General features: G+C 42.1%; 2 protein-coding genes, 1 long non-coding RNA gene and 2 other non-coding genes across 13 annotated transcripts; 2 read left to right on the top strand and 3 right to left on the bottom strand.

Moving 5' to 3' along the window:
• Nucleotides 1-1,670: 1,670 nt before the first annotated feature.
• LOC147339784 (U6 spliceosomal RNA) lies at nucleotides 1,671-1,778 on the bottom strand. The gene has a single exon (XR_015160047.1). It is a non-coding gene; the product is annotated as a U6 spliceosomal RNA (small nuclear RNA).
• A 34,958-nt stretch (nucleotides 1,779-36,736) lies between these two features.
• LOC147339785 (melanoma-associated antigen B5-like) lies at nucleotides 36,737-37,914 on the top strand. Its single transcript, XM_086386717.1, has one exon. It carries the CDS (start codon nucleotides 36,744-36,746, stop codon nucleotides 37,785-37,787), a length of 1,044 nt encoding a protein of 347 aa, XP_086242843.1. The 5' UTR covers nucleotides 36,737-36,743; the 3' UTR covers nucleotides 37,788-37,914.
• A 41,387-nt stretch (nucleotides 37,915-79,301) lies between these two features.
• Nucleotides 79,302-207,977, bottom strand: LOC147339786 (uncharacterized). Of its 9 annotated transcripts, none has more exons than XR_015158480.1 (4): nucleotides 207,797-207,977; nucleotides 205,924-206,048; nucleotides 163,901-164,144; nucleotides 139,357-142,048 (listed from the first exon to the last, which is right to left on the bottom strand). It is a non-coding gene; the product is annotated as an uncharacterized LOC147339786 (long non-coding RNA). The 9 variants fall into 9 exon arrangements; XR_015158483.1 differs by lacking the exon at nucleotides 139,357-142,048 and adding an exon at nucleotides 156,432-157,007; XR_015158482.1 differs by lacking the exon at nucleotides 139,357-142,048 and adding an exon at nucleotides 157,550-158,089.
• Nucleotides 207,978-211,387: 3,410 nt separating this feature from the next.
• On the top strand, nucleotides 211,388-213,681 carry LOC147339787 (endogenous retrovirus group K member 7 Gag polyprotein-like). The gene is given in 2 exon segments (XM_086386714.1): nucleotides 211,388-212,965; nucleotides 212,967-213,681. Coding segments are annotated over 2 exon segments (1,527 nt in total). The 5' UTR covers nucleotides 211,388-211,517; the 3' UTR covers nucleotides 213,046-213,681.
• A 54,237-nt stretch (nucleotides 213,682-267,918) lies between these two features.
• Nucleotides 267,919-268,026, bottom strand: LOC147339788 (U6 spliceosomal RNA). Its single transcript, XR_015160050.1, has one exon. It is a non-coding gene; the product is annotated as a U6 spliceosomal RNA (small nuclear RNA).
• Between the last annotated feature and the right edge of the window lie 20,332 nt (nucleotides 268,027-288,358).

The raw sequence follows: 288,358 nt of genomic DNA on the forward strand, positions 1-288,358 counted from the left end.
GTGCTGTAGGGTTTGGGAGACCTTAAGTTCCCCATTCAGGGATTGAGCCTCTGCCCCTGCAGTGGAGTCCTAACCACTGGACTGTCAGGGAATTCCCGTTGCTTTTAGAAAATTAAAAAAAAAAAAAAAACTTTGAAAATAATTAGAGTAGCATCTGGAGAAGGCAATGGCATCCCACTCCAGTACTCTTGCCTGGAGAATCCCATGGACAGAGGAGCCTGGTAGGCTGCAGTCCATGGGGTCGCTGAGTGTCCGAGACGAGTGAGTGACTTCACTTTCACTTTTCATTTGCATGCATTGGAGAAGGAAATGGCAACCCACTCCAGTGTTCTTGCCTGGAGAATCCCAGGGACAGGGGAGCCTGGTGGGCTGCCGTCTCTGGGGTCGCACAGAGTCAGACACGACTGAAGCGACTTAGCAGCAGCATAGTGGTCCGTCTAGTCAAGGCTATGGTTTTTCAAGTGGTCATGTATGGATGTGAGAGTTGGACTGTGAAGAAAGCTGAGTGCCAAAGAATTGATGCTTTTGAACTGTGGTGTTGGAGAAGACTCTTGAGAGTCCCTTGGACTGCAAGGAGATCCAACCAGTCCATCCTAAAGGAGATCAGTCCTGGGTGTTCATTGGAAGGACTGATGCTGAAGCTGAAACGCCAATACTTTGGCCACCTCATGCGAAGAGTTGACTCATTGGAAAAGACCCTGATGCTGGGAGGGATTGGGGGCAGGAGGAGAAAGGGACGACAGAGGATGAGATGGCTGGATGGCATCACCGACTTAATGGACATGAGTTTGAGTGAACTCCGGGAGTTGGTGATGGACAGGGAGGCATGGCGTGCTGCAATTCATGGGTCACAAAGAGTCGGACGCGACTGAGCAACTGAACTGAACTGACTGTGAAAGTAAAATGTGTTCTTAAAACTCAAGACTATCTCAGGGAAGTTTCAGTTCTAACAATAGGAGCTGACAGGTCCTCTACACCAGGAGAGACTTTTTAGTTTTCAGGAAAAACGGTAACATTTAAACCTTAAAGAAATCAGGATGCACTGAATAAATGCTATAAAATATTGTAGTTTAACAACTGAAATCATGAATGGCTTTATCTAAACAAATCCCTCAATGTGAAGATCACACAACCAAAATGATTTGTGAGAAATGCATAACTGCATGGAAATAAAGCTTCATGAATATATGCATCATCTGCCATGTCTTACTAGTTTTCCAAGCAACTTTGGGGGCACTGTAACATGCATTTTGTCATTTTATTTTCTTCTTATCAACATATTTGGATATTTTCATGAACTAATAATTCATGAAAAAATAGTCTGTCTTCTCCTAATGAAACTAATTGATTGTATAAACTATATCAAAATTTCTACCACATACTTTTTAAAACTCAAAATTTGTTAAAATTGAATGCACCTAATTTCAGGGTTGAAAGATGTGTATCTTTACTTTAAAATGGTGGAAATATCTACCAGAAAGAGCAACCTACCAAATAACTCACACTATAGAAACACATGCAGAGTCCTGTTTTTTTAATACCTAAAGCAGTCAAGAAGGCAAATAAAAAATTGCAAGTTGGATGTAATCTTAAGTTTTTTTTCAGTAAACTTTAAAATATTCTGTGAATCCTATTCATAATAATATTATTTTTTAATGCTCAAAATTATAAGAAATATGGAACACTTCTCCAAATTTGTGTGTCATCCTTGTGCAGGGGCCATGCTAATCTCTGTATCATTCAGGTTTTAGTGTACGTGCTATTGAAGCATCTAGCACTGTAACATTATTTTGATTGTGCCAAACCATCTTGGTTATAATGGGGCATCTGAAAGCACAATGAGTACAAATACCTACTTTATCTCCTAAAAGATAAGCTTTTTTAATTTTCAGATATGACACATTGAGACTTGTCACTTTGTGTAAGTTAGCACTTCTGCGTATAGGAGATTCTGCCACTGTGACCAGTGCATGGTAGCAGCACACAACCTCCTGAGATTGGCAAGGTCAGCTGAGGATTAGACTTACTTGCCATCAACTGCTGTAATCACAAAATAGATGGATATTGTTCATTCTTGTGTGATATTGACTCCATGCACCTAAAATAAGCTTTAAAGACTTAGTATGGTTTGATGCTCTATTTACCTTTTAAATGATTTTTGTTATTTAGGTTTATGTGCATAAACACATCATCATCCACCCAGCCTTCATAGCCTTTAGGGTGGGCACATCAGCCCTTAGATGCTGCCTGAGAGCCTCAGAGAAAGCTCGTGAACATGTAACGTGGTTCTCACAAAGCCTCGCCTCTGTGCTTGGAAGAGCGCACACTCTGAAATGTGCTGTGAGAAATATCTGATTCAGCAGGATTATTCATTGTCCCCCTGGGAACTTGGATCCTCTTAATTTGGGCCTCTGGAAAGGGGAGTGGGCAACGGGTGACAACTGGAGGCACTTGGAACTAGAAAGTCAGTGTCAGCTGAGGATGCTACAGGAAGAGTAAAAAGCACCAGAAAGTTCTGTTGCCCTGAGCACATCAGTGCATTTGTGTAGCACCATCAACTCCTGCATGCTCGCTCAGTTGTGTCTCACTCTATGACTCCATGGACTGTAACCCACCAGGCTCCTCTGCCCATGGGATTCTCCAGGCAAGAATCCTGGAGTGGGTTTCCATGCCCTCCTCCAGGGGATCTTCCCAACCCAGGGATCAAATCTGGGTCTCCTGCCTCTCCTGTGTTACAAACAAATTCTTTACCACTAAGCCACTGGAGAAGCCCATGTATGTACTTATTAACTTTTCTCCAAAGAATTACCCCACACATTCTGATTAATAATGGGGAGCCCCCAAAGTGCTTAGATTCCTCAGTCACCTTATATTCTTAAAGGTCCTGCCAAGACTGGGATCCAAGGTCATGGTTTAAAGCAGAAATCCGATTTCAGCGTGTTGGTGGCAAGGACACAGAAGGGAAATGGGCAGAGTCTAGGGCTTATCTTCAGAGAAAGCTCCAGGCCCCAACAAGCATGTGCACAAGTTCTCCTAAGCCATCAGACCTCTGAGACGGGGCACAAAAGGCCTTGGGAATGCACACAAGAAATTTCAAATGATTTCTCAAAAAAACTAAAAATAGAGTTGCCATATGATCCAGCAGTCCCACTCCTGGGCATGTATCTCGACAAAAATATAATTCTAAAAGATGCATGCTAGTTCATAGCAACACTACTTACAATAGCTAAGACATGGAAACAATTTGTGCTATAAGAAGCCTTCCTCAGCCATGTCTTCTGGGTTTCCTCTGGGGGAGTTGTTAAGCACAGCTGGCTTCCTCGGGGGCTTGGGGATGTACTAGATCAGTATTGTGTACCTGAAAACAGACAATGTTCATTTTTCTAATAAAAATAACTTAAGAAACGAAAGACAGATTAATAAAAAGAAAGTACACATGGTTGGGGAAACTGGACAGATACATGTAAACGATGAAATAAGAACACCCCCTAACACCATACACAAAAGTAAACTCAAAATGGATTAAAGACTTAAACGTAAGGCTGGATACTATAAAACTCTTATTAGAGGAAAACATCGGCAGAACACACTTTGCCATAAATAGCAGGAAGATTGTTTTTGATCCATCTTCGAGAGTAATGAAAATAAAAACAAAAACACATGGGATGTAATTAAACTTAAAAGCTTTTGCACAGCAAAGGAAACCATGAATAAAACAAAAAGAACTCTCAGAATGGGATAAAATATTTGCAAATGAAGCAACCAACAAGGGCTTAATCTCCAAAATATACAAACAGTTCATGCAGCTCAATATCAAAACTAAGAAAACGACTCAATCAAAAAATGGGCAGAAGATCTACATAGACATTTCTCCAAAGAAGACATACAGATGGCCAAGAGACACATGAAAAGATGCTCAATATCACTATTTATTACGAAAATGAAAATCAGAGCTACAATGAGGTATCAATGCTGCTGCTGCTACTGCTAAGTCACTTCAGTTGTGTCCAACTCTGTGTAACCCCATAGATGGCAGCCCACCAGGCTCCCCTGTCCCTGGGATTCTCCAGTCAAGAACACTGGAGTGGGTTGCCATTTCCTTCTCCAATGAGTGAAAGTGAAGTCACTCAGTTGTGTCCGACTTGTAGCGACTCCATGGACTGCAGCCTACCAGGCTCCTCCATCCATGGGATTTTCCAGGCAAGAGTACTGGAGTTGGGTGTCATTGCCTTCTCCAGAAGTATCAATGGTTGTCACAAAAAAATGTACAAACAATAAATGCTGGAGAGAACGTGGAGAAAAGGGAACCCTCCTACACTGTTACTGGGAATATTAACTGGTACAGACAGCCACTATGGAAAACAGTGTGGAGGTTCCTTAAAAAACTAAAAAACAGAGCTAGCATATGATCCAGCAATCCTGGGCATATACCCAGAGAAAATCATAATTTGAAAAGACACATGAACCGCTATACTCATAGCACTACTTACAATAGCTGAGACATAGAAACAACCTAAATAGCCATAAGCAGAGGAAAGGATAAAGAAGATGTGCTACACACATACAAAGGAGTATTAGTAATAAAAAGAATGCAATAATGCCATTTGCAGCAACATGGATGGACCTGGAGACTGTCAGACTAAGTGAAGTTAGTCAGACAGGGAAAGACAAATATATGATATTGCTTTTATGTGGAATATATTTTTTTTTAATGTACAAATTAACTTATCTACAAAACAGAAACTGAGTTACAGATGGAGAAAACAAACTTATGGTTACCAGGTGGTTAGGGGATGTGGGGGAGGATAAATTGGGACTTTGGAATGGACATACGCACACCATAGTATATGAAATAGATAACCAACAAGGACCTACTGTGTAACACAGTGAAGTCTACTCAATTGTCTGTAACGACCTATATGGGAAAAGAATCTAAAAAAAGAGTAGATATAAGTGTATGTATAATCGATCCACTTTGCTGAACACCTGGAACTAACACAACATTGTAAATTGACTATACTCCAATAAAAATTAAAGGAAAAAGAAGAAAGTACACACATTTCTGTAATATAAATTTTATCCAATCTGGGAGGGAGGCTTCATAAGGAAATGAAGACTCAAAGAAACCGTTACCCCTGAGTGTTTCTATATTAGGTCTGATGAAGGGTGAAAAGTCGTGGGAAGCTTCAACTGGGGGTAACCCAGCAAGGACAGTTCCTTCAGATTCTCTCCAGCATCACTCCACCTGCAGAGAAAGGAATGCTCCTCTCCTCGGGTATGGGGGTGAGGGGCGCCTCTAGCCTGAGGGTCTTATGACCTGCCTCAGGGGAAGGGCAAAGACCTTATCCCTTACCCCCTCTTTACCCCCTGGTAGCCACAAGTTTATTTTCTACATCTGTGACTCTATTGCTATTTTGTATATAAGTTTATTTTTACCCCTCTTTTTTAGACTCCACATATAAGTGATGCCATATGGTGTTTGTCTTTCTCTGACTTATTTCACTCAGTATAACTATCTGCAGATCTATCCATGTTGCAGCAGATCCATTATTTCATTCTTATTTATAGCTGAATAATATTCCATTGTGTATATGTACCACATCTGCTTTATCCATTTCTCTATTGGTGGCAATTTAGGTTGTTTCCATGTCTTGGCTATTGTAAATAGTGCTGCAATGAACACAGGGGTGCATGTATCTTTCTGAATTATAATTTTCTCCAGATACATGCCCAGGAGTGGGATTACTGGATCATATAGTAGCTCTATTTTTAGTTTTTTAAGGAACCTCCATACCTCATGTGAAGAGTTGACTCATTGGAAAAGACTCTGATGCTGGGAGGGATTGGGGGCAGGAGGAGAAGGGGACAACAGAGGATGAGATGGCTGGATGGCATCACTGACTCGATGGACCTGAGTCTGAGTAAACTCCGGGAGTTGGTGATGGACAGGGAGGCCTGGCATGCTGCGATTCATGGGATCACAAAGACTCGGACACGACTGAGCGACTGAACTGAACTGATACTGTTCTCCATAGTGGCTGTACCAGTTTATGTTCCCACTGACAGTGTAGTAGGGTTTGCTTTTCTCCATACCCTCTCTTATTGTTTGTAGACTTTTTGATTATGGCCATTCTGACTGGTGTGAGGTGATACCTCACTGTAGTTTTGATTTGCATTTCTCTCATAATTAGTGATACTGACCATCTTTTCATGTGCTTTTTAGCCATCTGAGTGTCTTCTTTGAAGAAGTGTCTACTTAGATCTTCCACCCACTTTTTGATTGGGGTGTTTGTATTCTTGATATTGAGCTGCATGAGCTGTTTATATATTTTGGAGATTAATCCCTTGTCAATTCCTGCCCTATCCATCAGGATGTCTCACTGAGCTTAGGACATCCAAAACTGAACTCTTGGTCAGCTCTGCAAAACTCATTTCCTGTTTCTCATCCATTCCCCCTGTTCCAGGAGTGTCCAGACTGAGTAGCGTTGAAAACCTGGACATGTTCCTGACCACTCGCTCTTCCTCCCCACTTATGCCCAGTCAGGCACTAAGTCCTACTCCAGACCATGTGTCAAGTCCGTCTCCTGCTCTCCCTCCTGCCTTCCACCATCCAGCCCTATAGCATCCTCTCTCACCAGAACCACCCACCACCCCCCCGCCAAGAGCTTCCGTTAGCTTTTTCTTTTGTCCCCTCTAGTCCATGTCTTAGAGTTTTCTCCTTGAGAATAAATTAGATCAGGTCAGCTCTCTCCTTAAAACCTCCCAGCAACTCTCCATTGGATTAAGAATAAGTGAGAGAAATAGAAAAAGCAGTGAAGAGTTCCAAGTTTTGTATACTCCTGGCATGGGAAATTTGAAGATGCATCAACACACACTGGGATACACTTGATAGCTTGAGCATTTTGGATTGGGTTCTCAGATGCCTACACGTCCAGGAAAGTGAGATGTTTGGGGGGCATCCCTGGGCCTGCAGGACTTGGACTCTGTATGTCAAAAATGGATGGGAGCCCAGAATTTATTTTAACTAGTTGGGTACTATGGACTTCTCGTGCTGGAAGGTATGATAAAAACAAGAGAAAGCAAAAACAAATCTCTTCTGGCTGGACCCTGTTGTCCGTATTTAGAAAACACTTCATTTCTTTCGTTTGGCAATATTTAAATGTAAAAACATGAGCAAAAAAGTTTTAACTTCTCAATTTGTCTTGGAGAATATCATAAAGTTTCCTGGAACCTGACCATAAACAAGCATACTAACAATTCTGGCAAAGTGTATTTGCACAGAAAATGAGGAATCCCATGAAGAAATACTGTATGACTTACACAGTCCCTGGAATGTTTTAAAAAACATTAACTTCAGGTGTGGAGATGGCGATTTGTGATTAATCTGATCAATGTAGACAGCAAGCTGTATAATGCGTGAAAGGAGCTCTGGGCAATTCAGCATGTAGCTCAGACAGCCACAGCTCAGGGCCTCCTCCCCACAGAGACTGTCCACCTACAGAGCCACTTTCCTGCCCTCAAGACTGGGTGCCTTGAGCCTTCTATATGTCCAGTGTTGTTTAGGAAGAGAGATCAAAGGCAGAGCACACAAGCACACATGCGCAAGCAGCTGTCTAGCCTGGTCAGACCTCCCAGGGTGGCAGCGAATGTTGGTGGGATCCTTTCAGTCCAAGACCAAGAATTCTCTTTCTAGCTTTGTCTTTCTCTTTCAGGAACTCCTTTTTTATTGATCACCCCAGGTTTACCAGGTTCCATAGAGTTGGGTTAATCCAGCCAAATGCATATGAGCTCATGATACTCAGATGTCTCTTAAATTCAGGACTATGCCTTAACCATGCATTCTTGATCTCCCAGCATGCACTGTTCCAATTTTCTACATTAAAAAAAATGCTTTGCTAAATATGAAATGAAATGCAAATCACACTGATAGCTTTCTAACTTTTTGTTTGTTATTTCAGTGGATTCACACATGAGGAAAATATCATGTGTACTAGACTTTAGGAAAAGAAATGGTCTTGGAATATTACTCTCTTCATCAAGGTGGGCTAACTTTATGTGTCAAACCATCCCCAAATCATAGTGGCTGAACACAGTAGAAGTTCATTTCTTTGCCTACCTTCATTTCCAACACACATTTGAGAGAGTCTGCTACATGCTTTCACATGGGACCAGGTTCCATCCATCTTGAGGTGCCATCTTTGGCCAGGGCCCCAGTGTCCTCTATATGGGCTGACAGAAACGGAATCGAGGATCCCACAGGAGGCTTTGTGCACAGGCTTGGAGACGGTCTACCCCCATTCTGTTGGCCAAAACCAATCATGTGGCCCCACCTAACCAGCAGGCTGGCTGGGAAGTATAGTGTAGCTTTGTGCCCAGAAGACACAGAAATGGATTTACTGAGCACTTAGCCTTCTCTAAGCATCTGAATGCAGAGTTCCAAAGAACAGCAAGAAGAGATAAGAAAGCCTTCCTCAGTGATCAATGCAAAGAAATAGAGGAAAGCAACAGAATGGGAAAGACTAGAGATCTCTTCAAGAAAATTAGAGATACCAAGGGGACATTTCATGCAAGATGGGCTCGATAAAGGACAAAAATGGTATGGACCTAATAGAAGTAGAAGATATTAAGAAGAAGTGGCAAGAATACGCAGAAGAACTGTACAAAAAAGATCTTCACGACCCAGATAATCACAATGGTGTGATCACTCACCTAGAGCCAGACATCCTGGAATGTGAAGTCAAGTGGACCTTAGAAAGCATCAGTACGAACAAAGCTAGTGGAGGTGATGAAATTCCAGTGGAGCTATTTCAAATCCTGAAAGATGATGCTGTGAAAGTGCTGCACTCAATATGCCAGCAAATTTGGAAAACTCAGCAGTGGCCACAGGACTGGAAAATGTCAGTTTTCATTCCAATCCCAAAGAAAGGCAATGCCAAGGAATGCTCAAACTTCTGCACAATTGCACTCATCTCACATTCTAGTAAAGTAATGCTCAAAATTTTCCAAGCCAGGCTTCAGCAATACGTGAACCGTGAACTTCCTGATGTTCAAGCTGGTTTTAGAAAAGGCAGAGGAACCAGAGATCCAATCGCCAACATCCGCTAGATCATGGGAAAAACAAGAGAATTCCAGAAAAAACATCTATTTCTGCTTTATTGACTATGCCAAAGCCTTTGACTGTGTGGATCACAATAAACTGTGGAAAATTCTGAAAGAGATGGGAATACCAGAGCACCTGACCTGCCTCTTGAGAAATCTGTATGTAGGTCAGGAAGCAACAGTTAGAACTCGACATGGAACAACAGACTGTTTCCAAATAGGAAAAGGAGTATGTCAAGGATGTATATTATCACCCTGCTTATTTAACTTATATGCAGAGTATATCATGAGAAATGCTGGACTGGAAGAAACACAAGCTGGAATCAAGATTGCTGGGAGAAATATCAATAACCTCAGATATGCAGATGACACCACCCTTATGGCAGAAAGTGAAGAGGAACTAAAAAGCCTCTTGATGAAAGTGAAAGTGGAGAGTGAAAAAGTTGGCTTAAAGCTCAACATTCAGAAAACAAAGATCATGGCATCCGGTACCATCACTTCATGGGAAATAGATGGGGAAACAGTGGAAACAGTGTCAGATTTTATTTTTGAGGGGCTGCAAAATCACTGCAGATGGTGACTGCAGCCATGAAATTAAAAGACACTTACTCCTTGGAAGAAAAGTTATGTCTAACCTACATAGCATATTCAAAAGCAGAGACATTACTTTGCCAATAAAGGTCCGTCTAGTCAAGGCTATGGTTTTTCCTGTGGTCATGTATGGATGTGAGAGTTGGACTGTGAAGAAGGCTGAGCACCGAAGAATTGATGCTTTTGAACTGTGGTGTTGGAGAAGACTCTTGAGAATCCCTTGGACTGCAAGGAGATCCAGCCAGTCCATTCTGAAGGAGATCAGCCCTGGGATTTCTTTGGAGGGAATGATGCTGAAGCTGAAACTCCAGTACTTTGGCCACCTCATGCAAAGAGTTGACTCATTGGAAAAGTCTCTGATGCTGGGAGGGATTGGGGGCAGGAGGAGAAGGGGATGACAGAGGATGAGATGGCTGGATGGTATTACTGATTCGATGGACATGAGTCTGAGTGAACTCCGGGAGTTGGTGATGGACAGGGAGGCCTGGCGTGCTGGGATTCATGGGGTCGCGAAGAGTTGGACACGACTGAGGGACTGAACTGAACTGAACTAGCCTTCTCTTCCATGATCCTTAAACTGTAACATATGATATACAGATATTTGGACATTTTTAACTTCTAAAATAATAGTTTCATATGGTTTCACCTAATAGTTTGTATTTCTTATCCAGAGTACTCACAACTAGATATTAATAGAGTGGTCAAATTAGTGGTGGGAAAGTTAGTGATTCAGCCTGGAATTAGTGCAAAAGGCAGGTAGGAGACGATGCTGGGAAAGTAATCTAAATTACTTACTAACATTTACTTGCGGTGTCCTTTGAGAACTATGAAGTTAAAGAAACAAAAAGTTAAGGCTTTTTTTTTTTTTAAGCAGTTTTTAGAAAGATTTTATAAGATAGTGTCTCCCACTGTTATCATTAATACTGTGCTTGCCTGTGGTAGATTCTCTCTTCCCCTCAATAATACTGTTTCAGCTTAATCAGAAACACTTTAAATAATTTTCTTTTTATCCATAATTTTAAATAGCTGCCATATGTGAATTAAAAAAAGTAGCAAGCATAGAATGCAGAACTGGATTCTTGGTGTAATAAATAAATTTCCTCAGCATCTACAAATCAGCAAGTAATTATTAGCCATTCTATCCACTCGTGATTTCCCTCTTTTAAACTGTTTTCCCGCTTTCCTGACCAGATGTAGAATTTGATGATTAAGCCAGTAAAATCCCATGTGCGGCTATCCCTTTGAAGCTGTTTCTCAAAACTGGGTGACTACATGGACTGCACACTCATTAATTACAAGGCACGTCCCTCATTTATGGACTCCCATGGTTCTCTGATGGCTTTTTCTACAGAGTTCTTTCAAGGTGCTTGCGCTCCTGTAGGAAATATGCACAGAACATGTCTCTGCATCCATAGAGCAGCTGGAGACCAAAGCGATGTTTTATGATTTGTGTAGTTGCCTGAACATCCAGAATCCATTGTATATTTCTCAGTCATGAGTCAAGTCTTAGTTGTTCCATCCATATTTTCAACAAGTGAGGAGAAGGCTAGATGTAATGTCGAATTTCTGATGTCTTCCAACAGAGCTGTAATACTAAAATGCATTTGTAACCAGGGAAGGAATCCCTGATAGTGGATAAGAAATCTGACTTCATTAACAAGTTTTTGATGGCTTAAATATTCATCATTAACATTTTGGAGAGTTTTACAAGTGATACTTTGTACAGTATCAAAAATGATGTCTTGGAAGGAATTAATACACCTCAGATTTCTCAGTTTCACCTTCTCACCTAAAGGCAAACATGTGAAAGCAATAAAACTCGAGAAAGCAGATTTCTCTGTAGAGTTCTGTTAATGTACAAACAGTATACGATTTTCACCTTCTGGTAACTTTCTTCTCTTAGTTAACACCAGGCAGTATTCTCCACAATCAAAACTAATTGACTTTGACAAATACATATGAAATGGGTTTGACCACCTGTACCAGGAACCCTGGGCTTTTTCACCAAAGTTTCTAAGTAAGCTTTTTTTTTTTTTTTTTAAATCATATTTCAACATTTCAATTTTGTTCTTTGTAATTTCACATCTCACAGTTTCAGTAATCTTTTTTTTTGTATAATTATCATAAAACATGTTAATTTCAGATGTACAACACAGTGATTCAATACTTGTATATACTGCAAAATGATCATGACAATAAGTCTAGTTACCATCTCTAAACCATACATAGTTACAGCATTTTTTTCCTTGTGATGGCAACTTTTAAGATTTACTATCTTTGAAACTTTAAAATATGCATTACAGTATTATTAACGATGGGGCTTTCCTGATGGCTCAGTAGTAAAGATCTGCCTGCCACTGCAGGAGACTCGAGTTCGATCCCTGGGTGGGGAAGATCTCCTGGAGGAGGGCATGGCAACCCACTCCAGTATTCTTGCCTGGGAATCCCATGGACAGAGGAGCCTGGCAGGCTACAGTCCGTGGGGTCACAAAGGGTCAGACACGACTTAGCAAGTGAGCATAAGCGCACACAATTAACTATAGTGGCCATGCTATATGTTACTCATTTGTTGCATAACTGGAAGTTTGTGCCTTTTGATCCCCTTTACCTGTTTTGTGGCCCCTGCCAGCAATCGCAGGTCTCTTCTCTGTATCTTTGAGCTTGGGGTGGCTTTTTGGTCTGTTTTTTAGATTCCACATTTAAGTATATATAAGTGAGGTCATACAGAATCTGTCTTTCAGGTAGCATAATGCCCTCAAGGTCCATCAATGTTGCTGAAATGGCAAGATTTCATTCTTTATCATGGCTGAATAATATTCCATTGTATATACATACCACTTTTTTTTCCATCCATTCACTCACTGATAGACACTTAGGTTGTTTCCATATATTGGCTATTGTAAATAATGCTGCAGTGAACATAGTGGAGCATATAGATTTTCTTTGGATAAATACCCAGAAATGTAACTGCTAGGTTGTATGGTTGTTTTGTTTTAAAGTTTTGAGGACCCTCCACGCTGTTTTCCAGAGTGGCTGTGCCAATATTTATTCCCAACAACAGTGTAGGACGGTTCCTGTTCTTCATATCCTCACTGACACTAGTTATTTGTTGTCTTTTGATGATAGCCATTTGGCAGGTGTAAGGTGATGCCTCATTGTGGTTTTGATTTGCATTTTCCTGATGACTAGTTGATGTTGAGCATCTTTTCGTATGTGTGTTAGCCATCTGAATGTCTTCCTTTGAAAAAATGTCACTTCACATTTTCTACCCATTTTAAAATCAGAGTAGCTTTTTTTTTTTTTGGAAAAGAGTTGTTTGAGTTCCTTTTATATTATAAATATTTATATTATATGTTATATTTGGGTATTAGTCCCTTTCAGATACATGACTTGCAAATATTTTCTTCCATTTGGTAGGTTGCCTTTTCATTCTGTTGGTTTCCTTTGCTGTGCAGAGCTTTTTAGTTTGAAGTAGTTCCTACTTGTTGCTTTTGCTTTTCTTGCCTTTGCTTTTGGTGTAATGTTTCAATAATCTTACTGGAGCCTGTTGAGTTCATCTCACTTCTATGGAAGCTGCTTTGTGTCTTGCAAAATCCTTGCTATTTTCAACTGCATGAAACTTCTGTATAACTCTCTGGCGCCTGTAGGATGGGTCAAACGTTTCATGTGGACACAGGCCCTTCCTTTCTGGCCCACGTTTATCTCCTGCTCCTTCTCCCTCCCACTGTTCCATCTGCTTCCCTTCTCACTCCCCTGATCCACACACTTTCTCTGCTCCAACTTACAGGCCACTGACTCCTCATGTTCTTTATGGCTCCTTTTGAGGATGAAGCTGGGTTTTTTGGCATCAGGGAATAGGTAAGGCCCTTCCTATTGGAGCTGGGACACTTATTGCTTGCAAATCTGAGGTCAAGAAGGGGAAAAGTGGGAAAAGAGGAAAGGTAAGAGAGAGGGATATTTTATGAGTTTGGGATTGACCTGTGCACAATGCTATATTTAAAGTAGATAATAAGCAAGGACGTACTCTATAGCACATGGAATTCTACTCAATGGTCTGTAATAACCTAAATGGGAAAAGAATTTTAAAAGAATTGATATATGTATATGTATGAATCACTTTGCTGTACACCTGAAAATATACAACATTGTAAATCAGCTATACTCCAATACAAAATAAAAATATTAAAAAAATAAATTTACAGGTCAGCTCCATGATTTGTTGATAGATTGAAATCTCACTAAATGAATTACACGTTCCTTATAAAACTACGGAATTAAATTCCCACAGGCATAATATCCCCCTCTATAGGTTTCTTCTTTGTCATGTGTTCTTCGTAAATCCACCTGAAATGGGACATCTTCTTTTCTGGGCAGAGTCAGTTTCTCCCTCCACTCTGCTCCCCAGACTCAGATCCATGTTGTTAAAGGAGAAAACAGATGTGGGCACTTTGTCAAAGTTCAGTACAAACATGGTAAAAAAACTGACTCTTTGAGGATCTAAATAGAAGATTTTTTCTCAGGGTGAGGTAAAATTACATTACCTTATTCACTGGGGCATGGGGACAGCTGTTTTTACCAATTAGTTTTGCTCTTTGTGTTTCATTCCTAAGGATATCAAGACAAATAACCCAATTGGAAAATGGGGAAAGGCCCTGAATAGACCTTTCTCCAAAGAAGATACACAAAGAGCCAATAAACACATAAAAATTGCTCGACATCATTAGCCATCTGGGAAATACAAATCAAAGCACAGTACTACTTCTCAACCACTAGAACAGCTGTAATTAAAAAATGGACACTAACAAGTGCTGGTGAGAACGAGGACGAATTGCAGTCCTCATACACTGTTGGTGGAGGTGTGAAATGATACAGCCATCTTGGAAAACAGTGTTTTGTTGTTGTTCAGTCACTCAGTCATATCCGACTCTTTGTTACTGCATGGACTGCAGCCAGGCTTCCATTCATTTCCTGAAATGCAAAAAGGTAAAATGACTGACTGAGGAGGACTTACACATAGCTGAGAAAAGAAGAGAAGCAAAAGGCAAAGGAGAAAAGGAAGGAAAACAGTGCGTCAGTTCTTCAAAAAGTTAAACATAGAGTGCCTATGATCCAGCACTTTCACTCCTAGGTATATACCCAAGAAAAACGAAAGCATATGTTCATACAAAAGCTAACACACAGTGTTCATAGCAGCATTATTCTTAATAGCCAAAAGGTAGAGACATCCCAAATGTCCATCAACTGACAAATGGATAAATATGGTCTATTCATACAATAGAATATTATTCATCAATAAATAAGAACTACTCTTATGTGCCACAAGATGAATGAACCTTGAAAACCTGCTAATTGTAAAAGATCAGACACAAACAGACCATATGAGATATGATTACACTACTGTGAAATGTCCAGAATAGGCAAATCTAGAGAGAGAATGTAAATTTGTGGTTGGCAGGGAATGGAGGGAGGGGAGAATTGGGACCAAGTGCTGTTAGGTGCGTCCTGGAATTGGTGGTGACAGCTGCAGCAAGCGCATGGTCAAATGTACATTCCTTGTCTGTTGACGTGCCCAGGGGTTTAATATGCATGCATTTTATCATGTATTTGCTATGCAAGAGGAAATAACCCCAGCCAATCCACCAAATATACAACTGAAGCCTTTTCTTCCAGAATCTGCTGGTAACCCTGTCCAATCATGGAATGCACGGCGAGCTACCGCCTTGGCACTTGGGGTCGGGGCCCACTCTTTCTGGCCTCTAGGTCAAGGTCAGCAAACTGCAGCCCTCAGGCCAAGGCTAGGCGGCCCTCTGTTTCTATGTGGCTCTTGAGCTAAGAATGGCTTTTACTTTAAAAACCGTTAAAACTAAACCAAAAAAAAAAAGAATATTATTGCATGACATGTGGAAAACTTATGAAATTCAAATGTTTCAGTGTCCATAAATATGTACTGAACACGGTCATGGCCATCTATCTATTGTTGCTTGCAGCTGCTTTTGCACTGGGACAAAGACCCCGTGGCCCACAGAGCCTAAACTATTTACCATCTGCCCCTTTATGGAAAACATCTGCCAACCTCTGCTCTACAGATGAAGAGTTGAGTGAATTGTGTTTCCAGGAGTGAGGAGGGCGCCCTGGGCTGGAACTGCTGACAGGACTCTGCTGAGTTGTGACTGCTCCTTCGGGCTGGAGCTGCCTCATCTGTAACAGGAGATGGCTTGCATGAAGTCTCTCTATAGCGTCTTTCCAGCTTTGACTGTCTCTAGTGTATCAAGATTCCAGTGTGTTCAGTGGCCCCGAGGTGGCCAGTGGGGCAGAGGGGCAGCGCTCTTGTCTGGAACAAAGCCACGGGGGCCAGGGAGTCACGTGAGCACACAGGGCACCAAGCTGGACATAGACCTGGGGAGCCAGTGTGTTTGGACAGAGCAGAACTGAAAACTGGCCCCCTCCAGGGTTCAGAAGCAGACGATTTGGGCCACTTTCATGTGTCCTAGTTTCGTAGATTATATGTAACCCAGTACTGTTTATTTCTGTATTTAATGGTTGCACTGGGTCTTTGTTGCTGTGTGGGCTTTTCCCTAGTTGCAGAGAGTGGGGGCTACTCTCCAGTGGTGGTGCACGGGCTTCTCATTGCTCTGGCTTCTCTTGTTGCAGAGCAGGGGCTCACTAGCTGTGGCGCGTGGGCTGAATTGCCCTATGGCATGTAGAAACCTCTCAGACCAGGGATTAAACCTCTGTCGCCTGCACTGGCAGGTGGATTCTTATCCACTGAACCTCCAGGGAAGTCCCATGTAATCCAATTCTTTTAACCCTGGGGAAGAAGGAAATGGCTGATGCTAAATATTGGGGACCTGGAGAAGGGCGTGGCAACCCACTCCAATATTCTTCCCTGGAGAATCCCATGGACAGAGGAGCCTGGGGGGCTACAGTCCATGGGGTCGCAAAGAGTGGAACATGCCTGAAGTGACTTAGCACAATTATTGGTGAAGTCTGGCAATCTGAAATTCAGGTTTTCAAAGTCTGATCTAGCACTTCCAGCAGGTTTGTGGCAATTGACCAGGTAACTCTCATGTCCATAGAGTCTCTGTGGTGCTTCCTGTTTTCTCAGTTCTAACATGTGGCTCTTTATCCACAGTCCAAGGGATCACGAGTTGTTGGCATCGTCGCTCCAGCCTGGTGTCTGTCACTATGGAACCATACTGGCCTGCTGCTATGGCTGGAGAAGGAGCAGCAAGGGAGTCTGTGAAGGTACTTTTGTAAAAACTCAGACCACCTAGTGCTCAGGTGGTTGGCCTGGGTCCTGCAGTTTTTCTCTGTGACACCATAACCTGTCACCAGGTTGCCAGTGGCTTTCCCAGTGTAGGGACACTGTCCTAACTGATACCCAAGGTCTAAGTGCTTGTGAGATCTCTTCCCATTCAAAATATGGCTGACACCATCACCCTTGATATGATGTGTTTGTTTTAGGAGCCCTGTTTCATCAATTCTTTCTGTTGTTCCTTTAGTCAGTATGGCTGTTTTTGTTTTAACCTAGAGAAACTGAGTTAGGCAAAAACAGGTCAAGAAATACCTCATTCTAATGACAATTTTTCCAACTGACTTCTAATGAATTCCACTTTTTAATTATGAATCACCCAACCAGTAGGCTTTGGTCACAAAAAAGAAGGTTAGCCATTTACTTTGTAGTTTGGTTATTCACAATTTCCAAGTTCATCGTGACTATTTCTAGATGATTTCAAGGGATACATGCATATATATGCAAGATATGCATGGTTCTGCTGTGTACATTTCAAACTAAGTTTCCATAAACAGCTTTTGACATCATTTCTCCGACCAGTGTTAGGAACTCCGAGAGAGGCCTCTGACAGTTTGAAAAGAGTTGGGGAGGCTAGGGATGAGCACAGAGTTTTGTGTTGCATTGTTTTTCATGTAAATTTCTATAATAATCGACAGTCGCAGTGTAAAAGAATCAACTCTGTATTCTTCATAGCTGACTAACCAGGGGTACATACTTTCAGGGCAGGAATCTGGTCTCAGGGCCTTGTGTATCTAGTAGGTGGTATAGAACCTGAATCCTTAATCTGTTAAGTGGGATGAACAGACATGTGCATGCAGTACTTTGGGCACTGGTACGGATCATATTGGATTATAAACTGTAAAGCCCAAGAGTGTTAGCAATTTTGAAGAATAATAAGTCTACATTCTTTTTCTGCTTTTTCCCTGCCCCAACCTCCTCCTCTTTGATTTAGCTGGTTCAAAAAATAATCTGGGCATACTGTAGCTGCGGGCAGAACTTGATCATGTCCAAAATCCATGAAACATTGGAGGACGTTGATCTCACTCCCACATGTTTAGTGAAGTCGCTCAGTCGTTTCTGACTCTGCGACCCCATGGACTGTAGCCCACCAGGTTCCTCCATCCATGGAATTTTCTAGGCAAGAGTACTGGAGTGGGTTGTCATTTCCTTCTCCAGGGGATCTTCACAACCCAGGGATCGAACCCAGGTCTCCCGCATTGCGGGCAAACGCTTTACCATCTGAGCTACCAGGGAATCCCCCCACATGTTTGATATTATGTAAAACCCTGCACTGTCGCAGTTTCCTTATGAGGAGATGATAAGAGTGTGAAGATAGTAGAAGAAATGTTTGAAGGTCATCACTGCCTGCCTAGCAAAAGAAAGTTAGAACATTCCCCTGGGACTTTGTCGGTTGAAAAGGGTGGTACTCACACAGGTCGGGTGGGTCATGATCAAGGGCATTGTCTTGAGAACCAGACTGACGTGGGTGAGCTAGGGCAAGGTAGAAAAGCTTGCTCAGGCTCCATTTCCTCCCTTGCAGACTTCTGTCTATCAAAGCAGCGGGCGATGAGGGGGTTCAATGTTGCTTTTTTCTCCTTCTAAACACAACATGATACAATTTTCTTTGAAGTCAATCAGGTGGAAAGGGTCAAAAACCACACGGGATATCTGATTTGGAATCTCTCTTACAGTCACAGGAACCTCAGGACCTCGGCCATAAAACTTGCGTGTCTCTGGTGAATAAATGAGGGTGAGCTTTGCTTTTCTGGAAGGGCTATTCTATAACTAGATCAGAGCAGTCTGACCATGGTGCACACAGCCAATCACATTCTCACCACTTTTGTGGCCAATATTCATACCAGAGGCCTGTAAAGAATTGAAAGCCAGATGCTAAAGGGCATTTCAACACACCACTCCCACTGCGTGTTTGGCAAGCCGAAGAGATGGTCAGCCCACCCTCTGCCCCTGTCAAATATTGACACACTAAATGGCAATGATTTTTGTATCTATGATCTGTATCATATTACATCCAATCGGCATGGTCCTTCTTGATGGTAAAGTCATATGCTCCTCGAAGCACCAGGTAACAGGCTGGTTAATCCCTGATCACCAGGCCTCTGATTTTTAAGCCGTGGGGTGCATGGTGATGAGACAGGAATGCATGCCAACTTGCCTGAACAGGCAGAGCCAGGCTCCAGCCTGTGAGGGTGCAGTCTGCCCCAGCCTTCACCTCCATTGACTGATCAGCCCTCAGTCCTTCAGAGGCCCTGTCTCTATGCCAGAGCTTTCTAGATCTCAGCCTCTGCCCTGCTTAAATCTGTTCCCAGGGCAGGGTCTGCTTCACTCATTACCGTTAGCCTTCAGATATGGGTCATTTAGTGAGATATGGAAGAAAGAGCCAGAAAGAGTGGATAAAGAGTGGATAAACACTCCAGAAAGATGGAGGAGTTTGCAGGGAAATTAAACAAGAGAGCTTCCTTTATCTAAAGCACACTTAAATCTCAGGCCATTTTAGACATAAACAGAATTTCCCTATGCCATAGATTGGCTGTTCCCATCACAGATCCAAAGTTACCGTAAATCAAAAACGTCTTTCTGGAGTGCTGACCTCCAAACAGCAAGGGTGTTAACATTCACCACTTCTCTTTTTTCTTTGGCATTTATCCTGGGCTTTCCTGTCTGGACTATATGAAAATAGCTTTCCAGGGAGCAATCAGAGGTCTTGGGGGCTTAAAAAAAAAGGTTTACTTTTCTAACATTTAGAGTTAAAGCTGTATCTCCAAGAACATACCCATAACAAAATAGACCCTGGAAATCCAATTCTATCTCGTTTGCCTCCAAAAGTAGAAGAACTTTGGTGGGAGGCGTGTTTTCCCCTACCTTCTCTCACTTACAGTCTACTTCAACCCTTGAAATGTTTCCCTGTTCAAAGTTCTACACTTACTGCTTTGTCATTCAAAACTATTTCAGGGTCTAACATGTTCACACTATTACATGCAGGTGGAGAAACAAAGATGACTATTTATATCCCTGTTCTGAAAGCACTTAGCATCAGATAGTAGATAGAAGTCAAACATAGAAGTGAAATATCTGGCTAGTTCTTGAATCAGATGAAGATATCAGTTTCGTGGGAGAAACCTGCCAGAGTTCTGTGGAGTTCTCAGAGATGAACAGAAGTTCATGTGTGGCTGGAGAAATCTGTACAAGCTTCTGGAAGGAGGGGCCCTACAAGGTAGTCCTTGAAGGATTGTTAGTATATTAACCATTGGAGTGGTGGGGAGGGGTGCCACAGGGTGGGATAACAGTAGAAAAGGGGTAAAAAGTGCAGAGTAGCTCAGAGAAGAGCAGGCAGTCTGGTTTGACCTCATCGTTGCCTGGGTTCAGGGAACAGAGTAAGACTAAAAAAGGCCAAGGCCAGATCATGGTTATGACCCGTGTCCTGGATTCAGGACCCAACAGAGATTATTTGATGACTTCTAGGCAATGAAATCTGCATTGGAGAAGGAAATGGCAACCCACTCCAGGGTTCTTGCCTGGAGAATCCTGGGGACGGGGGAGCCTGGTGGGCTGCCATCTATGGGTTCACACAGAGTTGGACATGACTAAAGCGACTTAGCAGCACCAGACAGTGAACTCGGTCCTGAATATTCATTGGAAGGACTGACGCTGAAGCTGAAACTCCAATACTTTGGCCACCTGATGCAAAGAACTGATCATTGGAAAAGACCCTGATGCTGGGAATGATTGAGGGCAGGAGGAGAAGGGTACGATAGAGGACGAGGTGGTTGGATGGCATCACGGACTCAATGGAAATGAGTTTGAGTAAGCTCCAGGACTTGGTTATGGACAGGGAAGCCTGGTGTGCTGCAGGCTATGGGGTCGCAGAGTAGGCCGTGACTGAGCCACTGAACTGAACTGAACTGAGGCAATGCATGGCATGATCAGAGCTATACTTCTGGAATATCCCTCTAATGTCACATCGGACATCGATATCCTAGGAGCAGTACCTGTGAGGGTGATTCTTGCACAAATATCCTGTTGAGAGGCACTTGGGAGAAATCTGTAAGGGAGTGAGGGAGCTGGGGGAGAAGCAAGGCAAAGATGTGGCTTCAAGAGAAGTTTGGCTTCATCCTGATCCCACAGTGAACTCTGGAGTGTTAATTGCACCGCAGCATTTGTCCTGCCCAGAAGCCAGGGGCTAGGCTGTTAGACCCATGCATCACCCAAACCCTGGTCACAGACTGAGGTGAGGAAAGCGATGAGACAGAGGCATAGGACCTGTCTCCCAGACGTCTATGGGCAAAGTGGTTCCCAGCAGCTGGATAAATATTGGCTTGGCAAAAAAGTTCGTTTGGGTTTTTCTATAAGCGACTGTAGAGACACACACTTTTTTGGCCAAACCAAAATCGAGGAAATTGGTGGTAGAAACAGAGATAGAGGGGTAGGATACTCTGGGTGATTGTTTGGGGAATAAGAATAAATAGAGAGCTGAGATTTTGAGTCCAGGTAGCTGGGAGATGAATGGTGATGTTAGCAAAGGTAGGGGTGTGTCAAATGGGAACATGCCGGAGTCTTTAGGAACAGGATTGCCTAGGGGTGGGCCTTCTATGAGCCAGAGAATCAATGTGCAGAGAAGTAAGCAAGCATTTCTGGCAATTGCTGAGTCATCCTTTCATATGCTGGCTGTTTCTGGAACTCCTAGTAGATCCAGAAAATGTGAGAGTCCATGATTCCCTACCTGCCTAGTTTCTCTCTCATTCATTGCTTTTTCTCTCATTCCCCTTCATGTCTTTGGGCTCTCCCATTTTCCTTTCTTCCTATCCACAGTGTTTTCTCCCTGTCTCCTCCTTATGAGCCAGACTCAAACTTTCCACCATCTTTGACTACGCTTTCTTGCCTAATCCAATCTGTTTCCCATCCCATCTTTGTTTCTCCTGCCGCTTCAGTCATCCAACAAATATTTATTGAGTTCCTAGTTTGTGTCAGGTGTCTGGATACAGAAATGGATAAAACAGAAAACCAAATCCTGCCTTTGGCATGCCTCCATGACCACCTCTATCGCCATCACCATCATGCTTGTGGTTCCCATCCTTGGGACCGGAGGCAGCATCTTCCTGCCTCCACCTGTGCTTTGTTTATTTTGGCTGATAACACACAGAATTTAAAAATATTGATCATTCAAAAGAGAAACGGGGAAATAATACAGAAGAGAAAAAAAAAAAAAAACAGTAGAAAGGGGGAAAAGGACCTTGGCCCAGTATAACTATGGAGTTTCTTCCAGCTCACAAATGATATTCCTTTTGTTAAATCTTTTGTGTTTACATACAAAACTGGATAATTGCTATGTAGGAGGCTTTTTTTGTCTTTGAATGGCACTGGAGGTGTGGCAGTGCTAGGCAAAGTTATGGTCAACTTGTACTTGTTGTGTGAAGGGGGTGAGGAGATGGGGGCTGGTGATGTAGATGTAGTTCAGAAGCGAAGTACTACTCAGGATTTTCAAGGTGAAAATAAACTGGAGAGGAAGCAGATCACCCTCTGTATTGTATATCACCATGGATTTCTCTGCCACACAGAAGGCGGCTAAGTTCAACACGTGTGCATTTCACTGGGTGGACTACTCCTTTTTAATTTGTTTATTGAAATATAGTTGGTTACAATGTTGTGTTGATTTCTGCTCTACAACAAAGTGATTCAGTTATACATATATATTTGTATTCCTTTTTAATATTCTTTTCTATTATGGTTTATCACAGGATATTGAATATAGTTCCCTGTGCTCTACAGTAGGACCTTGTTGTTTATTCATCCTATATATATATTAGCTTGCATCTGCTACTCCCAAATGCCCAGTCCTGCCCTCTCTCATCCTCCCTTACCACTGGCAACCACAAGTCTGTTGTCTATGTCTGTGAGTTCATCTCTGTTTTGCAGATACGTTTATACATCTCATATTTCAGATTCCACATGTAAGTGGTATCATAAGGTGTTTGTCTTTCTCTTCCTGACTTACTTTAATTAGTATGATAATCTCTCTAGGTCCATCCATGTTGCTACAAATGGTATTATTTTATTCTTTTTCATGGCTGAGTAATAGTCCATTATATATATGTATCATGTCTTTTTCATCCTTTTACCTTTCAGTGGATATTTTGGTTATTTCCATGTCTTGGCCATTGTTGATAGTGCCTGTATGTATCCTTCCAAATTAAACTTTTGTTCAGATAAATGCCCAATAGTGGGATTGCAACTCTATTTTAGCTTTTTTGAGGAACTTCCATACTGTTCTCTCTAGTGGCTGCACCAATTTACATTCCCACCCACAGTGTAGGAGGGTTCCCTTTCCTATATATTCTTTCCAGCATTTATTATTTGTAGACTTTTTGATGATGGCCATTCCACCTGGTGTGAGATGATAACTCATTGTAGTTTTGATTTGCCTTTCTCTGATCATTAGCCATGTTGAACATCTTCTCATATACCTATTGGCTCCTATTCTTTAATTGTCAAAATACCTTTTCTTTCGACAGCTACGTGTGAACCTGGATGCAAGTTTGGTGAGTGTGTGGGACCAAAACAAATGTAGATGCTTTCCAAGATTCACCGGGGAAACCTGCAGCCAAGGTCAGTACTATAGACCACGGTGGTGATACAGACCTACCCCAGGGCTTTCAGAATCAACTCAGGCAGTGCAGTGGTGGTTGGGACACAGTATAGCACTCAGGATTCTGTAGTTTGTAACTCTGATCTTCAAATGAAAGTGGTTTCAGAATGAGATTTTTCAATCAATCTCTTCTAGAAAAACGTCAAAGTGATTCTGATGCTTTTGTTAGGATGCCAGATGAAAAACATTATTTTCCCTCTGAACAATAATGTTTATTGTCTTTTTAAGCTGAGGAAGCAATGCATATATTTTACTTAAGAAAATCCAACAAAACAAAAGGATAGAAATTAAAAAGTGAATGTGAAAACCCACAGTCCATCCTCCACCCATAGCTAAGAGTTTGACCTCCATCTCTGCAGTTTCTTTTCTGTTATACTTACAAATATGGATATTTCTCAAGGGCATTTTTGCATGTCAGCACACAGAGAGCTGTCTCATAATTTTTAAGGCTGTATCCTAGTCTCTAGATCAAATGCTTGTGTCATTTACATAAAAATACTTTAACCACTATTATAGAAGTTGTCCCCAATGTTTTGCCACTACAAATAGCGCTATATCAGTCATTATCCTATGCATATCCTTGCACCTTTGAGTATTTTTATAGGGTGAATGTCTAAAAATGGAATTGTTGGGTTGAATGACATGCATATTTTTATTGTAATTTATATATTTTAAAAGGCAATTTATGACTTTTGTCATAGGCTGTTTATCTGAAGATATTAAACCGGTTATAATATTAAGAACAGTGGTTCTTAAGGTGGCCAGTTTTGTCCCTTAGGAAGACTTGCCAGATACAATACATATCCCTAGTTAGATTTAAATTTTATTTTCAAATGCAATTTCACATAAAAGACAAATAATTTTTAGTGTATGTATGTTGCAAATATTGTATGGGACATATGTACACTGAACAAATATTAGTCATTTTTCCAAAATTCACATTTACCTGAGCATCTTGTATTTTTATTTGATAAATCTGGAAGTCTTACCCCCGATGTTATCTGGCGGTGCCTGGAGACATTCGGAGGGGTTACTACTGGCATCTGGTGGGTAGAGCCCAGCTGAACATCTATAGTGCACAGGGCAGCCCCCGGCTAAGGGTGATCTGGCCCCAGATGTCCGCAGTGTGGACACCTGAAACCTGCGCTAATTAAGAAAGGGTCCCCAGTTCTATAACACAGTTAAGCAAAGAGCAGAAAATCCAGTTCAGCTGCCCTTAGGAAAGAGCCCTGCCAGGGTTCTAGAAGGGAGAATGGAATTCCAGAGAAAGCCAGAGGTCTGCCCAAATCTGTCCCCACCGCCCCCAGCTCACTGCCAAGGCCACATGTTCACATAGCCTTTCTCTGTGCTGGCAGACCTGCAGGCTCAGGGAGGAGACTCTAGCTCTCCTGTCCCGACCCCAGGACGGGGGCCAGCACCGCCAAGGGGCTCCTTAGAACCGTGTCCAGAAGGCTTGAGGGAAGTGCAGCAGGAGCCATGCTCTCAGAAGTAATAATTCAAACATGTCCTTTACCAGAGCTTTTCCCACCAGAAGACCTGGTTTTCCATATGTCTTGGATTCTGTACCAAGATACCTTCTCAAGAGAGTTGGAATGGAAAAGGTGTTTTTTCATGCTGCTTTTCAAGTCCTGGCAAAGTATTCACTTTGAGGGAGTGTCCAGTGGCTCAGATGTGGGGCTGTCTGGCTTTTTCCCACAGCCTCCCTGCCCCAGGGCCACCTGATCAAAGTCCATATATATCCACTGATGGCCACAGGCCTCAACCCAACTGATGTCTTTCCCCAAAATGCTCTTGCAAGAGACGCCTCTGACTTAGCGCCAAGTGGTGGAATATCCCTGGCTTTCCTGTTATGTCCAACCAGCATTATTTAATTCATGCATTTGAAGCAGTTAGGATCCATACAGGAGATGGTAGTGTACAGGGGACTGGCAGTGGAGAAGGAGGTTCAAGAGTCCAGAAAATGTGCTGGAAAAATCTCCATGTAAGGTTCTTCTCAGAGGTGAAAGCAGCCACTTACTTATTTTCCTGAATGGCCTTTGCCTGTTACTGTGCTGAATTTTGGTCTTACATGGAATTTGGTTCTTTTCTCCTTTCTATATTTGCCTTGGGAGAGTTATGACATGTGGCACCCAAATCATCACGTGCCCAAAGACGAAACCCATGATGGCTTTACAAGTTTTTTCCTTATGTATCATTTTTTATTTTAATAAAAGCTCCTTCATTCTTAATGTTTCATGTTTTAAACCCTGAAAAGCTCAGAAAAGAAAGCCCCTCTCAATCTTCCCAGGAGGTAACCATTATAAAAGTGTAGAGCCTGGTCTCCCAAGGTTTTTTTCCCCTGCCTGTGCCACATTGCTTGCAGGATATTAGTTGCCCAACCAGGGATAGAATGCAGACCCCAGCTGTGAAAATGCTGAGTTTTAACCACTGGAATGCCAGGGAATTTCCCTAGGCAATTTTTCCTTTGCTTATTTAAAAAATGTGTTATCTATATACATATTTTTGTAACCTTTTTGTGTATCAGCGTCCTCTGAGCACCTTGATATGGGATTAAATACTGTCCTGTGACCTGACCACCAGTAATAGCTGCCTAGCAGGGCTCCGTCAGGAAAGGTGTGAGACAAGGCCATTTGGCCATCATGAGGCCGCTCAAAATAATAATTGAAAGGATACTACGCTGTTGGCATCTGTCACAGACTACCTGGAAGAGCTTTAAAGAGAGCAGTATCTAGATTATGTTTCAACTTTTTATTCAAGTAGGAAACACAAAATTGTACACCTGTCAACAATGTACAACTGCATGAATGCTCAAGAACACCCATGTAGCTGGCATTCAGATCAAGAAATGGAAACTTAGCCTCCCTGAAAACCTCTCATGCTCCCCTCCATCACTTGTCCCCAGCCCCCAACAAGGGACTGTACCTTGTCTCTCACACCACAGAGTCACTGTGCCTGGATTGTTTTGATTCTTTCACTCATGCCTGGTTTTCAGTGTGCGCATTTGTGTCCAGCTTCTCCCAGTCAGGATCATGTTTGTGAGTTTCATCCACAGTTGTTTGTACTTGTGGTTTGCTCAGCCTCACTGCTGTACAGTTTTCTATTGCGTGAGTGTACAAGTCATTTATCCATCCTTTTTGGAGGAGAGATTTGGATTCTTCCTGGTTTGAGGCAATTCAGAATAGTGCTACTGTGATCATTTTAGCATGAGATTTTTTGGTGGTTTAGTTGCTCAGTCGTGTCCAACTCTTTGTGATAGCCTGCCAGGCTCCTCTGTCCATGGGATTCTCCAGGCAAGAATACTGGAGTGGGCTGCCATTCCTTTTCCAGGAGATCTTCCTGACCCAGGGATCGAACCCGGGTCTCCTGCATTGCAGGCAGATTCTTTACTGACTGAGCCACCAGGGAAGTCTGGTGGGCATGTACCCATGTTTCTGTTGGACATTTGCCCAGGAGTGGAATGGCTGGCTCACGAGTGTCTGTATCTAGCTGCCACACAGTTTTCCAGAGTGGTTGTGCCTATATTTTCATTCCCTTCAGCAGTGTAAGATGATTCAGTTTGGTCCACATTCTCACTAATGCTTTAATGATGGTCGGAGAAGAGGCACGTCACCACCATTTGTATCTACCTCCACAGCTGGCGTCCATGGAGGCTAACTCCATTCCACATCTGGGTGTTTCCTCCTTCAGTTCACCTTTCTCCATTTCCTGACTGCCCCCTGCAGATGTGAATGAGTGTGGATTCAAACCCTGGCCGTGCCAACACAGATGTGTGAATACACATGGTAGCTACAAGTGCTTTTGCCTCAGCAGCCACATGCTCCTGCCGAACGCCTCATGTTCCAGTAAGTTTCAGCAGCTGGCCTGCTCTCAGTCAATCCAGGGGCTTGGCCTTTGCCATTTAATGCTTGGGGCAAACTTAAATTAAGTTATTGGAGGGGAAACACCCACCCCAAAGACTCTCACCTCACGCTAGACTAAAACATCTTTGAGCACTTATTTTTTTCAATTTATTTATTTTTTAATTGAAGGATAATTACTTTACAGAATTGTATTGATTTCTGCCAAACATCAACATGAATCAGCAATACATACATATATATATATATATATATATATATACACATATATATATATATATACACACATATGTTCCCTCCCTCTAGGACTTATTTTTAATTGTAGTAAAATACGTATATTGTGCAATTCACCTTTTTGACAATTTTAAATGTACTTCAGGCATTTTATACATTCACAGATCAGATCATATCAGTTGCTCAGTTGTGTCCGACTCTTTGCGACCCCATGAATCGCAGCATGCCAGGCCTCCCTGTCCATCACCAACTCCCGGAGTTCACCCAGACTCACGTCCATCGAGTCAGTGATGCCATCCAGCCATCTCATCTTCTGTCGTCCCTTTCTCCTCTTGCTGCCAATCCCTCCCAGCATCAGAGTTTTTTCCAGTGAGTCAACTCTTCGCATGAGGTGGCCAAAGTACTGGAGTTTCAGCTTTAGCAGCATTCCTTCCAAAGAAATCCCAGGGCTGATCTCCTTCAGAATGCACTGGTTGGATCTCCTTGCAGTCCAAGGGACTCTCAAGAGTCTTCTCCAACACCACAGTTCAAAAGCATCAATTCTTCGGCACTCAGCCTTATTCACAGTCCAACTCTCACATGCGTACATGACCACAAGGAAAACCAAACCCTTGACTAGATGAACCTTTGTTGGCAAAGTAATGTCTCTGCTTTTGAATATGCTATCTAGGTTCATCATAACTCTCCTTCCAAGGAGTAAGCATCTTTTAATTTCATTTATACATTCACAATGTTGTGCAAACCATCACTGCTCTCCAGAATATCTCCATCACCCCAAAAGGAAACCCTGTCCCCATTAGCAGTCACTCTCAACTCATCTTCTCCTCCACCCCAGCCCTGCATTCTATTTCTCTGGATTTGCCTGTTCTGGCCTCATTGTTTTTAAATAAAAAGACTAACTGAGGGGAAAGATACATTGAGTCTCTCTATATATTCACAGATGAATTAGAATTCTTCATGAAAAAATAAGCATACTGAAAATATAAGCATATTGTTTCAGGAAGGTGATAAATCTCAGTTCCATCTCAGGACATCAGTTCTTCCCACCAGCTATCTTTCTCACACCCCACGCTCAAAGATTAGTGACTCTTGTTGGAAGTCCATTCCAGTTCATATCCTGGAAAGAAAAGCCCTTCTTTGATAAAGAGAACCCATGTCCTGTGGGGCTTAAATGTCTATATCCGTTCATTTATTAAGAAGGAAGGCTTTTCAGGTTTTATGTTGCAGCTGAAAAGCAAATCCATCTGCCCTGCCACCTCCAACAAGCCTGCAGCTTGTGCCTTCTGCCAGCTTCCCATGGATGCAGGGTCCTCTGACTCCCCAGCCTATCCTGGGCTCTTCCTCCATTGGTTGTAAAATCCGGGCTCCTGAATAGCTCACTTCCCCCACCCCTGCCTCACCCTTGAGCTGCTGGCTCCACTTCGCAAAATGCCCCAACACCACTAGAGTCTCCATTAGCAAGCATGTTTAAGAGATAAAGCAGGCATTCAGAGAGTCTTTTTTAAAAATTTTTTGAGTATTTAAAAAAAATATTTATTATACATTAAACAGAAACCCCCAAGAAACAAATACATAGCTTAATGAATTCTTATAAAGCCAGCATCCATGTAACCAGTACCAAATAGAACTTTGCCAGAACTACCCCCTTCACCCCCCAGCCCCTTGGGAACAACTGTCCAGGGTTTTCTAGTCATCACGTAACATTTTTAAAAAGATATATGCTAATGCATGTTTCTGAAATGTTCCACGAAAGCCTTTTTAGTGCCAAAAAAGATATCTTTCTCCAAATGGAAGAATGAAATGAGGTAAATTTTGAAGATTAATTTTGAAAAGAGACAACTAAAGAGAAAAGGAATAAACAAGAAATATAACCATTGGTCAGTTTTGCTGCATTACCGTGGCCTGGGTGTCTGTCCTGGTACCCTCTTTGTCTATTACTATACATGTGAGGGTTGCCTCTGCCTCCCTGTTTATAGCTTCCAGTGGCCAGGTGGCCCTGAGTGTCTCTCACGGATGCTGATTTTACTTACCCAGCCCTTTGCAGTCTCTTTCGTCCAGCTGGTTGACTGGCATGTTATAGATGCGGGTGTATAGAGAGGATATTCACAGTGCTCCCCTGTTATAGGCACTTTTGATCCATATATACTGGAACCCTACTCGGGATATGTGTTTCTGTGAGACACGGTCTATTTAGCAATGAGTGACAGAAAAATCGAACTAAATTGTCTTTACTTTTAAAAGCTGGAGGTAAGCAGTTCCAGAACAGGTCAGCAAGGACTCTTCAGGGTGAGATGGCCTCTGCCATCTTCAGGGTATTGATTTCATCCTCATGCTTGTGGCCTTGTGGTCACAATATGGCTGCCCTAGCTCCAGATATCACACACACATCAAAGGTAGGCAAGACAAAGGGAAAAGGAGCGATGCCAGGAAACAAATGCCTCTTTTGTGTCCATCGTTTTGTCATGCAGCAGCATCTTTTCCAGAAACTCCAGCAGACTTATCTTAATATCACTTTGGCTATAACTGAATCATATGGCCACTCCCTTGTTGCTTCATGGGAAGCTAGGAAAAAGATGTGTAACTGGCTTTTCAGCCTCAGTAATGGGAATGGCTTTTGGGTAGCTGATCAGCATTATCTGCTGCGTGTTTTAATACATGCACCTAAAAGACAAGGTTTAATGATTTGAGTGACTCTCAAGGAGGCTAGATATGAATGGACAGATGGGTAGAATTGGCATTTTTTTACCCTATTTATTCAAATGAATCATCTCTATCAGACGTTGCATTTCAGCCAATAGTAGAGACCAGTCAGGTGACGTAAAGGATCTTGTATAGGAAGAGAGAGAGATGCCATCTTTGGTGACTGAGGGGTGCATGCTCTGCCTAAAGACAGTCAGGTGCAATGCATTGGCTAACAGAATCAACCAGGGGGCCAACAAGACACGACCCCTGCACAGATTCCATTTGGATCTCCATCTGGGACTCAGATGATGAAGCTTATCCTCTGATGCCATTCCACGTGTTACATTTCATATCTCAGGGGTCAGGGATCTTTCCTTAGTGAGCATTTTTTATCATCTCCTGGGGAAAAGGCTAACCTGTGCCTCTTTTCACAGACTCTAAGATGTGTGCCATGACCAATTGCCAGTACAGCTGTAAAGACACGGAAGAGGGACCACGCTGTCTGTGTCCGTCTCCAGGCCTCCGCTTGGCCCCCAATGGAAGAGCTTGTCTAAGTAGAGTATCTGGAGCTACCTCCTCCCCTGACTTCTCCCTTTACTTCATTTCTCCTTTTTCATCCGTCACAACCTACTTGTTGACTAGACATTGAAAGTTCCTGAAATGACAGATTTATGTCCATTTCCATGACAACATTTATAGCACGAATGTTTTAGATGCACTTTGCTGTGCTAGAGGAAACACTTTTCTATAATTTGTTGGGTTGCCTCATGTCATAATGGAAAAAGATGCAAGTAATTTTATTTTTGTATATTTACCCTGCACATTTTACTTCAACTACCAAGTTGTATATATTCTTAGTGTATTTAACTATATTGCACTAAAAATAGATATTATGACCAAGTTAACACATAGCATTAATATGGGATGACAAACCAAAGAGAATGTTGAAAGAGTTGTTAATATTTTTTGATGGAAGCAAGCAAATAGCACTATGATTTGATATTCTAACTTCTGGACTACAATAGAAATATTTTTCAGTTGAGGTGGTTGGTGTTTATTTACCATAAATGTATTGATACATAACTTGATAAACCACATTTAGAAATCTCACTCAAGTAGATCCTAAATCAGTTAACCACTTTAATAGAAGTCTGTATAAATTAAAATTTTGGTTCTGCTCTTTGAGAGCAGGCAAATATTTAATTCAATTCACAGGGTTTAGTGCTCTTCAGTAAAATCAGATTTATGTCAAGGCTAATTCTTGACCAAATGAATCCAAGTGTTCACCCACCTCTTTGATTTGTCGAGTGCCATTTGTATTGGAGGAGAAACTTGATGTACATGAAAGTGATCCCTGAAAAATAATTTTGGTCAATCCAACACTTACTCGTTAATTATATCAAGAATGCAAAAAGAACAATAAGCCAGCACCAAATTTCTTGTTTAACCACTGTTTCAAAATAATGCTGGTTCCAAATTTACTTGATTTGACATCTGAAAGTTAAGGCAAAGTCTGAGTCTTAATGGTTTGGTCAGCATAGCTGTCAGCCCCTCTGTGATGTGACCTTCCATGGTACCAAAGGAAGGAACCTCTTGTCTCCTAAGTTGCATCATGGCTTCATTCCACTTGACCCACGATGCATGTATCAGTACATTCTTTAAAAACCATATTTCTATGATTTGGGACAATATGACCGGATTTGGAGGCGGTTGCTAATGAAATAATTCTTTCGTAAAATGCAAGCTTTGAATGTTTATTACGTTTGCCATGCAATATCCATAGCTGGAAGAATATTAATTCCTTCAGCAAAATGGAGTGTCTGTGTACCAAGTGCCAGCCATATGTTCCCTGCCCCAGAAAAGGCAGGGACTAATGAAAGAGAAAATGTGAATAGAAGTAACGCCATTACAGCAAGATAATACCTCTAAAATAAGCTGTACAAAGTGATAGAAATCCAGTGAATGTGCCTCAGGGATCCAGAACTCTTCCCGGAGGATAGGATGTTGGTAGCAGAATAATCAGAGTTTCCAGTGAAGAAACCACACGTGTGTGTGCGCGCTGTGTGCTCTGGGTGCGGGCATGAGAGTGGGTTGGAGGACTCCATCTTTGGGGAGTCCAGAAAGCTCATCACCAAATATCTGGTGCAGAAGGGGTACCCCAACTACCGCCAGGTGCCCAATAGTGATCCTCCGGGCTACGAGTTCCTGTGGGGCCCGGGAGCTTATGCTGAGACCAATAAGATGAAGGTGTTGGAAGTTCTGGCCAAGATCCAGGATACGGTCCCGAATTCCCTCCCAGACCTCTATGATGAGGCTCTGAGAGATCAGGTGGATAGAGCAGGGCTGAGGGGCATTCCCATTTCTCCAGCTATGGCTGAGGCCAGTGCCCCTTCCAGGGCCAAGTCCTACAGCTCCTCCCACATCTAGGGAGGGGTCAGCACACTTTGTTCCCTTTGTGTTGGAAGAGAACAGTCCAGCTCTTAAATAGCGCGGGGTAGTAGGGGTGCGGGGAACAAAACCCATATGTTCGTCACAGTTTTAAGTAGTATGGGAGTTTAGGTACAGTTTTAACAAAATATGCATGTTTTCCTTTTATCCATATGAATAATATCTCTCAAAAATAGATAATTTAGTTAGGGAGGTAGAGGTGTTTTGTATTTTTAAATGTTTAAATAAACCTTCATAAGGTTTATTTTGCTTCAGAATCTAGGTTTATTAATGTCATGGATGTCATGTTTATTGCTGTTAGGTTTAAGACTAGGAGTTCATTATTTGTAAACAAGTTGAAAAGACTTCAATATTTTCCTTACGGTCCAGAACAAGGTAACATAACATTGGAATAGAATTTTACTTGGAAATGTGTAAGAATCCTAGAGATAAGTATTTGGGATCACAGAGCTTTCAGAGTAAACGCTGGTTTATTCTTTGTCTTCTTATCTGTCCTCTTTCCTTATAAAAGTTAATAACATGGACCTAGATTTGCTTAGTTTATTCAAACTGTATGACACTTAAATCATAATAAAAGAGAGTCTTTGCTCATTATTTCCTTTTCTCCCAAATTAATTGACCATCTTCTGTTTAGAAGGCTGTCTTATAGTACTGGGTTGGTAAGAAAATGAAACCCAAGCCACTGCCCATGGAATTTTGAGTCTAGCAGCAGGTACCATATAAGGAAGGTGGTGAGCTAACTCTAAGGAATAAACAAATCATAAATCTAAATGGGGGAGATGTGGAAGAGGAGGTTCCAGATGAGAGCAAGCAAGTCAAAGTTACCTGATTAAGGCGGCATTGGGTCTTGGGAAAAGTCTAGTTCCTCGGTGGGAGGTCATTTTCAGTCCAGATGCATGATGGGCTAGATGAAGCTGTGGGAGTGATGCCAGACACTCATATGATGGTTCTCAGAGGTGAGTCTGTAAACCTGGAATATATCTAAACCATATATTCACCATTATTTGGGGATATCCGAAAACCATAGGGAATGGAAGGGGCCCTGTGCACTTGAGCCAGGGCAAGTGAACACTCAAAATACACATTTTCATCAAAAGCTGTCCAGAGAGTTTCTGAGAAATAAGGGTGATACCCACTGAAGCGAAATGCCAAGACATCACTGGACTGTCTCTCTTTTTCTGGGATGGGAGCACCAGAACTTGCTCTGTTAAATGGGCAGTTTAATTAGGTTGTTTAGTGTAATTTGGCAAACTTTAAGGGAGGGCTCAATTTTTACTGTCAGTGGGATTAAATTAGGGGTGGTTTGGACAAAAACAAGCACCTGAGAGGGAAGTTGCTGGTCCTTGAGACAAATGAACTTGTCCTTACATCCATGTGGAGAAGACAACCCCAAACTCATATTAAAACAGGTGCTCAAATAGGGAAATACTGCTTAGTTTTACTTGCTTGGGAGCATTAGTGCTGATGTGGATTTGATTATTGTTTGGAGTTGAATATTCTCTAGCCTGGAAATAAAATTATGTGATGGAAGTCTGTTATCATTCGGGGTCAAAATCACCTTTGTAATAACTGCCATTCATTCAAAGTACCAAATCTTGTCTCATACTGTGCCAGGTGATTTACATACATCACACATGTCTGTGGTCCTACACTATAGACTCTTTCAAACACAATTTGCAGATAAAGAAGCTAGAGTAAAGAAGCTCAAATTCAAAGCTCATAAATGATAGGAGCTGGACTGAACCCCAGCACTGAATTCCTCCAGAGCCCATACTGTGCCACTTGTCCAGGATGAGGCCAATCTTGGGTCACTTCCTCTTTCTGAACATTAGTCCAAAAGGTATTTCACATGTTAAATAGTAGAATTTCATACCCCAAACACAGTTTTGGAATAAAAGCCCCCAGAAGTAAGTAACAAAAAATGAAAATAAAAATGAAGGATGTATAAGGAAGGAGACAGCATTCAGTGACAATTTATCTACAAAGGAAATGTCAGTAAACCACAATAGATCAGGGATGCAGAAAATCATTTAATTCAGCCCCTTCCTTTCAGAGAGTAAACCTGTTAGAGTGAAGGTTCTACAAGAGGCTGTGTCTGGCCAGTGAAGAGAAGGAAGAGATCAGCGTGTTTTCTCTGATAGCACACCACCTATGCTGGGGCCCCTCCCGGACTGCAGCTTCCCCATCACTCCTGGGACTCTACCCATTCTCTGTGAGATTTGTTGCAGGCAGACTAAGACTTTTCAAAGACGTGGCATTACCCAAGAAGTCTTTCATAGAAGACACAGGAGTCAAGGTAAAGACAGATGAATGAGGAACTGAAGTCACAGAGAGACTGGCCTGTGTCTGCTCTCAGAAGGCCAAGACAGGGCTGCCAGGCTGCACATTCCCTCACTTCTTTTTAGGGCTTGCAAGGACATGGTCTTTGGTCTACATGGGTCACCTTAGGTTAAAAGAAAGAGGAAATCCAGAGTCCCCCAGGAGTCAAGGTGAGGCACCTGAGTGAGGGCATACCCATACACTGAACACAGAGGGCCCCAAGAAGCCTGAATCCTGATGTCGTCCCTGAAGGCACTGGTAGGAGTAGCCTCGTGTGGCATTCCCAGACTTTCCCTCTCTGGCACCACAGGGAGTGAGGACCTTAGTCTGAGAGAGCTCCCTTACATAAACAGAGAAAGGAACCCCACACCCTGCCAGGAGTCAAGCTTTGGACTTAGGAAACCCTCTGACCTCAGAACTCTGAGGAAACTGCACAGAACCCTGCCCTTCCTGGCATCCCTGGGATACCTGCTCATTGTTGACATGACATGCCCATTTCCTTCTATGAAGTCACAAGTGGGGTTGGGACATGGTCCAAGGGGTATAGCCTAGGGCCAGCAGTGAGATTATTTCCAGGTTTTCCAGAAACCAACTGAATACCCTGAAGACGAAGGGAACCACACACCCCATAACCATATGATTCATCTCATCCTCTGTGCCTCAGAAGACCAAGGACAGGTATGGACGGATGAGGAGAATCCTACTTTTTCCTAGGGGTCTCATGGAGATGCTTGCCCTACTATAAGAAAGTATAGTAGTAGACGGGGTGGACCCAAGGGAGGGTAGACTTTTAGGCCACAACAGAGGCGAAAGCAAGGACTGAGGGATCATCTACCAATAAAAAGAAGTGATAATGAATCCAGCCCTGTTCCTTGTAGCCCTTGAAGAACCAGGGCAGAGCTATCAAGCTGAAGTTCCACCAACATTTATTTATATCAGGTGTGTAGGAAATGAAACCCTTAGTATGAAGGTGCAGATACTATTCCAAGAAAGGGGTGGGGACACCAGGCCCTATGGGGAACCAAAGGAAGCACTCTTAATTCATGTTGAGGACTCCAGAGGCCAGGATAGAACACTTCCCCCTGAGCACTCAGTACTGGGTGATAACTACTGACTGGGGTGATAAGCCGAGGACCTCTTCATTTCTCAGAAATCCCAGGGAGCTTTGTGATGCCAACTAGAGAACAGAGGGAATGGGTCCTATGACTGGCCACTAGTCGGGTGGTGGTCTTGAATGAGAAATAACAGATGCCTCTGTGTAGGAGGCTACCAGCCCCTTCTGTCACCCCAGCGTGCCTGAGGCAGGGGTAGCAGGATGAAGCCTAAAGATCACTTTAATTTCCTTCAATATGTTTCCCAAAGGACAGCTGATTAGGAGAATAGGAACCCTGGGGGTTTTCAGAACAGTGCCCTCAAGAAAACCACAAATGTAGCCTTCCTGATAACCAAGGTGGTATTTCCCTGCTGCGGCTGCACACTCAACCTTCGTCTTCCTGTGTGCCCTTATCACCTGCCCTCCTACTCACACTTCTAATCATTGTCCCCCAGCGCAGTCATCATGCCTCGGGGTCAGAATCATAAGCTCTGCATCCGTGAGAAACGCCACCAGGCCCGATATGAGCCCCAGAGTCAAAAGGGAGTTCAGCCCGCTGCAGGAATGGAAGAGCTTCCCTCTACCTCTTCTCTTTTAGAAGATAATTCACAGAGCTCCTCAGCTACTGGGTCAAATAGCACTTCCCAGGGGTCTTCGGAAGCCCCATCTACTACCAGCACTTTTTCAACTACTTCTGACACAAAATCTGATGAAGAAGATACCAGTCAAGATGAGGAAGATTCGGGTTCCTCCGATGTCTCATCTTCTACCGAGAACACCTACAGTGATACTCTGAACAGCATGACAGGTGTGTTGGAACAGTTCCTTCTGCATAAATATAAAATGAAGCAGCCCATCATGAAGGAAAACATGCTGAAGATTATCCACCCAGGATACCATAACCGATTTGCCGAGATTCTCAAGAGAGCCTCTGAACACATTGAGGCTGTCTTTGCAGTTGACTTGAAGGAAGTCGATTCAACCACCCACTCCTATGACCTTGTCAGCAAACTGAACCTGCCCAACAATGGGAGAGTGTGGGATGGTAGGGGCTTACCTAAGACCGGTCTCCTGATGACAGTTCTGGCTGTGATCTTCGTGAAGGGCAACTGTGCCGCTGAGGAAGATATCTGGAAATTCTTAAATATGATGCGAGTATATGCTGGGAGAAAACACTTCATCTACGGAGAGCCCAGGAAGCTCATCACCAAAGACTTTGTGACGATGAAGTACCTGGAGTACCGCCAGGTTGCCAACAGCGATCCTCCACGTTACGAGTTCCTGTGGGGCCCACGAGCCCATGCTGAAACCAGCAAAATGAAAGTCTTGGAATTTTTGGCAAAAGTCAATGATATGGTCCCCAGTGCCTTCTCATCACAATATGAAGAAGCTTTGCGAGATGAGGAGAGAGCTCGAGCCACAGTTCCAGCCAGGCCTGGCACCACCAGGCATGTTCCACGGCCACGTCCAGCAGCTTCTCCCGCCCCTACTGAAGACCAAGACTTTTAAAAAATCATCCAGATAAGAAAATTTGACATCAAAATAGGGACTTTTGCCGAAATGGGAAGCAATCCCACAATAATACTGCTGGGACAATGGAATGAAAAAATAAAATGAAAAAAATTTCAAAACATGATCAACCTTGATTGTTCTCCATCTTTTCTGTCTTCTGTTTTGTAAAATTAAATAATTTATACCTCGATATGCTTCTTGAAAGATGCAGGAGGTATTAAATCTTAACAAGTTAGACCTCTTACTGTCTTCACTTATTTTTTGAGCATCTGCTCTTTGAAAGGCTCTATGCTAGTTCTGGTGAGGCTAAGATCAAGACCTCCCCTATGCCCATCAACTTTAGAAACAAGGAGCTGCAATCACATAAGCAAGATCTTGAGATAGCCTTTAGGAATGACAGGAAAGTAAAAAGACTATCCAGGAAGAAATCTCTACCTGGAGTAACGTACTGATTTGTTAGGCTTTCCACAACTAAACCCCACAGAATGGGTGGCTGAAATAACGGAAATTTATTTTCTCAGAGTTCTAGAGGCTGCAAGTCCAAGATGAGGGCTGGTTTACCCTGAGGCCTCTCCCCCTGGCTGCCAGGTGGCCACTGTCTTCACTTGGCATTCCTTTTGAGTGCATATATCCCTGGTGCCTCCTTTTGTGTCTCAATTTCTTCTTATAGTCACACTGGGTTATGGCCCATCCTAATGACTTCATTTCAACTCAACCATCGCTTTAAAGACCTTATTTCAGGGTTAGAACAGTGTGGAGATTCCTTAAAAAACTGAAAATAGAACTGCCTTATGATCCAGCAATCCCACTGCTGGGCATACACACTGAGGAAACCAGAAGGGAAAGAGACACGTGTACCCCAATGTTCATCGCAGCACTGTTTATAATAGCCAGGACATGGAAGCAACCTAGATGTCCATCAGCAGATGAATGGATAAGAAAGCTATGGTACATATACACAATGGAGTATTACTCAGCCATTAAAAAGAATACATTTGAATCAGTTCTAATGAGGTGGATGAAACTGGAGCCTATTATACAGAGTGAAGTAAGCCAGAAGGAAAAACACCAATATAGTATACTAACGCATATATATGGAATTTAGAAAGATGGTAACGATAACCCTGTATACGAGACAGCAAAAGAGACACTGACGTATAGAACAGTCTTATGGACTCTGTGGGAGAGGGAGAGGGTGGGAAGATTTGGGAGAATGGCATTGAAACATGTAAAATATCATGTATGAAACGAGATGCCAGTCCAGGTTCAATGCACGATACTGGATGCTTGGGGCTGGTGCACTGGGACGACCCAGAGGGATGGTATGGGGAGGGAGGAGGGAGGAGGGTTCAGGATGGGGAACACATGTATACCTGTGATGGATTCATTTTGATATTTGGCAAAACTAATACAATTATGTAAAGTTTTACAATAAAATAAAATTAATTTTTAAAAAAAGACCTTATTTCAAACTACAGTTGCATTCTGAAGTACTCTGAGTTATGCCTTCAATATGCATTTGTGGAGGGGACACAATTTGGCCCCTAACAGACAGAAATCTAAGGTGTCTCTGCTCTTATCTCAATGTAGGAGATTCCAGTGCACAGACTGGTATTCTACACACATCGTCTCCAGGGAGTTTCTGAGATGTAAGGGTGAACTCCCTTGAGGTGTTTAGGGAAGGACATTCCTCCCTTTACCCCTTTTGAATTCTTGTGGTTAGACTACTAGTAAACTTGACACAAGACAGGGTAACAGGAGAAAAAGAGACAAACTGCAATTCACGCGCACAAGAAGTGTCATAGAAATGGGACCTAAGAAGTGGGCAAAGCAGGCAGCTTCTTTATTTTGTAGACAACAAAACAATTTGTGAGGAATCGACAGGACAAATCAACTTAGGTTTTAGGTACTCAACTAGTAAGGAATCTAAACTGAATCTGTACCCAGGGTAGTAAATGAAAGACTTAACAAGGTGTGTGTATACAGGCTTCTCTGTTTGAACTGCCTATTTCTGGTTAGAAGAGTTTCCCTCTGCCTCCAGATTTGGCACCCTGGATGGGAGAGGCATTTGGGGGAGAATGCATGCATGCATGCATGCTAAGTCACTTCAGCTGTGTCTGACTCTTCGTGACCCCATGGACTGAAGCCCACCAGGCTCCTCTGTCCATGGGATTCCCCAGGCAAGAACACTGGAGTGGGTTGCCATTCCCTTCTCCAGGGGGAGAATGGATACATGTATATGTATGGCTTAGTCCCTTCGCTGTTCACCTTGAACTACCAAAACATTGTTACTCAGCTATACGCCAATAAAAATGTTTTTGGCTTTAAAAAATAAATAAATAAAAGGGGAACACTTTTGCCCAGATCCTTGAGAGCACTTGGTTCTAGCATTCTCTTGGCTTTGGGTTATAGAATCTAGCTGAGAAAGATCTGATAAATATCACCACGCATTCACTCTGCATTCAGTCTCTTTAAAGTCACTGACATGCCAGCCTGGGGGCTAGAATTGAAGTCCAATGTCACATGTGTTTCCACCTCTGTAGGTTGCTTAGCTTTGCCTTACCTCACACTGTCTCACCCTAAATAGGTCTACAGAAACTGGGTGTGGATAGATCTGCATGTTCTACGGAACTGTTTCTGCTGTTGTTTAGTTGCTAAGTCGTGTTTGACTCTTTGCAACCTCATGGATGGTAGCCCACCAGGCTCCTCTGTTCACTGAATTTCCCAGGCAAGAATACTGGAGTGGGTTGCAATTCCCTTCTCCAGGGGATCTTTCCAACTCTGGGATCGAACGTGTGTCTCCTGCATTAACAGGTGGATTCTTTACCACTGAGCCACCAATAAAACACCATCCTTCTGATGTAAAACCTGTAGCATCTTCCATGTAAAGAGATAGCATTCTATTATCCCTGGTGATAAAAGTAGATGCTACATAGAAGATATTCACATAAACAAGTCTACTTCCTATTCATAAGCAGCTGAATTCTCCCGCCATGCTATGCTCTTCTGCTAAGTTTACAAGTCAAGAGCCCTCAGTCTGTCTCTCCAGTCCCTGCCTGCCCCCCTTGAAGACTTTTGACTTGACACACACTTCTGTCTCTCTAATCCCTGCCCATCCACCACTTTGTCCAACATTTCAGAAGGACACCACAGGATCTTGGCACTGAGCTTGTGAGAAGTTGCCAGGCCTAACTGTATCAATGCCCCTACTGAATGCTCATACAATGAAATTATAGTTTAGTATGAAAAACCCCATCGCTTTTATAAATGTGGTGATAACAGTCTTTACACCAGTACAGAGCAAGAGAAAGGAGCTCAGACTTAATCCGTTTTAATCATAGTTATTTCCTAATATAAAAGACTGTGGGACTTTTCACATTCTTTTGGAAGGATTAGTGAAGGCAAACTTGAATAACAAATTGACATTTCTGAGTTCTGGAAGAGCCAAAAGCAATACAAAAGGAAGGCAGACAGATCAAATTTCTGAGCAGAATTATTTTTCTAAGCAGAGTTTAACAGTTAACATTAGGAACAAATGTTAAACAGCTCAGCACAGTTATTTTTCTATACCTAGAACACATTTTGCCAAACAGTAAAATGACAAGTTTGAAAGACACATCTTGATGTTATAGAGACAAAGGAACTTTGTCTATGTGACAAGCATGAAAGAATCTTTTTTTTAAGAAGTGTTTCTTGAATAACAATTTGTATATTCCTTTAGTCATTTTGTTGTCTGAGGTATTCCAAAACTAATGGTATCAATTTTTCCAGTGAAGATACGTTGATTTCTTTTAAATCATTGAATACTGGTGTTAAGAGAGATTTTGAAATCATCTACTTTGGCCTCTTCCTTTTGTCAATGAGGAAAGCAAGATCTACAAAGATTTTCCAAGCCATCCAACAGTAAAAACTCAGGGATCCATAACAGTTCAGGACTAGTACCCTGTTTCTGTGATGATAAACTCAATGATCTTTTCATTTATTGCTGGACTTTCCATGAGAACATTATATTTTATTGCTGTGTAGTTAGTATTAACTTGCTCCTCCACTATAACCCCATTTCAACTTGCTGCAATGTATCTTGAATCAAAATAACATGAACAAATTTGTTCTTGAGGTTTTACTTGTCTTAATGCTCCCACAAAGTCACTGAGCAACGCTGTGAGAATGGGATCCACCCAAGCCCTTTGAAAGCAATTCACATCTAACTCATAGAAATCATAAAAGGAAAAGATCCCTCAGGAACTAGTTCCTTAATGGGATTCTAGATCTTAACACACTCCACATTCACCCTTCACCCTAGATGTAGGGTTTAGTCTAAACCCGGGGTTCTCAACTCTAGCACTGTGAACTCTGAATCAGTCATTAATGTTGAATGCCATCCTGTGCATTACAGGAAGCTTACCAGCAGCCCTGGCTTCTACCCACTGGGTGCTAGTAGCACCCTATCCATGAGTTGTGATAACCAAAAATGTCTTTAAACGTCCCAGATGTCCCTTGACGGGGGCTGGGGGTGTAAAATCACCCCAGATTGAGAACCACTGGTCTAAATCCCTCAGCACCTATATAAACTTTGACACACAAGAGGCACAAAAGCCAAGATGAAACATGGGATAAAAAGGAACTCACTGGTACTTTCAACTATGAACCTTCTTTAGCTCCAAAGCCGTTTTAAATGTTTTGGTGGGAAAAAAAAGGAAACTTGTTTTAATCAACTCTAGGCCTTTCCTCACTCCCACCACACTTCTGCCTTCAAGTGTATTTTTGTTGCCATGAAAACAGAGCTTGCCTGTTTGTAATTATAATATTATTCTGTAGCAAATTTCAGTAAGAGTCAATTGGTGCACTTCCAACTCTTTGCGACCCCATGGACCCTCCAAGTCACTCTCTCCTCTTCTCCCTTCCTTAGCCAGTAGTTTGGACCTGCTCACCACACTTTAAGCATCACCTTGCCTCTGCCCCAACTTTGTGCCACAACAAGGTTCTCATTTGCTCGGTATGTTCACCCAAGACCACAGAACGTTGGTGAGATGGTCAGGACTCAAGCATAGGGATATGATGAAGGAGGGGATGGAAGAGCCAAATCACCCATGTTTAATCACAAAGAGATAGGAGATTTTATTCATAGCTTAGATTACTTCTTTGAATATACCGATGATAGCCATGTTGTCATAATTTGATAGAAATGTTTGATAGATATGATTCTTACCTAATTTCTTCTCTACCTTTCTTCTGCCTTTTCCTAGATTGTGATATAATAAAATGCTCAAATCTGAAGTGTAAAGCTCTGTGAATGCTTACACACTATGTGCTGTGCTGTGCTTAGTCACTCAGTCCAGTTCGACTCTTTATGACCTCATGGACTGTAGCCTGCCAGACTCCTCTCTCTATGGGGAATCTCCAGGCAGAATACTGGAGTGGGTTGCCATGCCCTCCTCAAGGGGATCTTCTCAATCCAGGGATCAAACACAGGTTTCCCACATTGCAGGCAGATTCTTTACCATCTGAGCCACCAGGGAAGCCCATGAATACTGGAGTGGGTAGCCTATCCCTTCTCCAGGAGATCTTCCCTACCCAGGAATTGAACCGGGGTCTCCTGCATGGCAGGAGGATTCTTTACCAGCTGAGCTACCAGGGATGCCCTTACATATGTATACATTCATGTATTAAAAAGCAAAGACATCACTGTGCCAACAAAGGTCTGTATAGTCAAGGCTAAGGTCTTTCCAGGAGCCACATACGGATGTAAGAGTTGGACCATAAAGAAGGCTGAGTGCTGAAGAGCTGATGCTTTTAACCTGTAGTGCTGGAGAAGACTCCTGAGAGTCCCTTGGACAGTAAGGAAATCAAACTGGTCAATCTTAAAGGATATCAACCCTGAATATGCATTGGAAGGACTGATGCTGAAGCTCCAAATCTTTGGCCACCTGATGCAAAGAGTCGATTCATTGGAAAAGACCCTGATGCTGGCAAACACTGGAGGAAGAAGGAGAAGGGGGTGACAAAGGATGAGATGGTTGGATGGCATCACTGATTCAATGGACATGAACTTCAGCAGACTCTGGGAGATGGTGAGGGACAGGGAGGCCTGGCGTGCTGCAGTCTATGGGGTTGCATAGAGTAGGACAAGACTTGGCAACTAAACAATATTCATGTCACTGCCTCCCAGATCAAGATATAAAACATTTCCATTACCCTAGCAGGTTTCTTTACCTTCACACAGTTAAAACCCACACGCCACCTCCCAAGGCAAGCAATATTCTGATTTCTGTTAATGCAAATTGGCTGTTTCTTTTAGAATTAAGTTGTACAATATGTACTCTTTGTAGCTTTTCCCTCACATAACATATTTCTTAAGTTCATGCATATAGTTTTATGTGTCAGTTTTCTTGTTGTTGCTGTTGCTATGTAGTATTCCATCATGGAGATAAACCGCAGACCTTGTTAATGGATATTTGTGGAGTTTAAAAATATTTTGGGACCCTTACAATAATGCTGCAAAGAAAATGCATAAAAGCCTTGTCTGGATGTATACATGTGGTTCCTTTGGGTGTAAAACTAGAAGTCAAATTCTAATATTAACAAAAAGAAAATGTCAGTTATTAAACTGAAGTTTTTATATCAGGGTGAAGACTACCACACAACTGCACTCATCTCACATGCTAGTAAAGTAATGCTCAAAATTCTCCAAGACAGGCTTCAGCAATACGTGAACCGTGAACTTCCAGATGTTCAAGCTGGTTTTAGAAAAGGCAGAGGAACCAGAGATCAAATTGCCAACATCTGCTGGATCATCGAAAAAGCAAGAGAGTTCCAGAAAAGCATCTATTTCTGTTTTATTGACTATGCCAAAGCCTTTGACTGTGTGGATCACAATAAACTGTGGATAATTCTGAAAGAGATGGGAATACCAGACCACCTGACCTGCCTCTTGAGAAACCTATATGCAGGTCAGGAAGCAACAGTTAGAACTGGACATGGAACAACAGACTGGTTCCAAATAGGAAAAGGAGTACATCAAGGCTGTATATTGTCACCCTGCTTATTTAACTTATATGCAGAGTACATCATGAGAAACGCTGGGCTGGAAGAAGCACAAGCTGGAATCAAGATTGCCAGGAGAAATATCAATAACCTCAGATATGTAGATGACACCACCCTTATGGGAGAAAGTGAAGAGGAACTAAAAAGCCTCTTGATGAAAGTGAAAGAGCAGAGTGAAAAAGTTGGCTTAAAGCTCAACATTCAGAAAACGAAGATCATGGCATCTGGTCCCATCACTTCATGGGAAATGGATGTGGAAACAGTGGAAACAGTGTCAGACTTTATTTTGGGGGGCTCCAAAATCACTGCAGATGGTGACTGCAGCCATGAAATTAAAAGACGCTTACTCCTTGGAAGGAAAGTTATGTCTAACCTACATAGCATATTCAAAAGCAGAGACATTACTTTGCCAACAAAGGTCCGTCTAGTCAAGGCTATGGTTTTTCCTGTGGTCATGTATGGATGTGGGAGTTGGACTGTGAAGAAGGCTGAGCGCCGAAGAATTGATGCTTTTGAACCGTGGTGTTGGAGAAGACTCTTGAGAGTCCCTTGGACTGCAAGGAGATCCAACCAGTGCATTCTGAAGGAGATCAGCCCTGGGATTTCTTTGGAAGGAATGATGCTAAAGCTGAAACTCCAGTACTTTGGCCTCCTCATGTGAAGAGTTGACTCATTGGAAAAGACCCTGATGCTGGGAGGGATTGGGGGCAGGAGGAGAAGGGGATGACAGAGGATGAGATGGCTGGATGGCATCACTGACTCGATGGACATGAGTTTGGGTCAACTCCGGGAGTTGGTGATGGACAGGGATGCCTGGCGTGCTGCGATTCATGGGGTCGCAAAGAGTTGGACACGACTGAGTGACTGAACTGAACTGAAGCATTTAATAAATGTTCTTCTTGATAGGAGTAAAAATGGAAGAAATCTTAATTCAAATACTTTTTATCTGCAAATAGTTCAGTGATATACCATTGGTTGAATTCTCTTTGGCTCAACACCTCCAATTCAAGTGAAGATTTTAAATTCTGACTCAATAATATAGCACTATAATTCACCAAGTTGTCTAACCAACACTAAAAACCATTTAAATAGTTTGTGGTTTTCTACTCTGCCTAAGGGAAATTAGAACACTAGCATGAGTCTTCCCAAGATTAGCAAAACACAAGCAATTTGAATTCAGGATCCTGTGATATTATAAATGACGTGACTTTCGAATGGAGACACGGTCATGAGGAAGAGGGCAGAGAGGGGATCTCAACTGTAAAAGTCATTTAAAATGAGATTTGTTAATAGCCATGGGATTTGCATCAGTGTTACTCTGCCTCTACTTTGACATCATCAAATGGTCTCCACAGGCCTGCTCACAGCTTCATGAGTTGATTGTGACAACAATCTACGTCCATGAAAGGAATAGGCAAGTAGGGAGTACATATTTTTATAAGTGGACATAAAGAGAACAATGAGCAAGCAAGTCCCCTTTCTATGTTTGAAATGTATATGAAACTGGTCATTTGGAGCCAATTCAAGGGATTTAACATCAATCTTTGATAGCCATTTAACTGAAATTGTTATGAACCAGTAAGTTCTGTAAACGGGATGATTGACAGAGTACCTGAATGGCAGATCCCCACACCAGTCCCTCAAGTTGTACAATACCATGGCCCATAATCTTGTAAACAGTCTAAGCAGGTGATAAGAGTGAGGGAGGGGAGGCTTAATTCAATGAATAGCAAATATACTAGAAAATACTCAAAAAAGACATCCAAGGGCTACCCTGATCACCGAGAATAAAAGGTAGGACAACAAATTCTATTTTAATACTCAACTCCACTCTTTACTCCACATTTTTAAAGATGAACAAATAAAATGAAAAAATGTGACACTGAGCCTAAGTCATCCACTCCCTTTTTCATAGTGAACTTTTTTTGACAGGGAAATCATGTGAACTTCCCTACACTAAATGCATTCACTGTTTTACTCAATTTTTTGTTAAAGAGGAGAAAGAATCCAGTTAAAATTTCTACAGTAGTATGTTTATTATCGCAGGTAGTATACAGGGCTACTTTAAACCTATTGAGGGCATTTCAGTACATTAGAGATAATTTACTTTCCAATGATGACAGGCCAGGTTCAATTTCATGGTAGACTTGGCTAGCAAGGAAGAATGGACTAGCATTCATCTGGGGTCTCCATATAGCTCTTGGCTTAATTTCAGCAATATACAGTATGAACTATGAGGGTCCATTAATTAAAATCCAAAAGACCAAATGGAAGATGGATGTTTGTTCGACAAAACTACTATTTTTTCCATCTGTTTCAACACTGTGTGAATAAGGATTTTCTCCATCAAATGAAGAAAAGCCAACATTTCAGAAATGTCTGTATTTCCAAATATTACGCTGAAATTCAAACATTTCTAATAAAATTTGACAGTGTTTATACATGTTTTTAATCTAATCATTTACATATTTTTTCTTCTAAAATGATTAATCTGTTAATGTATGTGACTTTGGCAAATACCAGAATTGTGTTTGTCACTATGGTCTTAACAGTTATGACTTTTTTTCCTACAATACTTCACTACTAGATTTCTGTTCCTCACCTTTTCACCCACCATTCCTTCTTTGCTGTATTATTCCTTCTATTTCTCTTTCCCTTACTCTCTTTTTCTCCATTATGTGCGATAGGAATATAGAATTATCATATACTTTTATTTATAGAATATCTTCACTTTAAATGGAAATGACGATAACACGAACTTCATTTGGTTTCCTGTGACAATAAGTTAATATAAGATTGGGATTGACATATACATACTTCTATCTGTGTGTGTATATGTCTGTGTGTATGTATCAGTTCAGTTGCTCAGTCATGTCGGACTCTTTGAGACCGCATGGACTGCAGCATGCCAGGCTTCCCTGTCCATCACCAACTCCTGGAGCTTACTCAAACTCATGTCCATTGTGTCAATGATGCCATCCAACCATCTCATACTCTTTCGACCCTTCTCCTCTTACCTTCAATCTTTCCTAGCATCAGGGTCTTTTCCAATGAGTTAGTTCTTCACATCAGGTGGCCAAAGTATTGGAGTTTCAGCTTCAGCATCAGTCCTTGCAATGAATATTCAGGATTGATTTCCTTTAGGATTGACTGGTTGGATCTCCTTGCAGTCCAAGGGACTCTCAAGAGTCTTCTCCAACACCACGGTTCAAGAGTATCAGTTCATCAGTGCTCAGCTTTCTTTATAGTCCAACTCTCACATTCATGCATGACTACTGGAAAAACCATACCTTTGACTAGACAGACCTTTGTGGGCAAGTAATGTCTCTGCTTTTTAATATGCTGTCTGGGTTAGTCATAACTTTTCTTCCAAGGAGTAAGCGTCTTTTAATTTCATGGCTGCAGTCACCATCTGCAGTGATTTTGGAGACCCCAAAAATAAAGTCTCTCACTGTTTCCATTGTTTCCCTATCTGTTTGCCATGAAGTGATGAGACGAGATCCCATGATCTTAGTTTTCTGAATGTTGAGCTTTAAGCCAACTTTTTCACTCTCATCAAGAAGCTCTTTAGTTCTTCTTCACTTTTTGCCATAAGGGTGGTGTCATCTGCATCTCTGAGGTTATTGATATTTCTCCTGGCAATCTTGATTCCAGCTCTTGCTTCACCCAGCCCAGCGTTTCTCATGATGTACTCTGCATATGAGTTAAATAAGCAGGGTGACAATATACAGCTTTGATGTACTCCTTTCCCCATTTGGAACCAGTCTGTTGTTCCATGTCCAATTCTAACTGTTGTTTCTTGACTTGCATACAGATATCTCAGGAGGCAAGTCAGGTGGTCTGGCATTCCCATCTCTTTAAGAATTTTCCACAGTTTGTTGTGATCCACACAGTCAAAGGCTTTGGCATAGTCAATAAAGCCGAAGTAGATATGCACAGTACATTATGTGAAATATCAGGCTGGGTGAATCACAAGCTGGAATCAACATTGCAGGGAGAAATATCAATAAGCTCAGATATTCAGATGACACCACCCTTATGGCAAAAAGTGAAGAAGAACTAAAGAGCCTCTTGATGAAAGTGAAAGAGGAGAGTGAAAAAGCTGACTTAAAACTCAACATCCTAAAATGATGATCATGGCATCTGGTCCCATCACTTTATGGCAAATAGATGGGGAAAAAGTGGAAACAGTGACAGGTTTTATTTTCTTGGGTTCCAAAATCACTGTGGGCAATGACTGCAGCCACAACATTAAAAGACACTTGATCCTTGGAAGAAAAGCTATGACAAACCTAGACAGCATATTAAAAAGCAGAGATATCTGCCAACAAAGGTCTGTATAGTCAAGGCTATGGTTTTTCTAGTAGTCATGTATAGGTGTGAGAGTTGGACCATAAAGAAGGCTGAGTGCCAAAGAACTGATGCTTTTGAACTGTGGTGCTGGAGAAGACTCTTGAGAGTCCCTTGGACTGCAAGAAGATCAAACCAGTCCTACCTGAAGGAAATCAATGCTGAATATTCATTGGAAGGACTGATGTTGAAGCTGAATCTCCAATACTCTGGCCACCTGATGCTAAAAGCCAACTCACTGGAAAAGATCCTGATGCTGGGAAAGACTGAAGGTGGGAGGAGAAGGGGATGACAGAGGATGAGATGGTTGGATGGCATCACCGATTGAATGGACATAAGTTTGAGCAAACTCCAGGAAATAGTGAAGGATAACTTAGCAGCGGAACAACAACAACAACCATATAGCACTGGGAACTCCACTCAATACTCTGTAATGACCTGCATGGGAAAAGAATCTGAAAAAGAATAGATATGTGTGTATGATTCACTATGCTGTATACCTGAAACTAACACAATGTCGTAAATCACCTATATTATGACAAAAATTAAATAAAAATATAAAATTTAAAAAACAACTGGGGAGAAGTAAGTGAAAGTAGGTAATATGCTTAGAACATTGCTGGGTATATAAGTTAGCAAACATCATCTTTACTTTTGGTAGCTACTGAATTTTATAATCCTTGTTCTTAATTTCCAAGCAGACAAGTGAAATGTCTAGCATTTCTCTTTAAAAAGCTATCTTTTTATTTGTTGTTCAGTGTCCTCTCCATGCTTTGAGGAATTCCCAGAATCTCCAACTTTTTAGAGCAGTGGCTCTTTATCTTTTGGGGATAACAAGAGATGCTCTAGCCTTCACCCAAGAACACTGCCCATATACATAACATTCTGCACACTATTAGGGGGCTCACTGATATCTTAATTCATCTATTGGCTGATTATTGGCCCATTAACCTTATTTGAGAACCTCTGCCCCAAAGAGAAGTTTAGTACTACATTACACAAATGAAAAATAAAGCATGTGCTTATGGGTAATGCTACCCACTCCAGTATTCTGCATTCCATGGACTCTATGGTCCATGGGGTTACAAAGAGTAGGACACAACTGAGCAACTTTCACTTTCACTTCACTTTATGACAATACCAAAGCAAGGTGGTGGGGAGAAAGAGAGGTGGGGAGGTGCTCTTTGAAAATATTTGATTGCTGCTATTTCCAGAGTAACTAAACACAATATTGAAAATGTCACTCAGGTTTGTCTGTAAGATGGTATGGGAGAACCTGAATGAACTTTTTGGCCGACCCAATATCACCTTTGGGGAAAATGAAAAACTTCATGGGAAGTTTCTGCACTTATTTGAGCATTTGGCATTATTTTATTTTGTATTACGTTGGAGGGATTCATCTTTCTAGATGTCACGACCATGACCCACCCATGCCTTGCCTCAGGACTCAAAACAGTGTTGTCAAGCGGAGAGAGCAGAGATTTTGGAAGTCTACCTCCTGGAGTTTGTGTTCTGGTTCTCCTCTCTCATTTCCTTGCCTTGGGTATGACATTATATTTCTCGGAAGCCTTGTCTCTCAAAGTTCCAAGAAGGTACTATCACCTACTACACAGGCTACTGGAGAGAATATCAGATTGGTGTGTTTAATGCTTGTAGATTACCTTTCCTTGTGTTTTTAAAAAAGTTTGCTGAATGAACAAGTGACAGTGAAGCCTGTTGCCCCTGTTGTTTTAAGAGCAATTTTAGGGCTGTCACACCATGATTTTCATGCCTTACGCATCCTATCTGGGTGGTAGAGTTTGCTTCTGCTGCTTTTACTGTAAAATTTGAACTTAGAAACATCACTGTGGAGTAGTGTTCCTGTTCTGAGAACGGGACATCCTTAAACCACGCAGAGAAACTGTTCATATGTCTATTTTCTTTGACTTTATAAGGGAAGGTATAGAGAAAAAAATGAGGACACAAGAAGGATATGGTAAAAATGGGTATCTGTCTTCTTTTATATGCTTTATAATAGAGAACAGTACAATTGGTATTAATCCTCCAAACTTTAAAATTCTCATTTTAAAGACAAATTCTCATTCTTTTACCCTTACTCATGTTTCTCCACTTGCTTTCATAGTCTAATAGGTGAAAAAAGAAAATATCACATCTGGCAATGGTTTTTCATGGCCACATTCTGTTTGTGGTATAAACTTCTTCACACCATTTGATAAATCGAGACACAAATTGTGATAAATTTCCATCCACAAATTCCATCTGCTTATGCCATGTTATAATTAATCTATTGTAAGCAAGGCAGTTTTTCTTAACTTACCAAAGAATGCCCACTGAGAGGAAAAATTAGTACTTCTTTAATTCATTCCCATCTACACTTTATGCCAAAAGGGCACTTTTTTCCTGTACTCTTATGTATTTCTACAAAATTCAGTGATCAAATATCCATGTATAAAACCTAAACACTGAGATGGATACCTCCAAGGACAATTGTCCAAATAACTTTTGAACTTCCATTCTACCAGACACTGGGTAAATGTAAACTGTTGGAGGCAGGTATTTGGGAAGCTTATGATTTTCTTCTGGGGGACAGAGGCATACATGAAGAGGGTGAATGATGCCAACAGGCTAGCATTTGGAACATCAGCCCTCAAATCTGTGGATCAGGATTTCTTCCTGCATTTTTCTCTTAACCTTGATGGTTACTGTACTTCTCTTCCTATTTCACCATCCTTCCTTTGATAAAAGCAGACTACCCTTGCTTTTAAAAATGTCCATATCAGCACCCATCATTTAAAAAGTGGACACTGAATTTCTAAATACATGGGGTTTTTAAAGTATCTTTGATACTAATTTCTCATTCAAATGCTTTCTTCTCTGCAATTGCCCTCCATGGTTTTTCAGTCTTTTAACTTTACTGAGGCTTTCTACAGCTAAGTCAAAGATCTCTCTTGGTAACTGTCACACTACACTTGAAAATAGGTGGGTTATTTTCAAACATCTTCTGATATTGATTTCTAACATAATTCCATGGTGATATGAGAACAGACTCCATATGATTTCAATATCTTTAGACCACGAAAATTTTGCACCTTGTTTTATGTCCCTGGATATGTTCCAGTGTCTCCTGGTTTATAGTCTATGGGAACTTGAATAGAATTTGTATCCTGCTCTTGTGTGAAAACTGTATAAATCTTAATTATGTTGAACTGTTTCATGGTGCTTTTCAGGTCTACTATAGCCTTCTACTTTTCTATTCATTCTATTAATTTTTGTGAGTTTGATATTGAAACTCCAACTAAAAATCTTTATCTACTTAAAAAAATAATTGTAACATAGTGGAACTTTATGTAGCTTTGTTCTGTATTTTCCAAGTCTCCTGTAAGTGTGTTATCATACTTTCATAAAGCAAAAAGAGAAAAATTTTTTCATATCAGAATCACTCTAAAAGAGACAAATAAGTTCTGCTCTTTCTTCTGTTGTCCCTAATTTTATTTTCCTGTGGTGGAAGGATAGCCATTAAGTGATTTTTGAGATGAATTTACATAGACATGTAATTCAGATGAAATACCAACCATTTCCACCAATAAACACTTATTACACACCTACTATATACATTAACTTAGGCACTGAGAACATAAATATGGGTTGGGTATAATTGGTGCCATTTACCCAGGAATTGTTTATTAGGACAAAAATATGCCTAAATAAGTAATTATATGGGTATACAAGTATATGCCCAGGAGTTTGCTGGCACAGGGGATGACATGATGAATTGTGCCTAGAAGGTGGGGGTATCAGAGATATTTTATAACATCACAAAGGAATGATGTATAAATGAATCTAAAAGGTGAAGGATTCCAATAATAGCAGATGAGATTACTGGAACCACCCCTCCACCAAAGGAAAATGACAAGGTATTTTTATTTATTTATTTTAATTGAAGGCTAATTACTTTACAATAATTGTAATGGTTTTTGCCATACATTGTAGTGGTTTTTGCCATACATTGACAAGAATCAGCCATAGGTGTACATGTGTTCCCCATCCTGAAGCTCCCTCACACCTCTCTCCTGATTCCATCCCTCTAGGTCATCCCAGTGCACCAGCCCCGAGCACCCTGTCTCATGCATCGAACCTGGACTGGCGATCTGATTAACATATGATAATATACATGTTTCAATGCTATTCTCTCAGAGCATCCCACCCTCGCCTTCTCCCACAGAGTCCAAAAGACTGTTCTGTACATCTGTGTCTTTTTAATGGTCTCGCATACAGGGTTATCATCTTTCTAAATTCCATATATATGCATTAATATACTATATTGGTGTTTTACTTTCTGACTTACTTCACTCTGTATAATAGGCTCCAGTTTCATCCACATCATTAGAACTGATTCAAATGTATTCTTTTTAATGGCTGAGTAATATTCCATTGTGTATATGTACCACCGCTTTCTTATCCATTCATCTACCAATAGACATCTAGGTTGCTTCCATGTCCAAACAGTTCATCCAGTAAACAGTGCTGTGATGAACATTGGGGTACATGTGTCTCTTTCAATTCTGGTTTCCTTGGTGTGTATGCCCAGCAGTGGGATTGCTGGGTCATATGGCAGTTCTAGTTTCAGTTTTTTAAGGAATCTCCACACTGTTCTCCATAGTGGCTGTACTAGTTTGAATTCACACCAACAGTGTAAGAGGGTGCCCTTTTCTCTATACCGTCTCCAGCATTTATTGCTTGTAGATTTTTGGATAGCAGCCATCCTGATCGGCGTGAGATGGTACCTCATTGTGGTTTTGATTTGCATTTCTCTGATAATGAGTGATGTTGAGCATCTTTTCATGTGTTTGTTAGCCATCTGTATGTCTTTTTCACAGCAAAGTAATTTAGAATGGACCAGTGAGCTCCCATAGGTGGGGCAGGGGGAGTAGCCCACATACCATGCAGGCAATACTGGGGGGCATTGCCCACGAAGACTTTTATTAAAAGAATAAAACCAAGTAAACAATGGTTCTGTTTTGATTACCATCTCCATACTCCAGTATTCTAAAATAATGTCAGTAATTAAATACTTTTCCTCTGCAAAACAAAATTGTGTTGGTTTAAGTTTGAAAAGTTGGTTGTCATATATGTCAGGTTTTAATATTTTACATATTATTCACAAGGTACAAAGTTTCAGTGTACATATATACAAATGCACACACATATGTGTGTATGCGTATATATATATATATATATAAATATATATAAAATTCATACGGCCACAGTCTTAGTACTTATCTTTAACAATTCATTGTCTTCTATGAGGGAGTTCATTAAGAAAAGACCCTGTTCAACAATTGTCACCAACACAGGCTGCCATGGCTACCACTGCTCCCTTCCCCAGAGCATCCTTAATGGTTTGCAAGGCCTTGAGATCACTTCCTGCACAGCCTGCAGTCCCCGAGGGAATGTACTAATACGCACCCCACATTCAAACAGTTGATTCTAAATACACGGTGATACCACAAAAATTGTCAAGGTAATGCACACGATGTGCTTTTATTTACATCTAAATCAGTGAAACAAAGTATTCACTGCAAGGTACAAACTTTTTTTAGCTTGCAAAGAACAAAATCGTGTTATATTTGAACACAAAGTATCTTGCTGAATTTGAAAACTAGGTTTTAAATGAAAGTCATTCTTAATTGTCAGTTATTTTGAGACTATGGAACAAAGAAAATAAACTTATGTTAACTGGGGCTGCTTAAGCTGTATCTTTTTCAGATTTTTTTTTTTTATTTCCTTTACATTTTTACAGTCATAAATAGATAGAATAGACAAGGTTTGGAGGAGACACACTCTCCCTGCCATGTGACCCATCAGAGTTGACTTAGAGAGTTGAGGCTGGCAGGGAGTTTGGAGGCCTCTTGAGGGGAATTACAAATGCCCCATTTCTCCAACCAAAACATCTGAATTGCTCCCCATCCTCCGCTAGAGGTGTCAGGATGGGGCTCTGTGATGTCAAGGCCCACCCAGGGCCACCACTGGCTGGGGAAGAGACTTGCTGATCTCATAAAGCATGAGGGTGTGTAGTGATTTTGGAGCCCAGAAAAATAAAGTCTGACACTGTTTCCACTGTTTGCCCATCTATTTCCCATGAAGTGATGGGACCAGATGCCATGATCTTCGTTTTCTGAATGTTGAGCTTTAAGCCTACTTTTTCACTATCCACTTTCACTTTCGTCAAGAGGCTTTTTAATTCCTCTTCACTTTATTTATTTTTTTTTTCTTTTTTGAACACAGACTGTGGGATCTTAGGTCCACAAACCCTGGCCCACAGTTGTGAAAGTACCAAGTTCCAATCACTAGACTGCCAGGGATTTCTTTTTTTTTTTTTTTAATACCTAATGCAATGTAAATACTATGCAAATATCTGCAACTATTGATACAATGTAAATGCTATATAAATAGTTGCCAGTGTGTGGCAAATTCAAGTTAGTTTTTTTGGAATTTTCTGGAAGTTTCAAAAAAAAATATTTTCTATCCGTGGTTGGTTGAATCTGCAGATGAAAACCACATCCAGCTGTCTAATCCATAATTTTGCTGGATGAGAAGTTCAAATTCCAAGACATGTATTTTGGATTACTTCCCCATAAGGGTATTAATCACATGGTTATTTGTCCACATTTTAGTAGTTTTCAATTTCCTGCATTTAAGCTGGAGAGTCATGCCTTGTAATTTAGACCCCTGAGCTTAGTGATTCCTTTAGGGATGCTCAACACTGCACCAGCATTGAATGAGGTTTCTCCACCTCTTGAATGCTGTGCGTGTCTACTGACCCACCAACGTCGGAAGGGTCCACTGACACTCTGGGTGGATGTCTGACTCTACTTATTTTTTTTTTTTTAATCAGAAATGTGTTCAAAGACATATACAGAATATTAATGAAATAAAATACTTAGTACAAGAATGAAAAAGCAGGATACAAAACTATATATGATAGGGATAATTTGTTTTTCAAAGTTAATACATGAATGGATATCCATATATATGAAAAAAAGATTGAGAAAGAATACACCAGAATATTAATAGTGATAATCCTTAGGAGTAGTAAGATTATGGATAACTCATTATTTTTCCATTACTAGCGTGTGTTATTTTTTTTTTAATGAGGAAAAATATTATGATCCCTGGAAGGGCTACTAGTAAAGAATTGCTTCCTGGGATTTCCTTTAAAGTGGCTAAGACTGTAAGCTCCCAATGCAGGCCCATCTTTTATCCCTGGTCAGGGAACTAGATCCCACATGCCACAACTAAGACCTAGCACAGCCAAATAAATAACTATTTTTAAAAAAAGAATTGCTTCCTGAAGGAAATCTTTGACTCAGCTTGAAGCTTAATATAACACTATCAAGTAGCCAATTAAATGAAATCAATTTATAAGTGAAAATATGTACCATGAGGTACTTTAGTTATTTTCAGTATTCATCCCACTTGCATAATATCTAAGACAGAACTATGTCATACCATATTCTTTTTTTTTTTTCTGAAAAATTTCACAATATAATGTTGATAGTTTACCATGAAGAAATTAAGAAAAGAGAATAGTTTCTAATGTTTATCCATGTATTGACTGTTCGTAGTGCTCTTTACTCCTTCCTGTATTTCCAAGTTTTGTTTTGATATTATCATCATTCATAAAGGACTTTATCTTTTTTTATAGCTCGTGCATGCTTCCTTAGCTTTCATTTCTCTGAAGGTGTTTTCACCCCCATTTCAAAAGATACTTTCAATGAATATCTATTACAGAATTGACAGCTTTAATTTTTCAGCACTTTATTTTTTTTTATTTGATAAATTTAACGCCTTTTATTGCCATACCTCATTTTACTGTGCTTTGCTTTAGTGAACTTTATAGATACATGTTTTTTTTTTTCCTTGTTAATTTTCTGTTTAGTTGATCTATCCATAAGTGTGAGTGGGGTATTAAAGTCTCCCACTATTATTGTGTTATTGTTAATTTCTCCTTTCATACTTGTTAGGATTTGTCTTACATACTGCGGTGCTCCCATGTTGGGTGGATATATATTTATAATTGTTATATCTTCTTCTTGGATTGATCCTTTGATCATTATGTAGTGACCATCTTTGTCTCTTTTCACAGCCTTTGTTTTAAAGTCTAATTTATCTGATACGAGTATTGTGACTCCTGCTTTCTTTTGGTCGCAATTTGCATGGAAAATCTTTTTCCAGCCCTTCACTTTCAGTCTGTATGTGTCCCCTGTTTTGAGGTGGGTCTCTTGTAGACAACATATGTAGGGGTCTTGTTTTTGTATCCATTCAGCCAGTCTTTGTCTTTTGGTTGGGGCATTCAACCCATTTACGTTTAAGGTAATTACTAATAAGTATGATCCCGTTGCCATTTACTTTATTGTTTTGGGTTCGAGTTTATACACCATTTTTGTGTTTCCTGTCTAGAGAATATCCTTTAGTATTTGTTGGAGAGCTGGTTTGGTGGTGCTGAATTCTCTCAGCTTTTGCTTGTCTGAAAAGCTTTTGATTTCTCCTTCATACTTGAATGAGATCCTTGCTGGGTACAATAATCTGGGCTGTAGGTTGTTTTCTTTCATCATTTTAAGTATGTCTTGCCATTCCCTCCTGGCTTGAAGAGTTTCTATTGAAAGATCAGCTGTTATCCTTACGGGAATTCCCTTGTGTGTTATTTGTTGTTTTTCCCTTGCTGCTTTTAATATTTGTTCTTTGTGTTTGATCTTTGTTAATTTGATTAATATGTGTCTTGGGGTGTTTCTCCTTGGGTTTATCCTGTTTGGGACTCTTCCTCTTCACTTTAATGGTCCACAAAGGTGTCCATGTCCTCTTCCCTAGAAACTATGAGTGTGTTACTTTGTATGCAGTGAGGGTGGAGGAGAGGAGAAGGAGGAGAGGCAGAGAAAGAGATACAATGATAGAAGCATAAGGGAGAGACATTGATCAAGTTGAAGATGCTTTGCTGCTGGCATTCAAGATGCAGGAAGGGATCTTGAGTGAAGAAATACAGGTGACCACTAGAAGCTACAAAAGGCAATGAAAGAAATTCTCCCCCAGCACCTTCAGGAGGAAGGCAGGAAAGCTGAACCATTTTGGACTTTTTTCATTGCTTTAAGCCACTAAGCTGTGGTAATCTGGTACAGCATCAATAGAAAACTAATACAGGAAACAAACAGGAAAGTGAAGAATTCGATTTTATTGAATTCTTTACTTGTGGCATGACTTCTTGGAATTCATAGCAAAGCTGGAATGAAAGGTCACGGTGATGTCAAGGGGGTGAAAGGGGTTATCACTAGGAGCAAGAACCAGAAAAAAATGTGGTTTTAAAAAATATCAAAAATAAAAATAAAAAAAAATAAAAAATATCAAATCTCCTTTAGTTTGTAAACCTAAGAGTTTTCAGTGATGTAAAGTATAAACAATGCATTTTTCACTTTCTGACAAATGTAAGGAGTAAGAGTGATATATAAGTATGAAATATCCTTCCTGTCATCATGGAAATGTACCCAAACACCTAGGACAGTGATATCGTAACTGGACCCCTGTGATGTGCAAATCCATTGAAAATAATACTCTCAAGATGGCCACGCTGCTATTTGTAGGTCTAAATCTGATAGATTTGTTATGGATATTGAACAAGAAAGGAAACCATCAAATTCCTTTTAGTGAGCTGAGGGGATTTCCCAGAGCCTTTCTAGTGTATTATATGACATTCATTTGTTGTTGTTAAAATCTCCCAATATTTCATAACTCTTGTGAAATTCAAAGAGAATGTCACCATTTGCTTTTGTGGGTTTAAAATAGTTTCTATCTAGAACTCCATGTGTACATGGCATTGAGGATGAACTTTTGGATACTTAGTAACATTCCAGTAAGCTTGCTCAGTGTTATCCAGTGTTCCTGGAAATTTGATTTTTTATGTATTAAACAACAATCCATTCTTCTGAATATCAAGACATGGAGTTGCTGTATGAAGCAACAGTTAGAACCAGACATTGAAACCCAGACTGGTTCCAAATCGGGAAAGGAGTACATCAAGGCTGCATATTGTCACCCTGCCTATCTAACGTGAATGCAGAGTACATCATGTGAAATACCATGCTGGATGAAGCACAAGCTGGCATCAACACTGTGGGGAGAAGCATCAATAACCTCTGATATGCAGATGACACCACCCTTATGGCAGAAAGTGAAGAACTAAAGAGCCTCTTGATGAAAGTGAAAGAGGAGAGTGAAAAAGAAGGCTTAAAACTCAAAATTCAGAAAAGGAAGATCATGGCAATCCGGTCCCATCACTTCATAGCAAATAGATGGGGAAACGATGGAAACAGTGACTGACTTTACTTTCTTGGGCTCTAAAATCACTGAGGACAGTGACTTCAGCCATGAAATTAAAAGACGTTTGCTCCTTGGAAGAAAAGCTATCACCAACCAAGACAGCATATTAAAAAGCAGAGATATTACTTGGCCGAAAAAGGTCTGTCCAGTCAAAGCTATGGTTTTTCCAGCACTCATGTATGGATGTGAGAGTTGCACTGTAAAGAAAGCTGAAGGCCAAAGAATTGAGGCTGATGGACTGTAGTCTTGGAGAATGCACTCGAGAGTCTCCAATGCAAGGAGAAGATCCAACTAGTCCATTCTAAAAAAAATCAGCAGTTCTGAATATTCACCGGAAAAACTGACGCTGACGCTGAAATTCGAGTAGTTTGACCACCACATGAAAAAAACTGACTTACTGGGAAAGACCATGATGCTAGGAAGAACTAAAGGTTGGAGGAGAAAGAAGATGACAGAAAAATGAAATGGTTAGATAGCACCATGGATTCGAGGAACATGAGTATGAGTAAGCTGCGAGAATGGGTGATGGAGAAAACGGAAGGCCACAAGCCACGGAGTTACAAAATACTAGGACACGGGTGAAAAAGCCAACTGAACAGCCCAAATCCAAACACAATAGACAAACACAAAAAAACTGACAAGTATAACAACTCCAGGAAAAGAAAAAAAAAAAACCTGCCCCACAACTTTAACTTTGTAAGGTCTATTTTTGGGTACAACCATATTGGCTTTGTCTAATTGACAAAGCCTCCAAAAATTGTGTGAGGCACAAACCGTATGCTCTACCACCTAGCTGCCTGCTAAGCCCAACGCAAAAGACCCAGCTTGGGAACGAGCACTCTTAAACAATTTAGGGTGAGCAGCATCAAGGGTAACTCTGGGTCAAGAATTTGCAGAAGATCTTTTCACTTAAGTGCGTGAAGGTTCATTCATCGAAATATTACATTTAAAAGAAATCTACGATGAATTAAAATAGTAAATTCAATCTATATTGTGTGCAGTGCATGCTGGTTATGCAAATGAACGCTGAGTCTCCGCCCCCCGAGATTCATGTCTTTCCCCGCCCCCACTCCCGGGAAGCCAACTTCCTGTCCCTTGTTCCCAGGCCCCTGACTCCACGTTTTCTCCTCCTCGACCCTGAGTCTGATTTCTTCTCAATAAGGATTTTGTTGACCGCTTAAGATAATGCTATATGGGTGCTGGATTTGACACAGAGAAGGTTCACTATAATGTCGAATGAAATAGAGTGCCGAACCTCCTCAGTCGTTCCCAGACTATTTGCGACCCCGCGGACTGTAGCTCACCAGGCTCCTATGTCCATGGGCTTACCCAGGCAAGAATACTGGAGTGGGTTGCCATCTCCTTCTCCAGGGGATCTACCTAGCACACTGATTATCTGTGTCATTTCACACACAGATAATCATCCTATGAGTCGCTCACCCAACAGGATGCTGTTCTGATGCGTGTGATAAAGACCTGTAAAGTACATCTCTGAAACAAGAGCCCAGTAATACCCTAAAGAAAAACCACAGAGGTGAATAAAGCTTCAATTTGAACTGAGGGATAACAAAAAGGGTTTGTACCGGGCTTCTTGGTGGAAAGTGACGGTGGCGCCTTTTGTGTTTCCTGTTTTGGTGAGTGCCACTGTTGCCGGTCCAGTTGCTCAGGATCGAAACCACAAAGTCATCATTGCATCTCTCCTCCTCCTCACACCCCACAGCCAATTAGCTGGCCAATCCTGTTGATTCTATGACCTCAACGTGTTAGGCATCTGACCCCTCCTGTTCACCGCCCATAGTTCCTTCTGCCCAAATTCTGCCAAGGCCTTGGCATTGTCTGCATCCTTTCCCCACCACACCTCTCCACTGTCACAGTTCTCTGCCTGTGATTTGGATGATATAATTTCCTTGCTTACAAGTCAGGAGGAATCGCTATTACAAACAGCACGAAGGATAGGATCCTCAAGCTGATATTCCAGCTGTAACAGTTTGGTCCACAAGGACCAGCATGGTTCACCCTGAGGAGACACAGACAAATACAGAATAATCACTGAGAAATCTCTCTAGATGTTCTTTCCTTTTTTTCCTATATTTGTTCTGATTATATTCATGGAAATGTAATTATGTATCTGTTGAATCTGCTAATCGAGTTCTCAAGTTTGTAAATTTAAAAAGTATTTTAATATTCTTTTTTGAGTAGCTCAGTTTTACTCTTGAAAATCATGTGTACCAATAGACCACACAGTGACAGTTTAAAACTGATTGAGGAACACTGTTTTACAGTAGTGTTACACCAAGTGAGGTCCCTGAACTGGCAGTGTCCCCATCACTTGGGAGCTGGTTAGAAAAGCAGAATTTCGGGTCCCACCCCAGACTTACCAACTCGACTCTCTGGTGGTGGATCCTGGAAGCCTGTGTTTTAACAAGCCCTCCAGGTGCTGGCAAATGTCTGAGAGACACTGATTAACAATCATTCCACTGTGCCTTCAACCCCCTGTAGCTCCTGGTGGCCACAAAGCACTTCAACTGTGGCTAGTACAATTGAGAAACTGAATCTTTAACTTTATTTTGTTTCATTGAAACCTACACAGCCACTTGTAGCCAGTGGTTGTCATATTGGACTGCACTGGTCTAGTCCCTATATTTTGTCCTTAAAAGGACAGCCATAGTGCCACCTCTGTGCTATATTTTTAAGCTTTCCAGTCCACAAAGGAAGATTTGCTTTCTAAACCCAGCACTCTCATAGTAATCTATTACATTTCAGCTATCTCTCAATATTTTCACCTCTTCCAAGAAGACCTCCAGGATCTTCCATATTTAAATTAACTTCCTTCCTTGTTTTCTTTCTACATTGTTCTTCTTTCTCTGACTCTCTTATAAAACTTATTACTCTCTTGCTTTGTGCCCAAGTTATTTAGGGATGGGTTTGTCCTCCCCCAGATGGAAGACTGTTGGTCTCATCATCTTTTATCCCACGACGGCACTGACCAGATAGTTTGCAAATGGGAGACATTCATCAACCATGTAATTGAATTAAACCTCCATGAAACCAGAGAGAAAAGTCTTCAACACCAAAAATGCATCCTAGTGGTCTTAGAAGTCAGGACAGATCAAAATGTTAACATATACAATTTAGATTAGAATAGGAAAAATGTTAAAGTCATGGTGAAACATTTGTCACAGGATCAAAATACATTGTTATAAAAATAAACACTGCCTGCTTCATCATTTCTTTAGCAGCAGGAAAGCATTTTCCCTTGGCAATCCTCTACGTCCATCAGAACTGTTCCTTAACTAAATTTGAGATTAAAAACAGACTTCTAGCTTTTTTTAAAAAAGCCACTCCTACTGGAGAAGCATATTCTTTGTGATATGAAAGCAGTTTTCCTATCAGTTTCCTGAAAGATATTAGACTTCTGAATGGATCGATATTTTGCCAATAAAAAAAGGTAATCTTTATTTTTATAGAAAAGGTGAGGAGAAAACACAATTCACTCTGCTTTATTTCAGAGTTCTATACTTGATCCTGTTTTTACAAAGCTATAAAATTAAAATACATGAAATTAACCACACCAAACCAAACAATAAGGTGGTTAATAATTAAATATATTCTGCCATCAATGTTATAAACCTCATTAGATTTTCATAGGGATTGCATACCCACACTGACTCACAAATACAGCACTGCAAAGAACTTATACTTCACAATGCCCTCACACAAAAGTGAATGGGAAACATATGTTACTTTCCAACAATGGGCAATGGCAGCATTCATATTAGATTTGAAAACCTGAATGTCAAATACAATTGACAGTTTTCCGTGTGCCTGTAATTATGGAAACTCACCAACTAACATCAATGCCAAGCCCCCTTATAAGTTGTATTTTCAAAATTTTTACATTGTCTGACTGTGCCATGGTGGAAAAGCACACAATTCAACAAGCTCCAAGCATCCACATATGACACATTCGATGTTCTTAATCTTTTCTGAGAAGCTTGGAAGAATACAGGTTTCTAGGCAATACTTTCTATTTATTGTGGGTACGAATTTAGATGAAGAATAGGCTGGTAGTCCAAGATAACATATTTAATGTCAATAATCCACTATTTATTAGAACATAATGGCAAAAATATTTCAAGACATGTGCATAACTGGAAAAAAGATACCACAGTATAAAAAATATATTTCTACTTATATAAAAAATAAATAAAATATGTGTGAAAATACAGCAGAAGAACTTTAACTCCAAACTGTTAAAACTGGATTCCCTTGAGTGAGTAACTAATGGTGGTGGGGCAATGAAGAATACATTTTCATCAATTTACTTTATTTATTTTTGCTAGTTTGACTCTTTTATAACAATAATGTTTCCACATACTACTCATGTAGCTGAAAGTAAGAATTATTTTAAGAAAATAAGAAATTCTATTTATAGAAAAGTGAAAGAAATATTTTTTGCCCTGACAGAATATTTTTCCCTTAAAATGTAATACAACCCAAAGCCAAGTTTAAAAAAAATGTTTTGTTACGAAAACACAATAAAAAATTAAACAGGGCTTCTTAATGAACTGTGATTAACTCTCATTAATGATAATGAATGTTTATATAGTACTTTATAGTTTAGAAATTGCATTTTACATTCATTATCACATTTATTAATTGAATGATGAGACCATTTCACCATCATCATCTTACAAACGAGGAACTGAACCTCAGGGATGTTAAACTATTTGGCTGTTACCACCCAAGTCATGGCATCTGGTCCCATCACTTCATGGGAAATAGATGGGGAAACAGTAGAAACAGTGTCAGACTTTATTTTTCTGGGCTCCAAAATCACTGCAGATGGTGATTGCAGCCATGAAATTAAAAGACGCTTACTCCTTGGAAGGAAAGTTATGACCAACCTAGATAGCATATTGAAAAGCAGAGACATTACTTTGCCAACAAAGGTCCGTCTAGTCAAGGCTATGGTTTTTCCAGTAGTCATGTATGGATGTGAGAGTTGGACTGTGAAGAAGGCTGAGTGCCGAAGAACTGATGCTTTTGAACTGTGGTGTTGGAGAAGACTCTTGAGAGTCCCTTGGACTGCAAGGAGATCCAGACAGTCCATTTTAAAAGAGTTCAGTCCTGAGTGTTCTTTGGAAGGAATGATGCTAAAGCTGAAACTCCAGTACTTTGGCCACATCATGCGAAGAGTTGACTCACTGGAAAAGACTCTGATTCTGGGAGGGATTGGGGGCAGGAGGGGAAGGGGACAACAGAGGATGAGATGGCTGGATGGCATCACCGACTCGATGGAGGTGAGTTTGAGTGAACTCCGGGAGTTGGTGATGGACAGGGAGGCCTCGCGTGCTGCCATTCATGGGGTCTCAAAGAGTTGGACACGACTGAGCAACTGAACTGAACTGAACTGAACTGAACATGACCATAAATTCTCTGTTCCTCAAATTGAGGGAGGAAGGGAAGGAAGTTGCATCCAAGCCAAAAGGTGACTCTGGGCTAATGTCTCAGCCCAGATAAAAGGGTCCAGTTTGCCTTGGCAGGCGAAGATGCAATGACATGAAAATTGCCTGTGTTTTACAAGACTCCAAACATGTGGGTTCTGATCATAATGGGAGCCCAAATGGTGCAATCATAGAAGCCTTCAGCTAGAGTTCCTGCATTTTCTGAGTTGAGGAAGGCTTAAGTAATTTACCCGCTGTCAAGTTTGATACACATATGTATACCACTGGGTAGTATATATGGGTGTGCGTGATCACAATATGACATTTATAATCCCCAAGGTAACAGTTACATTCACCAACATTCTTTCTGCCTTGAAATATTTAGAAATAATCTAACATCTTTTTTCATTGAAGGAATATGTTTTTACCCTCCTGTTGAGAGGAAAACAGTGACATCGACAAATGATTTTTTCATCTTCATGATTTTTGTCAATGAGTTGCCCTGTCTGGGCTTTCCTGGTGGCTCAGTGCTAAAGAATCCACCTGCCAATGCAATAGACCAGGGTTTGATCCGTGGGTCGGGAAGATCCTCTGGAGAAGGATATGGTAACTCACTCTAGTGTTCTTGCCTGGAGAACTCCATGGACAGAGGAGCCTGGTGGGCCATAGACTATGGCGTGGCAAACAATTGGACATGACTGAGCGAAAAACACTTTGCCCCTGTCCAGAGAGGCCACCATGAGTCACAAATCATTCTGATTAGAAGCAAATAAACACTTAGCTTCTGTCATCCATCAGATGTTTATAACTGGGGTTGGCAAACTTTTGTGATAAAGGTCAGTTAGTAAATATTTTAGGTTTTGTGAGCCATATGGTCCCTTTCAACAATTCAACATGGTCACTATAACAGGAAGACAGCCACTGACAAGGTGCACATGAGCGGGCATGGTTCTGTTTCAATCAGTAGCAAAAAGATGGCAAGCTAGATTTGGCCTCTGGGGGATAGTTTATCAGCCCTGCACTGGACTATACAGAAGGAAAGAAAAAAAATGAACTGGGAACAAGGGAGACAGCTCCAAACTAAGTGGAAAGATGAAATCACTGATGGAAACACTGCAGGGGTACAAAGGAGATAATGTTCTAGTTGTAAGATGCACTAAGGGAATGATAATACATCAATAAACTCTGGCTGGCCATGTGAGAAAATAAAATTGATCGGTAGAATTTCCTACCAACTATAACCACTGTGCAAAAAACTTCTATTTTAAAAAATATACATAAATATACAGCTCAGACATAGGAGCTAACTGCAACATGGATGAGCCTTGAAAACATGATGCTCAGTGAAAGAAGCCAGACACAAAAGGCCATGCATTGCATGATTCCACTTAGATAACATGTCCAGAAGAGGCAAATCCAGAGACAGAAAGCAAATTAGTGGCTGCCAGGGCCTGGGGAGGAGGAAATGGGGAGTGACTGCTAGTGGGCATAGGGTTTCTTTTGGGGGTGATGGAAATGTTCTGAACTAGAGAGTTGTGAGGGTGGCACAACTCTGTAAATGTACCCCAAAACTCACTGGATTGGACACTTTAACAGGATGAATTGGGGCTTCCCTGGTGGCTCAATGGTGAACAATCTGCCTGCCAATGCAGGAGACACGGATTTGATCCGTGGTCCAGGAAGATTCCACTTGCCATGAAGCAACTACGCCCATGAGCCACAACTACTGAGGCTGTGCTCGAGAGCCCGGCCAAGTTTTCCTGGTGGCTCAGATGGTAAAGAATCTGTCTGCAGTGCAGGAGACCCAGGTTCAATCCCTAGGTTGGGAAGATCCCCTGGAGAAGGGAATGTTTACCCACTCTAGTATTCTTGCCTGGAGAATCCCATGGACAGAGGAGCCTGGCAGGATACGGTCCATGGGGCCACAGAGTCGGACCCGACTGAAGCAACTTAGCACACGTGCATGCAAAACCATAAGAGAAAGGGAAAGAGGAGTGAAGAGTATGTGGACATGGAAAAACAGCAAATAAATCAATTAATCATGTCAGTTACTGGGATGGTTCTCTATACATCAGATCGAACACAAACGGGCCTCTACCACAACCTGGGAACAATTTAAAGGTAATACTTTACCCTCTCCCCTCCCTGGAAAGTGGTCATGGCTGTGTGATCTGTTTACATTAGCAAACAACAGATTTACCAGGATATAAGTTGATTACGGGCACTGGCTGTGAGCTTGTCAGCCTTCATTGACCCTTTCCACAGTTCTGCAGGATGTGCTTCCTAAATCCCATTTCATAGATGAGCAAACCAATTGTCAAAGGCCGTGTCTTTTCACCCATCCCTCCTGATCTCGCAGATCATCTCAGTGGACGGTGCCCCTAGCAGGAGGCAGGTGTTGGCCTGCACCTCACTTCCTGAATGGCCCTAAGCTGTGCTCTTTCCCTCAAGGGTGGTGCAGACGAGGCCCTGAAGACCCGTTCACAATACTGCCATCTGGATTTTAGCAGTTGGCTCTCAAATGGTCATCCTGTTTCCTCTCCTGCCCATAACTGCCAGAGGGATCTATTTTAACCTGTAGTCATCTCATACCCACTTCTGCCTTCCGCCCCCCGCCCCCCAGCCTATTCCAACTTTAGCTGAAGAACTCAAGCTCTTCACCCGGACTTAGAAGGGTCTAGATATACCCTGGCTCCTTTGGGTAGCATCTGTGTGGCATCCCACTCTCGCCCTTCATGCATCAACCTATGGGCCCTCCACATCAAGCCAGAGGCTGGCCTTGGCTGGTCCCTCCACCAGGAATGCCCTTCCCACAGTGGACTCTTTCTTCAGACCACCTCTCACAGACACTGTCCTCACCTACAGTTCCCAAGGAGAGACAGTTCTTCAATTCCTTCCTCCTTTCCTTCCCCTTCCATAGAATGTAAGCTCCATGAGAACATGAACTTTGTGCTGTTCACTGAAGGATCATCTGCCCCTACCCATTTGAGACACTCAGCTACTTGTTGAAAGAATTAATGGATGCGGATGAAACCTGGCAAAGGTCCTATGTTTAGCTAAACGATTAAAGACTGAAATCTCACAGCACACAATCTTGGCTCTGTGGAGCGCTGACCAATAAATGGGTGTTCTAATGACCACAGACTTCAGAAGGTCCTAATCAACACCGGCCGTTTACGCCTGCCCCCACCCCCAAAGTTCCATGTCTGAGACAAGTTTCTGCCTGGAGAGAGTTTTTATTACATACTCATAAAGCCCTGAATCATGTGGTTTACAGGGCAAGTGCTAATACAGTCATAATTATATTGGTGTGAACACATTGTCATAGAAATGTAGCAAACAGAGACATGGGCATTTAAGGGAAACCAGCTGCTCTCAACGCAAGATCACCCGTTGCATAGGAATCAGTCAGCACGCACACAGCTAAGGAACTTGAACTGAGTGACTGAAGGTGACATACCCTATAAATCATGGAGTAAAATGACAGTTTGCAGCAACACCTTGTAGTAACCAACTCACTACCCAGAGAGTTACACATCTGGGGGAAAGCCTGAAGTCATGGATACCACCTTCCCCCACATGGGGACTGCCGTTCATTCTTTTGTTTAATTAACTCAAACACAAAAGAAGGGTAAACTTCAGTCTGTGGGTGATTTCTTTCTTTTCTCTTGGGAAGCAGATCAAGAAAAAAGAAGGGACACGACTTCATTATACATTCAGCACTTACTTTTTTCCCTTTTTAATCTTTGAAATAACAGTTGATCCATTAAGAGACTTGAAGGTGAAAAATGTCAAGTCTTTGACCTTTTCTTAATTCAAACATGTACTGAGCCAATGAAAACATAACCCCCCACTCCATCTGCCCACAATTAGTACTTTCCATGGACTCAGTCATGATTCTAGAGTGAGGTTTCTCAGCCTAGGCACTATGGACATTTTGGATCAGGTAATTCTCAAGGGCAGAGGCCAGCGGGAGAGAGAGCTGTTCTGTGCTTTTGGCCTCCACTCACTAAATGCCAGTAGCACTCACCCCTCAGCTGTGACAAACAAAGATGCCTCTGGACATTGCCAAAACTTTCCTGGACAGCAAAACCACTGTTCAAGAGGTGGTACATAAGAAACTAGAAGAAAAAGAACAGCAAATATTCTCTAATTATTTTCCCCTTTCAACATACGCTGACACATTTTCTATCTAGGATGGGCTAAACTTATCAATCTGGAATGTGTACACACATGGCCCTTGTATCATTTGTTGCTGTATTTGAGTCATGGACATTGCCTGGCATTTCACTGAAATACCAGAAGGCCATGACTGCTCTTGGAGGAAGACTCCCTGAAATTCAATGCACAATTTTCTACCTTCATCAAGGATTGTGAATGCCTCTAAGATTTGGCAATATTTGCAAGTGGTGGAAGGATCTCCAGACTGGTTTCAAATCAGACATTTAAAGATCATAATATTTGAACAAAGAGCTCTTTAAAGAGAAAGAAGAGAGCTGGCTTCAGTTTGAAACCAATGAAGAAACAAGTCGTTTGTCTCTGCCTTTTGCTAAAGTAACAAACCTAATGACGATATATTTAGATTAACAACAGAAAGCACAGAACTAGCCCTGGTATCAGACTTATGAGATTTTACATTTTGAAAAGGCCATTAATCAGCAAACAATCTATAAAGACAACCTAAAGAAAATGTGTTCCAATTGCCTCATTCCCTTGTCTTGGTTATAATCCAGGAGTAAATCCTCCAAGCCTAAATCTTGCTACCCATAAAACTTCTTATCTGCCTTTACTCAGGAAAGGCCATCAACCAAACCTCTGCACACTGCTTTTCCCATGGAAGAAAGAGGCTGTAAGTTTGCTCACTAAAAGGCACTAGGTGGGAAGGAAGACTAAGCACGAAATCTCCCATAAATCTTCCTGGGCCTTCTCGTGTAAAGCTGACATGGATTTAGACAAAGCTTTTCTTCGGGATTTTCATAAACTGTATTATTTGCCCAGGAATAATTTATCCTAATTGGAAAAGTGCATTTTAAAAACTGATGACAGTCATATGCGGCTTATTTCACATTACACAGGAAGCTGACCAATGTAACACTTCGATGGCATTGCCACACTCCTGAGGGATTTTGCTTTCATGATTTTCTTCGATGACATTTTATGAGTTTTGATTTAGCACCAGATGCACATTTGGTGTGAATGCTATAATTTCTTTAGGAGGGTGTTTACAGAGAGATGAAAAGTAGATTTGTATCATTTTAAAATCTTTTTCTTAGCTTTTCTATGGGTTAATGACTTTCATGGTACAAGTCCTACATTTTTATTTGACCGAAGAGAAATGTACTTGACATAGTCCATTTCAGTCTAACTGTGGTTTCGCTTTAAGCCCTCTGTGAATAGCTTGCATCTTGTGATCTATTTAATACCTTGCCTTTCTTATTAACAAAACCAAAACTAGGCCATGTCCAGGCTGATCAGCTGGAAAGAATGTGGCTCATCAGAGAGGGTGGGTGTGTACCCAGCTTTCTTCTCGAGAACAGAGAACAGTGTTGCTCTCCACAAATATGGAGGGTGGGAAGTATGGAAGGTCTGTGCCCTCAGATTCAGTTCAGTTCAGTTCAGTAGCTCAGTCGTGTCCGACTCTTTGCAACCCCATGAATAGCAGCACACCAGGCCTCCCTGTCCATCACCAACTCCTGGAGTTTACTCAAACTCATGTCCATCGAGTCGGTGATGTCATCCAGCCATCTCATCCTCTGTCGTCCCCTTCTCCTCCTGCCCCCAATCCCTCCCAGCATCAGGGTCTTTTCCAATGAGTCAACTCTTCACGTGAAGTGGCCAAAGTATTGGAGTTTCAGCTTTAGTATCCATCTTTCCAATGAACACCCAGGACTGATCTCCTTTAGAATGGACTGGTTGGATCTCCTTGCAGTCCACGGGACTCTCCAGAGTCTTCTCCAACTCCACAGTTCAAAAGCATCAATTTTTCGGCACTCAGCTTTCTTCACTGTCCCACTCTCACATCCGTACATGATCACTGGAAAAACCATAGCCTTGCTAGATGGACCTTTGTTAGCAAGGTAATGTCTCTGCTTTTGAATATGCTATCTAGGTTGGTCATAACTTTCCTTCCAAGGAGTAAGTGTCTTTTAACTTCATGGCTGCAATCACCATCTGCAGCGATTTTGGAGCCCAAAAACATAAAGTCTGACACTGTTTCCCCATCTATTTCCCATGAAGTGATGGGACCAGATGCCATGATCTTCGTTTTTTGAATGTTGAGCTTAAGCCAACTTTTTCACTCTCCTCTTTCACTTTCATCAAGAGGCTCTTTAGTTCTTCTTCACTTTCTGCCATAAGGGTGGTGTCATCTGCATATCTGAGGTTATTGATATTTCTCCCAGCAATCTTGATTCCATCTTGTGCTTCCTCCAGCCCAGCATCTCTCATGATGTATTCTGCATATAAGTTAAATAAGCAGGGTAACAATATACAGACTTGACATACTCCTTTTCCTATTTGGAACCAGTCTGTTGTTCCATGTCCAGTTCTAACTGTTGCTTCCTGACCTGCATATAGGTTTCTCAAGAGGCAGGTCAGGTGGTCTGGTATTCCCATCTCTTTCAGAATTTTCCACAGTCTGTTTTGATCCACACAGTCAAAGGCTTTGGCATAGTCAGTAAAGCAGAAATAGATGTTTTTCTGGAACTCTCTTGCTTTTTTGATGATCCAGCAGATGTTGGCAATTTGATCTCTGGTTCCCTTGCCTTTTCTAAAACCAGCTTGAACATCTGAAAGTTCACGGTTCACGTATTGCTGGGACCTCAGATTAACTCCTGATTAGGGGCCTTTTGAGCTTTTATTAATTACAATTAAACACCCTTCCTTTCTTTGGATCTCCCATCACCTAATTCAGTAGCTTCTTGGGGATCATACTGGCATCATAGATTTAGCTTAAGAGGAGTCTAAATGCTTACAAGTTACCCTCATGTAATTTCTAAAATAAGTGATCATGCATAATGACCATCTTATAGCTGTAAATCAAGGAAATTAATGATATGAATACTACATAAATAAAGTTGATTGTGTATGTGAAGGCAGCAGAGAAAATCTTATGACAGTTTAAGGTCACAATTAATTCCCTTGGGTTATTTTATAAAAATATCATGCTTGGAAACTATAACTACCAAAAAGCATTCATTTATTTGTTAATCAGATGAGATATAACAAAAATCATGAAGATTCAATAGACTTCCAGGAAGTTTAGGGTGGGGTTGCGATACCAAACAGACTGATTAAAGTTTCATTTAGAGCCATGATGGGGGTGAAGAGATAGCAACATGCCATGAACACACCCCACATGAGAGACGCAAGCACTTTTCCTACACTTTCACAACAGTTAGGCAAATCCTGTATTTTTATCTCTGTATCTCCCAAAGGAGAAATTGAGATCTAAAGAAGGTAAGAAACTCTATCCAAGTCCAGACTTAGTAGAAATAGCTGAGCTGAAATCTGTACTCTTTTCTGGAGCTAGAAGTCTTTTTGCTCAGGCACAATAGACACCTACTTATACTGTCCTTCAAACCAGCAAAGTACTATGGTAAGTATGTCTAAAATGGTCTCCAATGGTCTGGACCTGCTGGTATTCATGACTTGGTATTTACCTTCCCTTAAGTAATTCTTTGCTATCTAATAGTATAGGGCAACATTGAGGGAAGCCACTTCCATGATTGGTCAGAAAAAGATTGTGATCTCCATCTTGTTGGCAGACTCCCCAGCTGGCTTTGATGAAGCAAGCTGGCATGTTGGAGAGGCCCACATGACAAGGAATGGAGGTGGCCTCTGGGCAACAGCCAAAAATGAAATAAAGCCCTCAGTCTAATAACCCTCAAGGAGCTGAATCCTGCCAACAACCACATGAGTCAGCTTGGAAGCATATTCTTCCCCAGTTGAGCCTCCAGATGAGACTTCAGCTTCAGTGGAAACTTTGATCACATCCTTGTGAAATCCTGAGCAGAGGACTCAACTAAGGTGTGCCTGGATTCATGACTAGCAAAACCTGTGAGACAAAGAATGTGTATTATTTTAAACCTCTAAGTTCTGAGGTAATTGCTCTAGGAGCAATAGATTCCTAATATAAGGGCCTCACAGAAAGGCTAAATAAAACCAAATGGCTTGGCACATGTAGCTACCAGTCTGAGACGCATGGAAGATAATGATGCTACTTTTCAAAGTGACAGATAGAGGAACTCCTCCATGAGATCATACCCCCAAAATAGGCTTAAAAAAAATACAGTGAACACATTGCCTCCTGGACCCAATACCTTTGCTGTCCCAGAATACAACTCTGAGAGTCCCTTGGACTCTACAGGAATTCCTGTATTCCTGTAGAAATTCCTGTATTCCTGAGAGTCTAATTTATATAATTAGACTAAATTATTAATTATATTTATAATATGGGCCCTGTAGAATTTATAGAATTTATATTAATTTAGAATATAAATTAGAATTTGTATTCCTGTAGAATTTCCTGTAGAAATTCCTGATTTCCTGTAGAAATTCCTGTATTCCTGAGAGTCCCTTGGACTGCAAGGAGATCCAACCAGTCCATTCTAAAGGAGATCAGTCCTGGGCGTTCTTTGGAAGGAATGATGCTGAAGCTGAAACTCCAGTACTTTGGCCACCCCATGCGAAGAGTTGACTCATTGGAAAAGACCCTGATGCTGGGAGGGATTGGGGTCAGGAGGAAAAGGGGACGACAGAGGATGAGATGGCTGAATGGCATCACCGACTCAATGGATGTGAGTCTGAGTGAACTCTGGGAGTTGGTGATGGACAGGGAGGCCTGGCATGCTGCGATTCATGGGGTCGCAGAGTCAGACATGACTGAGCGGCTGAACTGAACTGAACTGAACTGATACAGCACAGGGAACTCTACTCACTGCTCTGTAATGACCTATATGGGAAGAGAATTCAACAAAGAGTGGATATACACATATGTATAACTAAATCACTTTGCTGTACACCTGAAATTAATACAACATTACAACATTATAAATCGACTGTATTCCAATAAAATTTTTTTAGACAGTGTTAACTGATGATAAACATGGTGGTTTGGCTGAAAGTAATTGAATTCATTCATTGAAATGAATTCAATTCTATTATGGGTTAGGTCCCTGTTGCATATTTTTCAATTTGAGGAGTGTTTTATGCAAACACAAGATGCCATAGCAAAGTACCATAGACTGCGCGACTTAACAAAAATTTATTTCCTCACAGTTCTAGAGGCTGGAAGCCCAAGATCAGCGTATCAGCATGGTTGGGTTTGGGTGAGGCCTCTCTTCCTGGTTTTCAGGTGGCTGCCTTCTCAGTGTTTGCTCATATGGTGGGGAGAGAGCAAGTTCTCTGATTTTTCTTGTTAGGGCACTAACCCAATCAAGTGAGCCCCACCCTCATGACCTCATCTAAATCTAATTACCTTCTAAAGGCCCCACCTTCAACTGTCATCACATTAGGGATTAGGGTTTCAACATATGAATTTTGAGGGGACACAATACAGTCCATGGGGCTTCCCTGGTGGCTTGTATGGTAAAGAATCCACCTGCAATGCAGGAGACAGGGGTTTGTTCCCTGGGTTGGGAAGGTCCCCTGGCAAGGGAATGGCAATCCACTCCAGTATTCTTGCCTGGGAAATCCCATGGACAGAGGAGCCTGGTGTGCTACAAAAAGTCAAACACGACTGAGCAACTGAGGACACATGCATTAATTCATTCCATCAGATCAGATCAGTCGCTCAGTTGTGTCCAACTCTTTGCGACCCCATGAATCGCAGCACGCCAGGCCTCCCCGTCCATCACCAACTCCCGGAGTTCACTCAGACTCACGTCCATCGAGTCCGTGATGCTATCCAGCCATCTCATCCTCTGTCGTCCCCTTCTCCTCTTGCCCCCAATCCCTCCCAGCATCAGAGTCTTTTCCAATGAGTCAACTCTTCCCATCAGGTGGCCAAAGTACTGGAGTTTCAGCTTCAGCATCATTCCTTCCAAAGAAATCCCAGGGCTGATCTCCTTCAGAATGGACTGGTTGGATCTCCTTGCAGTCCAAGGGACTCTCAAGAGTCTTCTCCAACACCACACTTCAAAAGCATCAGTTCTTTGGCACTCAGCCTTCTTCACAGTCCAACTCTCACATCCATACATGACCACAGGAAAAACCATAGCCTTGACTAGACAAACCTTTGTTGGCAAAGTAATGTCTCTGCTTTTGAATATGCTATCTAGGTTGGTCATAACTTTCCTTCCAAGGAGTAAGCGTCTTTTAATTTCATGGCTGCAGTCACCATCTGCAGTCATTTTGGAGCCCAAAAAAATAAAGTCTGACACTGTTTCCACTGTTTCCCCATCTATTTCCCATGAAGTGATGGGACCGGATGCCATGATCTTTGTTTTCTGAATGTTGAGCTTTAAGCCAACTTTGTCACTCTCCTCTTTCACTTTCATCAAGAGGTTCTTTAGTTCCTCTTCACTTTCTGCCATAAGGGTGGTGTCATCTGCATCTCTGAGGTTATTGATATTTCTCCCGGCAATCTTGATTCCAGCTTGTGCTTCTTCCAGTCCAGTGTTTCTCATGATGTACTCTGCATAGAAGTTAAATAAACAGGGTGACTATATACAGCCTTGATGTACTCCTTTTCCTATTTGGAACCAGTCTGTTGTTCCATGTCCAGTTCTAACTGTTGCTTCCTGACCTGCATACAAATTTCTCAAGAGGCAGATCAGGGGGTCTGGTATTCCCATCTCTTTCAGAATTTTCCACAGTTCATTGTGATCCACATAGTCAAAGGCTTTGGCATAGTCAAAAAAGCAGAAATAAATGCTTTTCTGGAACTCTCTTGCTTTTTCCATGATCCAGCGGATGTTGGCAATTTGATCTCTGGTTCCTCTGCCTTTTCTAAAACCAGCTTGAACATCAGGAAGTTCACGGTTCACATATTGCTGAAGCCTGGCTTGGCGAATTTTGAGCATTACTTTACTAGCGTGTGAGATGAGTGCAATTGTGCGGTAGTTTGAGCATTCTTCCATAGCATGGAGTAATGAAGTCTTGATGTAAGTTTTAATTTTCTAACCAGCATTTGGTTACATTTCTAAAATTCTATTACACTGACCTCATGTCACAAGCCTCTCACGGTCATGGTTGTATAATGAGGTTTTCAACTTCACCACTAGTATCTTTTGGGGCTGGACTGTTTATGGGTAGAGGGGAGGCTGTCCTAGGCCTTGGAGGATATTTGACAACATGGCTGGTCTCTACCCACTGGATGCCAGTGGCCTTTCCTCTAGTTGTGAGAACCAAGTTTGTCTCTGTTCATTATCACATGTCACCTGGGGGGACTCAACTATTCTTTCTTTGTCTGGCTTATCCCACGAAGCATAATGCTTTCAAAGTCCATCTATTTTGCTGAAATTGCCATAATTTCCTTCTTTCTTATGGCTGAGTAGCATCCCATTGTGTGTGTGTGTGTGTGTGTGTGTGTGTGTTAAAAACATCTTCTTTATCCATTTATCTGTTGTCAGACACGTGGGTTATTTTTGTATCTTGGTTATTGTGAATAATATTGTAATAAACATGGGAGTAGAGATATCTTTTCAATAACCTATTTTCATTTCCTTTAGATATGTAGCCACAAGTGCAGTTGCTGGATCATATGGTAGTTCTATTTTTAATTTTTTGAGGAATCTCCTTATTGTTTTCCATAGTGACTGTACCAATTTACATTCCAATCCATCCAGTTTAAATTCTGGCCATATGGATGGAACTTTCTTTTTCCTCATCAGGATACCTAAAGTTTAAACTTTAATTCTCACCTAACTCTCCTGGGACCTAGTAGAGTTACTTAAAAAAAAAGAATGTACTATTATACCGGCTACTTTTTAAATTCCTTAGAACAGATACGAAACATGATGATACATTTCACTGTCTTGACACTGACAGCTTGATGCTTGGGCCTGGTACACTGGGAGGACCCAGAGGGAGGGTAGGGGAGGGAGGAGGGAGGAGGGTTCAGGATGGGGAACGCGGGTATACCTGTGGCGGATTCATTTCAATATTTGGCAAAACTAATACAATATTGTAAAGTTTAAAAATAAAATAAAATTTAAAAAAATAAAAATAAAAACTAAAAAAAAATAAAAGAAAATGTGATGAGCATAAGTGTTTACATGTATTTTCTTTTTAAAACAGAATCTCCAAAGCAAATAATCTCCTTTGCTGACACTTAGATGAGATTTTACTAATGTTTCATTAAGATCTCCATCAGACTTGTAGCAACATTTACATTTTAGTTTCAGTGTTAGAAGAATGAACTGTTTTTCCTCAGGGGAACTAGGGCTTCCAAAAATACCTCATTGCTTAAGGGAAACAGATACAAATGCTAACATTTCCTATTTCAGATCAGAGATAAACTGAAGAACCTCTCTCATCCAAAGAAGCAAATGGAGTTAACTCCTGAATTTGCTACCAAAAATGTATTTTCAAGGACGTTCCCTGTGAGCTAAGTCAATCTCAAGTTTCCCAAAACAAAAGCATTATGAAGTAAGTGGGCAGGTGTAGTTTAAACAAAGAAATATAAACTATTATGCCTTTATATTAAAAGTTCTCCACATCACTCTTAAGTGTTTCTTCTCTGTGACTCGAATTTCTTTCAAGTTTTTGTGTCCAGATTTGCCCGTGCTATTGTTGACAAGAGTCCTCTCAAAACCAGAATATAGCATTCTATACGTATTCTCTCTTGGTCATTCTCTAATAAATTTATTTAGAACCAAGACATGTTATTCCAAGTTGAAAGGTCCTCAACACAGCAAGAGAAATCTAGCTTTTCTTCCATCAGCCCCTTCAATCTTTTCTCTTAATAATAGTCCAGTAATCCAATTTGAGCTTTGGCATTTTACTCGGGACTCCATTGGGCAGCAGAGAATTCAGTTTGCTCAGTAGCTTCCCAAGAACCCAGGCTGAAAGAAGTCTTGTTATTCTCAAAGCACACAACACAACTGCAAGACGTATCAGGCATTAAAAGGAGAAGAAAGAAAACAAGGCCCTAGTTCCTCAATATGTGATCTCTCAGTTTTTATTATTCACAGGGAAGCAGGACTTGAGTTTGTTTTCAATACAAAGGAGACCTTAAAAAGAAAAACTTTTGTAAATAAGGGATTTTCTTGGTTGCCCCATGGATGATTCTCAAGGGTACGGGAAGAGCATGTGTTAATACCAAGAGGATATATTACTGATCAATGTTGGTGCAAACGCTTCTTTCTCATCACCCCAACTTGCCCATGTTAAGCCTCACAACTAAGATGACATGAATATGCCAGGATATATTTATCTCCCTCTGTGCATAATTCTTGAGGCTTCCCAGGTGGCTCAGTGGTAAAGAATCTGCCTGCCAATGCAGGAGACCCGGGTTTGATCCCTGGGTTGAGAAGATCCCCTGGAGAGGGGAATGGCTACTCACTTCAGTACTCTTGCCTGGGAAATCCCATGGACAGAGGGGCCTGGCAGGCTACAGTCCATGGAATCTCTAAAGAATCAGATACAACTGAGCATGCAGACATGCACACACAGTTCCTAGCTTATATTGTTGGTTCAGATCATCTCCCTCAAGATATTTTAACCAGAAGAAATATTTTGCTTTAAATCAGGAGTCCCAGGTCTCAGCTTAAAATCAGTGCTGCTCCAAGAGCATTCTGCGGGGTAGGACTTGGCTGCATCTGCCAACCAGCTGCCAGAAATGTACATACATTGAGCAAATTTTCTCTCAGAGATGCAGGAAATTTCGATCTCTTGGAAGAGAAATGGCAACACAGAGAAAAGTTGCCAAAACAGAACAGCAATTCCTCTTCTTACCCTACCGAGACATCCCTCACCCCCATCCCAAGTTTGTAAAAGTCATCCTACAATTCAGAACTTGAAGCTCAGACTTCTCATGTTCTTATCATGGCTTCTGACCTTTCAGCTGACCAACTGATAACCCAGCATAAGAGAGATTAACTAACCATACGCTGAAAGGTTCCACCATCCCTCTGGGAGTATCGAACTACACGGAGAACTCTATGTCCTGGCAGGGGAAACACAGTCTAACCCAATTTTTTTTTTTTTTTTTCACCACTACATGCATTTCATGGGCCTGGGAAAAATGGATCTTCTTACTTGTTTAACCAGATTCCATCAAAACAAGACTAGGTGTCACCCAAACAACTAATCAGAGCCTGGATTTTATTGTGGCTCGAGGAGAAAGCAGAAGGATCACTGACATTTTCTTGGCTCTTGAGCTACAGGAGAGAACTTCACAACCCAAAAATTCCTCAAGGGATACCAAATGTCACTATAATTCATGTGGAAAGGGGTATTACCTCAAGAATCCAGATATCCTCCTCTTTGTTTTGGCAAGTTGATTGATATAGATGAGGGCAGTCATCTAAAAAGGTCTTCTGGTACACTTGTTCTCAGTGCCTCCTTAGAGTTCAGTCCAAAATATGGCGCTCATTCTTAAAGCCTCACCTCTGATGTCAGAAAACCTGGAAGAAATCTATGCATTATTATCAGCAGAGAGCTACTGCTCAATCTAAAGGCGAGGCCTGCTAGGTAACTTTCCTTCCAAAGCTGAAGATCACTCTCTTCCAATAGAGTTAACAGCCAACACCAGGAAGGCAAAGAACCACAGTTCCTTTCTCAAAACCTCTAGGTCAGGGTGCCAAATTTGCCAGTCATCTCTCCCAGTCACAAGTGGCTACTCCCAGTCGCAAGCACTTGTCTACTTTTTATCCCCACTACCCTTACTTCGGTTCAAGCCATCCTGTCTTCCTTGCATAATCACACCAGCTTGTTTGGTCTGGCTTTTGCAAAAGTTACTGAAGTAGAATTTCCATTTTATAAAACTCACTCCCATTCTGGTGCACATGACTTTTAGTAAGTTCACCAAGTGGTACAACTCTCCCTGTCATCTCGTTTTATTTTTATTTATTTATTTTTTTGTCTTATATTTTTATTTTTTTATTATTTTTTTTTCTTTTTTTTATTTTACAGGTATACATGTGTTCCCCATCCTGGACCCTCCTCCCTCCTCCCTCCCCATACCATCCCCCCTGTCATCTAGTTTTAGAACATTTCCATCACCCCAAAGAGATCCTTCTTTACTACGGATGGTTAATTTCTGTTCCCACTCAGAGAGTCCTTGGAAGGATTAAGTGTATTACAATGCGTGAAGCCCTTAGGACAGTCCTCACTGAAAGTTAGTGATGACCAATGAATTCTTCGTGTTTTGGCTTAGATTTGGCTTCCTTTTAGAAACTGTCTCTGATCCCATATGTACGAGCTTGTTCCTTTAAATAAATGTGTCCATAATACTCTGTTTCTGTTGTATCATGTTATCATTGCCATCATATTGCCATTTACTGGCTTGTCCCCTGGCACTCTCTGAGTTTTTAAGGCAAATTAAACTACTTTGATCACTTCTACCACATGTATCTCCCAGAGAAGAACTCACAGTAAGTGCTCATTAAAATATTTGCTGAACTGAAAAATCTGTGCTAGACATTCTCTCGCCTCCATTCCATTCTCACACCTTTCTTTGTCCAGCTCTCTCTGCCAGAGAGAGAGCTCCATGGACTGCAGCATCTGGACTGCTAACCAGCTGCAGTTTGCTTGACTTTGGCCAAAAGGAGGCTTTGGCAAGATTGAGTGTGTCATCTGAATCCTATTGGGACCATAACTGGTACAGTGATGGAGCACAGCCATTACCGTCCAATTCACATTCCTGCTGGGGGTTCGGGTGGCAGAGGGGTCGGGGGGGGGGGTCTCTTGGCTGTATTTTGTGGGAGAAGTGATGGTGGGGAAGAGTATGATTTCATTGTTAAAATAGCTTGCACTGTTTCTAGTTTTTATTTTTATATGTACACATGTCATTTGCCATATGCCAGCATGTGTTATTGCCAATGGTTTCCATATGGAATGTTCTTAAAGCATTGGACCTGTGGATCTTGCTATAGTGCACTTTCCTCATGACGACTGGGTAGTAGCATTTGACTTGCTTAATGGAAAATCATAGTCCATCCCAAGTGCTAAAACTCTTCAAGTATCATGATTTTTTTTTTTTTCAGTTCCAACTAATGGTACATTCTCCAGGCAGTTATTTCTAGTTCCACTTGAAAAACAAAGCTGATATGTGATACCATAAGTTCCATTATAAGAATAGGCTCCAGACAGACATGTATCAGACTGAAAAACCGGGGAAGATCTGTAGGTCCAAAGACCACCTCCCAGACACCTGTGTGTCTTGTGTTGATCTGTTAGTGTCTGTTGAGCACACACTCCTTACAGACCACAGCCTTACTTGCTCAATTCCATAGAAATAGGAGGCTTGGACTGAATATTCAAATAGTTTATGATATAACCATCCCTTGGTATCAAGTCAGTGTCTTTTTGCATGTGAACTTCGAGTTATTAATAATCACCCACAAGGACTTGGCATTATTACCCCATTTTCACCATTTGCAGTGTTTCTCTAATATGATCAAAGCTCAGATTTCAAAAGCTCTAACTGAACTGTTTTGTTGAAGCCATCAAAATGTGTCACGTACTAAATGTGAGAGGCTACATGAGGAATTGGTGAATTTACAAATCATGTCTTCTAAAAACACTGCTGTGCTACTTTCCTATGGCTGCTGTAACAAATTTTCACAAATTTAGTGACCTAAAACAAAGCCAACTTATTGTTTTACAGTTCTGGACATCAGAAGTCCAAAATGGGTCTCACTGGATGAAATTCAAGGTGTCGGTGGGGCTGTGTTCTTTCTGCAGGCTCTGGGGGGAATCCATTTCCTTGTCTCTTCCAGCTTTGAGAGGCTGCCTGCATTCCTTGGCTCATGGCCCCCTTTTCCATCTTCAAAGCCAGCAATGGCTGGCCAAACCTTGCTCATATTATATCACTGTGATACTGCCTCATTCTCACATCTCCTTCTCCACCTCTCCTGTCTCCCTCTTTCACTTATAGGATCCTTCTAATTATACTGAACTCACCTGGATAATCCAGGATAACCTCCCCATCTCAAGATCATAACTAAATGACATCTGGTAAGTCCCTTTTGTCACATAAGGTAACATAGCTATAGGCTCCAGAAGTTAGGATGGGAACATCCTTGGGGGCCTTTACTCTGTCTACTACAGCTCCTATTGAATAATTATTTAAAAATTTTGAAACCTCTCCTTTTGAAGTTATAAATAATGAAAAGTAGTGGAAATTAAAGCTATTTTATGAGTGTTTTTAGTTTTTCTCTATAGCCACAAAAATTCCCTAGACACATTCTGTTGCCTGATGTCTTTACATCTTAAAAGAGTATAAAAACAACCACTTCAAAGGGTTTTAATTTTTGAATTTGAAATTAATAATGTAGGTAAAATTACTGTTATAGAGACAGTGCTTGAAATCGTTCCACAGTCATCACAAACCATTTTCCCTGAGTTAGGAAACATAAAGATTTCAGTAGTGATAATGATAACTGTTTAGCTTTCAGATGTTATTTTGTGATTGGAAAGCTCCATGAAACAATTTCATACTTGGTATCCTCTCATCTTCAAAATTAATACAGGAGAAACACAATTTTTGAGTCTACATATAATTTTCACTTATATGTAGTTTGGGGTTTGGCTTTCTACAAGATAGGAACTAGAAACATTTTTAGGTTTCTGTGGCAGCAGCTTGGAATTCTTGGCCCAAAGAAGAAGCCAACCATCATATGTGATTATCCATTTGAGCAACTGAGAAGGTGATTGCCAGATGTGAAGAAGGCCAGGTTGTACTTAGCACTGAGGAGGTATCAGCAGCATACTATAGGGAAAACAGTACAGTAAATGGCTACCTGACAAAATTTGTATTGATCCAAAGGCTAACTGATTGCCAGGTTAAGGGACAAGGGTGGTGTAAGCAGAAAGGGCACCTTCTTTCGTGGTGCCTACATCTGAGTGGAAGATGACAGGGAAGTAATATACAAACAGATAAGTGAGCCAACACAGGAACAGTGTAATTCTAAGAAGGGTAAAAGCTATGGTGACAGTGATGGGTTGGGCTGTGTTTGTGGCAGAGGGAAGGGAATTCTAAGGGAAGATATCTCTGGAGAGGGGACATTTGAGCTCTCATTTGATGAGAAGCAATTCACACTGTAGGTTCTCAAGAGTCCAGATCCCTAGGACCCCTCTCTTCATCTCCAAAGTGAGGTATATATACTACTGAGAGTGAGCAAGTTAACCAACTGGAATACAGGGTGGAAAGATTAAATTTTCAAATTTTAATTTCTTTCTTATTTTCTGGTTTAAAATAAATATAAGTAGATGTTTTAATCTTTCCATCCTGTACTCTTAGGATGACAGGTTGGAACTCCTTGCTGTCCAAGGGACTCTCAACAGTCTTCTCCAGAACCACAGTTCAAAAGCATCAATTCTTCACTGCTCGACCTTTATGGTCCAACTCTCACACCTGTATGTGATTACTAGAAATGATTTATTCTAGTTAAAATTAGACAACAGCATTTCCAAATTCACTTAATTGGTTCTTCCAAAACGCAATACTCTGAACTACTCCTGAGTGAGAGTGACTATATATCTTAGGGACCAAGTGTAGGTAGGGTGCCATAGTAAAGAGTGAGCAAGGTAACCAACTGGAATATTTTACATATTATTCACAAGGTATAAAGTTTCAGTGTATATATATACAAACACACACACATATGTGTGCATGGGTATGTATATATACATATATATATAAATTCATACGGCCACAGTCTTAGTACTTATCTTTAACAATTCATTGTCTTCTATGAGGGAGTTCATTAAGAGAAGACCCTGTTCAACGATTGTCACCAACACAGGCTGCCATGGTTACCACTGCTCCCTTCCCCAGAGCATCCTTAATGGTTTGCAAGGCCTTGAGATCACTTCCTGCACAGCCTGCAGTCCCCGAGGGAATGTACTAATACGCACCCCACATTCAAACAGTTGATTCTAAATACACGGTGATACCACAAAAATTGTCAAGGTAATGCACACGATGCGCTTTTATTTAGGTCTAAATCAGTGAAACAAAGTATTCACTGCAAGGTACAAACGTTTTTTAGCTTGCAAAGAACAAAATCGTCTTATATTTGAACACAAAGTATCTTGCAGAATTTGAAAAATAGGTTTTACATGAAATTCATATTTATTTGTAAGTTATTTTGAGACTATGGAACAAAGAAAATAAACTTATGTTAACTGGGGCTGCTTAAGCTGTATCTTTTTCAGATTTTTTTTTTATTTCCTTTACACTTTTACAGTCATCAATAGATAGAATAGACAAGGTTTGGAGGAGACACACTCTCCCTGCCATGTGACCCATCAGAGTTGACTTAGAGAGATGAGGCTGGCAGGGAGTTTGGAGGCCTCTTTAGGGGAATTACAAATGCCTCATTTCTCCAACCGAAACATCTGAATTGCTCCCCATTCCCCACTAGAGGTGTCAGGATGGGGCTTTGTGATGTCAAGGCCCACCCAGGGCCACCATTGGCTGGGCAGGAGACTTGCTGACCTCATAAAGCATGAGGGTGTGTCTCCCTGGGGAGGGGTATATATAGCGGTGCTCAGGGGCTCTGGAGCAGACCACTGGGAGGCCTCAAAATGACTACGCGGACTGGGAAGCCCCAAGGCTCCAGAGTAGTTAGGAAACACCTGCCTCCTGTTACCCGGGACAAAAGGATGAAGACCTCCTCTCAACTGAGGCCCAAAAAAAATGTCAAGGTCAGCTGAGGCCACCCAAACTCCTCTTCCCATTGACCCCACCCCATAAGACCCCCTGCCCTGGCCTTGCCTGGCACATAACCCTTCTCTGCCCACACCCCTTCTCCTGAAGCTGTCGTTCCTGTCCACCTTCACCCTCTTCCCCAAACCAATGCCATTCTCTACCCCTCTCTTGTTTTCTCCAGGTGGCCAGGGCAAGTGCGAGAGTGAATAATCACCTTCAGGCAAAGCTGACCAAGAAAACTTCTCAGAAACCACCCACCACAAGGAACCTTAGAAAAAACGGAGGCTCAAAGCTCTGTAGCCAGTGTTGCAAGGTGAATGAAGAGCTGAATCAGAACGGACCAGAGGAGGTCCCAGAGAGTGTGGAGATCCCTGTCATTCCAGCGGGACCGGTGGGCAGCCAGTGACTTGAAGGCATGGCTAGAGACCTCAGAATTCTTCGGGGGTCTTGCCGCTGAGTACTGGCCAACAGTACAGACGTGACTATCATACCAACTCCATACATTAAGAATGAAAAGAAAATAAAATCAACCTGATGTGAAATTATGTTTGTCTCTGAGTTCTCTGAGAGTGGGGGCAGAGAGGGCAGGGCAGGGATAAATGTGTGAAGAGGGAGAGAGATGGGTCCTGTGGGGTTGGAGATGGGCCCAGAAGGTCCAGTTTGCCAGAAAGTAGGGGGGGAAAGAACTGGTTCCAGACTCAGCTTCAAAGATACACTTCCCATGGGAGAAGAGGAAGAGGACTTGGTGTTTTTCTGCGTGCGTGCAGAGATGGAAACTGAGCCGGGGAGCCATGTCATGCGTGCGGTGGCAGTGCCATTTGCTAAAAAGGCATAGAAGGAAGTTGCCCCATAAAAGGAATGGAATATTGACATTTGCAGCAACATGGAAGGTATACTATGAAGTAAAATAACTCAGACAGAGATAGACAAATACTGTATGATATCACTTATAGAATCTAAAAACACCACCAAGTAGAGAATATAACAAAAATGGAGGCTCACAAATACAGAGAACAATCTACTGGTTACCAGCGGGGAGGGGATGAGGGAAGGGCTATACAGAGGTGGGGGAGTGGGAGGCACACCGTGTTAGGTGTAAGATGAGCTCAAGGATGTATTGTACAACGTGGGGAAGAGTGCCAGTACTCTGTATTAACTATAAATGGAAGGCAAACGTTAACAGTTGTATAATAAGAAAGAAAAGGAAAGGAAGAGGGGGGAGGAAGGAGGGAAGAAAGGAAGGAAAGCATGGTGTTTTTGGACATCACAAAGCCAACATTGATTAGGCCATTTTTAGCAAAGGAATGTAGTTTATTTTTTTTAATGCATTTATTTTCATTGGAGGCTAATTACTTTACAATGCTGTAGTGGTTTTTGCCATACTTGACATGAATCCATCACGGGTGTACACGTCTTCCCCATCCTAAACCCCACCTCCCACCTCCCTCCCCATCCCATTCCTCTGGGTCATCCCAGTGCACCAGCCCCGAGCACCCTGTCTCATGCATCGAACCTGGACTGGCGATCTGATTCACTTACGATAATATACATGTTTAAAACCTATTCTCTCAGACCATCCCACCCTCGCCTTCTCCCACAGAGTCCAAAAGACTGTTCTGTACATCTGTGTCTCTTTAATGGTCTCGCATACAGGGTTATCATTACCATCTTTCTAAATTCCATATATATGCGTTAGTATTCTGTATTGGTGTTTTTCTTTCTGACTTATTTCACTCTGTATAATAGGCTCCAGTTTCATCCACCTCATTAGAACGGATTCAAGTGTATTCTTTTGAATGGCTGAGTAATATTCCATTGTGTATATGCACCAGTGCTTTCTTGTCCGTTCGCCTGCTGATGGACATCTAGGTTGCTTCCATGTCCTGCCTATTGGAAACAGTGCTGTGATGAACAAAGGGGTACACGTTGTCTCTTTCAATTCTGGTTTCCTCGATGTGTATGCCCAGCAGTGAGATTGCTGGGTCCTATGGCAGTTCCAGTTCCAGTTTTATAAGGAATCTCCACACTGTTCTCCATAGTGTCTGTACTAGTTTGCATTCCCCACAACAGAGTAAGAGGGTTCCCTTTTCTCAAGCATTTATTGCTTGTAGATGTTTGGATAGCAGCCATCCTGACCGGCGTGAGATGGTACCTCATTGTGGTTTTGATTTGCATTTCTCTGATAATGAGTGATGTTCAGCATCTTTTCATGTGTTTGTTATCCATCTGTATGTCTTCTTTGGACCAAAGGCCTTTAGAATGGAGCAATGGGCTCCCACAGGTAGAGCAGGGGGAGTAGCCCACCTCCCGTGCAGGCAATACTGGGGGGCATTGCCCACGAAGACTTTTATTACAAGAATAAACCCAAGTAAACGCTGGTTCTGTTTTGATTACCATCTCCATACTCCAGTATTCTAAAATAATGTCAGTAATGAAATACGTTTCCTCTGCAAAACCAAATTGTGTTGGTTGAAGTTTGAAAAGTTGGTTGTCATATATGTCAGGTTTTAATATTTTACATATTATTCACAAGGTATAAAGTTTTAGTGTACATATATATAAACGCACACAAGTGTGTGCATGTGTATGTATATAAAATATATATATATATATATATATATATATATAAATTCACACGGCCACAGTCTTAGTACTTATCTTTAACAATTCATTGTCTTCTATGAGGGAGGTCATTAGGACAAGACCCTGTTCAACAATTGTCACCAACACAGGCTGCCATGGTTACCACTGCTCCCTTCCCCAGAGCAACCTTAATGGTTTGCAAGGCCTTGAGATCACTTCCTGCACAGCCTGCAGTCCCCGAGGGAATGTACTAATACGCACCCCACATTCAAACAGTTGATTCTAAATACACGGTGATACCACAAAAATTGTCAAGGTAATGCACACGATGCGCTTTTATTTAGGTCTAAATCAGTGAAACAAAGTATTCACTGCAAGGTCAAACTTTTTTTAGCTTGCAAAGAACAAAATCGTCTTATATTTGAACACAAAGTATCTTGCAGAATTTGAAAAATAGGTTTTAAGTGAAATTCATACTTAATTGTCAGTTATTTTGAGACTATGGAACAAAGAAAATAAACTTATGTTAACTGGGGCTGCTTAAGCTGTATCTTTTTCAGATTTTTTTTTTTTTTATTTCCTTTACACTTTTACAGTCATCAATAGATAGAATAGACAAGGTTTGGAGGAGACACACTCTCCCTGCCATGTGACCCATCAAAGTTGACTTAGAGAGATGAGGCTGGCAGGGAGTTTGGAGGCCTCTTTAGCGGAATTACAAATGCCTCATTTCTCCAACCGAAACATCTGAATTGCTCCCCATCCTCCGCTAGAGGTGTCAGGATGGGGCTTTGTGATGTCAAGGCCCACCCAGGGCCACCATTGGCTGGGCAGGAGACTTGCTGACCTCATAAAGCATGAGGGTGTGTCTCCCTGGGGAGGGGTATATATAGCGGTGCTCAGGGGCTCTGGAGCAGACCACTGGGAGGCCTCAAAATGACTACGCGGACTGGGAAGCCCCAAGGCTCCAAAGTAGTTAGGAAACACCTGCCTCCTGTTACCCGGGACAAAAGGATGAAGACCTCCTCTCAACTGAGGCCCAAAAAAAATGTCAAGGTCAGCTGAGGCCACCCAAACTCCTCTTCCCATTGACCCCACCCCATAAGACCCCCTGCCCTGGCCTTGCCTGGCACATAACCCCTCTCTGCCCACACCCCTTCTCCTGAAGCTGTCGTTCCTGTCCACCTTCACCCTCTTCCCCAAACCAATGCCATTCTCTACCCCTCTCTTGTTTTCTCCAGGTGGCCAGGGCAAGTGTGAGAGTGAATAATCACCTTCAGGCAAAGCTGACCAAGAAAACTTCTCAGAAACCACCCACCACAAGGAACCTTAGAAAAAACGGAGGCTCAAAGCTCTGTAGCCAGTGTTGCAAGGTGAATGAAGAGCTGAATCAGAACGGACCAGAGGAGGTCCCAGAGAGTGTGGAGATCCCTGTCATTCCAGCGGGACCGGTGGGCAGCCAGTGACTTGAAGGCATGGCTAGAGACCTCAGAATTCTTCGGGGGTCTTGCCGCTGAGTACTGGCCAACAGTACAGACGTGACTATCATACCAACTCCATACATTAAGAATGAAAAGAAAATAAAATCAACCTGATGTGAAATTATGTTTGTCTCTGAGTTCTCTGAGAGTGGGGGCAGAGAGGGCAGGGCAGGGATAAATGTGTGAAGAGGGAGAGAGATGGGTCCTGTGGGGTTGGAGATGGGCCCAGAAGGTCCAGTTTGCCAGAAAGTAGGGGGGGAAAGAACTGGTTCCAGACTCAGCTTCAAAGATACACTTCCCATGGGAGAAGAGGAAGAGGACTTGGTGTTTTTCTGCGTGCGTGCAGAGATGGAAACTGAGCCGGGGAGCCATGTCATGCGTGCGGTGGCAGTGCCATTTGCTAAAAAGGCATAGAAGGAAGTTGCCCCATAAAAGGAATGGAATATTGACATTTGCAGCAACATGGAAGGTATACTATGAAGTAAAATAACTCAGACAGAGATAGACAAATACTGTATGATATCACTTATAGAATCTAAAAACACCACCAAGTAGAGAATATAACAAAAATGGAGGCTCACAAATACAGAGAACAATCTACTGGTTACCAGCGGGGAGGGGATGAGGGAAGGGCTATACAGAGGTGGGGGAGTGGGAGGCACACCGTGTTAGGTGTAAGATGAGCTCAAGGATGTATTGTACAACGTGGGGAAGAGTGCCAGTACTCTGTATTAACTATAAATGGAAGGCAAACGTTAACAGTTGTATAATAAGAAAGAAAAGGAAAGGAAGAGGGGGGAGGAAGGAGGGAAGAAAGGAAGGAAAGCATGGTGTTTTTGGACATCACAAAGCCAACATTGATTAGGCCATTTTTAGCAAAGGAATGTAGTTTATTTTTTTTAATGCATTTATTTTCATTGGAGGCTAATTACTTTACAATGCTGTAGTGGTTTTTGCCATACTTGACATGAATCCATCACGGGTGTACACGTCTTCCCCATCCTAAACCCCACCTCCCACCTCCCTCCCCATCCCATTCCTCTGGGTCATCCCAGTGCACCAGCCCCGAGCACCCTGTCTCATGCATCGAACCTGGACTGGCGATCTGATTCACTTACGGTAATATACATGTTTAAAACCTATTCTCTCAGACCATCCCACCCTCGCCTTCTCCCACAGAGTCCAAAAGACTGTTCTGTACATCTGTGTCTCTTTAATGGTCTCGCATACAGGGTTATCATTACCATCTTTCTAAATTCCATATATATGCGTTAGTATTCTGTATTGGTGTTTTTCTTTCTGACTTATTTCACTCTGTATAATAGGCTCCAGTTTCATCCACCTCATTAGAACGGATTCAAGTGTATTCTTTTGAATGGCTGAGTAATATTCCATTGTGTATATGCACCAGTGCTTTCTTGTCCGTTCACCTGCTGATGGACATCTAGGTTGCTTCCATGTCCTGCCTATTGGAAACAGTGCTGTGATGAACAAAGGGGTACCCGCTGTCTCTTTCAATTCTGGTTTCTTCGATGTGTATGCCCAGCAGTGAGATTGCTGGGTCCTATGGCAGTTCCAGTTCCAGTTTTCTAAGGAATCTCCACACTGTTCTCCATAGTGGCTGTACTAGTTTGCATTCCCCACAACAGAGTAAGAGGGTTCCCTTTTCTCAAGCATTTATTGCTTGTAGATGTTTGGATAGCAGCCATCCTGACCGGCGTGAGATGGTACCTCATTGTGGTTTTGATTTGCATTTCTCTGATAATGAGTGATGTTCAGCATCTTTTCATGTGTTTGTTATCCATCTGTATGTCTTCTTTGGACCAAAGGCCTTTAGAATGGAGCAATGGGCTCCCACAGGTGGAGCAGGGGGAGTAGCCCACCTCCCGTGCAGGCAATACTGGGGGGCATTGCCCACGAAGACTTTTATTACAAGAATAAACCCAAGTAAACGCTGGTTCTGTTTTGATTACCATCTCCATACTCCAGTATTCTAAAATAATGTCAGTAATGAAATACGTTTCCTCTGCAAAACCAAATTGTGTTGGTTTAAGTTTGAAAAGTTGGTTGTCATATATGTCAGGTTTTAATATTTTACATATTATTCACAAGGTATAAAGTTTTAGTGTACATATATATAAACGCACACAAGTGTGTGCATGTGTATGTATATAAAAAAAATATATATATATACATATATATATATATAAATTCACACGGCCACAGTCTTAGTACTTATCTTTAACAATTCATTGTCTTCTATGAGGGAGGTCATTAGGACAAGACCCTGTTCAACAATTGTCACCAACACAGGCTGCCATGGTTACCACTGCTCCCTTCCCCAGAGCAACCTTAATGGTTTGCAAGGCCTTGAGATCACTTCCTGCACAGCCTGCAGTCCCCGAGGGAATGTACTAATACGCACCCCACATTCAAACAGTTGATTCTAAATACACGGTGATACCACAAAAATTGTCAAGGTAATGCACACGATGCGCTTTTATTTAGGTCTAAATCAGTGAAACAAAGTATTCACTGCAAGGTACAAACGTTTTTTAGCTTGCAAAGAACAAAATCGTCTTATATTTGAACACAAAGTATCTTGCAGAATTTGAAAAATAGGTTTTACATGAAATTCATATTTATTTGTAAGTTATTTTGAGACTATGGAACAAAGAAAATAAACTTATGTTAACTGGGGCTGCTTAAGCTGTATCTTTTTCAGATTTTTTTTTTTATTTCCTTTACACTTTTACAGTCATCAATAGATAGAATAGACAAGGTTTGGAGGAGACACACTCTCCCTGCCATGTGACCCATCGGAATTGACTTAGAGAGATGAGGCTGGCAGGGAGTTTGGAGGCCTCTTTAGGGGAATTACAAATGCCTCATTTCTCCAACCGAAACATCTGAATTGCTCCCCATTCCCCACTAGAGGTGTCAGGATGGGGCTTTGTGATGTCAAGGCCCACCCAGGGCCACCATTGGCTGGGCAGGAGACTTGCTGACCTCATAAAGCATGAGGATGTGTCTCCCTGGGGAGGGGTATATATAGCGGTGCTCAGGGGCTCTGGAGCAGACCACTGGGAGGCCTCAAAATGACTACGCGGACTGGGAAGCCCCAAGGCTCCAGAGTAGTTAGGAAACACCTGCCTCCTGTTACCCGGGACAAAAGGATGAAGACCTCCTCTCAACTGAGGCCCAAAAAAAATGTCAAGGTCAGCTGAGGCCACCCAAACTCCTCTTCCCATTGACCCCACCCCATAAGACCCCCTGCCCTGGCCTTGCCTGGCACATAACCCTTCTCTGCCCACACCCCTTCTCCTGAAGCTGTCGTTCCTGTCCACCTTCACCCTCTTCCCCAAACCAATGCCATTCTCTACCCCTCTCTTGTTTTCTCCAGGTGGCCAGGGCAAGTGCGAGAGTGAATAATCACCTTCAGGCAAAGCTGACCAAGAAAACTTCTCAGAAACCACCCACCACAAGGAACCTTAGAAAAAACGAAGGCTCAAAGCTCTGTAGCCAGTGTTGCAAGGTGAATGAAGAGCTGAATCAGAACGGACCAGAGGAGGTCCCAGAGAGTGTGGAGATCCCTGTCATTCCAGCGTGACCGGTGGGCAGCCAGTGACTTGAAGGCATGGCTAGAGACCTCAGAATTCTTCGGGGGTCTTGCCGCTGAGTACTGGCCAACAGTACAGACGTGACTATCATACCAACTCCATACATTAAGAATGAAAAGAAAATAAAATCAACCTGATGTGAAATTATGTTTGTCTCTGAGTTCTCTGAGAGTGGGGGCAGAGAGGGCAGGGCAGGGATAAATGTGTGAAGAGGGAGAGAGATGGGTCCTGTGGGGTTGGAGATGGGCCCAGAAGGTCCAGTTTGCCAGAAAGTAGGGGGGGAAAGAACTGGTTCCAGACTCAGCTTCAAAGATACACTTCCCATGGGAGAAGAGGAAGAGGACTTGGTGTTTTTCTGCGTGCGTGCAGAGATGGAAACTGAGCCGGGGAGCCATGTCATGCGTGCGGTGGCAGTGCCATTTGCTAAAAAGGCATAGAAGGAAGTTGCCCCATAAAAGGAATGGAATATTGACATTTGCAGCAACATGGAAGGTATACTATGAAGTAAAATAACTCAGACAGAGATAGACAAATACTGTATGATATCACTTATAGAATCTAAAAACACCACCAAGTAGAGAATATAACAAAAATGGAGGCTCACAAATACAGAGAACAATCTACTGGTTACCAGCGGGGAGGGGATGAGGGAAGGGCTATACAGAGGTGGGGGAGTGGGAGGCACACCGTGTTAGGTGTAAGATGAGCTCAAGGATGTATTGTACAACGTGGGGAAGAGTGCCAGTACTCTGTATTAACTATAAATGGAAGGCAAACGTTAACAGTTGTATAATAAGAAAGAAAAGGAAAGGAAGAGGGGGGAGGAAGGAGGGAAGAAAGGAAGGAAAGCATGGTGTTTTTGGACATCACAAAGCCAACATTGATTAGGCCATTTTTAGCAAAGGAATGTAGTTTATTTTTTTTAATGCATTTATTTTCATTGGAGGCTAATTACTTTACAATGCTGTAGTGGTTTTTGCCATACTTGACATGAATCCATCACGGGTGTACACGTCTTCCCCATCCTAAACCCCACCTCCCACCTCCCTCCCCATCCCATTCCTCTGGGTCATCCCAGTGCACCAGCCCCGAGCACCCTGTCTCATGCATCGAACCTGGACTGGCGATCTGATTCACTTACGATAATATACATGTTTAAAACCTATTCTCTCAGACCATCCCACCCTCGCCTTCTCCCACAGAGTCCAAAAGACTGTTCTGTACATCTGTGTCTCTTTAATGGTCTCGCATACAGGGTTATCATTACCATCTTTCTAAATTCCATATATATGCGTTAGTATTCTGTATTGGTGTTTTTCTTTCTGACTTATTTCACTCTGTATAATAGGCTCCAGTTTCATCCACCTCATTAGAACGGATTCAAGTGTATTCTTTTGAATGGCTGAGTAATATTCCATTGTGTATATGCACCAGTGCTTTCTTGTCCGTTCGCCTGCTGATGGACATCTAGGTTGCTTCCATGTCCTGCCTATTGGAAACAGTGCTGTGATGAACAAAGGGGTACACGTTGTCTCTTTCAATTCTGGTTTCCTCGATGTGTATGCCCAGCAGTGAGATTGCTGGGTCCTATGGCAGTTCCAGTTCCAGTTTTATAAGGAATCTCCACACTGTTCTCCATAGTGTCTGTACTAGTTTGCATTCCCCACAACAGAGTAAGAGGGTTCCCTTTTCTCAAGCATTTATTGCTTGTAGATGTTTGGATAGCAGCCATCCTGACCGGCGTGAGATGGTACCTCATTGTGGTTTTGATTTGCATTTCTCTGATAATGAGTGATGTTCAGCATCTTTTCATGTGTTTGTTATCCATCTGTATGTCTTCTTTGGACCAAAGGCCTTTAGAATGGAGCAATGGGCTCCCACAGGTGGAGCAGGGGGAGTAGCCCACCTCCCGTGCAGGCAATACTGGGGGGCATTGCCCACGAAGACTTTTATTACAAGAATAAACCCAAGTAAACGCTGGTTCTGTTTTGATTACCATCTCCATACTCCAGTATTCTAAAATAATGTCAGTAATGAAATACGTTTCCTCTGCAAAACCAAATTGTGTTGGTTGAAGTTTGAAAAGTTGGTTGTCATATATGTCAGGTTTTAATATTTTACATATTATTCACAAGGTATAAAGTTTTAGTGTACATATATATAAACGCACACAAGTGTGTGCATGTGTATGTATATAAAATATGTATATATATATATATATATATATATATATAAATTCACACGGCCACAGTCTTAGTACTTATCTTTAACAATTCATTGTCTTCTATGAGGGAGGTCATTAGGAGAAGACCCTGTTCAACAATTGTCACCAACACAGGCTGCCATGGTTACCACTGCTCCCTTCCCCAGAGCAACCTTAATGGTTTGCAAGGCCTTGAGATCACTTCCTGCACAGCCTGCAGTCCCCGAGGGAATGTACTAATACGCACCCCACATTCAAACAGTTGATTCTAAATACACGGTGATACCACAAAAATTGTCAAGGTAATGCACACGATGCGCTTTTATTTAGGTCTAAATCAGTGAAACAAAGTATTCACTGCAAGGTCAAACTTTTTTTAGCTTGCAAAGAACAAAATCGTCTTATATTTGAACACAAAGTATCTTGCAGAATTTGAAAAATAGGTTTTAAGTGAAATTCATACTTAATTGTCAGTTATTTTGAGACTATGGAACAAAGAAAATAAACTTATGTTAACTGGGGCTGCTTAAGCTGTATCTTTTTCAGATTTTTTTTTTTTTATTTCCTTTACACTTTTACAGTCATCAATAGATAGAATAGACAAGGTTTGGAGGAGACACACTCTCCCTGCCATGTGACCCATCAGAGTTGACTTAGAGAGATGAGGCTGGCAGGGAGTTTGGAGGCCTCTTTAGGGGAATTACAAATGCCTCATTTCTCCAACCGAAACATCTGAATTGCTCCCCATCCTCCGCTAGAGGTGTCAGGATGGGGCTTTGTGATGTCAAGGCCCACCCAGGGCCACCATTGGCTGGGCAGGAGACTTGCTGACCTCATAAAGCATGAGGGTGTGTCTCCCTGGGGAGGGGTATATATAGCGGTGCTCAGGGGCTCTGGAGCAGACCACTGGGAGGCCTCAAAATGACTACGCGGACTGGGAAGCCCCAAGGCTCCAGAGTAGTTAGGAAACACCTGCCTCCTGTTACCCGGGACAAAAGGATGAAGACCTCCTCTCAACTGAGGCCCCAAAAAAATGTCAAGGTCAGCTGAGGCCACCCAAACTCCTCTTCCCATTGACCCCACCCCATAAGACCCCCTGCCCTGGCCTTGCCTGGCACATAACCCCTCTCTGCCCACACCCCTTCTCCTGAAGCTGTCGTTCCTGTCCACCTTCACCCTCTTCCCCAAACCAATGCCATTCTCTACCCCTCTCTTGTTTTCTCCAGGTGGCCAGGGCAAGTGTGAGAGTGAATAATCACCTTCAGGCAAAGCTGACCAAGAAAACTTCTCAGAAACCACCCACCACAAGGAACCTTAGAAAAAACGGAGGCTCAAAGCTCTGTAGCCAGTGTTGCAAGGTGAATGAAGAGCTGAATCAGAACGGACCAGAGGAGGTCCCAGAGAGTGTGGAGATCCCTGTCATTCCAGCGGGACCGGTGGGCAGCCAGTGACTTGAAGGCATGGCTAGAGACCTCAGAATTCTTCGGGGGTCTTGCCGCTGAGTACTGGCCAACAGTACAGACGTGACTATTATACCAACTCCATACATTAAGAATGAAAAGAAAATAAAATCAACCTGATGTGAAATTATGTTTGTCTCTGAGTTCTCTGAGAGTGGGGGCAGAGAGGGCAGGGCAGGGATAAATGTGTGAAGAGGGAGAGAGATGGGTCCTGTGGGGTTGGAGATGGGCCCAGAAGGTCCAGTTTGCCAGAAAGTAGGGGGGGAAAGAACTGGTTCCAGACTCAGCTTCAAAGATACACTTCCCATGGGAGAAGAGGAAGAGGACTTGGTGTTTTTCTGCGTGCGTGCAGAGATGGAAACTGAGCCGGGGAGCCATGTCATGCGTGCGGTGGCAGTGCCATTTGCTAAAAAGGCATAGAAGGAAGTTGCCCCATAAAAGGAATGGAATATTGACATTTGCAGCAACATGGAAGGTATACTATGAAGTAAAATAACTCAGACAGAGATAGACAAATACTGTATGATATCACTTATAGAATCTAAAAACACCACCAAGTAGAGAATATAACAAAAATGGAGGCTCACAAATACAGAGAACAATCTACTGGTTACCAGCGGGGAGGGGATGAGGGAAGGGCTATACAGAGGTGGGGGAGTGGGAGGCACACCGTGTTAGGTGTAAGATGAGCTCAAGGATGTATTGTACAACGTGGGGAAGAGTGCCAGTACTCTGTAATAACTATAAATGGAAAGCAAACGTTAACAGTTGTATAATAAGAAAGAAAAGGAAAGGAAGAGGGGGGAGGAAAGAGGGAAGAAAGGAAGGAAAGCATGGTGTTTTTGGACATCACAAAGCCAACATTGATTAGGCCATTTTTAGCAAAGGAATGTAGTTTATTTTTTTTAATGCATTTATTTTCATTGGAGGCTAATTACTTTACAATGCTGTAGTGGTTTTTGCCATACTTGACATGAATCCATCACGGGTGTACACGTCTTCCCCATCCTAAACCCCACCTCCCACCTCCCTCCCCATCCCATTCCTCTGGGTCATCCCAGTGCACCAGCCCCGAGCACCCTGTCTCATGCATCGAACCTGGACTGGCGATCTGATTCACTTACGATAATATACATGTTTAAAACCTATTCTCTCAGACCATCCCACCCTCGCCTTCTCCCACAGAGTCCAAAAGACTGTTCTGTACATCTGTGTCTCTTTAATGGTCTCGCATACAGGGTTATCATTACCATCTTTCTAAATTCCATATATATGCGTTAGTATTCTGTATTGGTGTTTTTCTTTCTGACTTATTTCACTCTGTATAATAGGCTCCAGTTTCATCCACCTCATTAGAACGGATTCAAGTGTATTCTTTTGAATGGCTGAGTAATATTCCATTGTGTATATGCACCAGTGCTTTCTTGTCCGTTCGCCTGCTGATGGACATCTAGGTTGCTTCCATGTCCTGCCTATTGGAAACAGTGCTGTGATGAACAAAGGGGTACCCGCTGTCTCTTTCAATTCTGGTTTCTTCGATGTGTATGCCCAGCAGTGAGATTGCTGGGTCCTATGGCAGTTCCAGTTCCAGTTTTCTAAGGAATCTCCACACTGTTCTCCATAGTGGCTGTACTAGTTTGCATTCCCCACAACAGAGTAAGAGGGTTCCCTTTTCTCAAGCATTTATTGCTTGTAGATGTTTGGATAGCAGCCATCCTGACCGGCGTGAGATGGTACCTCATTGTGGTTTTGATTTGCATTTCTCTGATAATGAGTGATGTTCAGCATCTTTTCATGTGTTTGTTATCCATCTGTATGTCTTCTTTGGACCAAAGGCCTTTAGAATGGAGCAATGGGCTCCCACAGGTGGAGCAGGGGGAGTAGCCCACCTCCCGTGCAGGCAATACTGGGGGGCATTGCCCACGAAGACTTTTATTACAAGAATAAACCCAAGTAAACGCTGGTTCTGTTTTGATTACCATCTCCATACTCCAGTATTCTAAAATAATGTCAGTAATGAAATACGTTTCCTCTGCAAAACCAAATTGTGTTGGTTTAAGTTTGAAAAGTTGGTTGTCATATATGTCAGGTTTTAATATTTTACATATTATTCACAAGGTATAAAGTTTTAGTGTACATATATATAACCGCACACAAGTGTGTGCATGTGTATGTATATAAAAAAAAAAAAATATATATATATATATATATATATATATATATAAATTCACACGGCCACAGTCTTAGTACTTATCTTTAACAATTCATTGTCTTCTATGAGGGAGGTCATTAGGACAAGACCCTGTTCAACAATTGTCACCAACACAGGCTGCCATGGTTACCACTGCTCCCTTCCCCAGAGCAACCTTAATGGTTTGCAAGGCCTTGAGATCACTTCCTGCACAGCCTGCAGTCCCCGAGGGAATGTACTAATACGCACCCCACATTCAAACAGTTGATTCTAAATACACGGTGATACCACAAAAATTGTCAAGGTAATGCACACGATGCGCTTTTATTTAGGTCTAAATCAGTGAAACAAAGTATTCACTGCAAGGTCAAACTTTTTTTAGCTTGCAAAGAACAAAATCGTCTTATATTTGAACACAAAGTATCTTGCAGAATTTGAAAAATAGGTTTTAAGTGAAATTCATACTTAATTGTCAGTTATTTTGAGACTATGGAACAAAGAAAATAAACTTATGATAACTGGGGCTGCTTAAGCTGTATCTTTTTCAGATTTTTTTTTTTTATTTCCTTTACACTTTTACAGTCATCAATAGATAGAATAGACAAGGTTTGGAGGAGACACACTCTCCCTGCCATGTGACCCATCAGAGTTGACTTAGAGAGATGAGGCTGGCAGGGAGTTTGGAGGCCTCTTTAGGGGAATTACAAATGCCTCATTTCTCCAACCGAAACATCTGAATTGCTCCCCATCCTCCGCTAGAGGTGTCAGGATGGGGCTTTGTGATGTCAAGGCCCACCCAGGGCCACCATTGGCTGGGCAGGAGACTTGCTGACCTCATAAAGCATGAGGGTGTGTCTCCCTGGGGAGGGGTATATATAGCGGTGCTCAGGGGCTCTGGAGCAGACCACTGGGAGGCCTCAAAATGACTACGCGGACTGGGAAGCCCCAAGGCTCCAGAGTAGTTAGGAAACACCTGCCTCCTGTTACCCGGGACAAAAGGATGAAGACCTCCTCTCAACTGAGGCCCAAAAAAAATGTCAAGGTCAGCTGAGGCCACCCAAACTCCTCTTCCCATTGACCCCACCCCATAAGACCCCCTGCCCTGGCCTTGCCTGGCACATAACCCCTCTCTGCCCACACCCCTTCTCCTGAAGCTGTCGTTCCTGTCCACCTTCACCCTCTTCCCCAAACCAATGCCATTCTCTACCCCTCTCTTGTTTTCTCCAGGTGGCCAGGGCAAGTGTGAGAGTGAATAATCCCCTTCAGGCAAAGCTGACCAAGAAAACTTCTCAGAAACCACCCACCACAAGGAACCTTAGAAAAAACGGAGGCTCAAAGCTCTGTAGCCAGTGTTGCAAGGTGAATGAAGAGCTGAATCAGAACGGACCAGAGGAGGTCCCAGAGAGTGTGGAGATCCCTGTCATTCCAGCGGGACCGGTGGGCAGCCAGTGACTTGAAGGCATGGCTAGAGACCTCAGAATTCTTCGGGGGTCTTGCCGCTGAGTACTGGCCAACAGTACAGACGTGACTATTATACCAACTCCACACATTAAGAATGAAAAGAAAATAAAATCAACCTGATGTGAAATTATGTTTGTCTCTGAGTTCTCTGAGAATGGGGGCAGAGAGGGCAGGGCAGGGATAAATGTGTGAAGAGGGAGAGAGATGGGTCCTGTGGGGTTGGAGATGGGCCCAGAAGGTCCAGTTTGCCAGAAAGTAGGGGGGGAAAGAACTGGTTCCAGACTCAGCTTCAAAGATACACTTCCCATGGGAGAAGAGGAAGAGGACTTGGTGTTTTTCTGCGTGCGTGCAGAGATGGAAACTGAGCCGGGGAGCCATGTCATGCGTGCGGTGGCAGTGCCATTTGCTAAAAAGGCATAGAAGGAAGTTGCCCCATAAAAGGAATGGAATATTGACATTTGCAGCAACATGGAAGGTATACTATGAAGTAAAATAACTCAGACAGAGATAGACAAATACTGTATGATATCACTTATAGAATCTAAAAACACCACCAAGTAGAGAATATAACAAAAATGGAGGCTCACAAATACAGAGAACAATCTACTGGTTACCAGCGGGGAGGGGATGAGGGAAGGGCTATACAGAGGTGGGGGAGTGGGAGGCACACCGTGTTAGGTGTAAGATGAGCTCAAGGATGTATTGTACAACGTGGGGAAGAGTGCCAGTACTCTGTATTAACTATAAATGGAAGGCAAACGTTAACAGTTGTATAATAAGAAAGAAAAGGAAAGGAAGAGGGGGGAGGAAGGAGGGAAGAAAGGAAGGAAAGCATGGTGTTTTTGGACATCACAAAGCCAACATTGATTAGGCCATTTTTAGCAAAGGAATGTAGTTTATTTTTTTTAATGCATTTATTTTCATTGGAGGCTAATTACTTTACAATGCTGTAGTGGTTTTTGCCATACTTGACATGAATCCATCACGGGTGTACACGTCTTCCCCATCCTAAACCCCACCTCCCACCTCCCTCCCCATCCCATTCCTCTGGGTCATCCCAGTGCACCAGCCCCGAGCACCCTGTCTCATGCATCGAACCTGGACTGGCGATCTGATTCACTTACGGTAATATACATGTTTAAAACCTATTCTCTCAGACCATCCCACCCTTGCCTTCTCCCACAGAGTCCAAAAGACTGTTCTGTACATCTGTGTCTCTTTAATGGTCTCGCATACAGGGTTATCATTACCATCTTTCTAAATTCCATATATATGCGTTAGTATTCTGTATTGGTGTTTTTCTTTCTGACTTATTTCACTCTGTATAATAGGCTCCAGTTTCATCCACCTCATTAGAACGGATTCAAGTGTATTCTTTTGAATGGCTGAGTAATATTCCATTGTGTATATGCACCAGTGCTTTCTTGTCCGTTCGCCTGCTAATGGACATCTAGGTTGCTTCCATGTCCTGCCTATTGGAAACAGTGCTGTGATGAACAAAGGGGTACCCGCTGTCTCTTTCAATTCTGGTTTCTTCGATGTGTATGCCCAGCAGTGAGATTGCTGGGTCCTATGGCAGTTCCAGTTCCAGTTTTCTAAGGAATCTCCACACTGTTCTCCATAGTGGCTGTACTAGTTTGCATTCCCCACAACAGAGTAAGAGGGTTCCCTTTTCTCAAGCATTTATTGCTTGTAGATGTTTGGATAGCAGCCATCCTGACCGGCGTGAGATGGTACCTCATTGTGGTTTTGATTTGCATTTCTCTGATAATGAGTGATGTTCAGCATCTTTTCATGTGTTTGTTATCCATCTGTATGTCTTCTTTGGACCAAAGGCCTTTAGAATGGAGCAATGGGCTCCCACAGGTGGAGCAGGGGGAGTAGCCCACCTCCCGTGCAGGCAATACTGGGGGGCATTGCCCACGAAGACTTTTATTACAAGAATAAACCCAAGTAAACGCTGGTTCTGTTTTGATTACCATCTCCATACTCCAGTATTCTAAAATAATGTCAGTAATGAAATACGTTTCCTCTGCAAAACCAAATTGTGTTGGTTTAAGTTTGAAAAGTTGGTTGTCATATATGTCAGGTTTTAATATTTTACATATTATTCACAAGGTATAAAGTTTTAGTGTACATATATATAAACGCACACAAGTGTGTGCATGTGTATGTATATAAAAAATATATATATATATATATATATATATATATATATATATAAATTCACAGGGCGACAGTCTTAGTACTTATCTTTAACAATTCATTGTCTTCTATGAGGGAGGTCATTAGGAGAAGAACCTGTTCAACAATTGTCACCAACACAGGCTGCCATGGTTACCACTGCTCCCTTCCCCAGAGCAACCTTAATGGTTTGCAAGGCCTTGAGATCACTTCCTGCACAGCCTGCAGTCCCCGAGGGAATGTACTAATACGCACCCCACATTCAAACAGTTGATTCTAAATACACGGTGATACCACAAAAATTGTCAATGTAATGCACACGATGCGCTTTTATTTAGGTCTAAATCAGTGAAACAAAGTATTCACTGCAAGGTCAAACTTTTTTTAGCTTGCAAAGAACAAAATCGTCTTATATTTGAACACAAAGTATCTTGCAGAATTTGAAAAATAGGTTTTAAGTGAAATTCATACTTAATTGTCAGTTATTTTGAGACTATGGAACAAAGAAAATAAACTTATGTTAACTGGGGCTGCTTAAGCTGTATCTTTTTCAGATTTTTTTTTTAATTTCCTTTACACTTTTACAGTCATCAATAGATAGAATAGACAAGGTTTGGAGGAGACACACTCTCCCTGCCATGTGACCCATCAGAGTTGACTTAGAGAGATGAGGCTGGCAGGGAGTTTGGAGGCCTCTTTAGGGGAATTACAAATGCCTCATTTCTCCAACTGAAACATCTGAATTGCTCCCCATCCTCCGCTAGAGGTGTCAGGATGGGGCTTTGTGATGTCAAGGCCCACCCAGGGCCACCATTGGCTGGGCAGGAGACTTGCTGACCTCATAAAGCATGAGGGTGTGTCTCCCTGGGGAGGGGTATATATAGCGGTGCTCAGGGGCTCTGGAGCAGACCACTGGGAGGCCTCAAAATGACTACGCGGACTGGGAAGCCCCAAGGCTCCAGAGTAGTTAGGAAACACCTGCCTCCTGTTACCCGGGACAAAAGGATGAAGACCTCCTCTCAACTGAGGCCCAAAAAAAATGTCAAGGTCAGCTGAGGCCACCCAAACTCCTCTTCCCATTGACCCCACCCCATAAGACCCCCTGCCCTGGCCTTGCCTGGCACATAACCCCTCTCTGCCCACACCCCTTCTCCTGAAGCTGTCGTTCCTGTCCACCTTCACCCTCTTCCCCAAACCAATGCCATTCTCTACCCCTCTCTTGTTTTCTCCAGGTGGCCAGGGCAAGTGCGAGAGTGAATAATCACCTTCAGGCAAAGCTGACCAAGAAAACTTCTCAGAAACCACCCACCACAAGGAACCTTAGAAAAAACGGAGGCTCAAAGCTCTGTAGCCAGTGTTGCAAGGTGAATGAAGAGCTGAATCAGAACGGACCAGAGGAGGTCCCAGAGAGTGTGGAGATCCCTGTCATTCCAGCGGGACCGGTGGGCAGCCAGTGACTTGAAGGCATGGCTAGAGACCTCAGAATTCTTCGGGGGTCTTGCCGCTGAGTACTGGCCAACAGTACAGACGTGACTATTATACCAACTCCATACATTAAGAATGAAAAGAAAATAAAATCAACCTGATGTGAAATTATGTTTGTCTCTGAGTTCTCTGAGAGTGGGGGCAGAGAGGGCAGGGCAGGGATAAATGTGTGAAGAGGGAGAGAGATGGGTCCTGTGGGGTTGGAGATGGTCCCAGAAGGTCCAGTTTGCCAGAAAGTAGGGGGGGAAAGAACTGGTTCCAGACTCAGCTTCAAAGATACACTTCCCATGGGAGAAGAGGAAGAGGACTTGGTGTTTTTCTGCGTGCGTGCAGAGATGGAAACTGAGCCGGGGAGCCATGTCATGCGTGCGGTGGCAGTGCCATTTGCTAAAAAGGCATAGAAGGAAGTTGCCCCATAAAAGGAATGGAATATTGACATTTGCAGCAACATGGAAGGTATACTATGAAGTAAAATAACTCAGACAGAGATAGACAAATACTGTGTGATATCACTTATAGAATCTAAAAACACCACCAAGTAGAGAATATAACAAAAATGGAGGCTCACAAATACAGAGAACAATCTACTGGTTACCAGCGGGGAGGGGATGAGGGAAGGGCTATACAGAGGTGGGGGAGTGGGAGGCACACCGTGTTAGGTGTAAGATGAGCTCAAGGATGTATTGTACAACGTGGGGAAGAGTGCCAGTACTCTGTATTAACTATAAATGGAAGGCAAACGTTAACAGTTGTATAATAAGAAAGAAAAGGAAAGGAAGAGGGGGGAGGAAGGAGGGAAGAAAGGAAGGAAAGCATGGTGTTTTTGGACATCACAAAGCCAACATTGATTAGGCCATTTTTAGCAAAGGAATGTAGTTTATTTTTTTTAATGCATTTATTTTCATTGGAGGCTAATTACTTTACAATGCTGTAGTGGTTTTTGCCATACTTGACATGAATCCATCACGGGTGTACACGTCTTCCCCATCCTAAACCCCACCTCCCACCTCCCTCCCCATCCCATTCCTCTGGGTCATCCCAGTGCACCAGCCCCGAGCACCCTGTCTCATGCATCGAACCTGGACTGGCGATCTGATTCACTTACGATAATATACATGTTTAAAACCTATTCTCTCAGACCATCCCACCCTCGCCTTCTCCCACAGAGTCCAAAAGACTGTTCTGTACATCTGTGTCTCTTTAATGGTCTCGCATACAGGGTTATCATTACCATCTTTCTAAATTCCATATATATGCGTTAGTATTCTGTATTGGTGTTTTTCTTTCTGACTTATTTCACTCTGTATAATAGGCTCCAGTTTCATCCACCTCATTAGAACGGATTCAAGTGTATTCTTTTGAATGTCTGAGTAATATTCCATTGTGTATATGCACCAGTGCTTTCTTGTCCGTTTGCCTGCTGATGGACATCTAGGTTGCTTCCATGTCCTGCCTATTGGAAACAGTGCTGTGATGAACAAAGGGGTACCCGCTGTCTCTTTCAATTCTGGTTTCTTCGATGTGTATGCCCAGCAGTGAGATTGCTGGGTCCTATGGCAGTTCCAGTTCCAGTTTTCTAAGGAATCTCCACACTGTTCTCCATAGTGGCTGTACTAGTTTGCATTCCCCACAACAGAGTAAGAGGGTTCCCTTTTCTCAAGCATTTATTGCTTGTAGATGTTTGGATAGCAGCCATCCTGACCGGCGTGAGATGGTACCTCATTGTGGTTTTGATTTGCATTTCTCTGATAATGAGTGATGTTCAGCATCTTTTCATGTGTTTGTTATCCATCTGTATGTCTTCTTTGGACCAAAGGCCTTTAGAATGGAGCAATGGGCTCCCACAGGTGGAACAGGGGGAGTAGCCCACCTCCCGTGCAGGCAATACTGGGGGGCATTGCCCACGAAGACTTTTATTACAAGAATAAATCCAAGTAAACGCTGGTTCTGTTTTGATTACCATCTCCATACTCCAGTATTCTAAAATAATGTCAGTAATGAAATACTTTTCCTCTGCAAAACCAAATTGTGTTGGTTTAAGTTTGAAAAGTTGGTTGTCATATATGTCAGGTTTTAATATTTTACATATTATTCACAAGGTATAAAGTTTTAGTGTACATATATAAAAACGCACACAAGTGTGTGCATGTGTATGTATATAAAAAATATATATATATATATATATATATAAATTCACAGGGCGACAGTCTTAGTACTTATCTTTAACAATTCATTGTCTTCTATGAGGGAGGTCATTAGGAGAAGAACCTGTTCAACAATTGTCACCAACACAGGCTGCCATGGTTACCACTGCTCCCTTCCCCAGAGCAACCTTAATGGTTTGCAAGGCCTTGAGATCACTTCCTGCACAGCCTGCAGTCCCCGAGGGAATGTACTAATACGCACCCCACATTCAAACAGTTGATTCTAAATACACGGTGATACCACAAAAATTGTCAATGTAATGCACACGATGCGCTTTTATTTAGGTCTAAATCAGTGAAACAAAGTATTCACTGCAAGGTCAAACTTTTTTTAGCTTGCAAAGAACAAAATCGTCTTATATTTGAACACAAAGTATCTTGCAGAATTTGAAAAATAGGTTTTAAGTGAAATTCATACTTAATTGTCAGTTATTTTGAGACTATGGAACAAAGAAAATAAACATATGTTAACTGGGGCTGCTTAAGCTGTATCTTTTTCAGATTTTTTTTTTTTATTTCCTTTACACTTTTACAGTCATCAATAGATAGAATAGACAAGGTTTGGAGGAGACACACTCTCCCTGCCATGTGACCCATCAGAGTTGACTTAGAGAGATGAGGCTGGCAGGGAGTTTGGAGGCCTCTTTAGGGGAATTACAAATGCCTCATTTCTCCAACCGAAACATCTGAATTGCTCCCCATCCTCCGCTAGAGGTGTCAGGATGGGGCTTTGTGATGTCAAGGCCCACCCAGGGCCACCATTGGCTGGGCAGGAGACTTGCTGACCTCATAAAGCATGAGGGTGTGTCTCCCTGGGGAGGGGTATATATAGCGGTGCTCAGGGGCTCTGGAGCAGACCACTGGGAGGCCTCAAAATGACTACGCGGACTGGGAAGCCCCAAGGCTCCAGAGTAGTTAGGAAACACCTGCCTCCTGTTACCCGGGACAAAAGGATGAAGACCTCCTCTCAACTGAGGCCCAAAAAAAATGTCAAGGTCAGCTGAGGCCACCCAAACTCCTCTTCCCATTGACCCCACCCCATAAGACCCCCTGCCCTGGCCTTGCCTGGCACATAACCCCTCTCTGCCCACACCCCTTCTCCTGAAGCTGTCGTTCCTGTCCACCTTCACCCTCTTCCCCAAACCAATGCCATTCTCTACCCCTCTCTTGTTTTCTCCAGGTGGCCAGGGCAAGTGTGAGAGTGAATAATCCCCTTCAGGCAAAGCTGACCAAGAAAACTTCTCAGAAACCACCCACCACAAGGAACCTTAGAAAAAACGGAGGCTCAAAGCTCTGTAGCCAGTGTTGCAAGGTGAATGAAGAGCTGAATCAGAACGGACCAGAGGAGGTCCCAGAGAGTGTGGAGATCCCTGTCATTCCAGCGGGACCGGTGGGCAGCCAGTGACTTGAAGGCATGGCTAGAGACCTCAGAATTCTTCGGGGGTCTTGCCGCTGAGTACTGGCCAACAGTACAGACGTGACTATTATACCAACTCCATACATTAAGAATGAAAAGAAAATAAAATCAACCTGATGTGAAATTATGTTTGTCTCTGAGTTCTCTGAGAGTGGGGGCAGAGAGGGCAGGGCAGGGATAAATGTGTGAAGAGGGAGAGAGATGGGTCCTGTGGGGTTGGAGATGGGCCCAGAAGGTCCAGTTTGCCAGAAAGTAGGGGGGGAAAGAACTGGTTCCAGACTCAGCTTCAAAGATACACTTCCCATGGGAGAAGAGGAAGAGGACTTGGTGTTTTTCTGCGTGCGTGCAGAGATGGAAACTGAGCCGGGGAGCCATGTCATGCGTGCGGTGGCAGTGCCATTTGCTAAAAAGGCATAGAAGGAAGTTGCCCCATAAAAGGAATGGAATATTGACATTTGCAGCAACATGGAAGGTATACTATGAAGTAAAATAACTCAGACAGAGATAGACAAATACTGTATGATATCACTTATAGAATCTAAAAACACCACCAAGTAGAGAATATAACAAAAATGGAGGCTCACAAATACAGAGAACAATCTACTGGTTACCAGCGGGGAGGGGATGAGGGAAGGGCTATACAGAGGTGGGGGAGTGGGAGGCACACCGTGTTAGGTGTAAGATGAGCTCAAGGATGTATTGTACAACGTGGGGAAGAGTGCCAGTACTCTGTATTAACTATAAATGGAAGGCAAACGTTAACAGTTGTATAATAAGAAAGAAAAGGAAAGGAAGAGGGGGGAGGAAGGAGGGAAGAAAGGAAGGAAAGCATGGTGTTTTTGGACATCACAAAGCCAACATTGATTAGGCCATTTTTAGCAAAGGAATGTAGTTTATTTTTTTTAATGCATTTATTTTCATTGGAGGCTAATTACTTTACAATGCTGTAGTGGTTTTTGCCATACTTGACATGAATCCATCATGGGTGTACACGTCTTCCCCATCCTAAACCCCCCTCCCACCTCCCTCCCCATCCCATTCCTCTGGGTCATCCCAGTGCACCAGCCCCGAGCACACTGTCTCATGCATCGAACCTGGACTGGCGATCTGATTCACTTACGATAATATACATGTTTAAAACCTATTCTCTCAGACCATCCCACCCTCGCCTTCTCCCACAGAGTCCAAAAGACTGTTCTGTACATCTGTGTCTCTTTAATGGTCTCGCATACAGGGTTATCATTACCATCTTTCTAAATTCCATATATATGCGTTAGTATTCTGTATTGGTGTTTTTCTTTCTGACTTATTTCACTCTGTATAATAGGCTCCAGTTTCATCCACCTCATTAGAACGGATTCAAGTGTATTCTTTTGAATGGCTGAGTAATATTCCATTGTGTATATGCACCAGTGCTTTCTTGTCCGTTTGCCTGCTGATGGACATCTAGGTTGCTTCCATGTCCTGCCTATTGGAAACAGTGCTGTGATGAACAAAGGGGTACCCGCTGTCTCTTTCAATTCTGGTTTCTTCGATGTGTATGCCCAGCAGTGAGATTGCTGGGTCCTATGGCAGTTCCAGTTCCAGTTTTCTAAGGAATCTCCACACTGTTCTCCATAGTGGCTGTACTAGTTTGCATTCCCCACAACAGAGTAAGAGGGTTCCCTTTTCTCAAGCATTTATTGCTTGTAGATGTTTGGATAGCAGCCATCCTGACCGGCGTGAGATGGTACCTCATTGTGGTTTTGATTTGCATTTCTCTGATAATGAGTGATGTTCAGCATCTTTTCATGTGTTTGTTATCCATCTGTATGTCTTCTTTGGACCAAAGGCCTTTAGAATGGAGCAATGGGCTCCCACAGGTGGAGCAGGGGGAGTAGCCCACCTCCCGTGCAGGCAATACTGGGGGGCATTGCCCACGAAGACTTTTATTACAAGAATAAACCCAAGTAAACGCTGGTTCTGTTTTGATTACCATCTCCATACTCCAGTATTCTAAAATAATGTCAGTAATGAAATACGTTTCCTCTGCAAAACCAAATTGTGTTGGTTTAAGTTTGAAAAGTTGGTTGTCATATATGTCAGGTTTTAATATTTTACATATTATTCACAAGGTATAAAGTTTTAGTGTACATATATATAAACGCACACAAGTGTGTGCATGTGTATATATATAAAAAAAAAATATATATATATATATAAATTCACACGGCCACAGTCTTAGTACTTATCTTTAACAATTCATTGTCTTCTATGAGGGAGGTCATTAGGAGAAGACCCTGTTCAACAATTGTCACCAACACAGGCTGCCATGGTTACCACTGCTCCCTTCCCCAGAGCAACCTTAATGGTTTGCAAGGCCTTGAGATCACTTCCTGCACAGCCTGCAGTCCCCGAGGGAATGTACTAATACGCACCCCACATTCAAACAGTTGATTCTAAATACACGGTGATACCACAAAAATTGTCAATGTAATGCACACGATGCGCTTTTATTTAGGTCTAAATCAGTGAAACAAAGTATTCACTGCAAGGTCAAACTTTTTTTAGCTTGCAAAGAACAAAATCGTCTTATATTTGAACACAAAGTATCTTGCAGAATTTGAAAAATAGGTTTTAAGTGAAATTCATACTTAATTGTCAGTTATTTTGAGACTATGGAACAAAGAAAATAAACTTATGTTAACTGGGGCTGCTTAAGCTGTATCTTTTTCAGATTTTTTTTTTTTATTTCCTTTACACTTTTACAGTCATCAATAGATAGAATAGACAAGGTTTGGAGGAGACACACTCTCCCTGCCATGTGACCCATCAGAGTTGACTTAGAGAGATGAGGCTGGCAGGGAGTTTGGAGGCCTCTTTAGGGGAATTACATATGCCTCATTTCTCCAACCGAAACATCTGAATTGCTCCCCATCCTCCGCTAGAGGTGTCAGGATGGGGCTTTGTGATGTCAAGGCCCACCCAGGGCCACCATTGGCTGGGCAGGAGACTTGCTGACCTCATAAAGCATGAGGGTGTGTCTCCCTGGGGAGGGGTATATATAGCGGTGCTCAGGGGCTCTGGAGCAGACCACTGGGAGGCCTCAAAATGACTACGCGGACTGGGAAGCCCCAAGGCTCCAGAGTAGTTAGGAAACACCTGCCTCCTGTTACCCGGGACAAAAGGATGAAGACCTCCTCTCAACTGAGGCCCAAAAAAAATGTCAAGGTCAGCTGAGGCCACCCAAACTCCTCTTCCCATTGACCCCACCCCATAAGACCCCCTGCCCTGGCCTTGCCTGGCACATAACCCCTCTCTGCCCACACCCCTTCTCCTGAAGCTGTCGTTCCTGTCCACCTTCACCCTCTTCCCCAAACCAAGGCCATTCTCTACCCCTCTCTTGTTTTCTCCAGGTGGCCAGGGCAAGTGCGAGAGTGAATAATCACCTTCAGGCAAAGCTGACCAAGAAAACTTCTCAGAAACCACCCACCACAAGGAACCTTAGAAAAAACGGAGGCTCAAAGCTCTGTAGCCAGTGTTGCAAGGTGAATGAAGAGCTGAATCAGAACGGACCAGAGGAGGTCCCAGAGAGTGTGGAGATCCCTGTCATTCCAGCGGGACCGGTGGGCAGCCAGTGACTTGAAGGCATGGCTAGAGACCTCAGAATTCTTCGGGGGTCTTGCCGCTGAGTACTGGCCAACAGTACAGACGTGACTATTATACCAACTTCATACATTAAGAATGAAAAGAAAATAAAATCAACCTGATGTGAAATTATGGTTGTCTCTGAGTTCTCTGAGAGTGGGGGCAGAGAGGGCAGGGCAGGGATAAATGTGTGAAGAGGGAGAGAGATGGGTCCTGTGGGGTTGGAGATGGTCCCAGAAGGTCCAGTTTGCCAGAAAGTAGGGGGGGAAAGAACTGGTTCCAGACTCAGCTTCAAAGATACACTTCCCATGGGAGAAGAGGAAGAGGACTTGGTGTTTTTCTGCGTGCGTGCAGAGATGGAAACTGAGCCGGGGAGCCATGTCATGCGTGCGGTGGCAGTGCCATTTGCTAAAAAGGCATAGAAGGAAGTTGCCCCATAAAAGGAATGGAATATTGACATTTGCAGCAACATGGAAGGTATACTATGAAGTAAAATAACTCAGACAGAGATAGACAAATACTGTATGATATCACTTATAGAATCTAAAAACACCACCAAGTAGAGAATATAACAAAAATGGAGGCTCACAAATACAGAGAACAATCTACTGGTTACCAGCGGGGAGGGGATGAGGGAAGGGCTATACAGAGGTGGGGGAGTGGGAGGCACACCGTGTTAGGTGTAAGAGGAGCTCAAGGATGTATTGTACAACGTGGGGAAGAGTGCCAGTACTCTGTATTAACTATAAATGGAAGGCAAACGTTAACAGTTGTATAATAAGAAAGAAAAGGAAAGGAAGAGGGGGGAGGAAGGAGGGAAGAAAGGAAGGAAAGCATGGTGTTTTTGGACATCACAAAGCCAACATTGATTAGGCCATTTTTAGCAAAGGAATGTAGTTTATTTTTTTTAATGCATTTATTTTCATTGGAGGCTAATTACTTTACAATGCTGTAGTGGTTTTTGCCATACTTGACATGAATCCATCACGGGTGTACACGTCTTCCCCATCCTAAACCCCACCTCCCACCTCCCTCCCCATCCCATTCCTCTGGGTCATCCCAGTGCACCAGCCCCGAGCACCCTGTCTCATGCATCGAACCTGGACTGGCGATCTGATTCACTTACGGTAATATACATGTTTAAAACCTATTCTCTCAGACCATCCCACCCTCGCCTTCTCCCACAGAGTCCAAAAGACTGTTCTGTACATCTGTGTCTCTTTAATGGTCTCGCATACAGGGTTATCATTACCATCTTTCTAAATTCCATATATATGCGTTAGTATTCTGTATTGGTGTTTTTCTTTCTGACTTATTTCACTCTGTATAATAGGCTCCAGTTTCATCCACCTCATTAGAACGGATTCAAGTGTATTCTTTTGAATGGCTGAGTAATATTCCATTGTGTATATGCACCAGTGCTTTCTTGTCCGTTCGCCTGCTGATGGACATCTAGGTTGCTTCCATGTCCTGCCTATTGGAAACAGTGCTGTGATGAACAAAGGGGTACCCGCTGTCTCTTTCAATTCTGGTTTCTTCGATGTGTATGCCCAGCAGTGAGATTGCTGGGTCCTATGGCAGTTCCAGTTCCAGTTTTCTAAGGAATCTCCACACTGTTCTCCATAGTGGCTGTACTAGTTTGCATTCCCCACAACAGAGTAAGAGGGTTCCCTTTTCTCAAGCATTTATTGCTTGTAGATGTTTGGATAGCAGCCATCCTGACCGGCGTGAGATGGTACCTCATTGTGGTTTTGATTTGCATTTCTCTGATAATGAGTGATGTTCAGCATCTTTTCATGTGTTTGTTATCCATCTGTATGTCTTCTTTCGACCAAAGGCCTTTAGAATGGAGCAATGGGCTCCCACAGGTGGAGCAGGGGGAGTAGCCCACCTCCCGTGCAGGCAATACTGGGGGGCATTGCCCACGAAGACTTTTATTACAAGAATAAACCCAAGTAAACGCTGGTTCTGTTTTGATTACCATCTCCATACTCCAGTATTCTAAAATAATGTCAGTAATGAAATACGTTTCCTCTGCAAAACCAAATTGTGTTGGTTGAAGTTTGAAAAGTTGGTTGTCATATATGTCAGGTTTTAATATTTTACATATTATTCACAAGGTATAAAGTTTTAGTGTACATATATATAAACGCACACAAGTGTGTGCATGTGTATGTATATAAAAAAAAATATATATATATATATATAAATTCACACGGCCACAGTCTTAGTACTTATCTTTAACAATTCATTGTCTTCTATGAGGGAGTTCATTAGGAGAAGACCCTGTTCAACAATTGTCACCAACACAGGCTGCCATGGTTACCACTGCTCCCTTCCCCAGAGCAACCTTAATGGTTTGCAAGGCCTTGAGATCACTTCCTGCACAGCCTGCAGTCCCCGAGGGAATGTACTAATACGCACCCCACATTCAAACAGTTGATTCTAAATACACGGTGATACCACAAAAATTGTCAATGTAATGCACACGATGCGCTTTTATTTAGGTCTAAATCAGTGAAACAAAGTATTCACTGCAAGGTCAAACTTTTTTTAGCTTGCAAAGAACAAAATCGTCTTATATTTGAACACAAAGTATCTTGCAGAATTTGAAAAATAGGTTTTAAGTGAAATTCATACTTAATTGTCAGTTATTTTGAGACTATGGAACAAAGAAAATAAACTTATGTTAACTGGGGCTGCTTAAGCTGTATCTTTTTCAGATTTTTTTTTTTATTTCCTTTACACTTTTACAGTCATCAATAGATAGAATAGACAAGGTTTGGAGGAGACACACTCTCCCTGCCATGTGACCCATCAGAGTTGACTTAGAGAGATGAGGCTGGCAGGGAGTTTGGAGGCCTCTTTAGGGGAATTACAAATGCCTCATTTCTCCAACCGAAACATCTGAATTGCTCCCCATCCTCCGCTAGAGGTGTCAGGATGGGGCTTTGTGATGTCAAGGCCCACCCAGGGCCACCATTGGCTGGGCAGGAGACTTGCTGACCTCATAAAGCATGAGGGTGTGTCTCCCTGGGGAGGGGTATATATAGCGGTGCTCAGGGGCTCTGGAGCAGACCACTGGGAGGCCTCAAAATGACTACGCGGACTGGGAAGCCCCAAGGCTCCAGAGTAGTTAGGAAACACCTGCCTCCTGTTACCCGGGACAAAAGGATGAAGACCTCCTCTCAACTGAGGCCCCAAAAAAATGTCAAGGTCAGCTGAGGCCACCCAAACTCCTCTTCCCATTGACCCCACCCCATAAGACCCCCTGCCCTGGCCTTGCCTGGCACATAACCCCTCTCTGCCCACACCCCTTCTCCTGAAGCTGTCGTTCCTGTCCACCTTCACCCTCTTCCCCAAACCAATGCCATTCTCTACCCCTCTCTTGTTTTCTCCAGGTGGCCAGGGCAAGTGTGAGAGTGAATAATCCCCTTCAGGCAAAGCTGACCAAGAAAACTTCTCAGAAACCACCCACCACAAGGAACCTTAGAAAAAACGGAGGCTCAAAGCTCTGTAGCCAGTGTTGCAAGGTGAATGAAGAGCTGAATCAGAACGGACCAGAGGAGGTCCCAGAGAGTGTGGAGATCCCTGTCATTCCAGCGGGACCGGTGGGCAGCCAGTGACTTGAAGGCATGGCTAGAGACCTCAGAATTCTTCGGGGGTCTTGCCGCTGAGTACTGGCCAACAGTACAGACGTGACTATTATACCAACTCCATACATTAAGAATGAAAAGAAAATAAAATCAACCTGATGTGAAATTATGTTTGTCTCTGAGTTCTCTGAGAATGGGGGCAGAGAGGGCAGGGCAGGGATAAATGTGTGAAGAGGGAGAGAGATGGGTCCTGTGGGGTTGGAGATGGGCCCAGAAGGTCCAGTTTGCCAGAAAGTAGGGGGGGAAAGAACTGGTTCCAGACTCAGCTTCAAAGATACACTTCCCATGGGAGAAGAGGAAGAGGACTTGGTGTTTTTCTGCGTGCGTGCAGAGATGGAAACTGAGCCGGGGAGCCATGTCATGCGTGCGGTGGCAGTGCCATTTGCTAAAAAGGCATAGAAGGAAGTTGCCCCATAAAAGGAATGGAATATTGACATTTGCAGCAACATGGAAGGTATACTATGAAGTAAAATAACTCAGACAGAGATAGACAAATACTGTATGATATCACTTATAGAATCTAAAAACACCACCAAGTAGAGAATATAACAAAAATGGAGGCTCACAAATACAGAGAACAATCTACTGGTTACCAGCGGGGAGGGGATGAGGGAAGGGCTATACAGAGGTGGGGGAGTGGGAGGCACACCGTGTTAGGTGTAAGATGAGCTCAAGGATGTATTGTACAACGTGGGGAAGAGTGCCAGTACTCTGTATTAACTATAAATGGAAGGCAAACGTTAACAGTTGTATAATAAGAAAGAAAAGGAAAGGAAGAGGGGGGAGGAAGGAGGGAAGAAAGGAAGGAAAGCATGGTGTTTTTGGACATCACAAAGCCAACATTGATTAGGCCATTTTTAGCAAAGGAATGTAGTTTATTTTTTTTAATGCATTTATTTTCATTGGAGGCTAATTACTTTACAATGCTGTAGTGGTTTTTGCCATACTTGACATGAATCCATCACGGGTGTACACGTCTTCCCCATCCTAAACCCCACCTCCCACCTCCCTCCCCATCCCATTCCTCTGGGTCATCCCAGTGCACCAGCCCCGAGCACCCTGTCTCATGCATCGAACCTGGACTGGGGATCTGATTCACTTACGGTAATATACATGTTTAAAACCTATTCTCTCAGACCATCCCACCCTCGCCTTCTCCCACAGAGTCCAAAAGACTGTTCTGTACATCTGTGTCTCTTTAATGGTCTCGCATACAGGGTTATCATTACCATCTTTCTAAATTCCATATATATGCGTTAGTATTCTGTATTGGTGTTTTTCTTTCTGACTTATTTCACTCTGTATAATAGGCTCCAGTTTCATCCACCTCATTAGAACGGATTCAAGTGTATTCTTTTGAATGGCTGAGTAATATTCCATTGTGTATATGCACCAGTGCTTTCTTGTCCGTTCGCCTGCTGATGGACATCTAGGTTGCTTCCATGTCCTGCCTATTGGAAACAGTGCTGTGATGAACAAAGGGGTACCCGCTGTCTCTTTCAATTCTGGTTTCTTCGATGTGTATGCCCAGCAGTGAGATTGCTGGGTCCTATGGCAGTTCCAGTTCCAGTTTTCTAAGGAATCTCCACACTGTTCTCCATAGTGGCTGTACTAGTTTGCATTCCCCACAACAGAGTAAGAGGGTTCCCTTTTCTCAAGCATTTATTGCTTGTAGATGTTTGGATAGCAGCCATCCTGACCGGCGTGAGATGGTACCTCATTGTGGTTTTGATTTGCATTTCTCTGATAATGAGTGATGTTCAGCATCTTTTCATGTGTTTGTTATCCATCTGTATGTCTTCTTTGGACCAAAGGCCTTTAGAATGGAGCAATGGGCTCCCACAGGTGGAGCAGGGGGAGTAGCCCACCTCCCGTGCAGGCAATACTGGGGGGCATTGCCCACGAAGACTTTTATTACAAGAATAAACCCAAGTAAACGCTGGTTCTGTTTTGATTACCATCTCCATACTCCAGTATTCTAAAATAATGTCAGTAATGAAATACGTTTCCTCTGCAAAACCAAATTGTGTTGGTTTAAGTTTGAAAAGTTGGTTGTCATATATGTCAGGTTTTAATATTTTACATATTATTCACAAGGTATAAAGTTTTAGTGTACATATATATAAACGCACACAAGTGTGTGCATGTGTATGTATATAAAAAAAAATATATATATACATATATATATATATAAATTCACAGGGCCACAGTCTTAGTACTTATCTTTAACAATTCATTGTCTTCTATGAGGGAGTTCATTAGGAGAAGACCCTGTTCAACAATTGTCACCAACACAGGCTGCCATGGTTACCACTGCTCCCTTCCCCAGAGCAACCTTAATGGTTTGCAAGGCCTTGAGATCACTTCCTGCACAGCCTGCAGTCCCCGAGGGAATGTACTAATACGCACCCCACATTCAAACAGTTGATTCTAAATACACGGTGATACCACAAAAATTGTCAAGGTAATGCACACGATGCGCTTTTATTTAGGTCTAAATCAGTGAAACAAAGTATTCACTGCAAGGTCAAACTTTTTTTAGCTTGCAAAGAACAAAATCGTCTTATATTTGAACACAAAGTATCTTGCAGAATTTGAAAAATAGGTTTTAAGTGAAATTCATACTTAATTGTCAGTTATTTTGAGACTATGGAACAAAGAAAATAAACTTATGTTAACTGGGGCTGCTTAAGCTGTATCTTTTTCAGATTTTTTTTTTTTTATTTCCTTTACACTTTTACAGTCATCAATAGATAGAATAGACAAGGTTTGGAGGAGACACACTCTCCCTGCCATGTGACCCATCAGAGTTGACTTAGAGAGATGAGGCTGGCAGGGAGTTTGGAGGCCTCTTTAGGGGAATTACAAATGCCTCATTTCTCCAACCGAAACATCTGAATTGCTCCCCATCCTCCGCTAGAGGTGTCAGGATGGGGCTTTGTGATGTCAAGGCCCACCCAGGGCCACCATTGGCTGGGCAGGAGACTTGCTGACCTCATAAAGCATGAGGGTGTGTCTCCCTGGGGAGGGGTATATATAGCGGTGCTCAGGGGCTCTGGAGCAGACCACTGGGAGGCCTCAAAATGACTACGCGGACTGGGAAGCCCCAAGGCTCCAGAGTAGTTAGGAAACACCTGCCTCCTGTTACCCGGGACAAAAGGATGAAGACCTCCTCTCAACTGAGGCCCAAAAAAAATGTCAAGGTCAGCTGAGGCCACCCAAACTCCTCTTCCCATTGACCCCACCCCATAAGACCCCCTGCCCTGGCCTTGCCTGGCACATAACCCCTCTCTGCCCACACCCCTTCTCCTGAAGCTGTCGTTCCTGTCCACCTTCACCCTCTTCCCCAAACCAATGCCATTCTCTACCCCTCTCTTGTTTTCTCCAGGTGGCCAGGGCAAGTGTGAGAGTGAATAATCCCCTTCAGGCAAAGCTGACCAAGAAAACTTCTCAGAAACCACCCACCACAAGGAACCTTAGAAAAAACGGAGGCTCAAAGCTCTGTAGCCAGTGTTGCAAGGTGAATGAAGAGCTGAATCAGAACGGACCAGAGGAGGTCCCAGAGAGTGTGGAGATCCCTGTCATTCCAGCGGGACCGGTGGGCAGCCAGTGACTTGAAGGCATGGCTAGAGACCTCAGAATTCTTCGGGGGTCTTGCCGCTGAGTACTGGCCAACAGTACAGACGTGACTATTATACCAACTCCATACATTAAGAATGAAAAGAAAATAAAATCAACCTGATGTGAAATTATGTTTGTCTCTGAGTTCTCTGAGAATGGGGGCAGAGAGGGCAGGGCAGGGATAAATGTGTGAAGAGGGAGAGAGATGGGTCCTGTGGGGTTGGAGATGGGCCCAGAAGGTCCAGTTTGCCAGAAAGTAGGGGGGGAAAGAACTGGTTCCAGACTCAGCTTCAAAGATACACTTCCCATGGGAGAAGAGGAAGAGGACTTGGTGTTTTTCTGCGTGCGTGCAGAGATGGAAACTGAGCCGGGGAGCCATGTCATGCGTGCGGTGGCAGTGCCATTTGCTAAAAAGGCATAGAAGGAAGTTGCCCCATAAAAGGAATGGAATATTGACATTTGCAGCAACATGGAAGGTATACTATGAAGTAAAATAACTCAGACAGAGATAGACAAATACTGTGTGATATCACTTATAGAATCTAAAAACACCACCAAGTAGAGAATATAACAAAAATGGAGGCTCACAAATACAGAGAACAATCTACTGGTTACCAGCGGGGAGGGGATGAGGGAAGGGCTATACAGAGGTGGGGGAGTGGGAGGCACACCGTGTTAGGTGTAAGATGAGCTCAAGGATGTATTGTACAACGTGGGGAAGAGTGCCAGTACTCTGTATTAACTATAAATGGAAGGCAAACGTTAACAGTTGTATAATAAGAAAGAAAAGGAAAGGAAGAGGGGGGAGGAAGGAGGGAAGAAAGGAAGGAAAGCATGGTGTTTTTGGACATCACAAAGCCAACATTGATTAGGCCATTTTTAGCAAAGGAATGTAGTTTATTTTTTTTAATGCATTTATTTTCATTGGAGGCTAATTACTTTACAATGCTGTAGTGGTTTTTGCCATACTTGACATGAATCCATCACGGGGGTACACGTCTTCCCCATCCTAAACCCCACCTCCCACCTCCCTCCCCATCCCATTCCTCTGGGTCATCCCAGTGCACCAGCCCCGAGCACCCTGTCTCATGCATCGAACCTGGACTGGCGATCTGATTCACTTACGGTAATATACATGTTTAAAACCTATTCTCTCAGACCATCCCACCCTCGCCTTCTCCCACAGAGTCCAAAAGACTGTTCTGTACATCTGTGTCTCTTTAATGGTCTCGCATACAGGGTTATCATTACCATCTTTCTAAATTCCATATATATGCGTTAGTATTCTGTATTGGTGTTTTTCTTTCTGACTTATTTCACTCTGTATAATAGGCTCCAGTTTCATCCACCTCATTAGAACGGATTCAAGTGTATTCTTTTGAATGGCTGAGTAATATTCCATTGTGTATATGCACCAGTGCTTTCTTGTCCGTTCGCCTGCTGATGGACATCTAGGTTGCTTCCATGTCCTGCCTATTGGAAACAGTGCTGTGATGAACAAAGGGGTACCCGCTGTCTCTTTCAATTCTGGTTTCTTCGATGTGTATGCCCAGCAGTGAGATTGCTGGGTCCTATGGCAGTTCCAGTTCCAGTTTTCTAAGGAATCTCCACACTGTTCTCCATAGTGGCTGTACTAGTTTGCATTCCCCACAACAGAGTAAGAGGGTTCCCTTTTCTCAAGCATTTATTGCTTGTAGATGTTTGGATAGCAGCCATCCTGACCGGCGTGAGATGGTACCTCATTGTGGTTTTGATTTGCATTTCTCTGATAATGAGTGATGTTCAGCATCTTTTCATGTGTTTGTTATCCATCTGTATGTCTTCTTTGGACCAAAGGCCTTTAGAATGGAGCAATGGGCTCCCACAGGTGGAGCAGGGGGAGTAGCCCACCTCCCGTGCAGGCAATACTGGGGGGCATTGCCCACGAAGACTTTTATTACAAGAATAAACCCAAGTAAACGCTGGTTCTGTTTTGATTACCATCTCCATACTCCAGTATTCTAAAATAATGTCAGTAATGAAATACTTTTCCTCTGCAAAACCAAATTGTGTTGGTTTAAGTTTGAAAAGTTGGTTGTCATATATGTCAGGTTTTAATATTTTACATATTATTCACAAGGTATAAAGTTTTAGTGTACATATATATAAACGCACACAAGTGTGTGCATGTGTATGTATATAAAAAAATATATATATATACATATATATATATATAAATTCACAGGGCCACAGTCTTAGTACTTATCTTTAACAATTCATTGTCTTCTATGAGGGAGTTCATTAGGAGAAGACCCTGTTCAACAATTGTCACCAACACAGGCTGCCATGGTTACCACTGCTCCCTTCCCCAGAGCAACCTTAATGGTTTGCAAGGCCTTGAGATCACTTCCTGCACAGCCTGCAGTCCCCGAGGGAATGTACTAATACGCACCCCACATTCAAACAGTTGATTCTAAATACACGGTGATACCACAAAAATTGTCAATGTAATGCACACGATGCGCTTTTATTTAGGTCTAAATCAGTGAAACAAAGTATTCACTGCAAGGTCAAACTTTTTTTAGCTTGCAAAGAACAAAATCGTCTTATATTTGAACACAAAGTATCTTGCAGAATTTGAAAAATAGGTTTTAAGTGAAATTCATACTTAATTGTCAGTTATTTTGAGACTATGGAACAAAGAAAATAAACTTATGTTAACTGGGGCTGCTTAAGCTGTATCTTTTTCAGATTTTTTTTTTTTATTTCCTTTACACTTTTACAGTCATCAATAGATAGAATAGACAAGGTTTGGAGGAGACACACTCTCCCTGCCATGTGACCCATCAGAGTTGACTTAGAGAGATGAGGCTGGCAGGGAGTTTGGAGGCCTCTTTAGGGGAATTACAAATGCCTCATTTCTCCAACCGAAACATCTGAATTGCTCCCCATCCTCCGCTAGAGGTGTCAGGATGGGGCTTTGTGATGTCAAGGCCCACCCAGGGCCACCATTGGCTGGGCAGGAGACTTGCTGACCTCATAAAGCATGAGGGTGTGTCTCCCTGGGGAGGGGTATATATAGCGGTGCTCAGGGGCTCTGGAGCAGACCACTGGGAGGCCTCAAAATGACTACGCGGACTGGGAAGCCCCAAGGCTCCAGAGTAGTTAGGAAACACCTGCCTCCTGTTACCCGGGACAAAAGGATGAAGACCTCCTCTCAACTGAGGCCCAAAAAAAATGTCAAGGTCAGCTGAGGCCACCCAAACTCCTCTTCCCATTGACCCCACCCCATAAGACCCCCTGCCCTGGCCTTGCCTGGCACATAACCCCTCTCTGCCCACACCCCTTCTCCTGAAGCTGTCGTTCCTGTCCACCTTCACCCTCTTCCCCAAACCAATGCCATTCTCTACCCCTCTCTTGTTTTCTCCAGGTGGCCAGGGCAAGTGTGAGAGTGAATAATCCCCTTCAGGCAAAGCTGACCAAGAAAACTTCTCAGAAACCACCCACCACAAGGAACCTTAGAAAAAACGGAGGCTCAAAGCTCTGTAGCCAGTGTTGCAAGGTGAATGAAGAGCTGAATCAGAACGGACCAGAGGAGGTCCCAGAGAGTGTGGAGATCCCTGTCATTCCAGCGGGACCGGTGGGCAGCCAGTGACTTGAAGGCATGGCTAGAGACCTCAGAATTCTTCGGGGGTCTTGCCGCTGAGTACTGGCCAACAGTACAGACGTGACTATTATACCAACTCCATACATTAAGAATGAAAAGAAAATAAAATCAACCTGATGTGAAATTATGTTTGTCTCTGAGTTCTCTGAGAATGGGGGCAGAGAGGGCAGGGCAGGGATAAATGTGTGAAGAGGGAGAGAGATGGGTCCTGTGGGGTTGGAGATGGGCCCAGAAGGTCCAGTTTGCCAGAAAGTAGGGGGGGAAAGAACTGGTTCCAGACTCAGCTTCAAAGATACACTTCCCATGGGAGAAGAGGAAGAGGACTTGGTGTTTTTCTGCGTGCGTGCAGAGATGGAAACTGAGCCGGGGAGCCATGTCATGCGTGCGGTGGCAGTGCCATTTGCTAAAAAGGCATAGAAGGAAGTTGCCCCATAAAAGGAATGGAATATTGACATTTGCAGCAACATGGAAGGTATACTATGAAGTAAAATAACTCAGACAGAGATAGACAAATACTGTGTGATATCACTTATAGAATCTAAAAACACCACCAAGTAGAGAATATAACAAAAATGGAGGCTCACAAATACAGAGAACAATCTACTGGTTACCAGCGGGGAGGGGATGAGGGAAGGGCTATACAGAGGTGGGGGAGTGGGAGGCACACCGTGTTAGGTGTAAGATGAGCTCAAGGATGTATTGTACAACGTGGGGAAGAGTGCCAGTACTCTGTATTAACTATAAATGGAAGGCAAACGTTAACAGTTGTATAATAAGAAAGAAAAGGAAAGGAAGAGGGGGGAGGAAGGAGGGAAGAAAGGAAGGAAAGCATGGTGTTTTTGGACATCACAAAGCCAACATTGATTAGGCCATTTTTAGCAAAGGAATGTAGTTTATTTTTTTTAATGCATTTATTTTCATTGGAGGCTAATTACTTTACAATGCTGTAGTGGTTTTTGCCATACTTGACATGAATCCATCACGGGTGTACACGTCTTCCCCATCCTAAACCCCACCTCCCACCTCCCTCCCCATCCCATTCCTCTGGGTCATCCCAGTGCACCAGCCCCGAGCACCCTGTCTCATGCATCGAACCTGGACTGGCGATCTGATTCACTTACGGTAATATACATGTTTAAAACCTATTCTCTCAGACCATCCCACCCTCGCCTTCTCCCACAGAGTCCAAAAGACTGTTCTGTACATCTGTGTCTCTTTAATGGTCTCGCATACAGGGTTATCATTACCATCTTTCTAAATTCCATATATATGCGTTAGTATTCTGTATTGGTGTTTTTCTTTCTGACTTATTTCACTCTGTATAATAGGCTCCAGTTTCATCCACCTCATTAGAACGGATTCAAGTGTATTCTTTTGAATGGCTGAGTAATATTCCATTGTGTATATGCACCAGTGCTTTCTTGTCCGTTCGCCTGCTGATGGACATCTAGGTTGCTTCCATGTCCTGCCTATTGGAAACAGTGCTGTGATGAACAAAGGGGTACACGTTGTCTCTTTCAATTCTGGTTTCCTCGATGTGTATGCCCAGCAGTGAGATTGCTGGGTCCTATGGCAGTTCCAGTTCCAGTTTTATAAGGAATCTCCACACTGTTCTCCATAGTGTCTGTACTAGTTTGCATTCCCCACAACAGAGTAAGAGGGTTCCCTTTTCTCAAGCATTTATTGCTTGTAGATGTTTGGATAGCAGCCATCCTGACCGGCGTGAGATGGTACCTCATTGTGGTTTTGATTTGCATTTCTCTGATAATGAGTGATGTTCAGCATCTTTTCATGTGTTTGTTATCCATCTGTATGTCTTCTTTCGACCAAAGGCCTTTAGAATGGAGCAATGGGCTCCCACAGGTGGAGCAGGGGGAGTAGCCCACCTCCCGTGCAGGCAATACTGGGGGGCATTGCCCACGAAGACTTTTATTACAAGAATAAACCCAAGTAAACGCTGGTTCTGTTTTGATTACCATCTCCATACTCCAGTATTCTAAAATAATGTCAGTAATGAAATACGTTTCCTCTGCAAAACCAAATTGTGTTGGTTGAAGTTTGAAAAGTTGGTTGTCATATATGTCAGGTTTTAATATTTTACATATTATTCACAAGGTATAAAGTTTTAGTGTACATATATATAAACGCACACAAGTGTGTGCATGTGTATGTATATAAAATATGTATATATATATATATATAAATTCACACGGCCACAGTCTTAGTACTTATCTTTAACAATTCATTGTCTTCTATGAGGGAGGTCATTAGGAGAAGACCCTGTTCAACAATTGTCACCAACACAGGCTGCCATGGTTACCACTGCTCCCTTCCCCAGAGCAACCTTAATGGTTTGCAAGGCCTTGAGATCACTTCCTGCACAGCCTGCAGTCCCCGAGGGAATGTACTAATACGCACCCCACATTCAAACAGTTGATTCTAAATACACGGTGATACCACAAAAATTGTCAAGGTAATGCACACGATGCGCTTTTATTTAGGTCTAAATCAGTGAAACAAAGTATTCACTGCAAGGTCAAACTTTTTTTAGCTTGCAAAGAACAAAATCGTCTTATATTTGAACACAAAGTATCTTGCAGAATTTGAAAAATAGGTTTTAAGTGAAATTCATACTTAATTGTCAGTTATTTTGAGACTATGGAACAAAGAAAATAAACTTATGTTAACTGGGGCTGCTTAAGCTGTATCTTTTTCAGATTTTTTTTTTTTTATTTCCTTTACACTTTTACAGTCATCAATAGATAGAATAGACAAGGTTTGGAGGAGACACACTCTCCCTGCCATGTGACCCATCAGAGTTGACTTAGAGAGATGAGGCTGGCAGGGAGTTTGGAGGCCTCTTTAGGGGAATTACAAATGCCTCATTTCTCCAACCGAAACATCTGAATTGCTCCCCATCCTCCGCTAGAGGTGTCAGGATGGGGCTTTGTGATGTCAAGGCCCACCCAGGGCCACCATTGGCTGGGCAGGAGACTTGCTGACCTCATAAAGCATGAGGGTGTGTCTCCCTGGGGAGGGGTATATATAGCGGTGCTCAGGGGCTCTGGAGCAGACCACTGGGAGGCCTCAAAATGACTACGCGGACTGGGAAGCCCCAAGGCTCCAGAGTAGTTAGGAAACACCTGCCTCCTGTTACCCGGGACAAAAGGATGAAGACCTCCTCTCAACTGAGGCCCCAAAAAAATGTCAAGGTCAGCTGAGGCCACCCAAACTCCTCTTCCCATTGACCCCACCCCATAAGACCCCCTGCCCTGGCCTTGCCTGGCACATAACCCCTCTCTGCCCACACCCCTTCTCCTGAAGCTGTCGTTCCTGTCCACCTTCACCCTCTTCCCCAAACCAATGCCATTCTCTACCCCTCTCTTGTTTTCTCCAGGTGGCCAGGGCAAGTGTGAGAGTGAATAATCACCTTCAGGCAAAGCTGACCAAGAAAACTTCTCAGAAACCACCCACCACAAGGAACCTTAGAAAAAACGGAGGCTCAAAGCTCTGTAGCCAGTGTTGCAAGGTGAATGAAGAGCTGAATCAGAACGGACCAGAGGAGGTCCCAGAGAGTGTGGAGATCCCTGTCATTCCAGCGGGACCGGTGGGCAGCCAGTGACTTGAAGGCATGGCTAGAGACCTCAGAATTCTTCGGGGGTCTTGCCGCTGAGTACTGGCCAACAGTACAGACGTGACTATTATACCAACTCCATACATTAAGAATGAAAAGAAAATAAAATCAACCTGATGTGAAATTATGTTTGTCTCTGAGTTCTCTGAGAGTGGGGGCAGAGAGGGCAGGGCAGGGATAAATGTGTGAAGAGGGAGAGAGATGGGTCCTGTGGGGTTGGAGATGGGCCCAGAAGGTCCAGTTTGCCAGAAAGTAGGGGGGGAAAGAACTGGTTCCAGACTCAGCTTCAAAGATACACTTCCCATGGGAGAAGAGGAAGAGGACTTGGTGTTTTTCTGCGTGCGTGCAGAGATGGAAACTGAGCCGGGGAGCCATGTCATGCGTGCGGTGGCAGTGCCATTTGCTAAAAAGGCATAGAAGGAAGTTGCCCCATAAAAGGAATGGAATATTGACATTTGCAGCAACATGGAAGGTATACTATGAAGTAAAATAACTCAGACAGAGATAGACAAATACTGTATGATATCACTTATAGAATCTAAAAACACCACCAAGTAGAGAATATAACAAAAATGGAGGCTCACAAATACAGAGAACAATCTACTGGTTACCAGCGGGGAGGGGATGAGGGAAGGGCTATACAGAGGTGGGGGAGTGGGAGGCACACCGTGTTAGGTGTAAGATGAGCTCAAGGATGTATTGTACAACGTGGGGAAGAGTGCCAGTACTCTGTATTAACTATAAATGGAAGGCAAACGTTAACAGTTGTATAATAAGAAAGAAAAGGAAAGGAAGAGGGGGGAGGAAAGAGGGAAGAAAGGAAGGAAAGCATGGTGTTTTTGGACATCACAAAGCCAACATTGATTAGGCCATTTTTAGCAAAGGAATGTAGTTTATTTTTTTTAATGCATTTATTTTCATTGGAGGCTAATTACTTTACAATGCTGTAGTGGTTTTTGCCATACTTGACATGAATCCATCACGGGTGTACACGTCTTCCCCATCCTAAACCCCACCTCCCACCTCCCTCCCCATCCCATTCCTCTGGGTCATCCCAGTGCACCAGCCCCGAGCACCCTGTCTCATGCATCGAACCTGGACTGGCGATCTGATTCACTTACGATAATATACATGTTTAAAACCTATTCTCTCAGACCATCCCACCCTCGCCTTCTCCCACAGAGTCCAAAAGACTGTTCTGTACATCTGTGTCTCTTTAATGGTCTCGCATACAGGGTTATCATTACCATCTTTCTAAATTCCATATATATGCGTTAGTATTCTGTATTGGTGTTTTTCTTTCTGACTTATTTCACTCTGTATAATAGGCTCCAGTTTCATCCACCTCATTAGAACGGATTCAAGTGTATTCTTTTGAATGGCTGAGTAATATTCCATTGTGTATATGCACCAGTGCTTTCTTGTCCGTTCGCCTGCTGATGGACATCTAGGTTGCTTCCATGTCCTGCCTATTGGAAACAGTGCTGTGATGAACAAAGGGGTACCCGCTGTCTCTTTCAATTCTGGTTTCTTCGATGTGTATGCCCAGCAGTGAGATTGCTGGGTCCTATGGCAGTTCCAGTTCCAGTTTTCTAAGGAATCTCCACACTGTTCTCCATAGTGGCTGTACTAGTTTGCATTCCCCACAACAGAGTAAGAGGGTTCCCTTTTCTCAAGCATTTATTCCTTGTAGATGTTTGGATAGCAGCCATCCTGACCGGCGTGAGATGGTACCTCATTGTGGTTTTGATTTGCATTTCTCTGATAATGAGTGATGTTCAGCATCTTTTCATGTGTTTGTTATCCATCTGTATGTCTTCTTTGGACCAAAGGCCTTTAGAATGGAGCAATGGGCTCCCACAGGTGGAGCAGGGGGAGTAGCCCACCTCCCGTGCAGGCAATACTGGGGGGCATTGCCCACGAAGACTTTTATTACAAGAATAAACCCAAGTAAACGCTGGTTCTGTTTTGATTACCATCTCCATACTCCAGTATTCTAAAATAATGTCAGTAATGAAATACGTTTCCTCTGCAAAACCAAATTGTGTTGGTTTAAGTTTGAAAAGTTGGTTGTCATATATGTCAGGTTTTAATATTTTACATATTATTCACAAGGTATAAAGTTTTAGTGTACATATATATAACCGCACACAAGTGTGTGCATGTGTATGTATATAAAAAAAAAAAAAATATATATATATATATATATATATATAAATTCACACGGCCACAGTCTTAGTACTTATCTTTAACAATTCATTGTCTTCTATGAGGGAGGTCATTAGGACAAGACCCTGTTCAACAATTGTCACCAACACAGGCTGCCATGGTTACCACTGCTCCCTTCCCCAGAGCAACCTTAATGGTTTGCAAGGCCTTGAGATCACTTCCTGCACAGCCTGCAGTCCCCGAGGGAATGTACTAATACGCACCCCACATTCAAACAGTTGATTCTAAATACACGGTGATACCACAAAAATTGTCAAGGTAATGCACACGATGCGCTTTTATTTAGGTCTAAATCAGTGAAACAAAGTATTCACTGCAAGGTCAAACTTTTTTTAGCTTGCAAAGAACAAAATCGTCTTATATTTGAACACAAAGTATCTTGCAGAATTTGAAAAATAGGTTTTAAGTGAAATTCATACTTAATTGTCAGTTATTTTGAGACTATGGAACAAAGAAAATAAACTTATGATAACTGGGGCTGCTTAAGCTGTATCGTTTTCAGATTTTTTTTTTTTATTTCCTTTACACTTTTACAGTCATCAATAGATAGAATAGACAAGGTTTGGAGGAGACACACTCTCCCTGCCATGTGACCCATCAGAGTTGACTTAGAGAGATGAGGCTGGCAGGGAGTTTGGAGGCCTCTTTAGGGGAATTACAAATGCCTCATTTCTCCAACCGAAACATCTGAATTGCTCCCCATCCTCCGCTAGAGGTGTCAGGATGGGGCTTTGTGATGTCAAGGCCCACCCAGGGCCACCATTGGCTGGGCAGGAGACTTGCTGACCTCATAAAGCATGAGGGTGTGTCTCCCTGGGGAGGGGTATATATAGCGGTGCTCAGGGGCTCTGGAGCAGACCACTGGGAGGCCTCAAAATGACTACGCGGACTGGGAAGCCCCAAGGCTCCAGAGTAGTTAGGAAACACCTGCCTCCTGTTACCCGGGACAAAAGGATGAAGACCTCCTCTCAACTGAGGCCCCAAAAAAATGTCAAGGTCAGCTGAGGCCACCCAAACTCCTCTTCCCATTGACCCCACCCCATAAGACCCCCTGCCCTGGCCTTGCCTGGCACATAACCCCTCTCTGCCCACACCCCTTCTCCTGAAGCTGTCGTTCCTGTCCACCTTCACCCTCTTCCCCAAACCAATGCCATTCTCTACCCCTCTCTTGTTTTCTCCAGGTGGCCAGGGCAAGTGTGAGAGTGAATAATCCCCTTCAGGCAAAGCTGACCAAGAAAACTTCTCAGAAACCACCCACCACAAGGAACCTTAGAAAAAACGGAGGCTCAAAGCTCTGTAGCCAGTGTTGCAAGGTGAATGAAGAGCTGAATCAGAACGGACCAGAGGAGGTCCCAGAGAGTGTGGAGATCCCTGTCATTCCAGCGGGACCGGTGGGCAGCCAGTGACTTGAAGGCATGGTTAGAGACCTCAGAATTCTTCAGGGGTCTTGCCGCTGAGTACTGGCCAACAGTACAGACGTGACTATTATACCAACTCCATACATTAAGAATGAAAAGAAAATAAAATCAACCTGATGTGAAATTATGTTTGTCTCTGAGTTCTCTGAGAATGGGGGCAGAGAGGGCAGGGCAGGGATAAATGTGTGAAGAGGGAGAGAGATGGGTCCTGTGGGGTTGGAGATGGGCCCAGAAGGTCCAGTTTGCCAGAAAGTAGGGGGGGAAAGAACTGGTTCCAGACTCAGCTTCAAAGATACACTTCCCATGGGAGAAGAGGAAGAGGACTTGGTGTTTTTCTGCGTGCGTGCAGAGATGGAAACTGAGCCGGGGAGCCATGTCATGCGTGCGGTGGCAGTGCCATTTGCTAAAAAGGCATAGAAGGAAGTTGCCCCATAAAAGGAATGGAATATTGACATTTGCAGCAACATGGAAGGTATACTATGAAGTAAAATAACTCAGACAGAGATAGACAAATACTGTATGATATCACTTATAGAATCTAAAAACACCACCAAGTAGAGAATATAACAAAAATGGAGGCTCACAAATACAGAGAACAATCTACTGGTTACCAGCGGGGAGGGGATGAGGGAAGGGCTATACAGAGGTGGGGGAGTGGGAGGCACACCGTGTTAGGTGTAAGATGAGCTCAAGGATGTATTGTACAACGTGGGGAAGAGTGCCAGTACTCTGTATTAACTATAAATGGAAGGCAAACGTTAACAGTTGTATAATAAGAAAGAAAAGGAAAGGAAGAGGGGGGAGGAAGGAGGGAAGAAAGGAAGGAAAGCATGGTGTTTTTGGACATCACAAAGCCAACATTGATTAGGCCATTTTTAGCAAAGGAATGTAGTTTATTTTTTTTAATGCATTTATTTTCATTGGAGGCTAATTACTTTACAATGCTGTAGTGGTTTTTGCCATACTTGACATGAATCCATCACGGGTGTACACGTCTTCCCCATCCTAAACCCCACCTCCCACCTCCCTCCCCATCCCATTCCTCTGGGTCATCCCAGTGCACCAGCCCCGAGCACCCTGTCTCATGCATCGAACCTGGACTGGCGATCTGATTCACTTACGGTAATATACATGTTTAAAACCTATTCTCTCAGACCATCCCACCCTCGCCTTCTCCCACAGAGTCCAAAAGACTGTTCTGTACATCTGTGTCTCTTTAATGGTCTCGCATACAGGGTTATCATTACCATCTTTCTAAATTCCATATATATGCGTTAGTATTCTGTATTGGTGTTTTTCTTTCTGACTTATTTCACTCTGTATAATAGGCTCCAGTTTCATCCACCTCATTAGAACGGATTCAAGTGTATTCTTTTGAATGGCTGAGTAATATTCCATTGTGTATATGCACCAGTGCTTTCTTGTCCGTTCGCCTGCTGATGGACATCTAGGTTGCTTCCATGTCCTGCCTATTGGAAACAGTGCTGTGATGAACAAAGGGGTACCCGCTGTCTCTTTCAATTCTGGTTTCTTCGATGTGTATGCCCAGCAGTGAGATTGCTGGGTCCTATGGCAGTTCCAGTTCCAGTTTTCTAAGGAATCTCCACACTGTTCTCCATAGTGGCTGTACTAGTTTGCATTCCCCACAACAGAGTAAGAGGGTTCCCTTTTCTCAAGCATTTATTCCTTGTAGATGTTTGGATAGCAGCCATCCTGACCGGCGTGAGATGGTACCTCATTGTGGTTTTGATTTGCATTTCTCTGATAATGAGTGATGTTCAGCATCTTTTCATGTGTTTGTTATCCATCTGTATGTCTTCTTTGGACCAAAGGCCTTTAGAATGGAGCAATGGGCTCCCACAGGTGGAGCAGGGGGAGTAGCCCACCTCCCGTGCAGGCAATACTGGGGGGCATTGCCCACGAAGACTTTTATTACAAGAATAAATCCAAGTAAACGCTGGTTCTGTTTTGATTACCATCTCCATACTCCAGTATTCTAAAATAATGTCAGTAATGAAATACGTTTCCTCTGCAAAACCAAATTGTGTTGGTTGAAGTTTGAAAAGTTGGTTGTCATATATGTCAGGTTTTAATATTTTACATATTATTCACAAGGTATAAAGTTTTAGTGTACATATATATAAACGCACACAAGTGTGTGCATGTGTATGTATATAAAAAAAAATATATATATATATATAAATTCACAGGGCCACAGTCTTAGTACTTATCTTTAACAATTCATTGTCTTCTATGAGGGAGGTCATTAGGAGAAGACCCTGTTCAACAATTGTCACCAACACAGGCTGCCATTGTTACCACTGCTCCCTTCCCCAGAGCATCCTTAATGGTTTGCAAGGCCTTGAGATCACTTCCTGCACAGCCTGCAGTCCCCGAGGGAATGTACTAATACGCACCCCACATTCAAACAGTTGATTCTAAATACACGGTGATACCACAAAAATTGTCAAGGTAATGCACACGATGCGCTTTTATTTAGGTCTAAATCAGTGAAACAAAGTATTCACTGCAAGGTACAAACTTTTTTTAGCTTGCAAAGAACAAAATCGTCTTATATTTGAACACAAAGTATCTTGCAGAATTTGAAAAATAGGTTTTAAATGAAATTCATACTTAATTGTCAGTTATTTTGAGACTATGGAACAAAGAAAATAAACTTATGTTAACTGGGGCTGATTAAGCTGTATCTTTTTCAGATTCTTTTTTTTTTATTTCCTTTACACTTTTACAGTCATCAATAGATAGAATAGACAAGGTTTGGAGGAGACACACTCTCCCTGCCATGTGACCCATCAGAGTTGACTTAGAGAGATGAGGCTGGCAGGGAGTTTGGAGGCCTCTTTAGGGGAATTACAAATGCCTCATTTCTCCAACCGAAACATCTGAATTGCTCCCCATCCTCCGCTAGAGGTGTCAGGATGGGGCTTTGTGATGTCAAGGCCCACCCAGGGCCACCATTGGCTGGGCAGGAGACTTGCTGACCTCATAAAGCATGAGGGTGTGTCTCCCTGGGGAGGGGTATATATAGCGGTGCTCAGGGGCTCTGGAGCAGACCACTGGGAGGCCTCAAAATGACTACGCGGACTGGGAAGCCCCAAGGCTCCAGAGTAGTTAGGAAACACCTGCCTCCTGTTACCCGGGACAAAAGGATGAAGACCTCCTCTCAACTGAGGCCCAAAAAAAATGTCAAGGTCAGCTGAGGCCACCCAAACTCCTCTTCCCATTGACCCCACCCCATAAGACCCCCTGCCCTGGCCTTGCCTGGCACATAACCCCTCTCTGCCCACACCCCTTCTCCTGAAGCTGTCGTTCCTGTCCACCTTCACCCTCTTCCCCAAACCAATGCCATTCTCTACCCCTCTCTTGTTTTCTCCAGGTGGCCAGGGCAAGTGCGAGAGTGAATAATCCCCTTGAGGCAAAGCTGACCAAGAAAACTTCTCAGAAACCACCCACCACAAGGAACCTTAGAAAAAACGGAGGCTCAAAGCTCTGTAGCCAGTGTTGCAAGGTGAATGAAGAGCTGAATCAGAACGGACCAGAGGAGGTCCCAGAGAGTGTGGAGATCCCTGTCATTCCAGCGGGACCGGTGGGCAGCCAGTGACTTGAAGGCATGGCTAGAGACCTCAGAATTCTTCGGGGGTCTTGCCGCTGAGTACTGGCCAACAGTACAGACGTGACTATTATACCAACTCCATACATTAAGAATGAAAAGAAAATAAAATCAACCTGATGTGAAATTATGTTTGTCTCTGAGTTATCTGAGAGTGGGGGCAGAGAGGGCAGGGCAGGGATAAATGTGTGAAGAGGGAGAGAGATGGGTCCTGTGGGGTTGGAGATGGGCCCAGAAGGTCCAGTTTGCCAGAAAGTAGGAGGGGAAAGAACTGGTTCCAGACTCAGCTTCAAAGATACACTTCCCATGGGAGAAGAGGAAGAGGACTTGGTGTTTTTCTGCGTGCGTGCAGAGATGGAAACTGAGCCGGGGAGCCGTGTCATGTGTGTGGTGGCAGTGCCATTTGCTAAAAAGGCATAGAAGGAAGTTGCCCCATAAAAGGAATGGAATATTGACATTTGCAGCAACATGGAAGGTATACTATGAAGTAAAATAACTCAGACAGAGATAGACAAATACTGTATGATATCACTTATAGAATCTAAAAATACCACCAAGTAGAGAATATAACAAAAATGGAGGCTCACAAATACAGAGAACAATCTACTGGTTACCAGCGGGGAGGGGATGAGGGAAGGGCTATACAGAGGTGGGGGAGTGGGAGGCACACCGTATTAGGTGTAAGATGAGCTCAAGGATGTATTGTACAACGTGGGGAAGAGTGCCAGTACTCTGTATTAACTATAAATGGAAAGCAAACGTTAACAGTTGTATAATAAGAAAGAAAAGGAAAGGAAGAGGGGGGAGGAAGGAGGGAAGAAAGGAAGGAAAGCATGGTGTTTTTGGACATCACAAAGCCAACATTGATTAGGCCATTTTTAGCAAAGGAATGTAGTTTATTTTTTTTAATGCATTTATTTTCATTGGAGGCTAATTACTTTACAATGCTGTAGTGGTTTTTGCCATACTTGACATGAATCCATCACGGGTGTACACGTCTTCCCCATCCTAAACCCCCCTCCCACCTCCCTCCCCATCCCATTCCTCTGGGTCATCCCAGTGCACCAGCCCCGAGCACCCTGTCTCATGCATCGAACCTGGACTGGTGATCTGATTCACTTATGATAATATACATGTTTAAAACCTATTCTCTCAGATCATCCCACCCTTGCCTTCTCCCACAGAGTCCAAAATAAAGACTGTTGTGTACGTCTGTGTCTCTTTTGCGGTCTCGCATACAGGGTTATCATTACCATCTTTCTAAATTCCATATATATGTGTTAGTATACTGTATTGGTGTTTTTCTTTCTGACTTACTTCACTCTGTATAATAGGCTCCAGTTTCATCCACCTCATTAAAACGGATTCAAGTGTATTCTTTTTAATGTCTGAGTAATATTTCATTGTGTATATGTACCACTGCTTTCTTGTCCATTGGTCTGCTGATGGACATCTAGGTTGCTTCCATGTCCTGCATATTTTAAACAGTTCAGTGTTGATCATTCGGGTCCACATGTCTCTTTCAATTCTGGTTTCCTCGGTGTGTATGCCCAGCAGTGTGATTGCTGGGTCATATGGCAGTTCTAGTTCCAGTTTTTCAGGAATCTCCACACTGTTCTCCATAGTGGATGTACTAGTTTGCATTCGCACCAACAGTGTAACAGGGTTCCCTTTTCTCCAGCATTTATTGCTTGTAGATTTTTGGATAGCAGCCATCCTGACCAGTGTGAGATAGTACCTCATTGTGATTTTGATTTTCATTTCTGTGATCATGAATGATGTTGAGCATCTTTTCATGTGTTTGTTAGCCATCTGTATGTCTTCTGTGGAGAAATGCCTGTTTATTTCCCTGGCCCATTTTTTGATATGGTCGTTTATTTTTTTGGTATTGACCTGCATGAGCTGCTTGTATATTTTTCCTCCTTTGTCAAAGATAAGGTATCCACAGGTGCATGGATTTATCTCTGTGCTTTCTATTTTGTTCCATTGATTTCTATTTCCGTCTTTGTGCCAGTACCATACTGTCTTGATAACTGTAGCTTTGTAGTATAGTCTGAAGGCAGGCAGGTTTATTCCTCCAGTTCTATTCTTCTTTCTCAAGATTGGTTTGGCTATTCGAGGTTTTTTATATTTCCATACACACTGTGAAATTATTTGTTCTAGTTCTCTGAAAAATACCATTGGTAGCTTGTTAGAGATTGTATTAAAAGATTGCTTTAGGTAGTATACTCATTTTCACTCTATTGATTTTTCTGAGCCATGAACATGGTATATTTCTCCATCTATTTGAGTCATCTTTGATTTCTTTCATTGGTGTTTTATCGTTTTCTATATATAGGTCTTTTGTTTCTTTAGGTAGATTTATTCCTAAGTATTTTATTCTTTTTGTTGCAATGGTGAATGGAATTGTTTCCTTAATTTCTGTTTTCTAATTGTTAGTGTATAGGAATGCAAGGGATTTCTGTATGTTAATTTTATATCCTGCAACTTTACTATATTCATTGATTAGCTCTAGTAATTTTCTGGTGGTGTCTTTAGGGTTTTCTATGTAGAAGATTATGTCATCTGCAAACAGTGAGAGTTTTACTTCTTTTCCAATCTGGATTTCTTTTATTTCTTTTTCTTTTCTGATTGCTGTGGCTAAAACTTCCAAAACTATGTTGAATCGTAGTGGTGAGAGTATTTAAAACAGCTGATTTATGGTATTCAGCAACTAACAAGGGAGAAAACCATTTTAAAATCAAGGAACTAGAGAGAGAGTCGCAAAGAGGTAATCTTGCCTTTTGGGTGCTCTTTCTCCCTTTGGAACATTTGTCAAGTCCACGAGAAGGGAATGAGGAGCTGAGAAATTGAGCAGAACTTCTGACAGTCTCCTAAGTCTCATGGAACAAAATTGGGAGTCTGGGATCACCCAAGAGAGTGGGAACCTGCTAACCATGCCAGGCTGGGTAACAGGCTTCCTTGTCCTTCACTATCTGCTGGAGTCTGCTCAAACTCATGTTTGATACTAACCAATTATGGTAACATCAGTTTATCTTTGCATCACATCAGAACTACTTTATTTCAACTGTGGTTTGTGGACAGCTCTGATCTCTCTTCATTGCCAATCCCCTTCAAGATCCCCATTATTTAATGGTTTGAATCTCCAAATAAAACTCTTTCTTATCTTGTTGAAATTTTTTTCTATTTTTTTCTAAGTTCTAAAAACTTTGGGTTTCATGTTGACCACTCAGAAGAAGTGGGAGTTGTTCAAACCTCTGCACCATTTTCTTGAAAAATTAGAGTTGTGAGTGAACACAGGAAAACTTTCCATTTTGTAGCTCTATGATAAATGAGGCAAGTCTTGTCTAGCTTTTGTACAAAATACAAAATAATGATGTCTTTCTCTTCCTCTCATTATGCTTAGAAGGACCAGGTGACTGCCCCACAAAGCGTATTTATTCTAACAGCAAACGTGGTCTTACTGAACTGTTTTTTGTGGACGCCATGAGTTTATAAATCTACTTATCCTCCTACCTCCTATTCTCTCAAGCTGATATTCTGTATGGAATGCATGAATGCAAAAGTGTTTAAAAGGGTGAAGAATCAAAAGTCAGGAAATGCCTAGTTAAGGATCTTAGGAACAATGAGAATTTGGACATATTATATAGTCTGGGTAAATTATGACACAGTTTTTACCACATGAACAGAACTGCACTGAAAGTATAAGCTTACAAGGGAGAGAGGAGTAGAAAAATTACATTCAGGCCACAACACCCACGTAATTGGGCTGGAGAACTTTTGGAATTTCCTAACAACTGTTCTAAAAACTGAACTGTGCACATAGATATTGTGGTAGCAATATCTGCATTTAGGCTCCATGGGCTTATTAAAGGAAGAAACTATTCAAGAGACATCTTCAACTTAGCAGTCCCTAACTCAAAAGTTCTTAATTCATGTGTCTTTATGGGATTGCAATGGAACAACAGGAATAAATCAGAACAAAAATTAATATGTCTTTGTAGGTTCTTACTCTTTACATTCATATTAGGAATCTTTCCTGAGAAATGACCATTCTGCTGAAGTGAATTTTTAATCTTTTTTTTTTTTTTTTCAGAAATATGAAACCCCTTGTATCTGTGCTTTAAATTTTGTTTTTGAGCAAGAAATAAATGGGTAAAATTGATGAGAAAAGCTGAACTTGGAAACTCATTCATATCCATTTTTGCCCTCTCTTTTCCTGAACAAAGCCTTAATTAATAACTAAAGAGTCACATTTTTCACAAGGATAAATCTTTAGCACTTTCTTCTTGCTTTCCATATGCAAATAGTGGTCTCAGATAGTGAGTGCTGTGGTTTTCTAGATGAGATAAAATAATTATTTTATATCAGCTAAGAATTAGAAATCAATGATATCTAAACATAATTTCCTTATCAGCTTCCTGAAGAGCATGAGGATTTTAAACAAAATTTGTTACTAAATTCTAAGTCTGCAAAGTTCCATCTTTCATGAATGTATTGGGTTGGCCAAAAAGTTGCTTAAAGTTTTCCCATAACATGTGAATTACCATGCTTTGTAGGTTTAATTTAGTTTCAGAAAGAGGGTAGAAATGGATCTATTCACTGTTTATTTCCTGGAGTGGGTGCCAAAACTTCCATCTACAGAACTGAACAGCCTCTACTGGATTAGAGTTAGAATTTCATTCTTCCACTTACTTAACACAAATACAAATGCTTATTACTAACTATTCTGTTCCCCTGAAAGACAATGATAACAACAGCTAACACTTGTTGATTTCTCACCTTCACTTTATGTGAAAAGCGAAAGTGAAAGTCAGTCATGTCTGACTCTTTGTAACCCATGGACTGTAGCCTGCCAAGCTCCTCTGTCCATGGAATCCTCCAGGCAAGAATACTGGATTGGGTTGCCTTTCCTTTCTCTAGGGGATATTCCCAACCCAGGGATTGAACCCGGGTCTCCCTCATTGCAAGCAAATCTTTTACTGTCTGAGCCACCAGTGAAGCTTAGTTTGTGTGAGTCACTGTGCTAACAAGTCCTCACACCCTTACCTCATTTAAGCCAGTCAAGAATCCTACATGCCATCACTATATCCTTCAGATGAAAACAGCAATAGCTGTGTAACAGAGTTTAGAAACTTGCACAGAAACTGTGTATAACAGTAAAAGGTACACACTGCTGATGCACAGCTAGTCAATACTATTCACTAGAAAACACAGGAACAACTACAACACATGGCCTTCCTGATCTAGCTGAATCACAGCTCCTGGATAGTTACTGCTGTTGTTCAGTTGCTAAGTTGTGTCTGACTCTGTGACCCCAAGGACTGCAGCACACCAGGCTTCCCTGTCTTGCATTATCTCCCAGAGTTTGCTCAAATTCATGTCCATTGGAGAGTATAAAGTGAAAATAAATGAATTTAGAGTTCCTGCTATTTCAAAAAAGAAGCTGATTGTCGAAAAGGCAGACATTGAAGAAGTGTTCTATCTTTCACCAGAGCTTGTTAATATATCACAAGTATTTTAACTACTCTCAGGAACAAATGGGTAAACAGATACAACCCCCTTCACTCTATGATGGGCTAAAAATTGAGAAGTGGCAGCTCTTGTTTATTTTGTCAGGTTAGCTTCCTGAAGGTCATTTTTCAAGGGCACTGCATGTAATTGGGAGAAAAAGAAATTCTTTTATTTTGTGGTATCTGTTTACACATCGAAGAGGCTAATTGAATTTCACTGCTTATAATCTTGTTCATTTATCAACAACCCATAAGGGAGACGAATTTGAAAGTGCAATTATATGAAAATGTCATCTCAAGAACCAATCTTGGGTACCTTAAAATTCATCTACTGAACTTTCAATTCTTTCAGATTCACTTTCATTTTTGTCCCATCTGTACAATCACATGGAGAGTCAGGTACCTCCACAAGTTTTTAACAAGGTCTCCGATTCACTGAAAAGTCTCTCAACTCCAATTTTCTCCTTCCTATAGACACATGTATTGCTACTTCTGAATATTTTCACTCTAGTCATTATCTATTATGGAAGACGAAGGTTTTGGTTCCTGCCTCTCCTCCGCCCACCTCTTCCCACCCGCAGACAGCTCCCATCTCCAACCCTTCAAAGTACTCAGAGGGCTCAGGACACGCTACCCCCAAACATGGCACCTTATCACAGTGCATTTTCCAGCTGAAGGGATTTGAGGAAAGGCACGTGTGCAAAGAATTTTCTGACCTTGCCCTGGAGCAGGTCAGAAAACCCTCCTGTGAGAGGTAACCTCCCTACACATGCGTGCAAGTGTAGCTTAGTCACTCAGTCATATCCAACTCTTTGTGACCCCATAGACTGTAGCCTGCCAGGCTCCTCTGTCCATGGGATTCTCCAGGCAAGAATCCCAGAGTGGGTTTGCATTTCCTTCTCCAGGGGATCTTCCCAACCCAGGGATCAATCCAGATCTCCTGCATCTCCTGCACTGGCAGGAGGGTTCTTGACCCCTAGTGCCACTGAAAAGAGCATCCCTATCTCCAAAGTCGAAGGGACCAAGACAGGAATCTGAATCAATGTCTTGCTCAGTTTCCCTCACTTCACTACACCAATTTCATACCCTTTGTCCTCTCATATCTTTCCACAACTGTCTACTCTTCATCAAACCTGGCACAAAAACACTCACCATTCAATCATTTCTTTGGGTCATTTCCTTATGAAGGCTCTTGTCATATAAAACTCATGCTAAATAAATTTGTATGCTGTTCTCCTGTCAACCTGTTTTTGTCCAATTTTCAGATCCAGCCAGGGACCCAACGAGGATGGAGGAAAATTTTTTCCTCCTCAACAGTATTCATCCTGTGATTTTGCTTAGACTGTCATGTGCTTTTTAGATTATTATGTCTCTGTAAATCCTATTTATAACTGAGTCATGTTATATACTATGACTGCTTTCCCATGCAACATTTTGTTTTTCTTAAAGTTATTAATGGTCTTGTGGTTGACTGCTTAGTTCTGTATGTACTTAATATCAGCACATCTAATTATCCTCAAGCTGTGTACACCTTTCCAGACATTAGGACATACTGACGCCTCTGGATAAATCCCTCCAGAATGTTCTGAGCTGCTCCAATCTGGATCCACTTCTAACTCTACCCTCATTATTTATCTACTGACATAAGTTTACTAGCTTAAAACAATACTCATTCATTACCACAACGTTTTTCTAGGTCAGGGGTCCAGGCGTGGCATAACTGATTCTCTATTCAGAGTCTTAGGGGGCTGAAATCAAGAAGGTGGTCAGGGATGCATTCTCATCTGAGGCAGAGTTCTCGTCCAAGCTCATGTGGCTCTTGGCAGAATTCATTTCCTTAAGGTTATAAAACAGACCCTCAGTTTCTACAGACCACCCACCAATCCCTAACATGTGGTCCTCTCCATAAAATGGCTGTCTGCTTCTCTAAAGCCAACAGCAGAGTCAATCTGCTACCTCAAATCTGACTTCTTCACTTGATGATCTCTGTACCCTCTGAATGGGCTCACCTGATCCAGTCAGTCCCACCAAAAATAACCTCCATTTTGAGGAGCTTAAAATCAACTGATTAGGGGCTTTAATTACATCTGCAAAATCTCTTCACCTTCACCGTAAAACTTAATCATGAAAGTGACATTAGGGTCACAGGTCATACCTAGATACAAGGGAGGGGACTATTTAGAGCATGTCTATCAGGGACTGGAAATCCTGGACAGGACGTGTCTTAGAATTCTGTCTACTACTACACCTAGTAACTGGAAGCCATCCAAGAACCTGTTCCATTACTATCATGGGAATTTCCTTAGACTTTCTCTTGGGTTGGAGTCCCTGTTTCCTGGGCGCTTTGACTTCTTTCTTGATTAACTCCCTAATTTTGCAGAAGCATGTCTCAAATAGCTTCCTGAAAAGGATTGCTTGGGAAGCTAAGTTCTGTTTTGCAGACACTGGCAGTGGAATTTTCAGTTTGAAGTTGCTTTTCCTCAGAATTCTCACTGTGTGTTACTACACTGCTTTTTTGCTTCCACTGTTGCTAGTAGTAACTCTAATGTCTTCAAATACTTAATACTTAGTATAAACATTTTTTTCCTTCCTGAGAATTTGTAGAATCTATTTTCTGTCCCTGGGTTTCTGAAACTTGTTGATAATGTGCCTTGGATTTGGTCTGCTTCATCCTTTGTTCTGTACATTTAGACATCCCTTTCAACTGGAACATTCAAGTTCTCTAATTCTGGGGAATTTTTAAAATTATTTTATTGATGATTTCTTTTTCTCTGATATCTGTCCTCAAGTCATAGAACAGCAATTATTCTAGAACACCCTATATGGATCTCTATCTTTTTAAAATTTTTGTCTTATTTTCTTCTGTATTTTCTATCCTATCTTCTGGACAGTTCCCTTGATTTTGTCTTCTAACAGTGTGTGTTACCATATTTTTAATGTCTAAGATTTTCTGTTCACTAAATTTTTTTTATAGTATCCACTTCTTGCTTCATAGATTTATATCTTCTCTGAAGATATTAATAAAAATCATTTTGCATATTTTCTTTCCATTGTTATTGGTATTTCAAGTTATTTTTTTAAAAGTAACTAAAGTAACTGGCAGTCCTTGACCATCTGGTCATATTTAAGGATGAGGCACTAAAAAGATAACTGGGAGCTCTTGGGGACAATGGTTGTCAATGGTGCTTTTGTCTCTCTGGTGATATTTGGAAGATCTCTGATTTGAGTATCTTCTGTTCACTTCTTTTGCAACTTAGATTTCCAGAGAAGAAACTTCTGACCTCCTGCATTGAAAGTACATGTCTGGCTGCCAAAACTCTTGAGCTATGGGAGGGGAGAAGGCTGGAGATCTCAAGTCTCATGTATAAGGTTTATCTTAATCCCCATGCTTTCTACTTGGTCTGTTTTAGCATGTGCCTCATATTGCCTCATTCAAAGATCATCTGTTTATCTCCTTTACAGAATAAACCTCAAGTCTCTGGCCAGAACAGGAGAGGGATGTTTGCTCAGCTGCCGAAATTTGGAACGGAGATATGAGGGGCTAAATTTTTAAACAGTCTTTCAACCAGTTCTTCCACCTGCCAAATAATGCTCCTTTGGAGGATTCTGCAATGGACATTAGGTCATTTCTCTCCTTTCCCAACTTCCAGCTTAGGATTCAGCTTTCTCATGTCTGGGAAGTCACTTAACTCCCATCTACCTTCCTACTGGCCTCTAAGATTTTGTCGCTATTGTCTCCTCATTCTTTGTCCTTGTCTATTCGTATCTTCTTTTTAACATTCCTTTCCTCTCATTTAGTGGAATTCTGGGAAGAAGAGCCATGAAAGTACGTATGTGTTCAATCTGCCATTCTTAACTATTTGCATAGAAGACCATCACAATCAGAGTTTGCAAGGATAATCTCTCCAAATGATTTGAGAGCCTGTCTGGAGGAATTCACTCATGAGAGAGTCAAGAGACTTTCTGGAAAAAAATATAAGTACATAATTACTAAAATGGAGTCATTTTAGTGGTTACAGATAAATTAATAGAATGAAAATAGCAAAATCAAATACATAAAAATATTTGGTATATGATAATCCATTCTTTCAAGTGTAAGAAAAGGATTAACCTGCAAATTTGCCAGTTGACATGACGTTATAACAAATAACTAATAATTTTTATATATGTATGTATAAAGCCTTCATCAGAATAAATTCTGATGGACTTCCCAGATGGTCCAGTGGCTAAGACTCCACACTCTCAATGCAGGGGGTCCCGGTTTGATCCCTGGTCATGGAACTAGATCCCACATGCTGCAACTAAATGTTCTGCATGCCTCAACTAAGACCTGGTGCAGCCAAATAAATAAATATTGAAAAAGAAATTCTGAGAGTCCCTACCACTTCTCAGGATCAGAAGAGAATTCCAAGGACATCTTTCAGTATTAGGTTGTATCTCTGCCATTTCTCTTTGCTCTGGTTCTCACATCTGAAGGCAGCTGGCTTTTCTGACACCCTCTGCCCACTACACCTACACGCACACCTAAGAGATCATGACAGCCTTTACCACTACTTCCAAGATCACTGAGCTCGGTATTTGGTCCACAGGCTCCCACATTGCCAGTTCTGTCAGAGGTTCTGCCACTCCCGTAAGGCCCAGTTGGAAGTGGGACACCTTATCCACTGCTCTCAGAATTCCCAGCTCTTATCCACATTGTTGTTGTTTAGTTGCTCACTCATGTCCAACTCTTTTGCAACCCCATGGACTGTAACCCGCCAGGCTTCTCTGTCCACGGGATTTCCCAGGCAAGAATACTGGAGTGGGCTGCCATTTCCTCCTCCAGGGGATCTTCCTGACCCAGGGATCAAAGCTGAGTTTCCTGTATTGGCAGGCGGATTCTTTACCACTTAACCACCTGGGAAGCCCACAGAGCTGGGAACTTTGCTCCTTCAGGGCTGGACTGCTGCCTCATTTCTTCAACTCTTTGAGCCCTGATCTTGTCCTCCCTGACTTCTCAAAACAAGGGCCTCTTCGCTGTCCCTTGAAGAAAAAACCTACACACCTCCAGAGAGGAAGCCCTGAGGTTCCAGAATGCTGTCATCCTGATTAACAAATTATCCCCAAATTTTGCATCTTAAGCAATAACAACTCCTATTTTGCCTGGAACCCCTCGACTTGGGACTGCTCAAAGGCTGAGGACTGGGATATGGAATTATCTGGAGGCTAGGACACTAACGTTTCTGGTGGCTGCTGGGGCAGAGTGGGGGCCAGAGGTCCCGGCTGGTGCTGCCAAGTCAGGAATGAGCACATGGTCTCCTTGTGTGGCTGACACATCGTCACACCATGGTGGCTGGGTTTCAAGGATCACTGTCCCGAAGAGAGAGAGAGCCAGGTACAGTCATAACACTACTTATGACCTAGCCTCAGAACTCACACAGTGTCCCTTCCACTACATTCTATCTGTCGACCCATCCAAAATTCTACTCAGGCTCAGAGGAGGAGAAATTGATTGTACCTCTTGATAGGATTATGGCATGGTTCTAGAGGACCATGTGTGGGACTATAGTTTGACAAAACAGAATTTGCCATACCTGCCTTCCTACATTAAAAAGAAGAAGAAGAAAAAATGCTTCCTTTGTCTGTGTGTGAAAAGTCCACAGGCAAGAAAAGATACAGTTAATTTCTCAGTTAGGTTACCCTGCCCATCTGGTTTCATGGTTGAGCTACAAGTGCTAACAAATCCTTCGCTACATCAATTAACTCTGCTTTGCTTCAAGGTCATGGAATAAGCCCTTAACCAGCGCCAGTCACCTTGAAAATAAATGATACTGCTAACAAGGGCAACCAGACAATAAAAAGAATAGCTCAGTGTAATTCTATTTCCACTAGCACATGATCTATTAAAGATCAGGAAAAAAATAGATACATCAGGACTTTTTCTTTGCCTAAATAAAGGTGGCCTACAAATACTTATGTAACAGGACAAGCAAATTATTTTCTGTTTTCTTTCCAAGTAAATTACTTATATCTTACTGCTCTACTGAACTCATTTATAGAAGAACAGATCAGGTTTTTGTTTTTCTTTTAACTAAGAACATGCCATGTTATTGCTAAAAATTCAATGTTACTCTCTTGCACGTACATTTAGCCAAGTCTTTGTAGAGGCTCTATCATTTGATTTTCTATCATGACTATACTTTTCACAAATGTACCCATGAAAAATTAGCAATTGCCTAGTTCCTAAAAGAAAACACAACACTGCAAAAAGCAATCTGCTTAGAGACTTCTAACATACAGAATAACTACATTTCCTTTATTATTATATTATCTTTGGCCACCTGATGCAAAGAAGTGACTCACTGGAAAAGACCCTGATGCTGGGAAAGATTGAAGGCTGGAGGAGAAGGGGACAACAGAGGATGAGATGGTTGAATGGTATCACCAACTCGATGGACATGAATTTAAGCAAGCTCCAGGAGTTGGTGATGGACAGGGAAGCCTGGTGTGATGCAGTCCATGGGGTTGCAAAGAGTTGGACATGACTGAGTGACTGAACTGAACTGAAAAACACTTATAGTCCAAATCAAAGTCCAGGTTAATTTCAGTAACTGACATGCCAAAATGTTGCTTGAGACTAGATTCTAAAATTCATAAGTGATATATTTGCACCTGGAGTAGGATGAGGGAGAAAGTTCAGTTTGCTTATATTCTTTCTTATACCAAAGAAATAAGATTTGGACTAAGTAAGCAAGCTTTGGTCCCATGTACTGAGGGTCTTTCTTAAGAAGTGAATCAAAAAATAATTTGCTAATGACCTTAAACATAAAGTGAACCAGAGACATGGCCTATTTAACTCCCAAATCTGACTTTGATCAATAGAATTTCCTGGCAGACTTGTTAGAAATATATTGAAATAGAAACAGATTCCTAGAATCACCTTTAAAAATTTGACTAAGTCTGATATAACATCCCAGAACCTGCATTTTAAACAATGCCCCTATTTAAAGTTTCAAAGTCTCATTTTTGGATTGTCCTCATTTTCAGAGAAGGAATGAGTTGGGAGACAGGCTGAAACAAATGGACCAACTAACCCAGGTGAAGTTTTATTTTTAGTTCTGACAACACAATAACGACAGAATTCACTGTAGGCCAGCCATGGTTACAAATACTTTACCAGTATTAACACATTTAGTCCTCACAACTAATGATGTAGGTGCTATCATCCTCAAGTGTAAGTTGAGGAAACTGAACAACAAAGAGGTCAAATAACTTGTCTAAGGGCCCACGACTGAACCCAGGCAGTCTATGCTCATATTCACAATGCCTTGCTGACTTCTGGGAGACCTAATCACAAACACATACAAAAGTATTTGTGGCCATGGAACTACAGGATCAAAGACCAACAGACTTGAAGTTGTCAGCTTCTCTTTTTCTCAGCCTTTTGTAGCTGGGGTTAACACTGTAGGCTCAATGCCGTGGGGATTCTGTGACAATGTAGTCGCAGAGTACCAAATCCTACCACCAGGAGAAGACAGTGTAACCCAGTTGTTGGCCATCCTAATTCCCATAATTCCCATTACAGCCATCATTTTTATCCTCTGGTTTCTCCACTGGGATGGCCTGGAACTATCCTGCCATCCCTACCCATTCCCAACTCTCGCCAACTCTGTCCCTTGAGTGATTGATGGGTGCCATTTCCCATAAACCGAGAGCCTTCTCTGGGGGACTCATTTACAACCAGAACATTTGTCCTCTCAGTGACTACCACTCTGACCCAGCAGCCAGATCACATTATCTGGACACATTACCATACCTTACCCAACTCTCATTTTTCCCTAGACTTGGTGTCTTCAACCTGACCCTAGCCCATGCCTTACAACCTTCCAATCCAGAAAGAACACACAGCTCCCCAGCACGCTTTATGAGTATTCCACATCCGCATATCTAGAAATAAGTTGATAGCTCATAAAACTATACTTACAACTTGCTCTCCAAACTCATTCCTTCTCTGAAAATGAGGACAATCCAAAAATGAGACTTTAAAAACTTTAACTTATGTATAAGTGATTTATGATGCTTCTGAATTAGACATTTTCAACTTTCGCCTTACAAAGAGGGATCTGTCAGATCTCATAATCTGGCTGTAGAAGTTTAATGCCACAAATTGACATTATATAAAATATTTAAAACATAAGAGATGTGTTATAGAAGATAAGTTCATTATGGTCCTTTTTTAGCTTATCAAGAGGTACATTAAGAAACTAGGACTTGTTCTTAGCTGCATATGCTGTATGAACAGGCATAAGGCTAAACTTTTCATTCCTAAGCATTTGGGTCATACATAATCAATTAGCTAATATGCATTTTCTTGGCTTTATTTCTTAACTGTATTTATGTACCATAGGAGGCAGCAGGAAGAAAATGTTAACTATCCATTCTTAAAGCAAAACTTGAAAGATTATGTCAAGGTAGCATGGTATGGTGGAAATATTATTGGCAATGGAGTCAGGGCTCAAATTCAACTTGCAACTTCCCAATGACTTAGCTTTTCAAATCTAAGTAAAGGTTCATGGCCTTATGCCATGCTAGAAGTCATGCCAGTAGAGAAGTAGACAATGCGACAGGACTCACTGAAAGGAAAGGAAGCAGGTACACATCAACCCCATCATGTGCTTTTTCCAAATATCTGAATTATATCATTTTATATCATTTTGTTTAGCTGTTTAAAACCAGTCAGTCCTAAAGGAAATCAACCCTGAATATTCACTGGAAAAGTGAAGAAGTGAAGTCACTCAGTCATGTCCAACTCTTTGAGACCCCATGGACTGTACCCTGCCAGGCTCCCCTGTCCATGGGATTTTCCAGGCAAGAATACTGGGATGGGTTACCATTTCTTTCTCCAGGGGACCTTCCCGACCCCAGGATCAAACCTGGGTCTCCCAAACTGCAGGAAGGCTCTTTACTGTTTGAGCCACCAGGGAATTCCGGGGAATTCATTGGAAGGACTGATGCTAAAGCTGAAGCTCTAACACTGTGGCCACCTGATGCAACGAGCCAACTCATTGGAGAAGACCCTGATGTTGGGAAACAGAAGGGAATGACAGAGGACAAGATGGTTGGATGGCATCACCTACTCAATGGACACGAGTCTGAGCAAACTCTGGGAGATGGTGAAGGACAGGGAAGTGTTAGTCCATGGGGTCATGAAGAGTCGGACACAACTGAGTGAATGAACAACAACAAAGCTGTTTCAGGGATCCGGTAGGTTGAACTGGGTGGTTTTGATATTGGAGGTAGTGTTAGGTGAGCAAAAGGGAGAGGTATTACACCATGGAATCACATAAAAGGGTTATAGATGATTAGTTCAACTCCCCTCTCATTTTCTCATTTCCTGGCACATCAAGAGGTCACTGGGGAGAAGTTAAACTGCCTTGGGTGTGAATTGCCAGTTGAGCCATTTAACTTCACCAAAGCATCCCACCTAATTCACAGAGCTTCAAATAAGGGTCACAGAAGAGCATCAGAATACTAAACTGGTCACACTGAAGGGGTTACCAAGGGAAGACTGCAGGTGAATACGTACCCTGCAGGCAGAAGTCAACAACAAACACAAGGAACCTAATGATGAAGAATTTTAAATTGTCTTAAGTTCCTGACTTCATTTAAATCTACTTAAGGAATGACCTTTTATCAAAGGTCACCAATGAAATTCTGGACACCAGGCTCAACAGGTTTGTTTCAACCTTTTCCTTCTTTTGATTCTTCTGGCTTTGGACACATCTTCTTCCCAAGGTGTTTATTCCAGAACAGGTTTTTTTTTTTTTTTTCTGGTGTTCCTATTTCTTCTCTGTCCATTTCTTAGCTGTCTTTATTCCTTTTTTCCTCCTCAGGTTTCTAAATAAAGACACACCACATAGCTTAGTTTTTGGCCCTCTTAATATTTACTCTCTTTCGGTTAGTCTATTCAGTCCTTTAGTTCCTATTTTTCTCTTTCAGACTGATCAACTTCTTAAGCATGATTCAACATTCCTAAGTTACTTATACACATCACTAAACATGTACACATCGCTAACATGTACACATCGCTAACATGTACACATTGCTAACAGATGACTCTGATCCCTGCAACTTTGCATCATGTTTCTCTTCTTACATTCCCTGCCCCCAAACCCCCAAATTCCCTAACATAGCTCCTCTTTGCCGCCTTCCTCAAGCTGCCCAGGCTCATGAACTTGAGGTCACCCAGAACATCCCTTTCTCATTCACCCTTGAAGCTTAACGGATGTTAACTACTACAGATTTTGCCTCCCAAATTCATCCAGGTCTATGCCACTCCTCCCCTTCCTCACTGACACTGTGTTTCACATCCCCATTACCTCCTGAGTAGAGTTAACATCAAGAGAAATACAAGTCTTCAGGTTATTCAAAGATTATTCTATTTTTTGTAAGAGGTGCTATATTTTCATTGGTGAATAAATGTTAACAGCCAAAGGGAAGATAAACACATGTCAAAGAGTAAAGGAAGATGAATAATCCTTCTGAAAGAAAACGTCTATTAAGCTTTTCTTTTCTTTTTTTTTTATTTATTTTTTATTTTAATTGGAGGCTCATTACTTTACAATATTGTGGTGGTTTTTGCCATACATTCACATGAATCAGCCATGGGTGTACATGCTCTCCACAGTGGCCATATCAATTTACATTCCCACCCAAAGATTATTAATCCTAAAATGCATTTGTCATGTAACTGTTACAAATAACAAAGGCAAAAAACTTTGAACAATTACCAATCCAGGGAAAATCACCCAAAAGGCTGCAGCAACACTGAAATGAATGTTGTGTCTTTAAATAGATGCTTACTGTTGCAGAAAGAATTAATGTTTACAAGGGCCAGGATTCCTTTAGACAAAACAAATGCAAAAATCCATAATTTCTTCCCTCCTCTAACTAGTCAATGTATAATACAGAGATGATGGCAACATAAGAATGCCATATCAGTTTTTCCAAATGCTTTTATAGACCATCTGAATCAGGATCAACCTGGTAAAATGCTGTTTCCCAGGTGTAATATAATTCCCACACTTTTCCCTTCTTTTGTAGTACATGTAGAACATGCTTTTTACACAAGTTCTCACTATGATTTCTAGGCACTTTAGAGTTAAGGAACCTCTAAAATATAAAAAGAAAAAGGCTACAAAAATTAAATAAGAATATTATAAATTATATTTGTTTTCTTTTTCATACTTGCCTCTTTTTGAAAATTTTATAGTTATATAAGAAAACGAATGTGTGACTTTAAAAGCAAACTTGTAGACTATTCCTGAATTTTGCCTATATATATATCAGGCAGTAACTCATCAGTAAATTCTTTCAAAATACTAGGAAGATTCTGTAAAAGGAGAAGAGATTGGAGGCAGAACTTTCCCATATATTCTCAAAAGTACAATTAAACTCAAGAGTGACTTAAATAATCTAATGGGGTTTTTTTAATAAAAATTTTTTTTCAAAATTCCAGATGTGTAGGAGAAAGATAATAAAATTATAATACCATTGTTCTTTTAAAAAAAACTCAAGTTCTCTTGCTAATAGTTAAGAATACTGATTTATTTAAAACATAACATGTTTCTGCTTCATAACAACATCTGTATTATTTTACATTTTTATTGGCAACTTTCACTGTACCCTGGTGATTTCTAAAAATCCTCATACTTCCCTGCTGGTCAAAGTTTCCAAAAAATAATAAACAAATGATTATTAACTCTGATATTTTTATTCCATGACCATGTATTCCATAAAAAACACTTGAGAAGGCCGAGCTATTAACTTTGGGGAAAATAAGGTCCATATACCAGATTTCAACTTTAGAGATATTTTGTGAGGTGGAAAGATCATCACGAGTACATAGTACAACACCCACCACAAGTGCATTATTCCCAAGGGAAAGTGTTAGCATCTGGACTTCCATTAGCATTAAACACACTCCTAACTTCTCTCACACACTCCACTGCTCATGGAGAAGCTGCTACCATGGCAAGTGTTGCCTATTGCTAAAGTTTCTAGCCAAGTTGTTCAGCTAGGAATCAGCTAGGAATGATTTGGACTTCTAGTGGAGACAATTTGGCAGTATCTGGAGAATTTTTTGATTGTCAAATCTGAGGAGAACTATGGGTATCTGGTGGGTAGAAGCCAGGGATACTGCTAAAAACTTATCAAGCATAGGACAGCCCCCATAACAAAGAATTGTGAAGCCCCAAGTATCAATGGCACCGCAGTTGAGAAACCCTGGGCTAAACCCATGGTTCTACAAATTAATGCCCACTACCATAAAGTCTTAGGCTCTGTCTGTTCCTGCTTCTCAACCTTCTACCATAATAATCATCATTTGAATCAAACACCTTGGCTTCAGAGTTCTTTATACCCTCACATTAATTGTTGCTAATCACTTTTTTTTTTCTTGTATAAACCATCTTTAATGCATCATCTCCAATTTCCAATGTCAGTGTCTTTGAAGTAAAAATAGAACTAAACACATTTGTAAGGCAATATGAGAGTCAAACCTTTCCAATTTTTACTGTTTCTTCAGCTTTTTATAATCATAACAAAATTTTTATCTATTTACATATATCGAGTCTTTCCAAAGCATTCATTTTAGATTTCATTACAATGGCTTTTTCTTTAGATATTTCATCAGTTTACATTATATTTATTTAAACTTTTGTGATTGCAGGAAGTCATCAGTCCAATTGCTAGAAGTAAATATTGCATGGCAAAATACAGCATATACTATGAGTAATACACTTTTAGCATGCCAAGGGCATTAGGTAGCATATGTTGTATGGAAAGCTTAATTTATCTAAATTGATTAAGAAGAGGTTTATGAAAAGTTCTACTACAGATAATTAATTGATGGATGACTATATAAATGTATACATTAATATTGGCAAGTACCTAATGTAAAGAACAGGTAGGAAAGAAAAATGTCACATCTTGAAAATTGTTAAGAATTTCTAAATTAGAAACAAGATTAGTATCCCATTTTTTCCATATTTTTTAAAGAGCAAAAAAATATATAGTTTCTACAATTGTTTATAGATCTTGCAATTATATGGAAGAAAAATGTATAAAATGAAGAACCAGTTTATTTCTTAAATCCATATGTAGTCTCTCACTTAATAGTGTTAATTTGCATTAATGCAAAAAACATGCTACTGGCATTCTTTGCAGTAAAAATGCTACTTAGAAATTGTGGTCTTCGTGTGGTTGTTCTTTCTTTCCACACAAGGTGCAAAGTTAAACAACCATTTGTGATTGGTTTAACTGTTTTGAGATCAATGGCAGTACTCACCTGTTTTAAGTAGAGATCAATTTCTCTGAAATGAAGAGAGTGTGTAGAACAATTTCACCTGAGTAAAAATTTTATTAGCTAATCTCGATACCCAATATGGCTTTTTTCTGCTTATCAACTGCCAGGGCTGGAATTGCCTAGTAGTAGTTTCTTACCAAGTAGGTGGAATTGCTAATCACTTTGAAGCCTTCCTTGATTCATGCCCTCAACCCTAGCCCCTGTACCAACTCTTCCCATCAGACAGTTTAGATCCCACCATATCACCTTAAATTTTTAACAGTACAACTTGCATTGGAACTAAAGGTCTGTCTCTTTTGCTCTCAAGAATCATCTTCTTGAGTGTCAATTCTTACCTAAGTCCCCCTAGCTGCCAACATAGTGCCTTAAACATAGTAAGTGCATAATAAATATTTGTCAGGCTAATGAAATAACTTGAGATTTGCACTCTACTAAACATGGATAATGATTCACGGAATACAAAACATAACCTTTGCCCTCAACTACTTTCCTTTTGGGGTAAAGATATACACAGGAAAGGACAGCAAGCAATGTAAAACAGTACCTAATGAGTAGCAGATGTCTAAGTCAGATAACAATTACTAGAAAAGATTTCTGATGGGTGTGAATTCCCTTAGAATGCTGGTAAGTAGAGAGTGCCTCAATGAGGATACCTTTTGTAAGCTAGTCAAAATGAGGAGGCCATTCCACACCAGTAGGAGGTGGATGTGAAAGGCAGCTTGAGCAAAGCAAAAGCACTTTGCCAATCAGAACCATGGCCATTGAAAGCACATTCTTGGGCTCTTTTTTCATACTCCTTCTCATAAAGTATTCTGAGTTGGTGGGGTGGAGTGGTTTACAGAAAAGCAGTGGTAGAGGCCTAGGCATTATCATCTCTGAAATAGAACTTTGGGTCTAAATCTATTTCTTAGAGATAGATTTCACTAGTGTAGTAGATGCTGTAGTGTGCTACCCAGACTCACAACTGCTGGCATATGGGATACTGGTGACTCACAGCTGAGTTCCTCTCTAGGAATGATTCATTACCAAAGAGAGTGGCCTCACCCTAGCTAACACTCCTTGTCTGAGTGCAGCTTGCATTCAATGACTGCCAAATGGAGAGGCGTATATTATAAAATCCTGGTCCCCTTGTCTCAAGGCACGACAATTTTGAAGACCTGTCAAACTTCTAAGGGCTTCCCTGGTGGCTCAGATGGTAAAGAATCTGCCTGCAATGCAAGAGACTCAGGTTCAATCCCTGAGTCGGGAAGATCCCCTGGAAAAGGGAATGGCAACCACTCCAGTATTCTTGCCTGGAGAATTCCATGGACAGAGAAGCCTGGCGGGCTATGGTCCATGGGGTCGCCAAGAGTCAGACACGACTGGGTGACGAACACTTTCACACACTTTCAAAGCTCTAAAGCTTCCTAACCCATGACCATTTCAACTCTTCCCTCTCTCTATCCTATTTCTATCCTTGACAGCACTCACCAATGAATTATTTGCAGGAAAATCTCCATCTCAGACTTTATTTCCTGGAAAGCCCAACTAAGACTACAGGAGAGGAAATGAACCAACAATAGTGGTGGCAATGAGAAAGGATGGGGTCCAGCAGATTTTAACACTGTCCTTCTTGGGCAGTCAGCAGTTAGACCACTGTAAGCAGGAAAGGAATCAATCATCTCACACACCCTGCAGTATTTCATTCCCATTATCAAAATGGTACCCCATATCCCTGGGAATTTTTCCTACCTACCCTCAAATGAGATCTGCTTTCAAAGCCTCCTCTGCACGGGAGCTTCAATGACTGATAATATTTTCAAGTCTCACCTAACAGAAATCTATTTTTTCCATTCAGCCTCGATGCAAGCTAAATCAAGGAATCAGTTTCCCACAGGAGAATAGTTGGGGAACCTTGCTGGTACCTTTGAAATCAGAGCAGGTCACCCTGAATGGTGGGAGAGACAATGCCATGAACTCATCAGACTCCATTTTCTTATCCACCTAGACTCCATGTTATTGATTTTCTAGCCTCCTCTGTGATGCCCCCAGGCCATATGAATGAATCCTGACCTACAGAGTGGGTGGAAGTGATGTCCATCAGCTATGAGGTCAGGTCCTTAAACTACCCACACCCCAAAACAGTTCTCCAGGCAACCTCTCTTTGTTCTACCATTTGGTTGAAAATAATCCTGTAAAATTCTGAGGCCTCTGAGGAGAGGCCATAAAATGTATGGAACCTGGGCCCTTGAATGGGTGAATGTAATACAGCCTTCCATGGCACCAGATCAACTGTGCTTGGGTTATGCCACAGAGATTTATGGCTTACTTGTCACTAAAGAGAGTGATTACCTTACCACATTCAGTTCAGTTGCTCAGTCATGTCTGACTCTGTGACCCCATGAACCACAGCACGCCAGGCCTCCCTGTCCATCACCAACTCCCGGAGTTTACCCAAACTCATGTCCATTGAGTCAGTGATGCCATCAAACCATCTCTCAACCTCTGTCGTCCCCTTCTACTCCTGCCCTCAATCTTTCCCAGCATCAGGGTCTTTTCAAATGAGTCAGCTCTTCACATCAGGTGGCCAAAGTATTCGAGGCTCAGCTTCAACATCAGTCCTTCCAATGAACACCCAGGACTGATCTCCTTTAGGATGGACTGGTTTGATGTCCTTGCAGTCCAAGGGACTCTCAAGAGTCTTCTCCAACACCACACTTGAAAAGCATCAATTCTTCGGCACTCAGCTTTCTTTATAGTCCAACTCTCACATCCAAACATGACTACTGGAAAAACCATAGCCTTGACTAGACAGACCTTTGTTGACAAAGTAATGTCCCTGCTTTTTAATCTGCTGTCTAATTTGGTCATAACTTTCCTTCCAAGGAATAAGCATCTTTTAATTTCATGGCTGCAATCACTATCTGCAGTGGTTATGGAGCCCCAAAAAATAAATTCTGACGCTGTTTCCACTGTTTCCCCATCTATTTCCCATGAAGTGATGGGACCAGATGCCATGATCTTAGTTCTCTGAATGTTGAGCTTTAAGCCAACTTTTTCACTCTCCTCTTTCACTTTCATCAAGAGACTCTTTAGTTCCTCTTCATTTTCTGCCATAAGGGTGGTGTCATCTGCATATCTGAGGTTATTGATATTTCTCCCGGCAATCTTGATTCCAGCTTGTGCTTCTTCCAGCCCAGCGTTTCTCATGATGTACTCTGCATATAAGTTAAATAAACAGGGTGACAATATACAGCCTTGATGTACTCCTTTTCCTATTTGGAACCAGTCTGTTGTTCCATGTCCAGTTCTAACTGTTGCTTCCTGACCTGCATATAGATTTCTCAAGAGGCAGATCAGGTGGTCTGGTATTCCCATCTCTTTCAGAATTTTCCACAGTTTATTGTGATCCACACAGTCAAAGGCTTTGGTGCGGGGAGCCGGTGAGGCATTCTGCTCATGACAAAGGTCATGAGGAAGGAGGCTCGGCATACGCAAAGGCGGGATCGAGCCTCAGGAGTCCCCCCGGATATTCTCGAGCATTTTCCCCCAAAAAACCAGAGTCTGCCTACTTTATTGCTTTGTGCTCTCACCTCTGACTTTACTGGGGGCTGTCCCCTACCACCATCTCGCTCACTCTCTGTCAAAGAGTTAACTTACAGCTCCAATTAATAAAGTTCCTGGGCAATTAGGAGTGTTTAAATCCAAACCCCTCAGATGGCTCTCTAACTCGCCTGACAAGTTTACCCGGACTCCTGCAGCTATGCATATGATTGTTTACAGTCTCCCAGCCTCGAGAGGCATGGGAAGCTTAAGATATTCAAATAGCTTAGAGCCTCTCAGAGAGTTAAAAACTGTCAGAATAAACTAGTAAAGGATTTCATTGATGAGTCAATGTTTGTTGCCAAGTTTTCACATCCCCTGAATTGTATCCTTGAATATGTATTAATTAATAGTGGGTATGTAGAAAAAATAAGTAGTGGCCTTGGTGTTAGTAACTTTAGACCCTTAAAGTAATAAATTCTTTCTTTGTTGTAAACCCATTACACATCCGCCCTATAGGAATGCAATTTTATCTTTGGAAGATGGTGCCAAACCTTAAAATAATTACTCTTAGAGAAAATAAGTCTTTGTTGATAAGTCCTTGTCAAGAGTCGTAAAATGTTAGTAGGCCTTCTGGCCAGAAGATGATGTAAATCACCTAAACCATTTGTATACGATAAATTTGCAGGAAAGAAACCCTGGTTTTTGATAAGAATCAAAGACTGCTGACTTTGCATCCCCTATTATCCTCTATGTGTAACTTAGGGTATAAAAGCCCCTGTTAAAAATAAAGCTACGGGCCTTGCTCACCAACGCTTGGTCTCCCCATGTCATTCTTTCTTTTAACTTCCAGCTGAGTCTCCATCTGGAGCGCGGAACCCACCACGCTTACTAATTATGCCTGGGCTTCTAAGACCCACTCGAGAAGGTGTCTAGGGTGAGGCACCTTCCGCTATTCGAGAGGGCGCCTGCGGCCTACGTAAGTGGTGCAAACTTCTTGTCTTGAAGTTTTATTGGTCTCCCGCGTAAACCAAGCTACTCAGCTTCTTTTCTCCACTGAATTTTCCTACTGAGCTATCCTCATTCTATTACTCTTTATATCTTTGATAAATAAATAAATAGTCGCCGACGCCGTCTCCCCTTCGAATACCCTGGATCAGCCGGGGCTGGTCCTCGGCACTTTGGCATAGTCAATAAACCAGAAATAGATGTTTTTCTGGAACTCTCTTGCTTTTTCGATGATCCAGACAGATGTTGGCAATTCGATCTCTGGTTCCTCTTCCTTTTTTAAAACCAGCTTGAACATCTGGAAGTTCACCATTCATGTATTGCTGAAGCCTGGCTTGGAGAATTTTGACATTAATTCCAGCTTTATTTGAATGTAGTCATAAGAGGTAGGTTTGTGAGAAGTTTCCTGGATATTTGAGGAAACTTGTCTCAGAGAAGCCCCACACATTAAAATATCCTAGAAAATTCAGGAAAAAGCAAAGACTTCTGTGCCATTATTAGCATAGCTAGTGGATGTAATTTAATCAAAAGCATAACCATTTACACACCAACAAACAACTGGCATTCTGTATTTAGCTATGGAAGATATAAATGGATCATGTAATTGCATTCACCCATACATATTATACACATCATTGATTGTGTGTTAATGTGTTTAAATTTTGTTTGAAAAAAACCACCCTGCCGGCATGCTCTGAGTAAACAAACTCTTAGAAAAGAATGATGAACAATGTTTGGGAAAAGAGAAGGAAACCTGGAGAAAAATGAACTAAGATTTTCATTTTTAAGTGAAAACTTGGATAAGCTATAAGGCTGCTTGGGTATATTTAGAAATTATACAAGCTAGAAATATAAGAAATGTGTATTTTAAAAGCCAAGATAAACAAAACACGATGAATATTAACTCACTGTTACCCTGCTTTCTAGATTCCTATATCCCATATTTGGAAGGTAAAATAAGCAAGTGAAACAGGAAGACTTGCTTTTCTCTTTTAAGTGAATTTTCCATGTTGAGGGATTTGGCTATGCTTCAGTTCTCTGGAGGGACTATTAAAAAAAAAAAAAAAAACACTTAGATTGTTATCTTTGAAACCATCTTCAAAAAGGGCTCAAATTTGAAGTTGTAAGAAACTGGCTTCAAACCTAGAAATGCATCTGATTTCATTTTATTTTAAATTTTATCCTCAAGGAGTGCATTATGTATTTTAAGTCACTCTGGAAGGGGGCATCCAAAAATCTTTCAGTTCACAAGAGTACTCACTATACTGCAACATTTTCATCCACTTACTAATGTCTGAATACCTCTAATACTTATTGCTGGTTCAATCCACTGTGTGTGTGTGTGTGTGCGTATGCGTGCAAGTAATTTTCTTGCATCAGAGGCAGTTTTCTGTTTCTTTAAATTTAGGATCCCACACTTCTTCAGGGAAAAATGCTTTAGATAAGATCCAATGACTGGATATTCAAGCAGCTACACACACTCAACTTGAACAAACTTCAGTTTATGCTTCTGGTAGTAGAGTTCTGTACACTATCGGCACAACATTTTGATAAATTATATTTCTCTTGACTTCAATCAAAATGCAAAAATAGGATGCATTTATAATTATGTTTGTAGCACTGAGTATATTTCTGACTGGAGAGGATTTCCAGTTTAACTAAGTATCAATGAGAACCAAAACCAATGCATATAATTTTACACATCTGTTGATTAGCAAAAATGTCCACAGAATGATTTCTGGCTTCATACATTTCAAACTTTATTTCTTTCCCCACCATCTACACACTTTTCTGCCACATTCTGTGGAGCACACTCATACCCCAATACAATCTGTGGTCCTATGCTTCAAGTCATAACACAGAGTGAGTCATCAGAGGGACGGAGACTGGAGTCTTCCCGGAAACCATTCCTACGCTAGCACAACTAGTGGTAATATACACAGAAGAGACTTATAATAAATATATTCCAATAATCATGGGGGTGTCAAAGTCACAGCTGGGAATTTTATATCTGCATTTTTCATCCACAAGTAAACACACCAAAAGTTTTGTATTTGTATCCCCAACTCAACTTTCCCTTAGCCCATGACCTCTTGAACACCATGAAGAGAAGTATAACAGAGGGGGTTCTGAAATAGGAAGAGTCAGCAGTTTTAGTCCACTCTAGTTAAATTATATTACATTCACAAATTTTACACAAACATATGACCATTTGAAGACAGAGGCTCCTGCCAGCATTCTAGAAGGGACCCATCCAGTGGTGGTCCTCAGGCTTAAGCTTTATCAGCTTCAGGATGTTTTTACTTCTACATAATTCTTTCCTCTGTAAAAACTTTGTATATGGAAACTTTCAAACATATACAGAAGTCAGAAGAATATATAATAACTCACCATGTACTCATCACTCAGTTTCAAGAACTATCAACTCAGGACCTTTCTTATTTTCTTCCATACCCTTACCTACTTTTCCCTCTCCTCCTCACCCTGGGTTATTACCATGCCACTTACAATTATTTCTGTATATACGTATATGCTTAGGTTTATATTTCTTGTGGGATTTTAGGACAGTTTTATCAATGGCTATAGTGGAGGACAGTGGAGCCTGGTGTGCTGCTGTCCATGGGGTTGCAAAAAGTCAGACATGACTTAGCAACTGAATAACAACAATAATTAAATATTTGTTTTGACTTCTGCCAGGAGAATTGCTTTTATTTCCTACTATTTTTGTAAAATAGACTGAGCCTGTTCAATAGTACTCATTTTTAACATTTGCAATAAAGACAAGATTTCATTTGACCTTAAACTTACACAATGTTATGTGTCAATTATATCTCAATAAAGCTAGGGGAAAAAAGGACGCACTTGAACTGGCAATGACCTTTCCTTAACAACAGAGCTGTGAATGAACTTCTCCAAGAACTCCCACATGTTCCATTTTTCTTATGGCTAATAATAGTCATTAATCAATCATATATGCATACATACAAACACACATACAGAAAGACATATGTAATTTTTCTTCTTGCATCACATTCTTCTAAGCCTAAACCAAACCAGATTTTTTTGGTCAGGGGGAAAAAAAATCTATAAATAAGGTGTTAAAGGAAGAAATAAGAAAAACACATGAAAGGTCATCTAACACATTAACACGGTTAAGGAAATCAATGCCACACCCCACTCCACACATTCCAGGGGCAGATTTCCGTATCACATTTTATACCATAGTTCTAGATAACTTCACAGTAAGATATCATAAAGCATACCTAAAATAAAAACACTTTAAAATCTCATGATTAGCACTTCACTCAAAGTCAAAAGAAGGAATTTAAGTTGGTAATTTTAGTGCAAGAAAAAATTTATAAAATTTTACTATTCTTATTAAAATAAGGGCTATTAAGATACACCACACCTTGGGGAACTTTCCTTTAGAGCCATAAATGTTCTAGCATGAGAAAAATAGTGTATTAGTAGTATGTTATAGAAGGCAATGGCACCCCACTCCAGTACTCTTGCCTGGAAAAATCCCATGGATGGAGGAGCCTGGTAGGCTGCAATCCATGGGGTTGCTAAGAGTTGGACATGACTGAGCGACTTCACTTTCACGTTTCACTTTCATGCGTTGGAGAAGGAAATGGCAACCCACTCCAGTGTTCTTGCCTGGAGAATCCCAGGGATGGGGGAGCCTGGTGGGCTGCTGTCTATGGGGTCACACAGAGTCAGACATGACTGAAACGACTTAGCAGCAGCAGCAACAGCACATTAAAAAGTGTTGGTACATGTTGTGGTTCTAAACTGGCCTAATATTAAAAAGTTATGATAAATTCCTTCAAAATTTGAGAGTTCACCCCCAGGCTGGAAGCCAAGGGTTCTGGGATTAACAAGACGAGCAGAGTCCCTACCCTCACAGAACTTACGATATACTGAAAAAGAAAGTACCCGGGGAGTTACAATCCTATGTGACACTTGTTATGACAGGAATTACGAGAGGTTTCAGGAGGGTGGTGCAAGGGAGTTGAACCCAGGAAAAGGCCTGGAGAAGTGACATGTAGACTGAGGTTTGCAGCAGCCTTCCAGGTGTGATCTTATTTCATTAAAAGTTTGGGTGTATGCAAAGTGGAATGGAGACTGGAGAAGACAATAATGGGGGCAGAGAGAACAGGCAGAAGACCACTGATGCGGATATGAATGAGAGAAGATGGCATCCTGGACCAGGACGATGGCAAGGAAGATGGGCGGAAGTAGGCAGATCCAAGAGCTATTTCAGAGCTATCATCCACAGAGTTTAGTGATGAGTTAGAATGAGTGGTAAGGAAACTGGGAGAATCTGGAATGTGTCTTGAGACTGGAAGGTGATGGGTTTTGTTTTGTGAATCTGGACATGGAGTTGAGCTCTTTTGCCGGGGACCAGCCCCGGCTGATCCAGGGTATTTGAAGCGGGGATGGCATTGGCGACCTATTTATTTAAATATTTTATCAAAGATATAAAGAGTAATAGGATGAGGATAGCTCAGTAGGAAAATTTAGTGGAGAAAAGAGGCTGAGTAGCTTGGTTTATGTGGGAGACCAATAAAACTTCAAGACAAGAAGTTTGCACCACTTACGTAGGCCGCAGGCGTCCTTCCGTTCTCCCGAAGGAGAGGAGACACTGAGGCCTCCCTGGTCGGATCTTAGAAGCCCAGGCATAATCAGCAAGCATGGCGGGTTCCGCACTCCAGATGGAGACTCAGCCAGAATTTGGGAGAGAGAGCGACATGGGGAGACCAAGTTTCGGTGAACAAGGCCCGCACTTTATTTTCCAAAGTAGTTTTTATACCTTAAGTTGTGCATAGAGGATAAGGGGGAAGGGGTGGAGTCATGCAAGGACAGCAGTTCCTGGTCCTAATCGAAGCCAGGCTTTCAAACTTATCATATGCAAAAGTTCAGGTGAATTACATCATCTTCTGGCCAGGAGGCCTGTTAACATTTTAAGAAACTTATCTTTCTCTAAAGGTGATTATTCCAAAATCAGGCACCAGCCTCCAAAAAAGCATTGGACAAAGCTGCATTCCTATAGGGCAAAGGTGAGGTGGGCTCAATCAAGAAAAGAATTAACTCAAGGGTCCAAGGTTACAAACATTGAGGCCACTACTTACATTTCTATACACCCATTATATCAATCAATACACTGCCAAGGACACAGTAGGTAAGGAGTATGGAGACTTAGCAGCAAACATTGGCCCAATAAGTGAAAAACCCTTCACTAATACAATTTCTAATCAATCTTTTAACTACTCAAAGGAATCTGTGTTTAGACAGTTTAGAACATCTCCTGCCTCTCACAGTTGGGAGGCTCTGAACAATCACATGTGGCCGGAAAAACCTATTCAGGCAGGCTAGAGGATTTCCAAAGGAGTTTGTAGGTTAAACACTGTCACACCCAGGAATTATTAACTGGAGCTGTAAGCTAACTCTTTTTTCAGAGAGAGGTAGTGGGGGACAGCCCCCCGTAAAGTCAGAGGTGTAGGTGAAAGCACAAGCAGAAAGTAGGCAGACTCTGGTTTGGGGGGTAGATGCTCAAGAATTTCCAGGGAGACCCCTGAGGCTTGATCCCGCCTTTGCGTATGCCAAGCCTCCTTCCTCATGACCTTTGCCACGGGCGGAGCTCGCTCCCCGAACTCTTTGGCTTCAAGATTTCTATTTCAGTTGATTCTCCAGAGACAGACACAAACATCTCAAATTAGAGCTCAGCCTTGTGATTCATGAAACTTTAAAGACTGTGCATGTGTGGTGTAATTACTGCTATAATTTAACGGGGCTGTTTTGTGCCCTAAAGCTGAGAAGCGAGCATACCTTTGTGCGTTCAGAATGTTAATTGAATTACCTCTGACTTTAGTTTATGTTCCTTAAGTCCAAACTCTTAAGTCAGGCAAAAGGGCTCACAGTTATGTAGTACCATACTTAACTACCCTTTTTATAAGCAAGGATTTTTATACCGAAAATAAACAGAGGCATACAGACATAAACCCATAAATTATGTGGGCAAGTACTTTAAAGGAACATGTATTTGCACAAGGACCAGGAGAGCTTTCCTAAAAGGGACCAGGTCCTGGGAATTCTCTCTAAAAGTGATTTATTTCTGTCAACATTCTTCTTCAATTTAAACATACGCATTCACATATATTTAAATTTCTCCAGACATTTGACTTTAAAGCTTTACTTCTGATGTTCTGAATAAATACCTTTAGCAAAGAAGCAATAAAGTAAGTTAAGGCAGCTTTTCTTTTTGAATCTACCTTTCTTGTACAAATCTTCCTCTAAACACCTAAAGATCATTTGATAATATGTCTTTAGAAATGTTTCCTATAAAGTATGTGTGTGCCTGTATATGTATGAATAGCATATACATGATACATATCATACACACATATATTACAAACTACTGAAATGTTTCTTATTGCCCTGAATTTTTTTCGTACTGAAGAGTTCTCAGCTTTCTGGCAAAGGAGATTTCCAACTTTATAAATGTATTTATACAATGAATTTCAACAAGAATTTATTAAACATCTACTCTGTATAGATGGATGTGGTGTGTCAATGCATATTATTATCATAGTAAGTTAATTGTCAAAATAAAAGCAATAAGCTATGATGTTAAAAAAAAAAACCATACACTTCATGCTGCTGCTAAGTCACTTCAGTTGTGTCCGACTCTGTGCAACCCCGTACATGGCAGCCCACCAGGCTCCCCCGTCCCTGGGATTCTCCAGGCAAGAACACTGGAGTGGGTTGCCATTTCCTTCTCCAATGCATGAAAGTGAAAAGTCAAAGTGAAGTCTCTCAGTTGTGTCCGACTCTTAGCGACCCCATGGACTGCAGCCTACCAGGCTCCTGCGTCCATGGGATTTTCCAGGCAAGAGTACTGGAGTGGGGTGCCATTGCCTTCTCCGCATACACTTCATAGCCACAGATAAAAACAGACTTATGAGACCATTTTCTACCTTTCTAGCTGATTAAGAAGCAAGAGAATGAAACACGCTTTTAAAAAGCTTGGTCCCTGGTGTGTCATAACAGGAATTGTCCATTCTCCAGCCCTGGTAACCCATTTGCCATACAATCTTGACGATCATCTTCTACCAAAGGATACTATACATGGCCATTGGCACATGTCAAGTTATCTCACATCCTAGGTTATTACTCAGTGCCCAGAAAGTCTTCCTATTATTTCTATTTCCTGTAAAATAATCCTCAGTTCCCAGGAGGAGGTCATTTTGCCTTAAATAATGAAACTGCACTTTGGGTTATGTATCCTCTTAGTGTGTATCAAGTATATTATCCCGAATACAAAAATCTCATCTGTTAGCTTAATGCAAAGCTTTACTTTCCCCTCACTTATAACTTACAGAAAGACATGTTGAACAAGTTAGTTATGTCAATACATGTCTGTTAAGCCCATGAGCTGAATTCCAAAAGGACTGAAGGAATTTTTTTTTAAATGCTCTGCTTACACTGCTGCAACGTTAACATCGCTGACCCAATTAGAAACATACATGGATAGCTCTGTATTTGTAACATTCTGTATGATTTAAATGACAAGGTGCCCTAAAAGGGAGCCAAGATATGTGTTCTGATGTTCCAGAAGTGGTTCTCTCTGGCAAAGGGAGTGTGATTCTTCAGCTAATCAGAGAGAGATCTCTCTTTAAATCTGGAGCTGGAGAGCCTCAGCATAAGAAAAAGAATGAGCACAAAAGGTGTCCAGAACAGGACTTTCTCTGCTGTTCCTCAGACCCAGGAATCCTGCTGGTGTGAAGATGGGTACATCCAAAGAGAAAGCACCCCGAGGAGTGGCTGACATGACCCCGTGACCTTCAGCCAGGTCACCACACACCCAACAGCTGTCCCCAAGGAGACTGCCTCGGCTCTCCCTTTGCTGGTAATGAGACTCCATGGATAAACCCTCTTACCTGGTTCCAGGATTTCTTTCTCAGTTCCTGCTCCATCACTGCCTCTTCTCAGCTCCAAATCTTCTGGCTCTACTTCCTGCCTCTCTCCACCAGGACAGACTTGGACACCCTGATGTTTGGCACCTTGCCTTAATATGGTTTCAACTCACTCTCTGGCACCTGTGCCTCTGGCTCCCCCTCCATCCAAACTTTGGCATCCAGGAGTTTTCTGGTTGGCCAGTGCTTCCATCAGATGCAATCCTACCTAATAAGAGCAAAGCAAACAGTCTGAACCATATCCTAAAAGTACCCTATCCATCAGTCAATATAGGCTTAGTGATGTGCGTGTAACAAATAGCTCCAAACTCTCCATCATCTAAAGTTGAGGTTTGTTCAGCTTATCCTACATGTTCAGTATGGCCCAGCTATGACTCTACTCCAAAACACTTTTGCTCAGAGGCTCCACCACTTGGAACATCCCTGGTCCCCACAGCTAGAGAAAGAAAGCATGAGGTGTTACAAATGAGCTCTTAAAGACTCAATGTATTTGCAGCCATATTTCTTTGGTCAAAGCAAGTCATGCAGCCCTGCCTGCCTCATGTCAAGGGGGCACGAAGGTACAATCGCACCCAAAGGCAGGAGAACCAGAGATATTGCTGAATAATATTAACTGTTACCACAGGCACGAAGTTTTAAGTCACAATTTTCTGATCTCATTGTTTATGGAACTAGAATATTGACTATAGTGTTGGTTGGCTCTGTTAACTCTTAGTAATCCCTAGAGAAAGCTTGAAGATTTAATTAGGGCTTCCCAGGTGGCTCAGTGGTAAAGACCTGCAATGCAGGAGACCTGGGTTCGATCCCTGGGTCAGGAAGATCCTCTGGAGGAGGGCATGGCAACCCACTCCAGTACTCTTGCCTGGGAAATCCCCTGGACAGAGGAGCCTGGAGGGCTACAGTCCATGGGGTCACAGAGAGTGGGACATGACTTAGCAACTAAGCACAGCACACATGCACACACTGCAATACAAAAGGGCGAGAAGAAGCAAGTCCTTGATTAAAAACAAAACTTCCAATGCTATAACTACTAACTGTCATTAGTCCTAATATATTAATATTAATAACAGCTAAGGTTTCATTTCTCAGGCATTTGCAGCACACCTCTAAGCTCTTTACATATATAATTTCTATAAGTCTACAGCAAGACCATGGTACAAGTACTCTTTTTATTCTCATTTTATAGACAAGGAAATTTGACCCAGTGATGTTTAGTAATGTGCTTGGGGGTGACAGCTATCATGGTTTAATGGATGCTATTTTAATCTTTAAAATATTAACATGAAAGTGTCACATAGTTTGGCTCTTCTACTAGCTCCAGGGTTTCCACACTGGGTTACTGTGAGCCTCCCGGCTCGTGATTTCTAAAGCAATGTCAGTCTTTAGGCTTTAATCCAGAGAAGATTTTTGGCACATCACAGAGAAGAATGGAGTGGGGTGGGGTGGGGTGGGGAGTACACGACTTTTGATTCTGGCTAAAATGTACAAAGTCCTAACAGAGCATCATTCTTACTCCAACCACCAAAATAGCCCTGATGGCTACAAAAATCAAACTTTGATAAACTCCTTTCAAGAGCAAAGATGCAAAGAACCCTAAAGGAACAAATTTCTAGAAAACAATGAGCTAGTCCCAAGTGAGAGGAGAGCCGTAAGTGTTCTCACTCACAGCAGAATGACAAATGGAGATGAAATTCAGACGGAAAGCGTAAGGAGAAAGGAGCCAAGTTGCAGTGAAAGTTCAGTGGTCATGTGTGGCGGACACGTGGACAACACCAAGAGTTCGGCCACAGAGCGAGTCTATGCTGAGCCATCAAATCATTCCCACAGTGTGTCACAAAGTTCTCAGGAGTATTGTGCCAAAGGTTGGGGCAGGACAGAAAATGGATTTCCCCATTGGAGGAATAGGGTCTTTCCCAAGGAAATGGCAACCCTCTCCAGTATTCTTGCCTGAGAGATCCCATGGACAGAGGAGCCTGACAGACTACAGTCCACGGGGTCACAAAGAGTCAGACACAACTGAGCAACTGAACAACAAGTGCAAGGCAGCCATCTCCCATCTCCAAAACCAGACCTGATTAAAGTGTACCCGTGACCCTCTGGACTCTGAGGTCCCAAAGGCCTGGGGCTTGTCAGTTGAGAGAAATTAACCTATGACATTCCTGGTAAGTCAGCAATAGAAGAACAATAAGAATCTACAAATTACCAAGGAAATGTGACCTTAAACCCAAACTGAAAAGACTGACATCAAATACTGGTGAGGTTAGGGAGCAACTAGAATTCTTGTACATTTCTCATCAGAGTTTAAAACAGTACAACCACTGTGGAGAACTGTTTGGCCATTTTTTAAAATTAATTACTTTATTTTAATTGGGGAATAATTACTTTACAATATTGTGATGGTTTCTGCCATACATCAGGATGAGTCGGCCACAGGTATACATGTGTCCCCCTCCCATCTTGAACCCCCTTACTTCTCTCCTCACCCTATCCCTCTGGGTTGTCCCAATTTCTAACAGTCAAACACACATCAGTCCTAAGAAACAACACTCCGCTCCTGGGTCATAATCTAAGATGAATAAAAATGTATGTCCAAAAAAAGATTTATTTACAAATGACCAAAGCAGTGTAACTGATGAGCTCAAAATTGGAGACTACTTATGGGTTCATCAACATGTAGGTAAAGTTTTGTGTGTTCACACAGTACAATACTAGTCAGCAACCTGACTTACCTGTACAATCAAAAACATAGATGATTCTCAGAAATATGCTGAGTGATAGAAGCAAGGCATAAGAGTACCCATGAATCTACCCATTTATACGAAGTTCTAAAACAAGAAAAATAATGCATGGTGATAAACCCCAAGTTGAATTAGCCAGTGAAGGGCACAAGAGAGCTTTCTGGGATAACAGAAATGTTCTATTTTTTTGGCTTTGGATGGTTAATACATGTCATTGTCAAAATTTAGTTGAAATGAAGATTTGTGCAATTTACTAGAGCTTAATTATACCTCGCTTTTAAAAGGTATAAGGTTAAATATTGTTCTTTCAGAGTACGTGAATGAGTCAGCTCCAAACTGAGTCCATAATATCAGAGTTAAATGCCAGGTCTTGTAGGCCACCCAAGGTCAATATAAAACAATCACAGCACTTCTCTTATTCAGAGCTTTTGACAGTCAGGTGCAGACATGACGGGACCTGCTAGAAAAGGGCACAATCCCACACCTCATGAGTGATTCTATCCTTTCATCTGTTTCTACCCAGTGTTATTTCATGCTGAGTTATCCAAAACCTGCTGATGTGTCACTGCTATAACCTCTCAGTGTGAGCCTTTAATTGCTCAGGGTCAGCCCTTAAAACACTGGGGATTCCCACTCTAACTGCACAGAGCTTATCAATGTATGGCGTGCTAGAGCTCTACTGCTTATTTTGTTATTGCCATTTCTGATCTTAACTTCTCCACACAGGCAAACAGTTTTCCGTAAGGCTCCTCTGACATGCTCCAAAATGACTCCTCCTAGAGAGATAGAAAGTGGTATTATGCAGTAGGGTGACCGCAGGTGAGAAAACAAGCAGCTTGTCTTAATACTGCCTAAAATGGCACTCCTCACACTTGTTTGTACATAGGAAACGTCAAGGAATATTGTTAAAATTATGATGCTGATTGAGCAAGCCTGGAGTGGAGTCCAGGGTTCTAAATGTCTAACAAGTTCCCAGGTTCTAGGGTGTTGCTGGTCCACAGTCCACACTGATTTTAAGGCCAAAGTTTTCCTTTCTCTTCAGTTTCTGGAAGGTGTCTCTCTCCATGTGTGAATTCTCAGTCCAGGGTTCAGCTTTTGACTGCTTCAGGTTTAAACGTGCAAGCTAGGGTTCCAGCAGTGGACCAAGGTTAGCTTTTGGAATTAAAAATAAACAACCTGGAAAGGCATTTTAGTTTTCATAGATTAATTCAAAATTATTCCATCTCTTCTCATGTCCTCCCATCATCCATCTGTAGGACTCCCATTGATCAGTAGATTCCACAGAGTAGGCAGACCTTCCAGAAGCATCTAGGATCAGACAATGAGTCATAGGCAGGAGCTTCACCAAGACTTCAGCTCACATCAGTTAGGATATACATCCTGACTGACAGAGAAATAGGGATGCAAGTCAGTAAGTTCCTCTCTGGAATGGGTCAGAGCCTGCTTCCATAACCAAGTGGGGAAAACAGCTTCCTTCCCCATTGACTCTGCTGGGTACAATGATGATTCTCAGATGGACACAAAGGAAAAGATATTTTACCCCAGAGTGACCTTTTGGCAACAGCATTCTAAGAGATGGTAAGATTATGACAGCATGGTATTTGGCATCCAAGTTCTTGAATCATTCAAAAAACATTTAAGATGTGATCTTTACCCAAGAATTCCAGAAACTTTTTTAAAGAAAAATACACTTGAGACACTGAATCTAAATAATTCAGAATATTCATAAATTCCCCAACCATTTAAGCACTTGATTCATTATTTAGGAAAAACTTTATATGCAAAACAAAAAATAACCAGTGCTTAACATAAAGACATAGAAGACTTATTGCAATTGATCAGGTTTAATTGGATAAGTGGCATTAGTCCTTGACCACATGAATATTTTGTGAAAAAATAAACCACAAACAACCAAAACATACAAGGGGGCCACAGAGGATGAGATGGTTAACTGGCATCACTGACTCAATGGACATGAACAAACTCCAGGAGATAGTGAAGGAAAGGGAAGCTGGCATGGTGCAGTCCATGGGGTTGCAAAGAGTAGGACACAACTTAGTGGCTGAACAACAACAACATACACAACGTGACAGCAAAAGAAGTCTTCAATCTGCTCATAGTTTTGCTAGATCAAACTTTTAGAGGAAAACAGGCAGAATACTCTCTGACATAAATCGCAACCAGATCCTCTATGACCCACTCCCAGAGTAATGGAAACAAAAACAAAAACAAACAAATGGGACCTGATTAAACTTAAAAGCTTTTACACAACGAAGGAAACTATAAGCAAGGTGAAAAGACAGCTTTCAGAATGGGAGAAAATAATAGCAAATGAAACAACTGACAAAGAATTAATCTCCAAAATATATAAGCAGCTCATGCAGTTCAATACCAGAAAAAGGAACAATCCAATCAAAAAGTGGGAAAAAGACCTAAACATACATTTCTCCAAAGAAGACATACAGATGGCTAATAAACACATGAAAAGATGCTCAATATCACTCATTATTAGAAAAATGCAAATCAAAACCACAATGAGGTATCATCTCACACAAGTCAGAATGACCATGAGCAAAAGTCTACAAACAATAAATGCTGGAGAGGGCATGGAAAAAAAGGAACCCTCTTACACTTTTGGTGGGGATGCAAACTGGTACAGCCACTATGGAGAATAGTGTGGAGATTCCTTAAAAAACTGGGAAGAGAACTGCCATACGACCCAGCAATCCCAATGCTGGGCATACATCCAGAGGAAATCAGAAGTGAAAGAGTCACATGTACCCCAGTGTTCACTGAAGCACTATTTACAATAGCTAGGACATGGAAGCAACCTAATATTCATCAGCAGACAAGTGGATAAGGAAGTTGTACTACATATACACAATGGAGCATTACTCAGCTATAAAAAGGAACCCCTCTGAGTCAGTTCTAATGAGGTGGATGAAACTGGAGCCTATTATACAGAGTGAAGTCAGAAAGAGAAACACAAATACTGTATATTAACGCATATACATGAAATATAGAAAGACAGTAACAATGATCCTATATGCAAGTCAGCAAAAGAGACACAGATGTAAAGAACAGACTTTTGGACTCAGTGGAAGGGGGCGAGGGTGGGATGATTTGAGAAAATAACACTGAAACATGTACATTACCATATGTAAAACAGATGACCTGTGCAAGTTCAAAGGATGAAGTAGGACACCCACAGCCAGTGCTCTGGGACAATCCAGAGGATGGGGTGAGGAGGGAGGTGGGAGGGTGATTCAGGATGGGGGGCACATGTATACCATAGCTGATTCAGGTCGATGTATGGCAAAAACTATCACAATATTGTAAAGTGGTTATGCTGAAATTAAAATTAATTAATTAATTTAAAAAATAGGCTTTAGTTTCCAAGCTCTTCCAAGTCTCCAAGCTCTCAGCATTTCTCTTTACGTTCTAAGGGCTAGTGGCTCAGGCTGGGGGCAGTGCGGCAGTTTCTGCTGAGTCAGAGATCTCCATTGTATTCTTGTACACTGGCTTTTGGAACTGAAGTAAAGGCCCTTTCATTTCAGGTGAAATTCCTCTTGGTAGACTAGACCTAGGCTGGTCTTTGGAGAGAGATCAAGTTCTGAGCCTTTGGACTAGGAGGACTAACTCCAAGACCCTAGACTACCAGAGAACTAACTCTCAGTTCAGTTCAGTTGCTAAGTCGTGTCCGACTCTTTGCGATCCCATGAATTGCAGCATGCCAGGCCTCCCTGTCCATCAACAACTCCCGGAGTTCACCCAAACTCATGTCCATTGAGTCGGTGATGCCATCCAGCCATCTCATCCTCTATCATTCCCTTCTCCTCCTGCCCCTAATCCCTCCCAGCATGAGGGTCTTTTCCAGTGAGTCCACTCTTCACATGAGGTGGCCAAAGTATTGGAGTTTCAGCTTTAGCATCAGTCCAAAGAACACCCAGGACTGATCTCCTTTAGAATGGACTGGTTGGATCTCCTTGCAGTCCAAGGGACTCTCAAGAGTCTTCTCCAACACCACAGTTCAAAAGCATCAATTCTTCGGCGCTCAGCTTTCTTCATAGTCCAACTCTCACATCCCTACTTGACCACTGGAAAAACCATAGCCTTGACTAGACGGACCTTTGTTGGCAAAGTAATGTCTCTGCTTTTGAATATGCTATCTAGGTTGGTCATAACTTTCCTTCCAAGGAGTAAGCGTCTTTTAATTTCATGGCTGCAATCACATTCTGCAGTGATTTTGGAGCCCAAAAAAATAAAGTCTGACACTGTTTCCCCATCTATTTCCCATGAAGTGATGGGACCAGATGCCATGATCTTCGTTTTTGAATGTTGAGCTTTAAGCCAACTTTTCCACTCTCCTCTTTCACTTTCATCAAGAGGCTTTTTAGTTCCTCTTCACTTTCTGCCATAAGGGCGGTGTCATCTGCATATCTAAGGTTATTGATATTTCTCCCAGCAATCTTGATTCCAGCTTGTGCTTCTTCCAGCCCAGTGTTTCTCATGATGTACTCTGCATATAACTCTATGGAGTATCAAATAGTGAGAACTCACACAAAGGAAACCATTTGAATACAAGTGGTGATTCCAAGTCTATGCCCCGACCAGTAATGCTGAAGAAGCTGAAGTTGAACAGATCTATGAGGACCTACAAGACCTTCTAGAACTAACACCCAAAAAAGATATACTTTTCATTATAGGGGACTGGAATGCAAAAGTAGGAAGTCAAGAAACACCTGGAGTATTTTTCTTTCTGCCTTACTTCACTCTGTATAATAGGTTCCAGTTTCATCCATCTCATTAGAACTGATTCAAATGTATTCTTTTTAATGGCTGAGTAATACTCCATTGTGTATATCTACCACAGCTTTCTTATCCATTCATCTGCTGATGGGCATCTAGGTTGCTTCCATGTCCTGGCTATTATAAACAGTGCTGCGATGAACATTGGGGTACACGTGTCTCTTTCCCATATATGGAATTTAGAAAGATGGTAACAATAACCCTGTGTACAAGACAGCAAAAGAGACACCAATGTATAGATCAGTCTTATGGACTCTGTGGGAGAGGGAGAGGGTGGGGAGATTTGGGAGAATAGCATTGAAACATGTATAATATCATGTATGAAACGAGTCGCCAGTCCAGGTTCGATGCACGGTACTGGATGCTTGGGGCTGGTGCACTGGGACGACCTAAAGGGAGGGTAGGGGAGGGAGGAGGGAGGAGGGTTCAGGATGGGGAACGCGGGTATACCTGTGGCAGATTCATTTCGATATTTGGCAAAACTAATACAATATTGTAAAGTTTAAAAATAAAATAAAATTAAAAAAAAAAAAAGAAACACCTGGAGTAACAGGCAAATTTGGCCTTGGAATACGGAATGAAGCAGGGCAAAGGCTAATAGAATTTTGCCAAGAGAATGCACTGGTCATAGCAAACACTCTCTTCCAACAACACAAGACAAGACTCTACACATGGACATCACCAGATGGTCAACACCAAAATCAGATTGATTATATTCTTTGCAGCCAAAGACAGAGAAGCTCTATACAGTCAGCAAAAACAAGACCGGGAGCTGACAGTGGCTCACATCATGAACTCCTTATTGCCCAATTCAGACTTAAATTGAAGAAAGTAGGGGAAACCATTAGAACATTCAGGTATGGCCTTAATGAAATCCCTTACGATTTACAGTGGAAGTGACAAATAGATTCAAGGGACTAGATCTGATAGACACAGTGCCTGATGAACTATGGATGGAGTTTTGTGACACTGTACAGGAGATAGGGAGCAAGACCATCCCCAAGAAAAATAAATGCAAAAAAGTAAAAAGGCTGTCTGGGGAGGCCTTACAAATTGCTGTGAAAAGAAGAGAAGTGAAAAGCAAAGGAGAAAAGGAAAGATATACTCATTTGAATGCAGAGTTTCAGGAATAGCAAGGAGAGATAAGAAAGCCTTCTTCAGTGACCAGTGCAAAAAAATAGAGGAAAACAACAGATGGGAAAGGCTAGAGATTTCTTCAAAAAATTAGAGATAGCAAGGGAACATTTCATGCAAAATTGGGCTTGATAAAGGACAGAAATGGTATGGACCTAAAAGAAGCAGAAGATATTAATAACAGGTGGCAAGAATACACAGAAGAACTGTACAAAAAAGATCTTCATGACCCAGATAACCACAATGGTGTGATCACTCACCTAGAGCCAGACATCCCAGAATGTGAAGTCAAGTGGGCCTTAGAAAGCATCACTATGAACAAAGCTAGTGGAGGTGATGGAACTCCAGCTGAGCTATTTCAAATCCTCAAAGATAATACTATGAAAGTGCTGCACTCAATATGCCAGCACATTTGGAAAACTCAGCAGTGGCCACAGGACTGGAAAAGGTCAGTTTTCATTCCAATCACAAAGAAAGGCAATGCCAAAGAATGCGCAAACTACCACACAATTGCACTCATCTCACACACTAGTAAATTAATGCTCAAAATTCTCCAAGCCAGGCTTCAGCAGTACGTGAACCGTCAACTTCCAGATGTTCAAGCTGGGTTTAGAAAAGGCAGAGGAACCAGAGATCAAATTGCCAACATCCTCTAGATCATGGAAAAAGCAAGAGACTTCCAGAAAAACATCTATTTCTGCCTTGTTGACTATGCCAAAGACTTTGACTGTGTGGATCACAATAAACTGTGGAAAATTCTGGAAGAGATGGGAATACCAGACCACCTGACTTGCCTCTTGATAAACCTGTATGCAGGTCAGGAAGCAACAGTTAGAACTGGACATGGAACAACAGACTGTTTCCAAATGGGGAAAGGAGTAGGTCAAGGCTGCATATTGTTGCCCTGCTTATTTAACTTATATGCAGACTACATCATGAGAAACGCTGGGCTGGATGAAGCACGAGCTGGAATCAAGATTGCCGGGAGAAATATCAATAACCTCAGATATTCAGATGACACCACCCTTATGGCAGAAAGTGAAGAAGAACTAAAGAGTCTCTTGATGAAAGTGAAAGAGGAGAGTGAAAAAGTTGGCTTAAAGCTCAACATTCAGAGAACTAAGATCATGGCATCCGGTCCCATCACTTCATGGCAAATGTGGAAACAGTGTCAGACTTTATTTTTTGGGGCTCCAAAATCACTGCAGATGGTGACTGCAGCCATGAAATTAAAAGACGCTTACTCCTTGAAAGAAAAGGTATGACCAACCTAGACAGCATATTAAAAAGCAGACATTACTTTGCCAACAAAGGTCTGTTTAGTCAAAACTTTGGTTTTTCCTGTGGTCATGTATGGATGTGAGAGTTGGACTATAAAGAAAGCTGAGAGCTGAATAATTGATGCTTCTGAACTGTGGTGTAGGAGAAGGCTCTTGAGAGTCCTTTGGACTGCAAGGAGATCAGTCCTGAATGTTCATTTGAAGGAATGATGTTGAAGCTGAAAAACTCTAATACTTTGGCCACCTGATGCAAAGAACTGACTCATTTGAAAAGACCCTGATGCTGGGAAAGATTGAGGGCAGGAGGAGAAGGGGACGACAGAGGTTGAGATGTTGGATGGCATCACCAACTCAATGGACATAAGTTTTGGTAAACTCTGGGAGTTGGTGATGGACAGGGTGGCCTGGCATGCTGCGATTCATGGGGTCGCAGAGTCGGACACGACTGAGCGACTGAACTGAACTGAATACAAGACCTGGCATCACCCAACTACCAGTAGCACCCTGTGCAGGATGCCTCACCTAAACAACAAAAATACAAACCAAATCATCAACAGACATAATTACCACCTCATTCAGCCTTGCCCATCAGAGGAAAAACAAATAAATAAAAACTCAGTACAAATCTCACCCTATACAAAGCTTACACAAACCACTGGACCAACCTTAGGAGGGCAGAAACCAAAAGGAAGAAAGAATTCAACCTTGAAGCCTGGGAAAGGGAGACCTCAAACACAATTATTTAAAAAAAATAAATAAAGAAGATGAGCCCATCATAGTTGAACAAAGTTTAGGAGTTCTAAATTTTGCTTAACCAGTTTAAAAATGTATAAATAAATTGTAAATGGAGGAATCCAGTTAAGTGCTGCCTCTAAGGTTCAGGAATCTACCTAAATACAGAAATCTGGGGGTTTATTAAGAAACAGATTGGAGGAGTTGAGCCAGGATTTCTGGTACTCAGCAACACAACTATATAAGCACTTACATAAGCAGTCAACTATTTTATTTTCATTGCTTGCCTTCCCTTCTAAAAGTCTAAAACTCTGCCATCCTAGGACATTATAACACTTGTTCAAGGTTGTGGGAGTCTTTATTCCTAAAAAGCAAGTCTGTATCACTTAACATTGCAATTCTCAAGCATTCACTGAGCACTGGCCCAATATTTTGTTAGCAATTATAAAATGTATATTATCAATCAAACCTAGTTTTCCTAACATCGCTTTAGCTGAAGCATCAGGATTTCTCTCCAGACTCAGAATGAGTGATAAAATAGCAGGTAATAGGATATCTGAGGATAAGCAGAGTGAAACTGAACTATTACAGAAAAGCCCTGGGTTCATTTTCAGCATAGTATAATCACAAACATTGTCACCCTCACTACAGTCACCACCGTCACCCTTATTACTGCATCATTATAATCATCACCATTACTGTCACCATCATAAACTAGTGATAGCACAGAAAATATAGAAGTTTCATTGAAAAGAATTTTGGCTGTAACTATTAAGCTTACAAATTTATATCCCATTTGAATCAATTACTCTCCAAGGTACCTGTATGACAGAAATACACGGGTACCAAAAAAAAAAAAAAAGTATGGAAAAAATTATAGAAATATCAATTCTTATAAATAAAATTACAAACTCCTAACAGGAATATTTCTAGGCAAATTGACTCTAAAATTTACATTTCAATAGAAAATTGTTTGAAACAAGGAAAAATTATGAAACACCCTAAATAATTTCAAAGACAAGTTTACTTAACAAATGTTTATCAAGTGGCTATTGTGTCAGGTATCATTTTTAGCCAAAGGGATGACTAAATAAAATCTTGGTATGTTACTACTGCAGAACACTGGGCTGCATGTAATGAGAATAAAAAACACCTAATCAACTAATGTGGGAAAAAATCTCTAAGACATGTTGTGAAGTTAAAACAAATCATGATACAATATATGCAGTACAGTGCAATTTGACTCTCATAATAAAAAGTATCTCAATCTGAGCCTGTAAAAATCCAACTAAATAGAAAATAATCCAGGACGATACCTTATGAACAGGGGATGGATGATTACTTCTAGAGAGGAAAGTGGAATTGAGTAAGCTGTGGACAATTTTGGCTTTGTGTAATATTTGAATTTTTACCAGAAGAATGTGTTTATTACATGCATACCTAAAATTTACCAGGCTACCTGAAAAAATACTGATAAAGTATTACTTGTCAAAATGTAGTCTAGAACAAACTGTACTTAATAGGATGTTTTCAAATACCCTCATTGTTGGTCGTTTTCCTAGGAATTCAAATTTAGCAGGCTAGTATCAGACCAACTTTATCTTTGTTAAAAGGCAGGAAGGCAAGTGGTAAGAGAAAGAACACACCAGGATGGTGCTTACCATCAGTTAAATGTGGGTTTTAATCCCTATTTTGGTACCTGATAAACACATATGTCCTTAGAATGTATACTTTAAGTAGCCAGCAACATGATGCCTAACAAAAAGTGACTTAAACAACAAGGGTTTGTTCACTCACAACCAGAAACCCAGAAACAGAACACTGCCAAGGAAGAAAACTTTAACAGTTCTCCCCTGGCTTTTACCTCATAGTTGCAATATGGCTGCTGCAGCTCCAACAAAACACCACATCCTTATAAGACAGCAGTCCAAGTAAGAAGGAACGAGGTCTTTTATATATGCAGGTCTCTACCTTATTAGGGAGGATAGGTTTTCACAGCAGATCCCACATTTTCCCCTTACATTTAATTGGCCAGAACCAGGTCACATAGCTACCTTCAAGTGAATCACTGGGAAAGAGAATAATGTTTGACTTAAGCTCAAACATAGTTCATATCCTGAGACTGAGCCCTCTGTGCCTGAGCACATAACTACCCGCTGCCCACAATAATTCTGGATTCCTCTGTTAACAAAAGAATAATAAAGAAACCACCACTGAACAGCCAGGCTTCTCAGGTGGCTCATTGGTAAAGAATCCACCTTCCAATGAAGGAGATGCTGGAGACACAGGTTCCATCCCTGGGTCAGGAAGAGCCCCTGGAGGAGGAAATGGCAACACACTCTAGTATTCTTGCCTGGATAATCCCATGGACAGAGGGGCCTGGTGGGCTACAGTCCAGGGGATTGCAAACACCTGGACAGACTGAGCACACATGCATGCACACACTGAAGAGCTGATGAACTGCTACAATAAGTATCTAAAGATTCAGTTTGTTCATCTGTAAATTGGGGCAAATGACTTATTCTCAGAACTGCTTGGTACACTAAATAAGATAGCATATGGTAAGCACTTCACTTATTCTAAGTTCTTGGTCAATGTCAGTTTTTGTTCTCAATCACTTCCATCAATAATTATGACATTGTTTCCATATTGAGCCTTTTAAAAGATAGACACCAGGAAAAGTAGGAGCTGTAAAACATATAGTTCTCCATTTCTTGCATTTAGATATTCCTATGGACTTCCCTGGTGGCTCAGACGGTAAAGCGTCTGTCTACGATGTGGGAGACCCGGGTTCAATCTCTGGGTTGGGAAGATCCCTTGGAGAAGGAAATGGCAATCCACTCCAGTACTATTGCCTGGAAAATCCCATGGACAGAGGAGCCTGGTAGGCTACGGTCCATGGGGTCGCAAAGAGTCGGACACGACTGAGAAACTTCACGTTCACGTTCATGTACATAATATATGTATATTCTGCAACCAGAAATGTCATCATTTGTCTGAAATGCCAAATTGGTTTCTGCAGAGTCCTGTTTCTGTCCGCCTGCAATGCAGGAGACCTTGGTTTAATTCCTGGGTCAGGAAGATCCACTGGAGAAGGGAAAGGCTGCCTAGTGGTTCAGATGGTAAAGTGTCTGTCTGCAATGCAGGAGACCCGGGTTCGATCCCTGGGTTGGGAAGATCCCCTGGAGAAGGAAATGGCAGTCCACTCCAGTATTCTTGCCTGGAAAATCCCATGGACCGCGGAGCCTGGTAGGCTACTGTCCATGGGGTCGCAAAGAGTCGGACACGACTGAGCGACTTCACTTTCACTTTCACCCACTCCAGTATTCTGGCCTGGAGAATTCCATGGAATATATAGTCCATGGGTTGCAAAGAGTTGGACATGACTGAGTGACTTTCACCTCAAAGAGTCCTGTACAAAGCAACACAATTAAGTAATAGAAGTCATTAGAGGAGATACACCATCAAGAAAAGACTTTCCTAATATTAATTTCAAGTTTATCTCTTGATGCACAAAGGGATCACCACATGGGTGCTAACTGGACACTATTACCTCATGTGGCAGAAAGGAAGAGGGAGCCAGGTCTCCCCGGCCCCTTTTGTAAGGGCACTAACCCCAGACTCCCATTTCCCTCTGACAACTAAGGAGGAGACATTTACTTTCTCAGGAAAGACATCTTCTTGCCAATTTCAAAGCAGTAACGCCTCAAGTCCTTTGCACATGATGGCAACTTAAAATTACTCCACTGTAAATAATCTGATGACAAATTTGGCAGTTTGATTTTAGCCACAGTGGGGAAGGGAAGAGCTAAAGGGCTCAGAGTTGGGCTTCTCTCCATACAAGTAGACAGATTTACCTCAAGCAGTGGTTCTCACCCTTGAGTGTGTATCTGAGTCACCTGGCTGCTGCTGCTGCTAAGTCGCTTCAGTCAGGTCCAACTTTTCATGACCCCATGGACTGTAGCCTGCCAGGCTCCTCTGTTCCAAGGGATTCTCCAGGTAAGAGTACTGGAGTGGATTGCCATACCCTGAGTGTGTTACATCACAGATCTCTGGGTCTCACTCCCAGTAGATTTAAGGTGGACTCTATAGTTCTAACAAGCTCCCAAATGATGCTCAAGATGGTGTTCAGGACTCCTCTCAGAGAACCACTGCCTGAGGGATGCAGGAGTCATGCCTGCAAGTGACAGCATTAGCCTCTCCTTGAATCCGCACCTGTGAACTCAGGCTCAACCCCAGTCAAACAATAGAGAGCAGAGCATGCGAAATGTATGACATTTCTGAATAACTTCAAATTATTTCCAGCCTGCAGAACTTGAGACTAGATGACTTCATTTGGGGGTAGACCCCCTTCAAGGAAGCTTGAAGGGAGATGAGAAAGGCCACCTATCCAAATAAGCCGGCTTCTCACTACCTCACGCGCCGACTTGCCAACAGAGAGAACAAAGTCACACTCAAATTCTAAACACTTTTAAGGGCGTACAAGTATTTCAAGTCCATGATCCCTTCCTTTGTTTTAGGTCTCAAGAATGTAGGGCTTTTTGCCTCTTTGCCATCACAAAAAGCCAGGACTGTGCTCCGTCACAAAATGCAAGAGCGTGGCCCAGACCAACTGCTGGGCTGAGCCTGCTGTCAACTGCGTGGCCAACAAAGGACCAAAGAGCTGGATTAGACAAAAAAAAAAATTTTCTGTCGTTTGAGGCAACAGATTTTTCCAAACAATATTTTAATTTGCATACCAAGCCAGATTCCCTCTCGGAGGACGGATAGAGAACATTCCATCGTGTAAGACAATACTCATTCCCATAGAGTGATGTCAGGGCCAAGCGAGCAACGCTCTTTCTGAGATTCTTTTCCTGGCCGTTAAGGTTCCTGTTATAAAATGTTAACCACTTCAGAATCGGGCAAGAGGTTGCAAATCTCTGTTAGTGTTTTTACAGAAGCAAAAGAGACAAGGCTGTCATCAACTGCCTCATGCGCAATTATTTAATGACTTTTCCCTCCTGGTATGAATAGGATTTCTGCAATCTATCTTCACCTCCCAGGACTTTCTTCTCCCAGGAATACCAATTTGGGTAGTTTATTTCTGCCAGCTTTTGACGTGCAGGGAGCAGTCTGATTGTTTGCTAAAATGATAGGAGGCATTTCAGGGCTCTAGGACTAAATCCTGGTAGGAATTTTGAGGTTAATAGGAAACACACTGGGCATTTTGCTAGTTAGGGGAATACCACGGCACAGGGAAGATTAAGGACAAAACGCTCTCTAACGCATAAATGATAGAAAATGGTGTGAAGAAGTACAGCACAGCAGGGAGATGCTGCCAAGAGCCTATTCTTAGGGTTACTTGAAAAAACACCAAGTTAAAAAAAAATACACTATTTCATCTACTAACTAATCAAGTATCCTTTTCTCTCTCTGCATATGAATTCCATAATTTTAAGATGAAAGAAAAAACTTGTATTCCATTTGAACTCTAACTATGTGCTACTTTTTAATTGTGAAAAGCCTGAAAAAATGGATATAGGACACTGAGGGGAAAATACAGTATCAAACAGCCTGAAATAACTGACTTTTAGTCAATTTAACAGAGCTATTTTTTAAAAATAGGAGTATAGTTGGTTTACAATGTTGTGTTAGTTTCTGCTGTGCAGAACAGTGAATCAGTTATGCATACACACATATCCACTCTTTTTAGATTCTTTTCTCATATAGGTCATTACGGAGTATTGAGTAGAGTTCCATGCACTATACAGTAAGTTCTTATTAGTTATCTATTTTATATACAGCAGTGTGGGTCAATTCCAATCTAACAGAGCTAATTTTAGGATGAAAAAAAGGAATACAGAGAAACCTCGAAATCCCCTTGATTTTTCCCCTTGTCCTATTTACCTCTCATTATCAAATTTGTTGGGAGTCTTCCCTATACAGGGCTTTGTCCTTTTATTTTATACACATATATTCTAGAACAATGCTGAATATAGTGTTATATGTTTTCTAATATCTATAAGAAACTGTTACTCATGAACCCATGGATTATCACCCACCAGGCTCCTCTGTCCATGGGATTCTTCAGGCAAGAATACTGCAGTGGGTGGCCATTCTCTTCTCCAGGGGATCTTCCTGATCCAGGGATCAAACCCAGGTCTCCTGCATTGCAGACAGATTCTTCACCGTCTGAGCCACCAGGGAATCCCAATATCTGTGTAGCTGCTATCAATATGATACTGAAACTTGATTTTTTTTCATTCAGTGTTATACTTTTGAGCCTGTCTATACATAGAGACCGAGGTCATTTTTAAAGGCAGCATCAGCTTCCCCTTCTATAAACACACTACAATATGTATTTAGCCAGCTGATAAAAGCTTCAAGTGTTGTCCATTTTAGACAATTACAAACAATGCTGCGTCTCCTTCATGTTTCTAGAGGCTGTATTGGACTTCATCAAGGACAGAACGTCAGAGTGTCTGCACACTTCCACCCCTGCTAGATAACATCAAAACACTCTCCCAAGAGGGGATCGCAATAAGTATTCTGATCAGAAGCACTGACAGTTTCTGTTTTCCCTCATTTTGGCAAGACTCCAACTATGTCATTCTTAAGTTATTCCACTCATCCAAGGATCCCTGATCAACAGCCAAGATGAGTTTCCTGCTCACAGCCAGAATGAGATGACAGTGGACAGATTTACCTCTACCTCTGCCCACTGCTGCCGCTGCTGCTAAGTCGCTTCAGTCGTGTCCGACTCTGTGCGACCCCATAGACGGCAGCCCACCAGGCTCCACTGTCCCTGGGATTCTCCAGGCAAGAACACTGGAGTGGGGTGCCATTGCCTTCTCCGCCTCTGCCCACTAGCATCCCCTATTTCTAGAAACAGAATCTCTCTTTTCTACAGAGAACTGCCCTCCCACTCTGAGTTGTTAGTCACAGTCACAAAGGAGCTTCTCTCTATGTAGAATGACCCATCACAGATAGAGACCAAAATAGAAACAACCAGAATTTCTCATGGGCAATGAGAGAAAATCTCAAGCTTACTCGAGATTTTAAATAACGTGAGAAGGAATAAGCTGTCTTTGTCTGCCTGTGGATAAATGAACAAAGAAGAAAGAGGAATCAAGATTAGATAGAAATTCCTCTCCTAGGTATAGATCCACAAGAACTGAAGACAGGGGCTGGAACAGATAGTTATACACCAATGCTTGTTTAGCATTATTCAAAACAGCCAAAAGATGGAAATGCTTATCCATGAATAGATGAGTGGATAAACAAACTATGGTATATCATGCAATGGAATATTATTCAGCCATAAAAAGAAATAAGGTACTGATACTTGCAATAAAATGGATGAACCTGGAAAGCATTACATTATGTAAAATAAGCCAGATACAAAGAGATAAATATTGTATAGTTTCACTTATATGAAATATCTACAATAGGTAATTTTATGAAGACAGAAAGTATATTAGAGGTTACCACAGGTGAGGGGAAAGGGGAGTTACTGCTTCATAATAACAGGGCTTGTTTAAGGTGATGGAGAAGCTTTTGGAGCAAATAGTGATGATGTTTGTACACATTGTTAAGGTAGGTAATACCACTGAATAACATACTGTGTTTTTGTATTATGAATATGAATTACATAATGAATACATAATGAATGTATTATGAATAACATAATAAAATGGTGAAGACAGTATATTTTATATGCATTTTATCACAAAACATTTTAAAAACCAGAAAACCATTGAGATAAAAAAAAAAGATTAGACATACAGACAGAAAGACACATATATCTCTCAATGACATTGTTTGACTTCCTGGATCCCACCATGCCCAAAGTCAGACCTAATTATTTTATTCCTTAGTTTTATAAATCAGTGTATTCTATTTTTTATTTGTCTTGTTTGAATTGGTTTTCTGTCACTGGGAATTGAAATAATCCTAGATCAAGCATAACAGTGTATGGTCAGAAAGGAAAAATGTTTGATCTCCAAATCCACTCGGGTTCTAAACCTTTCTTTAAAAAAACAACTCTGCTGTCTACAGGCAATCATTCCAATCTTATCCTAATTGAGCTTGTGTGCAGGCTATTGAGGAGCTGGTAATAGCTTGAATAAACATGACAATCTTTTAATTTCCATTCACTGCTTGATACAAGGTCTATCCCAACCCAATTTTTTCCAGATACATCTCTCCTCTGGTTAATGGGCTAAGGAGAACTGGGTAACATGATGAAGAGGATACAAAGGAAAAAAAGAGTCCACAACAATGAGAAAGTGGACATTCAAAAATGATTTTTTACTACAAAGCAGAAGAGAAATGATCCAAGATCCGAAGGCAAAATAATTCTCCCATTTTAAGCGATCATTCTGACCTGGAGAGTGAGTGCTCCCACTCAGAGTCACCATCCATTCCTGGAGGAAACTGGAGACCCCTCCTTTTTTGTAAAGACAAGTAAGGATTCTGCCTTGATATCACATTTCACTCTTCAGTAAGGAAACTGACAAATCCTCAGTGGCAAGGAAGAAGGGGAGGAGGAGAAAGAGAACCCCTTTCCTTGTGTTTATCTTTTCATGTAATTTTGTATTTCTGTCTTCACATAAATTTACCAACAGACAACATAAATATAGCAAGATAAAAAATAATGGAATATGTGCAAAACGAGATGGGTAATTTTAGACCTTAAATTCATGGGAACAATTATACTTTGAATCCAACAGTTCCTCCTTTCTCACATATGGCAAACCTGACTAACTTGCCTGTAATCCTGCTCTTAATATGACTTTAAATGAAGCAAAAAAGAAAATAAAACTGTTTGCAAAGAGACAAGCTATAAGATTAAAAGTATTATTTATTGTAGAATTTCTTAGACTTCATTAGGAGAGGGGAACAACAAAACTGTGAAGGATTCCAAAATTAGTAATAAGTGTGATGAAAATCTTAGAAATGCAATGGTCTTTGGGACAGGCAAGAAAGGAAGAAGAGGTTTCCTTGTGTGGAGTAAGGAAAGGGAAAGCACATTGAGCGTAAACTGGAAGACCCTAGAGACTGCAATCGGCAAATATCAGTAAGAGATTACATTGCTTTAGACATCTTTGCGTTTACTAGCCATCAGTATGTCTTCTTTGGAGAAATGTCTGTTTAGGTCTTTTGCCCACTTTTTCATTGGGTTGTGAGTTTTTCTGCAATTGAGCTTCATGAGCTGCTTGCATATTTTGGAGATTAATTCTTTGTCAGTTATTTTACTTGCTATTATCTCCCATATGAAGGCTCTCTTTTCACCTTGCTTATAGTTTCTTTTGTTGCGCAAAAGCTCTTAAGCTTAATTAGGTCCCATTTGTTTATTTTTGTTTTTATTTCCACTACTCTGGGAGTGGGTTATAGAGGATTTGGCTGTGATTTATGTCAGAGAGTATTCTGCCAATGTTTTCCTCTAGGAATTTTGTAGTTTCTGGTCTTACATTTAGGTCTTTAATCCATTTTGAGAAGACATACAGATGGCTAATAAACACATGAAAAGATACTCAACATCAGTCATTATTTGTTCAGTCACTCAGTTGTGTCCAACTCTTTGCGACCCCATGGACTGCAGCACCCCAGGCCTCCCTGTCCTTCACCATCTCCCAGAGTTTGCTCAAACTCACGTCCATTCAGTCAGTGATGCCATCCAACCATCTCATCCTCTGTTGTCCCCTTCTCCTTCTGCCTTTAGTCTTTCCCAGCATCAAGGTATTTTCCTATGAGTTGGCTCTTTGCATCAGGTGGCCAAAGTACTGGAGCTTGCATTTCTCCACTCATTAGTAGAGAAATGCAAATCAAAACCACAATGAGATATCATATCATATCAGTCAGAATGGCCATCATCAAGAAGTTTACAAATAATAAACACTGGAGAGGACGTGGAGAAAAGGGAACCCTCTTACACTGCTGATGGGAATGCAAACTGGTACAGCCACTATGGGGAACAGTGTGGAGATCCTTAAAAAACTGGGAAGAGAACTGCCATACAACCCAGAAATGCCACTGCTGGGTGTACATCCTGAGGAAACCAGAAGTGAAAGAGACACGTGTACCCCAATGTTCATTGCAGCACTATTTACAATAGCTAGGACATGGAAGCAACCTAGATGTCCATTGATAGATGAATGGATAAGGAAGTTGTGGTACATATACACAATGGAATATTACTCAGCTATAAAAAGGAACACATTTGAGTCAGTTCTAATGAGGTAGATGAACTGGAGCCTATTATACAGAGTGAAGTAAGTCAGAAAGAGAAAGACAAATGCTATATATTAATGTATATATATGGAATTTAGAAAGATGGTACTGACAATCCTACATTCAGGGCAGCAAATGAGACACAGATGTAAAGAACAGACTTTTGGACTGAGTGGGAGAAGGCGAGGGTGGGATGATTTGAGAGAATAACATGGAAACATGTACATTACCATACGTAAAATAGATGACCTGTGCAAGTTCGAAGGATGAAGCAGGACACCCACAGCTGGTGCTCTGGGACAACCCAGAGGGATAGGGTGGGGAGGGAGGTGGGAGGGGGGTTCAGGATGGGGAGGACACATGTATACTTGTGGCTGATTTATTACTGATGTATGGCAAAAACCATCAAAATATTGTAAAGTAATTATCCTCCAATTAAAATTAATTAATTTTTAGATTCATGTCAATGTATGGCAAAACCAATACAATATTGTAAAGTAATTAGCCTCCAATTAAAATAAATAAATTTATATTAAAAAATAAAAAAGAAGTCTTCACAGTGGCCAAGCACTACAAATGCAAATTCAAAAGGAAATTAGGCAAAATATAACAAACTAGTCTCTGTTCCACATGAAAATAAAAACACAAAGATAGAAAAAGAATACTGTGACATTATGGAATTTTTTTATCCAACATTTCTCTTCTTTCCTTTTTCTCCCCCAGCCCTGGAACAGCTCCATAAGGACTGGAAGGAAAAGAGAGCAAAGGAACAAAGGAAACTCCTTTCTAAAAACAAATGGGGTTTCCAAACTTCATTTATGCTGCTCTTCATCCAGTTTAGTATGTTTCTTTCTTCTCTAAATGCTGACGTGGTTGCTTTTTCTGCCTGGTATTCATAAGCAAGACATTTTTGAAATATGTAGCTTCATACCAGTAATGGGGTGGGGTGGGACACCACACAAAGGAGCTTGCCTTCCAAATATTAGCACAAAGAACTGCTTCTTGAAATATGTCACATTTCCAACTCTGGGAAGGCACTGCTGGCCGAGGAAGCAACAGGAATGGCCAACAAAGGATAGTCCATATCTCATTATAACACAATCAAAAATATGAGCTGCTATTTCCACTTCTGACACCATGTGAATTTTCAGTTCGTTTCACATTCACAGAGGTTTAGCTGAATGAATAATGCCATAGAGGGAAAAAGCTATTTGGCAGAAAAGAGGTACAAGGAGGGGATAGGAGGAATAATTGACATGGCAAGTCATTTGATATTACCAGCTAAGCTCCAGGATTGGGGTTTTGAGGATAATTCCAAACAAAATCCCAGACGTTGGTTTGGAAACTGTTTCTCTAATCTGTGCTCTACTTTTGTGGCATTCCAATGAACAATATCCTCAAATTTTAAGTGTTTTCTTCAAACAGAATTTCCTGTGAATTGGTAACAAATAATTGAATTGAATTGAATAAAATACAATTAATGTTGAGAAGGATAAGTTGTCTCTGAATCTGTTAGAGAAAGATCTATTCTGTTTTGGTCAAAGTATGAACGAGTTATAAAGAATTGTTTATACAGTTCTATAATAAATTTGAGGGCTTACTTAAAATACTGAATAATTAAATGTATTACAAGGAGTTGGATTCTTTATTAAAAATCCATATTACTAGTGGTTACCAGGGGGAAAGGGGAGGGGCAACAGAGAGGTGGAGAAGTAGGAGGCAAAAACTACTCAGTGAAAGATACGCTACAAAGACGTATTATACAACACAGGCAATATAGTCGATATTTTGTAATGACTGTAAATGGGCTGCAACTTTGAAAATTTATATAAACATTAAAAATAAACTAAAAATTCATTTTAATTCAAGGCCAGAGTCTGAATTTCCTTTCTGCAGCTTTTAAATCTCATTTATGCAACTATTTCCTTGTATCCCTTCATTGGTTCACTCTTTCAGAAGCTGAGAACTGTAAAACTGCTGCATACGTATGTTAATAACTATCATTTATTAAACAGTTAACTAGTCACTTCACACAGTATCTAATTTTATCCTTGAGACTATGTTTTCATCTGCATTTAATAGATGAGAAAGCAAGTCCCTGAGGTGTTGGCTAACTTGACTAAGGCTGCGTTTAAATGCAGATCTAACGCCAAAGCCTGTGCAGTTTTCACTCTGCCATGCTATCTCCAACTGAAAGAAGATGGCCATATCATCATAAAGGGGACTATGTTAACATAGCAGTGAAATGTTCATAGAGAATAAACAGAACAAACTATATCAGAGAAAAGACCTTTTCCAAAACATTAGTCACAAGGGCTTTCAAAAAAGTTCTAGAACCCCATCTCCTTATTCCTAAATCATTAGTATTACTCCATTATTTATATACAAAATTATATTAAAATTATTAAAATAAGATCTTCTAAAAGGTAGGGAAATACCAGGGTCCTTTTCTGGAAGACTGAATAAAAAAGGTCAATCTATCGATTTAATGCTATTTCCCCAAGAATCCAAGTGAACTTCATTTGGACTGTGGGATTATTTTCTTTGGCATGGAGGTGAAGAATCAGGTGAAAATGGTTATAAAGTTTTATGAAAATTACAAGAAATTTCTGAAATGTAATAATGAAGATAGATTTGCTCAACATCACAGCACTGTTTACAATAGCCAGGACATGGAAGCAACCCAGATGTCCATCAGCAGACGAATGGATAAAAAAGCTGTGGTACATACACACAATGGAATATTACTCAACTACTAAAAAGAATGCATTTGAATCAGTTCTAATGAGGTAGATGAAACTAGAGCCTATTATACAGAGTGAAGTAAGTCAGAAAAAAAATCACCAATACAGTATATTAATGCATATATATGGAATTTAGAAAGATGGTAATGATGACCCTATATGTGAGACAGCCAAAGAGACACTGAGATAAAGAACAGTCTTTTGGACTCTGTGGGAGAAGGAGAGGGTGGGACGATGTGAGAGAATAGCATTGAAACATGTACATTACCATATGTGAAATAGATTGCCAGTCCAGGTTTGATGCATGAGACAGGGTGCTCAGGGCTGGTGTACTGGGATGATCCTGAGGGATGGGATGGGGATGGAGGTGAGAAGGGGGTTCAGGATGGGGAACACATGTACACCTGTGGCTGATTCATGTCAATGTATGGCGAAAGCCACTACAATATTGTAAAGTACTTAGCCTCCAATTAAAATAAATTAATTAAAATAAATAAAATAAAATAAAAACAAAGTAAAATAAATTAATTAAAAAACATTGTTTTAAAACATGTAATAAAGTTACTATCATAAAAGGGTATGGCATTAACATGAGAAAAGACAAAGAGGTTCAAATAAACATGTAAGAATGTAATGTCTGTTCAAGTGATTGTTTCAATTACAAAGGGCAAGAATATGCAATGCATTTGAAAGGAAGGGAAGGAAGAAGGGGAATGGAACACTGAAAGGAAACTGAAATGCAGATGTACATATGCCATGTTGAAAGAATTCAATGAACTCCAGCAGGAATACAAGAGAGTAGTTGGGCATTAGGGAAAGCACATAGGAGGTTTGCAGAAGGCCAAAATGCCAGGCTATATTTAGGCTTTATCCAACAGTTACATGACTCAGGGAACTCAACCCAGGACTCTGTAACAAGCTAGAGGGGTGGGGGGTTGGGGGCAGGTTAAAGAGGGAGGGGACATGTGTATCTATGGCTGACTCATGTTGATGTATGGCACAGGGCAACACAATATTATGAAGCAATTTTCCTTCAATTAAAAATAAATAAGTTTTGGGAAAAAAAAGATTCCTAAGAAAAAGTTTGAAATAGACAGGGAATTAGCAGAGCAAGGGTAGAAGGCTAATATTTATCCGGTACTGACTGTTGTCCAAAGTGTTATTCTCAGAAACTGACATACATCATTACATCCTCATCACAACCCCATGATTTTGGTATTTTTCAATTAGTAGCTTCCTGTGCTGGGTACTGTTCATTCTGTTTTTATTTTTTGTAGTAATATTTGTACTTCTTTGTATTGTTTGTTTTATTTTTGTGGCAATATTTGTGTTGTTATTTTGAATTTTTCTTGTAGCATGCTATTAGTAAAACAAAAAGATTTTCCATTTAAGAGAATACAGTTATGATTATAAAATTAAAGTAGCAAACTAGTTGGAGAAGGAAATGGCACCCCACTCCAGCACTCTTGCCTGGAAAATCCCATGGATGGAGGAGCCTGGTGGGCCGCAGTCCATGGGGTCGCTAAGAGTCGGACACGACTGAGCGACTTCACTTTCACTTTTCACTTTCATGCATTGGAGAATGAAATTGCAACCCACTCCAGTGTTCTTGCCTGGAGAATCCCAGGGACGGGGGAGCCTGGTGGGCTGCCACCTATGAGGTTGCACAGAGTTGGACATGACTGAAGCGACTTAGCAGCAATAGCAGCAAACTAGTATTGTTAATTTGAGTTGGAAATATGTATTATTAATATGAAGTCATACATTTAAAAAATATGTACCGTCTGGTTTTGATGAGTAAAATGACCAGTAGAAATAAATGTCCAAACCTTTAGGTTCTGGCCTTTAATTTTATCCCCTCTTCTGAAACGGATCAGAGTTTCTTGGAGAAATGGCCAATTCAAGATCTGGTTCAGTGGCAGGGAAGATACAAGATGAACCCAGGATTTTTGTAGTGCCAGAAATCAAGGAAGATTTCAAAGACAAATAGAATCATTTCAAAAGGACAGTGGAACCACCTTAAAGAGGCTCCTACTAGTCAAATCTATGAACTTCTGAGCAAACAGTGGCTACAGTTCAGTATCCACACTTTCTAAGTATTAATTGTAGAAACACAGGCTGGGGGAAGTGACATACTTTGTCCAAGAACATTCAGCCAGTGAGAAGTGAAGTTGATGCTGACAGTTTTCATGACTTCAAAGTGACGCTCCTACCATACAGCATGCTCCTCGACCAAAGAATGCTTAACTGAAGAGACAAGTGCAGAAGTGAGGAGCATAAGAGACAGCTAGAAAGAGGCAAGTAAGGAAGCCTGAACGCACTCTTCATTGGGAAAGGATTTTCTACTAAGTAACTCCATGCAAAGTTACCAAAGAATGACTACAGACACCCAAGCAGTGGCTGGGTAAGATGGAGTATTAGAGAAATGACTCAAGTCCTTCCAATACTGATGTCCAGATGTACCTCATGGTGACATTTCCCTTTAATGTTCCTGCGTATCCTTGTGCTTGGACATGAGTTTGGGTAGGCTCTGGGAATTGGTGATGGACAGGGAGGCCTGGCATGCTGCAGCTCATGGGGTCACAAAGAGTCAGACACAACTGAGTGACTGAACTGATCTGATGCTTGTGCTAAGTCTCTCAGTCATGTCCAAGTCCTGCGACCCCATGGACTGTAGCCCACCAGGCTCCTCTATCCATGGAATTCTTCAGGCAAGAATATTAGAGTGGGTTGCCACGCCTTCTTCCAGGGGATCTTCCCGACCCAGGGATGGAACCTGCACCTCTTATGTCTCCTGCAGGGGCAGCAGGTTCTCTACCACTAGCGCCACCTTCCTGTAATAGTGCTCAAATGCCCGCTCATGACAGAATGTTCTTGAGCTCAGGCATCTCTGGAGAAGGGAATGGCAAACCACTTCAGCATTCTTGCCTTGAGAACCCCATGAACAGTAGGAAAAGACAAAAAGATGGAAAAAAAAAGGAAAAGACAGTGAAAGATAAACCCCCCAGGTTAGCAGGTGTCCAATATGCTACTGGAGAAGAGTGGAGAAATGGTTCCAGAAGGAATGAAGAGGCTGAGCCAAAGCAGAAAGCAGGCCCAGTTGTGGATGTGTCTGGTAGTGAAAGTAAAGTCTGATACTCTCAAGGACAATATTGCATAGGAACTTCAAATGTCAGGTCCATGAATCAAGATGCCTAATGGTGTGTTAACTATCCCTCAGTTCACCCTGGTGCCCTTGGGGGCCTACAGCCAGTCCTGCAATTCAGTGCCCGACGATTTCCTAGTCTTTCCCAGAAGGTTACAGTAACTCTTCTCACAGTTTTGCCCCCAACTTTCACTTTAAAGTGAAAGTCGCTCAGTCATGTCCGACTCTTTGTGACCCCATGGACTAAACAGTCCGTGGAATTTTCCAGGCCAGAATACCGGAGTGGGCAGCCTTTCCCTTCTCCAGGGGATCTCCTCAACCCAGGGATTGAACCCAGGTCTCCCGCAGTACAGGTGGATTCTTGACCAGCTGAGCCACAAGGGAAGCCCAACAGGGACCCTATCCCTCCTTTAATTTCACAAAGCATGGCTAAGACCAGGCTCTAGAAGTTAATCAAATTTTACTGACTACATGAGGCTACTAGGAAATCAGATGGGAACTAGTGCAGCTCCTGGTATCCACCATGTTATGGAGTAGAGCCCACCTCCCATTACCCACTCATCCTGGGAGGGGTTTTGACTGTTGTCTCCCCCATACCCCAACTCTCCTGGGACTTAGAGAGAGGAAACACTAGTTTATCCTTGATTACCAGTCTCAGGTTCCCTTCCTGTGAGGGTTCAACTCCAGCCTGCTATGAAGAATTATTATGCACATGGCTCACAGTTACAGCTTCCCTTTGGCATAACCAAAAAGTTTACTGTGGGTATTTTTCTTGCCACAACTGAGGAGCAATCATCCTCAAAGTGGAATCAACCATTCATCTCCAGCAACAAAATAAACCACAGAAACTTCAACACTAGCATGTCTTTTTCTCCCAAGGCTCAAATATCCCAGGACTAATTTCTTCAATTAAGGCCCAGGGTTAAAATTCTGGAACTGTCTTTCATCTAGATTCAGAAGTCTCTGAGAAAGAGAAGCTGTCCCCAAGCTCACGATCTAGCAGGCAAAAAGCAGCCTTGACATGAGGGAGGGGAGGATCCATACAGGGGACCCACATCCTCCCCAGAGCAAATGCCAAGGAACTGATGACTCTCACCTCCTCCCATCCATTTTATGATTCCGCCAGATCTGAGAATTTCACTCCATTCTGTGTCTCAACTAAGAAGTTGTACTTATGTACTGTGACCTCTGGCTGGCGTATTTTAGAGACATGCACGGTGATCGAAGGGCAGGCCGTGCCCCTCCTTCCATCCCTCCCTCCCTTCTCCTTCCTCCCCTTTCTTCTAATCTCATCTGCCTGCTGACAGTTTTGGACCCCATCCGGGAGCCAGTCGGACAAGAGAAGATGCACACGTTCCACAGTTGGAGCCTGGCTCTGTACCCCCGGGGGCTGAGCTCTACGGACGACATGAATCAACAGTTGCTCCAGACGGAGCCCTCTCCATCCGCCATAAGCCATGTGGGCTTCTGCAGTTGAGTCAGGTACCAGCTCCAGCCCTGTGGGGTCCTAGGATGCAAGAACAGACCTCACGGGTCTCAGCATGAGGCCCAGACGTGTGCTCCTCGCTGTGACAGGGGTTAGGGGGAGAAGTCCCCTGCCTTCATTCTTGGGGTTAGGAACGGTAGGACTCTCGGTGCTACTTCCTCAAAAAAAAAACACTCCCTCACAAATGTATCTTTCTCCTCTATCCTCCTGACTCATCTTCCACGTCAGTGACTCCTCTGTTCCGGGTTTCTTTGGCTTACTCAGAATGAAGGGCCTGGTGGGCTCTTGGAATGCGGTGTCCCTCGTCATTGCTCCTCAGCCACAAGTGCCCCTGGAAGGGCCCCATTTTAACAACATGGAACATTACAGAAACGCTTGAATATGTAAGATTACCTTCTCAAAGAATTCCAGCGGTGGTCTTCCCTGAGGGAAATGGACGGGCAAAGGCCAGAACTGACACATATTTTTCATTCTCTTGTTTTGGGGGATTTTTGTATGAGGTACATGAATGTTAGAGCTAATAGACTGAACCTAAGGAAACTACCAACTTTTGACAACTTTCAATCTACCAGTTTCAGACAATCTTGTTTGTCCTCAACATAGTCAACTGCAGGAAGTCAGAGGTGAATTATTTGATGTTTCTCCTACCATCCAATCATGACACCTGTTAAGTGGCCAAAGCTGTCCCTCATCTCTTGCTCTCAAACCTTGACCCTGCTATATAATTTTCCAGCTTCTATCTTCTACTCACCAAGTTTGCTTCTTGAAGCAGAAAAGAAGCAGAATGGAACCTATGGAAGACAAGAACATTCCCACTCTGTCCCTATGCTATGTCCAATACGCTCACCAAGGACCCAGACAAACAACCCTCTGGTTTTCTGCTGAATTTATTCTCACTGCCTATAGGCCAATGGAGAGAGAGTGCCATTCCATGGCACAGATGCCCATTCAAGGATCTGCCACAGATTCAGCCTCATGTGTAGACATATCTGTCTCCTGCATTACATGATTCTTTTTTTAAGAAAAAAGGTTATGTCTTTATCCCCCAAATGAGAACAGTGCGAAGATCAGGACAGTAGGTTCTCAACAAATGATTACTGAATGAATAAATGACCTTGTTATGAATGCTGGCATGATTTCATAGCATAAATGAACTCAGCAAATACTTGACACCGTTGACTCCTTATTCTGGTTACAGGGCAAGAGTCTGTCTCAATGTGCAGGGGGATACAACTGTGAATCATTAGCGTATGCAGACTCAATTACTCAATAGGCCGTGTATGATAGATGTCTTGGATACACAGTCCTAGCACACAGAAACGCACTCTTTCTGAAAACATCCCTTGACAAAGAAGGGTAGCCAGTAAGACCCTGGCTCCTACAGACGATAATTCCGTTATGCCTCAGAGCCTCCAAATTTCTATCTTGCTTCTAAGTGATGAGGAATTTCAAGTCTCCAAGGAGGACAAATAACAGGAGAAAACTTGGTCAGGAAACTCCAGGCCCCCAGGGCTAGAGTTTAGAAAACACTTATGCAGGTGAGGCCACTTTCAAGAAGTTTCGACTATATAAATTCCTCTTTGTCAGACTTACCCTGTATTAGTCTAAGACAGTTATTATATTTTCTTATTATAAGCATGCACTGTGTCCTGCACCTGGAGCACTTGCCAAATTGCTGATTTATTCCTCTTTCTATACATCTGCAAAAAGAATGTGTGTTCTGTTTCATCAGGGAGTTACTTGAAGTCACAGATTGCTAACTCCAAATGAATAGAAACAGTGATTAATCTTGAAGATACGAGCTCGCCACTATTCATGTAACAGATGTCCGTTATGATGAGTTACACATTTGTTCCATGTTTACACTAAAATACAAAAAGAAGATTCAACTATTTTGTTAAAAAAAAGAAAGAAAAGAATGAATGGGGGAGGGGGGAGGTAGGGAATTAGAACATACTGGAAAGTGTTTATTCAGGTGCCAGGTTAGATGCGATCTTGACATGCAGTACGTCCACAGGGTGGCAGGTAAGGAGGCAGGGAGCGAGGGATAAGCTGGGGTAAACGTTCCTGGCTTCATGTCAGGGTGTGGATATTAACTCACTTCATCTCCCTTGGCTGACAGAAGCACTAAAGCCAAAACCGGCAATTTCATCAGCATCAGCTACACAGAAGATGGGATTTCAGAGGAAGGCGTGAGAAAAGGGAGACTGATGTATGTAATTTTATTCAAATAATTAAAAACAAAGTTGGCAGTCTATCTTCCTGTCAAGAAGAATAAATATCAGACTATGGAGTTGGAAGGCCAAGTGCAAGAGGCTTCCTGCTGCTCCATCTTAACTTGGGTCCAATACAAACTTTAGAGTTGACTCTTCACAAAAACATCCATTCAAAGTGATCTTCCTCTGTGCTTTTGCAGTTCCCCTGAGCAGAGCTAAGGCAGAGAAGAGGATACATGCCAGGGGTAAGTGTGGAGGGGGCTGCCTGACTAAGCCACGTGAGAGCTGATAGTTCCATAGCCACAAACACAGGGTTTGTATAACCCTGAGCTATTTCTCTAAAATATAAAAGGATGAGTGCAAGAGAAGTTTCCAGAACTTTCCTTTCTCTCATTATTTGATTCCTGTCCTCACAAGCCCAGAACTAAAGCAAAGCCTGCATTATAGTAGGAACTAAGTACGTATGTACACACACACACACACACACACACACACACATTTAAATGAACTAAATGAGCATGGGCTGGACTTCATGAAAGACATGTGCACATGGATTATATTTATCAATAGATTAATTACCTTACATATTTACAGGCTCAATGGATTACAGCAGAGGCAGTATCACAAAAGTTAAAGAATCTTTTCTGAATGTTAAAACATGGCTGTAACGTGTACTGAACTATACCTCTCCAGAGTTTCTTTATTTTTAAAACAATTATTTATTTATTTTTGGCTGTGCTGGTCTGTCATGTGGCGCATAGGCTTTTTGCTGCTGTGTGCACTCCTCATTGTGGTGGCTTCTCTTGTTGCAGAGTACAGGCTCTAGGTGCTCAGGCTCAGTAGCTGTGGTACACAGGCTTAGTTGCCCAGCAGCATGTGGAATCTTCCCAGCCCAGGGATCAAACCCATGTCCCCTGCATTGGCAGGTGGATGCTTAACCACTGGACCACCAGGGAAGCCCCCAGAAGTTTCTTTTTAACAGCAACACTTTTAAGAAGAGAAAAGAAACTTCATTTTGTTATTTAATAAAGGGACAGGATCAGCAAGACCAGTCAGTAAAAAATGAATAATTTCAACAGACTCACTGAGAGTTTTGCTTTTAAAGCATTTTAATCACTATTCCTCTCTATTTCCAATAATGTATCATGTGCATGCTTAGTCATTTCAGTCATGTCTGACTCCTTGTGACCCCATGGACTATAGCCTGCCAGGCTCCTCTGTCCATGGGATTCTCCAGGCAAGAATACTGGAGTGGGTTGCCATTTCTTTCTGTATCAAACCTTTTCAACTGCTCCTAACATGTTGAATTTTAAGATGTGAAATACTCCACTTCTACATCTCAACCCTTCTTGTTATTATTTGAAGATTATGAGAGAAGGGAGCAATCCTCCTTGCATTTGTGACAGTCACAATTCCAATTAGAGACTGGAACTATCCTTCAGAAAATTCCTTGTGCTGATGAGATTTCTGGGAGCCAGTAAGGCAGCAAAAGCCTATCTGTCTACCTTAAGCAATGCAGGGAGAGACACACTGCAAAGGGAGCCAAAATAATTAAGGAACTCAGCTTACTAAAAATGACACATTGATGGTTCAAAAGGACACATGAACCTCAATGTTCACTGCAGCACTGTTTACAGTAGCCAAGACATTGAAGCAGTCTATCAACAAAGGAATGGATAGAGAAGATTAAATGAAAGTGAAAGTCACTCAGTCGTGTCTCTTTGCGACCCCATGGACTATACAGTCCATGGAATTCTCCAGGCCAGAATACTAGAGTCAGTAGCCATTCCCTTCTCCTATGGCTCTTCCCAACCCAGGGATCAAACCCAGGTCTCTTGCATTGCAGGCAGATTCTTTACCAGTAGAGTCACGAGAGAAGCCCAAGAATACTGGAATGGGTAGCCAATCCCTTCTCCAGCAGATCTTCCTGACCTATTAATCGAACCGGCATCCCCTGCATTGCAGGCAGATTCTTTACCAACTGAACTATCAGGGAAACCATAGAAGATGAGGTATATATATACAATGGAGTATTACTCAGCCATAAAAAAAGAATGAAATAATGCCATTTGCAGCAACACAGATGGACTTAGAGATTATCATACTAAGTGAAGTCAGACAGAGAAATATTGTACAATATCCCTTATACAGTGAATCTAAAAAGAAATTATACAAATGAACTTACTTACAAAATGGAATGGGGGGAAGTGAGGAAGGATACTTATGAGGGGAAGAGGGAGGAGTTTGGGATGGACATGTATATGCTGCTATATTTAAAATGGATAATCAACAAGGACCTACTGTATAGCACAGGGAAATCTACTCAGCATTATATAGCAATCTAAATGAAAAAAGAACTTGAAAAAGAATAGATACGTGTATATAAATAACTCAGTCACTTTGCTGGTCACCTGAAACTATCACATTATTTGTCAACCATATGCCAATATTTTTAAAAAGTTTAAAATAAAAATTAATTTTAAAAAATAACCCGTTGTAATGCCATGTTCAAAGTGTTAGTAAGTGGCTACTTGGAGCCAGATGAAAGAGTCTTATAGGCATTCTCCATCTCTCTGTCAAATAAAATTGAGTATTTTTATGTAGTCTAATCCCAGCAAGTGAACCAAGTTGATGACAGAGAAAGGAAGCTTCCATTTTTGAAGAAAGTAGGAATTTCAAGAATATAGGGGTCAGCAAACTTTCTGTAAAGGGCCAAAGAGCAAATGTTGTTGGTTCTGTGTGCCACAGGACCTTTGCTGCAGATAACTATCATGATGGGGAAAGCTGCTGCTAAGTCGCTTCAGTCGTGTCCAACTCTGTTCGACCCCATAGACAGCAGCCCACCAGGCTTCACTGTCCCTGGGGTTCTCCAGGCAAGAACACTGGAGTGGGTTGCCATTTCCTTCTCCAGTGCATGAAAGTGAAAAGTGAAAGTGAAGTCGCTCAGTCATGTCCAACTCTTAGCGACCCCATGGACTGCAGCCTACCAGGCTCCTCCATCCGTGGGATTTCCCAGGCAAGAGTACTGGACTGGGGTACAATTTCCTTCTCCAGATGGGGAAAGAAGTCATGGTCAAAAAAAAAAAAAAAAGGCAGAGCTGTGTTTCAATAAAACTTTACAAAGGTAGGTGACATGACAGGATGGATTTAGCTCACAAGCCAGAGTTTGCTGACCCCTGGGAAAAAAACGTGGATGTCTCTCCAAAACAGACTGAAGATGCCAAACTTAAGGTCCCATTGAAAATTACAGTGCTTCTCATGCCCTGTACTTTTAAACCACACTCAGCACCACCTACGTTTCTTCAGTGCATCTTCACCATCTTCCAATAGCATGTTTCTTAAATAAATCAGAGATGCACTTCTCAAACTATCTGCATAAGCTTAGATTCGACCAAGAAAATAAAGTCATTCTAACCATCCCAGCAATAAAGAAGTATTAGGGCTTATATCAGGTTTGGAATATCTAGAGGTCAAGCAGGCCGATACCAAAATGGAAAAAAAAAAAAAAGAAAATCACTACCAAAATGCAGGAAAGTAGACACTTGACTCCACCAGCCCATCCCAGTAATATGGGTGGTTACCAAAAGCTCTACAGAACTCTCCTCCAATATCCAAGAATTTATGAACACCCCCGGCTCCCCCCAGCAACTATCTCTGTCTACACCACCAAAGCATCTTGGTCTTCAACACTCCCTAAAAAGCCACCGTGAGTCATCTTCCTGCCCAACACGCAGCTGCAATCACCCCTGATCATAATAACTTCTATTTCTTTCATCTGAACAAAGCTCACGTTACTCTCTTTGGCAGACTCTAACTCCGGACCTAACAGAAGCAGAAGATATTAAGAAGAGATGGCAAGAATACACAGAAGAACTGTACAAAAAAGATCTTCATGACCCAGATAATCACGATGGTGTGATCACTGACCTAGAGCCAGACATCCTGGAATGTGAAGTCAAGTGGGCCTTAGAAAGCATCACTACAAGCAAAGCTAGTGGAGGTGATAGAATTCCAGTTGAGCTATTCCAAATCCTGAAAGATGATGCTGTGAAAGTGTTGCACTCAATATGCCAGCAAATTTGGAAAACTCAGCAGTGGCCACAGGACTGGAAAAGGTCAGTTTTCATTCCAATCCCAAAAAAAGGCAATGTCAAAGAATGCTCAAACTACCGCACAATTGCACTCATCTCACACGCTAGTAAAGTAACGCTTAAAATTCTCCAAGCCAGGCTTCAGCAATATGTGAACTGTGAACTTCCTGATGTTCAAGCTAGTTTTAGAAAAGGAAGAAGAACCAGAGATAAAATTGCCAACATCCGCTGGATCATGGAAAAAGCAAGAGAGTTCCAGGAAAGCATCTATTTCTGCTTTTTTGACTATGCCAAAGCCTTTGACTGTGTGGATCATAATAAACTGTGGAAAATTCTGGAAGAGATGGGAATACCAGACCACCTGATCTGCCTCTTGAGAAACCTGTATGCAGATCAGAAAGCAACAGTTAGAACTGGACATGGAACAACAGACTGGTTCCAAATAGGAAAAGGAGTACGTCAAGGCTGTATATTGTCACCCTGTTTATTTAACTTATATGCAGAGTACATCATGAGAAACACTGGACTGGAAGAAACACAAGCTGGAATCAAGATTGCTGGGAGAAATATCAATAACCTCAGATATTCAGATGACACCACCCTTATGGCAGAAAGTGAAGAGGAACTAAAAAGCCTCTTGATGAAAGTGAAAGTGGAGAGTGAAAAAGCTGGCTTAAAGCTCAACATTCAGAAAACGAAGATCGTGGCATCCGGTCCCATCACTTCAGGGGAAATAGATGGGGAAACAGTGGAAACAGTGTCAGACTTTATTTTTCTGGGCTCTGAAATCACTGCAGATGGTGACTGCAGCCATGAAATTAAAAGACGCTTACTCCTTGGAAGCAAAGTTATGTGCAACCTAGATAGCATATTCAAAAGCAGAGACATTACTTTGCCAACAAAAGTTTGTCTAGTCAAGGCTATGGTTTTTTCTGTGGTCATGTATGGATGTGAGTTGGACTGGGAAGAAGGCTGAGCACCAAAGAATTGATGCTTTTGAACTGTGGTGTTGGAGAAGACTCTGGAGAGTCCCTTGGACTGCAAGGAGATCCAACCAGTCCATTCTCAAGGATTTCTTTAGAAGGAATGATGCTAAAGCTGAAACTCAAATACTTTGGCCACCTCATGCGAAGAGTTGACTTGTTGGAAAAGACTCTGATGCTGGGAGGGATTGGGGGCAAGAGGAGAAGGGGATGACAGAGGATGAGATGGCTGGATGGCATCACTGACTCGATGACGTGAGTCTCAATGAACTCCAGGAGTTGGTGATGGACAGGGAGGCCTGGTGTGCTGCGATTCATAGGGTCACAAAGAGTCAGACAGGAGTAAGCGACTGATATGAACTCCAGACCATACAGGGAAGAGAATTGGAAGGGATGCTGTGCCCACCTGCTCTTCAGCAGTGTAGAAGCGATCTTTAGAGGGGGCTGATGTCTATGGGGTCACACAGAGTCGGACACGACTGAAGTGACTTAGCAACAGCAGCAATCATACCTACTTGACAATGGCTAGGCCACCACATTCCTCTCCTTGGTCAAGGCAGCATCCCTCCATCTCCCATTACCCCTTTTTAACTTTCAAATGAAATAAACAACATAGTGCTTCTGTCCTACTTGTTGCAGGGATTCCCTATCTGCCCCAAACTCACTCAAGCGTCCCCCACAAATGGAGCCACCAAGTCCTGTTTGTTATTTTATCCACAAACAGTTGATGACTGTCCTTTAGTTTAATCACAATAGCTCTTTCCCTGGTGGCTCAGATGGTCAAGAATTAGCCCGCAATGCAGGAGACCCTGGGTGCAATCTCTGGGGCAGGCAGATCCCCTGAAGGAGGAAATGGCAACCCACTCCAATATTCTTGCCTGGGAAGTCCCATGCACAGAGGAGCCTGATGGGCGGCAGTCCATGGGGTCTCAACGAGTCAGACACGATGGAGTGACTAACACCTTCACTGGGCAATGTAAAAACTGAAATATGGGTTTCACTCACTCATTATTCCATAACAGTGGGAAGGAGGATGGATTTTATTGATATATACAGATATATCCCTATCAAAACAGGAAGAAAAATGCCTTAATACAACCCTCATTTCTACAACTGGTCACATGGCCACTCTTAGTTCTTACACCTGTCTCTTTTATTACTCACAGGGAGTGGCATACACCCAGAATACTCAAGTAGCATCACCATAGATTAAGGAAATCCAGCTGGGATCTTGGGCTTCCCTGGTGGCTCAGAGGTTAAAGCGTCTGCCTGGAATGTGGGAGACACTGGTTTGATCCCTGGGTCGGGAAGATCCCCTGGAGAAGGAAATGGCAACACACTCCAGTACTCTTGCCTGGAGAATCCCATGGAAGGAGGAGCCTGGTAGGTTACAGTCCATGGGGTCGCAAAGAGTCAGACATGACTGGGTGACTTCACTTCTTCTTCTTAGCTAGAATCTGCCACCCACCCGCCATCATCAGGTGCCTGCCTTGCCTTGTGCATGAGTCCAGCCTTGGTTTCTCCAGCTCCTGGGCTCCCCCCCCAACAGAGCCCACAGTCTCACCCTCGCTAGTGACCCACTTTTTGGCAACTCCCTGGCTCAAGGGAGGCAAAGAGATTAGAACTCGGTGAGCCAAGGAAAGGAGCAAAGCCCATCCAGGCTGCCATGTTTCTAAATCCACATGCTCCTCCTACCCCCATGTTTTAACCTTTAAATCTGGTCTCTGGTCTTCTGCTGCTGCTGCTGCTGCTAAGTCACTTCAGTCGTGTCCGACTCTTTGCGACCCCATGGACTTGCAGCCTACCAGGCTCCTCTGTCCATGGGATTTTCCAGGTAAGAGTACTGGAGTGGGGTGCCATCACCTTCTCTGCTCTGGTCTTCTAGATGGGTACAAAAGTGAAATTCACCTTCAGTTACTATCATCTCTTTCTTTCTCTTTTCCTCTCTTCCCTTCTTCCCCTCTCTCCCCTCTCTTTCTCTGAAATCTGCTAGATTTTAGAGAGTGTATCTTCATTAAATTACACCTAAAAGGCATGGATTAACTCTCTTTGATCTAAGCTGGGTAGCTGAGTTGATTACAGACTGGGGTTCGTGGATTTAGATTCGGCATGAACACATTTTGCTTTGTACCAAGGAAAAGCCTATTTCAGAACTTCAAAGTCTAACTCCCCTAGCCAGCCAGCTCTCAAATATGTGCTGGTGGTCAAGGGCAAGGATAATGTGTGTGATGGTTCAGTGCAAGCGCTACCCCCAGCCCTAAGAAACTGATAGAGACACCTTCTCCTTAATGACAGGTGTTTTAATGGGCAAGGGATAATGAGGTTTTCCTTTAAAAAAAAAAAAAAAGGAAATAAAGGTCAAAAGGTTAATATCATCTGAAAAAGCTTTGCCAATAAAAGCCCCCACAATATCCAGTTAAGAATACCAGTTTCCAAATCCTCTCTCATTCTTTCCACCCTCCCTCCCCACATGTGTGTACCCCCATATACACACCCACACGTGGGCACACACACAATAATCAAAGAATTATGGAAGACAGGTCAAACGGATTTCAACTAGTATAAGGGTTGGTTAAAGGGTCAGAAGGACCCGAGTTCCAGTCTTGCTCTGCCCTTACTGTGATTCCCTTATCATGTTATTTAACATCTGTAAGCATCAATTTTCTCCATTAGTAAAGCGTGGATAATTTTAATTTTCTGAAGAAAATTATCACCAACTTTGAATGAGGTGAAATGGGCTGTGGCATGACCTTTTAAAATCTTACTGGAGCACTAACCTGCCTACTGAAGAGTTAATTATCTAGGGAACATATGTCTGTTTGACTTTCTTTTATTTGATTAGAATTCACATGCTCTGAAGTCATATATTAATACATCGATTTTTATCCAGTGGTAAAGATAACCTCAAAGGTTATGGTTTTATTGCCCTGTAGGATTTTAACCAGTTTTGAATCTACCCTAGCAATATTATTCTAACATGCTATTTTCCCCTCAAAATGTCTATAAATATTGAATTCTTCAAAATGCCCATGGCATCATCATAACCCTCTTAGGGTTCCCACCATTAATGAGCTGAATAAATTCTTCACAGGCATTCATTCTCTATTTGTGTGAGACTCCTGTTTTTAGCTCTTTAAAAATTACACGCCAATAGTACCTATGTCATGAAGTTGTTATGAGAATTAAATAAAATAATGCAAAAAAGCAATTAATAAGGCCCTGATATTTTAAGCAGTTAATGAATATTAACTATTATTATTAGCTGTAATTAAATGCAGTATGATGTACAGGAAATAAAAAATGTAGCATATTAACTTCTCCCAGAGATACCTATGCAGTTAAAACAAAAATAAAGAAAATATTCATTTAATATTCAGCTTCACCTTGATCTCCCTTGGGACTTTTGAATCCTCTAGAATCTAGCCCAGTGAATTAAACTTTTGAACTAAAAGCCATTTTCATGGATGATGCCAGCCCTTATAATTGGGTGGCTCTACAACTGTGTATAGAATAAAGAATCTGTTCCACAAAGAAAAAGAATTTCCTCACTTCACCTGGTCAATAGTAGATAATAAAATTAAAGTTGGGATTAAAGTAAAAATAATTTTTCTTCTCCATCCTCCTTTGATATACCCAATTATTATTCCTCATTTTATTTCCTTCAATTTTAGTGGGTTATTTTCTCTGGCTTTTTCCCCATAAGTTTTTAATGGCTACATCCCTATCTTCTTTTGTCTGATTTCATTCAGTAACTGCCAAAAATAATGGTGTTTGCTCACACAAAAAAAGCCAGTTCCTCTAATTTCACTATGATTTTGGTTGCCTTTCATACACAAACGGCTTTTTCAAATTATAAATCCTCAAAAAGCAAACTCAGATCATTTTTAGTTTCTGTTTTTCGAATTTTTTGTTTGTTTGTTTATCCATTTTTTAGAACTTGGCATAGGAGTTAAACCAGCTTTGGCTCAGAGGAACCAACTGAATTGAGTAATTCTATAAGTGTTGAAACAACACTTCAGAAGCAACACATAACCTTTCCATAGTGATGTCGAGAGAAGAATAAAAAAGCATCTATAAAAATAAACACAAGCACTGGGGCATGCAATTTCCACAGAGAAGTACAAGGGCAACAAAAGGAACTGGGATTTACTCTGAACTGTACACAAACCACAGAGAGCCTGGGTCATCAAATACTTTTTAAAAACCTTCAAACACTGAAACACAATGCAGAAACCTACTGCACTCATTTAAAAAAGCAAACAAGGGAACACAGGGACTTAAATCAAGATTAAACACTCAGCTGTTGTTCCCTTCCAGTGAACCGAAGAAGAGCCAGTTGAATTTGAAAGAAAGTGAAGAAGATAAATAACACACGTAGTACTCAACAGTTCTATCTGCAGAGCTTACTCATGTGTCTAGACATGATCAGACATTTTATACACACACACACTTCAGATACATACTCATGTGTGTTATGTTGTGTTGTCTACCTGTCTGTTTCATATACTGATTTATTCATACCAACACACATTTCCTAGCCTTTGAAATGGGTGAATACCACCACTAAGCAAGTGAAGAAATCAGCTGAGGCAGCCCTCCTGCATGACGACTCTCGTCCCTGCCTACTCCAAGTGTGGTCCCTACATCAGTAGCACCACCTGGGAGCTTGTTAGAGATGCAGAGTCTCAGACTGCACCCCAGATCTTGTGAATCAATACCAAGATTTTAACCAGATTCCCTGGTGGTCTGTATGTACAAATTCAAGTCTGAGAAGGACTGCCCTAGATCCACGCTACCCAGTACAAGCGGTGATGAGCCACTTGTCTATTCAACTGACATGTGATTGGTGAGACTGAGAAACTGCCTTATTATAATTATTAAAATATAAATCTAAAATATAATACTTTATTCCATTACTGGAATACTTCTAAATATGTTGGGAACAACTCTGATACATGAATCTAAATACAGATCAAGTATTTCCGATGAAAACTTAGTATCTGAATTGAGAAAGTGCTCTAAATGTAAAATACACACCAGATTTCAAAGACCTAGCATGAAAAAATGTATGCAACATGGGTCACGTTTTCTAGAATGATTCGAGGTTAAAATACAATTTCAGATATGTTGAGTTAAAAAGTTCACATGCTTCTCTTTTACTTTTAAAAATATGACTACTGGAATATAATGCCTCAGGTATTATTTCTACTGGACAGTACTGCTTTGGATCCACGGGTCTCAAACTCTAAAACTACTGCTGCCTGGGTTTCAATCCCAGAGATTCTGGTGAAATTGGTCTGGCGTTAGAATTTTTAAATGCTTGCTGGTGATTCTATTGAGCTGCCAAGATTGAGAACCACCACTCCAAGTTAATATAGATTCATTAATCCTAACTGATAAATAATGACCTCCTAAGGACCTTATGTCTTCTAAGAGCTTCCATCATTCCTCAACTCAAAGGTGGAACTGGAGAAGAACTGTACTGCCTATTTCTTACCTGGAGGGCAAAAGCATCCCCACGGGTGTTATCAGGGCCAGAGGCTGGATGAGATTATTCTACCTCAACTCCAGGCAGAATCAGACAAACCAAAAGACACAAAAATCGAGGTCCTCTCAGTTATTTCCAGAAATCCATCTCCGGCAATTCCAGCAATTCGTTTCCATATCCAATGCACTGGGTCTCCGACTTCTCTGTGCTTAGAATAATTCCTTGCATAGTTTGTTTAAAAGCAGAATTTCTGGCCCTGAGTGAGTCCCAGAACTCTGCGGTAGGGTGACAAACCACCCAGGATTGCCCAGACTGTCCCATTTGGGTTTCTAGCACCACATCCTGGGCCAACCAGCCCAGAAGGACATCCTACCCCGGCGTAGTGCGTGTGTAACAAGTGGTCCAAGTGACCACTGTAGACACCAAGTGTGCAGTTGGAGAACCATGCTGAGAAACATGGGTTGTTGAATATTTTCTAGTGACATCCTTTCTGGATTAACCAACTGCCCTAAAAAGCAGCCATTGAAGGGACACAAATAGTTCAGCAAATAACTACTGGAGAAAAGCTCTCACCTAATGAAATTTATCAGTAAATTATGTAAACCTGTATGCAAGAGCAGCCACCAAAGAGGTCACCCTGATAGCTTTAAAGGGAATGATTTCAGTGTCAAGAATTCAGCAGCTAGGAGCTGGGGAGGCCAAGTCAGTGTATGGCATGAAGGCATGTCAACCTGAAGTTTGATCACTGCTTCTGTCATTTGCTAGCTGTGTGACTTTGGTGAAGTTCCTTGACCTCTCTGTGCCTGACTGTTTTCATCTGGGATGATGAAATGAGTCATTCATACCAACAGTGAAGCTTAGCCATGAGAGTAAAAAACAATGCGTGGGGCAGACATATTCCAGTCGAGGGACATTCTACAACATACCTGACCAGTTCTCCTCCAAACTGTCAAGGTCTTGAAAAGCAAGGAGAGCCCGACCAACCGTCACAGCTAAGGGAAGCTCCAGGGGACAGGATGATCTACTGTCATGTGGCATCCTGGATGGCACTCTGGAACAGAAAAAGGACATTAGATAAAAACTAACAAACTTCCGGGACATCCCTGGAGTTTCAGTGGTTAAGACTTCACCTTCCAGTGCAGGGGGGTGGGTTCAATCCCTGGTTGGGGAACTAAGATCCCACATGCCTCACTGTGCTGCCAAAAGATTCAAATATATAAATAAAAGGAATACGAAGAGGAAAGCCTTATTTGGAAACAAAAAAAATTCAAATCAAGAATGAATGTTAATATTAATGTATCAAAATTGGTTTACTTCTTGTGACAAATGCACTATACTCATGGGAGACAAGAATAGGACAAACTGAGTGTGCCGCTATGGGAACTCTGTATGCCTTTACAACTTTTCAGTAGATCTAAAACAACTCTAATTTTAAAGGTTTATTATAAAAAAAAAAATGCCTAGCATGGTAGCACACAGGTCAGAATTACACAGTTAACCATAGTCACTATTATTGTGAACTATACATGATGGATGATGTGTGTGTGTGTGTGTGTGTGTGTGCGTGTGTGTGCATGTGTGCACTTAGTTGCTCAGCAGTGTCTGACTTGTTTGTGACCCCATGGACGGTAGCTGGCCAGGCTCCTCTGTCCATGAGATTCTCCAGGCAAGAATACTGGAGAGGGTTGCCATTTCCTCCTCCAGGGGATCTTCCCCACCCAGGAATCGAACCCACATTTCCTGCATTGGCAGATGGGTTCTTTACCACTGAGCCACCTGGGAAGCCCTATTATGGATGATACCAAAAGAAAAACAAGCATCTTGATCCAACATTTTCATGAGAAACTAGGAGCTTGAAACCTCAGAGATGGGTTGAGAGAAGATGAGAGGGAATATGCAGAAGCCATAAAGATGGCTTCTGTCATCTACAGCCAGTCCCCGGCCTGTAACTCCTGTCACATGACCCTGCTGCTTTTCTCCCTGATATTGCTCAGAGGCTGTCATTACTTTCTTCACTCAAATGTTCCCAGTTCTGAGCCCAAACTCCTGTACCCCTCTGCCTGTGCACACACATGCCAGCTAGAGGGTCAGCATCAAAGAGTAGAGGAAAACCACTATGGACTAGCCAGAGGTGTCTCAGATGGTAAAGAATCTGTCTGTAATGCAGGAGACCCAGGTTCGATCCCTGGGAAAAGAAGATCCCCTGGAGAAGGAAAAGGCAACACATTCCAGTATTGTTGCCTGAGAAATCCCATGGACAGAGGAGCCTGGCATGGCTAAGCAACTAATACTTTCACTTCACAGAAGCAGAACCCTTTTCAGCCATGTTTTCTCCTCCAAGCCTCCTTGCAGCTCCTCTACCTCTCAAAAAATAAAAGCACACAAGCCAATAAATGCAAATACCACCACTCCACTGACCAAGTAACCTCGCTTGGTGGGGGCGGGGAAGGCCTCACCCTCGGGGTCCTGTTATACTTGCAAATACAGGTGGTAGAGCTTAAACGAATACTTTAATATATTCACTTGGACTATACTGTACCTTGTGTTTCCGATTTCATTTAAGCTTCAGGAAAAAAAAAGCTGTTAGATAGGCAGGGCAGATGTTTTTACCCCCATTTGAGTGATGTAAAAATTTTTCCAGAGAAAGGAAGGAAGGAAGGGAGGGCGGGAAGAAAGAAATTTCAGGAGACAAGCTGATTCATACAGTTAATTTGTGGGTCTCTGTATTAAGCTATTGGGGCTGCCCTTATAAAATATCACGGGCTAGGGGGCTTAAACAACAGAAATTGGTTTCCTCACAGTTCTGAAGTCTGCAAGTCCCAAAGCAAGGGGCCGTCGGGGTGGGTTTCTGGTACAAACTCTCTTCCTGGCGGCAGATGGCCACTTTTGCTGCATCCTCTCTGGTGGAGAAGGAAGGGGCTGGGTTTCTTCTTCCTCTTCCAAGAACACCAGGACTAGCAAATTAGCACCTCTCTCAGCTGACCTCACTTAACTTTAATTACCTTCTCAAAAAAAAAAAAAAAAAAGGAAAAACCCTTCTCCAAAGGCAGTCACAGCTGAACCTAGGACTTCACCATTGAATTTGGCCGGGGTGGGGGAGGGAGGGTGCGGGTGTGTAGGTGTGTTAGTCTCTCAGTCATGTCTGACTCTTTGCGACCCCATGGACTGTAGCCCACCAGACTCCTCTGTCCATGGGATTTCCCAGGCAAGAATACAGGAGTGGGTTGCCACGTCCTTCTCCAGGGGATCATCCTTACCCAGGGATCAAACACGGGTCTCCAGCACTGCCGGCAGATTCTTTACCGTCTGAGCCACCGGGGAAGCCTGGCGGGTAGGGAAGGGTACCCCCCAAAACTCAATTCCATCCATAAAAGGGTGCTCTCTGACAAGGGACAGAAGAATTCATCGGATGACAGGGATGAGCTAACTCTTAGAGGACGGGAAGAACAACCAATTGGACTAGAGGTCAGCTCACTCTGGCCATCGGGTCAAATTCAAAGGTCATCTTTGTTAAGTCAAGAAGCTTTTATTGGACCTCCATCATGCCCATTCATCTGCATTTTGCCCAGGGCTGCTTTCCCCGCTAGGCTGGCTGAGTAGACTAAGGGCTCCTGAAGACCCAAATATGAGCTTTCCTGTCCTTTAAAGAAAAAGTGCACCAGCTCCTGGGTTAGACCAATCTGTGATAGTTGGTGCCATCTGCAAGATGCCTCCTTAGATCAGTAATCCCGCCAGTTCACTGGGAGCAGAAGTGCCTTCCAGAGTCACAGCCCGCGGGCACGGAGCTCAAGAGAAGAACTCGATCGAGGGCACAGAAGGTTCACGAGACTGGAAAAGACTTCCAGGCCACCCCACCGCAGGGCCTAGGGCTTTTCTCTTAGACCTTGGAACTGTGTGTTGGTATCAGCCCTCAGCACTGTGGCTTCTGACAACTCTCTCATCCTTACAGACTCTTGCCGCTCAGGCCCCAAATGCCACGGCTGTTTCCAGTCACACCCTATCAGTGCTGGCTGTGAGTTATTGTAGGCGTTCAGTTTCTTGAAATTTTACTTTGTTTCAGTTTTGCATGTGTTTTGTATGATTAGGGTTTCCATAGAAAGCAGATCACTTGAATTAAGGGAGCCTTGCAAATAATTACGGAGACCTTAAGGGGTTTCCAGGGAAAATCTCGGGACTGTTAGTCCCAGATGCAATTGTGGGTCCTTTTCATTATTAGACAGTATGTTCCCTTTTCTTTTCAGCATCTGATATTGAAGTCATGGTGTTTTCCTTACTGTATTGATTATAACCCGGGTTCCTTTTTATAGAGACATTTGTCAATAGAAAACATTTCTTAGATCCTCTTTGAATTAGTAGAGACATTCCCCAAATTATTTACTCAAGAATCCAGAGCCTTCTCATTAGGCCTGTGGTAGAATTTAAGGAGGCAAAACTACAATTGGGATTAATTACACTGTTGGCAAATGGATCTTGTTATTATTTGACTTATTGATCTTCCTGTCCATACAGACAGATCATTTGCATGTAGATTCCTGCTGCTTTAGTCTGTCCAGTATCACTTGCTCTGAGGGACATCCTGTCTCCCATTGCATGTGGTTGTAATCAATTGCAACACTCCAGGCTGCCCGCAAATCATATTACCCTGTTCTACCCCTCGACATAGTCATCGATCCAAAAGAAAGTATGTGACTTGATAGGAGCTGATTAACCAGGATGTTAAAGAAGCTCTGAGAGAGGCTGTCACACAGAAGGACACCAGGCTGAGAGAGGGAGGCAGAGTCCCCAGATCCAGCCCTTCCTGAAGCCTTACCCAGCCCTGGACTTCCTAGGGATGTGGACCACTAAATTCTTTTTTCTGTTTGACTAATTCCAGTTGGGCTTCTCACTCAAAGCCCCAAATGTCCTCACTGATATAACACACTTCCAGATAGACTTTTAAGTATTCTCAGGAATATGCATCACAACTTTCAGAGGGTGCAGGGCATTGAGCACTGGGATCCATGAGTCCTAATCCCAGCTGCAGCCTTAGAACTCCCAGGCCTTCCCTCTGCCAGCTTCAGGGGCTTTAGAAATGGAGAACCTATGGGACATGGGATGCAACCCAGTTTCTTGGGTATATTGGGTTGGCCAAAAGTTTGTTTGGGTTTTTGTAACAAGGAGATCAAACCAGTCAATGCTAAAGGAAATTAACCCTAAATATTTATTGGAAGGACTGATGCTGAAGCTGAAGCTCCAATACTTTGGCCACCTGATGCAAGGAGCCAACTTATTAGAAAAGACCCTGATGCTGGGAGAGATTGAGGGCAGGAAGAGAAGGGGATAACAGAGGATGAGATGGTTGGATGGCATCACTGACTCGATAGACATGAATTTGAGCAAGCTCCGGGAGGATGGTGAAGGACAGGAAAGCCTGGCGTGCTGCAGTCCATGGGGTCGCAAAGAGTCGGACAGGACGGAGCAACTGAACAATAACAATAACACCTGAATGAACTTTTTAGCCAACCCAGTATTTATGCCTTCTCTTATGCACAAAAGTGCATTCTGGACTTGCTTTCTTAAATTCCATTTCTCCCTGACCTTTGGCCCTTCTTGGCGTGGAAGCCGGACAAAATCCATGAGCATGTAACACTGATGGTATCAATCTTGGGAAAGAAGGGAAGACCAAGTAGGTGAGTGGCTGGACCCCCAACATTGATAATGCTTGACAGAATGGTCAGGCTAATGTCTGGGGCCGGGGTTGGATGCCAATCCTACCAGTGGTCCCACCCACCACAGAGGTAACCAGGAAGGAGAGATAAAACTCACAGTCCACCACCAAGTGGCTGCAAAATTACCCCTTCAGTGAAGACCCATGTTTTTCTCCTTTGTTTTCCAGAAGATAAGTTTCTAAACCCATCTAAAGTCTGCCTCACTGCGGGGAGCTGCCCGTGAGAACGGGGTCCTTTGTCCGAAGGACACAGCTCTGGGAGCTGCCTCAGTCCTTGAGGGTTTGCTTGCAAACATAGCTCTCTGTCCCGCCACCCCAGAGATTAGGCGCTTATTTACTGCAGGCACCTGGAGTTCTGTGCAAACTTCTCACGCACAGAGAAATGTTATCTGGTGTAAGAAATAATAAGAGGGAGACATTCCCATGCTCTCAAGATTTCTTGTGACTGTTTGTAAGATGTATAGGCTAACCAAGAAAAAATGTCAACTGTCTTGTCTTTCTCACGCTTTTCTGTATAAATATGAGATGTTGAATAAAGTTGGTGTCAGACTGCGTCCCTTCGTGGTGACGTGTCTGAACCTCTCGACCCCATCTTTGTAGTCTCTTGCTTTAGTTTCTTTCTTAGCCCCGCCGTGCACGTTCTCGGGACCTGATCGACTTTGCCGGCTGGCTCGGGCGGTGGCGCCCGAACAGGGACCCGAGAATCGGAGTGCGACGACGGCCGCTGCCCGCCAAGATTGAGGTAAGTAAAGAGGAATTCCTAAGTAATTAAAAGTAAAGGGCAGGGAGGGTGATTGTCGAGAGTAATAAATCATGGGACAAGGCAATAGCCGCCAGTTATTTGTACATATGTTGAAAACTATGTTAAAAGGTAGGGGAATTCATGTAAATAAGTTACAGCTAGAAAAGTTTTTACTTTTTATTGAGGAGGTTTGTCCTTGGTTTCCAGAGGAAGGAACAGTTAGTCTGGAAACTTGGAAAAAAGTAGGAAAACAATTGCAGACATATTATTCCTTACATGGTCCCAATCGTGTTCCTGTGGATGCTTTTTCTTTGTGGACTCTCATAAGAGACTGCCTGGATCCTGAACATGAGGGACATAAAATTCAAACGGCTCTCAGGGATTCCACAGGACCCGAAGTTACAGAGCCTTCTGCCCCATCACCTGAGCCGCTTTATGCTGTGCCTGAGGGAACAGCTTATAAGGCTGGAGGGAGTGATGATGTGTTAAGCTCTGATGAACAGAAAGAGTTAAATGAACAAGCGGCTCAGAACCATAGAGAGGATATGCCTTGGGAGATGATGGTTAACATGGAATCCCCCTCAGGAAAAGGGGAATTAAAGCATTCAGGGCTTTCTGAAGAACAGCTGGAGAATTTAATTCAGAAGATTGTTATAGCAGTAAAAAAGGATGCACAGGGAGACTCCCACTCCAGCCAGCCTGCGCCTCCAGCATATCCTCCCTGGGTTCTTGCTGGACTCGATCCACCTCCGCCTTTCGTAGAACCGCGAGAGCTTATATCTATCCCTGCTTCTTTGCCCGGTGAAAACATAAAAATTAAAAGTGAGATATTATTATCTCCTCTTCAACAAGCAACTAAGCGAGCTAATGAAGAAGGAGAACATATTCCCGGGTTTTCAGGAATCTATCCAGTGTTTGAAAATGCTCAACAGCAGAGGTATTATGAGCCGCTGCCCTTTAAGCAACTGAAAGAGTTAAAAATGGCTTGTGCACAATATGGCCCGACTGCGCCGTTTACTCAGGCTATTATAGAGGCTTTAGGAAATCAAAATCTGCCACCTAATGATTGGAAACAGGTTGCTCGAGCTTGTTTATCTGGAGGAGATTATTTACTATGGAAATCTGAGTTTGCTGAGCAATGTGGGATCACAGCCGATATCAACCGGCGACAGGGACTGAACACCACTTATGAAATGATGGTGGGAGAGGGAGAATATCGAGACACTAATAGTCAACTTAATTATTTACCTGGAGCCTACCCTCAGATTAGTGCTGCGGCTCTACAAGCATGGAAAAAGCTTCCAAATTCTGATAAAAAGACTGAAGATTTATCTAAAATTCGCCAGGGGCCAGATGAGCCATATCAGGATTTTGTTGCCCGCCTGCTTGAGACAATTGGTAAAATGATAAGAGATGAGCAGGCGGGGATGGTGTTGACTAAACAGCTTGCTTATGAAAATGCCAATTCGGCTTGTCAAGCTGCCCTGAGACCTTACAGGAAAAAGGGAGGCTTATCCGATACAAATTTGTGCCGATATCAGCCCTTCGTACGTTCAAGGCATAACTTTGGCCACGACATTACAAGGGTTATTGCCTTAGCTGGTTTTAGTGGACGGCTTGATAATCATTATCCCTCAGATAAAATTTTGCAATTTGCTCATTATCACCAATTTCTCTTCCCAAAAATCATTGTTTCTCAGCCCCTTGCTGACGTCCTAACTGTATTTACTGATGGCTCTTCTAATGGAATAGCTAGTTTGATTATACAGGACAATACTACCACCTGGCATACTAATTATAAGTCTGCTCAAGAAGTAGAACTATTTGCCGTTTTTCAGGCTTTATTACAAATTTCTGCTCCATTTAATTTATATTCTGACAGTCAATATATCATAAGAGCCTTAAACACTATTGAGACTGTTCCATTTATTGGTACCCTGAATTCTACTATCCAAACTCTTTTTCGTGATATACAACATTTAATTTGCTCCAGAGTTAATAAATGCTATTTTGGTCATATTCGTGCTCACTCTGGACTTCCTGGACCTTTAGCACGAGGCAATGCTTTGGCTGATGAAGCTACACATATGATATTTCCTTCACTGGAACAAATGGCAAAAACTTCCCACAGCTTACACCATCAAAACAACAATAGCTTAAGACTTCAATTTGGCATTACTCGAGAAGCTGCCAGACAGATTGTTAAGCAATGTCAAACATGTCCTCAGTTTTTTAGCATCCCCCACTATGGAGTTAATCCTCGAGGATTGTTGCCAAACGATATATGGCAAATGGATGTTACCCGTATTCCTGAATTTGATAAACAAAAATTTGTTCATGTTACTATTGACACCTTCTCCAGCTTTTTACATGCCTCTCTACAATCCGGAGAAGCTAGCAAACATTGTATAGCTCATTGCATTAAGTGTTTTGCTGTTATGGGAACCCCTAAAACCATAAAAACAGACAATGGTCCAGGATACACTGGAAAAAATTTTCAATTATTTTGTACGCAATTGTCTATCTCACATAAAACAGGTATCCCTTATAATCCTCAAGGTCAAGGAATTATTGAACGGGCACATCAAACTCTCAAACATCAATTGCAAAAACTAAAGAAGGGGGAATTGTATCCCAATACCCCGTCCAACTCTCTAAACCATGCTTTATTTGTTCTAAATTTTTTACAATTGGATATAAGTGGCCGTTCAGCAGCACAGCGATTTTGGAACTTTGATGCACAAACAATAAGACCTAAAGTCTTTTGGAAAGACCCACTTGTGGGAAAATGGTATGGACCAGATCCAGTACTAATCTGGGGACGAGGGCATGTTTGTGTTTTCCCACAGGATGCCGAAGCGCCGCGCTGGCTGCTGGAAAGGTTGGTACGCACGGCGGAGACAGTCTCTAGCAAATCAGATGAGGAGATTGACAATTCAAGAGCATGATGAATTACCATCTCGACAACAACTTCAGGCATTGATGCGAGAGGCACAGAATCGTGTTGTGGTGCAGGGCGATCCGATATCGCCTTTAAGCTTCCTGATAACCTTATTAATTATCTTAAATCAGATTAACACTGCACACTCTGAAGAATATTCAAGTGCTTACTGGGCTTATTTTCCCGATCCTCCCCTTCTCCAACCCGTGGGCTGGGAGGGTCGGTCTATTCCCATATACACTAATAAAACTGTTTTATTTCTTGCACCTTGTTTAATTAAAAAACTGATTGATGATCTATGGATCATAAAGGCTTCCATCTATGGAAATGGTCTGCAGTTAAAGGAACATAAGTGTGTGCCTATATAAAAAGAAAGGGGGAGATGCGGGGAGCTGCCCGTGAGAACGGGGTCCTTTGTCCGAAGGACACAGCTCTGGGAGCTGCCTCAGTCCTTGAGGGTTTGCTTGCAAACATAGCTCTCTGTCCCGCCACCCCAGAGATTAGGCGCTTATTTACTGCAGGCACCTGGAGTTCTGTGCAAACTTCTCACGCACAGAGAAATGTTATCTGGTGTAAGAAATAATAACAGGGAGCCATTCCCATGCTCTCAAGATTTCTTGTGACTGTTTGTAAGATGTATAGGCTAACCAAGAAAAAATGTCAACTGTCTTGTCTTTCTCACGCTTTTCTGTATAAATATGAGATGTTGAATAAAGTTGGTGTCAGACTGCGTCCCTTCGTGGTGACGTGTCTGAACCTCTCGACCCCATCTTTGTAGTCTCTTGCTTTAGTTTCTTTCTTAGCCCCGCCGTGCACGTTCTCGGGACCTGATCGACTTTGCCGGCTGGCTCCGGCACTCACTAGATTCTTTAACTGTCGCCTGAAGTGTTAGTTATGACTCCGTTTCTGGAGATAAACTCTACAACCTCCCTCCTCCCCCAGGAAAGTTCCTGACCGAGGCCCATCCACACCAGCCAAAATTCTGATCCAAGTGACTGGCAGTTACCTAAATGCCAGTGATATTGGGCACTTACATGTGTTTGCAGGTCATGATAAATAAGTACCCTTCTTTGTTGTCTTGTTTCTTTGCAGTTTACCTTGGCTTCTTCTGTTTCAAACTGATAGAACTAAAGTCAGTTTTTAAAACGCATGGGGAAGGGAAAACTCTTTAGGTTAAAGACGGTCCACCAAGGTGCTAATTCCATCTTTGGTAGGTTTTTCCCAGGACTGTGTTCCTCATCCAGGAATTTCCCTGAGCTTGGTGGTTCACTGGTCCAAATTCCAGCTTTGAATATATAAACCAGCTGAAGTGCTGGGTTGCCCCAGGGACTAGCAGGCAGTTTCTGAACTTCCATCGCCCCCCAGTGGCAATTTCTTAAATCTTTGTGTTAGTTACTCAAAAGAATTTAGGTTATGCCTTTTCCCTCCAAAGTCATCTAAAAACAAAAAAAATTTTTTTTTAAATCTCATACTGCAGATTTTCAAATGTTTGTGTGGAGATGTGTTAGTAATGTCGAGTTTATAGCTGCTGTTTCACAGGGTCATAGATTCATGCAATTGACAAGAATCATGCAATTGACAGATCTCACCAATTAGGACGCCCTTAGGAAAAAATTCTTACCTATCACAGCTGTAGAGTCCAAAATTAAAGAGATTACCCCAAATGAGTTTTTTTTTTAATTGAGAGGATCCATATTTGGGTTTCCACTTTTCTGAGTCAATTAAAACACTGTCATTATGATTTCTAAACTCATGCTATCCCTTTGTAAACTTTTCCACCATAAAATGTTTTGTAAGATTGTCTGAGAAGGTGAGAAAACATTTAAAGCCAAAAACTATGAAGGTTTTGGAACTATATATATATATATATATATATATATAAACTTTGTAAAAGCCAACCTCAAACCCATACAAATAACTAGAAATTATCACTATCAGGTTGTCAAGACCTGTAGCAGATGAATTAAGACACGAAGTAGCAGAATCAAAGGAATAAAAAAGTTTTAGTGATTTCAAACCTCAACCAGATGAAACTCAGCAATAGGTGACAGAGTTGCCCTGGGTCATTGCATAGAGAAGTTTAATGATCCTGAAGAGTCTTTCCATGGTCAGTAGGCACATTTAATCCATCTACCCCCATCCACCCACCCATCACCCCATCCCCTTATCCATTTACCCACCGACCCATCAGTCCATCCCCCCATTCATCCATTCAGACAGGTTTAGAAAGATACTGTGTGGAAAACAAAAGAGAAAAAAGTGTTTCTTCACTGCAAGAATAACTTTGCATCCACTTGGTCATGTGCTGTGGGCTTTGTTTCTCTTTCCTGATTACCTCCATCCAACCATCTATAGATTAGGTATGTGCCAGGTGTTCTGTGACGTACCAAGGCAAGAAGATGGATAAGATGTACTACCTGCTGTCATGGTTTTCAAAGCAAATGAGACTTTCAAGATTTTTTTCAATATGGTCTTTATTCTAAGGCTTCATTCTCAGAGAAGGTGGAAATAACCAGCACCAAACCAATACCTTTTGAAAAGACCTTGAGCAAGTAGCATCAAGAAGCCTAGAGATCTAGTCAGCCTTGACTGCGTGGGTTAGAGATGAGAACTCTGCCCTCCATAGCCACTGAATGTTTTCTCTGAAGAACAAAATGTAGGCTCTGTGGGATTCTAAAAACACAAACTATTTTGAGATAGAGAGCAAGTATATGTATGGAACAGCTGAAGAATATTTTTATGGCATCATAAGCTCACAGCCTCATGTCAAATACAGTCAATGCTTTTTGATGGCTGGTATAAAGTGTTTTTTTTTTTTTTTTTCACCTCATGTTTGAGCAAAGGGGGAAGTGGAATTTCAGAAACCAAGTCCAGACTGAAGAGGCTTATTTTCAACTCATCAAAGGGAAGGTTCTTGCCTCCCTACCCTAGCAGTGGAGTTATTACTTCGGCTTATTTTTTCCAATCACAGTAAATTCTTTGGGTTCACCACCTGCTAGACCCCACCCCCACTCTGCTTTTAAATTAGAAGCCGGGTTTATAGTCCTTTAAATAATACTGACCTTGTGCTGACCCCCTACACATCAAGCATTCCTGCCACTCCTAAATCCGGAGTGGAAGTGTGTGCCCTTCAGCTTCCTTTACTCAGATCCTGACTTCTTTCCAGCCAGAACATTCTCCTCCTCTGGCCACCTGCTTCCCTCACCTTTACAGGATTAATTTCATCAAATCTCTTTTGCTCAAGTATCCTGAATCCTGGTGATCTAAGGGCCTCATTGTTAGTGCCAAAGTCTATCATTTCTTCCTTTTTCATGTCTAGCATAATATCTTGCACGTGTGTGTGTGTTACACTCAGCTGTGTCCAACTCTTTGCAACCCCATGGACTATAGCCCACCAGGCTCCTCTGTCCATGGAATTCTCCAGGCCAGAATACTGCAGTGGGTTCTCATTCCCTTTTCCAGGGGATCTTCCCAACCCAGGGATTGAACCCAGGTCACTGGGCTTACCTGATAGCTCAGTTGGTAAAGAATCTGCCTGCAATGCAGGGGACCCCAGTTCGATTCCTGGGTCGGGAAGATCTGCTGGTGAAGGGATCAGCTACTCACTCCAGTATTCTTGGGCTTCCCTTGTGGCTCAGCTGGTAAGGAATTCATCTGCAATGTGGAAGACTAGGGTTCGATCCGTGGATTGGGAAGATCCCCTGGAGACGGGAAAGGCTACCCACTCCAGTATTCTGGCCTGGAGGATTCCATGGATTATACAGTCCATGGGGTCGCAAAGAGTCGGACACGACTGAGGAACTTTCACTTTCACTCCTGCACTACATATTCTTTACCATCTGAGCCATCACGGAAGCCCCCTGCACATAGTAGGTGCTTAATAATTTGTTAAAAGCAAGGGAAGGGGGAATAGCAGGGGGAGAAAGACAGAAGGAAGGAGGAAAGACAGAAGGAAGAGAGAGAGTGAGGGAGAAGAGAAAATAATAAAGAAAGAAATGAAAGGGAGAGTAAAGCATTCTTTTACAAGGACCTACTATCTCTCTGGGCTCCCCTGCTGGCTCAGTGGTAAAGAATCCACCTTCCAATGCAGGAGATGCGGGTTCGATCCCTGGTTCAGGAAGATCCTCTGGAGAAGGAAATGGCAACCCACTCCAGTATTCTTGCTTGGAGAATCCCATGGACAGAAGCCTGGTGGGCTACAGTCCACAGGGTGGCGAAAGAGTTGGATATGACTTAGCAACTAAACAATAACAAGTTATCTCTCTAATAAGCACCACCCACCAATTAAATACCCACTTTTTCTTAATGAATGTCCTAAGCAAACTTCTGAAGTTTTTTCAGTGATTTGACTTTACACAAATGTAATCTCTTAGAGTTAATACTTTAAAGTGATGCTTTTCAGTGTTTTCTTGTGGTCCTTTGGGGTAAAGACTGACCTGTTCTCTGTTAAAATAAAACAATGCAACGCCAGCCCCCTAACACACACAATTTTCAGGAAATCTTTAAAGTGGCAGATAGAACATTCTTCAATGTAGCCCTTTTCCTACCACACAATTCTTACCTACATAGTCGAAGTGTTTGAAGACAGCAAAGCACGTGAATGCACAACAACACAAAATTCAAAGCTGTTCCCAGAAATGGAATTTCCCTTAAGCATTTAACCACCAGTATAATATACAATAATTTCTGGCATCTGCATGATACAATGAAAGATATATTTCATGCTGTTTCCAGAGGAGTAGTAGCCCATTTTTTTTCTAGTAGCCACTTTTTGGTGTTAGAATTTCCAGCACCATAGCAGACTCACCTGAGTTAAATATATCTGGACGGGCGAGACCTCGGAGGGGATCCTCAAGCTACATGAGTGCCGCCTGATCCTTTCTCACCTCAGAGGGCCCAGTGCTGAGTGCTACTACCCTGCAAAAAGTAATGGAATTGAGTATAAGGCCAGTATGAGAAATTATAAAGGAATTTTAAAAAATGTATCAACTACATTATTTTCATAGATAATTACTTTTGAACTTATTTTGATAAAGCTAGGGGCTAATTAAATAATGATTGTATCAATAAATGGTAGAATAGTCATATTCATCTCATCTACTTACTAGATATATTATAAAGCTGAATTAATTGGGGGTAATGCAAAACTTTAGGCAAATGTCCTGCTTCCATGTGAGATGAGACCTAAGCAATTTTCCCTCACCAGGAGGTACTTTCAAGTAATGCTTCTTGAACTATCTACAGTGAAGGACTAGTTTTTTTTTTTTTTAATTTCTAATCAATTTCCAACCAATATTTTGGTTAAAAACAAAAACCAAAACAGTACTAATGGGATGAAACAAAATGCAAACATACAAAATGCACCCCAAAGTTCTTTGTTATCAGATTCATGAGATATAAAGTGATTCTCTTAAATGGCTATCCAAGTTTTTCTAAATGCTGGCTTTCAATTTATGTTCTTCTTTCCAAAGACAACACACAGGAGAATTGAAAGTCTTACTGTCAAAGTATGTTCCTTGGACCAGGAGCACTGGCATCACTTGGGTGCTTGTGAGAAATACAAACGTAGACTCTCACACCCCATCCAGACTAATGGAATCAGCACCTGCATTTTAACAGCCTCTCTGAAGGATATGTACACCCAGTAAAGTGTGAGATGCACTGATCTAAACTAGAAAATCCAAGGTAATTGTACATCACTCAGGGAATTCAAACCGGTGCGCTGTGACAACCTAGAGGGGTGGGATGGTTTGGGAGGTGGGAGGAAGGCTCAAGAGGAAGGGGACATGTGTATACCGATGGCTGATTCATGTTGACGTATGGCAGAAACCAACACAACACAACACTGTAAAGCAATTATCCTCCAATTAAAAATATTTTTTTTAAAAAAGCAATTGTATAGATACACAGACACACACATATAACTTTAAGACCATAGAATGTTTTATTTTCAACTCATATTTTGTACGATACTTATTTAATAGTATCACCCTTAAGCAAAGTATAAGCCTTCATCAGCTAGGCCTGGCCTTCCTATCCCCCCAGGGTTCAACATCTGAGTCACCTGAATCTCTAGGTCCTGGGAAGATCAAGTTTCCCTAAGTTACATGGTGCTTCTCAGAGATCTATGTTCCTATGGTCACCTCTGCCTCTGGACTCCTCTTTCTACCTGGGCTGACTGAGTTCACATTGACCCAGATGAAAAAAATCAACCCTTCTATCATCTTGTACAGAAATCCATTTGCCAAAGCTTTTGTTGATTTTGTTAAAACTCAGAATAAAACACAGCTACTTGGATATTTTATGAACATTATTCAAAAAAAAACTATATGCCAATCTAAAAAGTTAACCCAATGGGTAATGGATAAATAACACTAGACACACTGCCCCCACCCCTTCAAAATTAGGAATATCCATAGCCACTTTCCTGAGTTAATATTTTTATTTTGCTGTAAAGTCCTAACCCACATAATCAGAAAAAATTACAGGCATTATAGTTAGAAATAAGGAGGTAAAATTATTATAAGTTGAAATTATATGACAGAATCCCTGGAAAATCTGAAAAATCAAAGATAATAAACAAAAAGTAAGACTAACAACAACCTGTGAATTCAAAACTTTGCAAAACATAAGGCAAATGTAGTCAAAAGCTTTCATAAATATACCAACAATAAATTTGAAGATATAAAAAGAGAAAAAGATCTCCCAGTCATTACAAAAACAAAGTTTAAATAACAAGTAATAAACTCAACATTTTTAAATGATTTTAAGAAACACTTTAAAATTGTAGTAAGGGTCACAAAAGAAGACTTGAACATTTGGAAAGGTACTGCATGTTCATGTATAGGATGACACATTTTTCTAAAGAGTTCTAGTTTTCCTAAATATAGAAACTTAACATAATCCCAGTAAATTGCCATCCAGATTTTCAACAACAAACAACCTTGACCAGCCAACTCCAAATTTCATTCAAAAATAAACAAGCAAAGTATCAAGAAAAATTCTGAAAAAGAATAATGAGGAGAATGATGCCAGATGGTCCCAATACTTAAACTAATATAGTATTGGTGTGTTTGTGGACATAATGGTTCAGAGTACAAAGTCCAAAATAGATCCACATACACATGGGAATTTAGTGTCTTAATAATGAGCATGCATGCGTGCTCTGTTGCTCAGTCGTGTCCAACTCTTTGCAACCCTATGGACTATAGCCGGCCAAATTCCTCTGTCCATGGGATATTCCCAGGCAAGAATACTGAAGCAGGTTGCCATTTTCTCCTCCTGCAGTTCTTCCCGACCCAGGGATCAATGATGTCTCAAATCACTGTATGTAAGGGGATATAGGGGGATGATTTATTGAAAAACTAGCCCTGAGACAATTGAGTAAATGAAAAAGATAGAGGGGAGATTAGAGCTGTACTTCATTCCTTACACCAGAATAAATTTCAAACATATTGAGGGTTTAAAGTAAACAGGTGAAATTTTTTTAACTTGAAAAAACAGAAGAATTCATTTAGGACTCAAAGTACTTCCAACCATGCCCCACACCTAGAAATCATAAAAGAAAAGGCTGTGAAATTAAGGTACACAAAAATTACTCAAAGCAAAATTCACCACAAACAAAAACAAAAGAAAAATTACCAACTGAGAAAATATGTCTAGTTCATCATTGTGAACTGAATTGTGTATTTCCCCTCCAAATTCACGTGTCAAAGCTCTAACCCAAATATGACTATATTTGGTGTTTGGGTCTTCCGGGAGGTAATCAAAGTCAATTAGGTCATAAGGGCACAGCCCTAATCTGAAAGGACTGGTGTCCTCAAAGGAAGAGACACCAGAGAGCTCCCTCTCTGCACATGCATGGAGAAGAGGCCAAGATAGCAGCTGTCTCCAAGCCAGCAAACCAGAGACCAACCCTGATAGCACCTTGATCTAAAGCTCTGACCTCCGGAACAAAACAAGTTTCTGTTGTTTAAGCCCTTCAGCCTGTATTATTCTGTTTGGCAACTCAAGCAGACTAATACACTCACACTTTAGAAAAAGAGCTAATTTCTTTACTATATAAATAATTTCTACAAAATCAGTAACAAAAAGAGCAATACATTGTATTGATGAAGGTGTGGGGAAACACATGCATTCCAAGAGGGACAGGTCAACTGGTATAACCACCTATTGATGATAATTTGGAAATACCTATCAAAGATAAAAGCAACTTCCTCTTGACCCAGTCATTTTGATTCTAGGTGTTTATTCCATAGATGTGCTCACATGTGAGAAACAATGTGTAAATACAATATTACTCAATGCAGCACTGTTAGTAATGGGAAAGTATTAGAAACAATCTAATTTGTCATTCACCAGTAAGAGACCGGTTACGTAAAGTATATTAATCTATACAATGGAAGAGTGTACAACTGTTAAATAAAAACAAAAGGGAACACTTTAACATCAGTATGGAAAACCTCCAAGATATCTTAACTGAAGGAAAAAGAGAATAGGTGTAATATTGCATCTAACAGGTCTGATACATTGCAATAACCCCTAATTAGCCTTTAAAGATCAATTCATGGTGATGTTTGTACATTATAAATGTATTTAATGCCGCTAAATTGTACACTTACTTAAAAACACCCAAAATGGCTTTCAAAAAGGCAATTCAGAGGTCATCTCCTCCAGAGTAAAGGCAATAAAATGAAGTCACTCAGTCGTGTCCAACTCTTTGTGACCCCATGGACTGTAGCCTACCAGGGTCCTCCATCCATGGGATTTTCCAGGCAAGAGTACTGGAGTGGGTTGTCATTTCCTTCTCCAGAGGATCTTCCTGACCCAGGGATCAAACCCGGGTCTCCCGCATTGTAGGCGGATGCTTTACTGTCTGAGCCACCACGCTAAACACATTTTCTTTATACTCCCACAGTAAGCTTATAAAGTAACCACAATGAATGAAATCACCTGAGGATGTGTCTGTCTCAGCACCTAGAGTACTGGTGAGGTGGCAGGGAACGTGTCCCACCCATCCCATGGCCTCCAAGACTGGCCCCATATCCAGCATGTGGTAGCAGTTCAGGAAATATTTCCTTTGCTGATTTCAGACTCAAGCCTACAACGTCAACTTCTGCTGAGTGTCCAGCCTGCTGGCCTGCCCTGCAAATTTAAGATTTGTCAGTCCTCACATTTCTAAGGATCTAGCTAGTTATACCTCTTATTGGTTCTGTTTCTTTGGAGAACCCTGATTTGGGGCAAAAGAGAACTCCTCAGATAACCTCATGCATTAGGCTTCCTACTAACATGGCTGCCTCTGCTTCTGATGTAACATCAAGGAAAGTGCGGCTGAAGAGGAACCTTGAGCAAATTAGTAGAGAGGCTCCAGAGAAGAGGAGCAAGAGTATTATATTTTAGCATTTATGTTGACAATTTATTGCCTAACAGGCTCTTTTGTCCATGGGATTTCCCAGGCAAGAATACTAGAGTAGATTGCCATTTCCTACTCCAGGGGAACAAAAGCCACATGGGAAGCCCCTTATAATTTATAGTATATTTCTTTGGCTATAAAGCCTTAAATTGCCATCGCTGGAGAGAAAAGACAGAGAGACAGACAGAGAGAGAGAGAAAGAGAAAGGAGAAAAAATCCAAATCTTTGCTATATTCTGATTATATCTTCCAAATATGTGTACCAATAACTCTGCACTTAGAGCCAGCATATCTTTGGTTTTTATTGTATACGGAGATCATGCAATAAAATAATATCACAAACATCTGTATCTAGGATTCAAGAGATAAAACATGAATTTTAATATCCCCTGAAGCATATTTCTTGGAAAACTGTGTCTGATGTGGTGGTGGTAGAAGACTGGTTTGTCAACTTGTCTTCTCTGCCTTTAATTCCTTATCCCCACTTTCCAGTGAATCCAAACCACTTGAGAGAGCCTTCCCAGTCCTTCTCCTATAGCCGCTTATACCTTACCTTCTTGACTTTCCTTCCATTTTTACTTTTCTTCTCTCCAATTTATTAATTCATAATGCTTACAATAACAAATAAAACTGATGAAGAGGCAGGAATATGTCTAGGCGGTTGAGCCAAGCATGCCCTTCTGAGTAGGGAAGCTCAGCTAGTCTGAAGGCTCTTTAGTAAATATGGAATGATAGCAAAGAAAAAAGCCTTGAAGACTACCACCATTCACATTTGTGGTTTTACCAGCCAACCACACCAGATGACTTACAGTTCTTTATTTGCAACCAGCACTTACTTTCCTGAGTTTCAGTTCTACACTCCGAATTGCTTTTTGGATTTCACTGCTCATAGCCATTGTCATCACAATGGCAGTGTGTCCAACACTGAACTCATCTTGCCCTGAAACCTACATATTTCTCAAAATCAGCAGCCATTTCTGATACTCCCTCTCATCTTACCTTCTTACACTTAGCTTTCTCTTTACACAGTAAATTGGTAATTTCAGACATAGCCTACCATATTGTTGTTCCCCTTCAAAAGAAAAATTATGTTAGATGGTCCTTGGCTATAGTTTATACTTTAGAAGTGGACAGCAAATCCAACACCTGCAGGAAATTTCATTAACAGAACCCTATTATTGCTCCTGGAATGTGAAGTCAAGTGGGCCTTAGGAAGCATCACTATGAACAAAGCTAGTGGAGGTGATGGCATTCCAGTTGAGCTATTTCAAATTCTAAAAGGTGATGCTGTGAAAGTGCTGCACTCAATATGCCAGCAAATTTGGAAAAATCAACAGTGGCCACAAGACTGGAAAATGTCAGTTTTAATTCCAATCACAAAGAAAGGCAATGCCAAAGAATGCTCAAACTACCGTACAATTGCACTCATCTTACACACTAGCAAAGTAATGCTCAAAATCCTCCAAGCCAGGCGTCAACAGTACATGAACCGTGAACTTCCAGGTGTTCGAGTTGGATTTAGAAAAGGCACAGGAACCGGAGATCAAATTGCCAACATCCGCTGGATCATTGAAAAAGCAAGAGAGTTCCAGAAAAACATCTATTTCTGCTTTATTGACTATGCCAAAGCTTTTGACTGTGTGGATCACAACAAACTGTGGAAAATTCTGAAAGAGATGGGAATACCAGACCACCTGACCTGCCTCTTGAGAAACCTATATGCAGGTCAGGAAGCAACAGTTAGAACTAGACATGGAACAACAGACTGGTTCCAAATGGGGAAAGGAGTACGTCAAGGCTGTATATTGTCACCCTGTTTATTTAACTTATCTGCAGAGTACATCATGAGAAATGCTGGACTGGATGAAGCACAAGCTGGAATCAAGATTGCCAGGAGAAATATCAATAACCTCAGATATGCAGATGACACCACCCTTATGGCAGAAAGCGAAGAAGAACTAAAGAGCCTCTTGATGAAGGTGAAAGAGGAGAGTGAAAAAGTTGGCTTAAAACTCAACATTCAGAAAACTAAGATCATGGCATCTGGTCCCATCACTTCATAGCAAATAGATGAAGAAACAATGGAACCAGTGAGAGACTTTTTATTTTGGGGGCTTCAAAATCACTGCAGATAGTGACTGCAGCCATGAAATTAAAAGACGCCTGTTCCTTGGAAGAAAAGTTATGCACAACCTAGATAGTACATTAAAAAGCAGAGACATTACTTTGCCAACAAAGGCCTGTCTAGTCAAAGCTTTGGTTTTTCCAGTAGTCATGTATGGATGTGAGAGTTGTACTATAAAGAAAGCTGAGTGCCAAAGAATTGATGCTTTTGAACTGTGGTGTTGGAGAAGTCTCTTGAGAGTCCCTTGGACTACAAAGAGATCTAACCAGTCCATCCTAAAGGAAATCAGTCCTGAATATTCATTGGAAGGACTGATACTGAAGATGAAGCTCCAGTACTTTAGCCACCTGATGCGAAGAACTGACTGATTGGAAGAGACCCTGATGCTGGGAAAGTTGAAGGCAGGAGAGAAGGGGATGACAGAGGATGAGATGGTTGGATGGCATCACTGACTCAATGGATGTGAGTTTGAGTAAGCTCCGGGAGTTGATGATGGACAGGGAGGCCTGGTGTACTGTAGTCCATGGGGTCACAAAGAGTTGGACATGACTGAGCAACTGAACTGAATTGAACTGATTATTGCTCCATTTTTCTTTGTGGTAATTATTATCTAGTGGTAAAGAAACCACCTGTTAATGCCGGAGACACACAAAATGCAGATTTGATTCTGAGATTAGGAAGATCACCTGGAGTAGGAAGTGGCAACCCACTTCAGTATACTTGCTTGGAAAATCCCATAGACAGAGGAGCCTAAAGGGCTACAGTCCATGGGGTCACAAAGAGTTGGACATGACTGAGCGACTGAGCACACACATACACGCAATTATTAGTAAACTAGATCCATACCAATTATTTCCACAGGGAAGGAAGGATGAAATCTCCCACTCCTCCAAGCAAGACTATCCTGATGTTTCCTGCCTAGGAGGGTGGTAAGTCACATTGCTCTGCAAAGCTCGTCTCCAGAGCGATGTGCATTTCACCCATCACGACCAGTGCTGCTCCCATCACTTCCAGTCCACCATGTTAAATCTGATCACCAGTAATGGCCCACTTGTGATGTGACAGCAACTGGCTTAATAATTTCATCACAGTAACATAATCATAATAACAAGTTTGCCACTAATCGCTAGCTTTTCCCACCATTTCAGCTTCAGAATAATTGGGCGAAAATAGATAACCAACAAGGATATACTGTATAGCACTGGGAACTATACTCAATACCTTATAATACCCTATAATGAAAAGGATTCTGGAAAACTCTATGCATATATATATATATATATATATATATATATATATATCTGAATCACTTTACTGTACACCTGAAACTAACACAACATCGTAAATCTACTGTACTTCATTTTTAATCAAAAAGTTAAATGTAAAACATTTTTAATTAAAAAAAGAATAACTGGGGTAGAAAGAAGAGGAATTCAGTTAAATTGTCCCAATGCAGTTACAGTACTGAGTGTACACGCACACACACATACATGCACAAGTACATGTATATCTATATTGTATACTGCCCAAGTTGAGGAGATAGGAGCCCCTGCTCTAGCTGCCAGGTATCAAGGACAGCACGTTTCCGGCCTTTGGTTTGCCAAGAACAAAGTTTCTTAACCTTGGCACTATTGCCACGGGTCTGGATAATTCCTTGCTGCGAGAGCTGTCCTGGACATTTTAGGATGTTTAGCAGCATCCTTGGCTTAGATCCACTAGATGCCAATGGCAGTCTGATAGTTTACAGTAAACGGTGTTGGATTTGTGATCTCCAAGAAGATTTAACTTCAGGACCAGGGACCAGGCTTGATCACTCAGGAGCTTTTGTGTAGCAGAGTTTTATTAAAGTAAGAAAAGGAACAGAGAACGCTTCTGACATAGACATCAGAAGGGGGCTGAAGAATGCCCCCCTTGCTGGTGTTAGCAAGGGAGTTGCATATTTTTTTAACTGGTTATTGCAATTAATCAAAAGAATGTCTCAAGGTTGTAAAAATTTTACCAGGCCCACTCCCACAATTTACATTTTAGGATAACAGGATTAGAATTTAACAATAGAAAGATCCTACCAGACCCACTCCCATGATATACATTCTAAAATATCAGGATTAGCCAGAAGGTTTTCAGGAAGGAGAAACTGTCCTCAAGCAGGATACATTATTGTTATATAATCCCTAGTACAGAGTTTAAACTGAGTTGTTTATTATGTAATCATCAGTTTGAGGCTTAAAGAAAAAAACGTTTTATGTGACTAAAACTAAGGAATGTAGAGGGGAAAAAAAAGTTTGTCCTTTCCTCCTCCTTGAGAACTCCAGACCCCTATGTGCTCCTCGAGAACCCCAGACCTCTCTCCTTGGGGACCCCCAGACTTCTTATCAATGTGCCTAGGAATTGACTCTCTCAAATCTCTACCTCTAGTGTGACAACCAAAAACGGTTCCAGACATTTCCAACTGGATAGGATGAGGGCAATAAAACCCCATCTCCACTGGAGAAGCACTGCTGTAAATGGAAGCAAGGCCCTGCCTCCTATCAAACCTCATACATGATGGAGTCCCAAACACAGTAAAAGGCTGGGCATCTCCCCATCAGCATTCATCAGAGGACAACCTTCAGGTTTTTGAACTGGTCCCATGGCAGGCCTGTCAATGCCCTCCCAGGTAGGTATCAAGGAGAGTTCAGTCTTAAATAAGTTCTGCTATAAATGACAGAAACTTTTTCAAACAGTGATGCCCTGTGTACATATGGACACATGGAAGTAGAATTCAGATAAGTCGGGAGTGACCCACAGTAAAAGGTGGTTATCTATAATCAGTGAATTAATTAACTTTTTAGAGGTTTATGTTAAGAGACCCTGGTCTCATAAAAACTAAACACACACACACACACACACACACACACACACACACACAAGGCCTGGAACTTATTAGCGATAATATAGTCTCTGAAGTTATTACAATAGTATTAAAATATTAAGCAGAATCATAACCTCCAGTAATTGAATTTTACTGGCAACAAATTCTTTTGATGAAAACGGGCACTGATCTCAGAGAGTGTGAGGCAGCCCTGGCCCCTGGGACAGACATGATGTGGACATGGTCCCTCTGAGCACAGATGTGGCGAGTCCCGGTGAATCCAGGCAGACCCGTGCAGCCCTGAGCTACAAGGATGCTCACCAGCTCTGTCTTAGCAACTTGCCCTCGTGTATTCAGGCCCCAGCAAAGACCGTGAAGGTCATGGGCAGCGCTGCCAAGGGAAGGTCCCTGGACCTTACTGCAGAGCGGTGAAGAGTGAAGTTGAGAAAAGCAAACTTCTCCCTGTTGTCAGGTGAGTAATTCTTCGTAAAACCCTCCTCCAGCTTCACATCTCACTTAGAAGAAAATACACCCCCCGCCCAGAGAGCTCCAGCAGCTTCGTCCTCTCCTAGTTCTGCCCTCACTCACCCCGGGCCGGCCCCCTGGCCTTCTGCTGTTCACTCCAATCACAGGACGCTCTCCTTTACTGTTACCGTTGTCTGCACTGCTCTTTGTCCTGATCTTTATATGCTGGGTCCTTCTCATCATTCAGGTCTCCTCTAAAATAGCCCTCCCCGCCCCAACCACTTAGAGAGAGGTCTTCCTGATGTCCATAGCTGAGGCTGTATTTAGGATCTCAATCTGTCCTGTGCAAGCCGATCTGGGAGCCTGTTACAAGGCAGACTTGGACTCAGTCAGTGGTCCGGGGTGGGGGTGGGGGTGGTGGAGGACAAACTGGGGGTAATGCGGGGAGAGCATTTCTAACAAGATCCCAGGAGCTGGGTAGGACCACCCCTTCATCTCTGTCACACTACCTGTTTCATTTTTCTCATGATGCTTCACATTTTGAAATTACTTATCTGTTTGTGTACTGGATTGTTCATGAGTGGGCTGATCTATTCGTCTACTAGTAACTTCCATAAGAGCATAAGAGCAGGGACTTTTTTTCACACGATTCTTCCTTATTCTTTAATCTTTGTATTCTCAGCATTAGCAGAGTTCCCCTGGTGTTCAAATCAAGTAAGTGGAAAAAAAATTGTAATCTGCTTATCTGAATCCTATCTCCTTGTGATAATCTGCTCCCAGTGGAACATACTAGATACAGCACTGCCTAGATTCTGGCCTCAGCGGAGCCAGGCTCACTATGATCTCCGATTAGCTCAGCTAAATGAAGACTCTGGTGGGGAGAGTGCGACTTCAGTGAACATAGAACATCTGCTGGGCAATTCTGGGGGGAGATTCAGCTGCAGTATTCTGCACTGAAGGGAAAATCCTCCAAATGGAGCAGAGGGTTCATGGTGCAGGGCCTCCAGTACTGTAGAGTACAGAGAACATATGCAATACCCTGTAAGTCATAATGGAAAAGAAATGTTTAAGAAAAGATGTGTGAGTATGTGTGTGTATATATATATATATTAATATGTATATTTGTGAATATATATATATATATATATATATGAACCACTTTGCTTTACAGCAGAAATTAACACAACATTGTAGGTCAAGCATATTTCATTAAAATTTTTTTTAATTTATTTATCTGGCTGTGCTGGTTCTTAGTTGCAGCATGTGAACTCTTCGTTGTGGCATGTAGGATCTAGTTCCTTTATCAGGGATCAACCCCGGGCACCCTGCATTGGGAGTGTGGAGTCTTAGACACTCAACCACCAGGAAAGTCCCTATACTTCAATTTTAAAAAGATTTTTTTTTAGTTAAATAAATAATCCTTTCTGGAGAAGGCAATGGCAACCCACTCCAGTGTTCTTGCCTGGAGAATCCCATGGACGGAGGAGCCTGGTGGGCTGCCGTCTATGGGGTTGCACAGAGTTGGACACTACTGAAGTGACTTAGCAGCAGCAGCAGCAAAGAGTCCTTTGACCTGGAAGTCGCTGAAGTTGGAGATTCCAATGGCTTTCACCAATCCCCTCACCCACCAGCCCTACCATGGTCTCTCAGGCTTCTAAGAATGCTATTTTACTGGTGAGGACATCACCTTTCTTGTGTTTGGGGAAAAGTCTTCCCTGGGATGGAATCCCAGCCATTCAGGTAAATGTCCAGATGGTCCAGTTTTCAGTCCTTAAGGATCTTCTGACAGGTTTCCTTCACCAGCTTCTCTCAAAGAAGATGGACCATAACTTGTTCATGATGAAGAGGTCCCCGTGCTTCACACCCTTCTCTCAGATGGCTTCCGCCATCTTATTCTTCTTCTGATAAGACACAGGCACAGTCAACGTGGTGGTTTCCTGCACCAATGGCCTCCTTCACAGGCTCCTTGACTTTGCCGGCGGGAGACTTTCATGTGTCCAGGCCCACAGTGGATGCCCCGGCTTCAGTATTGAGCACCAGAAGGTGGCCATGGTCAGTGCAGACACAGTTCTGAGCAAGGAGATAGGGATCCTGGGCCCTGGTAAAGAGCACTGGCCCTCACATGGGGACTCTGTTCAGCGTGTTCACTTCTGTATTCCTAGCACTTAACACAGAACTTGGCAGGTCACAGATGCTCCATAAGCACAGGTGAATGAATGAGGCTTTTCAAGAGTAATTCCTTTATCCCTTTACTGCCCCTTACTGCTTCAGTGACTGCTCCTTCACACCATAGGATCTAGGCTATAAGTGATAGGGGGCAGTGCTACCCGATTGCCAGTTCGGAAAGTGTGAGTTACTGGTCTAAGCTGAGACACAAAGCTTATACCAAAATGTACATCTGATATGCCACTCAGCACAGTGTTTATCAGGATGACTTATTTTTTTTTGGAATAAGATTTTATTGACGAAAGAAATTGCACTCCATTCTAGCACAGGCTTATCTCTTAAAGCAGTGTGTGCACTGGTGCCTGTGTTCAGGATGCACTGTGACCAGCACAGACACGGGGGTTACACAACTAATGAAATATGTTTTCTGACTTCAGAAAACTCATAGGTAGGAGAAATACACAATTTAAGACACAATTACCAAATTCTGTGTCAAGTTGTATAATAAACAGTTGTGGGAGAAAACACAGAATTGTGGGAGTAATAAGGAATTGTGGGAAAGAATGGAAAATTGTGAGAGCTGAGGGAGAAAACAGAATTTTAAAAGAGAATGGAGAACTAACACAGAGAAACAGAAGTGTGAGAGTAAATGGAGAATATGAAGAGGAAACAGAATTGTGAGAGAAAAATGGAGAACTGTGTGGGAAAATGGGAAAATCCCAAGAGAACACGGAGGATTTTAGGATAGAGGATTATAGACAAAATATGGAACCATGGAAGTGAATGGAGACTGAAGGAGCTGTATGGAACTGTGGAAAAAAATAGGGACTTGTGAGAGTTGGGAATTGTGAGAAAGAATGAAGAATTGCTAGAGAATAGATAACTGGGAAAGAGAATAGAGAATGGCCTGACATGAAAAAATGGGAGAGAAAACATGGAATTGTGGGAGAGAATGAGAAATTTGGGGAGAAACAGTGACTTGTGGAGACAATGAGGGTTTGAGGACACAAGTAAGGGATTGTGGGGGCTAGATGGCATTGTGGGAGAAACTTATGTGGAGAGGTTGCATGGAGTTGTTGGGGCAATTGGGGGATTGTGGGGGCTGTGGGGAATAGTGGAGGGTACACAGAATTGTGGGAGTGATAAGTATTATAGGGGCCACTGGGGATTGTAGGGGAACAGTGATGAGAGAGAAGGCTTTGTGGAACTGAGGAAAAATAGGGAATCGTAGGGGCTGCCTGGATTTGGGCCAGAGAATGAGGAATTACGGGAGAAGTAGTGATGGGGGAGTGAGTAGGAAATGGGAAAAAAGAGGATTATAAAAGAGCAAAAAGAATCATGGAGAGATCAAGAATTATAGGAAATATAGGAAACTGGGGGAGGGAATGGAGAACTCTGGAAGACAATGAAGAATTGAGAGAGACAAGGAATTGTGGAAGCTGGAGAAATACAAAAGGAGCACTGATAACGATGAAGAACTACAGGTTTGGAAAGGCAACTCACTTTACGAGGACCAACCCTAAACTGAGCTAGCAACCCAGAAAGAGTGGCTGATTGACCTCTGCTATGCCTTCACGTCTGACAGCGGCAGTTCCTATCACAGTGTCATGGGCTGGCAACCTCCTAGGCACTGCCTCATGTGTTCCAGGGTCTGGTATTATTATTCCAGACCGGGTCGCTGCTCCTGTCCTCAAAGGGCTGGCTCGGCCTCCAATCAGAAAGTTAAATGCAGCGGTTTAGTGCACTTTGCCACACTTGAAACTCTACCCTGAGGAGCCCTGAAATGTGTGCCCCATACCCATTTTTCATGTCCCTTTGAGTTGTCAGTCCAGAAAGAAAAGGAACATAGGTCTTTGCTCAGTGACATTTTCCCTCTTTTGTACTTTATTTTCCATTGAAACTAGGAAATCTGCTCATTCATCAGGAAATGGCCCATTTATCATTTTTATGAATAAATGTAATGAGAATGCTAGTTTCAACTTGGAAGTGTTATAAATATAAGTCATTGGCTTTGGAATGGAAAAAAAAAAATCTTTGCTGACCTCTGGCCAAGAGCTGAGGGCTTCGTATTGCTGCATTTATACATCTATGATTTTGTGTTTATAATTGTAACCAGGGAGATCTCCTGGATGTAATTCAGGACTCTTTCACTTCCTGGTCAATAATGCTTTCCACATGTTAGTTTAGAAATGCTGTACCTCTCTGTTAGCAGCTGTCCCCCTCTCAAATGCCAACAGCTTTTAAAGACATAGGGATAGTTCACTTTTTCAGTGGGAAGAACACTGTCATGTTACAGATAGTTACCTTCTCTCTGAGGTACTTTCATGCCTGTACATATATGCATGTGTGCTCAGTCGCTTCAGCTGTGTCTAATATTTGGCGACCCCCTGGACTGTAGCCCACCAGCCTCCTCTGTCCATGGAGGTTCTCCATGCAAGAATACTGGAGTGGGTTGCCATTTCCTCCTCCAGGGGATCTACCCAACTCAGGGATCAAACCCACGTCTCCTTCATCTCCTGCCTTGCAGGCAGATTTTTTACACACTGAGCCACCTGGGAAGCCCCTATACATACATATGGACTCTTTAAAGACTCTTTAAGCCAAAAGTCAGCCTCCCCTTTGCCCGTGTCCTCTCATCACTCAATATCCCTTCCTGGAGATAGTATTACCGTTTCCTACGTACAAATGACTCATTTTCAAAATGAACACGTTCTTGAACTCAAACTGTTTTCCATTAATATTATTCAATATTCAATGTAGCAAAATTCCACTCAAACAACATAATTTGCAGTGAACTGAAACGATATGACCTGAATGGATGTAGCCCCACAATGACTGTAAATGGGGTTAAGTAGTAAACCAGTCAGTGAGTACACGGGAATCAGACACCTGAATTATCACCTAGTCAGTGACTTCTGGGCCAGGGGAAACTTCGGGGGTCATTTTCAATCTGTAATTTGCTCTCACGTGCACCAAAAACTTCTACCATTTTAACCCACTTCAACAGCTTCAGTCCAACTTAGAAAGGCAAAGCCCAGAATGTCCTGAGACAAACAAAAGACCTGCTAAGTCACTGGGGAATGGCAGCCAGTGTTTTCCAGCCTGTATCAAAGTTGAGACGTAATGTGCTGGAATTTCTCAAATCTGTGCCATAACAGCTAGGAACAGCAGAATCTAAATCTTAAAAGCACAACCAATAAAGGATGTACACTCTCTGAAAAGAAATCACAGACTAAGGCTTGTTATCAGTCATGTCTGCTTCTTTGCCAACCCATGGACTGAAGCCCACCAGGCTCCTCTGTCCATGGGGATTCTCCAAGCAAGAATTCTGGAGTGGGTTGCCATTCCCTTCTCCAGGGAATTTTCCCAATCCAGGGATCACACCCAGCTTTCCAGCATGGCAGGCAGATTGTTTACCGTCTGGGCCACCAGGGGCCCTTATAATTGAGACAGAGCATTTAAATAAAAGAAACCATACAGGTGAGGCTGGCACAAAACACCCCCCAGTGTGGGGACATGAGGCCCAAGGACCACAAGCAGAACCAAGAATCTGGGTGGGGCCCTGTGTTAGTGTAGGTCCTCTGTGGAAGCCTTCTCGATGGGCTTAAACATGTGAGGATTTTATGAGGGCAAACGCCTGTGGTAGAAGTTGAGAAGGACACTGGGGAAGGCTGGAGCCACTTCAGTCATTGATGGAGGATGAAGGGGAGCAGGAGGGCAGGCTGGTGGAAGCTCCCTAGACTCCTGTGCAGACTAAGAAAGGGTCACCCAAGCTGCTCGGGTGTCTTGGAGCCCAAGTCCACCAACAGAGGAAAGTGTGTCTCTGTTAACAGGCTGCCTCAGGGTCCTGTCACACTTGGCCACTGGCGGGGAGCCCCGCCCAGGAGGCACGGCCTCAACACACATGCTGAGATGGTGTTCAGAGCACAGCCGCTGGGGCCTTAGTTAACTATGCTCCTGCAGGTAGAGGTCAGCAAGGCCCATGCTTATGACATTCTCAGGCCCTTCTGTGTCAGATCAACAGTCCCATCTAAAGCTGACTTGGGAGTTGATGTCACAACTAGTCCATCTCCTGCAGGTTGGACCCCTGGGTAGAGAGGATCCCCTGGAGGGGTCATGGCAACCCACTCCAGTATTCCTGCCTGGGAAATCCCGTGGACAGAGGAGCCTGACGGGCTATGGTCCATGGAGTCACAAGAGTCGGACACAACTGAAGCAACTGAGCACACGTATGCACTAGTCCGTCTCCAGCCTTGTTCTGATCAATCTCTAACTGCCCAAGCCCACTACAATCAACTCTCTGCATCCACAGGGTCCAAATCCATGGATTCAACCAACCATGGGTTAAAAATACTCAGACAAAAAATTCCTGAAAGTTCCAAGAAGCCAAACTTGAATTTGCCACAGTCTGGCAACTATTTCTGCAGCATTTTCCATTGTGTTAGTATTATAAGTAATCTAGAGATGATTTAAACTTTATGGAAGGATTGAGTAGGTTATACGCAAATGCTATTGAGCCATAATCAGTATCAAAGCTGCAAAGAACAAAGCTTTACTTCTTGTTTAGTTCCTAAGTCACGTCTGACTCTCTATGATTCCATGGACTGCAGCATGCTAGACTCCTCAGCCCATGAGATCCCTCAGGCAAGAATATTGGAGTGCATTGCCATTTTCTGCTCCAAGAGAAGACTTGGGGTGTAAGAAATGTCAATTCAGGAGACACATATTCAGATAAAACAAAGACTGACCTGGGGAAGAGAAAGGCAAAAGTCACGAGGTTATTAAAGTTGTCCTGCAAGAATTATGATTGGTTCTGATACAAAAAGGATGTATTTGTCCTTAAGGGCTAGGCTGTCACAAGTTATTTAGGATAAGGATCCCATAAGTATCTGAAATTTCTGGAACATTGTGCAGATGTTCTAGATGCTTCCTTTAAGACAGAAAGTGGTCAAAAGTTCAGATTCCATCTGGGCTAAGGTGTAAAACCATCTCCTCAGTGGCCTCCTGGCCCCATTTTAGACAGCTCTCTTACCAATACTGGGCTTCCCAGTTGACACAGTGGTAAAGAATCCACCTCCCAGTGCAGGAGATGGCAGGAGATATGGGTTCGAACCCAGGGTCAGGAAGATCCCCAGGAGAAGGAAATGGCAACCCACTCCAGTATTTTTCCCTGGGAAGTCTCATGGACAGAGGAGCCTGGCAGGCTCCAGTCCATGGGGTTGCAGAGAGTTGGCCACGACTGAGCATACACACACACACACTTAGCAATACTGACTCCACTTTGATTTTCCTTTCATAGTACTGCCCTATTTTATATAAAAGACTTGGGGATCCATGGATCTTGGTATGTGAAGGGTTGGGGGTGGGATGTCCTAGAACCAATTTCCTGCAGATACTGAGGGAAACCTGTATTTACAAAGCTGTACAGAGTTCATGTCCTGAGAGTAGGTTTATTTATTCAGCTATTATGGTATCTTTAGTAAAAGAAACTTTTAAAGTATTGTTAAGACAACTGGGCTGGTGAGCTTTAACTGCTGACTGATATCAAGTTTCTGGTGCTCAGAAGAGGTAGATCAAGTGAACAAACGCTCTATACAACCTGGGCCCTGGCAAGACCAGCCTCTTTAGGAGTGCAAATACTGCCTATGCACCTGTCGGCTGGAACACTGACACACTGACGAGGGCATGGCAAGACTTCTGGCTGAGGTCAAAACTGAAGATTTCAAAAAGATTAGTCCCCAGGGGGGAGAGAAAATCCTCCAACTCTGCCAAATTGCCTCCAGTCAGCTTCACAAGGGCGCCATGTGAAAACACAGGGCTTCAGCAAAATCCCTTTCAACAGAGGACCAGGAATGCTCTATTCACACATACTTGGGCTACAGTTTGTCTCCTCTTTCACGATTTGTTCTTGTGTATGAAGTGGAGATAAGAAAAGAAAACTCGGCACACTCGTGTGGAGTAGGATGCCTATCTGTACAATCAAACCCAAAGAGAGAGGGTGGATTCTGCACCCAGCAGTGTGCCACCTTCACCACACAGCACCCGTCCCATGTGTAGTAGGGAAACTCAGAACCGAGCCCTCAAAATACTGGGAAGTTTCTAACCTCAGTGCTTTCATCAAAGTTCTAAGAAACACTGGCCACAGATACATGCACCCTGGTATTCACTGCAGCACTATTTACAATAGCCAGGACATGGAAACAACCTAAACGTCCATTGACAGGCGAATGGATAAAGAAGATGAGGTGGATACACACATACACCCACACACACAATGAAATACTACTCGGTCGTAAAAAAGAACGAAAGAATGCCATTTGTAGCAACATGGATGCACCTAGATATCATCATACTGAGTGAATTAAGTCAGATAGAGAAGGAGTAATATCGTATGATATCCCATATATGTGGAATCTAAAATGAAATTATACAAATGAACTTATTTACAAAATAGGAACAGACTCACAGACTTAGAGATTGAACTTATGGTAACCAGGGGGGAAGAGTGAGGAAAAGGGATAGTTTGGGAGTTGGGGATGGACACATATACAATGCTGTGTTTAAAATGGATAACCAAGAAGGACCTACTGTAGAGCACAGGGAAGTGTGCTCAAAGTCATGTGGCATCCTGGGTGGCACAGGATTTTGGAGGAGAATAAACACATGCTTATATACATGGCCGAGTGCCTTCACTGTTCACCTGAAACTGCCACACGGTTAATCTGCTATACTTCAGTATAAAATAAAAAGTTTTAAAAGAGAAAAGAAACAGTGCCCAAGAAAGAGGTTTCTGGAATTTTTGGTCTTCTCTTATTTAAAGCTTATTTTTAAATTTTGTATTTGTTTAAACTTCTTTTTTTTTTTTTTTTTTTTTTTTTGCCACAAAACGTGGCATATAGAACTTCCCTGATCGGGAATCAAACCTGTGCCCGCTGCAGTAGAAGCACAGTCTTGACTACTGGACTACCAGGGAAGTCCATGCTGCTGCTGCTGCTGCTGCTAAGTCACTTCAGTCGTGTCTGACTCTGTGCGACCCCATAGATAGCAGCGCACCAGGCTCCCCCGTCCCTGGGATTCTCCAAGCAAGAACACTGGAGTGGGTTGCCATTTCCTTCTCCAATGCATGAAAGTGAAAAGTGAAAGTGAAGTCACTCAGTTGTGTCTGACTCTTTATAACCCCATGGACTGCAGGACGCCAGGCTTCCCTGTCCTTCACCATTTCCCAGAGCTTGTTCCAACTCATGTCCATTGAGTCGGTGATGTCATCCAACCGTCTCATCCTCTGCTGCCCCTTTCTTCTCCTTCCCTCAATCCTTCCCAGTGTCAAGGTCTTCTCCAATAAGTCAACTCTTTGCATCAGGTGGCCAAAGGATTGGAGCTTCAGCTTCAACACCAGTCCTTCCAATGAATATTCTGGTTTAATTTCCTTTACGATTGACTGGATTGATCTCCTTGTCGTCCAAGGGACTCTCAACTGTACGACAATTTAAAAAGTATTTTAAAAAATCATTGTAAAGATCCCCAGTTCTGCTTCAATAGTGAAGGGTAGCCTGAAGCACTCAACCACCAGATCAACTGGAATCTAAGGTATGATAATGTTGACCTGTGTGACCCTCATGACTTCAATCAAGCTTGAACTCTGTTGACTGCCCAAAGCCCCTTCATGAATACACATGAACCCTTGGCTTAAAATTGCCCCAGTTTTGCTGTTGGGGAGACACTGCTTTGGGAAAGGTCCCTGGCATTCTCCTTACTTGCTGCAATGAATAAATCCTTCTCCTGATCTTTGGCTTGGTTGTGCCTTTTGATACCCACTGAGAGGGGAACCCAGTTTTCAGGCAATAATAACTTTGGGGGAATTCTGGGTCAGGCAAAGAGATATTTTTAATTTTCGTAGCTTGTGCTGGATTATTCTAGTAAGCCCAAAGTGTCAATTTACATTCCACTGACCAAAAAAAGAAAAGCAGAATCTCAGGTCTCTGCTCAGATTTACTGAATCAGGGTTTGCCTTTTACCAAAGCCCCAGGTGATCTGCCTGCTCCTTCAGGCTTGAGAAACTGCCCCCAGAGCAGTGGTCCTCATTCAGCCAGAGACTGGAATCAGGTAATTTAATGTTGGCGGACTAAGAGGGGGTCCTTTTGGCCTGCACGACCTTTGGTAATGCTGTATGAAAACTTTTGTTTTAACTGCATCTCTGTCTCTTTTATTCACCCCCGTTTTTAGCAACCATCTAACGATTTCCACTTTGCTGAAATGAGTCCTGTGGTTTTTCCCTTTCTGTTTTTTGTTTCACTCCTGTCAATATTTCTGCACTTAATATCTCAATAACCTTTAAAAAATTCCCACCAAGTTTGGAAGAGTCCCTTGACTCCCACTGGACCAATTGAATGAGACTACTTGGGGGCAGGCTCTGGGCATCTCAGGTCATCAACTATTTCAGAGAATTGAGCACCACTTCATTCCAGCTCAAACTCACTTGTGAGTTCTTTGGGATAGACTGATTTATCTTTATAGTTTTTATTTTATTTTGATACCCTTGTAGACTTGTTCATCTCTTTCTCTCTCTAGATCTGTGCTGTGCAATATGGTAGCTACTAGCTGCACATAAAATTGTAATTTAAATGAAAATAAAAGAAGAAATTTATTTCATCAGTTTCACTAGCAATGTTTCACACGCTCAAAGCCAAAAGGTTAAGTTAAAATTAATTAAAATAAAATAAAGTAAAATAAAATTCCATTCTTTAGTCTCACATTTTTAGTATCTAACAGCCACATAATTACTGATTCCTATGTTAGACAAAGCCGATCAAAGGAGAGCTAATGTGATGGAGTGACAGAGTATTGTATGTAAGGCCTGCATGCTCTGACAAGGTACAGCACAACTATTTTTTTAATTAGGAGAAAATGGAGACAGCATTTGTGGTTTTTTTTAATGTTTCAATAATCATATTGGTGGGTGTGTGAGGACTGTTATTTTGAGGTCATTTGATGTATAATAGGAGATAAAGCAAACGATTACAGATTACATTTGGGGTATTCTAATTCCATTATGTCCTAGTCTTGGAAAACCAGGATGTTTGGTGTGGAAGAAAGGAGTTATAAATGTAATCTAGAAATGCTTATGTCAAAGTTCTGTATTCTTATATCTGAATTGGAAGTATCATTATGAGCTCATGAGATTTTCTGTGTGTGTGCACATGTATGGATTACCCCATCCTACTCCCAGGCTTGAGTCACTGAAATGGACTGAAACAGTGACTGACTCCATAGCAATGAATATCCCCAGTGACCAGACTAGACTAATTAATTATTTCTCATTAAAAAAACCCTAGGACTTCCTGGAGAAACTACTGACTCCAAGTCTGGTCCAGGAAATAAACAAGATGAACCTGTACAATAACTGCCTGACATAAGGCTCTTGATTGTCAAGGTACCCATTTCAAAGACAGCTATCTCAATGGATAAAGAAGTTGTGGTACATATATACAACAGAATATTACTCAGCCATAAAAAAGAACAAATTTGAGTCAGTTCTAGTGAGTGGGATGAACCTAGAGCCTGTTATGCAAAGTAAATGAGAAAGAGAAAAGAAAACATCATGTATTAACCTATATATATGGTATCCAGAAAAATGGTATTGATAAACCTATATGCAGGGTAAGAATAGAGACACAGACATAGAGAATGGACTTACGGACATGATGAGGGAAGGAGAGCGTGGGAAGCAATGAGAGAGTAGCACTGAAACATACATATTACCATATGTAAAATCGATAGACAGTGGGAATTTGCTGCATAGCGCAGGAGGCTCAAACCTGGTGTTCTGTGACAACCTAGAGTGGTGGGATGGGGTGGGAGGAAGGTTCAAGAGGGAGGGGACACATGTATACCTATGGCTTATTCATGTTGATCTATGGCAGAAACTGGGGCTTTGGAGGTGGCTCAGTGGTAAAAAATCTTCCTCCCAAGCAGGAGACCTGATCCCTGGGTTTGATCCCTGGGTTAGGAAGATCCCCTGGAGAAGGGACCGGCTACCCACTCCACTATTCCTGGAGAATTCCAAGGACTGTATAGTCCATAGGGTCACAAAGAGTCAGACACAACTGAGCGGCTTTCATTTTCACTTTTCACTTTCATGGCAGAAACCAACACAACATTGTAAAGCAATTATTCTCCAATAATAAAAAAAAAAGACCACCATCTCAAATAAACACAGTGCCAGTTGAATGACACAAGCTACTAATAAACCAATTAGACAAGGAGTCAGGCCACCCCCAACCCGTGAAGTTCACCTTTTAGAAAGGCCCTGGGTGGCCTAGACAACTGACCACTTGAGTGACCCCGTTTCTCCCTTCACACTCCCTCACTGCCACTCTTATGCTTTCCATCTGCCACTGAAGAGTGAATCCCTGAAACCCTAGATCCCTACCCTCAGACCCTAATAAAGGGAGAGCCCCAGGTCTGCACCCCCTCCCCCTCCTCTCTCTACCTGTGATCTGGCTGTATGGTCCTTGGGCATGTCAGGTCCCTTCCCAGATTTGTGAGTAATAAATTACATTCTTCAAAGTTCCCTGAGGCTTGGTGCTAAGGTACATTTCATAATCATAAGAACCACAAAGGCTGGTCCAGCCACACTATTGGCTCTGGTTTGGGAAGTGTCTATGGGGGCTGCCACAGGTATTGGGGGCCCAGGTGAGAGCTTCAGGTGTTTCTGGACAATAGCATCTCTATCAAAAGGCTGACATGACAGAACAGAGTCTGGAACATCTTCTGACACCAGATAGCAAGGACACTCTCAAAAGCATCCAGGATCACATCAGACGACTTAGAAATCAACTTGATGAGGCTCCCACTGGCCAAATATAAGCTCTAGAATAATACTAATTGCCATGGACTGAAATCCATCAAATATTTAAATACATGAGTTCATAATATTCAGAATGATGATGATGATGATTTCCACCTTTATAGGAGGATAGGACACTAATTTGTAGTCTTAAAAATGATAAATGAAGTGAATCAGAGATTTATCTGACCTTTCCTCTATGAACTTTTCAGTTCAGTTCAGTTCAGTTGCTCAGTCCTGTCTGACTCTTTGCAACCCCTTGGACTGCAGCACGCCAGGCCTCCCTGTCCATCACCAACTCACGAAGTTTACTCTAACTCATGTCCATTGAGTCAGTGATGCCATCCAACCATCTCATCCTCTGTCATCCCCTTCTCCTCTTGCCCTCAATCTTTCCCAGCATCAGGGTCTTTTGAAATGAGTCGGCTCTTCGCATCAGGTTGCCAAAGGGTTGGAGTTTCAGCTTCAACATTAGTCCTTCCAATGAATATTCAGGACTGATTTCCTTTAGGATGGACTGGTTGGATCTCCTTGCAGTCCAAGGGACTCTCAAGAATCTTTTCCAACACCACAGTTCAAAAGCATCAATTCTTCAGTGCTCATCCTTCTTTATAGTCCAACTCTCACATCCATATTTGACTACTGGAAAAACCATAGTCTTGACTAGACAGATGTTTGTTGGCAAAGTCATGTCTCTGTTTTTTAATATGCTGTCTAGGTTGGTCATAACTTTTCTTCCAAAGAGTAAACATCTATGAACTATACCGGTAGGTAACAGAGAGTAAATGAGGAAAATCTTTCTCTGTAAATGTATTCCAGCTAATAAGTGAAAAAGAATGGATAAAGTTAAAAAATAACCATTTTGCAACCCCTGATGAATACACAGATAATGTATAGGTGTTAGACATCAATGGCTGGTTATGTCATCAAAACAGAGACAGACACTATGGGCCTCCTGACAGGAAAACACCTCTCCATCCTATAGTTTGGGCCAAAGAGAAGTGACTTGAGTCTGACAAATCTCAGGATCCAGATGCTGAATTGCAGAAATATGGAAGACAGAGGAATACACTGACCTACGTGAGTCAAGAGTGCTGTGTTAGTTATTTACTGCTGCGTAACAAATGACCCCAAAACATAGTGGCTTAAGACAACAATTCACATTTATACTCACAGTTTCCTTGCATCAGGAATTCTAGAGTGTTTTTGCAGGGTGGTTCTGGCTCAGGGTCACACATTGAGGTCACAGTCAAGATGTTAGCTGAGGCAGATGTAATCTGAAGGCCTGACCAGTGCTGGAATACCTGCCTCCAAGGTGGGTCATTCACAAGGCAGCTAAGTTAATTCTGGCTGTAGGTGGGATGCCTCAGCTCCTCCTCATATGGGCCACTCCGAGGCTGCTTAAAGGTCCTCATGACGTGGTAGCTGATTTCCTGCTGAGTAATCTAAGGGAGAAAAACAGACACAGCACAATGTCATTGATGGCAAAACCTTAGAAGCCACACACTATCACTTTGGCTGTATTCTGTTGGTCACACAGACCAACCCTGATGCCATGTAGGATGGGACTATACAAGTGTATGAATGACAGGAAGTGTGGGTCATTGGCACCCCGCTGGAAAGCTGGAAACCACGAGTATGCCATCAGCAAATGCCATGCTGTCAAAACACGACTGTTCAAATAGTCTATGAACTTCATCAGATAAATTATAAGCAAAAGAAAGAATGAGCAGGGAACTTATAGATTGAAAGAGATACAAAAGCCATCAAATTTTAAAATGTTAGCAAAACTATATAATATCTAGGTACATGTATCTGGATAACAAAACTATTAAAAATTGTAAGGAAGTGATTACTAGAAAAGCCAAAATGGTTTCTTATGGGGAATGGGTGGGAAGAGATGAGGACTGGGTACAAAGAGGGGGCTTTTGGGTTGGCTCACAAAAATCTTTCTGGATGTGGTAATGGTTACAAGCACAAGGGTGCTTGACTTAGACTACTTCACTAAGACATATGTTTGCTCTATGTGATTTCTTGTGTTTATGCTTTATCTTACAATAAAAATTTTTAAAAATAGAAATCCTAGCCCTGGAGGTATACTGTTAAATCTTCTTAAAGATATTTATTGAACTTTGTGCAAAAGTCACAGTTCCTTGCAATATTAGAAAGTAGGAGGCCAGAACAGAAGTCTGACTATCTATCCACCCATTTACCTATTTAGCTGCACTAAACCTTAGTTGAGGCACATGAAATTTTACTTGCAGCATGCACACTCTTAGTTGTGGCATGCGACATCTAGCTCCCTGACCGGGAATCGAACACCGGCCCCCTGCATCGGGAGTGTGGAGACTTTAGTCACTGGACCACCATGAAACTCCCCACAAGTCTTTTTTTTTTTTAATGAAAATTTTCAAAAGTACAAAAGCAAATGCAAGGATGCCAACATATTTACAACATTCCTACAGTTTTTTTTCCTTCCAATTTTCAAGGTAGTAAAAATAAGAAATTTCAGATAACTCCTAACGAACGGTATAAGCACAATTATTCTGTCTTCCATCAAAACCAGATCATTGTATTTGAAATGGAAATAGGAAATTGAACGTGATGGAATGTCCTTCCATCCACCTTTCAGGACAGGAATATTCAATGCAAGTAGCACCAGTATCCCAGGCCTGCCTTTTGAATAAAAGAATGAAATCCATCTCCCCTTACCTCCTCTGTCAATAAGCTGGAATTACCAGGTAGCCCTAGTGGTAAAAAAAAACCCACCTCCCAATGCAGGAGATGCAAGAGACATGGGTTCGAGCCCTGGGTTAGGAAGATCCCCTTAAGGAGGGCATGGCTACCCACTCCAGTATTCTTGTCTGGAGAATCTCATGGGCAGAGGAGCCTGGCGGGCTACAACCCATGGGATTGCAAAGAGCTGGACACAACTGAGCAACTTAGCATGCATCAAAAATATTGGGGGCTTCCCTGGTGGCTCAGACAGTAAAGAATCTGCCTGCAATGAAAATATTAAAAGAAATAACCTCCCAGCTAACGATGTAGGTTCTCATAGTTCCTTATAAAGCCTGAGAAAAAGAAAAAAGAAAACATACTACTCTAATCTCAAGATATTACTTAGCTATTGGAACTAAAATAGAAAGGCAAACCCAATCAGATCCATCTTTTTTCTTAAGTGAAAATGATTTTGCAGTGAAAACCAGGTAAATTTTACTGGTCAGTGGCTGAGTGAACTGTTTCCACTGGGTATTTTTTAGTTTTCTAAAGGCTGTTTGTTACAAGTTCAGGGCCGCTCATTATTGGTGGCAAGAAACCAGTTTCTGATCAACGTCCCTTCACCCAGTCACAGTGAGCTGAATTTCCGTTGTGCTTACCTCCCTGTTATGTATGCCCTACTCTCATTTTCAGGAATGTTTTTATAAACTGGGTACCAAAAAGGGAAGAAGAGCCCTAATGAAAGTCTTTCTGGGACGCTCATGGACTGGGCCAGAGTAGAAGAAATTTCTGGAGCTTTTTCATGTGTCTGTCAGGAATGGGCCAAGCCTGCATTGCCTCCACAGCAAACTGAGGGCTTTTCTGTCCTTTTTTCTCTCCTTTTACTCTTTTTCTCCTCAGTTCAGTTCAGTTCAGTCACTCAGTCATGTCCGACTCTTTGCGACCTCATGAACCGCAGCACGCCAGGCATACCTGTCCATCATCAACTCCCGGAGTCCACCCAAACCTATGTCCATTGAGTTGGTGAGGCCATCCAACCATCTCATCCTCCGTCATCCCCTTCACCTCCTTCCCTCAATCTTTCTCAGCATCAAGGTCTTTCCAAATGAGTCAGCTTTTTGCATCAGGTGGCCAAAGTATTGGAGTTTCAGCTTCAACATCAGTCCAGTCCTTCCAATGAACACCCAGGACTGATCTCCTTTAGGATGGACTGGTTGGATCTCCTTGCAGTCCAAAGGACTCTCAAGAGTCTTCTGCAACACCACAGTTCAAAAGCATCAATTCTTTGGCGCTCAGCTTTCTTTATAGTCCAACTCTCACATCATACATAACCACTGGAAAAACTATAGCCTTGACTAGACGGACCTTTGTTAACAAAGTAATGTCTCTGCTTTTTAATATGGTGTCTAGGTTGGTCATAACTTACTTGGGCTTCTCTTATCTCGGACGTGGGGTATCTCTTCACGGCTGCTCCGGCAAAGTGCAACCACTGCTCCTTACCTTGGACATGGGGTAGCTCCTTTCAGTCGCCCCTGCGCCACCACAGCTGCCACTCCTGTGCTGTTTTTCTCCTCATCCTCTTCTTTTTATAGTTTAGAAATTAAATTTTAATAAAATTTAATACATATGTATATAATTACATATACTTTTTATAATAATATATGTAATATAAAACATATAATATATAATAAGATATGTAATATTTTGTAATAATGTTTATATATAATAATGGTGATGTGAATGACATTGACTCTTCTCAAACATGTTGGTTTAGGAATCTTAAGGCATATCAAATTATCTGGGCCAGATGGGTAGTTCCTCTATCTGTGTTGTCTGAGAACAGTGAATGTCATTCACATCACTGTTATATATAAAGTTAATTTAAATCAATTCGGTGAACGCTGAAAATATTTTAGATATCAGATTTTTTCTTTTCAGGCATCAAATATACAATATAAATATCATGTCTTTCCATCAGTGGCATTTTGAGCAAGGCCTGGAGGTACAGAAGTCGATTTGCACACCACAGGGCACCTCTAAAGGTCAAGGATCTAAGGAAACAGATGGAATCTGGATTCTGACCCACAGACTATCTTACCTGTGTTCAAACACATGAGTAGGCAGAGGAGGAAGACTGCCTGTTAGGAATGCCCCTCTGTTGGTATCCTCTGCTTTAATCAGCAGACACCTCCTCCATGTTTGGATGAGCTAACTGGTAAATCCATCACAGGACTGATCAACTGAAATGACAGAGGAGTGGCACTCTGGGTATGTTTACTAGGGACTATAGCTTGGAATTCAGTCTTTCTGAAAATTTTTCTTGAGAAAAAATATTTAGGGGAGCATCCATTGCTGTAGTTGGCACTTCTCAAGGGAGTTTTGCATCAGAACCACGTGGTAAGGGAGTTAAGAACACATGGGCATGGCTCCATCTGGGACACAGATTCCCAGGTCTAGGGTGACATCAAGGCAGTTCATGGAGAACGCTCCCTAGGTGGTTTTGTGTCTGCTCCGGATGACCCTCTCACCACAACCTCCATTCTCCATGAGGTTCCTGCCCCAACACACAGGAGTGATGCACTTCAGGCTCATTGTTAGTAAATTTCAGGACAAACATCCTAGAGTTCTATACTGGAAGAGTATGTAAAAAGAGAGTATATATCTGAATCACTCTTCTGTACACCTGAAACTAATACAACATTGTAAATTGATATTATTTCAATTAAAAACAATCCAAGAGTCCTAGTAAATCTCAGAGAGGATGGCAATAGGGAAGTGCTTATGGAGTTTGAAAAGATCCCCAGCTGATTCCAACAGCTGGATCATTTTCCCAATTATTCTAAGAACCACACCTCTACCATTTATCCTTGGACAAAAGGATCCGTAAGAAAGATTCTCATCCAGACAAAAGTGTTTTGATACCTAAGCTCTTTGCCTCAGAATTGCTTTTTTATTTACATTGGCCTACTAGAAGAACAAACATACCAAATAATTTTTTCATGGGGTCATTGATAAGGTCTTTCTTCACTTTTATACTCTTTGCTAGGACTGGGGAGAAGAGAACACCTTAAGAGTTAGTTTATGCTTTATGAATGCTGGATCATGTAACTGCCTGTGTTTCTCTTCTTGTCTTGGCTGTTTGGAAGTTTAGAACTAATTATATTGAGCAATTCACTCTATTTGCTTTTGCCCAATTTCTTCACTTACTTCTTTTTTAAGATTTTTTTTTGATGTGGACCATTTCCAAAGGCTTTAATGATTTGTTACAAGATTGCTTCTGTTGTTTCTGTTCTAGTTTTTTTGGCTGCAAGGCACAGGGGATCCCAGCCCTGACCAGAGATCAAGCCCACATCCCTGTCAACTACAAATCGGCACTTGCCATGGGTGCTTGCCATCTGTCTCTACAAGGATTACATCATGCTACTGCAGCTGCTGACCTCTAACACCCTCGAAAAGGTTCAGGGTGGAGAGCAGACATGAGGCCCTCTGTGCTCTGGGAAAAGTGGCTGGACAGGTCTTCAGATAGTTAGATATTCTCAGGAGCTGATTTTATGAGCCCAATTCTTGCATCTCCTCATATCTAGAAAACCACTAAAATCCTTCATGGTGACACTGTTCCTCTTGACTAGTGAAAATTTCACAATACTAGCAGAAGCCTTCTGGAAAAAGTGTTTCATGGCATGGATTTCCCCTTCACCAAAAATCACATATATACTGTCCTTCTCCCCTGCCTCTTTGGAGCAGTTTCTCAGAGCTATCTGAGGTGCTGCCTCCAGGGCTGCAGTCTCTATTTTGCCCCAAATAAAACTTAACTTCCAACTCTCACGTAGTGCATTTTTTTCTTTTAGGTCGACATCCTCATATCTAGAAAGGTATGAAATCCTTCGTGGTGATGACTGTTTCTCATGACTAGCAGAAAGCTTCTGGAAAAATATGTGCTCGATTGCATGTATTCCACCCTCACCAAAATCACATATACACTGACCTTTCACCCTGCTCCTTTGGAGCACTTTCTCAGAGCTATCTGAGATGCTGTCTCCTGGGCTACAGTTCTCATTTTGCTGCAAATAAAACTTAACTTGCAACACTCACATTGTGCATTTGGTGTTGTTGTTGTTGACATTGCCCTCATTGGAAGGTGAAGTCCCAACTACCAGATCACCAGGAAGTCTCTCCACTTATTTTTAAAGTGAACTTTGTCTCTTATGTTTAAACACTGTTCAATGGATTCTTCTGAGATATAACAATCAATACATTTAACACAATGTATAACAAGTATACTAGTGAACAGTAGATTTATAATGATAAGTTTCAAGAGTATGTCATGTTTTGTATTTGTCTTAGATCCATTCTTGAAGGATAGCCTGCTATAAACAAACAAAACAACAGACAGACACTACTGCTTCCTGGATATACTGCTGAAATATTTGGTAATTTAATAGGAATACGGCTGACTGTTAGTGGGGGACGTGGAGTCCTTGGCCAGACTACAGTTTACTTGTCAGTGTCTCTTCCACATGGTTTTCATCTAGGGCCTTCCAAAATGGAATCACTTGGGGAAACTGGAATAACAGGGCTGTTTTCTCAGCTACATCCAAACTGATGATCCTTTCTAGATTTCCAGGGTTCCTGTGGATGTCTGATTCGTGATTGTCTCTAGGGTCTTCTTGACATTAACGGGGAACCCAGACACAAACAATTTTTTGCATACACCAAACACACATACATACATATATATACACATATGCATGTTATATGTTATATAAAGTATATTTTAAGAAAAATAACATTTAAAAAGGAACAATTCTTCTTTATCAATTCTTCTATTCCTTCTTCTTATTCCTATTTCCTGACCATGGTGGTATGTATTTCATATGGCACATGTATTTTCTTTAAAAATAAGAGAATGGCCATTCTATAAATAACTGCTTTGAATCTGGGCACATTTTCTTCTTTGCTCTGGTGAGATCCTTTATAATACACCATAAGCTGCTTCAAAACTCTGGAAACTATAACATCTGAGGCCAGTCCCCAGAGGAATGGCCTGAGCCTCACATATGGAGAAGCTGTTAAAACCTTATCACAGAAGTGTTCGGTTCTCCTTCAGTCTGGAAGTCCTGCTTTCAAGTATGTGAAGTGTCCTGGTGGAAACAGCATGTGAGCTGCTCGGGGCTACTGACACCCTGTGAGCAGGTGGCAAGGGCAGCAGGGGGTGGCTGGAAATAAAAGACATGGAAAATAATGAGCTTGCACTTGACGGTCATTGTCGGCTTAGCTGTTTCTGGCTCCCTTCCATTCCGTTCAGAGAGCTGAGCTCAATTGGCAAGGTGCCCCCAGAGTGTTTGGAAAATGACCAGAAAGAAGGCTCCAGGGGCATATTTAAAGAAGAGAGCACAGACACCACTTTGCTGCATACTTAGACGTCTGCTGGATAACAGAAGTCTGTGCAATGAGGCAGACATTCTATGTCCATGCCGTCCAACATGGACGCCACCAGCCACCTGTGGCTATGAAACCCTTGAAACGTTGCTAGTGCGACATGAGAACCAGATACCTTTATTTCACTTTAATTCACTGAAGTTTAAATTGCCACATGTGGGTAGTGGCTACTGGATTAGACAGTTTCATGAGGATAATGGAGTATGATTTGGCTCACCGATGTGCAAAATGCTCGGCCTGTTCAGTCTGTAATTCTTAGCTACTTTCTGTCTCTAAGGCTGTGGGCCCTGAGGTCAAAATGACCGTGTCTGCACTCCGGCTTGTCTATCTCTGTCATTCTTGCTATTGCTTCCTCATTTGCAAATAAACATGGTTTCTTCCTCCCCAGCCTGTTTCTTGCACACAGTGCCAGAGGACAGGGCTGTCTCCTAGCACTCGACCCCAAAGCTTAATTCAAAAGGCTAAGAACAAGTCCCTCAGGGCGGATCTGTTTAGAGTTCTCCAGCACAGGGCTGGAGCCATCTGCCTTGACACCACTCGGCTACCTCCTCCAAACAAATGTCAGGTGAATTTAAACCACTTCCAGATGAGGAATGTAGGTCAGTGACAAGGGCAAGAGCCTGAACAAATTGTGAGCTTGACAACTGTTACTTCTGATTGCACTTGAGCCAGGCTGTGTGATGGCTGAAAATCAAGACAGGACCCTCAAATGGGCTTGCTCCCTAAGTCACTTTAATGCCTCGCAAACGGGAACTCTGGTGGTCTTAAGCCCAGTTAAGGAACTTGGCCCAGAACACGAGCTGTGGTGAACGCGCCTGACCACATTTTACAGTGCTAATCTGGATCACAGCAGGGCCAGCAAAGCCCCACATCTGATGGTAGCAAATGAAAACTCAACCCAAAATGCGTGAAAAACAAGCAAGTGTATCTAGAAACACAATGATTGAAGAACAGGGATAGTGGTTACTGTATGCCAGGCCCCAAGCTCGGAGCTGGAAATACACCTGGGAGCCGACTCATTTGGAAAGACCCTGATACTGGGAAAATTTGACGGCAGGAGGCAAAGGGGATGACAGAGGAAGAGATGTTTGGATGGCATCACGGACTCGCTGGACATGAGTTTGAACAAATTCTAGGAGATAGGGGAGGACAGGGAAGCCTGGTGTGCTACAGTCCATGGGGTCACAGAGTTGGACATGACTGAGCGACTGAACAACAAGTTTCTATCAGCCTAGTCCTTTGCTCCTCAGTTCAGTACATGGACGAGCACCACCTTGGAGCGTGTTACAAGTGCAGAGTCTTGGGCCCCACTGGACTGGAATCTGCACTAGAGATCCCCCAGTGATTCTGGTGCATGTTACAGATTGAGAAGCTCTGGCCCAGTCAACATCCCTGTTCCTAGGAGTCACCCAAGTGCTGGCCTGGACCACAGCTTGGCCAGCCCTTTCTCCTCTCCTTCACTTGCCCTGGCTTTTGAAATTTCCCTCAAGAGAAATCAGTCAATTTCTGGAGGGTCCATTGTAGCATTTTCTTCTTGCTTTAGCTAGGAGCCCTTCTTCACTCTCTTTCTGACCCTCCCAACATCCTGAGTTCTCCTTGGAATTGCTACTCTGAGCCTTGATCTTCTGCTGGTCCATCTTGGTGGCTTCTGCCCTTCTGGCCTCTGTGTCACCCCTTTAGCAATGCAGAGAGACAGGACTATCCTTGAATGAATGGCCTGTGGCTCTTCCCTGTCATGGATTTGAATCCCAACCAGTTGTGTGACCTTGGGCAAGTTATGCCACCTCTCTGTGCCTCTTGCCAGTTCCTGAGTTTGCTTGCATAGACAATTACCCACACTGGCATCTAAATCAGACCTCATGTTGTCGTTCCAAGATGGCCACATCTCCCATCTTCTAAGGCTAACTCAGGCCAATGTGACAGACAGAGAAACATTCCAGACAGTAAATTCCAGACAATAAATCAATCCAGAATGGATTGATTTCTTGTCTTCCTGGTTGTTATTTATATAGACTGGCTGGCTGTTGGCCCTACCTACAGGACAACACAAGGGTAACAAATTGTTTTCCTTGGGATTCCTTAGACCTCAGCTGACTATTATAGGTTCTTTCATAGCTACCCTCTCTGACAATCAAGGGTCCTCATGAACACAGGGTGATGCTCTCTTCCTTGGTGTTCTATGTATCAAAGTAGGAAGAGGATACAAAAAGCTGGATCCGACTACAGTAAGAATTATCCAGATCTGCCACTTGGTTGGTGTATAAAATGTATAGATGCATAAGACAGATTTCAGTTTTAGAAGGAAAATTCTTTAAAAATAAGATACAATGTACATGCATGTAATCTGTTAGCCTACCATAAGTAAGTCACTGAGACTCTTAACACCCAGCTTAACCAAGATGACAAGAGAGGAATGCAATGTGGGAGTGTGGGCAGGTCGGGGTTAGGGAAGCGGGGTGGCATGGCTACAACTACAAAAAAGTGAAACAATCCATAGTGGAAAAGGCTGTATGTGAGTGTAAGGGGAAAGCATTATTTTGTCCATGTAAATGATTGTGAAATCCAGTAGGATTTATACTACAATTTATCCTGAAGAAAGAATCCAATCACTTAACTAAAATGGAATCAGAGGATAGTGGTATCTAGGAGATGATCACTCAAAACCCATTCTTACCAAGGTATCTTCTGGGATGAAGGCACTTCTGTATCAGGAAGACATAGATCACTACATCACTCACTCTGACACACCCTCTTTGGCCCTCGTATGTGATGGCACCAACTCTGTAATAAGATCCTTGAACTTTAGGTTGTGATCATGTCCCCACGGTTTCTGAGCTATTAAGGAATTTTATGGAATAGAAAACAAAAGGAAAGGAGAATAACCCAAACTCTGCTTCTCATGAGCTGCATGGTCTGTGGTTTATGAATTTTGTTAAGAACCCTAAGGATTGGACATAAAATTCCTTGTAGCAAAATGTTACTTTGCCATGGATGAACCTTAAAATCATTATGCTCACAGAAAGAAGCCAGATACAAAGAGCACATGTTATATGATTCCATTTGTGTGAAACATCCAGGAAGGCAAATCTACAGAGACAGGGCTGGGCGTGGGGTGACTGGAAATGGGCATCAGGGGTCTCTGCAGGGTGACGCAAGTGTCCCTAAACAGGACTGTGGGGATGGTAGCCCAACTCAGGATGGCTCCCAAAGGTCATTACGTGTACATTCCAAATGGGAGAAGCTGATGGTATTTCTGAAATTATACCTCAATCGAACTGTTAAACATTCACACTGCCTCACTCCATCAGGAACATCACAAAGGCTTCCTCTGGGGCTCAGTGACATTGCTGTGGCTCACTCCAGCCCTTCTAGCTGCCTGCCCTTTTGCCTCTTGATCATCACCCTTAATTTGTAAAATGCACACAGTGAATGCAGGGTGATTTGGGATGTGCAGGGGAGGGGTAGGCACTGGAGACATGTCTCTGATGCCAGTTAATGTGGTATAGTGTGAATTTCCATCACCCTGGTGCTACCATAATCATTGTTATGAGCTTACTGGACCAATAAGATTAGGACTGGAAAATAAGCTGCAAGCTGATTTGCCTTCTCTTTGAGTCTTTAATTCAGAGTTGGCCAAATCATTGCTCACTTGGTCTAGCCCCTCTTCCATGTAGGGCTGGATTTTTTTTGAGACAGTTTTTTAAACAGCAGTTGTAGGTTCACAGAGGAAGGTATAGAGGGTTCCATACACTCCCTGGCTACGCACATGCGTGTCCTCCCCATTATCAACACCCCCACCAGAGTGGGACATCTGCTACAATTGATGAACCTATATTGACACATCATAATCACCCAAAGTCCATAGATTACATTAGCATTCACTCTTGCTGTAATATATTCTATGCGATTGTACAACTGTATAACAACATCTCTTCCTCATTATTGGGGCTGGATTTTGAGTTTAAAACTACAGGAAAATGCTGGGCTTTCCTGGAAAGAGAGCACTGTGTCCATAGAGAGTTGTAATGTGTCTGATACACAAGGCTATCTTAATCCTATTCCCCTTTGGAGGTGTGCCAAGTAGATACAGCTGAACCTGTTACGAATTTGGAAAGACCTGGGGAAAATTCTGATGGTTAAATCTCATTATATTGTTCCTCTGTTGTTAAAAACAGTAACTGTTGCTAATAGCAAAGAATATGTGCTGGAACTCATTTCATAGCTAATAACAACATTTGATAAGATAAGTAGTTTTAAGCCTTCTGTGGGACCCCATGGCACATCCTTTATTTAACCCAGCAGATGTTTGAAAGTGTTCGTTGCTTAGTCATGTCCGACTCTTTTGTGACCCCATGGACCGTAGCCTGGCAGGCTCCTCTGTCTATGGGATTCTCCAGGCAAGAATACTGGAGTGGCTTGCCATTTCCTTCCCCAGGGGATCTTCCCAACTCAGGGATAGAACCTGGGTCTCCTGCACTGCAGGTGAACTCTTTACCATCTATTTAGATGATGCTTAATGCTTGCCTTCCCTCAAATCAAGAGTGCTTTGAAGTGCTTAGTAATAGCTGGAAGAATTTTTTTTTTTAACTCAGTTGTTTCTGTTTCAAAGCACTCTTGATTTTAATCTCACCAAGATGGCGATCTTGAGCATGTGCTGAAATAATGGTTTGGTAGGGGCTCCTAGTAACCAAGGGCCTCCTGCAGTGTCTATGAGACCAAATTAATTGTCAAAACTGAGTGGCCAAATGTATGTGTAACTGAGTCACTGTGTTGTACACCTGAAACTAACACAACATTGTACATCAAGTATACTTCAATTAAAAAAAAAAAAAAACACCACTAGATAAGAGTATGGAATTTAGAGATACAAACTACTACATATGAAATAAAGAAGCAACAAGAATATATTGTACAGTACAGAGAAATATAACCATTATTTCACAATAAATTTAAATGGAGTATCATCTATAAAAATATTGAATCACTATGGTATACACCTGAAACTAATATAATATTGTAAATCAATTATACTTCACTAAAAAATAAAAGGGGCATCCCTGATAGCTCAGATAGTAAAGAATCCATCTGCCAGAAGATACAGGTTCGATCTCTGGGTCATGAAGATCCCCTGGAAAGGGAATGGCAACCTGCTCAGTATTCTTGCCTGGAGAATCCCATGGAAAGAGCCTGGCAGGCTACAGTCCATGGGGTCGTAAAAAGAATCAGATACAATTTGGCAACTAAAGAACAACAATGACAAGAAAAATAGAATAAAATTGCAATCCCCCCCCCCCAAAAAAAACTGAGTAGTCTAAGAAATACCCTACTTATAAGCCACCAAGTTGGCCGCCAGTTTCCCAGAGGTGGGCAGAACAGAGACAAATACAGCCAGCAGTGGGAGCTTCCTGTTTCTCAAGTTCCACGAGGTGATAAAGAAGTGGGCCCAAAGGCCCACTGTAACATAGAGGCTCTGTGTCAAAGCTGAGGAACTAAGTTTAGGAAATCCCCAATCACTTAACTAGGCTGCAAGCGAATCTGCCCAAACTTTGCCCTGGAGGGGGACATTATCTTTATTAGTTGGTCAGGAAATAAATCTGCCCTTAGCCTCAGAGGGCGAGATCATCTCTATACTCCAAGGGCAGTTTGCTCTACAGACATCCTTGGAAAGATAATCTGGAACAAAAGCTGTCAATGCCTTTGCTTAAAAGTGGGGCAGAAATGCAAGAGACCTGTAGAGACTTGCCCCCAACGCCACTGTCTCTATTCAGCTGTCTGCTCAGATGTCCCCTCTCTACAAGTCACTTGGTACCGCTGCTGCTATTTTACATTTCTATATAGTGACTGAGCGACTGATGTGATCTGATCTGAAAGTGCCTTTATGGTCAGGCGATTCAAGGTAGCTGTTCTCTTGCTCTCTATATACCCCCTTCCCCACCAGTCCCTGCTTCACTCACATGACTACCCAATCCTCTTCATTACAGAGCTTATTAGCCCCTGGTTACTGATGAGCCCATTTGACATCAGTTGCCCCCTATGAACAGTAGCCTCTGACCACCCTGAGTAGTGAAGACTGCTGCCACATCCCGGTTGCTACCTGCCACAAACAGTAGGGTGTTACTTCAGGGCACTTTGCTTAAGATCCCCTGTCCAATAAACCACCAATGTCTCTGTCACTGTCTCTGAGCAACTTCAAGGTTTGCAGGCCTGTGCGGTGCAGACCAATAGCACACATGGCATCCTAATATATTGCATTACTATTTGTTATATGTTTTTTCCACTAGAATGCAAACCCCATGAGAGCAGGGCATCATCTGTTTTGTCCCTGTTGTACCAACAGGGTTTTAAAATGTTGCACATGTAACATAATAGGTGCTCAATAAATACTTAATTAGTGAATGAGCACATGAATATGCTGCCACAGTCCTTTGTCCTAGGCAGTTTACATTGAATAACAGTACCATGTGTGCTGTGTGCTGTGCTGAGTCGCTTCAGTCATGTCCGATTCTTTGTGATCCCATGGACTAGAGCCCTCCAAGCTCCTCTGTCCATGGAATTCTCCAGGCAAGAATACTGCAGTGGGTAGCCATTCACTTCTCCAGGAGAAGCTTCCCTAGGATCATACCTGGGTCTCCCTTATTGTAAGCAGACTCTTTACTGTCTAAGCCATCAGAGTGGCCCTAATCAGTTAAAAGAAAAAAAAAAGTGTATTCCAATATAGGAGGACCCAGTTCCATCCCTGGGTTGTGAAAATTTTTCAGTTCATTTGCTTTGTCTTATCCAATCAGCCTTCCTATCTGTCACCAACACCCGTGCTTGCTCAAACTCATGTCCATTCAGTTGGTGATGCCATCTAATTGCTTTTTGCAATGTGGTTGCTTTCCCCACCTACTTTCAATCTTTCCTGGCACCAAAATATCTCTTGGAAAACTCCATTCAGTGTTATGGGAATCTGGCCGAAGATTTCCTGGGAGAAGTCCAAAATTACAACTTGGTGCTGAACAACCATCAACAGGAGAATGTTGGATCCCACCAAAAAAAGATATCCCACGTCCAAGGGCAAAGGAAAAGACCAAACAAGATAGTAGGAGGGGTGAAATTTCGTTTAGAATCAAATCCCATACCCGCCAGTGACACTTGGAGGGCTCAAAGAAAACCTTGCACACAGCAGAGCTCAGAAACCCCACAGAGACTGAGCCAGAACTGTGTTTGAGTGTCTCCTGTGGAGGGATTGTGGGTCAGCAGTGGTTGCCTCAGGGGCAGGGGCTCTGGGTTCAGGAGCCCTGGTCACCCAGCCTGTGGCATAAGCCCTCTTGAAGGAGGTCACCATTAACCCCAACCATAGAGCCGCCAAACAGATGACCCACAAACTGCAGAACAATCATACCAAAGAAATTCTTGCACTGTTAAGGAAGTTCTAGGACTCACAACAGATTTACCAACCTGGGGATCTGGCAAGGGAACTGAGAACCCCCAAGGAATTTGACTGTGGAGGCCAGTGGGATTTGATTACAGAACTTACACAGGACTGGGGAAACAGACTCTTGGAGGGCACAAACAAAACCTTGTGTGCACCAGGACCCGGGAGAAAGGAGCAGGGACCCCACAAGGGACTGACCCAGACTTGGCTGTGGGTGTCCAGGAGTCCCTGGTGGAGGCATGGGTCAGCGGTGTACTGCTGCAGGGTTGGGGGCACTGAGTGCAGCAGTGCCTGCCTGGGACCTTTGGAAGGAGGTGGCCATTATCTTCATTACCTCCACCTTAGTTTGGGCTCAGGTAAAACAATAGGGAGGGAAGACAGCCCCACCTATCAACAGAAAATTGGATTAAGCATTTACTGAGCATGGTCCTGCCCATCAGAACAAGACCCAGTTTCCCCACAGTCAGTCTCTCTCAGCAGGAAGCTTCCATAAGCCTCCTATCCTTATCTGTCAGAGGGCAGACAGAACGAAAACCAGTGTCAAAGAAAACTTCTCAAACTGATCACATGGACTACAGCCTTGTCTAACTCAATGAAACTATGAGCCATGCCCTGTTCAGTTCAGTTCAGTCCCTGAGTTGTGTCAGACTCTTTGCGACCCCATGGACTGGAGCATGCCAGGGTCCCTGTTCATCACCAACTCCTGGAACTTGCTCAAACTCATGTACATTAAGGTGGTGATGCCATCCAACCATCTCATTCTCAGTTGTCCCCTTCTCCTCAAGCCTTCCATCTTTCCCAGCATCAGGGTCTTTTCTGATGATTCAGTTCTCCTATTTTGGCAGTCACTTTTTTTTTTTTAAATAATGATTAGAGTCATCCTGATGGCTTATATAGTAAAGAGTCTGCTTACAAAGTAAGAGACCCAGATTTGATCCTGGGGAAGCTTCCCCTGGAGAAGGGAATGGCTACCCACTGTAGTATTCTTGCCTGGAGAATTCCATGGACAGAGGAGCCCTGAGGGCTGTAGTACATGGGGTCGCAAATAGTCTGGGCACGACTGAGGAAGTTCAGCACTCTCTTTGATTCAACATTATAGTGAACCTTCTCTGTGTCAAATCCAGCACCCATATATCATTATCTTAAGCTGTCAACAAAATCCTTATTGAGAAGAAATCAGACTCAGAGTGTTGAGGAGGAGAAAACATGGAGTCAGAGGCCTGGGAACAAGGGACGGAAAGCTGGCTTCCTGGGAGCTGGGGCGGAGAAAGGCGTGAATCTTGGGGGCGGAGACTCAGCATTCATTTGCATAACCAGCATGCACTGCACGCAATATAGATTGAATTTACTCTTTTAATTCATCATAGATTTCTTTTAAACATAATATTTTGATGAGTGAACCTTCACGCACTTAAATGAAAAGATCTGCCGCAAATTCTTGACCCAGACTTACCCTTGACACTCCTCACCCTAAGTGTTTTAGGAGTGCTCTTACTCAAGGTGCGTCGTTTTGTGGTCCTCTGGGTTAAGCCTCGGAAGAAATATAGGCTGTGCTGCTCATAATTTTTGGAGGCTTTGTGAAGTGAACAAAGCCAATAACATTGTATACAAAAACAGACGAAAGTTTTGAAACAGGGGTTATCTTTTCTGGGGCTGTTATACGTAACAGGTTTCTACGTTTATTTAGTGTGTTAGGTTTTGTTTTGCTCAGTTGATTGTCTCAGTCGTGTCCTGTTATTTTGTAACCCCATGGACTACAGGCTTTTGGGTTTCCCTGTCATCTGTTCTCTGAGCTTACTCATGCCCTGCAAATCCATAGTGCTATCTAGAAACCTCATTTTCTGTCGTCTTTTTGTTTCTCCGACCTTTAGTCCTTCCTAGCATCAAGGTTCTTTCCATTAAGTCAGTTTTTTGCATCAGGTAGCCAAAGTATTGGAATTTCAGTGTCAGCATCAGTTCTTCCAATCTTCTTGCAATCGAAGGGACTCTCAAGCATCTACTCCAAGACCACAGTCCAACAGCCTCAGTTCTTTGGCTTTCAGCTTTCTTTACAGTGCAACTCTCACATCCATACATGAGTACTGGAAAAACCATAGCTTTGAGTGGACGGACCTTTCTTGGCCAGGTAATGTCTCTGCTTTTTAATACACTGTCTTGGTTGATCATAGCTTTTCTTCCAAGGAGCAAATAAGTGTCTTTCAATTTCATGGCTGAAGTCACCGTTCTCAGTCATTTTAGTGGCCAAGAAAGTAAGGTCAGTCACTGTTCCATCATTTCCCCATCTATTTGCCATGAAGCAAATTGATGCCATAATCTTCCTTTTCCGAATTTTCAGTTTTAAGCCAACTTTTTCACTCTCCTCTTTCACTTTCATCAACAGGGTCTTTAGTTCTTTGCTTTGCCATAGGGTTATGTCATCTGCATATTTGAGGTTATTGATGCTACTCCCCTCACTGTTGATTCCAGCTTGTGCTTCATCCAGCATGGCATTTTGCATGATGTACTCTGCATTCAACTTAGATAAGAAGGGTGACAATATGCAGCCTTGAGGTACTCCTTTCCGAATTTGGAACCAGTCTGGGTTTCAATGTCCGGTTCTAACTGTTGCTTCTTGACCTGCATACAGGTTTCTCAGGGGGCAGGTCAGGTTGATTGGTCAGTAAAATTGCTTGGTCTTTGGCCAGTATGGTTCTCATAATCATGAATGCACTTTCCAGGAGATTTTTCTGGTGCTGGGAAAGATTGAAGATGGGAAGAGAAAGGGACGACATTGGGGAAAACCATTAGATAGCATCACCAATTTGGTGGACATTTGTTTGAGCATGCCCCAGGAGTTAGTGACGGATAGGAAAGCTGGTCGGACAGAACTGAGCAAATGAACTGGGCAATTTTCTCGACCCAGGGATGGAACTGGGCCCTCCTATTTTGGCACTTTTTTTGGTTTTGTTTTTGTTTTTTGTTTGTTTGTTTTTTTGGTTAAATAGTGACTAGAGTCACCCTGATGGCTGAGACAGTAAAGAGTCTGCTTACAAAGCAGGAGACCCAGATTCGATCCTGGGGAAGCTTCTCCTGGAGAAGGGAATGGCTACACACTGCAGTATGCTTGCCTGGAGAATTCCATGGACAGAGGAGCCTAGAGGGCTACAGTCCATGGGATTGCAAATTGTCTGAGCAGGACTGAGCACACACGGTACTCTATTTCATTTGACATTATAGTGAACCTTCTGTGTGTCAAATGCAGCACTCCTACATCATTTTCTTAAGCTGTCAACAACATCCTTTATTTGACACAAATCAGACTCAGAACATCGAGGAGAAGACATGGAGTCAGGGGCCTGGGAACAAGGGGCTGGAAGCGGGCTTCACAGGAGCTGGGGCAGGGAAAGGTGCAAATCTCAGCGGCACGGATCAGCGTTCATTTGCATAACCAGAATGCAATGCACACAATATAGTTTCTATTTATTATTTCAATTTATCATAATTTTTTTAAAATGTAGTATTTTAAAGAATGAGCCTTCATCCTCTTAGGCACAAAGATCTGCTGCAAACTCTTGACCTGGACTTACCCTTGATGCTCCTCAGCCTCACTGTGTTAGGAGTGAGCATCACCTCATCAGTATGTTCACAGGCTCTTTATGGTATGTTTACTCTTGTCCTTGCTTCTACTCGAACTGAGTATTTTGTCTCACTGAGGATTCAGTGAGGTAGGCCCAAGTAGGGATAAGGCAAGCTTCCGATAATTTTTGGAGGCCTTGTGAGATAAACAAGGCCAATATTGTTGTGTGGAAGAATAGAATTTGAAACGTGGAGGGCTTTGGGCAGTTTTTCTACACCTGCAGCAGTTAAGAGTTTGATGTGTATTTATCACGTGAAATCATGTTCTTGATTTTTAGTAAGATTTTCATAATCCTAATTTTTATGACCCAGGGATGGAACTGGCTCCTCCTATATTGGTAGACAGTTTTTTTTTTTTTTTTTTTAATTAGTGATTAGAGTCACCGTGGTGGCTTAGAAAGTGAAGACTCTGCTTTCAATGTGGGAGATGGAGGTTTGCTCCTGATGAAGAATCTCCTGGATAAGGGAATGGCTACCCACTACATTATTCTTGCCTGGAGAATTCCATGGACAGAGGAGCCTGGAGGGCGACAGTCCATGGAGTCGCAAATAGTTTGGCAGGCCTGTGCACTCAGGGCACTCTGTTTCATGTGACATTATAGTGAACCTCTTCGTGTCAAATGCAGCGCTTCTATATCAGTTTCTTAAGCCGTCAACAAAAGCCTTTATTAGAAAGAAATCAGACGCAGAGCATTGAAGAGAAGACATGGAGTCAGGGGCCTGGGAACAACAGATTGGAAGCCAGCTTCGCGGGACCTGGGCCGGGAAAGGGGCGAATCTTGGGGGCGGGGACTCAGCATTTATTTGCATAACCAGAATGCACTGCGCACAATACATCCAATTTATTATTTCAGTTTATAGTAGATTTCTTTTAAATGTAGTTCTCAAAGAATGAGCCTTTGTCCCTTTACGTTGAAAGAGCTGCTACAACCTCTTCACAGAGGTTTACCCTTTTTTTTGCTTCTCATCCTCAGTGTATTAGGAGTAAGCTCCCTCTAATCCATATGGCCCAGGCACAGTGCAGTACCCATACTCCATTTCTTGCTCCTGCTTGAACATAGTCTCTTGTGTTGAGGTGGAGACTAGGTCAAGTAGGACCAAAAAAGGAATAATACTTCCATTACCAGACAATTTTTGGAGGTTTTGTGAGACTAAACAAGACCAATATTCTTGTGTAGAAAAGAAGAGGTTGAAAAATAAACGATTTCGGGCAGTTTTTTTAGACCCTTGAAGCTTGCTTTGTGTATCATTTCAGTTTGTGGGTTTGATTTTCAGTGAGTTTAAGGTGAAAGATGCTTAGTCGTGTCTGACTTTTTGTGACTGCGTGCACTATGCAGTCCATGCAATGCTCCAGGCCATGATACTGGAGTGGGTTGCTGCTGCTGCTAAGTCGCTTCAGTCGTGTCCAACTCTGTGCGACCCCATAGACGGCTGCCCACCAGGCCCTGCCATTCCTGGGATTCTCTAGGCAAGAACACTGGAGTGGGTTGCCATTTCCTCCTCCAATGCATGAAAGTGAAAAGTGAAAGTGACGTCGCTCAGTCGTGTCCGACTCTTAGCGACCCCATGGAGTGCAGCCTACCAGGCTCCTCCGTCCATGGGATTTTCCAGTAGTCTCCCCCTTTTGCAGGGATCTTCCTAACCCAGGGATGGAACGCAGGTCTCCCGCACTGTAGGCGAATTCTTTTCCAGCTGAGATACAAGGGAAACCCAATATCCATAAAGCCACAATGGGCTTTTCCAAGTGAAGACAGGATGGCCGATCAGACACAACTGAGCACAGAAACCAGACAGATTTTTCACTACCCACGACCGGAACCCAGGCCTTGTAATACTGGCAATGGCTTTTTTTCTTTTTTCCTTCTGCTGATTAGAGTTTCCCTGGCGGCTTAGAGAGCCTGCTTTCAATGCGGTAGACCCAGGCTCAGTTCCTGGGGAAGGTTCTCCTGAAAAGAGAATGGCTATCCACTGCAGTAGTCTTGCCTGGTGAATCCCATGGACAGAGGAGCCAGACAGTTTCTGGTCGGACACAACTGAGCAACCTTCAGAGAGAGAGCCACCTGGGAAAAGGAGAACTCTTTTTGGGTGATCCCACGTTTCTGCCACAGGTGGAATTGTCTTTTGGGCTGTGCTTTGTTTTCTGTAGTGTCAGTCACTCAGTCCTGTGGGACTGTTAGCCACCCTATGGACTGTAACCTGCCAGACTCCTCTGTCCACGGAATTCTCCAGGTCAGAATACTGGAGTGAGTTTCCATTCCCTTCTCCAGGGACTCTTCCCGACCCAGAGATGGAACCCAGGTCTCCTGCATTGCAGGTGAATTGTTTACCATGTGAGTCACCATTTTCTTTTCTAACCCACAGTTATTACTACTGGATTTAGTGGTAGTCAACTTTCATAGCTGCATTATTCATATAGGTTCATTTTCTTTGTTCATAAACTTATGTAGGTAGGTGTAAACTTATGTGGTAGGTGTGTTCGTTCTCTTCTCCCCCATCCCACTCCAGGATGTAATATTTGTAAAAATCCATAGAAGGTCTCAGGCTTCCCTGGTAGCTCAGCTGGTAAAGAATCCCTCTTCCATGCAGGAGACCTAGGTTCTATTCCTGGGTTGGGAAGATCCCCTGGAGAATAGAACAGCTACCCACTCCAATATTCTGGGCTGGAGAATTCCATGCACTGTATAGTTCATGGGAGTCAGTTTAGACTCCCTATGAGGATTGCTGATCAAAGTGTATATCTAACTTTTCATTTATATAATGCCAATTTTTGCTTGTCCTCCAAAGACAGTGTACCAGTGCACACTCAACAGCATTATATTAACATTTCGAGGTTTCACATGCCCAGAAAATTTTGTTTTCAGGCTTTTAGAATTTTTGACTGTCTGGGAGGTATGCAACCCATCATTTAAAGTATTTACATATAATTTCACTGTATGGAGGAGCCATCACTTGTTCAAATCAAAATTCTGGTGTAGGGCATGTAAGAGAGTTTCCAATTTTTTATTTTATACTCAAAGCAGTGGTTGTCCAATTACTTCCTTGGACAAAATTCAAGAGTGAAAATTCTGGACTAAATGTTCCACACATTGAAAGTTTTGATCCATATTACCCACCTGTCACCTGGAAAGATTTTACAATTTTACATTCATATCTACAGTATTTGCATACCTTTACTCCCAAACGCATTTCAAAAGCAGCTTTTAAAAAAAAATCTAAGTTTTGTGTATGCTTAATATTTTCTTTTTTTGTTTTTGTTTTTACATTTATTTTTTAATTGAAGGATAATTGCTTTCAGGATTTAATTTTAAAGGCCAAATGACACAGGGCTCTCAGAAGAGCAAAACCAAGAATTGCTTTTTCCCAACCCAGTTCCCACTTCCCAGAAACAACCATTTTCAATCCTTAGCAGTTTAATCTGTTTGCTTCTATAACTCATAGTATGCTTATACAGCTCTTTCTTCATTTTGTTTTAAACTGTAGCAGACAGGGTAGATGCCCACTCTGATATCAATTTTTCCTCAACCTTCAGAGATAGCTTACAATTCCTGAGCTTTCCAGGGTTCTGAAGCATTAAAAGTCCTTGTCCGCACTTGGATGCTGTTACCTGCTCTCCTGTTTTGTCAACAAGAACATATCTTTTCTTTTTATTCCTTTACTGTCATTTAGTGGGGTTTTGTGGACAGAGTAGAGATAAATGGATATATTTAATCTGCCATATTCAATCTGAAAGCTAAAGATACTGTAGATTTTATTATCATTGTAGTTATTATTATTTGGCTGCGCTAGAATCCCAGGGATGGGGAAGCCTGGTGGGCTGCCGTCTATGGGGTCCCACAGAGTCGGACACGACTGAAGCGACTTAGCAGCAGCAGCATAGGGTTTGGGAGACCTTAGTTCCCCAATCAGGGGTTGAGCCTCTGCCCCTGCAGTGGAGTCACAACCACTGGACCATCAGGGAATTCCCGTTACTTTTTGAAAACTTTGAAAATAATTAGAGTAGCATCTATGTTGGAAAGGCCTCTCCGAAAATAGGTTAACATTTGGGACACGGATGGTTGTTAAGAAACATGGAATCAGCTGAGCGCCCCCTACTGGAATATCTTGCCCAAAGCAGTCTGAGGCCTCTCATTTCCCCCGGGGCCTCTTTGTTCAGGGCCCAGCGCTTCACAATCCTGGCAGTCCACCAAAGGCGTCAGGGAGTTTCTAAAAATCCTATGCCCAGGACTCCACCCTGGGCCAATTAAATTTTTCTCTCTGTGTGTGGGGATTGGGCATCAGCATTTTTAAAGCTCTTAAGTGGTTCTGGAGTGCAGAGTCACTGTTTTCTGCTAAACAGCTCACTGGTTTAGCTCGTTTGTAACAGCATGGCAATATTTGGACCGTAATCCATCCCGTGTTCTTGTTATGCAGTTACTTTTGTGTGTTGTCTAGATTCTGAATAGTGTCTATTTTCATGCTTTAATTTCACAAGTATGTCTTCTGTTAATCTGAGTAATGAAGCACACAGCGGCATTAACATAGTATTTTCGTGCCACACTCATTTGGCAGAGGCATAGGATTTAGCCCAGTCCACATCACATTTATACTCTGCAGTAAGTCGCCATGACAGAGTGAAAACTGTCCAGTGATGTGGCCATTTTGCTGTATCTGGATTTTTGTATTGCTGGAGTACAGTAATGGTGGAGAATATTATGGTCTGAATGATTATTATTGTGATTATAACTTGGATACTTGAGTCGTAGTCACGAAAATCCTCCATTATTGTGAATTGAATCAATGTCTATATGGGGTTGCAAAGAGTGGACACGGCTGAGCACATCCGGACGCACTATATCAGCTACCCGCCCCACCCCGCCCCACCCTGCCCCGAAAAGCGTTATTGAGAACAGGCTTAATTCTTAGAGGGGCTGGTTAGTCTTGCTTTAGCCTGCAAAAATATAGTCATTGCTCATCATGGTTATCAGAAAAGAACAAGATGGATCAATATTTATCATCACGACTGGAGGAGGTGAAAACCCTACAACACATTTAAAGTAAAGGACTGTATGGAGCGAATTCTCTGGTGGTTAGGATTCCGTGCTTTCAGTGTCGAGAGAGCGGGTTCAATCCCTTCTGGGGGAATTAAGATCCTACAAGCTGAGTGAAGCCAACCCAACCAAAAAAAAGATGGTGACTTGGTTATGGTGATCTTTTATAATGAAGGACAGGTTACTAAATTTGAGAAGTCTACAGTGGTCTGTCTAGTCAAGGCTGTGGTTTTTCCTGTGGTCATGTATGGATGTGAGAGTTGGACTATAAAGAAAGCTGAGCGCTGAAGAATTGATGCTTTTGAACTGTGATGTTGGAGAAGACTCTTGAGAGTCCCTTGGACTGCAAGGAGATCCAACCAGTCCATCCTAAAGGAGATAAGTCCTGGGTGTTCATTGAAAGGACTGATGCTGAAGGTGAAACTCCAGTACTTTGGCCACCTCATGCGAAGTGTTGACTCACTGGAAAAGACCCTGATGCTGGGAGGGATTGGGGGCAGGAGGAGAAGGGGACAACAGAGGATGAGATGGCTGGATGGCATCACTGACTCGCTGGACATGAGTCTGAGTGAACTCTGGGAGTTGGTGATGGACAGGGAGGCCTGGCGTGCTGTGATTCATGAGGTTGCAAAGAGTAGGACACGACTGAGCGACTGAACTGAACTGACAGTGAAAGTAAAATCTGTTCTTAAAACTCAAGACTATCTCAGGGCAGTTTCAGTTCTAACAATAGGAGCTGACAGGTCCTTTATACCAGGAGAGACATTTTAGTTTTCAGGAAAAACGGTAACATTTAAACCTCAAAGAAATCAGGATGCGCTGAGTAAATGCTATAAAATATTGTAGTTTAACAACTGAAATCATCAGTGGGTTTATCTAAACACATCCCTCAGTGTGAAGATCACATAACCAAAGTGATTTGTGAGAAATGCATAACTGCATGAAATTAAAGCTTCATGAATATATACATCATCTGCTATAACTTACTAGTTTTCCAAGCATCTTTGGGGGCACTGTAACATGCATTTTGTCATTTTATTTTCTTCTTATCAACATAGATGGATACTTTCATGAACTAATCATTCTTGAAAATAGTCTGTCTTCTCCTAATGAAACTAATTGATTGCATTAACTATATCAAAATTTCTACCACATATTTTTTTAAACTCAAAAATAATTTGTTAAAATTGAGTGCACCTAATTTCAGGGTTGAAATATGTGTACCTTTACTTTAAAATGGTGGGAAATTCTACCAGAAAGAGCAACATACCAAATAACTCACACTATAGAAGCACATGCAGAGTCCTATTTTTTAATACCTAAAGCAGTCAAGAATGCAAATAAAAAATTGCAAGTTGAAGGTAATCTTAAGGTTTTTTTTTTTTTTGGTAAACTTTAAAAATATTCTGTGAATCCTATTCATAATATTATTTTTAATGCTCAAAACTATAAGAAATATGGAACACTTCTCCGAATTTGTGTGTCATCCTTGTGCAGGGGCCATGCTAATCTCTGTATTATTCAAGTATTAGTATATGTGATATTGAAGCTTCTAGCACTGTAACATTATTTTGATTGTGCAAAACCATCTTGGTTATAATGGGGCATCTGAAAGCACAATGAGTACAAATACCTACTTTATCTCCTAAAAGATAAGCTTTTTTAATTTTCAGATATGACACATTGAGACTTGTCACTTTGTGTAAGTTAGCACTTCTGCGTATAGGAGATTCTGCCACTGTGACGAATGCATGGTAGCAGCACACAACCTCCTGAGATTGGCAAGGTCAGCTGAGGATTTGACTTACTTGCCATCAACTGCTGTAATCACAAAATAGATGGATATTGTTAATTCTTGTGTGATATTGACTCCATGCACCTAAAATAGGCTTTAAAGACTTAGTATGGTTCGATGCTCTATTTACCTTTTAAATGAGTTTTGTTATTTAGGTTTATGTGCACAAACACATCATCATCCATCCAGCCTTCACAGCTTTCAGAGTGGGCACATCAGCCCTTAGATGCTGCCTGAGAGGCTCAGAGAAAGCTCGTGAACATGTAACATGGTTCTCACAAAGCCTCGCCTCTGTGCTTGGAAGAGCACACACTCTGAAATGTGCTATGAGAAATATCGGATTCAGCAGGATCATTCATTGTCCCCCTGGGAACTTGGATCCTCTTAATTTGGGCCTGTGGAAAGGGGAGTGGGCAACAGATGACAAATGAAGGCACTTGCAACTAGAAAGTCAGTGTGAGCTGAGGATGCTACAGGAAGAGTAAAAAGCACCAGAAAGTTCTGTTGCCCTGAGCACATCAGTGCATTTGTGTAGCGCCATCAACTCCTGCATGCTCGCTCAGTTGTGTCTGACTCTGCGACCCCATGGACTGTAGCCCACGAGGCTCCTCTGCCCATGGGATGCTCCAGGCAAGAATCCTGGAGTGGGTTTCCATGCCCTCCTCCAGGGGATCTTCCCAACCCAGGGATCAAATCTGGGTTTCCTACCTCTCCTGTGTTACAAGCAAATTCTTTACCACTAAGCCACTGGAGAAGCCCGTGTATGTACTTATTAACTTTTCTCCAAAGAATTACCCCACACACTCTGATTAATAATGGGGAGCCCCCAATGTGCTCAGATTCCTCAGTCACCTTATATTCTTAAAGGTCCTGCCAAGATTGGGATCCAAGGTCATGGTTTAAAGCAGAAATCCCATTTCAGCCTGTTGGTAGCAAGGACATGACACAGAAGGGAAATGGGCAGAGTCTAGGGCTTATCTTCAGAGAAAGCTCCAGGCCCCAACAAGCATGTGCACAAGTTCTCCTAAGCCATCAGACCTCTGAGACGGAGCACAAAAGGCCTTGGGGACGCACACATGAAATTTCAAATGATTTCTCAAAAAAACTAAAAATAGAGTTGCCATATGATCCAGCAGTCCCACTCCTGGGCATGTATCTGGACAAAAATATAATTCTAAAAGATACATGCTAGTTCATAGCAACACTACTTACAATAGCCAAGACATGGAAACAATTTGTGCTATAAGAAGCCTTCCTCAGCCATGTCTTCTGGGTTTCCTCTGGGGGAGTTGTTAAGCACAGCTGGCTTCCTCGGGGGCTTGGGGATGTACTAGATCAGTATTGTGTACCTGAAAACAGACAATGTTAATTTTTCTAATAAAAATAACTTAAGAAACAAAAGACAGATTAATAAAAAGAAAGTACACACGGTTGGGAAAACTGGACAGATACATGTAAACGAATGAAATAAGAACACCCCCTAACACCATACACAAAAATAAACTCAAAATGGATTAAAGACTTAAATGTAAGGCTGGATACTATAAAACTCTTACCCCCTCTTTACCCCCTGGTAGCCACAAGTTTATTTTCTACATCTGTGACTCTATTGCTATTTTGTATATAAGTTTATTTTTACCACTCCCCCTTTTTTAGACTCCACATATAAGTGATGCCATATGGTGTTTGTCTGTCTCTGACACTTCACTCAGTATAACAATCTGCAAAACTCTCCATGTTGTGGCAGATGGCATTATTTTATTCATTTTTATAGCTGAATAATATTCCACTGTGTATATGTACCACTTCTGCTTTATCCATTTCTCTATTGGTGGCCATTTAGGTTGTTTCCATGTCTTGGCTATTGTAAATAGTGCTGCAATGAACACAGGGGTGCATGTATCTTTCTGAATTATAATTTTCTCCAGATACATGCCCAGGAGTGGGATTGCTGGATCATATGGTAGCTCTATTTTTAGTTTTTTAAGGAACCTCCATACCTCATGTGAAGAGTTGACTCATTGGAAAAGACTCTGATGCTAGGAGGGATTGGGGGCAGGAGGAGAAGGGGTCGACAGAGGATGAGATGCCTGGATGGCATCACTGACTCGATGGACATGAGTCTGAGTGAACTCTGAGAGTTGCTGATGGGTAGGGAGGCCTGGCATGCTGTGATTCATGGGGTCACAAAGAGTCGGACATGACTGAGCGACTGAACTGAACTGATACTGTTCTCCATAGTGGCTGTACCAGTTTATGTTCCCACTGACAGTGTAGTAGGGTTCGCTTTTCTCCATACCCTCTCTTATTGTTTGTAGGCTTTTTGATGATGGCCATTCTGACTGGTGTGAGGTGATACTTCATTGTAGTTTTGATTTGCATTTCTCTCATAATTAGTGATACTGACCATCTTTTCATGTGCTTTTTAGCCATCTGAGTGTCTTCTTTGAAGAAGTGTCTACTTAGATCTTCCACCCACTTTTTGATTGGGGTGTTTGTATTCTTGATATTGAGCTACATGAGCTGTTTATATATTTTAGAGATTAATCCCTTGTCAATTCCTGCCCTATCCATCAGGATGTCTCACTGAGCTTAGGACATCCAAAACTGAACTCTTGGTCAGCTCTCCAAAACTCATTTCCTGCTTCTCATCCATTCCCCCTGTTTCAGGAGTGTCCAGAATGATTAGTGTCGAAAACCTGGATGTCATTCTTGACCACTCGCTCTTCCTCCCCACTTATGTGCAGTCAGGTGCTAAGTCCTACTCCAGACCATGTGTCAAGTCCGTCTCCTGCTCTCCCTCCTGCCTGCCACCATCCAGCCCTATAACCATCCTCTCTCACCAGAACCCCCACCACCCCCCAGCGAAGAGCTTCCCCTAGCTTCTTCTTTTGTCCCCTCTAGTCCATGTCTTAGAGTTTTCTCCTTGAGAATAAATTAGGTCAGGTCAGCTCTCTCCTTAAAACCTCCCAGCAACTCTCCATTGGATTAAGAATAAGTGAGAGAAATAGAAAAAGCAGTGAATAGTTCCAAGTTTTGTATACTCCTGGCATGGGAAATTTGAAGATGCATCAACACACACTGGGATACACTTGATAGCTTGAGCATTTTGGATTGGGTTCTCAGATGCCTACACGTCCAGGAAAGCGAGATGTTTGGGGGGCATCCCTGGGCCTGCTGGACTTGGACTCTGTATGTCAAAAATGGATGGGAGCCCAGGATTTATTTTAATTAGTTGGGTACTATGGACTTCTCGTGCTGGAAGGTATGATAAAAACAAGAGAAAGCAAAAACAAATCTCTTCTGGCTGGACCCTGTTGTCCGTATTTAGAAAACACTTCTTTTCTTTCGTTTGGCAATATTTAAATGTAAAAACATCAGCAAAAAAGTTTTAACTTCTCAATTTGTCTTGGAGAATATCATAAAGTTTCCTGGAACCTGACCATAAAGAGGCATACTAACAATTCTGGCAAAGTATATTTGCACAGAAAATGAGAAATCCCATGAAGAAACACTATATGACTTACACAATCCCTGGAATGTTTTAAAAAACATTAACTTCAGCTGTGGAGATGGCGACTTGTGATTAATCTGATCAATGTAGACAGCAAGCTGTAATGCGTGAAAGGAGCTCTGGACAATTCAGCATGTAGCTCAGACAGCCACAGCTCAGGGCCTCCTCCCCACAGAGACTGTTCACCTACGGAGCCACTTCCCTGCCCTCAGGACTGGGTGTCTTGAGCCTTCTATATGTCCAGTGTTGTTTAGGAAGAGAGATCAAAGGCAGAGCGCACAGCACACATGCATAAGCAGCTGTCTAGCCTGGTCAGACTTCCCAAGGTGGCAGCGAATGTTGGTGGGATCCTTTCAGTCCAAGACCAAGAATTCTCTTTCTAGCTTTCTCTTTCTCTTTCAGGAACTCCTTTTTTATTGATCACCCCAGGTTTACCAGGTTCCATAGAGTTGGGTTAATCCAGCCAAATGCATCTGAGCTCATGATACTCAGATGTCTCTTAAATTCAGGACTAAGAATGCCTTAACCATGCATTCTTGATCTCCCAGCATGCACTGCTCCAATTTTCTACATTAAAAAAATGCTTTGCTAAATATGAAACTAAATGCAAATCACACTGATAGCTTTCTAAGTTTTTGTTTCTTGTTTCAGTGGATTCACACAGGAGGAAAATATCATGTGTACTAGACTTTAGGAAAAGAAATGGTCTTGGAATATTACTCTCTTCATCAAGGTGGGCTAACTTTATGTGTCAAACCATCCCAAAATCAGAGTGGCTGAACACAGTAGAAGTTCATTTCTTTGCCTGCCTTCATTTCCAACACACATTTGAGAGAGTCTACTACGTGCTTTCACATGGGACCAGGTTCCATTCATCTTGAAGTGCCATCTTTGGCCAGGGCCCCAGTGTCCTCTATATGGGCTGATGGAAACGGAGTCGAGGATCCCACAGGAGGCTTTGTGCACAGGTTTGGAGACAGTCTACCCCCATTCTGTTGGCCAAAACCAGTCATGTGGCCCCACCTAACCAGCAGGCTGGCTGGGAAGTATAGTGTAGCTTTGTGCCCAGAAGACACAGAAATGGATTTACTGAGCACTTAGCCTTCTCTAAGCATCTAAATGCAGAGTTCCAAAGAAGAGCAAGAAGAGATAAGAAAGCCTTCCTCAGCGATCAATGCAAAGAAATAGAGGAAAGCAACAGAATGGGAAAGACTAGAGATCTCTTCAAGAAAATTAGAGATAGCAAGGGGACATTTCATGCAAAGATGGGCTCGATAAAGGACAAAAATGGTATGGACCTAACAGAAGCAGAAGATATTAAGAAGAAGTGGCAAGAATACACAGAAGAACTGTACAAAAAAGATCTTCACGACCCAGACAATCACAATGGTATGATCACTCACCTAGAGCCAGACATCCTGGAATGTGAAGTCAAGTGGGCCTTAGAAAGCATCACTACGAACAAAGCTAGTGGAGGTGATGGAATTCCAGTGGAGCTATTTCAAATCCTGAAAGATGATGTTGTGAAAGTGCTGTACTCAATGTGCCAGCAAATTTGGAAAACTCAGCAGTGGCCACAGGACTACTACTACTACTATTGTGCTCAAACTACCACACAATTGCATTCATCTCACACGCTAGTAAAGTAATGCTCAAAATTCTCCAAGCCAGGCTTCAGCAATACGTGAACCATGAACTTCCTGCTGTTCAAGCTGGTTTTAGAAAAGGCAGAGGAACCAGAGATCCAATTGCCAACATCTGCTAGATCATGGAAAAAACAAGAGAATTCCAGAAAAACATCTATTTCTGCTTTATTGACTATGCCAAAGCCTTTGACTGTGTGGATCACAAGAAACTGTGGAAAATTCTGAAAGAGATGGGAATACCAGAGCACCTGACCTGCCTCTTGAGAAATCTGTATGTAGGTCAAGAAGCAACAGTTAGAACTGGACATGGAACAACAGACTGGTTCCAAATAGGAAAAGGAGTACGTCAAGGATGTATATTATCACCCTGCTTATTTAACTTATATGCAGAGTACATCATGAGAAACGCTGGACTGGAAGAAACACAAGCTGGAATCAAGATTGCCGGGAGAAATATCAATAACCTCAGATATGCAGATGACACCACCCTTATGGCAGAAGGTGAAGAGGAACTAAAAAGCCTCTTGATGAGAGTGAAAGTGAAGAGTGAAAATGTTGGCTTAAAGCTCAACTTTCAGAAAACGAAGATCATGGCATCCGGTCCCGTCACTTCATGGGAAATGGATGGGGAAACAGTGGAAAGAGTGTCAGACTTTATTTGGGGGGGCTCCAAAATCACTGCAGATGGTGACTGCAGCCATGAAATTAAAAGACACTTACTCCTTGGAAGGAAAGTTATGTCCAACCTAGATAGCATATTCAAAAGCAGAGACATTACTTTGCCAACAAAGGTCCGTCTAGTCAAGGCTATGGTTTTTCCTGTGGTCATGTATGGATGTGAGAGTTGGACTGTGAAGAAGGCTGAGCACTGAAGAATTGATGCTTTTGAACTGTGGTGTTGAAGAAGACTCTTGAGAATCCCTTGGACTGCAAGGAGATACAGCCAGTCCATTCTGAAGGAGATCAGCCTTGGGATTTCTTTGGAGGGAATGATGCTGAAGCTGAAACTCCAGTACTTTGGCCACCTCATGCAAAGAGTTAACTCATTGGAAAAGACTCTGATGCTGGGAGGGATTGGGGGCAGGAGGAGAAGGGGACGACAGAGAATGAGATGGCTGGATGGTATCGCTGATTCGATGGACATGAGTCTGAGTGAACTCCAGGAGTTGGTGATGGACAGGGAGGCCTGGCGTGCTGTGATTCATGGGGTCGCGAAGAGTCGGACACGACTGAGCGACTGAACTGAACTGAACTAGCCTTCTCTTCCATGATCGTTAAACTGTAACATATGATATACAGATATTTGGACATTTTTAACTTCTAAAATAATAGTTTCATATGGTTTCACCAATAGTTTGTATTTCTTATCCAGAGTACTCACAACTAGATATTAATAGAGTGGTCAAATTAGTGGTGGGAAAGTTAGTGATTGGGCCTGGAATTAGTGCAAAAGGCAGGTAGGAGACGATGCTGGGAAAGTAATCTGAATTACTTACTAACATTTACTTGCAGTGTCCTTTGAGAACTATGAAGTTAAAGAAACAAAAAGTTAAAGCTTTTTTATTTTTAAGCAGTTTTTAGAAAGATATTATAAGATAGTGTCTCCCACTGTTATCATTAATACTGTGCTTGCCTGTGGTAGATTCTCTCTTCCCCTCAATAATATTGTTTCAGCTTAATCAGAAACACTTTAAATAATTTTCTTTTTATCCATAATTTTAAATAGCTGCCATATGTGAATTGAAAAAAGTATCAAGCATAGAATGCAGAACTTGATTCTTGGTGTAATAAATAAATTTCCTCCAGCATCTACAAATCAGAAAGTAATTATTAGCCATTCTATCCATTAGTGATTTCCCTCTTTTAAACTGTTTTCCCACTTTCCTGACCAGACGTGAATTTGATGATTAAACCAGTAAAATCCCATTTGTGGCTATCCCTTTGAAGCTGTTTCTCAAAACTGGGTGACTACATGGACTGCACACTCATTAATTACAAGGCACGTTGCTCATTTATGGACTCCCATGGTTCTCTGATGGCTTTTTCTACAGAGTTCTTTCAAGGTGCTTGCTCTCCTGTAGGAAATATACACAGAACGTGTCTCTGCATCCATAGAGCAGCTGGAGACCAAAGCAATGTTTTATGATTTGTGTAGTTGCCTGAACATCCAGAATCCATTGTTTATTTCTCAGTCATGAGTTGAGTCTTAGTTGTTCTTTTCATGTTTTAAAAAAGTAAGAAGGCTAGATGTAATGTCGAATTTATGATGTCTTCCAACGTAGCTGTAATACTAAAATGTATTTGTGACCCGGGAAGGAATCCCTGATAGTGGATAAGAAATCTGACTTCATTAACAAGTTTTTGATGGCTTAAGTATTCATCATTAACATTTTGGAGAGTTTTACAAGTGATACTTTTGGTACAGCGTCAAAAATGATGTCTTGGAAAGAATTAATACACCTCAGATTTCTCAGTTTCACCTTTTCACCTAAAGGCAAACATGTGAAAGCAATAAAACTCGAGAAAGCAGATTTCTCTGTAGAGTGCTGTTAATGTACAAACAGTATATGAATTTTACCTTCTGGTAACTTTCTTCTCTTAGTTAACCCCAGGCAGTATTCTGCACAATCAAAACTAATTGACTTTGACAAATACATATGAAATGGGTTTGACTACCTGTACCAGGAACCCTGGGCTTTTTCACCAAAGTTTCTAAGTAAGCTTTTTTTTTTTTTTTCTTAAATCATATTTCAACATTTCAATTTGGTTCTTTTTAATTTCACATCTCACAGTTTCAGTAATTTTTTTTGTATAATTGTCATAAAACATGTTAATTTCAGATGTACAACACAGTGATTCAATACTTGTATACACTGCAAAATGATCACAACAATAAGTCTAGTTACCATCTCTAAACCATACATAGTTACAGCATTTTTTTCCTTGTGATGGCAACTTTTAAGATTTACTATCTTAGCAACTTTAAAATATGCATTACAGTATTATTAACAATGGGGCTTTCCTGGTGGCTCAGTAGTAAAGATCTGCCTGCCACTGCAGGAGACTCGAGTTCGATCCCTGGGTGGAGAAGATCTTCTGGAGGAGGGCATGGCAACCCACTCCAGTATTCTTGCCTGGGAATCCCATGGACAGAGGAGCCTGGCGGGCTACAGTCCGTGGGGTCACAAAGGGTCAGACACGACTTAGCAATTGAGCATGAGCACGCACAATTAACTATAATGGCCATGCTATATGTTACATCCCCAGGACTCATTTGTTGTATAACTGGAAGTTTGTACCTTTTGATCCCCTTTACCTGTTTTGTGGCCCCTGCCAGCAATCGCAGGTCTCTTCTCTGTATCTTTGAGCTTGGGGTGGCTTTTTGGTCTTTTTTTTAGATTCCACATTTAAGTATATATAAGTGAGGTCATACAGAATCTGTCTTTCAGGTTGCATAATGCCCTCAAGGTCCATCCATGTTGTTGGAAATGGCAAGATTTCATTCTTTATCATGACTGAATAATATTCCATTGTATATACATACCACTTTTTTTTCCATCCATTCACTCACTGATAGACACTTAGGTTGTTTCCATATATTGGCTATTGTAAATAATGCTGCAGTGAACATAGGGGAGCATATAGATTTTCTTTGGATAAATACCCAGAAATGTAACTGCTAGGTTGTATGGTTGTTTTGTTTTGTTTTAAAGTTTTGAGGACCCTCCACGCTGTTTTCCAGAGTGGCTGTGCCAATATTTATTCCCAAAAACAGTGTAGGATGGTTCCTGTTCTTCATTTCCTCACTGACACTAGTTATTTGTTGTCTTTTGATGATAGCCATTTTGGCAGGTGTAAGGAGATGCCTCATTGTGGTTTTGATTTGCATTTTCCTGATGACTAGTTGATGTTGAGCACCTTTTCGTATGTGTGTTGGCCATCTGAATGTCTTCCTTTGAAAAAATGTCACTTCACATTATCTACCCATTTTAAAATCAGAGTGTTTTTTTTTTTTTGAAATGAGTTGTTTGAGTTCCTTTTATATTATAAATATTTATATTATAGTTTATATTTGGGTATTAGTCCCTTTCAGATACATGATTTGCAAATATTTTCTTCCATTTGGTAGGTTGCCTTTTCATTCTGTTGGTTTCCTTTGCTGTGCAGAGCTTTTTAGTTTGATGTAGTTCCTACTTGTTTGCTTTTGCTTTTCTTGCCTTTGCTTTTGGTGTAATGCTTCAATAATCTTACTGGCGCCTGTTGAGTTCACCTCACTTCTATGGAAGCTGCTTTGTGTCTTGCAAAATCCTTGCTATTTCCAATGGCAGGAAACTTCTGTATAACTCTCTGGCGCCTTTAGGATGGGCCAAATGTTTCATGTGGACACAGGCCCTTCCTTTCTGGCCCTCGTTTATCTCTTGCTCCTTCTCCCTCCCACTGTTCTGTCTGCTTCCCTTCTCACTCCCCTGATCCACACACTTTCTCTGCTCCAATTTACAGGCCACTGACTCCTCATGTTCTTTATGGCTCCTTTTGAGGATGAAGCTGGGTTTTGGGCATCAGGGAATAGGTAAGGCCCTTCCTATTGGAGCTGGGACACTTATTGCTTGCAAATCTGAGGTCAAGAAGGGGAAAAGTGGAAAAAGGGGAAAGGTAGGAGAGAGGGATATTTTATGAGTTTGGGATTGACCTGTGCACACTGCTATATTTAAAATAGATAATAAGCAAGGACCTACTCTATAGCACATGGAATTCTACTCAATGGTCTGTAATAACCTAAATGGGAAAAGAATTTTAAAAGAATCGATATATGTATATGTATAACTGAATCACTTTGCTGTACACCTGAAAATATACAACATTGTAAATCAGCTATACTCCAATACAAAATAAAAATATTTAAAAAAATAAATTTACAGGTCAGCTCCATGATTTGTTGATAGAATGAAATCTCACTAAATGAATTACACATTCCTTATAAAAATATGGAATTAAATTCCCACAGGCAGAATATCCCCCTCTATAGGTTTCTCCTTTGTCATGTGTTCTTTGTAACTCCACCTGAAATGGGACATCTTCTTTTCTGGGCAGAGTCAGTTTCTCCCTCCACTCTGCTCCCCAGACTCAGCTCCATGTTGTTAAAGGAGGAGAAAACAGATGTGGGCACTTTGTCAAAGTTCAGTACAAACATGGTAAAAAAACTGACTCTTTGAGGATCTAGATAGAAGATTTTTTTCTCAGGGTGAGGTAAAATTACATTACCTTATTCATCAGGGCATGGGGACAGCTGTTTTTACCAATTAGTTTTCATCTTTGTGTTTCATTCCTAGGGATATCAAGACAAATAACCCAATTGGAAAATGGGGAAAGGACCTGAATAGACCTTTCTCCAAAGAAGATACACAAAGAGCCAATAAACACATAAAAATTGCTCGACATCATTAGCCATCTGGGAAATACGAATCAAAGCACAGTACTACTTCTCAACCACTAGAACAGCTGTAATTAAAAAATGGACACTAACAAGTGCTGGTGAGAACGTGGACGAGTTGCAGTCCTCATACACTGTTGTTGGAGGTGTGAAATGATACAGCTATCTTGAAAACAGTGTTTTGTTGTTGTTCAGTCACTCAGTTATATCCGACTCTTTGTTACTGCATGGACTGCAGCCAGGCTTCCATTCATTTCCTGAAATGCAAAAAGGCAAAATGATTGACAGAGGAGGACTTACACATAGCTGAGAAAAGAAGAGAAGCAAAAGGCAAAGGAGAAAAGGAAGGAAAACAGTGCGTCAGTTCTTCAAAAAGTTAAACATAGAGTGCCTATGATCCAGCACTTTCACTCCTAGGTATATACCCAAGAAAAACGAAAACATGTGTTCATACAAAAGCTAACACACAGTGTTCATAGCAGCATTATTCTTAATAGCCAAAAGGTAGAGACACCCCAAATGTCCATCAACTGACAAACGGATAAATGTGGTCTATTCATACAATAGAATATTATTCATCAATAAATAAGAACTACTCTTATGTGCCACGAGATAAATGAACCTTGAAAACCTGCTAAATGAAACAGGTCAGACACAAACAGACCATAGAAGATATGATTACACTTCTGTGAAATGTCCGGAATAGGCAAATCTAGAGATAGAATGTAAATTTGTGGTTGGCAGGGAGTGGAGGGAGGGGAGAATTGGGACCAAGTGCTGTTAGGTGTGTCCTGGAATTGGTGGTGACAGCTGCAGCAAGCGCATGGTCAAATGTACATTCCTTGTCTGTTGATGTGCCCAGGGATTTAATATGCATGCATTTTATCAGGTATTTACTATGCAAGAGGAAACAACCCCAGCCAACCCACCAAATATACAACTGAAGCCTTTTCTTCCAGAATCTGCTGGTAACCCTGTCCAATCATGGAATGCACGGCGAGCTACCGCCTTGGCACTTGGGGTTGGGGCCCACTCTTTCCGGCCTCTAGGTCAAGGTCAGCAAACTGCAGCCCTCAGGCCAAGGCTAGGCGGCCCTCTGTTTCTATGTGGCTCTTGAGCTAAGAATGGCTTTTACTTTAAAAACAGTTAAAACTAAACCAAAAAAAGAAGATTATTGCATGACATGTGGAAAGCTTATGAAATTCAAATGTTTCAGTGTCCATAAATATGTACTGAACACGGCCATGGCCATCTATCTATTGTTGCTTGCAGCTGCTTTTGCACTGGGACAAAGACCCCGTGGCCCACAGAGCCTAAACTATTTACCATCTGCCCCTTTATGGAAAACATCTGCCAACCTCTGCTCTACAGATGAAGAGTTGAGTGAATTGTGTTTCCAGGAATGAGGAGGGCGCCCTGGGCTGGAACCGCTGACAGGGCTCTGCTGGGTTGTGTCTGCTCCTTTGGGCTGGAGCTGCCTCATCTGTAACAGGAGACGGCTTGCATGAAGTCTCTCCATAGCGTCTTTCCAGCTTTGACTGTCTCTAGTGTATCAAGATTCCAGTGTGTTCGGTGGCCCCCAGGCGGCCAGTGGGGCAGAGGGGCAGCGCTCTTGTCTGAAACAAAGCCACGGGGACCAGGGAGTTACGTGAGCACACAGGGCACCTAGCTGGACACAGAACTGGGGAGCCAGTGTGTCTGGACAGAGCAGATCTGAAAACTGGCCCCCTCCAGGGTTCAGAAGCAGATGATTTGGGCCACTTTCATGTGTCCTAGTTTCATAGATTATATATAACCCAGTTCTGTTTATTTCTGTATTTAATGGCTGCGCTGGGTCTTCGTTGCTGTGCGGGCTTTTCCCTAGTTGCAGAGAGTGGGGGCTACTCTACAGTGGCGGTACATGGGCTTCTCATTGCACTGGCTTCTCTTGTTGCAGAGCAGGGGCTCACTAACTATGGTGCATGGGCTTAATTGCCCCATGGCATGTAGGACCCTCTCAGACCAGGGATCAAACCTCTGTCGCCTGCCCTGGCAGGTGGATTCTTATCCACTGAACCCCCAGGGAAGTCCCTTGTAATCCAATTCTTTTAACCCTGGGGAAGAAGGAAATGGCTGATGCTAAATATTGGGGACCTGGAGAAGGGCATGGCAACCCACTCCAGTATTCTTCCCTGGAGAGTCCCATGGACAGAGGAGCCTGGTGGGCTATAGTCCATGGGGTTGCAAAGAGTCGGACATGCCTGAGGTGACTTAGCACAATTATTGGTGAAGGCTTGCAAGGCATGATAGCAGAGGCTGGCAATCTGAAATTCAGGTTTTCAAAGTCCGATCTAGCACTTCCAGCAGGTTTGTGGCAATTGACCAGGTAACTCTCATGTCCATAGAGTCTCTGTGGCGCTTCCTGTTTTCTCAGTTCTAACATGTGGCTCTTTATCCACAGTCCAAGGGATCACGAGTTGTCGGCATCGTCGCTCCAGCCTGGTGTCTGTCACTATGGAACCATACTGGCCTGCTGCTATGGCTGGAGAAGGAGCAGCAAGGGAGTCTGTGAAGGTACTTTTGTAAAACCTCAGACCACCCAGTGCTCAGGTGGTTGGCCTGGGTCCTGCAGTTTTTCTCTGTGACACCATAAGCTGTCACCAGGTTGCCAGTGGCTTTCCCAGAGCAGGGACATAGTCCTAACTGACACCCAAGGTCTAAGTGCTTGTGAGATCTCTTCCCATTCAAAATATGGCTGACACCATCACCCTGGATATGATGTGTTTGTTTTAGGAGCCCTGTTTCATCAATTCCCTCTGCTGTTCTCTTAGTCAGTATGGCTGTTTTTGTGTAACCTAGAGAAACTCAGTTAGGCAAAAACAGGTCAAGAAATATCTCATTCTAATTATAATTTTTCCAACCGACTTCTAATGAATTCCACTTTTTAATTATGAATCAACCAACCAGTAGGCTTTGGTCACAAATAAGAAGGTTACCCATTTACTTTGTAGTTTGGTTACTCACATTTTCCAAGTTCATCGTGCCTATTTCTAGATGATTTCAAGGGATACATGCATATATATGCAAGATATGCATGGTTCTGCTGTGTACATTTCAAACTAAGTTTCCATAAATTGCTTTTGACATCATTTCTCAGACCAGTGTTAGGAACTCCGAGAGAGGCCTCTGACAGTTTGAAAAGAGTTGGGGAGGCTAGGGATGAGCACAGAGTTTCATGTTGCATTGTTTTTCATGTAAATTTCTATAATAATCAGCAGTCACAGTGTAAAAGAATCAAATCTGTATTCTTCATAGCTGTCTAACCAGGGGTACATATTTTCAGGGCAGGAATCTGGTCTCAGTGCCTTGTGTATCTAGTAGGTGGCATAGAACCTGAATCCTTAATCTGTTAAGTGGGATGAACAGATATGTGCATGCAGTACTTTGGGCACTGGTACAGATCATATTGGATTATAAACTGTAAAGCCCAAGAGTGTTAGCAATTTTAAAGAGTAATAAGTCTACATTCTTTTTCTTCCTTTTCCCTGCCCCAACCTCCTCTTCTTTGATTTAGCTTGTTTAAAAAATAATGTGGGCATACTGTAGCTGCGGGCAGAACTTGATCATGTCCAAAATCCATGAAACATTGGAGGACGTTGATCTTGCTCTCACATGTTTAGTGAAGTTGCTCAGTCGTTTCTGACTCTTTGCGACCCCATGGACTGTAGCCCACCAGGTTCCTCCATCCATGGAATTTTCTAGGCAAGAGTGCTGGAGTGGGTTGCCATTTCCTTCTCCAGCAGATCTTCCCGACCCAGGAATCGAACCCGGGTCTCCCACATTGCGGGCAGACACTTTACTGTCTGAGCCACCAGGGAATCCCCCCACATGTTGGGTATTATGTAAAATCCTGCACTGTCGCAGTTTCCTTATGAGGAGATGACAAGAGTGGGAAGATAGTAGAAGAAATGTTTGAAGGTCATCACTGCCTGCCTAGCAAAAGAAAGTTAGAACATTCCCCTGGGGCTTTGTCGGTTGAAAAGGGTGGTACTCACACTGGTCAAGTGGGTCATGATCAAGGGCATTGTCTTGAGAACCAGACTGCCGTGGGTGACCTTGGGCAAGGTAGATAAGCTTGCTCAGGCTCCATTTCCTCCCTTGCATATTTCTGTCTGTCAAAGCAGCAGGTGATAAGGGGGTTCAGTGTTGCTTTTTTCTCCTTCTAAACACAACATGATACAATTTTCTTTGAAGTCATCAGGTGGAAAGGGTCAAAAACCACACAGGATATCTGATTTGGAATCTCTCTTACAGTCACAGGAACCTCAGGACCTCCGGCCATAAAACTTGCATGTCTCTGGTGTATAAATGAGGGTGAGCTTTGCTTTTCTGGAGGGGATATTCTATAACTAGATTGGAGCAGTCTGACCATAGTGCACACAGCCAATCACATTCTCACCACTTTTGTGGCCGATATTCAAACCAGAGGCCTGAAAAGAATTGAAAGCCAGATGCTGAAGGGCATTTCAACACACCGCTCCCACTGTGTGTTTGGCAATCCGAAGAGATGGTCACCCCACACTCTGCCCCTGTCAAATGTTGACCCAGTAAACGGCAATGATTTTTGTATCTATGATCTGTATCATATTACATCCAATTGGCACGATCCTTCTTGATGGTAAAGTCATACGCTCCTCAAAGCACCAGGTAACAGGCTGCTTAGTCCCTGATCACCAGGCCTCTGAGTTCTAAGCCGTGGGGTGCATGGTGATGAGACAGGAACGCATGCCAACTTGCCTGAACAGGCAGAGCCAGGCTCCAGCCTGTGAGGGTGCAGTCTGCCCCAGCCTTCACCTCCATTGACTGATCAGTCCTCAGTCCTTCAGAGGCCCTGTCTCTATTCCAGAGCTTTCTAGATCTCAGCCTCTGCCCTGCTTAAATCTGTTCCCAGGGCAGGGTCTGCTTCACTCATTACCGTTAGCCTTCAGATATGGGTCACTTAGTGAGATATGGAAGAAAGAGCCAGAAAGAGTGGATAAAGAGTGGATAAACACTCCAGAAAGATGGAGGAGTTTGCAGGGAAATTAAACAAGACAGCTTCCTTTATCTAAAGCACACTTAAATCTCTGGCCATTGTAGACAAACGGAATTTCCCTATGCCATAGATTGGCTGTTCCCATCACAGATCCAATATTACCCTAAATCAAAAACGTCTTTCTGGAGTGCTGTCCTCCAAACAGCAAGGGTATTAACATTCACCACTTCTCCTCTCTACTCTTTGGCATTTATCCTGGGCTTTCCTGTCTGGACTACATTGAAAATAACTTTCCAGGGAGCAATCAGAGGTCTTGGAGGCTTTAAAAAAGGTTTATTTTTCTAACATTTAGAGTTAAAGCTGCATCTCCAAGAACATAACCATAACAAAATAGACCCTGGAAATCCAATTCTATCTCATTTGCCTCCAAAAGTAGAAGAACTTTGGTGGGAAGCATGTTTTCCCCTACCTTCTCTCACTTACGATCTATTTCAACCCTTGAAATGTTTCCCTGTTCAAAGTTCTACATTTACTGCTTTGTCATTCAAAACTATTTCAGTTCACACTATTAAACGCAGGAGGAGAAACAAAGGTGAGCATTTATATCCCTGTTCTGAAAGCACTTAGCATCAGATAGTAGATAGAAGTCAAACATAGAAGCGAAATATCTGGCTAGTTACTGAATAAGATGCAGATATCAGTTTCGTGGGAGAAGCCTGCCAGAGTTCTGTGGAGTTCTCAGAGATGAGCAGAAGTTCACATGTGGCTGGAGAAATCTGTACAAGCTTCTGGAAAGAGGGGTCCTACAAGGTAGTCCTTGAAGGATTGTTAGGATATTAACCATTGGAGTGGTGGGGAGGGGTGCGGCAGGGTTGGGTAACAATAGAGAAGGGGTAAAAAGTACAGAGTAGGTCAGAGAAGAGCAGGCAGTCTGGTTTGACCTCATCGTTGCCTGGGTTCAGGGAACAGAGTAAGACTAAAAAAAGGCAGAGGCCAGATCACGGTTATGACCCCCGTCCTGGATTCAGGATCCAACAGAGATTATTTGATGACTTCTAGGCAATGAAATCTGCATTGGAGAAGGAAATGGCAACCCACTCCAGTGTTCTTGCCTGGAGAATCCCAGGGACGGGGAAGCCTGGTGGGCTGCATTCTATGGGGTCGCACAGAGTTGGACATGACTGAAGCGACTTAGCAGCACCAGGCAAGGAAATCGGTCCTGAATATTCATTGGAAGCACTGACACTGAAGCTGAAACTCCAATACTTTGGCCACCTGATGCAAAGAACTGACTCATTGGAAAAGACCCTGATGCTGGGAAAGATTGAAGGCGGGAGGAGAAGGGGACAACAGAGGATGAGATGGTTGGATGGCATCACCAACTCGATGGACATGAGTTTGAGTAAGCTCCGGGAATTGGTTATGGACAGGGAAGCCTGGTGTGCTGCAAGCCATGGGGTCGCAGATATGGCTATGACTGAGCCACTGAACTGAACTGAACTGAACTGAGGCAACGCATGGCATGATCAGAGCTATGCTTCCGGAATATCCCTTTAATGTCACACTGGACATCGATATCCTAGGAGCAGTACCTGTGAATGTGATTCTTACACAAATATCCTGTGGAGAGGCACTTGGGAGAAATCTGTAAGGGAGTGAGGGAGCTGGGGAAGAAGCAAGGCAAAGATGTGGCTTCAAGAGAAGTTTGGCTTCATCCTGATCCCACAGTGAGCTCTGGAGTGTTAACTGCACTGCAGCATTTGTCCTGCCCAGAAGCCAGGGGCTAGGCTGTTAGACCCGTGCGTCAGCCAAGCCCTGGTCACAGACTGAGGTGAGGAAAGCGAAGAGAGAGAGGCATGCTACAAATCTCCCAGACATTTATGGGCAAAGTGGTTCCCAGCAGCTGGATAAATATTGGCTTGGCCAAAAAGTTCGTTTGGGTTTTTCTATAAGTGACTGTAGAGAACCCAAACAGACTTTTTGGGCCAACCCAATACTTACTCAAGGAAATTGGTGGTAGAAACAGGGATAGAGGGGTAGGATACTCTGGGTGATTGGGGAACAAGAATAAATAGAGACAGCTGAGATTTTGAGTCCAGGTAGCTGGGAGATGAATGGTGATGTTAGCAAAGGTAGGGGTGTGTCAAATGGGAACATGCCAGAGTCTTTAGGAACAGGCTTGCCTAGGGGTGGACCTTCTATGAGCCAGAGAATCAATGTGCAGAGAAGTAAGCAAGCATTTCTGGCAATTGCTGAGTCATCCTTTCATATGCTGGCTGTTTCTGGGACTCCTAGTAGATTCAGAAAATGTGAGAGTCCATGATTCCCTACCTGCCTAGTTTCTCGCTCATTCATTGCTTTTTCTCTCATTCCCATTCATGTCTTTGGGCTCTCCCATTTTCCTTTCTTCCTATCCACAGCGTTTTCTCCCTGTCTCCTCCTTATGAGCCAGACTCAAACTTTCCACCATCTTTGACTATGCTTTCTTGCCTAATGCAATCTGTTACCCATCCCATCCTTGTTTCTCCTGCCACTTCAGTCATCCAACAAATATTTATTGAGTTCCTAGTATGTGTCAGATATCTGGATACAGAAGCGGATAAAACAGAAAACCAAATCCTGCCTTTGGCATGCCTCCATGACCACCAGTATCGCCATCACCATCATGCTTGTGGTTCCCATCCTCAGGACCGGAGGCAGTGTCTCCCTGTCTCCAACCTGTGCTTTGTTCATTTTGGCTGATAACACACAGAATGTAAAAATTTTGATCATTCAAAAGAGAAACGGGGAAATAATACAGAAGAGAAAAAAAAAAGTAGAAAGAGGGCAAGGGACCTTGGCCCAGTATAACTATGGAGTTTCTTCCAGCTCACAAATCATAGTCCTTTTGTTAAATCTTTTGTGTTTACATACAAAACTGGCTAATTGCGATGTAGGAGGGTTTTTTTTTTTCTTTGAATGCCACTGGAGGTGTGGCAGTGCTAGGCAAAGTTATGGTCAACTTGTACTTGTGGGGTGAAGGGGGTGAGGAGATGGGGGCCGGTGATGTCGTTCAGAAGCGAAGCACTACTCAGTATTTTCAAGGTGAAAACAAACTGGAGAGGAAGCAGATCACCCTCTGTATTGTATGTCACCAGGGATTTCTCTGCCACACAGAAGGCGTTTAAGTTCAACACGTGTGCATTTCACTGGGCTGACTGTTCTTTTTGTTTATTGAAATATAGTTGACTTACAATGTTGTGTTGATTTCTGCTCCACAGCAAAGTGATTCAGTTATATATATATTTGTATTCCTTTTTAATATTCTTTTCTATTATGGTTTATCACAGAATATTGAATATAGTTCCCTGTGCTCTACTGTAGGACCTTATTGTTTATTCATCCTATATATACTAGCTTGCAGCTGCTACTCCCAAACACCCAGTCCTGCCCTCTCTCATCCTCCCTTTCCGCTGGCAACCACAAGTCTGTTGTCTATGTGTGTGAGTCCATTTCTGTTTTGCAAATAAGTTTATATGTCTCATATTTCAGATTCCACATGTAAGTGGTATCATAAGGTGTTTGTCTTTCTCTTCCTGACTTACTTTAATTAGTATGATAATCTCTCTAGGTCCATCCATGTTGCTACAAATGGTATTATTGTATTCTTTTTCATGGCTGAGTAATAGTCCATTGTATATATGTATCATGTCTTTTTCACCTTTTACCTTTCAGTGGATATTTTGGTTATTTCCATGTCTTGGCCACTGTTGATAGTGCCTGTATGTATCCTTCCAAATTAAACTTTTGTTCAGATAAATGCCCAATAGTGGGATTGCAATTCTATTTTAGCTTTTTTGAGGAACTTCCATACTGTTCTCTCTAGTGGCTGCACCAATTTACATTCCCACCCACAGTGTAGGAGGGTTCCCCTTCCTATATACTCTTTCCAGCATTTATTATTTGTAGACTTTTTGATGACTGCCATTCCGCCTGGTGTGAGATGATACCTCATTGTAGTTTTGATTTGCCTTTCTCTGATCATTAGCCATGTTGAACATCTTCTCATATACCTATTGGCTCCTATTCTTTAATTGTCAAAATACCTTTCTTTCAACAGCTATGTGTGAACCTGGATGCAAGTTTGGTGAGTGTGTGGGACTAAACAAATGTAGATGCTTTCCAAGATACACCAGGAAACCCTGCAGTCAAGGTCAGTACTATAGACCACGGTGGTAATAGAGACCTACCCCAGGGCTTTCAGAATCAACTCAGGCAGTGCAGTGGTGTTTGGGACACAGCATAGTATAGCACTCAGGATTCTGTAGTTTGTAACACCGATCTTCAAATGAAAGTGGTTTCAGAATGAGATTTTTCAATCAATCTCTTCTAGAAAAACGTCAAAGTCATTCTGATGCTTTTGTTAGGATGCCAGATGAAAAACATTATTTTCCCTCTGAACAATAATGTTTATTGTCTTTTTTAAGCTGAGGAAGCAATGCATATATTTTA

The sequence above is a fragment of the Bos grunniens genome, chromosome X, assembly GCF_055505025.1.
Source record: "Bos grunniens cultivar Pamir isolate PY7600 chromosome X, Bosgru_T2T1.0, whole genome shotgun sequence".
Taxonomy (NCBI): Eukaryota; Metazoa; Chordata; class Mammalia; order Artiodactyla; family Bovidae; genus Bos; species Bos grunniens.

Coding starts and splice junctions, on each gene's coding strand:
- LOC147339785 (XM_086386717.1), top strand. CDS start 36,744: ATGCCTCGGGGTCAGAATCATAAGCTCTGCATCCGTGAGAAACGCCAC.